Below are 224,975 nucleotides of genomic sequence, written 5' to 3'. Positions count from 1 at the left end.
CTAGTTACTTAAAAAATACCTACTAGGTCGTAAATTGGATTTAAATGCAAAACGGAATTGCCGGATTATAACACAACCCCTTAAATAGTAGACGAGTCGCTTTGAAAGAGACAAAAATCATATTCTAAATATTAACATGCGAGTCACCTCCGGGTTATTTGGTACGGGGTGATCAATCACCGACATAAGGTATGCAAGAGGACCGCCACATGCACACCGCATGATTACACATCTACATAACAACCTGCGAGCCACCTCTGGGGTGTGTGGCAGGGAGTGATCAATCACCAGCATGCAGCATGCAATTGGACTCCCAGTTGTACACCACACGGTCCAAAAAACGTCACGCATACTTACAAATTATACCACCTCTGTATACCCAAATTATACTTTACTATGCTGTTAGAAATAATAATAAAATTCAGAAAATGAATTTAGCTTTACATCTTCATGTACATAATACCCTGCGAGCCACCTCTAGGGTTTTTGGCAAGGGGTGATCAATCACCACCATGTAGCATGTAATTGGACTCCCACATGCACATCACAAAGTCCAAAAATTGTCACGTATACTAACAAATTATACTACCACATGATCTTAGAAACAATAATAAAATTCAGAAACATTCATCAAGTTTTATATAGGCTAGTAGGCTACACTACAAGTCATCTAATCTATTTTTATTCCAAACCCTGCCGTTATAATATTTTATTGATCGTTAAAAAATAAGACATTCTGAATCTGTCTGTTCTACAGTCTACCTCTCTTATTTTATTTTTTAGAATTGATTCCGTAGTATGTTGGCGTCCGTAAGATATGGCTAATTTCGTTAGAAAAGGTACAGCTCTTGAATTAATCTAAAAGGTTTAGTCTATTTTTCAATCTACGGTCTGACAGAGATTCCATTGCGAGTTTATCTAAGAGATCAGTTACACCAACAAGACTATCTTAACGACCTTTCACGTACCTGCCAGCTATTTGCACGCGTTCTAACTCTGTTATTAAGCCTTTTTCATCAGGGACCCAAACGCTGGCAGTGTATTCTAAATGGGGTCTAACGAGGGAAAAGTATCTGATTTCTCTCACTTTGTCGTCGCACTTTTCTAATATTCTTTTAACAAAACTCATTTTAAGATCAGCTTGACCTGTGAATTCCCGAATATTTTTATTCCAGTAAAGATCATTATTAATTCTAACTCCTAGATATTTCATGGATCCAACTTCATTTAATTGGGTGCCCTGAATTATATTGCTATATTGTAGGGAGTTATACTACTTTCACAATTTCATTATGACGCTTTTTTTAAGGTAATTCTAACTGCCATGCATCGCAAAACGCCTAGATAGCAGGAAGGTCGTTCGTAGTTCATCCATATTTATGTTGAAACGGATTTCTCAGTAAACTACATTGTCGTCTGCAAATAATCGTAGCTTAATGTGTAGTACTTCGCCAATATCGTGTATATAAAGAAGTAATAGGAATATTTATCCAGGGTAAGGTCATAGGCTACTACTCTAACCTCGTTGTAAACTCCACCGCTAATACTACTCTGGACGCGGTCGCTCAAAAAAGCTCTTATCCAGGAAATGACATCTTCGTCTAGGCCGTACGATTTCAGTTTTATTATTAATTTTCCGTGGGGTCATTCATGAAATTCTTTTTTGATCCCCCACCTGCATTAAGCTTCTTTCAGGATGCTATGCTGTTTATTGGAGTTTAAAAATCCAAAGTTTAGTGGCGTATAGTACAAACAAATATAGTTTTACATTTAGGGCATTCAGTTGAACAAGAAATAGATTAAACGCTATTCTCAGTTATCGTTTCCTCTTCACTGACGATTAATTTCATAACAGCTCCAAATAATCCACTTAAGCCTCGATTAATTCTATATTTCCGAATTTGGGAAGACTTCCTTGTCTGAATCATCACCTGTTACCCAAATGTCTTCACCAAAAATGACGCTACTTACCGTACTATGAATTAAAAAGTGAAATTCAGGAATCTTATACGTTAAAATACGGCAATTAACCGCTGCCACGATTATAACCACATACCTATTTATTTTTGGCTTGCACGGTACCTCGTTTACGTGGCTGATGTATGGGTATCTTACGTATCTCACGTCAAATGGTCGTCGTTTTATTGTTAATTTTTCCCGAAAGGCGACCTTGAGATTTTTACGGGCCATCTATTTCTCTTGTGGTAATTTCTCCATGCCGTTTCCCTAAGTGCGATTTCCCCTGATAACCAAAAATGAATCACATTGGATTTTCTCGATAACGGTTTAGCTGATGCATGGGAAAGTGGCTCTCACACAATCCCTCTGGTTGTCAATCTCTTTTAAAGTTGCCGACGGAGGTTAATGAGGGATCCCTGAACGCGAGATGTGGATGGCGGGGGTGATCCCTCACCGACAGCGAAAAAGGCCTACCCATCCCTTTTCCTGAGCACCCAAAGAACCACCATGACCGACCAACCGGGAGGGGGCCCAGACCTATGCGATTTTTCTACCCATCCCGGCGAGGGAAAGTTAGAAAGATAAGGTAACGACCTTACCTAATCCACGTATCGCTAGTTATGACCAGCAGGGTTTTACCCAAACCTTTTTGCGAGTAGAAATAACCAGGACCCCTTTGAGGTGGTTATCTGCCGACTTCTACCTTAAAAGTTTGGTGACATTTATCTTTCCTAGTAACTCTCTAAGGGGTAGAACTATCCTTATCCCCATGAATAAATCACAATAATTCAAAATTGCTATGTTCTCGCTCCAGAATCTTATTTTATGTTCCGAAAGTGGTTTTCGTATGGTTTATGTGATTTTTTTTCGATACTCTACCAAATTTTTTTGAATTCTTTCGAAAAAGGCATTCGCCTTTGCTAAGTCCAAGAAATGGAGGTTAGTAATGCAGGCCAGTTACAAGGTTACAATTACAAGGTTTTAAATATCCCCACTCTAAAATACTGGCGTGGCTTTCGGTCATTTCCAATCTCTAGGACATGTTGATGACAATTCGTAGGTGCATGTCGGTGATTGATCACCCCATGCCATACACCTCAGGGACTGATCCAGGATTTTTTTCTGGGGGGGCACAAGCAAGGCCGTATCCAGCATTTTGTTCTGAGGGGCACAAGGATACCCCGTAATACATAAGGAACGCAAGGATAATGGGAGCGTATTAAAATTGTTGCACGTGCCCTCGTGCCGCCCCCCAGATCCGCTTATGATACACTCTAAAGGTGGCTCGCATGGTATATGTAGATGAAGATCGCGATTCGGCAGTATTTCCGATTCGCTCTTGTCAATTAAGCTAATCTTAGGTCGTTAATTTATATTATTACTTATAATCGTTCGTTAATATATATTATTATTAAATTAACTACTATATGCTGTTAGAGATAATGATAAAATTGAGAAACAAGTTCTACAAGTTCTGCAATCTATCTGTGAGTTCCATCGCTGCCGTTATAATCTCTTATTGATCGTGGAAAAAATGACATTCTGTACCCGTCTGTTCTACAATCTATTTCCTTTATTTTATTTACATATATGATCTGATCTTCCGTAGTATGTTGGCAACCGTAAGATATGGTTAACTTCGTTAGAAAATAAACTGCTCTTGAATTTATCTACATCTACATAATACCCTGCGAGCCACCTCTAGGGTGTTTGGCAGGGGGTGATCAATCACCAGCATGCAGCATGCATTTGGACTCCCACATGCACACCACACCGTCCAAAAACCGTCCCATATACTACTATATGCTGTTAGAAATAATAATTGAATTAAGAAACATGCATTAATTTATACATATGTTAGTAGGCTACACTACAAGTCATGCAATCTATTTACGAGTTCTATTGCTGCCGTTATAATCACTTATTGATCGTGGAAAAAATCACATACGGAATCTGCCTGTTCTGCAATCTATCTCTCTTATTTTATTTATATGATCTGATCTTCCGTAATACGTTGGCCTCCGCAAGATATGGTTTACTTCGTCAGAAAAGACACTGCTCTTGAATTTATCTAAAAGGTTTAGTCTATTTTTCAATCTACGGTCCGACAGAGATTCCCATCCGAGTTTATCTAAGAGGTCAGTTACACTAACAAGACTATCGTAACGACCTTTCACATACCTGGCAGCTCTTCTTTGCACGCGTTCTAACTCTGTTAATAAGCCTTTTTCATGAGGGTCCCAAACACTGGCAGCGTATTCCAAATGTGGTCTAACGAGGAAAAAGTAGATAATTTCTCTCACCTTGTCGTCGCACTTTCCTAATATTCTTTTAACAAAACCAATTTTAAGATCAGCTTGACCGGTTATTTCTCGAATATGTTTATTCCACGATAGATCAATATTAAGTCTAACTCCTAGATATTTTACAGATTCAACAGTCTCTAATTGGGTACCCCGAATTAAATAGTTACTTTCTAGGGAGTTATTCTTCTTGAGGAAAATTCATTACGACACATTTTTTCTGCCAAGCATTGCACCACGCTTGGATAGCAGCAAGGTCATTCGTTTTTTGATCTATATCTTTGCTGGAACGGATTTCTCTGTAACTATGTTCTCTGTAACTTTCTACTTCCTACAATGAATATGAAATTACGACACTACTGACATTTCTCTTGCTTAAAATTAATAGATGTTATTTTCATGTTTGTTCTTTGTTTTACAGAGTATTCATCTCCGGCTCACAGAAAAATATCGCTACACTTGCTTGACTATAATAAACTCCAATGCAGTCAATTAATACATATTTTGTCATGGTATAGAAAGCCATCTGAAATCCATCGACCCTAAAAAATCTCCAGGTCCTGATAGAATTCCCGCCAGTGTTTTTAAAAGCTCGCCACCGAAATAACATCTACATCTACATAATACCCTGCGTGCCAACTCTAGGGTGTTTGGCAGGGGGTGATCAATCATCAGCATGCAGCATGCATTTGGACTCCCACATGCACACCACACCGTCCAAAAAACGTCCCGTATACTAACAAACTATGCTACTATATGCTGTTAGAAATAGTAATTGAATTAAGAAACATGTATTAATTTTTACATAGGTTAGTAGGCTACACTGCAAGTCATGCAAACTATTTACGAGTTCTATTGCTGCCGTTACAATCTCTTATTGATCGTGGAAAAAATGACATTCGGAATCTGTCTGTTCTACAGTCTATCTATAGAGCAGTTGGATTCAGAATTCAGAAATAATCGTTTAACCTCTTCCCTACGCAGGGCGTGATTTCACGGCCTGTATTTTTCGAAGCAATATGGCCAAAGGCCGTGTTTTCACGGTTTCGCGGTCAAGAATGCCAAGTGGGTCCCAACCGTCATTAGGGTCCCTCGGCGCGAGAGGTCCGACCCTCTCCTATTGTCCGTGTGGGGATTACCTCTGCCCATTTCGGCTCTCAGTGTCCCACTCAAGGAAGGTGCTCATGGTCACTTATTTGTTTATAAGGTGAAATAACTAAAAACGTTCATGTTGCATTTATTGAAAATCAATGCGAGGAATAACACTCTGTATGTTCTGCTGATTGGTTCCAAATTTTAAACGGAATTCTAGCGTTCATATTAACGGAGTTGATCATCACCTAGAACAATTTTTGGAGACGCTAAGGTTAGATGTTTAATTGTTATTTTTATAACTTACTAGCAAGTTTATAGGAGCGATATTGTAATGATTTACATCTAAAAATATACGTTACTCTTTAATTACATTCTAAGTGTACATTTGCGGTGATATTCGACAGAATATCCTATTTTATTTCTATGAAAAAGAGCCCTCGTAATGTAATAAAATTTGATTCTCTCAGTTCTTTGTCGTGAGCCAAAATTACAGCGGCTATTTTTAATAACCTCTTACCAACCTTTAAATACAAAGGTATTATAAACGAATTTCGCTATAAATACTGATTAATGCATATCCTAAAAATTCGTAAATTTAATGTACCAATAGGGAATGTTATACGTAGACACATGTTGTGAGAAGCATTCCATACCATTGCAGGAATAAGAACTGCTCTACCCATGTAATTACTCTCATATTGTAAGTACTCTCTTTGGTGTAAGTATTGTCCTACTGAAATATGTACGTGGAAGATGATAACCTCACTCTTCTCGGAAAAGCTCATTTGGCAATGATATAGTGCCGTTTTGCTGAAAACCCTATAAATAACCGTAGAACTTCGTTTAAAAGTTCTACAGTCATTGCAAAATGAAAGGAATACATTGATGAACTGACATTTAATGCAACAGTAACAATTAAAAAAATTAAAATTGCACTGGCAATAATAAACTGACCGCAAAAGTACGCCGGGATTAACTGCCATCGGGGAAAAGGGTCGAGGATTATATTTGCCCAGTTGCCGAGGAAAGGGTACCTGGTCAGTCCCAAGCCGAAAAAAAAACTCCGTACAGGGCGAAAGCAACTTCCCGCGAAAGAGCTCGGCGCGAAAAGGTTAAAGCGAGGAAAAAATACATTTTCCATATCACATCCAGAATCATCTTCCGAGAACTTTGAAAGTGTTTGCAACATGACTGACTAAAATTGAGATTAATATAAATAACATTATTCAACTCTAAAACACAATAAAGATGGTAAGTTTTCGGCCACAACTTCGTTAAAGCAATCTAAGAATATTTCCCCTCGACTAAATTCCGAAAATTATTATTTCATAAATGAGATTTTCATACTTCTTTATGGAATTACGTGGATGAAAAGTTCCGGCTAACTGTCGCGATTCTAGTTAAGGCTTGGATAAGTGACGCAGTTTGGAATCACCCCGTGTCACGAACCCGGGTCACAGTCGAAACAAATTTGTTAGTACCCTACGAGTCTTCACTAGGGTTTTTGGCAGCGGATTTTCAATCAACAAATTCCAGCATGCACGAAGACCGCAAGGTGATAGAAATATATGTATAATAGCAGAATATATGTGCATATTCATGCAAATACGAAACTTTCCGATAGTTAGTAATTCCTCTGGAAAAACCATGGACGACTATAAAAAAACACAGTTTAGTTTTAGTTCTAGTTTCATAGAACAATGAAATAACAAACATGCAATAAGTCGGCCTTGCGAGTGACGCCATTAATTATATTTAAGACACTGTTTCTATCATCAATCGTGTGAGGAAAGGATGTCATTACAAATCTCTGTTTTACAGTTTTGTTTCTTTCATTTTCTTCTCGTAATCACGTCTGCCATACTACGACGGTAAACGTGGGATACATTACACATCGTCTTAGAAAACATCTTCGAATTTACTATTAAAGTATAGCCCATACTTCGATAAACCTACGCCACTGCAAAAATTCCCAACATGAATGTAGCTTCACGTCACAGCGTCACGTATAATAACAAATTATACTACCCCATGCTGTTATAAATAATAATAAAATTAAGAAACATGCATAAGTTTTACATAACCTAGTAGGCTACATCTACATATTACCCTGCGAGCCACCTCCAGGGTGTTTGGCAATCTACACTACATGTCATGCAATCCATTCATGAGTTCTATCGCTGCCGTTATAATCTCTTATTGATCGTGGAAAAAATTACATTCGGAATCTGTCGGTTCTTATAACGTCAGCAATAGAACTCGTAAATAAATTGCATGACTTGTAGTGTAGGCTACTAACCTATGTAAAACTTAATGCATGTTTCTGAATTTCTATTCTATATTCTATTTCTAACAGCATATAGTAGTATAGTTTTTTTATTATACGGGACGTTTTTTGGACGGTGTGGTGTGCATGTGGGAGTCCAAATGCATGCTGCATGCTGGTGATTGATCACCCCCTGCCAAACACCCTAGAGGTGGCTCGCAGGGTATTAATTAGATGTAGGTGTAGATGTAGATCTATGTCTCTTATTTTATTTATATGATCTGATCTTCCGTAGTATGTTGGCGTCCGTAAGATATGGTTAACTTCGTCAGAAAAGACACTGCTCTTGAATTTATCTAAAAGGTTTAGTCTATTTTTCAATCTTCGGTCCGACAGATATTCCCATCCGAATTTATCTAAGAGGTCAGTTACACTAACAAGACTATCGTAACGACCTTTCACATACCTCCAACATACTACGGAAGATCAGATCATATAAATAAAATAAGAGAGATAGATTGTAGAACAGACAGATTCCGAATGTCATTTTTTCCACGATCAATAAGAGATTATAACGGCAGCAATAGAACTCGTAAATAGATTGAATGACTTGCAGTGTAGCCTACTAACCTATGTAAAACTTAATGCATGTTTCTTAATTCAATTATTATTTCTAACAGCATATAGTAGTATAGTTTGTTATTATGCGGGACCTTTTTTTGACGGTTTGACGGTGTCGTGTGCATGTGGGAGTCCAAATGCATGCTGCATGCTGGTGATTGATCACCCCCTGCCAAACACCCTAGAGGTGGCTCGCAGGGTATTATGTAGATACCTGGCAGCTCTTCTTTGCACGCGTTTTAACTCTGTTATTAAGCCTTTTTCATGAGGGTCCCAAACACTGGCAGCGTATTCACCCCCTGCCAAACACCCTAGAGGTGGCTCGCTGGGTAATTTGTAGATGTAGATGTATTCCAAAAGTGGTCTAATGAGGGAAAAGTAGGTAATTTCTCTCACTTTGTCGTCACACTTTCCTAATATTCTTTTAACATAACCCATTTTAAGATTACCTTTACCGGTTATTTCTCGAATATGTTTATTCCACGATGGATCATTATTGATCTATCTAACTCCGAGATATTTCACGGATTCAAGTGTCTCTAATTGGACACCCGGAATCATATAGCTACGTTGTAGGGATTTATTCTTCTTCCAGAAATCCATTACGACGCATTTTTTCAAATTTAATTCTAACTGCCAAGCATCGCACCATGCTTGGATAGCAGCAAGGTCATTCGTTAGTTCATTTATATCTCTGCTGGAACGGATTTTTCTGTAAATTACAGCGTCGTCTGCAAATAATCGTAACTTACTGCGTACTACTTCGCCATTGTCGTTTTTATAAAGAAGGAATGGGAGTGGGCCAATGACACTACCCTGAGTGACGCCAGAAGTGACTCTAACCTCATTGATCACATCGTAGCGTATTCAAACGAGAAGAGGAGAAATTAAACGGAAAACTAACCTTCCTTAAAAAGATAGGTAGGTAAAAATTATTTTATTTTCATTATTTGCGAATGCGGAAACGTTTTATTTTCCTTTATATTCTTTTTCTGTTACTATCCTTTTTAATTTGCAATGTTATCCGTGAGCTAGTGCATTGAAGGCAATGAATAATAGAATATGGAGGATAAGTGCAACTATAAAATCGAAAGTGTGGTTGTTATTAATTCCATAGTTAACAAGTGTACATAATGTAGTTCCACTCTTGTTGCCGATACAGGAATGCAGGTTAAAGATATGTAAACAAACCTTTAAAGAATAGGTATGTGAAAATGATTTTTAGCGTTTAATTTTTCTTTGCGCTCTTTTTCTCTTACAATTCAAAAGTTGTCATGTACTACTCATCAGATGATTTAATTTCGAATTCTACATCTACATAATACCCTGCGAGCCACCCCTAGGGTGTTTGGCAGGGGGTGATCAATCACCAATAGCCGTATAAAAGTTGTAAGGAGATGTTTGTGTATTCTGACTCATTCGAAACTTTAAAGAGGTTTTCCTGAAGTGGTATCATTCGCGATCATGATAAATAATCTTTCGATAAAATTCGTCATACTAGGCCCAATCTCATGTTAAGGATCTCCACTTTGCGCATTTTCGCTAGATATTGATATTCAGTCCCTACGCAATTCTATTGTGTGTATATTACTCTCTTAAGATTGAGAAGGTAAACATATTGAAGTTTTTTTCTTATGATCTGATCTTCCGTAGTGTGTTGACGTCCGTAAGATATGGATTTTGAGTCATAATAGGGTAGTTTCCTTCATCAAAGAAAACAAAAGGCATTGATGGCGATTCGTTACCCACCATTAGTGTATTCATAATACACAAATTATTTGGTTTTTGAAATACCGGTTTAGACGAATGGCAAGGGTCAAATTTTATCCTCATTTGAAAAAGGCCAGATTGGCGCCCATGCGATTCCACTCCACGTGACGTCACAGGGACCTAGTTTCTACACGAGAGGATAGGAGTTATGCATCGTCAGAGGCTACCAATGCATGCATGAGGCACAGAGCTCAGGGAAACATGTCTTAATAATCACCTATTAAAACTGGCTAAGGTCGGAAAGTTTTCTTCGCTTGATAAGGTATTAATAAACCTTTTTTAAGCCATGCGCTACCAGACAGGAAGGTACTCAGCTACCCGTTAGCATCCTGCGTCCTATCAGCGGTCAGAGCCTCGATCAAGGTCACCTACCAGGCGGGAGGGGGAACCAGAAATGCGTCGCACGGACTTTTTCCCTTCATTCCTACTTACGCGTCGCGTTTTCGCGCGCTTGAAATTTTTCACTTTTCATTTGATCGCGAAAAATAGATATCGTCATTTAAAAATCTAAAAACGTGAAATATGTACTCCAGGAGTAATAATCTTTCGATTTAGGTAATAAAAAAATAATAGGAAACCACCCTATTGCAAGGCAATCAAGGTACAAGCCAATTTAATGGTGAGGCAATAAAATCAGCTTGTTTCATTTATCAGGGGTATAGCGCATAAAAATAGTGAAGGCAAGGGGGGGTTAGGAGGATAGGATTGGTTCTTGGGGGATTTCCCTGATGCGCTGATGGGCAAAATACATCTACATCTACATCTACAAATTACCCTGCGAGCCACCTCTAGGGTGTTTGGCAGGGGGTGATCAATCACCAGCATGCAGCATGCATTTGGACTCCAACATGCACACCACACCGTCCAAGAAACGTCCCGTATAATAACAAACTATACTACTATATGCTGTTAGAAATAGAATATAGAATAGAAATTCAGAAACATGCAGTAAGTTTTACATAGGTTAGTAGGCTACACTACAAGTCATGCAATCTATTTACGCGTTCTATTGCTGCCGTTATAATCTCTTATCGATCGTGGAAAAAATGACATTCGGAATCTGTCTGTTCTGCAATCTATCTCTCTTATTTTATTTATATGATCTGATCTTCCGTAGTACGTTGGCCTCCGCAAGATATGGTTAACTTCGTCAGAAAAGACACTGCTCTTGAATTTATCTAAAAGGTTTAGTCTATTTTTCAATCTACGGTCCGACAGAGATTCCCATCCGAGTTTATCTAAGAGGTCAGTTACACTAACAAGACTATCGTAACGACCTTTCACATACCTGGCAGCTCTTCTTTGCACGCGTTCTAACTCTGTTATTAAGCCTTTTTCATGAGGGTCCCAAACACTGGCAGCGTATTCCAAATGTGGTCTAACGAGGGAAAAGTAGCTAATTTCTCTCACTTTGTCGTCGCACTTTCCTAATATTCTTTTAACAAAACCCATTTTACGATTAGCTTGACCGGTTATTTCTCGAATATGTTTATTCCACGATAGATCATTATCGAGTCTAACCCCTAGATATTTCACAGATTCAACTGCCTTTAACTGCGCGCCCCGAATGACATAGTTACGCTGTAGGGAGTTATTCTTCTTCCAGAAATTCATTACGACGCATTTTTCCAAATTTAATTCTAACTGCCAAGCATCGCACCAAGCTTGGATAGCAGCAAGGTCATTCGTTAGTTCATCTATATCTTTGCTGGAACGAATTTCTCTGTAAACTACAGCAGCAGTCGAGAAGAGGGAAGGATTAGCAAGCAACGTTTGAAAAGAATTTCCACGCACAATGGTCGATGGTGAGTCCATGCCGTTAGCAGGGTAGGAACTTTTTCTTGGAATCAGTTAATGCAAAGGGGTACTTGGAAATTTGGCGGAGGAGGGGGGTAGGGTGTAACGGAGACAGTGTTCACGTCATCCGCATAGGCGAGGGAGAAATTGGCGCTGCTTTCCCTCGTTGACAATGGAGCCTACAAAAATCCTATTCTGCGATAGACGTAAGCAGTATAAGAAAAATCAAGATAAGGAAAATAAAGATATTAAATAACGATTGCTCTGTCTTAACTATGGTCAGAAGAGCTCGTCTTCATCGCGACCGGTGTCAATGAAGTGTCTTGGCAATGCGTGGTAGGTAGGACAACATTCCAGTAGACGCGATTTTTCTTGATTTCAAAAAGGCATTTGATAAAGTACCCCACGGAAAGTTAATAATAAAACTGAAATCTTATGGTCTAGACGAAGATGTCATTTCCTGGATTAGAGAATTTGTGAGCGACCGCGTCCAAAGAGTAGTACTAGACGGTGCAGTCTCCAATGAGGTTAGAGTCACTTCTGGCGTTCCTCAGGGTAGTGTCATTGGCCCACTCCTATTCCTTCTTTATATAAACGACATTGGCGGTGTAGTGCAGGGTAAGTTACGATTATTTGCAGACGACGTTGTAGTTTACAGAGAAATCCGTTTCAGCAAAGATTATGATGAACTAACGAATGATCTTGCTGCTATCCAAGCTTGGTGCGATGCTTGGCAGTTAGAATTAAATTTAGAAAAATGCGTCGTAATGAATTTCTGGAAAAAGAATAACTCCCTACAACGTAGCTATATCATTCGAGGCACCAAATTGAAGGCAGTTGAATCCGTGAAATATATAGGGGTTAGACTCAATAATGATCTATCGTGGAATAAACATATTCGAGAAATAACCGGTCAAGCTAATCGTAAAATGGGTTTTGTTAAAAGAATATTGGGAAAGTGCGACGGCAAAGTGAGAGAAATTAGCTGCTTTTCCCTCGTTAGACCACATTTGGAATACGCTGCCAGTGTTTGGGACCCTCATGAAAAAGGCTTAATAACAGAGTTAGAACGCGTGCAAAGAAGAGCTGCCAGGTATGTGAAAGGTCGTTACGATAGTCGGGGGTCACCATTACATCTACATCTACAAATTACCCTGCGAGCCACCTCTAGGGTGTTTGGCAGGGGGTGATCAATCACCAGCATGCAGCATGCATTTGCACTCCCACATGCACACCACACCGTCCAAGAAACGTCCCGTATAATAACAAACTATACTACTATATGCTGTTAGAAATAGAATATAGAATAGAAATTCAGAAACATGCAGTAAGTTTTACATAGGTTAGTAGGCTACACTACAAGTCATGCAATCTATTTACGCGTTCTATTGCTGCCGTTATAATCTCTTATCGATGTTGCAAATCGTCCTATATGGAATAGAAATATTCTAAATCCGTCAATATGATCGTTAGAACTTCGCTTAAAATTTCTTCACGCTCAGAAAAACCCAGGGAATTCATCTTACATTAAATAATCGATGGGAACAGCAAATACATGATTCTATAAAACACGACTATTTCAGTCATTTGACCGTGGACTAGCACTGTGAAGCAGTCTTTTAATCCTTCGAGGGTCTGGGACTGGGGCAGAGGAGAAGGATCGGCGCGGCGCCCCGCTGAGTTGCGTCCCTGTCTTAGGGCAGTTGAGAAGCTTTGCTTTCCTTCGACGCGAGAGTGCTCGTTACAGAGGAGTACAAAAGATTTTCAAGGAACTCATAATGCCGGAACCTCCATGGGGCTCCGGCGCGAAAGTGTTAACAAATAATCCCAAATTTTAATTTGTTCTGAAAACATTATTATAATAAATATCAATATAATTTAATCTTCTTTTATAATATACATGCTATATTTCAACCATGGATGTCTACTACCGTGTGAGACGATTCAGTCCATTAATTTTTTTTATTTAAAGAAAATAAAAAATGCTTTTATCGCAGATAGAATCCATAAACGTTAATTTTTTCCCGTTAATTTACCCGATTTCCGAGCTAATTTTCTATGAGCGCTCACTATGTCACTAAGGCACTGTAATATCAGGATTGATTTTTCATTATGTAAACTATTAATTAGTGCTCTGTCAAACGGTTAGAAGAACTTTCATTAAAGGTGTCAACAATAATGACATCACGCTTTTTGATAGTTCACGATCCGCTTTCGTACGACACAACAGCATCCCAGTTTAAGTTTTCGTCACCTCATAATATTTAACTGGGAAAGCAAAATAATAACTTTTTGCATATAATTTTTTGATGTAACTATTATGAGAGATGACATCAAGAACGGGATACTTTCTTCAAGAAAGGGTGAAAGAGAAGAGTTATTTTTCGTCATCAATTTGTTGGCAACTTGTCTACAACAATAAAACTGTTTGCAATTTCCACAGTATTTATTTACCATACAATGCATTTCAACTCCGAGAACAACTCTCGGAAATTTACTGTACAAAAATACAGACATATTCCCACCTTCTCCGATGGGGTATTTACTAAGTGAAATGCTCAAATTTATGATCTACTTAGGACAGGTAAGAAGAAAGGTCGCCACCTGAATAAAATAATTAGAGTAGGTATAACAGCTGCTGCTGCGATGCTTGGCAGTTAGAATTAAATTTGGAAAAAAGCGTCGTAATGAATTTCTGGAAGAAGAATAACTCCCTACAGCGTAACTATATCATTCGGGGCACCCAATTAAAGGCAGTTGAATCCGTGAAATATCTAGGGGTTAGACTCAATAATGATCTATCTTGGAATAAACACATTCGAGAAATAACCGGTCAAGCTAATCGTAAAATGGGTTTTGTTAAAAGAAGATTAGGAAAGTGCGACGACAAAGTGAGAGAAATTAGCTACTTTTCCCTCGTTAGACCACATTTGGAATACGCTGCCAGTGTTTGGGACCCTCATGAAAAAGGCTTAATAACAGAGTTAGAACGCGTGCAAAGAAGAGCAGCCAGGTATGTGAAAGGTCGATACGATAGTCTTGTTAGTGTAACTGATCTCTTAGATAAACTCGGATGGGAATCTCTGTCGGACCGTAGATTGAAAAATAGACTAAACCTTTTAGATAAATTCAATAGCAGTGTCTTTTCTGACGAAGTTAACCATATCCTGCGGACGCCAACGTACTACGGAAGAGCAGATCATATTAATAAAATAAGAGAGATAGATTGCAGAACAGACAGATTCCGAATGTCATTTTTCCACGATCAATAAGAGATTATAACGGCAGCAATAGAACTCGTAAATAAATTGCATGACTTGCAGCATAGGCTACTAACCTATGTAAAACTTAATGCATGTTTCTGAATTTATATTCTATTTCTAACAGCATATAGTAGTATAGTTTGTTATTACACCTATTGTTTTTTCCGAATAGACTATTCACAGGCTCATGCCGCTGATAAATGGAAATACATGTCTTATTGTCTCACTATCAAAATGACTTGAGCCTGGACTGCCTTTGAACGTATATCTCGACTGACGCTTCTCGTGCTTAAATGTCATACCTGAAACGCTGTTTTTTCTTTCTACTTCTCTATTCTCATTTCTGGAAGAATTTTTGTTTGTGAAAAGTTTTCAACTTACCCCTTTATTTTTCAACCCACTAATATATCTACACTCTGCCCTACTCTCTACTCTTAAAAAGACCTACAGTGCTCAAATATGCTACTCGCTACACGACTAGCCGACTCGGCCGTGTAATGGACTCCCGAACGATTCAGAGGGATCCGACACGATCGGATTGCCGGCCTAAGGTCCACGAAGGAGGCTCCGATGTCCGTGCAGAAACGACGCAGCCTCTGGTTTATGCCTTCCACTCGGCTCCAAACCAGAGAACCACGATCGATCCTCGGGACAAGACTACAAATCGAAAGCTCTATGCCGACCCCAATGGTCCCACCCACCCGCTTCACTTCGGCATTCAGATCCCGGAGGGAATCTAGAATTTCCTCAGATCCACGGAAGGTGGCATCATTGACGCCGACATGAGCCACAACCCGCAGTCTGGAGCACTTCGTGCCCCGTACCGCCGCACCAACCGCCTGCGTCACCTGAGGAACACCGCCACCAGGGATGCACCATGATGTCACACGGTCGCTTACACCCTCGCGGTCTGCCCTCTTCCGTAATGGGACCATCCATGGCCACCTATAATACAGGCCGGAACATGCAATTTGGCGACAGCGCTTTACGTGACGTCAGGGGTGCTACTCTGCACATCGCCTGGGGTTCGGTGGATCGGACTCTCAGCTGTTCATCTACATCTACATCTACATCTACAAATTACCCTGCGAGCCACCTCTAGGGTGTTTGGCAGGGGGTGATCAATCACCAGCATGCAGCATGCATTTGGACTCCCACATGCACACCACACCGTCCAAGAAACGTCCCGTATAATAACAAACTATACTACTATATGCTGTTAGAAATAGAATATAGAATAGAAATTCAGAAACATGCAGTAAGTTTTACATAGGTTAGTAGGCTACACTACAAGTCATGCAATCTATTTACGCGTTCTATTGCTGCCGTTATAATCTCTTATTGATCGTGGAAAAAATGACATTCGGAATCTGTCTGTTCTGCAATCTATCTCTCTTATTTTATTTATATGATCTGATCTTCCGTAGTACGTTGGCGTCCGCAAGATATGGTTAACTTCGTCAGAAAAGACACTGCTCTTGAATTTATCTAAAAGGTTTAGTCTATTTTTCAATCTACGGTCCGACAGAGATTCCCATCCGAGTTTATCTAAGAGGTCAGTTACACTAACAAGACTATCGTAACGACCTTTCACATACCTGGCAGCTCTTCTTTGCCCGCGTTCTAACTCTGTTATTAAGCCTTTTTCATGAGGGTCCCAAACACTGGCAGCGTATTCCAAATGTGGTCTAACGAGGGAAAAGTAGCTAATTTCTCTCACATTGTCGTCGCACTTTCCTAATATTCTTTTAACAAAACCCATTTTACGATTAGCTTGACCGGTTATTTCTCGAATATGTTTATTCCACGATAGATCATTATTGAGTCTAACCCCTAGATATTTCACAGATTCAACTGCCTTTAACTGCGCGCCCCGAATGACATAGTTACGCTGTAGGGAGTTATTCTTCTTCCAGAAATTCATTACGACGCATTTTTCCAAATTTAATTCTAACTGCCAAGCATCGCACCAAGCTTGGATAGCAGCAAGGTCATTCGTTAGTTCATCTATATCTTTGCTGGAACGAATTTCTCTGTAAACTACAGCGTCGTCTGCAAATAATCGTAACTTACTCTGCACTACTTCGCCAATGTCGTTTGTATAAAGAAGGAATAGGAGTGGGCCAATGACACTACCCTGAGGAACGCCAGAAGTCACTCTAACCTCATTGGAGACTGCACCGTCTAATACTACTCTTTGGACGCGGTCGCTCAAAAATTCTCTAATCCAGGAAATGACATCTTCGTCTAGACCATAAGATTTCAGTTTTAATATTAACTTTCCGTGGGGTACTTTATCAAATGCTTTTTTGAAATCAAGAAAAATCGCGTCTACTGGAATGTTGTCTTCCCCGGAGACTAAAATATCGTGGGCGAAAAGCGCTAACTGAGTTTCGCACGATCTGCTTTTCCTGAATCCATGTTGATTTCCCATTAATAAGTTTTTCGCGTCTAGGTGTTTCATTACCGAGCTGACTACGATGTGTTCAAGGACTTTGCAAGAGATGGACGTTAAAGATATCGGCCTGTAATTAGATGGCTGTTCCTTGTCTCCACTTTTAAATATAGGCGTTACATTAGCGATTTTCCAGTCATTAGGTACTTCGTGTTGCTTGATGGATTTACTGAATATTAACTGCAAGTAGGGGGCAAGTTCTGAGGCTAGTTCTTTATATAGGCGAGAAGGGATTTCGTCTGGACCAGGTGATTTATTTGGACTAAGCGATTTCAATATATTTTCTATTCCGAGCGTTTTAATGTCAATTGGTGGCATCTTATGTAGACAGGGATTGTCATCGGTCTCGGGTGAGTTTTCGGAAGGCTCCGTGAACACGCTCTTAAAGTAGGAATTTAATAAATTGCCTGTATCGTAACTGCTTGTCAACACATCTCCATTGTCGTTTCTCAGCGAACATACGGTAGATCGTTTACCTTGAACTTCCCTAACATATGACCAAAATGCTTTTGGGTTATCCTGTAACTGCTCTACTAGTGTTTATTTTTTTAAATTTATGAACGCATTCCTGAACGCTTCCTTCGTGGCGGCTTTAGTCATCCTATATTTTTTATTTATTAGCTCGCGTTCATTAGCGGATAAATCCGTGCTGACTTTTTTCATTTTAGCATGACACGCTCTCTGTCTCCTCAATGATTTTCTCACTTCCGCGTCGTACCATCTCGGTTCGCTGCCTTCTTTTACTATTTTACTAGGGATGTAGCTATTTATTCCCGAAGTTACGAGCGAAAGAAAAGCTTTCCAAGTATTCTCTACATTTAACTTTAATACTGATTCTTGAAACTCGGGGAAAGCATTTTTCATATGACTCTTAAACCCATCAAAATTAGCTCTTTTAAAAATGAAAACTTTACGCTCTTTTTTAAAGTTTACAGCGGTATTTAGAGAAAACTTTGCAGTTACTACCCTATGGTCGCTTATTCCTTCGACAGTGCCAACGTTTATTACCTGATGTGGTATATTTGTCGCTAATAAATCAAGAATATTTTCTCCTCTGTTCGGTGCGGATGCTATTTGAAACAATGAATTAGATGTGAAAGTGTGTAATAAAGCCTCGCAGATCACTTTATCCCTCCCACCAGGATTGAAGCTATAAGTCTCCCAATCTATAGAAGGTACGTTGAAATCTCCACCCACAATGAAGTTTCTTTCAGGATACTTGGATGCTACGCTGTTTATTTGATTTTGAAAATCCAACATTGACGTTATATCTGAGTTAGGTGGTCTGTAATACGAACATAATAAAATAGTTTTGAATTTTGAACATTTAATTAAACACCACACAGATTCAACGCTGGTCTCAGTTACGGTTATCGCTTGGCTGACGATTGAATTCTTTACAGCTATAAAAACTCCGCCCCCAACTCGATTAATTCTATCTTTCCGATAAACAGTGAACGATTTTGGGAAGATCTCATTGTCTGAATCATCATCTGTTAGCCAACTTTCTGTTCCAAAAATGACGTTGCACTTCGTACTATGAATTAAATGGTGGAATTCGGGAATCTTATTTCTTAAACTACGGCAATTAACCACAGCCACGATTAAAACTTCGGAAGTAGTAATATTGCGATTCGGGAATAATTCTGATTTGCTTTTGTCGAATAGACTATTCACAGGCTCTATACCGCTGATAAATGGAAATGCATGTCTTATTGACACACTATAGACTGTTGACGTAAATACGGTTGGACCTCCGTTCACCTTCCCTAAAGTTAAGCTAAAAATTACGGTAGGGTTGAGTTATTCGAGTAGTTATATTTCGTATTTTAACAGCTATTTATTAAAAGTAATCGTGAGAACTAATAACAAGCCAAGGGATACGAGAGATTATGCACGGAAATATATTTAAGTACTGCGATCGACGTCCCAGAAGTTCAGACCAAGAAGGAAATACCGTTTAGTTTACTACTTAACCCATTGGTTGTTAATATGGAAGAACACCCTATAAAATGTATTGACTTAGAAATAAGCGGCTTTTAAATAAACATCATTTCACCTCCCTGCATAACCTAAAAAATTAACATGTTAAAAGTAATGCGTTATTTTCTAGCACCTTTCGTCGCGGTATTTCAGGAGAGAAAAATTATTTATGAAGTTCAACAACATTTATTTAAAATAAAAATCAGATATAAACATTTTCCGGTAAACATTTCATATTGAAGAGGTCAAACAACCTCACAATGTCACAAGACATGGCCATAAAAGCATAAATATTACTCCAGAAAGTGGAATTAAATAAAAGCTGCCACAGGTTCTTAATTTCAATTTCAGCTGGAAACAACCTCCATAGATCTTGCCATTTGAAGTTCACCGATGAACCGTCACCAGCAACAGCTATCAGTTTCACAGGCACCACATTACCTGATGGAAAAAAAATTATCAGTACAAATGTTAGGGCTAATTAGAAAACTATGTGATATAAAAAAAACTAGTCTTAGCATTATATAAATTGGACAACATTTAAAAAATATGAAGCCACAAGGAAGAAAAATATATATTCAATCTAATATTTCTTAACAACAAGATCAGTATAATGAAATATTAACGACTTCCGAATTGGAAAAATGTGTCAACAAATAACATTATACTAACATTTAACTCAATACTTATTAAAAGAAAATCAAATTTTACAAACGAGAGGAAATTATTGAATTAATCTCGATAATTGTAGCTCATGTTCACAACAGGTTCTTCATAATTGATTATATGACCAAATTTTCAAGGTTCACTAACAAACGTTCACTCAAAAGGGAGTTTTAGCTGCAGAGAAAATTAATATATTGTTCTAAATACTACATACATATAGGTAATTTCACTCAGCACTCATGGATTTTCCAATATACCTACTGTATTGGAAGGCGGCTAGACGTCAATTTACTAAGTATTTTCAATATGAAAACTTATATAGTCATTTCCTCAGAAGTTCATTCATGTTCCACTACTTCATACAATATTCGTTCATTTCATCTTTAATTATTTCCACAGATTTTCATGCTTCCCTGATCACAATAAGGAGTTTTACCTGCAAGAGAAAGATGGATTAGTTCAAAAATACCACGTATAGATATATCACTCAGTACCCTTGGATTTTCAACATACCTAGAGTATTTTAAGGCGGATAATTATCAATTAAGGTGCCCTTATCGATACGAGAACAAATATTGACATTTCATATATGTTCTTTCATGTTCCACTGATTCATAAAATATTTGTTGATCTCATTTCCAAGATTTACATTACTTATGTTCACAGGTTTTCATAGTTCACTGATCACAACAAGAAGTTCTACCTGCAAGGGAAATATGAATTAGTTCAAAATACCACTTATATATTCCGTATCACTTAGTAGCAATTGATTTTCCAATGTACCTTCAGTAGTAGAAGGCGGCCAGATGTCAAATTAGCATGTATTTCGGAAATAATGATAAATATTATCATTTCATCAGCAGTCTTTTCCTGTTCCACTGATTCATACAATATTTCCTGATTTCATTTCTTAGAAGTACAACTCATCTACTTATTTTCACAGATTTTCATGGTTCACTGATCACAATAAGAAGTTTTTAGAAGAGGAGAGGGCCTGAAACACTGTGGGAGTAGCACCAGGGGACAACTTTAGGCGATCTAACTCGTAACTTTTCACTTCAACGTTCTTATTCATGTAAGTTACACGGTGTAGGATATCCTGCTCAGCAAAATGCTTGACGCAAACTATTGCGCTTGAAGAAAGATTGCAATCCTTCCGAGGGATATTCTTCAGCCACTTCTGTCTACTGCGTTCATCTTTGGTGAACTGGAACACAGTCACATACCCCTTGTTCTTGGTGGATAGGTAGTTGCTTCTGCAATATGGCACACGATAACGTTTGGGCACCTTAAATGAAAACAATGGAAAGTTGCATGAATAAAAATAGTTTCGCTGATCACAGAAAAAAAGGAGTGCATTCATGATTAGTTTGGAAAATATGAATGACATTAGTACCTAGAAACATTAATAGAGTTAATGAGTAGCCATTCTTCCTTCAATAATATACGACGTTATTATAGATACAGCTACACATAGTTATTCATAAGGCAACCAAATATAGCAATCACTGTTAACCCAAGAATAATATTATAAAAAACAACGCAGCATTTAAATACCCGACAAATACACTTCGTTTCATTTATGTTCTCTTAATGTTCCTTCGTGGCCGGCCGCCAAGAGACGCAATGCTTTGGATGAAATACTGCTGAATATCCACTCACAATACACTGAGAATATCTTTTAACTATTTTACTTGCCGTAAGGCAAAACACAGTACAGAAAAATAATTCTTTTTCCCCATTTAAAACCAGTATTGTTGCACTCTCAATTCCCCTCCATTAATGGCCGGCCGGCATGTGATCACAACACTTTTGAAGTAATAAACGTGATTTTCCTCCTTCAGCTCCCAAAAATTATCTTTAAACTATTGTACGTACCTTTAGCCAATGGGATATCCACAAAATAAGTCCAGTTCTGCCTTTTTAACAAGAGATTTAATGCTTCTTTGGTCACACGGACACTCTTCACGCATAAGTCGCCATGCTCTTAAGCAAACACAATCGCACCCCGGCACAGCGTTGCCAAAATTTCATGTTCCGGCCTGTATTATAGGTGGCCATGGACCATCACACGACGGACATTGCTACTCCCTAACACTATGATCCCCCCCTTCCCACTCTGACGCCCCTTCCTAGGTGCCGGTTTCGGGGTAGGAGTAGGCACGTCAGGCACCTCGGAGTTTCCATCCGACAGCAACTGGTACCTGTTCGAGACGGGGACGGGATTTGCCTCAGCATCCCCCAAACCCCGTCTTAGAGTGACACTACCACCGTCCCTCCGAGACACGACCCTCCAAACCTCAGATTTACGCGGTGACGTGACCCCGTCATCGAGAGGTGGACCTCGAGGAAGGCTCTCGATCGACCAGCCGCTATTTGCAATCGGGCGAACCCGTGCAGCCCCTGTTGCACGGCGACCTTTCGAAGAACCACCCCTCGGACCATTCCCCTCAGCGGTATCAGCCACCCTTTCAAACTGGGCCCGAAGTTCCCGCACCATTGTCTCCAATCGCGGTAATGCGGTCTCCGAGAGCCTCGCATTCACCGGCGTTTTCAACTCCGGCAACGGGTGACCTATGCGAAGGCATCCTATCACTATCGCAACTTTGGATTTCAGAAGAGCTAACCTGACGGGAGATACGCTTAATAGATATTTGAGAGAGAGTAAAACAAACCGATTAACTTACTGGCTTGTCTCTTTTTAATAGATATTTACGCTTAATAGATATTTGAGAGAGAGTAAAACAAACTGATAAACTTACTAACTTGTCTCTTTTTAAACGTAAATAAGGGAATTTAGTTACCTTGATATGGATTAAATCGATTAATGGGTTTAAAACTGGAAAACTATATAGTTCCAAAGAAGAATAATTAACGAAATTAAGATATAACTTGACGTGGGACAAATAGATTAACGATAATAATCAACAAGAGAGCAAAGACCCCGCAATATGATCCCCACGAAAGAGCGAAGCTATAAAAAGGGTGATAGACTAACAACAATGTATAAAGAAATGTAAATAACTAATAAGTGTAACTAAAAACAATATATAAATAAGTATAAATAGACTTTGAATAAATAGGTAAAAAAGAGTATATGAGTCCTTGGGATAAAAGTGTGATCAGTTGCAATGCGTTTGGTGAAAGTATATCCTAACACGTGAAAAACGCTAACAAGGCAAAAATATCAAAACCGCACTCGAAAATGGAATGGAAAATAACTGAAGAAGAAAAAGGTCAACCTCCTACCCTCTAAATTTTCTCTGAATAGTCACTCGAGTTAACAAGTATCAAATGTGAAGAAAACTACAAAGTTATTTTTGATGAAAAAATCATTAACTTACATCAATTCTGAAGCGAGTTACAAGGTTTTGATCTGAAGAAAAAATATTACGGCGCCGCTGGTCCGGGCTTCTTGCTTTTTCTCGCGCGCAGAGGGAAAATTCCCGGGCGGAAAAGGAGTTTTTGTCAATGCATACTATGAAATGTATTTATCTATTCGTTTGATATCCTAAACAGAGAATACTCATACGCCGTAACAGCAGTGTTTTTATCTGAATACATTGATACACGAAAGTAAGCAAGCGGCTTGGAAATAAGACGCTTTCGCTTTGGGTGTTTCGGTCCCATCGCGGAAACCAAGAAAGAGAATATCTCATAATCTGTACGAAACAGTACCCCATCCAGTGCACGCCTTTTCTTAGAGGGGGCTTGGATTTTTTTCTGAGTTCCTTTCATAGGGTACCATAAAACCTTCACCAGAATCGACCCTAGCCGAAGGGGCCGTGGGAAGAATTTACGAAGGCGTTCAGTTTGTCATTGTATTTTTTTGGAGTGAACAAGTGTTGTGTGTTCTGCTGAATTTGAGAATTGTGAAGTGTGTTTTACACTTATCTCTGCTGTAACACGCCCGATCAATATGTCCGATACAAGGAAGAGGAGAAAAGGCGAGAAGCTCATAAGCCGCGAAAGACAGTTGGTGCTCAAAGTCTTCTCGTACTTCAGGAAATCTCTCAGCATTAGTGAGGCCTGCCGAGGAACTTCGAAGGCTACTGGGTGCTCGGAGTCTACTGTTTACAGAGTGAGAAAGGAAAGCTCCCGTGGTCCATTGGTAACTCCTTCAAAAACTAAAGGAATTAGACAGCCTTACAAAAATTCGAGAGCAGTGATTTTCGACGATTTTGTGAGATCGGGAATTAGAAGGAAGGTACATGAATCCTTCGTGAAAAATATTCCTCCGACTTTAAAATCCATCTTAAACTCGGTAAATATGGATAGTATTCTCCCAGATTACAAAAGGACAACACTATATCGTCTTCTTTTGGACAAAGGCTTCGTGTATGAACGCAGGGGAAAAGAATCTTCCTTATCGAAAGGGATGATATTATTCGTTGGTGGCACAATTAATTATTTAATGCAGCTAAAAAATATCGTCGCGAACACAGGACGAGTGTATTCACAGGCGAAAGTTGGATTAATGTTGGACAAATAGTGAACATTAGTTTGCGAAACAAACAATTAGAAAATCCGCGTCAAGCTTTCCTTGCTGGACTAAATACTGGGCTGGGCCCCCACTTCCCGAGGAGAACGATTTGTAATTATACACGAAGGAACGGAAAATGGGTTCATAAAAGGAGCATTGCATGTGTTTCTGTACAAAAAGAACTCAATGGATGAGCATGAAGAAGTGGGTGGCGAGTGTTACGAGAGATGGTTTGAGCACTCACTTCTTGCAAACTTACCCGAAGGATCAATTATAGCGGTAGATGATGCCTCTTATTACTCAAGGAAATTGGAATCCTTACCTACTACAAGGTGGAGGAAAAAGAACATTAAGGAAATTAGCTTTGAAGATGTCAGCTTGAAAGGAGATATTAAATTTACAATAAACCAAGTACGGGAAAATTTAAAAAAATTAAAGATTGATGATGTCTTATACAACATCGGCTTTCATGTAATACTAGCCAGAGCCAAAAAATATTGCATAATATCGGAGGAATAGAAATTTTGTCTCATTCAGGAGTGGCGATAATTTTTATTATCCCTCAATTTATTGTTATTTTTTACATTACAGATTATTCATTATTCAGCTTGTGCATTGAATAAGTACATACATAAAATAACAAAAGACTTTTCCTTTTATATTGCAGCAAAGGTATTGTAATTTACGCTAAAAAATTCCTTAATTTACGCCGTCTTTTGTGCGATCCCTAACTCCTTTTTGAACTTAATCATTTTGGCGCCATATTATGTGTGGTTGCATACGCTGTTAGGATGCCTGCCGGCGGAGCGGAAGCTTGGCAACACTGTTATCCATAAGGCCCGTACTGTCAACTAAATGTGGAACGCTCTATACTACTCTATTCTCATTTTTGGAAGATTTTTTGTCTGTGAAAAGTTTTGAACTTACCCCTTTATTTTTCAACCCACTAATATATTTACACTCTGCCCTACTCTTTACTCTAAAAAAGACCTACAGTGTTCAAATATGCTACTTGCTACACGACTAGCCGACTCGGCCGTGTAATGGACTCCCGAACGGTTCAGAGGGGTCTGACACGATCGGATTGCCGGCCTAAGGTCAACGAAGGAGGCTCCGATGTCCGTGCAGAAACAACACAGCCTCTGGTTTATGCCTTCCACTCGGCTCCAAACCAGAGAACCACGATCGATCCTCGGGACAAGACTACAAATCGAAAGCTCTATGCCGACCCCAATGGTCCCACCCACCCGCTTCACTTCGGCATTCAGATCCCGGAGGGAATCTAGAATTTCCTCAGATCCACGGAAGGTGGCATCATTGACGCCGACATGAGCCACAACCCGCAGTCTGGAGCACTTCGTGCCCCGTACCGCCGCACCAACCGCCTGCGTCACCTGAGGAACACCGCCACCAGGGATGCACCATGATGTTACACGGTCGCTTACACCCTCGCGGTCTGCCCTCTCCCGTAACGGGACCATCACACGACGGATGTTGCTACTCCCTAACACTATAATCCCCCCCTTCCCACTCTGACGCCTCCTCCTAGGTGCCGGTTTCGGGGTAGGAGTAGGCACGTCAGGCACCTCGGAATTTCCATCCGACAGCAACTGGTACCTGTTCGAGACGGGGAGGGGATTTGCCTCAGCATCCCCTAAACCCCATCTTAGAGTGACACTACCACCGTCCCTCCGAGACACGACCCACCAAACCTCAGATTTACGGGGTGACGTGACCCCATCATCGAGAGATGGACCTCGAGGAAGGCTCTCGATCGACCAGCCGCTATTTGCAATCGGGCGATCCCGTGCAGCCCCTTGGGCACGGCGACCTTTCAAAGAACCACCCCTAGGACCATTCCCCTCAGCGGTATCAGCCACCCTTTCAAACTGGGTCCGAAGTTCCCGCACCATCGTCTCCAACGCGGTAATGCGGTCTCCGAGAGCCTCGCATTCACCGGCGTTTTCAACTCCGGCAACGGGTGACCTATTCATACGGGCGACCGTATGTGAAAGGTCGTTACGATAGTCTTGTTAGTGTAACTGACTTCTTAGACAAACTCGGATGGGAATCTCTGTCGGACCGTAGATTGAAAAATAGACTAAATCTTTTAGATAAATTCAAGAGCAGTGTCTTTTCTGATGAAGTTAACCATATCTTACGGACGCCAACATACTACGGAAGATCAGATCATATAAATAAAATAAGAGAGATAGATTGTAGAACAGACAGATTCCGAATGTCATTTTTTCCACGATCAATTAGAGATTAAAACGGCAGTAATAGAACTCGTAAATAGATTGCATGACTTGTAGTGTAGCCTACTAACATATGTAAAAATTAATGCATGTTTCTTAATTCAATTATTGTTTCTAACAGCATATAGTAGTATAGTTTGTTAGTATACGGGATGTTTTTTGGACGGTGTGGTGTGCATGTGGGAGTCCAAATGCATGCTGCATGCTGGTGATTGATCACCCCCTGCCAAACACCCTAGAGGTGGCTCGCAGGGTATTATGTAGATGTAGATGAGATGTAGAAGAGAGATGCAGTGGTGTCATAAATTCGGCCGTTCAAATGCAATGGACTTGCAAGGGAGAATGGCATCAGAGTTTCAGTTGAGTGCTCTTTTTCTTGTTGAGGACAAGGCAATGCAGTGCAGTTACAAGGGTGTTTCAAGGCAGTTTTCACAAATTCAGTGGAGTTACAACCCAGAATCAGCACTGTTTCAAGGGAAAAATTTTTACTTGAGAAGGAAGGGTAGATGAAGGATTTTTCTACCCTTAATGGTGGGTAGAGGAAGGGTAGACGGATGGTAAGGGAAGGAATTTCAAGGAAGGGTAGACGAAGGATAGTCCTACCCTTCCCTTACCGTCCTTGGAGTGTAGGGCGTGGGTTGTGCAAGGGTAACTACCCACCATGAAGGCTACACCCTTCCTTTACCCACCATGGATGAGTTTATTTTTATCAGGGTTACACCAACTGCAAATTAGGGTCCGGGATATTGTACCCAGTTTTTGCAATAAGCTGAATAAATTTTGCTTAAAATTAATTTCCTCTTTTACAGAAGGTCCAACAGCTAGAGGAGCCCCAACCCCTGAGGATGGTAACTATCAATTTAATCTCTATCGCATCTTGATAACACCTCACAATCAGATTGGAGAGTATCCAAGCAAATAAAAACTATTTCATTGCAATAATTTAGCCACATTGTCTGTAACTTCTAATTTTCATATTTTAAAAACGAAAAGCAGCATGCCTTCACAATAAAAATAAGCACTACAGGTCTATAAAAAAAGATATTATGGATATTCTATTGTGTTTCACTTTCCTACCATCCTTTGAAAACTTATATAAAATGGTATTTTTATATGAAAAAAAATGTTGGTCATCAATTTCAGAAGTATTTCCCTAATTGCTTTCAAAAATTATAATTTACAACATGCAAATTATTCAAAATTTATGATTTTTGAGACTGTAATACTGTTTTGAAGTTTTATGTCCATTTTTACTTGCCAACATATATCTTGTAAGAATGAGTAGTTTAAACAAATAGATTATAATTTTCCTCATAATTTGTCTTAAACCATTCATTAACCTTCCATCATTTCTATACTTAACACGAACTGCGAATTTGGTTCTGTGACAATGCCCTTATTTGTCGTAATAAGCTGAATAAAATTTTCTAAATATTTATTTCCTTTTTTACAGACGGCCCAACAGCTAGGATACACATGATGGTAACACCCGAAGATGGTAACTATCAAATTAGGTAATCTCTATCGCATCTTGATAACACCTCACAATCAGATATCCATTTTTACTTGGCAATACATAGCTTGTAAGAATGAGTAGTTAACACAAAAACATTATAATTTTCCTCATAATTTCCCTCACCCATTCATTCACCTTCCACCTTTTCTATACTTTACACCAACTGGGAATTTGGGTCCATGATAATGAACCCAGTTTTTGCAATAAGATGAATAAATTTTCCTAAATATTTATTCCCTTTTTTACAGAAGGTCCAACGGCTAGGAAAGTCCCAACACCCTGGGATTGTAACTATCAATTTTATCTCTATCGCGTCTTGGTAACAACTCTCAATCAGATTGAAGAGTATCCAAGCAAACAATAACGATATCATTGCAATAGTTTGGCCACATTGTCATTATAGTCTAATTATTATATTTTCACAACGAAACGTTGCATTCTATACCAAGAAAAATTAGCATAAAAACCAGACTAAAATGGTAGATTTCTTGGACACTCTATTGTATTTAGCTATTCTACCTTTTTTTGGGCCTTATGTACCATTTTTTTTCGTTCGAAAATGAATTTTGTCATCAATTTCAGAAGTATTTTCCTTATTACTTTGAATAAAATCTAATTTACTTGATGTAAATAATTCAAAATTTATGATTTTTTCGACTGTAATACTGTTTTGAAGTTTTATATCCATTCTTACTTGGCAACACATATCTTGTAAGAGTAGTTTAATCAGGATTATTATCATTCTCCTCATAAAAGTCACCAATTCATTCACCTTCCACCTTTTCTATACTTTACACCAACTCCGAATTTGGGTCCGTGGTTTTGAAACTTGCTTTTGCAATAAGCTGAATAAATTTTGTTAATATTTATTTAGTTTTTTACAGTATTTACACCACGTAGGATAGCCGAAACACCCGAAAATGGTAACTATCAAATTAATCTCTATCGCATCTTGATAACACCTCTCAATCTGATTGGAAAGTATCCAAGCTAACAAAAACGATTTCCTTGCAATTTTTTAGCCACATTGTTCATTAATTTTAATAATTTAATTTTAAAAATGAAAAGCAGCATGCTTTAATAAGAAAAGTAAGCATTAAAACAGGTCTATAAAGTAGGGGATCATGGATACTCTTTGTATTTCGCTTTTCTACCTTCCAGTGAAACCTCTCATATTAAATATTATTTGAAAACTATTTTTATCATAAATTTCAGATGTATTTTCCCTGATTGCTTTGATTAAATCTAATTTACTGGATGTAAAATATTCAAAATTTATGATTTTTGAGACAATAATACTGTTTTGAAGTTATATATCCGTTTCTACTTTCCAACACGTACCTTGTAAGAATGAGTAGTTTAAACAAATAGATTATCATTTTTCTTATAATTTGTCTCACACATTCATTCATCATCCACCTTTTCCATACTTCACACCAACTGCGAATTTGGATCCGTGATAATGGACCCAATTTTTGCAATAAGATGAATAAATTTTGTTAAATATTTATTTCCTTTTTTACAGAAGGTCCACCGGCTAGGATAGCCCCAAAACCCGAAGATGATAACTATCAAATTTATCTCTATCGCATCTTAATAACAACTATCAATCAAATTGAACAGTATCCCAGCAAATATAAACGATTTCATTGATATAATTTGGCCATATTAATATATATATATATTATAATTATAATTTTTTAAAAAAGAAAAGTGGCATTCTTTACCAAGAAATATTAGCATTAAAACAGGACTAAAAAGTAAGATTTCTTGGACACTCTATTGTATTATCTTTTTTATTATTTCACATTGTCTATTAATTGTAATTATGGAATTTTAAAAACGAAAAGCAGCATACTTTACTAAAGGTCGTTTTACACGGTACACGGAATTGAACACGGTACACGGAATCTGACGTACGTACGAAGGTGCAATCAAAATTGCGTCGTGTAAAGCGGTGAATTGCTAGAACACATGCGAGAATGCGTGGATGCGAGACGGCAAAATAGCCCCTGTTCTAATTTTGTTCATGCATTCTCGGAATTCCACGCCATTTTAGAAATTAATGCAGCTCTAACCTGCTCAATTCGGTGCCCCGTGTGAAACGGCCTTAAGGAAAGTAAGAATTAAAACAGGTCTATAAATTAGGATATCATGGATAATCTATTGTATTTTGCTATTCCGCCTCCGATAGAAACCTTATATACCATTTCTTTATTTGAAATCGAATTTTTTCATCAATTTCAGAAGTACTTCACTAATTGCTTTGATTATATCCAATTTACATGATGTAAAATATTCCACATTTTTAATTTTAATGGACTCTGTAATACTGTTTTAAAAGTTTCATATCCATTTTTACTTGCCAACACATATTTTGTAAGAATGAATAGTTAAAACAGGAAGATTATCATTTTCCTCATAATTTCTCTCACCAATTCATTAACCTTCCACCTTTTCTATACTTCTCACCAACTGCAAATTTAGTCCGTGATAATGAACACAGTTTTTGCAATTAGTTGAATAAATTTTTCTAAATATTTATTTCCTTTTTTACAGAAGGTCCAACGGCTAGGAGAGCCCTACCACCCTGGGATTGTAACTATCAAATTTATGTCTATCGCGTTGGTAACAACTCTCAATAAGATTGAAGAGTATCCGAGCGAACAAAAACGATATCATTGCAATAGTTTGGCCACATTGTCTATAAAGTCTAATTATTATATTTTCAAAATGAAACATAGCATTCTATACCAAGAAAAATTAGCATAAAAACGCGACTAAAAAGTAAGATTTCCTGGACACTGTTGTATTTTGCTATATTACCTTTGTTTGGGACCTTATATACAATTTTTTTTTCATTTCAAAACGAATTTTGTCATCAATTTCAGAAGTATATTCCTAATTGCTTTGAATAAATCGTATATCTTAGATTTAAAGTATTCCAAATGTTCTTTTGATTAAGTCAGTGTTATTGATTTGAAGTTTTATATTCATTTTTACTTGACAACGACTTTTCCAACTGTATACCAAATCTTTTAAACAATTATTAGCGCAAGCACCATCATTAGAAAATGTTAAAAATATGTTTAGAGGTGATTTGCTTACAAGAGCATGCTATTGTTCATGAATGGACGGATAGTAGCCTAATTTCACCCTTTACAATAGATACAGCTCCTGAAGACTAGTATGACGATGACTGTGGATCCTCGGGCAGAGGAAAGTGTTGTGTTTTGTCTTTCAATGAGATATCCTTGACGAAGACGATTCAGGAGGGCATTAATTACTTGGCAGATTTTCTGAGTAAGTAACCTATAAAATCCTTACCTGAAACTGTTCTTTTTTCATTTTATCTTTGCAGATCAGCTGGTGTGGCCAAAGCATGTAAGAGTTAGGGGCACGTGACTTTCCCTAGGAAATCAGCAGACAGTCGGTGTGGCCCCAGTCAGTCGCTCTCACTCTCCGTCGTGTTAAAGAGCAGTTAACTAGGAAATGAAAAAAACTATAATGGCCGTGGCAAGGGGATCTCTTTTCGCAGCAAGGTGGTTCTAAATACGCTGGAGGCGCTGCAATCGAGTTTTAAGCGTGATCAGAATTCTGCCATCTTTGACAATTTTCGGACTTAGTCTCAAACAGTGCATGCATGCAATGAAATACAGTTGAGGACCTATTTCCGGAATCCCGAAACTCGGAAAACCCGAAATCCAGAACATTTGAAAATTCCTCTGCGTAGTGTTTTGATTTGCCACCTCATGGCACCACTCTACAAGCCTCATTCTGGGATGAGTAGGAATTTAGCACATACTATGGACATACGCTATGAACCTTGTCAGGGACACATAGGGATATCAAATATCAAGTACAAGAGCCTGAGCACATGTATAAATTAATTAATATCCTAAATATACTATGAAGACCAGAAATCCAGAAAAACTAGAAATCCAGAAGCCCTTCAGTCCCAAGCTTTCTGGATTTGAGGTCCTCAACTGTATTCCCTTCCTTGTATCACCTCTGATTTATATAATGAAAATGCAACGATTACTTGTACTGTCGTAGAAGTTTTCCAACCGTTCATAATACTTCTGTGCTACTTAAACCGTACCGTACTACTTAAACTGTCAATATAGTCATATCGTGGTGATAATATATCGTCGTGAACATACTTTCATGCTATTATTGTACCGGTCCTCTATTTTAAGATTCCCATTGGCAGTAATGTTATTAATTACCAGAAGAAGTCAGGGAAACGTATATTTTACACTTTTAAAACATTTTTCGGCTAAGCTTGTTGCACAGGGGAACAGTGGTGGTTGACAATAATTTTTCATTGGGAAAAGATATTTGAGGCATGTTTTCACGAAGCCTTCCCATAATGGTAGAAAAATAGTTTACAGTGTTCGTTTCCGATCGTTTATTTTAACGTAACATCGATCATGACCGAATCTTTTTCCAAATAGTTAGCACTGACTCTTATGGATTATCAATGTTTTATTCACAGTAGGCGGATCTTTCCTACCCAAGCACGCTGCTATCTACGCTCAGAACCAGTTATACCCCCTCCAGTATATTTACAACCTCATTGTTATGCAGGTACAAACAAAACACTGTGCTGGTATGATGGAAAGGGAAGATACTCAGCACTGACCAATCCCTCTACACCGACAACCCTTCACAATCACTCGTTCAACTCTGAAGGAACCTTTGCGAGGGTTTAGGAGATGGGGGGGCTCGCTAAGGCTGCTTCAGTTGAGTAATCAGACACTCAATCACTCCCTGAACTCTGAGGGAACCTTCGTGAGGGTTTTAAGGGGGCATTTACTTGAAGCCTAAGGTCCATGGTTTTATTCTCGGTCTAGGGGAAAATTTTCTCACGGCAATTCCTGTGAAACTCACCGCCGTTCACGCGGCAGGATTATAAATATTAGACTAATCCTTAAAGGGTCAATAATTACTATTTGGTGAAATTTTTTGTCTTAACTCGTTAATACATTAAAATAAACTATGGACCGCACAATTTAAACTTTTTTCTTTTTTCACTTTTTTCATACTTCATAACTAGGCTTCGCAAAGTTATGAATCAAACATCTTTTCCGAGGGAAAAATTATTATCAATCACCACGGTTACATTCTACAATCATCTCAGCTGAAAATAAAATTTTACGAGAGTAAACTATAGTTTACTCTCGTAAAATTTTTAGGTTTTGTCTCTTGGTGCGTCTATATCTTGAATTTACCCTACTTCCTCATCAGCAGCATACCTCCCGTTGCCGTCATCCGACCAACTGCCCTAACCAGGTGTTGTCCTGCCTATATACCCACCCGGTTGCTGGCGAATAAGCGGCCGAGCAGGCATAGGGAGGCAGGACGGTCCGGGAAGGATGGTCGGCTGGATTTTTGGCAGTCGGGATGTACCGCCAGGTCACATTGCGTGACTTATCCTTTATTAATTTAATGAACAAGTATACAATTTCTGTTACATAAAATATAATGCCTTTTCCTTTCTCAAGTGCATGTACCACTGACATATTGTCGGAATGAACAATAATATTAGAGAATTCAGGTAAGATGGTGGCAGCATGGATGGCCGGCCCATAAGCGCGGCCCAGCACTCCGCATCGTATATGCTTAAGGGCAGACTATAGTCATTTACCTACAATTATATTTTAAGACACTCTAAGCCAAAAGATTTTGATAACCTTATACCACGGATTATTTTATTCAAGAATTTCGTATGGTATTGTGTTGTGGGGACAGCCTACTCACCTTCACAGTGTACTGAAAATACAAAAAAAGAAGGTGAGAGTGATGTGTTGTAAAAGTTACTATGCCCATTGTCGTCCTCTATTTAAAAGTTTAAAATTATTATCCGCCCCTTGTGTTTATATTTATCATCGTGTATTACTTGTGAAACAAAATAGTTGCAGATATGAATTGAATAGTAAAATACACATGTATGGCACAAGGCAATGTAAAAACCTTCATGTTAAGCCAAATAACTTGTCTATGGCATCCAATGGTCCAAGGTCTATGTGTGTGAAATTATACAATAACCTACCAGAACACATTAAAAAAGAAATGAGGATACCTGTTTTTAAAAAAATGGTCCATGAATATCTGGTTGATCAATGTTTTTATAGCGTTAAAGAATACTTGGTGCCAAATTTGTAATACATACCTTCTTTTTATAATTTATGTAAGATTTCTTGCATATTGACTTATCCAATGCATATACCAGTAGCCACTGTGTAATGTGTCTCTTTGATGAATAAGTCTTATCTTATCTTACACTGGCATTGGTTTTTATTATAGTCCACTGAAATTAGCAAACACAGTAATAAAGTATATTTTCAAGGATATCCCCTCTAGTGAGGTGGCTAACAGAAACACAGTTTATACATTAATATTATTATTATTATTATTAATACAAGTGTCGCGAATGGTGAGAGAAATTCTATGCCAATCACCGGCAAAATATTACCCCGGAAAACCGGACCCCCCATTGCTTGGAGGGGGGTTGTCCCCCCCCCAAGTTCCTCCCATCCTCTCCCAAAGAATATTCCTAGTTATGCCTCTGGAAGTCATCATATAGGCATTCTGTGAGTTCGGTGGCCCAAACCCCAATTTTACCCACTACGCCGCGACCTTTTGCGAAAGTATTTCCATATTTTTTCTTGAGGTGTGAATGTAGTGCAATGAACTGATTCATCGGCCATATTGACTAGTTTAACTTGGGCTCAGAGTGACCCAAAACTCAAGTCCCTGTCCTTTTCCAGCCATAGTGTGAGTGTGTATCTCTCCATTCATTACATCTAGATCTACAAAATACCCTGCAAGCCACCTTTTGAGTACTTGGCAGGGGGTAATCAATCACCAGCATGCAACTGGACTCCCACATACACACCACACGGTCCAAAAAAACGTCACACATACTTACAAATCATACTACCATACACAGTTAGAAAAAATAAAAAAAATCAGAAACATGCATTTAGGTATACATAAGTTAGTAGGCTGCAATACAAGTAATCTAATAGTATCTGTATAGCATCTTATTGATCATAGAAAAAAAGACATTCTGAATCCGTCTGTTATACACTCTATCTCTCTTATTTTATTTACATGATGTGATCTTCCGTAGACTGTTGGCGTCTGAAAGATATGGCTATAATTGTTAGATAATACACTGTTTTTGAATTTATCAAAAAGGTTTAGTCTATGTTAAATCTATGGTCTGGCAGAGATTCCCATCCGAGTTTATCTAAGAGGTCAGTTACAATAACAAGACTATCGTAACGACCTTTCACACACCTGGCAGCTCTTCTTTGCACGCGTTCTAATTCTGTCACTGAGACTTTGACACTTGACACCCTGTCGTCGCACTTTCCTAATATTAATAATACTGTTGAAGCTAACCTTTTTTCTTGGGAATTGCGCCCACACAACGCTTTTGGTCAGCGCAAGAACAGACACACGCAATGATCCATGTTGTGGAGAAGGGTAAAGGCTGATAACATGCGCGGCACAGGGAAATCGTTTTTCCCATTATTCGATGTTACATATTGTAGCTTACCGTTCAGAAAATAATTTTTTAATTATTATATGCCGAATGGGCATTTTTCGTATTTGCTCACGTTAGCGTGACGACTCGAGCAGGGGTTAGTCATGGGGTCGGACATAGCGTCCTGCGACATGTGTATGTGAGAGAGTGAATGAGTCAGGTGTGTGGTGGCCGGTGTGTTGGCCCCAGTTATCTAGGACCAGCTAGTGACCCACTTATTTCTGGCCCCAGTGGAATCACCCTCCCTCCCCGCAAACCTATGATTTTTCCCCTCCCGAGGAGTATAAATCCCCGTGAAGGGAAGGCATCGGGAGCATAATTGACTGGACGACTTAGGGGAAAGTATTGATGTGCGTGATCGCCATCATAGCTGAGAGCGGAGTATTTTTGGTGGCCAACGCTGGCATCAGCCCGGACGAGTTACGGCAGTGTCCCACGCCCGGTGCGAGAGGAGTTACCTCGGTGCCGTGGATCATCTGATTCACCTTCTTGTGCTACAAACCATTTCTCCGTTCCAGCTTCAACAGAAAACTGTAAGAAAGTCGCAGTCGCGATTCTTATATCATCTGTTTAAGGTCAGATGACCGTTCATTTCCCCTAATCAGAAGAGAGAAATTGTTTTCTCCAAGACCATAGTGCATCGCGTCCTTTCAAATAACTTTAAGAAGTGCTCAGAAAAGCCAAGTTCAAAAAAAACTTTATCCAAGGATACAAGTTGATAGTGGCCCATATAATTCACATTAGATTTTTTTTTGTTGTTTTGTAACTTGTACTATTTTGGAGGGTGGGAAGCATCACGTTCTCATCATCGTCATTATTTTGTTTTTGTTGCGAAGTGGGATCATTTCAATCATATCATCCTCATCAGGGTATTATTCTTTTTGTTTTGTTTTGTGAAAAATGTAACAATTCATGAAGGGTAAAATATATTTTGTATGTTTAAGAATGAGTGATGATTTGTTTGACTCCAGTATTCCTTTGCTCGAGACGATCGTGATTATCTCCCTCCAAATCACGTATGTGACGACGCGCTCTGTCACAATATGTATGCATTCATAATACCTGCCATTAATTCCATGTTTCCTACTTCTCCGCATTAAAAAGAAAGTAAATAAATAAATAAATAAATCTTTATTAAATTAAATCAAAAAGATTGAACTATAATTGACCTTAAACTATAAAAAAGAAAGAAATACCTCCTTGAACTACTCAGGATATTAACTATCCTTCCCAAGCAACGCCAGTTGGCCTGCAAAATTGCGAATAAAATAATTTTATTTTTTACAGGTATTCACAGAAATGAGACTTCTGGCGTTAAGGAACTTTTTGGCAAAGTTTTTGATAATATCTCGGCTTTGGAGGAACAGGCACTCAATCGGCAGAACAAAGGTGCCACAAGTACGACAAAAGGAGGAGAGAGCCGGTCATCCTGGTCCCCGTCTGACCTCTCCGGCTCAGGGGGAGAGAAAAAGGGAGAAAACTTAGGCGTGTGGCAGGTACTCGAGAAATTCTTTACAAAAATCGCCCACTGCTTCACTGCAGACTGATTTGAGTCAGGCGAGAATGCCCAAATAATATTGATTTCAAATAAACATGAAATTAACCTGAGTAGATAAATAAAATCATTTGAAAAAAATAAAAGCATTTTTATTTTTCCGCACACAAATGATGGCTAAATTTATAGCTACAATTACCTAATAATAATATTTCTTCCACACACATATACAATCATTAGTTGTACATGTAACATCTGGAACATAGGTACCCCTTAACATTCCTTTCTTGGTTTACCGACTCGTTTACTATTGGATGTTTGCGATGTGATGCTACATATTTTAAGAGCAGTTACTAAAGAATTCCACGAGTTGTACAAAAAAATTGAATTCTCTAATGAATTTAATGCCTGAAAGCACTAAACTAGATACCTGACATTTCAAAAATCTACCTCATTCCATACATTATTTAATCAAATAAGATACATAATTCATGGGAAGTAACTAATCTTACACTTTTACAATAAATATAATCGAATCCTCCGCCGCATAAACGCTCAAAAATCGCCCACCGAATCAAATCCGATCATCTAGATAGCCCTTATAGTACTAGGTAAGCGGATTTCATTCGGTGGCAGTGGCGGCGCGTGCGTATACGCATGTTAGCAAGTGCACACCCAAAGATGAATAAATTATAAAAGAAAACTATTCCTTTGCAACGCGAAGGATAAAAGTAGTCTGCATATGCAAGAAACATGAGCCTCCGAACGCTACAGCTATCTCCTTTTCGAATTCACCGCTCTACAAGTGTGCGATCCCGTGGCATCTTGCCGGGCGCATTTTCGGTCTGTGCGATCGCTTGAGGGAGCTCTGGCGGGACGAGGTAAGCGGGGGGGTGTGTGCTGTTCAAAGGGGTGATGGGAGCAGACTCAAAACCATGCGAATGCGCACGCGCATGTTTTTGGTGACTGACTAGCAGGTAGTGTAGTGGTGTAGCCGCCACCTACACTACCTGCTCCCAGGATCCTTCCTAGTCCGTCTACAGAGCCATCTGTATAGCCGTTTTCTACACTACTTCCTCATAGGGTGTGAGGAAAAGAGAATGAATTTCAAGTACCGTCACTTGTAAAGGTGTGTTGAGAATAATTATTTTCATACATGCTAATATTATTTCTGTTCATGCAAATTTAAGGGTAGAGTGTACCAGTGATATGTTTTGCTAGCTATGTATTCTATTACGACGAAATATGACGCTCATGGATTAGGATTAACATAATATAATTAAATCATCCTATATCTGCTCTAATGCACACCCTAGATAAATTACCACCAGCCGCCACTGTTCGGTGGGCGATTGTTGAGCGTTTAGGCAGTGGAGGTACCAATATTTATTACAAGCTGAGCCGGCAAACGTTGTCTTGCCGTATAAATAACTTCTAGCTAATATTTTTGGAGTCAAATAAAAATAGCTGTCTTACTGTAAGTGTGTGGGGATGCGGTATATGACTCAAGAGAGGAAAAGAGCGCTGTGAGGGTCCCAAAAACTGGCAGCGTATGTAAGATTTTACACTTCCCTGGCGAACAATATACATAAACTTTTCTCGGGATACCGACTCATTACCCGAAACGTCTGCGATCTTACAAAATCTTACCCACGAGGAATCCCCAGAAAAGTTTATATATACTGTCAGCCTATTCTAAATGGGTTTTAACGAGTGAGAAGTACAGTGAAACCTCGATATAACGACACCCCACGGTGCACTAATAAACACTCGCTATAGCGAATTGTCGCTTTACCGGAGGTGGAGCAAATAATAGCCAATATACCTGTTGCGAACAGATATACAGGAACAGGAGTGGTGCGGCGACAGATAAACATCTATCCGATAAACGTAAGCATAAATCCAGACGAAAGGCGATGATTTTTTGCATCACTAAATTTCCTTACTCAAATAACGACCAGCTATTCGAACAATTTATAAGCGCCGCACTGAATAAAAATCATGCAAAGCATTGTTTCGTCATCATTATATTTATCGAACGACAGTTTACCACATAAATTTGAGACTGAGCACTCCATTAACTTCATTTCTAACAGATCGCTAGCAATTACAGAGGTTAAGGAGTCTTCATGAAAGTCTTCCGGCGGTGAAACCCTCGCTATGGCGAGAGCCAACACCGAAAGGGTCTCGTAAAAACGAATTTTTTAACACGCTTATTATAGGGTCAATTGACGGTGCATCGGCTATCTCTCGTAATAGCGGGGGTGTCGCTATAGCCCGTACTCGCTTTAACGAGGTTCCACTGTAGCTCATTTCTCTCACTTTGTCATCGCACTATTTTAATGACTATGGGCTATTAAGATGGACAGAACAGTACCGATTGCCGATCAGGGATACAAGATAATCACACCGGCAATGGAGACATCCGAGTAGGAATCCGGGCTAGAACAAATACAAGGTGTGATCAAAAAAGACCGGACTGATCCATTCCATCCATTGAACTGTTACTAATATCCTCGCACCCAAGTGGCCCCACACAGCCAGACGTCACACGGGATTTAGCCAGAATTCATTCTTAGCCGTCGTGTTTTCGTGCGATTGAAATTTTTCACTTTTCATTTAATCGTGAAAAATATGTATCGTCATTTAAAAATTGTAAAATATGTACTCTAGAAGTAATAACCTTTTGATTTAGGCAATAAAAAATAAATATGAAACCACCGTATTGCTGCATAATTTAGTTAAAATGAATGCGTTTTTTTTAACATTTTGAAAATATAACAAAAACATTATATTTCCACAGAAATTTTTAATAACCATGGTTTCAAAGGTTTTCTTAATATTCTGGTTAACCGTCATCTTAGCATTAACTGTCGAAATCATGTTTTTGATTTCATAAAAAATTTCTGTGGAATCTGCTTATGATTCCATAAAAAATCTCTTAATCTCCAAAAAGTTTCACCTTGATAATAAGACATAAATTCGAACACAAACGATAGCTCCATTATGATGACAGCGGCATAATTTACAAAACCTTCATTTGACGTTATCCCCGCAAAGCCGATCAATGCAATTACAATTCTTTATTACACATGTGAATCTATGCTACACGGTTGATTCACAATCAAATTAGAGAATCAAAATTTTTAGCCCCGGTAGTACAACACAATCAATGAAGGGAGTGTGGGAGGAAATTTAATTGGTTAAAAATTCTATTCCATATTGAAGGTTTTAATACGGCTTCATATTTGTAGATGATTTAACTCTCTCGGTCATGGTAATTTAACCAGTATCATAAATCCACGGATTACTTCGGATTAATCTTAATCGCATATTCATGATTTAAGCATGTAATGGTTAAATCTTGAAAAACAAATAATTAAAGTCGAAGCCAGGACTGTTTTTGAAAGTATTACTCTGAGGTCAAATTTTGACCCAATTCATATTGGATCGATAATTACCTTAATTATCATTTTTTGTGGTTTTTTACCACGTCTTCCTTCACTGATGTATTTCAACCAACCACTTACCTCCTCATTATATTTCTTTGCCCAGATAAATGAAATTTCATGCATGGAAATATTTTCTCGTTTATGGATTGATTTAATTTTTAGCAGATGCTTAGCTTGAAAGAGCACCTTTGTGCCAAGGGCAGATTCAACACCAAATCTAAAGGGCGGGTCATGTACTGGGACTGGTGACCCCCCAGGGGAAGTGGGGCGTTCTCCCGCGTAATTTTTTTTAATTCTCCCTTTTTACACAGTTTGGAGCCTAAAAATTCATTTTTACTTTTACTACAAATGTAATTAAAAAATTTTAGGCATTGAAAATTTTCAACAATGGAGAAGAAATAAAAAGCCAAAAAAATTATAAAAATAATGAAAATTAAATTTTTTTAAATTGGGTGTGGTGGTCATGACCCTAGTGACCCCCTCTGAATCCGCCACTGTCTTGAGAACCATTCCTCACGTAGCAGTTACGGTTTTTTTTGTCAAGATACTGATGAAAAAAGCGAAAACATAGCCACATCAAAACAAGCACACACCAAAATATTGGGTGATCAGACACCGTAGATTTTTTAGATGACCTCCACTTCACCAAATATGGAAACGTAATAAATACATGGTCCCTGAACTCCAAAGCTATAATCGACCATGACAATTTAAATTTTAAAGGAATGCTCATTGTGGCGGAGCCCTTCGTTTCGAGCGCTGTCACCAAGGTCAGCCACCTGGCTGAGGTCATTACCCTGGGACCCTGAGGCCCCTGCCGCTGCCGCCAGGGTACGCGGGACATGGCGCCAGCAAGGCGCCGCGAGATTGAGACGTTAGCGAGACGCTCACGGAACGGCAAGGGAGAAGGACTTGAGACGTAGACGAACTGTATCTCTAACCATCCAAATAAACGTGGTTGAATTTACTTCCGTTTAATTTATTGAAGTGAGGTTAATCATCTACATATCCCTAACCCCTTCACTCATCTACGAAACGTCAATGAACCCTAAGAGGAGATAATAAAAAATCCTAAGGCTTGATCTTTGAATAGTGAACATACAACTAGATATTCGAAAATATCCTAGCCGATTAATTTCCAGGATCAATGGTTCAACATTTCAAATATAAGTTTAATCATAAAATATTTACTTTCAATTTTACGATGCTTATAATCGCATTCATTTAAAAGCAGGCTGACATAAACACCACTTCCCTTGACAACGAAGATTCAGGAGATATGTCAAACGATAAAATTACGTGATTAATCCAAAATAACCCAGTATTGGCTCTAAGTATCATCAAAATGTTTTGTATTTTCAGCTTTGTTCCGGAAGAATTTAGCAAAATATTCTCTTGTGCTGCAAAAATTAATGGCGAAATATGTAGCTTCCCCCATAATTATTATTATTTAGTAGAAAATTTGCACGTTTTTACAACGAGGAACTCTTGGAATTTAATTTCTTCCAGAAGCAGCTCTAGGTTACAAAGAATTAATAACCAGATATACGTTTTATTCGCCTCGTTACCAAATGACATAATATTCTAGTTTCATGGCTGCCTTTAGATCATAATTATTCATAGTTATGTAATGCTAACAGGCCAAATAGAAATTATCCTTTCATTTTGATAAGGTATTTATTAATTTCAATGATTAGGGCTCCGTGATTCACAAAATAACACGTACATAATGATAGCCGTATTAAATATCCTGTGTATTTTTAAAGCGTCTGGGGTGGTCTCTTGCTCCTCAGTGGCGGATACATATGGCCCCTTGTGACCCCAGAAATATCCCCCACTGAGGGGCACTTTCGTTCAATTCTTCCATAGATGATCCTTGTCAATATCTTCGGCGCATGTGTAGTGAGGCTTATGGTCCTAAATTCCATGCAGTTCTCTGCTCTTTTATTCTTAGGAATAGAGATAAAGTAGTGTAGTCAGTACAATCATTTCCCAAAATTTTTCATGAGCCATCTGGCTCATGAACTTGGCTGGATAGAGGGGTCTAAATTCCTCGTTTCACCACTCTCTCGGCACCCATGCATGATGCAAGATGCGCCATTGCGAAGGGGAATACTATAATTTACATTAAATACTACTCACTAATTTTCAAATTAGATTGACATTGTAGTAGGAAAAAGTTCCAATATCTTTGTGATGGGGATAAAGAGATTCTTTAAGACACAGAAAGAGAAATTTTTTGAATACATAGTTTAATAGTTACAGGTACGCCACCAGGGTGAGGGGGGGGTTCAACCTCCCCCAGAAATTTTTGAGGAGACAGCAAGCTCAGATGTGGGGTCCAAACAAAATTATCATTTCATCTAGTGGAAATTGGATAGCCCCTTTATGAATCTGCCACTGGATTGTGACTCACTAAAAGCATGTAAAATAGGCCCGAAGTTCAGAACTAATGTGTATTTAATTCGTTAAAGTGGGTAAATACTTTTGTACAAAGAGGCAACCTCCAAAAATTTCGATTTAATCTAGTGTGAGTTTCGATCCAATGGGGGGAGTTAGCCCCCACCACCCACACCCCTACCATAGATCCGCCACTGCCCAGGGGCACCTATCCTTTGACACTCCATTTCTCAATGTAGTTGAAATTCATACTATCTACTGATGTCCAACGATGAAATTAACTTTTAGCCTGATGTAAACAAAATAAATAGCCAAGAAAAGAAGAAGTATGCCATCCGATGCTTGCCAATTGACAACATAATGACAATATAACCAACCCCCATGCCACTCAAGTTCCCCGGAGCAAAAATCTGGCTAGATGCCAGGCTGGGGGTGCTTCATAAATGGTTCCTCCTAAAGGATTTTTTAAGGTATGCCAGGGGTGGTCTGGGATGAATAGGGACCCTTGGCTGGGGCTCCTGGTGGGAAATTTTAGGAAGAAGCACATCCGAAAATGGATTTTGATGCTATTCTGGTACTTAAAAACAAGATAAAAGAGTATAAACGTAGCGATTTTGTCAGGAAAAAATACTATAAAAAGTGAGAATTACACAGCTTTTAATTTTTAATAATACAAATCTAAAAAAAATAACCTCTAACATAAGCTTTTCCAATACCCATTTCAAAAAAGAATCAGGTTCTATTTATTCTTCTGACTCCTTTACTATATTTTTTATATGACATTTTTACTCTGAGTATTTTGAATTTAAAGCAAATTACTTAAAACTTAGAATTTTATAATAACAAAGCAAACTTTCATTCAAGTAATCTCATTCTTTATTAATTACACCGTTCATATATACACTTCACGATAGAAGCGTTGTGGGGGGCCATCGCCGAACAGCCGAACTGGCCAGAACGCCCCTCAGGTATACCTGAGGGGCGTTCTGGCCCTATGCTTATACAGTGAGTCCTCGTTCTACGTCACCCCGTTTAACGTCATTTCGCGATAACGTCACGAAAATTTTGATACCGTCATTCGTTTATCGCACCTACGCTTCGCGATAACGTCTAGTCTTTTAAATTTCGCGCGAAAAAAAGGTGAAGCGGCGGGCGTTGCAGGTTGTTCGTTATGTGGGCGGTAATACAGTCATTCTAAGCAAAGTGTAAAACGGTGTGTTTATTCTTAATTGCGATTACGGTTTTAGCAAAAATTTCTGCAAAATGAATTCTTGCGTAGGTGCGTAAGGTTTTACTTGACTTAATGGTTTTCAGGAACCTAAAAAGTGATTTCAAGGCATATTTCCGTGTAGAACTCGGAGTTTTTATCGTCACTTTCTTCGCTCAGTTCACAATAATTTTGGTTCCTGTAACTGCGACGATGTTTCAGCAATGATGATGCCCAGGCGACGCTCGCCCGGGCGACCACCATAGCGAAGCCGAAAAGCAAATGCTGGAAGATACAAAAATGGAGAAGGATTTACGTCACTGCTGCTACTGTCGTCGATGAAGACAGGAACTCGTATTTATGCGATAGATTGGCATTCCCACCGTAAAAAATGCCCCAGATATGATACGCTAACATTTTTTTCGCGTAGGAATTGTGAGGTCTAGGAGCCGATATTCACTTTTTACATTGTTTCTTATGGGATATTATGCTTCGATTAACGTCATTTCGTTTATCGTCACATTTTTCAGGAACGGTAAGTGACGTTAAACGAGGACTCACTGTATTTTGTATGGTATATTCAAGCCACTAATAATAGGTCAATCAAAATGAGCTTATATACATAAGCAATCAATATCGAGGGTCTGATAAACAGGACGAAAGACCTGCTCACACTGAAAGCGGTAGTGACTCCACAATAAACTTTCGTAATGGCACGAAATAGGATGGTTTCCTGTAATTTTTTATTGCCTAAATCGAAAGATTATTACTCCTGGAGTATGTATTTCACGCTTTTAGATTTGTAAATGATGATATCTATTTTTCGCGATTAAATGAAAACTGAAAAATTTCAAGCGCGCGAAAACGCGACGGGTAAGTGTGAATTCTGGGAAAAGCCCGTGTGACGTCATTCTTGTTCCAGCTGCCGCCGTGTGAGGCCACCTAGTTGCGAGGCTTTGAGCGCCGCTACGATGCAGGTTGTTAGCAGGTAGCGCTTGGCTTGATGAGGTAGAAGGAAACTACCTTATTACCCAGCCAACCTGAGGAAAAATCCTTTCTGATAATTTCTCTCAGATCCAACGACATTGATCAAAATGCTACGATAAAAGTTCATTTTTCTATCGTATCTATTGACATTTTCGATTTAGACTGAATAGACATGCTGACTGCTGGCTTGGAAAAAACCGAACACATTTCTTGGAAAAGAATGATACCTCAGCGTAGATGTTAGAGGGCACCTTTAAGCAGAATGGGGATTGTCACAAAGGCTTCATTTCACTCATCCATTTGACGCCCAAATGGCTTCTCTCGCGAGTAATACAACTTGGAAAAAAATCCCCGAGAAAACGGATTGAATGTTAAAACATGTAATCCACCTCTTGCATTGACCTATTCTTTATATGCGCTATATAGTATTCCGGACAGAATTCGTAAGTGACGCAACGCCCTGCGATTGTGATGCAAATGATTACTCTACCGTGATTTGTATTCGACGTGGCGTACGCCAATTAGTCATTCTCACCCGATGTCTTTGGTCGCTGCTCGGCCGCCGTTATTGTTTTGTCAGGGCGCGAAGAGGCTTGCCAGCTTCAATATGTGGGCGACCACTCGCCATATAAAGTGGACGCGAACAACGCAGGGGACATCGAAAACCAACCAACGCGAGATGAGAGGGCAAGAAAGTTTCGTCCACCGACGACTACATTCCAATGATCCTCGACCCAGATGATATCCGAAGCTGGCAAACACATCTAAACCATCACATAAATATCCTAACTACAATGAAACTTGCTGTGATCAGTCAAATGCCTTCTCTAGCGCAATGGCGTAATTATGGCGGGGGATGAGGGGATAAATCCCCCCCCACAAGCCTCGGAGAAACAAATAAATATTCACAACTATTGACTTGTTTTGACGTATATAATAACTGCATCTGCTTAAACCTTATAGTGCCAGCGGTCCGATGACTCGGCCCGCGAGGTATGTGCTAAGAGTGCCAACCGCCGATCTATAGGCCGGGTTTTTTTTACACTCACGCCTTTCATTTTTTTTGCTTCGAGTAGCTTAGGTAACTGTTTTTTAGCATCTGTCCAGCTTTAATTTACCCGTAAGTATTGAAAGAAAATGAAAAAAAAATTGGTTGCTGAAAATGCATTTTAAGGCGTTACATAAATTTTTAAGTCTACATATTCACCAAAAAAGCCCTGGTATTCTTCAGAATACCAATCAAAATAGGTTGGCACTACAAGGGTTGAAGTAAAATCTTTAGTGCCAAAATTATGTAAAATGTATACCTAGGCAAGTCATTTTTCAAAAATTTTCCCGTTCCCTGGGAGGGTCACCTCCACAGGCCATCCCACCCCCCTCCCAAAGCATATTCCTAGTTATGCCACTGCTCTAGCGAGCAGTATAACTAGGAAAAATCCCCGAGGAAACAGTGAATTATAAAACATGCAATCCACCTCTTGCATTGACCCATTATTAATACGAGTTATATAGTATTCCGGGCAGAATTCTTGAATCACTGAAAATAATAGGGATAAAAGATCGCAGGTTTTCCAAACGAATGCTACAAATAGAATTTTCTCGGATTTGGCACCGAGTAAGGTTGTTTAAGGCCAACGCATCGATGAGAAGCTGCCTTGTCATCCTCAGGAATAAGACTGACTGATGAGTATGAGGGAGTTTCTCATCGATACGTTGACCTTAAACAGCCTTACTCGGTGCCAAACCCAAGAAGATTTTATAATTAACAGGGATGTAAATAAGTATTTGGCAGGGTACCAACCCTCCCAAAATCGGTAGATTTTGAGTATAGTATTAGTTATTATTATAATAAGTTAATCATTCACGTGGTCTTGGTCGCGGCATACAGTGATAGTCCAATACATCCATTTGCCGGCCTCGGTGACGGTGGGGTAAAGTCCTCGCCTGTCAAACGTATGGGTAGGTCGTGGGTTCGTATCCCGCCTGGGTAGGTGTTCTTTATCCAGGGCATGGATGTTTGTGTTGTTCTTTGCTAATCCTCCGATGTAAAGGCTATTATGAGCTGTTTACGGGGCAGTTGGAAATAAATAAATATATTACTGTTTGAATAATGCTCAATTCATACGCATTGGAAAATCATAAATTTCATTATATATACATTTCGTGTTCAGAGTCTTGTAAGTAAAATTCATCGTTGGTTACCACGGGGCGTTATGAAATGTATCAACTTTATTGAGAAATGGAGAGTCAGAGGATAGGTGACCTTAGCTAGTAGTCTCCTCAGTAAAAGTTTCGTGGGTGGTTGCCTCGAAGGAAAATTTTCGGGAGGGCTGAAGCCCCCTGGCTTCGTACCTGACAGACCCCTTCTCCGAAATTAGAATCCATATACGCGACCGGAAAATACTGATTGGATTCGATAAATCGTGATTATAGCAATATCTAGCGATGGACTTCCGCCCATGACACTTTGCTGGAAACGACAAAAATCCCATAAACCTTGACCAAGGACAATTGCAAAATACCTGTACAAATCTACTAATTCTTTTTTCATTTGAACAAGTTAATTGAAATATGACGCTAAAAATAATTATGGTCCCTAAAACAAACTTAAAATACGTTGTAACAGTCTCTTTTGTAAATTCAAAGTTAAAACTTCCATGCTCGAAAAATAAACCTTAGTGAGGTTTTTGAAGTAAAATCTTTAGTGCCAAAATTATGTAAAATGTATATCTAGGCAAGTCATTTTTCAAAAATTTTACCCTCCCAATGAAGGAATAGAGAATTGAAGGAATTGTATAGGGAGCCAGATATTGTGGGCGTAGTAAAAAGTAGGAGGTTGAGGTGGCTGGGCCACATTCAACGCAGAAATGAGAGAGAAATGATAAGACAAGTGTTAAGAGGCAAGCCAAAGGGTAGGAGACCTCTAGGAACACCAAGGATGCGATGGATTGACGAGGTGACGAAGGACTTGAGAAGAATGGGAGCAGACATAGAGCTGGCAGAAGACAGAAGTGCATGGAGGCGCATGGTTGGTGAGGCCAAAGACCACTTAGGTTTACAATGGCCGCAGGAGTAAGAGTAAGTGAGGTTTTGGCCTGCTCTTTTTCAATTTCAGCTTGCTGTGAGGCGTTATGGACAAAATCATACAGGATACGAACAAATCAAAATGGATATATTTCCAAGCCGCAAACGCGCGAAGAAGTTGCGATTAGTTAATAAATTGATAACTAATAAAACCTTTTTCTATTCTGGTGGTATCCTTAGATAGTGAAAAGCGTCCCAGCATCAAAAAAACGCCAAATTTGACGAATTTTTCGAAAAAAATTTAAAGGTTTTCTCTCCGCAGTTTTTGGATATAAAAATTTTTCATCTCGTACTGGTAAATCTCATAAAAATAATACCCCCGTATGTGGACACAAATGCCGTTTGATGGTACCAATCATTCATAATTTCTTCTCCTCCGAGCCCACTGACACAAATGCTATTCTGCCTTTTGGCAGGGAAAATCGGAAATACGTTTTTGACATTTCGCACGATCTCATAATGCATATCTCATAATTGATCTCCACAAAGTATCTGCCTCATCCATCCAATTTACGTTTTTGACGTTACTCGCACCATACTAATGCTAAACCATGAACGGCGAAGCTTTTTGGTAAACTAAAGCAAGATGGCTTAAAGGGCTTTTACTGCCAACACGTGCGCTAACCAGGACCCAATTTGCCCTCAGTTACGCGTGAGGCCATAGATGGCGCTAACTGGATGGCTCAATTGGATCCGTCTCCTCAAAAGAGAGAACAGAGCGAACGCAACTCGTTGTATCCGGAATCTATAACTGCCAATTGATTTGTAGGACATGAGCCTACCCTCTAGCGATTGCTAGAATATAGGCCACTGAAAATATTTCCGCAAAAAGCCGTCAGAAAATTAGCATTCAAAATTTGGTCGTTTAAATATTTTTTCCGTTGAACAAAAAAAGCATACGAAGTCAAAAGAGTCCTTATTCACTTTTCTACTACTTTTATTTCATACATCGAAGAGAGCACCCTCTGACAGGAAATTGGGCACAGAATGGAATTCTTTTTGGTTCAATTAGTAGATTTAAAGAATGAATCTCACACTAGTAAACGGATAAAGTTTTAACACACTAAAATTGGAAATAAAATTTAATTATACATATTTAATAACAGCGTGAATATTATATAAATGAATACATTTATGCGCTCTGAGAAATTAATTTAAGATTTAAGGCTTTGGTTTGGTGAAATTTCCACACGTTTTAGTGACTTCAGATTCTTACTATAGGTTCTCGTATACGTAAGCACCCATGGTTTATTTCCTGCATTTCAAATCATCGTTAGAATGGCCAATGCTAGCGTATTTTAATGCATTAGGCAATATCTCCCATGTTTAAGACCAATCTTTATGTCTAAGACAAGTCTCCTATCTTATGTTTAAGACCAACGAAGATGCCGAGCGAATATTGTGCTTACAGACCTCATGCAGATATGGTATATAACATCCATACCATTCCTAAAACGAAAGCCTAACCTTCTTCAGCGCTAAAACTTTTATACTCTATTATTTGTATGCAATCAATATGCATGGCATATTTACTTTAGATAGATACAGACACGCGTGACCAGTTTGTGATAACTTGTACTCTATGTTTTTCATATATACCCACAAAATATTACATTCCCTCTTTCGAGGCTATGCCAAATATAATTATGTCATATGTTACTACCTTCGTAGCCTATTGAAGAAGGATAAAGTATATCCATACTGTTAGAGGACATAATTTAGAGTCTGCTTAAATAATTATTAATCAGAGTGAGAGTAAAGCTTTACGATGGGTTCGAATTTAGATGCATTCGACATACAATCCGAGCTGAATTTTTAGCGAACGCACTAAATTTTCAAATTACGCCGATTTAGTATAAACTCGAAACATATGTCATCACTGCCGTTACTCTACGCTTTATTTGTTCACAAAACACATCCATTATTAAACAGCGCACCAAATACATTTGCTGAAGCTATAAAAATATTGCCGATTTTACAGACAATGGAATTCACCTTATTAATTTATTTATTTATTCATTTAACTATGTACAAACAAGAAATAATGTTTATACAACAGTGTAAATTTACAAATGAAAACAAACATTCTGGTCCCGCTAAGCCGAAATTGGCTTGTCAGCAGGTGCCAACTTAAGCATTACAATTTGTGTCTTGTAAAAATTACTAAATTAACAATTTCACTAACAAACAAATTATACATTAAAAAAACATTCTTAATAGCAATTAAGCATATCAATATATAAAATACTGCTACATTCCATTATCAACAACCAGACAATATCCATGTCTTAATTTTTCTTTTTACTTCACTCAAAGATTTTAACTCTTTAAATTCGCTCTTCAAATTATTGAACAGTTTAGGTACAACAACTTTCAATTGCCTACAACCCTTATGCGTATAACATCGCGGAATCTCATACATTCCTAAAGCCCTTAAATCGATATTACTATTAATATTTCTTTTCCTTTTGTATCTATTATTAAAATAATTATCAATTATTAATATGTACTGATACAATTTATCAAGTGGTAATGTACCAAGGTCTTTAAAATACGAGTCACCTGAATATCCACCAATTTCCTCAAAGTTAGTTTGATGAATCATTTTTAAAATCCTTTTTTGGTTGGACTTCAATCTTTTCATATTAGTCACACCACATGATCCCCACACAGTAAGGCCATATCTGAGAAGGCTCTCAAAAAGACCGTGATACATCATTTTGAGTACATTTTTCGTGACGCTGTCCTTCAGATAATAAAATTTGTACATAATGCATCTGAGCTTTTGGTTCAATTTTGATACATGAGAATTAAAAGTGAAATTACAATCAACAATCAAACCCAAATATTTATATTCGTTCACTTGTTCTAAAATATTACAGTTACAAGTTATCATGTTGGAATGTAGACATTCATGACCGTGAGATTTAATATTTATTGATTTAATATTAGAAGCAAGATAAGTGATGTGCATTGTTTTAGATTTTTTTTCATTTAAAATTAAATTATTGTCATGGGACCATTTTAACATATTATTGATATCATTCTGCATATTATTGACGGCATTTTTGAAGTTGACATGACTAGATATCAAGACTGTGTCGTCAGCATACAAAAGTAAATTACAATTTTTAATACATTCATGCATATCATTAACATAAATTAAATACAAAATTGGCCCCAAAATTATCGATTAATATCGTAAAGCGCGGGTCGAATGTACAATTATTTCCGATATTATATTATTATTATTAAAGTATTATACCAATTAAGGTAAGTTTCCATGGATTACTACTTTCAATATGAATTCGAAAAATGAAGTGGCCAATAAAATTAATTTTCAGTTAAGTTATGGAGGGTTGTAAAAAATCTTAGGCACTCACTAATATTCAGTCAGTGTGTCACACTCTAATTAGAGCACCTTAGGGGCTACGTTTTTTAAAAATTTGGTATTCGCGTAAAAAAGTGAAGCCATGAAGATGTTCTAATTAACGAGTGACACATTGACTGAGGATCAATTGGTAAGATTTTAATTTGACCAACCCTCCCAACCCAATAAAATGATTCCGAATCACAAAAAATGGTCGAGAGCAACAACATAATACAATTAATGAATTATTTCTAGCCATCATAAGTTTGCACTTGGCCGTTAAACAGTCAGCCAATCACTGAAAGCCTGCATCGATTGGCATCACCCTTGTCATGTATCGCGTATCCGAGGTAATTTGTTTACGCGTACAATAAATCAAAATAAAAACTTTTTTGGTTATACTGCTGAGCTTTAAGCCTATTTTTGTTTTAGTTAAAACAGTATTTTTTACACCAAGCACGAAAAGCAACAATAATTATGATAAATTAATTAATACTCTTCGAGTACTAAGCACTCCACACCAGGATAGAGGATAGGATAATTACTTATAGTTCATGTAACTATTTTTCGAATTCATTATATCACTGTGTTCTCCGTAGATAATAAATTTCAATATGTGCGCCCATAGTTGCTCGACAAGACCGGGCGCCGACATAAGCTTACTCCTAACAAAAGGCGTCAAGGGAACCATGGCTTAACGTCCCATCCGACGGACGGAGTGCTGAACTTGAAGTTCCTTCCTCAATGCACTCTAGCAGGGATCAGGCAGCCTCTGAAAAACTGTCCCACCCTATCCCTATCTTTCTATGAATCACAAGCCGAAGATTCAAGCGCGATTAAATGAAATGTTTCTATATTGAAATAAATACTTTCAATTTTCCACGAGTATAACATTAATACGACCTGGATTTCATTGTTACTGCATCATCTTCAAGGTGGTAAAGTAAAATGATGTGGTAATATCGAAACCTAGGTCGCAATAAATTTTATAATGAAGGAAAATTGCAACTATTTATTTCAATATTCCTAAGAATTACAGAAACCCTTATGATAACCCTGTATTCATTGATAATTCTTTGTATAGACGGGCCTTTATTCCACAGTGATTTACTTCACAGCTCCGATAAGAAGGGCGGGAAGGAGGATGTTTTATCCGGCGAGAAGAAGAACAGACTTATTGTTATTGACGGAAAGGTCGACTTCGGTTAAAATCGAAAATACAGTTTCAATACTCAAAGATCGATAAAATCGAGCTAGAGCAATGATCTTCGAGTTTCGATCCTAACTCGATTTTTCAACTTCGATCTTGACCATTTCGTTCGATAGCAGCAGCTTCACTACCGACCTATGATGACGTCATCCGTCCGTAATTTAAAATTTTTTTCTAAAGGCCATAAAATTGGAAAGCCACGCCCTCGGTAATCAAGGAAGCAATTCAATCAGTTTGTTCATCTTAACCATTTTAGTGAAGCCGAATGGTTCCTAGCGGCAATCTAAAACTTTGATTTGTAAATTTTTACCGAAAATTTCAATCATGTGGTCCGTGTAAATTTTCTGTGACTTTTTTACAACCCAAATGCGTATTTTGAATGTTTATCAAGTGAATGATTATGGACACGTTTTGTACAAACGGTATTTTTTTTACAAAAATGAAACGACGATTTTTTCGATTTATCGGTATATTGATTCAAATTTCGAATTTTGTTTAAAATTTGATCTTTTCATTTCGAGTCCTCGAATCGATTTCTCGAAAAATCGATTTTCACCGAAATTTTACCACCACTGCACCTGTAGTGCCTTCCTTAAGGCACTCTAGCCGGCATCGCGCAGCCTCTGAAAAATAAAATTATCTGCCCAGAATCCCTGCTATCAGTGGCGTAGCCAGGAATTTCGTTCAGAGGGGGGGGGGGGGTCCAAACCAGGGGGAAAATTTATGAAAAACTGGGTTTAAGTAATGGGTTCCAAACAAATTTTAACACTTTTCATAATCGAAAAACTACATTTTTTACATAAATATTTTGTGAATTCATGATTTTTCAATACTTTGTTTTCTTTTATGAAGGAAAATAGTTGTTTTTATATTTCGCGGGTTTCGGACCCCCCGAACCCCCCCCCCCTGGCTATGCCACTGCCGGCTATCTTCCTATGAATTGCTGGAATCGCACTGTTTTTTTATGCTAACCCTGTGCTTACTGATAATATTTCTATAGACAGGCTATTATTCTTAAGCGTCTTACTTTCCAGCTCAAATAAGTAGGGCTGGGAGGGAGGATAAACATCGGGAAAGAAGAGAACATGCTGTCTCGATCAAGAAGTCTTACTTGTTGTCCTCAAGAGAAGCGTCATCGCTTGCTCTTTATTGCTTCGACACATAGCACTTATGAAAACGGTGAGGTGGGGAAGATTAGGGGGGGGGGGAGGGTAGTTAGTGGCCTTCTCGAGCTGAGGAGAAGAACCTCCTCACATACACAAATGGCCTTATTTTCGACTCGTACAGCGTGAAGCGTGCCCAACCGTTTAGCTAGCCCACACTGGACCGCCACGCGGCAGATTAGCGTCGACGTGACTCGGCTACCTTTCCCTCTCTGCCTCGCCGCCATGCCCATCTCATAGCGTGGAAGGTGATAATTAATGGCCGGCCACAAATCATTTCGCTCGTTTGCATCCGCTCTTCAAACGGATAGGGTCATTAATTTCGTCGATATTCACGTCTCGTCTCCTCCACCTACGCCACGATGGGAGAAAGAGTTCGACCGAGAGTCGACGAGCCCTGGAAACGGCGCAAGGACTAGGGATGACAAAAATGAAATTTCTTAAATTATTTTGACACATTAGCCAAATAATTCATGGGCGTAACCAGCAAGGGGTAGAGGGCGCAGCTGCCCCCTCCCCTAGAAGAAAAAATCGCAATAGTCTTCAAGCAAAATTAGTACTGAATTGATACGAAGTATTCCACAAATTTTCTTTAAACCCACGAAAAATTATATGTATTAGTATAGTATTACAATAAAATACGTAACTAAAATGTAACTATTTTTTCAAGGAAATGATCTCATAAACTAATTAAGCGCTGTTATAATTTTCTTAAAATGTTAGTTTCATTCACCTTTTCCACGCTAAAATGTCAAAAACTTGGCTTGCCCCCCACTCCAAGTTATGATCCTGGGTAAGCCCTTGAAATAATTGTTTGCTAATTGTCCAAAAAATTAGACCCCCCTCTAGACCATGGCTTGCCCCCCACCCCCAGTTATGATCCTGGGTAAGCCCTTGAAATAATTGTTTGCTAATTGTCCAAAAAAATTAAAACATCACAATCACTTCAAACGTTTAAAGAAAGACTCGTATTTGAAGACCAGTAGTTAAGTTCATAATTTTTATTTTTTGTTTTTAGCAAAACTTTGTATTTATATATGTGCTCGTTGGGAGTTGTGTTCAAACTTGCATTTTGTGTTATTGATATTGAATATTTTATTGAGTTGATGTCCAAAACTTTTTCACTTGTTGAGCATTGCTGTGACTTCTTCAAAGCCGAATAAACATTTTTTTATTGCTGAAAATGGTATATTTGATCAAAATGGTATATTTCAGAGCAGAACATTACATGTGTTTTCTTTCCTTTGCTCTCATAGGTTTTTCCTAGAGCATAATTAACATTCATTCATACAAAGTTAGACTTAAAGATATTTCTCCCAATATTTCTTCCAAGTTTCCAACCCATAAAATCATTATAGGTATTGTATTGGTGAGTAGGTATCACATTTTTTGCCAATGGGAAACAAAGTAAATGCGGTAAAATCTTTATTATTATCCTTTAGATAAAAAAAACATTGTTTATCTGATCCCTTCTGGTTCGAACTATCAGTCTCACAGCATTATATCGCTCAACTTCATAACTTTTCCGGTAATTACGACTGAATGAGGAATTAGTAACGTAATATTCACGAATACCCTATCCAATTACGACAATCCTTATAAGTAATGCACAAATCCCATAGCGGTCATGTAGAGGAGTGAAGAAACGATGGCTTCATTCGTCAAATTCTACTGAAGACTACGACTTTCACGAAAAACAGTTTATTAAATGGCAGAAAAGAGTCCTTATGAAGAAAATTAATATTCCTCACTAAGTCCCATTGAGATGAATACATTACTTAAGTTTTAAAATAACTGTAACCGGTGGCGAAGCCAGGAATTTCGTTCGGAGAGGAATTCAAAACCAGGGGGGAACTTTTGAACAACAGGTCACTTAGTAGAGGGTTTTAAACTAATTTTAACACTTTTCATAGTCGAAAAAACTTCATTTTTCATATAAATATTTAGTAAATTCATGATTTTTCGATGCTTTGTTTTCTTTTGTGATTCAAAGTAAGTGTGCTTTAATATTTCGGGGGAGGGGGTCTGAAACCCCCGCCTCCCCCTCGCTACGCCACTGACGAGCGTATGGCGTTACGTCGCTTAATCTGGTCGATTGTTCACGTAAGCCCAGACGTAGGGAAAAAACTCCAACCGTCGGTCACAAGCTGGATCAGGGAAAGACTCCACAAACAAGAAAATCAGCTCATAAGAAAAAAATGCCAAAAAATTTACGAGTATTTTTGTTCTAAATCTATTCCAAGTAGAGTATTCAAAATCAGAAGTATCACAGAAAACAATGATAGTAATTCATGATCCCATAGGAAACATTACCAGCTAAATACCAGCAGTATAATTTTACTAAATTCGCCATGTCCCACAAGCCATGCGTCCACGACCAGGGCACGAGCAGAAGAGAGGTTTGTTATTGCCCGAAGAGACTGGGTTAAGGGGAGGGGTTTTTCCAAGGAGCGGAGGGGTAGTCAGCCCAAGTTCTATCCTTCTGCGTCACTGCCCCTGTTGACCGGCTGCTCCGTAAAACATCATCCCTGGGTTTGGGTGAACAGCATACCAGCCAGAATTTTCCCCTCAAACTTCTGGGTTGGAGACATCAGTCGAATCAGAGGGATATTCATTGGAGCACAAGGAGGGGAGAGACATAGTGGGGTGAGGTTTTGGAGGGAGAGAGAGTTGTGATAGGACTAAGGTAAAACTTCTCACTCCAAAGTGCAATACTATGGACTTAGCACCGATTTCCCCTTGCTTGCCAAGGAGTAAGTATTCCTCCGCAGTAGTCCTATATAAGTCTTGGATTGCAGGTAGGCTGGTTTCGGGTGCTGCTTTTGGATGCTGCTTTCGGATGCTGGTTTTTCCGGAGACAGGGTTTTGCGAGACAGGGTCTTTGCGCGAAAAACCGCTAAGGACTTTTCGCGCTAAGTTCTGCGGATAAGTTCGGAGGAATTTCGAGGAAGTTCGATGAATTTCTTGGGGGGGTACCAGAATTTTTTTGGGGGGGGACACTAAAAAATGCCACAAGTGAAAGCTATATATTAATAAATACTCTCATTATTTATGTATATTGGTAAGGATAATTACATTTATACCTCGGCTATACCTCTTTTACCCATTCCTTCTGGGTAACTATTTGGCCCATCAGGGGCGGACTGGCCAGGAAGGGCGGGCGGAGATCATCGTCGAGACTCCTGGCTCTCAGGGGCCACACAGGCCGAAGGCTCCGGACGGCCTCGGGGATCCCTGGGCTCTTTCAACAACTTCCATTTTCCTTGGACCCAGCAAATTCGTGAACTATGAAATGAAAGAACACACGGAACTACAGCAGTGATTTCCCCTGCAATCGTCAACGCTTAAACATTGTAATTATTAAGCTATATCGGGGATGAGCCCCTAGATTTTATAGTCATGTTCCCTCAGGTGCCAGGAGAACTGAAAAGCCACTTTAAAATTTAAATTGATTTTTTTTGTTTACCTTATTTGTTTATCGACACGCGACACCCTTGCAGTTACATCTATCTTTCTTCTCGCACTCGTCAACTCGTTTAACATTGTAACTGAAAAGAGACATCGGGGATGTCACCCCCTTATTTGAGCCCTTAAATTTTATGAGTGTTGAAAGAATATTACTTTTAAAGATACACATAAATAAAATTACTGATACGTTACCTCAAACGTCAGAATAACTAAAATGAGTCGATTTGAACTTTTAAAGATACACATAAATAAAATTACTGATACGTTAGTACCTCAAACGTCAGAATAACTAAAATGAGTCGATTTGAATTTAAAATTTATTTTTTTATTCACTACATCATGACTTTTAACTGTTTTTTTGTTTGCTTCTGTATACTTAGTTTGTTTCTGTATACTTAGTCTATCACGAAAATATGCTGAATCAAATGTGACCCTTCATTTTTATTTTAAAGTGCGATTTTCTCGTTGGAGTACTGTTACCAAGTTGCCGCAGGGGACCTAGGGTAATCAGCACGCGACGATAATTACATACACACCAACTGGCCCATTTTATCATACCTTGTGGGTAACTATTTAGCCCAATCACTATCCGAGAGAGGTTTAAATGTACGCTTTCCAAGAAGATCACGGAGGAGATGAAGTGGACGCAAATTATGGACTTGCCGCAGTGGGAGATACCATGCTCATCAGATAGAAACTAGAAGCCGTATTCTCATTACTCATCATTCCAATCAATCGATCAACGTAATCGAAAGTTTAAGGTAGGCTACATGAAAGCCATAACTCTACCTCTCTTACCTCAACCAATCTATTACAGCTGCTATTCATTACCCGCGCGGAAACAACTCTTATTTGAATAACTAGGATCCTATTGTTATATTTTACCACACAGTAAAGTTAAATATGAACCGACTAGATTAATGGTTATAGTTAGTACACTGTATAGTAAAGGTACTCTAGTAATATTTACTACCCTTTCTGGTGATTGATTATTTCCTGAATAGTTTTTCGGAAAAATTAATTTACGGCTTTACATAATATTTGAATGACCCCTAAGCCCTTGTCTGGTAAAATTAGCCAAACAGCCGTTCGCAAACTTCTGGCTTGTAATACGCACTGAATCTGGCAACATGAGGCAGGATTATAGACATTTTAACCATGATTCCCGTTATTCAACCTAAGAGAGTGGGTACTTTTTTGTTTTATTATATTTTAAATAACATGTTACACATACAGCAAGACCATCAGTTAAAAGTGCACTTTTAACCAATTATAATTTAATTAGCTAATTACAGTAACGAATCAAGCCGTAAAAAAAAACAAAAAAAACAGTGCGATTACAGTGGCTGCAACCTCAGTATTCAGCAAGTGATATAGTCGTTAGGTGTTAAATTTTAACGAAATAATTTAACGATACTAACGAATCTTTTACGAGAACGGATCAATTTCAGTGGGGAGAGAGTTTACCAGGACGGAAAGTCTGTAGAAAATTTTACCCACACTTTTTTCTCCGTGCACTAATCAGGGATACTTATCCTGATTTAAAATAAATGAAGACATTACGCGAATTCTTTTCAAAGTAACCCGAATGAGTTTCCAAAAAAATGAACTTTAAATTTGCATACAAAGATAAGAACGGAAACTTGGTGTATTCCAAAACTTCCATGATGAAGGATATGCCCGGATGTTGCGAATTAAGGTGGTAAAAGAAGCTTTTTAGCTCTTCTTTTCCATTAGGCAACGGGGTCATGAACATACCTCTCCTACAACAACGACCTTTTCGGGAGCTGTTAGTAGCTGCTTGTACAAAATTCTCCGCGAAAATGTTGGCTGTTACTGGGGACAGAGGAGGCCCTATATTGATGTTAAATAAAATGTGAGAAAACTAAAACCAATGCAATCATGATGGTAAGGATAATTGAATAAAATGTAAGTTAAAAGTTTTGAACGGGATGCACTTCAGGGTAACAAGTCTATACTTAAATACTCAATATGATAATACTTATATTTTAATACAGGGGCATCAAAACTATACTTTAATTAAACTTAAATAAAGGCTAGGCGTAATTTATTTAAACTATTTCCTTTTTATTTGTAAACGGCGGGAGTCCTAATATACAAACACATAACAGCCTGTATTAGAGGCATATGTAAGTGCCACACGCCTATCAAGGCGACTTGCGGGGTAATACTTAGACACAGATCGTGTGTCATTTTTTACCTCTAATTTTAGTAACTTCGCATCGAGAAATATTCATGAAAATTGGCATACTTGTGGGGAAAGGTCCTAAGTTTTGTTGAGTGTAAGGAAAATTTTAAAATTTTTAGCTTTTGACCTCACAATGTGGGTCCAAACCAAAAATTTGAATTTGCCTCATGGGGTATCATTGTTTAAAAAAATCGAGACAGAAAATAATTTGAATTTCATTGACCAAGATGTCAATTCTTAGGTTTTCGGACACGAGAAGTGTAGATGTTAGGTGTATCAGTATCATTTTATTTGTTTCTGAAGGTTAATTTAAGGGCATTTATGAGCTGTATTTGGTTCTTGGAAGCCTCTCTCTTTTACTTCAAATCCACCCGCCTCCTTTTCTCGGTAGTTTATGACGCGCTCATGTGTTACACAGCCTCTGGCAGCGCACACTTACTCCCGCGCATGAGCAAACACATTGGATATCGTCTCCATGAATCGCCCGGCCGCGAGGAAATTTCCCGCCGTGACGTCCTGTCAGTCAACAGAATATTAATCTTTCGATTCCAGACGCCGCGAGCTGTGCCTTGAGACCAAAAGACATCCATCGATTGGGATTTCCAATTTATACGATTCAAGCCGCGAGAACAAATGTGTGGGTGCATGAACTGACGTCAAAACGGATTTGCCAATTTATATACTCTACATCTACATAATACCCCGCAAGCCGCCTAAAAGGCGTGTGGCAGGGGGTGTTAGGACACCAGCCGTTTACAGCTATTAAAAAAAAAAAAAAAAAAAAAAAAAAGAAGTGCTCTAACGAGGTTGGGACAAGCGTTTATTAAAGTCCTTTATTGTTCGGGGGAAAAACGAATTCTTATATCTATCCGTTCGGCTAAAAATCTCTCTTAATTTATCGCTTCTGTCGGACCTGGAAATATAGTGTGGCTCTAAGATTATGTTCTCTGTGTCGCTCTTAAATATATCCATTCTTAATTGTTCAAGCAATCTAAGCCTAGCGCGCAGCCTCCGAGTCTCCAACGGCTCCCAGCCTAATTCGCTAAAGCGAAAAATTTCGCTAATATTGTGCGTCGACGTCACCAAACATAATTATGGACTGTCCTAATAGCAATGTCCTAAAACTCGCAAAATGGTTGCAAAATCTACACAAAAATAATTCATTTCTTCTGCTTAATCTTAGATGACGAATAAATATAATTTGTACGATCTGAGTGAGCGTGAGTATACAAATTATTATACTTCGTGCATTTACCACGTCTTGATAATTTCTTCACGAGATACTAGCGAATATCGAAGTTGAAAACTTTAAGAAATATCCTTAAAATAAAAGAGAGTTTTGAAAGAGACAATATGTTTTCAAGAGAAGAAAATGGGGAAATTGAGGGATTATGATTCCACAATAATCGCTGTTTTTTTTATGACTAATAGACACACAAAACGTCAAAATGATGGTCAATCAGTAGTGTTCTACGTATCCGGCTGATCCGAGTGAAAATATTTTTTCCTTTTTTTTCCAAAGGAGAATTCGTTTTGCATTTCATACACCATCTCTCTCCTAAAAGCGATGACGTTGACGCTTGCCTGTCATTTAAGGGATAAATTATATTTTCATAAATATCCTTTCACCTTTATCAAAAATATCAAACCTTCAAATGTGCCAATGACCCTAGAGTTCAAAATAAATACTTACTTTGATGCACGAGATAATATATCCTATTTCCTTGCGCGGTCAGGCGATAAAATTTCAACCGGGCGCTTGAACGCTCAACCCGGCCATCTCCGATTGCTGTCCAATTTGACAAGTTTAGTTATCCTTTAAATAACGAAACAATACCAATGAGTACATATCCATTTATGATCGTTCTATGGCCGCGTAGCTGTCAAATAAAAGAATCCCCAAGGCCGTATTCTTTATTGAGCAACTAAAGGGAATTGGTGTACCAAAGGATTAGGTTTGGAAGTGGAGGGTCTTTTACTGTACGAGTACCGTCTCTATCGCAAGAGAAATCCTCGCAAACCTGAGTGCGTGCGTAACTGAGACCTATGTTGTAATTGGCTCCCTCAGCAAGTCTGCCAGGTGAGTAAGCGAGAAAATCCATGTTTGGGTTTTCTTGTGCCAATCTTCTTATTCTCTCCATTTTTGTAACCTTATGCTCTTCGTATTTTTAATCACGTCTTTGCCTTATCATACCCAATCCTAATGTATATTCACTCCCTTTCCCACTATAGTAAAGGCCTTGGAAATGTTTTTTCAGTTCGTTTGAATATTGATCCAATTAAAAAAAAAGTTTTTGGAGACGGTTAATGGATACGAAATTTAGAATATTATGTGGACTTTTAAGTGTGTCCACGTATGTATAAACATCTTTAACTCTATCTGCCGATATAGAATTAATACATAGATTTTTGTAAATGGGATAAACGGACCTATTAACCTATACGCAAGGAAGACTAAATGCTTGAAATTTCAAAACAATGGTCATTGACATAATGCTCCAATCTTGAATAACACAAAACAGTATTCATTTTTGTTATGTGTATTGCAATGTCCTCTGAAAATATCAGAAGAGGAAATCAGAGGCTTCGAAGTAATCCACAACTGACTCACTTCACAAACAAAATTATGTGAGCTGCAGCAGGGGTGGTCTGGCCCTTACCCGGGAAAATGTTAGGAAACTGCATACCCGGAAATGGATTTTGACGCTATTCTGGCTCTTTAAAACCAGATAAAAGTTTAAAAAATTAGCAATTTCGCCAGAATAAATCTATAAAAAGTGAGAATTTACAGCTTCATTATTTAACATTACAAATCTTAAAAAAAAAACTCTAAAATAAGCTTTTCGAAAAACACTTCCAAAAAAGAATCAGGTTCCCATTATTCTTCAGACTCCTTTACTTTATATTTGGCCCCAAAATCTCTTGGCCCTCAGCAATCGCCGACCAACTGACCTGGCGAGACCGCCCCTGAGCAGCAGCGATTTCCAATTATTAATTTCTCATTTCTTGCACGAATCAGTCGCGCCATTTCATGATTTTAACAGACCAATTAATGCCTAGCGGTACTTCATATTACCAGCTGTTAGAGTGTTATTAAATTGAAAAATATGATAAAGTAATCTTGTTTAACAATTATTATGAAAATAATGATAGATGAAAGGTTTTTGGTGACATCGAGTAATTTTCCTAATATTATCCAAAACAAAATGTTTCACTTATCAAGCGCCTATACTCTGTTCATTTTATCTTTGCTGGCGAGCTGGTCTGGCTAAAGCAAGTGGGGGTGAGAGGAGTGAAAGTAGCTCGACTCGTGACTTTTCCATTACCAATCAGCAAACAGCAGGCGTGGCTTCAGTCAGTCGCTCTCAGGCCTCCATCGAGTTTCCATCGTGAATTTATTCGTGGAGCAGTGTTGCCAAACCTCACTCGTTCTCCTTGTATTTCTTCTAGTATGCCTTCCTCCAACGGCACCTCATTCAGCGTGGTATCTGGCAATGTCATGGGCTTCTGCGAAAGGATTATCCTCAATAACTTCCAAATTAGTTGGTATATTGTCTCGGCGCCGAGCCCAAAATACCTGGTACCACCCATGACTCGCACGTTTTCCAAGGAGGTTGTAAATATCTGGAGGCGCCTTGTCCGAGTTTTAATCGTGGTCAAAGTTCCACCATCTTGGTTCGACACTTTTGGACTTAGTCTCCGACTGATATTTTGAGGTGGCTAAGATTTGTTCCGAAAATGAACTACATTAAATGAAAAATGCTTCCATAATCATTAGTATTTTGCCGGTGACTGTCATCAGACTTTTCCAATAGTTGGCGATACTTCTATTAATGTATAAACTCTATGTCTGTTAGCCACTTTACTGATGGGGATATCCTTGAAAATATATTTGATTTCCGTTGGGTATAATAAAATTAAATACCAGTATGAGTGCAGGTAAATTACTATAGTTTACTCTCGCAAAATTTTATTATCAGCTTAGCTAGTTGTTGAACATAATCGTGGTGATTGATGATTTTTTCCTGGGAAAAGATGTTTGAGTCATAGCTTCGCGAAGCCTACCAATGAAGTAAGAAAAAAAAGTTTAGATTGTGAGTTTCATAGTTTATTTTAATGCATGAACGCGTTATGACAAAAAATTTCACCAAATAGTAAGCAATGACCCTTATAGGGTTTTCAATGTTTTGGTCAAAGTGGGCGTGGCTTGTCCTACCCAAGCACCCCCACTACAGCCACACTTTGCTCCACGCTTTGATCTTAATTTCTTAATCTGGAAAAAAATATTTTTCAGGAGTTATCAGATTAGACTAATCCTTCTCGAAAAGAATAATACTAGACCAAATTCGCATCAATTAGAGAAAAATACCAACTAAAACCTGAAGAAAAAATTTGAGTGCACAGCAAGCAAATATCAACGACGAAATCTCGGAGGGAAACCTCGACCCCATTCGCTAAGGATCGCCAAAAACCCTCGGTCAGGTTTTGCGCCTCGATAAAAATTTAGGACCCGCACGGCAACGAGACGAACAAACGGATTTCATTCTATGATACCTTCTGTTGTTTGCCATCAATTTCACCGGCCTGTCTGGCAACATGCAGATGAAAACACCACCATTGGCTCAGGAAGGCGTCAATGATGATTGCCTTAAATGAATCAGTCAAACACAGCGACTGTTCCCACCCAACCGCTGAAGATTCGAAGACAGCGGACTCGCGGTGTTTGCCGATTGTTAAATCTAGTGCGGCTCGCGAAGTGGAAAGTGAGCATTGAGCGACCACGATTGTTGGTGTCCTCATATTTCGCAAGGCCCGCCTTCTTTTGAGACAAGGGAAGACGTATATCTATCGCATATATCGGATACTATCCCATTGTTGCATAGCTAAAGAGGAATTTCCACAAAAAAATGAACTGAATGTATGTACTATTATCAATAATTAGTTTCACAATTGGGCGTAGAAATTCGCGTATACCCTCTCTAGCGTAAGGGTCCCCCTGGGCTGCATGCTGATTGCATGCATGCATGCTGATGCATGATGGTTAATTTCTTGCGGACCTTAGAGGCTAAAGAAAATATTGTATCACGAACCAAATACTGACACACTCGTCAAAAATGAAAAATGTTAATATTACCATTTACTTGTTGAACTTTTTAACCAATAAAGATTATTGCACTTGAAATCATATGCTTCTCAAAATATATTTTATTGATGTGGTGGTGAAGTGACGTGGAGCATTGTGGCCCTTCGGACGATGTGAAGACGATTTTTGGCCCGTGCATTAAAATAGGTTGAAGACCCCTGCCCGAGGGATACGTCCCCGTGATGTCCAAGCGAAAAATGTTCCTTTTGTTAGTATCAAGATTTGGAATTGTTTTGAGGGCCAACTCTTTTCACCCTAACGCAATATATACCGTCATCTATTCTTCCCTTCAGCTTTTTTTAAATCTACTTCTTAGGAAGTATTGCGGATAATCAACCCGGCGTGATGGGAGGAACAGGGGAGCGTAAGAGCGTAGTGGATAGAGCGGACTCACCACGTACCCTGAAAGTGAGACATTCACACAGCTGTGGCTTCATTCGGGGTGAGTTCTACCCTAACCGTGGCGTGGAGAAGAAACTAGGAAAGGAGGGAGAAAGGCTTCATTGAAGTGCTCTGGCCTTGCCATCTGCGATGTATGGCAATGGCCTAATATCTGGTACCAAGAGCCTCGATACAATTGACATGGGATTTGAGGAACCAGGACATCGTCTAGTGGTCTTCGCAGTGGCTCGGAAAGCCAAAGGCCCGCGGTTCGATTACCGGCTAATTTCTCTCATGGATGTTAATGAATACGAACCTAACCTATTCAAAACAATATTCGGGTTGAAGCACTGAGTGAGTAAGCATGAAAAAATAAGAAATATTCGCACAAAAAATTTTACAAAGTGAAAATTTTATATATCTAATACCGTCTTTCGTCCATAGCTTACAAACTGAATGATTACAGTCAGTTAGGGTTGGTTTTGATTGGATTGGTGAAATTAGAGCTCAACTCAGACTAAGCATTTAGAAGATGTTTTAGATGTTTGTGCTAGAGTGTCTAAATCATCTTCATCTGGTACTTGAGCTCGGAAGCTGTCATAGATAAATAAGGATATTCACCCAGAATTTTTCACTTCGGAGTTGAATTATGACAATTCCTTGAATGTTAAGTTATATTGCAATATGTAGGTACTTGTACATATTGACTAATGATAAATATGCACCCATGATATGTGATACAGATCTGTATGACCAAACCAATGCTTGTGGTGTGAGAAGACTTAGCCTAATCAGAAGCGCACAAAGTCAGAAAGATCCAGTTACAATTAGGTGCCGTTTCGCAGTCGGAAGGTTGATGACTCTTGAGCGAGAAGGAAGATACAGTAGCATCTGACGAACAAGTGATAATTAAATGATGATTTTGTTGCCGTCATTTCTGTTCCATATCTCTTGAGGTAACTTTGCGGTAGAGTAATTGCGGGGGAAATGCCTAAATAAGTTTATTAGACCAGGGTTAAATTATCCATGTCACAGAAATATCCTATCAAATTTAGTTTCAAATGAATAAATTAATAGCAATTAAGGTCATAAATGTATATATCACAAGATAACTCGAGTTTTTTGTACTTTTACATTTAAAATCTTAGCCAATAATATCCTAATTAGATTATGGATGAAAGTTATTTTTAGAAATTGCATCTAAAACATATGAATCTTGATGAAGGGTAAAAGATAAAATAAATGATTGAATAAAATGTAAGTTTTGGACGGGAGGTACGTCAGGTGTATCAATTATATACTTTAATACTTAATATGCTAACAAGAAATATACTTCAACGTCGGCTACGTCGGCCTCCGTGGCGGCGAGGGGTAAGTCCTTGCCTACCATACTTAAGGTCTCCGGTTCGAGTCCCGCCTGGATATGTTGCCCCTTCGAGGACATGGTTGTGTGTTTAATCATCTATTGCTGGTTATTAAGGCTCCCGATTTAAAGGCATCAATGTCCTGTTTTCGGGATAATTGAGATAAATGAAAAAAATAAAAATAAAAGGATGTCAATACAACATACTTTAATAATGAGTAAATAAATGCTAGGCGTAATTTCTCTAGGGCATATCCTTTTTTGTGCGTAAACAGCTGGTATCCTTACATGCCCCGCCACACGCCTGTTGAAGCAGCTTTCGGGGTAGTATGTAGATGTAGTTCAAATCGTAAGAGCAGGAATAGGTGCGATGTATTAGATGTAAATACATTAGAGCAGGGAGAACATTGTCCCCATTTTCTACAATTTCACTATCCAAAATATTCAACGAACGGTCCCGTGTAGAGGAACTGGTGCAAGTGTGGAAGCTTGTTGGTAATGTGGAAGTAAAACCTTTAGGGTTTGGGAGGTACTGTAGGCTAGCGGTGACCGCATCAACTTCTTCCCATGCTTCTTTAGTAAGCCTGTAGGAGCGGTGGCAATCAACTCATGGTTTATTGTCTGTGAAATACTTGTTCCAAGTTTCTCTTCACTCGTAAAACTTTTGAGGTAAGTTTTTAAGTTCAATTTAATCACATAGTCCTTCAAGCTATTTATTAGTGCTAAATAAGTTATTGTTGAGCCTAAAACACGCTATAATCAGGTGTAATTAAGTAATCTACTAGCTGGAAAATGTAGCATAGTTTTAGCTTCATAGTTCAATATGCCGATGTTGGTAATGTGGAAGCACAACACCTGGGTGAATGTGGAAGCGTTTCCACATTTCCGTCACCTAAATGTGTTCTGTCTGCTACATCACCTTTTCGCCATTTTTAAGAGCCGATGAAGATTATTGGCCCCAAGCCCAAGTGTAAATGGGGGAATTGGGAGCACAAGCACATTTTGAAAATCTAATCGAATTGTCCATTTCTAATTTCCTATCATTTTTACGACGTAAAGGATAGGTTTAGCATAGAACCAAAAGCGGTAATATAGGGTAGTATCTTTGTGAGTTTTTTTCATGAATTTCAAAAATTTTTATTGGAAAGCAAGCTAGTTATAACATAATTTAAAACATGATTTCCACTTAAGCACCACTCCCTCTACGAATTTTTTGAGTCGTTGAAGGTAGCTATCAATAAGCTTGTCACCCTATGTGTCAATCGCCTCAAGATGAGGGCACTCATACAAAATTTTCAATGAGGCAATTTACCTGCCTCATCATGTATTTTGACTTTCTTAGTCTCGAGGAATATGGCCGCATGTAAGTCTCAATTGAGACGGGGGTGACCCTAAGCAGCAATTTTGTATTCTGCTGGGCATATCCGAACGGGATCCAGAGAATTACTCGGATAAATAACAAGGACGGTATGGTCATATTTTGTAACAATTTACTTCAGAATGTTTGAGCTGACTAAAGCTTCCACTAAACGGTTTTTTCAAAATTCTGCTTTATTAACTTCATATGTATATTTTATTCCAGATCTAATTTTTTATTCCTTTCACGCCAAATCAATTTATACCTTGAGAATTACGGTTATATGTTGAAACCTAGGCCAGTACGTACGTTTGATTAAAATTTGAAAAATTACAAAATATTATGTGCTCTTCTCTCATTTTTTTTAAACATCTTGCTTAATCTATAATCAACTTTAATTAACTTAGTTTCCTCAAAAGTTTTGCTTCCTTTAAAATTTATAACTCTAGGGTCCCATTATTATTATATTGTTGAATATGTATTCCTTTAGTTCCTTAGAATAAGTCGATAAAATAATTTTTCCTGAGGGATGCCATTTTTTCAACTCCCACATTCTGTTATTAGACTTTCCGTAAAATTCACAATGTTGCCGAAAGAAACCTTAAACGCCGTATGACATTTTAGGCCTCGTAAGAAATTTCTGAATGGGCAAATCCTTATTTATAATCCTATTTTATAATTTACACACTCTTAATTCACTTTTTAACTTTTTACGACACCAATGTACAACTACTTTCTTTACCTTCCATCGAATCTTACTGGTAGCTAATGAAAAAGTAACGCATTGCCTCCATAAAAATATAGAAGGAACATCCATCTATTCCAAAGGGTAACTCATTGAAATGCTTATTGGTTAAAAGCTCACTACCTCAATCATATCTCACCGATCACGGTTTCCAATTGGGCAAACTTAATTTTGATGACGGGATTAAATTTTTCATTGTATCCTAAGCTATGAAAAGCATTGCATTTCCACCACGAGACATTGCTCATTTTAGCGTGAAAAATCGAGTATATACTACGAGTATTTACTAAATCCTTCCTTAAATATAATATTTTCAACATACTTCATATAGTTAAATTCCAAAAATACTGATATCACCTTACTGCTTCAAATATTAATCCTTTATAGTTAAATTCAAACAGTATTCTTACATGCCTTTTACAAAAAAGCTATGTAATTGAGATGTATACACAAACTAATGTTTCGATATGCTCCAGAGATGTTCCCACAAATAACGTGAAAAAAACTCAAAAATGCCTTAATCAATTCGATACTTTATGTTTACATTTTTTAAGAAGTATATATAAATATTTTCATAAAAATATAGAGGACTAATCGCAGTTATTATTTTTGGAAGGCTACGTTTTCTGCTACGTAAGCTCCCACGAGGTGGTCAATAATAAAAAGACGCGCTCATCTCTTTGACTGGATCAGGAGTCCAGTAACGAGTTAATTGCATATGAAAAAAATTGGGAACTACCGGAAGGGTGGGTTCGGAAAATTAAATTTACAAAATGATGATTGGATGACTAACTTGAAAAGGGTTGTGTTAAAAATTTAATGAATTAAAAGAAAAAGTAAAGTAATAATACCTTCTGATCATAAAAATGTCGTCTAAAATAAGACGATACGTATCATTGGAATGACACTTTGGAGAAAATCTTCCATTATGATAAATAAAAATTGTTGGGTCTCACTAGAATGTGGGATGAACGCTGATATAATGGGCTCATGCAAGATACTCTAGCGTCATTTGTGGAGTGAACTTGTGAAAGAAGAAACGAGTATTGAGTATTATATTTTATTCTTTAACTGGGCGGAATCGGCCATTTTGCAGCGTGCTGTAGCGCTGGCTGCAAGAAACTAAAATGGCCACCACACAAGGTCACGTGCACTTAGATCACGCTCTCTTGCATCGCGTCACGATGTATTTCAACGCCGTGAATATAGAAAAGGCTTGATGGAGTCGTACTTAACGGACTGTACAAGAATATCCCTGCAACAAGAAAATGGCGCGCGCCATGCACATTAATGAAGCACCATGGACACAAACTGGCGTTACGCGATTTCACTACGATGACCCCTTTTGCAAATAATATCAATTTATGCTGGGTGAATAATCAGATAGTATTGGAGTTTGTTCTCTTAATGCTGGAAATTTCGGAGAATTTTACGGAATTTAGAGGTACTATTACAGTAAGAAATAACGATAACTTGAACTATTCAGTTAACGCCGCAGAGAGACTTAATCCGTGAACTTGATAAAACACGAAGGAGGCCTGCGAGATTCGTCAAAAACTGATACATACGTACAGGAAGTGTTACATAAATGCTTTAATAAAATTACGCTCAAGACTCGCAGGAGATGCGCTATGGGCCACACAGAAAAAATAATTCGCCTTGATCAGTATTCGAACCAGGATCCCCCAATTTCCGGGCCAGTGCTTTAGCCATTTCAGCTACCGGGGCGTCATTCTAAAATAATTATTTCTCTGTCTAGTCAAGGCGAATGATTTTTTTCTCAGTGGATTTTTCGCTCAATTTGTGCACTGCGGTTGACTCCGTAAAGGTTTCACCGTGGTCAGTCCCAGTATTCTTAAAATAAATGTTGTGCGTTATGCTTAGATTGCTGGAGCAATTGAGAACAGATATCTTTGAGAGAGACACGGAATATTACAACCACACTTTGTTTCCAGGTCCGACAGAAACGATAAATTACGAGAGATATTTTGCCGAACGGATAGATCTGGGTATCCGTTTTACTCCGCCCGATATAGGACTTTAAAAATACTGGGCTATTTGAATTTTAAATTCTCATTTGAAATCCATCTAATAACCCACCGACATATGGTACGTATTGGTATTATTAGAGAACATGCATTAATCGTGCAATTCCCTAATTGCAATGTGAGACAATACCCCGTCGTAATTCCGACGGTATAATAAATGCCATCTTCAATAAAACTTTAAAATCATATGAATAGGGAAACACTAAGACTCACAAAATATTTATCCACTGCAGGTTGTAAAACTACAGCTAAGTTTATGTCATTACGTACATTATAAACATACACATGTAAAAACCAAGAAATTTAACTAAAATGGGCTGTATTTATCCAATTTTTACTGAAAAATATAAGTTGAACCTAAGAAGTTCAGTTAACAGAGACTTAGTTCAGGACTTTTTTTAGAATTCCAAAATATAAGTTGAAAAATAAATTAAGGCAATTAATGTTAAGTCATACTTTGCTTATGTCAAAAAACTTGCTCCTGCATACAAACTTAGCATAATAATGTTCAACATATGCGTACAAATAATTAAATACTACACAACACAAAACAATTTTTAGTTATGCAATGCACACTATAACAATAACAATTTTGCTAAAAACGTGCTACATTTCATTTGAAATCGTAATTCATTCCGTATATCCCGCACGAGAGAAATGCGGCACGTGTACCTAAGTTCAGTGCGGCGTCTATCCCTTTCTCCACAAAAGAGACGCCGCACCTCGTGGCTCAATGGCATTAAAGGCAAATACGCGATAACTAGACTGAAAACATTCCGAGCAGAACTTACTGTTGCTGCAAACCACTAACAATCGTAATATAGCTATGGTTCAACGTCCGATACGAATTTAGTGTAAGATGAGGAAAAATTTTGAAGGTAAAATACCAGACTTATCTCACTCAGTATTTGCGCTTTAAAATCTGTGAAATCAATTAAAAAACAAACGTAGCATCCACACTTATTCATTGGCATGTACTCTGTCCCTGCCTTGGGCATTTGCCCGCAATCTGTCAGGAAACGCCGAAACTAAGGAGGGTGCGCAGTCTATCCCGTATGCGGCGCCTCTCCCCGAATCACCCTATTTCATTCTCAAAGTTTTACTTATACACACATACTATTTGTACTAACATTCTCAATGTTTTCTGAACTGCATGGTTTTTATGCAAGTAGAAGTCACATACAGTTGGCAATCAAAAATTCGAAAAGAAACTAAATATTTCTACACTAATATTGACTTAAATCTCAATTTTCATCAAAAATCGTCTTTAATAAATACTTTTACAGTCAAAGTTTCCGGAAAGAGAATGAAATTAATAGTTAGCTACCATCAAAAATATAAACGGCTAGAGAACTAACGAAGAGTACCTAAGTTTTTGCTCTAGCATTCCCAATATTGTCTTCGACTAGGCAGAAACCTAAAATGCAACAGTAGCGCTCATTAGGGGAATATATTTCATAGTACCTATCGTTCATTACGGAAAAATATATTCAATATTTTCAACTGTGAGGTACACCAAGGAGCCATAACAAGAGATTACGGCCAAAATTATTTCATTTTTCGTCAAAATAAAATTTTATATTTTTTCAGAAAGGCATTCGCGAAAACAAACAATAATATTTAATAAAGCCATATTGGACTGCAAGAAATGTGACAGCAGCACGAAGAATGGCCTAAAGGAAAAAATGAAAATATATGTTACAAATACTCGCGTAATGCCTGCAAACACCGAAATTACTTTGCCCTCGTTTCACTGAAGGTGACTATTAATGAAAATTTAAATCAAAGCGAATGCACTCTTAGTGAGGATGCTTAAATTGAGTCACACAGCAACACATTTTGCTCCACTTTGTAAGCTGTAAAAAAGTCTTGGTAATGTGATTATCGTTTATCAGCCACCATTCCTGAAAATTTTGACACACTTTAGCCCTTTTAAGCCCGAACTAACTTACCGACCGATTTTTATTATTTTTATGCCTATCCTATTTATTTTACAACTAATTACGAGATATTGTGAAAGAAAAACCGAACAAAAATTTTTAAATTCGTTTTCAAGCATGTTCCCAAATGGGAACACGCCACAAAATTTTGTTATTACTAAAAATATAAATATATACTTCACCAAAAACGAATTTTTACACTGTAATATACATTGATCTTTTGAATAAATGAGCATTTGTTACTGGAGAGCGATTGTAGGGAAAATATATCGAATAAACCGCATACTCACTGCAGATGTGATGAAAATAACCAGTTTTGAAAAGGTACAATTAACGACCAATGTATACTCAATTCATGCGATTCGCTTAAGACAAAAACATACATACTTTATTTATGTAACAAAAGCTATTAAAGTAATCACAGATACGAAGCATAATTTTCATGAATTTTTATAAATCTGTTCCCAAATGGTAATATTGGTCCGTAAACGGTTAAATAACCCAAAATCTATTATTGGTTCAATAAAAATATTCAAAAGCATTGACATAAGGCCAATCGCTAACAGAAGATAGACTTGTAGGGCAATATACTCAACATAAGCAAACTCATCAGAAGCTAATTCGAGCTTTACGAAAGACAACAGTCTTAAAGCAGTAAGAAAAACAAGAAGGTGGAGGAGACATGGTTTGCTAATGCACCTCACAGTAAGAGATATTGCCAACCTGGAAGATGCGCAAACCGATAACAGCCAAATACCAAACAAGAAGCACGAGTGTTGATGGAGTGACATGATGAATGACCAGTTAGGAGTACGTAAATTCACGAAAAAAATACGATACTCAAATGTATAATAAATCACGATTGATAAAATGTGCCAAAACACGTCATATTCTAGAAGAAAATTAAAGAATATTTTCAGGTATAACATTAATTTAAACGCGAGTTAGGGGGAGTCCTTATCATGATCAAGAGTATAAACATGTAATTTAATGATAGCAATAATTAAAATATTATTAATTTTTTCATTTATTTTTAACGCAGCATTACTCATACTTCAGTCTAAGGTTCACCTACTTTTTCAAAACTTATTAAATCCCATTGTATCGATCAAAAACGTTTTACTTGTTTTTTTATAATGTAGGCACATATCTTAAGTTTAGTTTCACAAGATTTTGAAGACCAAGCCAGGTAGGTGACGTCCCTCATTCTCCAGACAATGAGTAAGCCATTTTCTGGCGTGTGTCATGGCTGTTGCCAGCATATCAGGGGTATGCTGGCAAAGTCATCCCGAATGTTGTTATTCAAAGCTGGCAGGGTACTTGGATTTTGCACATAAACATGAGATATCAAAATATTCCATTGAAAAAATCACAAGGGGCAAAATCGGGAAAGAGGGCCGGCCACTCCAAATCGCCCCTAGTTGAGATGAAGCGCTCAGGGAAGTTTTCCTTCAAAACAGCAAAACTATCAAAACTCTTGAAGTGAGAGCCGACTGAACGACGCATGATTGAATTTTGCAGAAACAAAACTTTAAAGTCACACCTCTCGAACGAGACCACTGGATCCGTATAAAGCATAGCGTGGGTACGCCGACGCTGAGGAAGGAAAATAAGAATAAGCTCGAGGCGTTTGAGGCATGGGTATGGAGGAAAAGAGGAATACATGTACATGATACAACGCAAGCCGCCTCAATAGGCGTCTGGCGGGGGGTGAGAGAACACCATCCGTTTACTCATAAAAAGGTTATGCTTAAGCGAAGTTCCGTCAAGAGTTAATTTAAGTCCTTTACTATTCGGATGAAAAACGAATTCTCATGCCTATCCGTTCGGCAAAATATCTCTCTTAATTAATCGCTTCTGTCGGACCTGGAAATATAGTGGGGCTCCAATCTCTATGTTCTTCGTGTCGCTCTTAAAGATGCCTATCTTCATTTTTTCAATCATTCTAACCCTAGCGCGCAGCCTCCGAATCTCTAGCGGCTCCCAGTCGAATTCGCTTAACATCTGTGTAAAGGCCGTTTTACACGGGGCACGGAATTGCGCAGGTTAGAATTCCATAAATTTATAAAATGGCGTGGAATTGTGCGAATGCATGAACGAAACTAAAAGAGGGGCTATTTTGCCATCTCACGTCCACGCATTCTCGCATGTGTTCTACCAATTCATCGCTTTGCACGACGCAATTTTGACTGCGCCTTTGTACACCAGTGAGATTGTGCAAGAACACGCCTCGTGTAAAACGACCTTTAAAAGATATTGATTTGTCAATTTATGATGAGATGCAGCGAGACGTCCTCTTAATAGACATGTGATCATGTGATTTGAACGCCGCCGATATTTCAGCACATTTCACGCGTTAAGGTGACTGCGCAGTGAAATTTCCCGTTCCTCTAGCAGAAGCTAGATGTATGCTTCACTTTCTTCGCTTATTAATCAGTTTTCAAATATGTCAGCAATGCAGCTGTGTGTTTAGAGCGATCCATCATCTAGGCCGTTTTTCTTCGGGTATGTCATTGCGCAGGTTAGCGCAGAGAACATTTTAGAAATTACGAGAATGCGAGCCCGGAATTAGAGCACCGTCTATTTTGCCATTTCGCATCCATGGGTCCTCGCATGTGTTCAAGCAATTCACCGCTTTACACGACGCAATTTTGATTACGCCTTCGTACATGTGTCATATTACGCAAGTACGTGCCCCGTGTAAAACGTCTTAACGCTTTCTTTACGCCCGTAGCAGTTTTTGACGTATCGTGGAGCTTTCCTCCGTATTTAATTAAGTGCACGGATTAGGTCTTCCTGCGCCGGATCCATAAGCTCGCTGAATGTTCAAGATGTGGCCGAACGAGAGCGAAATATCACCACTCTTTTATTCTACATCTACATAATACCCTGCGAGCCACCTCTAGGGTGTTTGGCAGGGGGTTATCAATCATCAGCGTGAAGCATGCATTTGGACTCCAACATGCACACCACACCGTCCAAAAAACGTCCCGTATAATAACAAACTATACTACTATATGCTGTTAGAAATAATAATTGAATTAAGAAACATGCATTAATTTTTACATAGGTTAGTAGGCTACACTACAAGTCATGCAATCTATGTACGAGTTCTATTGCTGCCGTTATAATCTCTTATCGATCGTGGAAAAAATGACATTCGGAATCTGTCTGTTCTACAATCTATCTCTCTTATTTTATTTATATGATCTGATCTTCCGCAGTACGTTGGCGTCCGCAAGATATGGTTAACTTCGTCAGAAAAGACACTAATCTTGAATTTATCTGAAAGGTTTAGTCTATTTTTCAATCTACGGTCCGACAGAGATTCCCATCCGAGTTTATCTAAGAGGTCAGTTACACTAACAAGACTATCGTAAGGACCTTTCACATACCTGGCAGCTCTTCTTTGCACGCGTTCTAACTCTGTTATTAAGCCTTTTTCATGAGGGTCCCAAACACTGGCAGCGTATTCCAAACGTGGCCTAACGAGGGAAAAGTAGTTAATTTCTCTCACTTTGTCGTCGCACTTTCCTAATATTCTTTTAACAAAACCCATTTTACGATTAGCTTGACCGGTTATTTCTCGAATATGTTTATTCCACGATAGATCATTATTGAGTCTAACTCCTAGATATTTCACGGATTCAACTGCCTTTAACTGGGTGCCCCGAATGATATAGTTACGCTGTAGGGAGTTGTTCTTCTCACAGAAATTCATTACGACGCATTTTTTCAAATTTAATTCTAACTGCCAAGCATCGCACTGATCAAATTCATACATTACAAATCGAACTATCATTATTGATGTATCCTAAAATCTTCCCAGCTCGATCAATACTAGCTTCTTCGGGGATCTGTAATAAATATTTCTAATAGGTATTTCCCACGATAGGTAAGCAGCAATCGTAACTTCCAGATACAAATAGGCGGAGAGTACATAGTGAGAAGTACTAGACACATTAGATGAGCATCAAGTGTGAATTTAAAGAAAAAAATGTAGTGAAGGCTGAAATGGATGTAAGGACGAATTTCATTGTATGCCATCAAAAATATAGTCCGATGTGAATGTTCATAATTAATTTCACAGTATGAAGTTTTGTTTACGCGCGATATGGTGCAATTGAAGAGTAGGTACAGTGAAATGAGTTCAAAAATCACCGGAGATAATAACTTAATTGTAAATACGACATAAAAAATAGAACGGGGAAACTATAACACTAAAAGTAACATAACGATGTTGATATCATGACAAAAATCGTCGAGTTGCGCAGATAAATATCACAATGGAAATTATCAATGCATTATTTTATAATAATTTCAAAATGCTAGAGTATTCTATGATTTTCCATAGATAAAAAATAACACAGGAAAAGTTTACCTTAAAGCACCACTTAAATGCTAGTCATTTAGCTATTCAAGATTTCTTGAAGCATGTTAACTTAAACAAAATTCATACATACTCTAGAGGCGATGCTGTATTGAAAACATCTTTCTTCTTAATGGCATATAATTATATAAAACCCTGTAATCTCTTTGACTACTTGTCCTAAAGCGTCTGTCATAATAACTTTCAGTATGAAGCGCACACCTGCATATCTCATAAGAAGGTCCAATCTCTATCAAGCCTCCATCCCCGAGGTGTATTCCGCGATAATATCAGACAAGCGTCTCCATTAAAAACCCGTTAACCTAAATCAAGCATTAAAAGGGGCTTCCCTTAAACTGGTCAGGTAGCATTGTCGCAAGAAATCAATGACATCCTTTGCAGCGCACCCCTCGACTGAGTAGCCAGGGGAGCTTATCAGACCGACGTGAGCACATTGGCGAGTCATGAGGCCGTCATGCAAGTGTGGCTCCAAGGCGCTCACTCTCAACTAGAGGTTACCTCTCCTCATTCAATGCGGTGCGCGATAAAAAAACTACTATAGTCAAATATAAGTTCAACAGATTCAGGCTTCAATAGGGTGGTTTCCTATTATTTTTTTATTGCCTAAATCGAAAGATTATTTCTCCTGGAATACGTATTTTACACTTTTAGATTTTTAAATGACGATATTTATTTTTTGCGATCAAACGAAAAGTGAAAATTTTCAAGCGCGCGAATACGCGACGGCTAAGTATGAATGCCGGGAAAAACTCCGTGTGACGTCGTTCTGGTTCCCGCTGCCGCAAGTGAGGTGACCTTGGGGCGAGGCTTTGAGCGCTGATACGACGCAGGATGCTAACAGGTAGCAGAGTACCATGCTAGCAGGTAGCGCTTGGCTTAAATAAGTATTATTAATACCTAATCAAACGAAGGAAAATTTCCGACCATAGGCAGTTATAATAGGTGATTATTAAGATATGTTTCCCTGAAGTCTGTGCCTCATGCATGCATTGGTAACTTCAGACGATGTAAAAACCCCTATCTACTCGTATAGAAACTAGGTCCCAGTGACGTCACGTGGAGTGGCATCGCATGGGCGCCAATCTGGCCTTTTTCAAATGCGGTTAAAATTGACCATTGCCATTCGTCTAAACTGGGAATACTAAAACAAAATAATTTGTATATTATGAATACACTAATGGTGGGTAACGAATCGCAATCAATGCCTTTCGTTTTCTTTGAAGAAGGAATCTACCCTATTGGTGGAAGTTAGACATATTGAAATAAATAAAAGATCGTAGCACTTTTTCACAATTTTTTTACTGCGCACAACGCGTTTTGGCTCACTGAGCCATTACATGGTACAAAAACTTGAGGTGATGGCTCTGTGAGCCGAAACACGTTGTACGCGGTAAAATTTTTCGTGGAAAAGTGCTACGATCTTTTATTCATATAAAAAGTCAAATCTGCTTATTTAGATCACCGGATGTTAGAAGCAGCTTCTACTTATTTCGGAAAAATACCCAAAAACAGCGTAGAGCTTCACAATGTGGAAACATGGACCTTGAGGAAGGAGGACGAGAGGAGACTATATTAACATACTAACCCGCAAGCCACCTAAATAGCTGTGTGGCAGGGGGTGTTAGGACAACAGCCGTTTACACATAAAAAAGAAATGCTCGAACTAAATTACTCCTAGCGCATACTGAAGTCCTTTATAGAGCGAGGGAAAAACGAATTCCCTCACCTATCTGTTCAGCAAAATATCCCTCTTAATTTAATAATGTTCCTCTTTGCTGTCGGACCTGGAAATGTAGTAGGATTCTAATATGATGTTATACACGTCGCTCTGAAAGATATCCATTCTCTATTGCTCAAGCAATCTAAGCTTAGCTCTCAGCCTCCGAGTCTCTAGCGGCTCTCAACCTCATTAGTTAAACATGTTTACCGCTTTATGTAAGCACATAGCAGTTTTTGATGAATCGCGCAGCTCAGATGGTTCCGCGTTCGAAATGTTGGTGCGAATGAGAATGGAGAAGGCGAAGTGGACGGATAGTAAGAGGATTGACCGAGTTCAAAGGCCGTTTTACACGGTACACGGAATTGCGCAATCTGACGTACGTGCGAAGGCGCAATCAAAATTGCGTCGTGTAAAGCGGTGAGTTGCTAGAACACATGCGAGACTGCGTGGATGCGAGACGGCAAAATAGCCCATGTTCTAATTTCGTTCATGCATTCGCGCATTCCACGCCATTTTAGAAATTAATGCAGCTCTAACCTGCGCAATTCCGTGTACCGTGTTAAACGGCCTCAAGACATGGTGGGCGAGGAGAAAAAAATTTAGATGTGATTAGGCAAAGACAAGGGATTTGGATTGAGCGATTACAGGTCGGAGAGAGGACGATATGAGGATCGGGATGATATGGCGGCTGGAGTGTTGGCTTCCCACCCAGCGTGATAGGGTTCAAGTCCCGGCGGTGGCAGAGAATTTTTAGAGACTGCCCGATTCCTGCTTGAATGGTGCGTGGAGGACATTTCAAGCGCAACACTCTGGCCGTCGGATGGGACGTTAAGCAGTGGTCCCCTTGGCGCCTTTCGTTAAGAGCGGGCCAATGTCGACGCCGGGTTTCTCTCCATCCTTCCTTCTATACCCTTCCATCATGGCGCAAATGACCTCAGCAGTCGGTCGCCTCCTCCAAATACCACCAGGGATGATAAACACTGGGCTAGAGGAAGGAATCCTTGGTAGGCTGGGATGGGAGGGGAAGAAAATGGGACCATTGGACAGAATGAGAGGGTTTGACTTATTGTGATTTGAAGAGGGAATTCAAAGATGAGATGGTAGACCGCCGCAGTTATTCCTAAATGCTCAATGCAAACTACGTTAACCAGTAGAATACTTAAATGAATCCTTCGTTTAAAGTCGAACCATGGTAAACGTGATCACGAGCAGGAAATAGATTGCAGAGCAGAGAGATTTAAAATATCATTCTTTCCTCGCACTATTAAGCATAGAAACGGAGTCACGATTAATAAAATTAATGACGTCACTCGCAAGGGAACTAATTGCATGTTTTTTTTTCCACTGATGTAACCTAGAATGAATTTACTTTAGGAATTACGAACCGTAAGCAAGTTCTGCCTTTTCATGGCAGTGCACATATTTTTTTCTTAAAATGCAATAATATTTTCATGACCGTGTGGAGTTCATGTGGAGATTCTCGTTATAGATTAGATTTCCGTTGGCTATAATAAAATTAAATACCACTATAAGTGCAGGTAAAAGACTAGTTCACTCTCTTAAATTTTATTTTCAGCTGAGCTGGTTGAAGAACGTAACCGTGGTGATTGATATTAATTTTTCCCTGGGAAAAGATACTTGAGTCATAACTTCGCGAAACCTAGCATTAAGTAAAAAAAAGTTTACATTGTGCGTTCCTCAGTTTATTTTAATATATTAACGAGTTATGACCAAAAATTTCACCAAATAGTAAGCATTGACTTTTTCGGTATCATCAATGTTTTGGTCAAAGTGGGCGTGGCTAATCCTACCCAAGCACCCCCATTTCGGCCACACTTCGCTCCACACTCGTAACTAGTGGTGCCCCCTTTAGATATTTACAACCCCCTTGCTTCCCACCAATTCAGCGGGAAAACGAAAGGAGGGAAAAGGGCTGTCACAAAAGTTTAGTATACGTGGCGCGACAATTTCCACGCGGGTAGGGGACCAGAGTTTATTCGGTGGAAAATACCGAACCCCCATACTTTCCGCCTCATTCACCCCCCTCCAAATCAAAATGGGTGGAAATGACGATTTTTTCCGTGCCCTACGTTTAAAGGCCCCCGAAGCCCTGACCACTATCAGAATCTCAACCATTGTTCACCATTCAGGAATGAAGTTTCGTTAGGTTTGTTTCTTACTTCCGTAAACCACTGGAGTCCCTAGGGCCAAGCAAAGACAAAGAAGCGAGTCTGAAACATAAGGATAGCCGTATTTTTTGTTTTTCGATCCGTCGCACAGTGGGCTGAAATCGAAAAATACTGGCCTAAACCTCACTGGTAATTTAAAATAGCTTGGTGCGTACGGAAGTTGAAACTTTGCACAGTTTAGGTCAATACGACATGGTCAATACATTAGTTCATGTTATGACTCATACTCTAACAGGTTATTTTCCCTAACAGCATATAAGGAAACAAATTACGTGGATCAAAATAGTACATATTCGATTACTTTTTCAGGTTCATCACTTCCAAGCTAATGCCACAGTCCTCTAACATTGCATTTCAACAAAAATGATGTGGCGTTATTAAAATTTATTTTTATTAGTAACCATCGAGAATTGTCGTATTTTTGTAGCAGATACAAAATTAAATGGCGGACCCGGGTTTTCATTCAATTTTTGTGCTTATAGAGATAACAAAAATGTCACCAATTTACATCCAGATTTATTTCACATCGCATTTACACGTCCGTCTACGACGCCATATTTAAAAACAGTTTTTGTCCGAGCGGAACAGTCCACGGCTGCTCCCTAACGTAAGTTTGTCGTGACGCGGCGTGCACTAAAAGTCGCTATGTTCTGTATTTATTACTTAAATTCTAATTTAAATTGTATACCAATGCAGGAAATTACATTTGTATCATTTATAGAATTAATTAATCCAAGTTTCATCCCGTAATATGCATCAAGGACCCATATTTGTGGCATCAAATGATGAATGAAACACCGGACAAGTAAAAACAAGAAATAACGTTTAGACAAAGTAATTTACAGAAAAGTACAATTGAACTATGGGTCTATGTACGCGAAAGAACCATTATTTTTCCCGGAGAATTTGGCCATATATTCAGAAGGTCACGTTGTTTGACGCGCAACCTTTTTGAAACATGGACGCATTTCCTTCATTCATAGGTAAAAATATATAACTTTTTGAATAACTTATATACTTTTTCGCATAGATGACAGTACTGGTAGTTGAGTAGGTATTTACGAAAGGCAAGCGACAGCAAAGCTATCCCCTAGGAACGTTAATATGGACATAACCACAGTTTTCCCGGCACTACAGCAATTTCATATGATTCTATTTATTTATCACGTATTTAGGCCGATTCACAAGAGACATTATTATTATTTTATTATTACACATTGCTGCAAGTTGATTATCGCCTGGTGGCAGCATTGGATACACATGAATAACAAATGTGTACATACCAAGTTTCTATCTATCCAATACAAAGTTTAGAAACAGAATAGACACCCATGGTAAAAATAATACACTAATTCTAACCTCATAAAACTAAGAATTTAACATTGTCCCAAGAAACCAATTTCAAACAATCCATTAAATACATTAATTCTAATATAGTACAACTAAAAAATGAACATTGACCCATTTGACCCAATTTCACACTCTCCCTTTTAAACCACTATGTAATTAATCAATAGGTGATACACACTTCTTACTAAAAATTTTCGCATTTGCGGGGAAGATCTTAAAAATAACATCAGGGAGGTCGTTCCACTCCTTTATTCCTATATGCAGGAAGGTTTTTTTCAAAATGTCTGTTTTCTGTTTTTTTTTAACTTAATTTTATTGAGGCGTCAATTCTTATGTACGAGCTGATACGGGGTTAAAATTCCACCGCTTGAAATAACATGCTTTGTACAAATTATTTAGTGCAACCCTTGAAAATATATAACTACTATCGGCGCAAGAAAGGTAGAACACTGAACTTTAAGCATTTTAATGAAATTCTGCCGAAGCTCCATAGAGTCGTGGCATATATCGTTTTGCTCATTGTTGATTTGACTACAACAATTAATCTTTACACATTGTTTATACGTAAAAGATTAGCTTCTACGGTCAAAGGAGTGAAGATGAAAACACGAAAAGCGATGAGAACGGCGACAATCCCGGCGAATTCATCTCGTCACGGGCAAAATATTTAACTGGTGCACTGCATTGTATTTTTTATAAAGATAATGACATACCCGCATTAAAAATAGATTTTTAAAATTAAATTTTACCCATTCTTTGTTTTTTAAATGGAGGAAAGGTAGATTTCAATCTCCGAGGTGTAGAAGAGAAAATATATATCGCAGTTACGTATGCTATATGTAAAAAATATTTCTAAACTTTTCATGTAAGAAAATGTTTATATTGTTCCTCTCACTTTAAATAAACAAATAAGACGAAAATCGCACCGCAAATACGCATTTTTAATGATCTTACGTGAGATTAGAGGGAAGGGGTCGAGCCAAATCTCACGATATCTCACTAAGGGAGGAGGGGGGTGCAAAAATAGTCAAAATCACCTCAGGTAAGTAATGGACGCCCCTTAACGAGATGGAAACCGAAACGTCGGCTCCCTTAAATTTACATTACCGGGCGGGAACCCGAGAAAATTTTATTGATTCAATTCGCCGGGAAACTGTTTTAAATCTTAGATTCCAATTATATCTCTGAGTAAATTCCTTCACAAGGACATCCCATCATCCGACTGGTGGGCCAATCTTGTCCCATTGTGATTCCAAGTGCGTGTGTGGCGAGAGGGGCCATGGGCGTTTGCGTACGCGCTTCCCGGGGGAGACCCGCGGACGTGCCCCGCGTTCAGTTCGGCTGCAGAGGAGACTCCGGCGCCTCAGTCCATCGAGAGCGCCCAGTAGGTCAGCTGGGAGAGAAAGAGGGGAGGCGAGTGTCAGGGTCAAACCCCCTCCACATATATGCTGGGATCCCCCAACATGTCCAGCCCCTTTCCAAATGACAAATCAAGTGTAGCGAAGGTGTATTTGTAAAGTTACTTTTTTTTTAAGAAAGGCATAGTGATTTAAGAATACCGGGACTGGCCACGGTAATAACTTTACGGAATGCACAAATTGGGCGAAAAGTCCACAGCGAAAAATCATTCGCGAATGATTTTATCGCTGTGGATTTTTCGCACAAAGGCACAGTGGTTCCCTAAAAACCTGGAATCCAAAATAAAAATCCTAGAGGCGCAAAATTTTGTACCGGTTTTCTTTGAACGCTGATTAGGTACCAAGTCTTAATTACTTTACTCCCAAGGCCATTTATACTCTTGGTGGTGTTTTGCCTCGTCAACTGTCTGCCTCCAATTATTCCTATCTTCTTCTCCCTCCTCGCTGACTCCCATTCAGCCCAAATCAATCAACACCTCATCCTTCCATCTTTTTTTCGGTCTTCCTGGAGGCCTTCTTCCATCAGGGGTTTTCCCAGACTTGTTTTACTGGGGCCTCTTTCTCTCGTCGTAGCGCTCGTATTTAGACACTAAAAAAATAATTTAAATTATCTTAGATAATGTTGTTATTTTGGGTATTTACTTATTTCCAACTTTCCCGTAAACAGCACATAACGGCCTTTACAACGGGTGTTCTAACATTAACAATGCATAACACAAACATTCATGCCCTGGAGACGGGCAAACCGCCCAGGCGGGACTCGAACCCACAGCCATTTGGCAACCGAGGGCTTTACCCGCAGCCACCTGTTAGTAAATCATACAATCATTGTAGGGAACAATATGCAAGATGATTAACGGTCGAGTTTCAATAAAGCAGGAGGTGAAAGGGAATTTATATGCATACGTGGTAGTTAAACAATAATAAATTTATGCGGAATTATAGTTTTTTTTTGCATTTCATTATACTGATACAACTTTCCCTCATAGGGCCAATTTGATCTCGGAAAGAGTCATTTATCGGCCTATCCTGATGTACTGTGATAGATAGGCGTGAAGGTCGAGCAGGTGGGTGGAGAATTTGGCTCTCGACGCAGACATCTCGGCTTCGGCGCCAGATCTCACGACACACCCTCAGAACTGCTCGCGCAAGTGCTCTTCTGAGAACTGTTCATTCTGAGAACTCAAAGGCGGAAAGAGGAAAGGATCATCTTCCCTCAAACGTTGAGAACGTGGATTCCGTGTCCCTTCAGTTTCGGAGACAGACTTTTGACCATCGACTCGGCCTTCACATTGAATTCTGTCGTGCTCAGAGGTTATTAAGGCCTTTTTTTACCGGAGCAACAGTTGACGATTAATTGGGTGTCCTGAGTTATATGCAGTACCTCAACACCTACCCTTGAAACGAAGGGTCTGGAGAATCTTGCCCAAAAAATTGAAATGCATGAAACGCGAACGGGAAACGCGTAAGCATGAAAACTGTGGATTAAAATTTCACGTTGAAATTTCTCATTGTACTAATCCATCTTGAAAGATCAGACAACTGAGTAGATTCAGAATATATGTGCATTCGTACGTCTTGTATGTGAATACTATTTTTGCAGCGAAAACTAGACAACTATGACTACAACTACGTTAAAAAACAGCTATGCTTTCCTAGGTATACCATTGTTGTCTTTAAACATTTAATGTTTTGTGCTCCTATACCTTTCTTTCCACTTCCGTGAATTTATATTGTATGATTACGCATATGGCTTTGTGTGAATAGATGAAATAGAATATGCGTGTACAGACATATTTATATAAATGTATGAGTGTAACCGTCATTATTTTGTAAAAAAAAATCACTAATGGACAGTGAAATACTCTCTGCTGTCGGTGACGGAGCCCAGGGAAAAATCTCGGGAATATTCTCTTCATACAGTGGCCTTCCATTTCCCTAGGCGTAGTCAATCTTATTTTTCTAGTGGTAGCCCGCATCAGTCTAATTCCGGCGCGGTATGCTTCCATCCTTTCTCTACGTCCCTATTTTTGCTCCAGGGGCATCGTCAAGCTCCTTCTCCTTTTTCCTTTCCATTCTCCTCCTGAGGCTCCAACGCAATAGTCTTGGATCTAGTCTGGTCTCTGGAGGTTTATTCGGTACTTCAGAATTTGGGCTCAGAGTTGGATGATGTCACATATTTAACTAAGTGCAGGCATGGTTCGGAAGTTCAAGAATTGACTCCCTACGGCGCTCGAGTAACGGCTCACTTAAATGGTTCATTCCCACGGGAGTGGTTAATTTCCTCCATACTTTCGTTGAACCCTAGAGCAATGAATGACTCATAGAACGATTCATTTTAAGATCCAAGAGCTCTCCTGTTTTGGTCATTTTATTTCTCAAAATAACCCCTTCAGGAGCATATACCCCGCGGGACAAACCTCGAGGGTCTTCGCGCCATCGTTCGACCTTTGAAAACAATGACTCAATTGGGAAAATATCAGATCATTCTCCGCACTAGTGAACTTTTATAGATAGCAATCATAGAGATATTGAGAAGATAGCTTCCAAATTTGGGCTCAGATTCGGATGATGTCATATATTTAGCTAAGTGCAGGCATTGTTCGGAAGTTCAAGAATTGACTCCCTACGAAGCTCGAGAAACGGCTCACTTAAATGATTCATTCACACGGGAGTGGTTAATTTCCCCCATGATTTCGTTGCATCCTAGAGCAATAAATGACTCATAGAACGATTCATTTGAAGATCCAAGAGCTCTCCTGTTTTGGTTATTTTATTTCTCAGAATCACTCCTTCAGAAGCAAATACCCCGCGGAACCAGCCCCTAGGGTCCTAGCGCCAATGGTCGACGCTTGAAAAAATGACTCAATTGGGAAAATATCAGATCATTCTCCGCACTTGTGGACTTTTATAGATGGCAATCATGGAGATATTGAGAGGGGAGCTTTGCCTCCTCACCTTCAAGCCCAACGTAATTACGCCCATGCGTGTGACAGTCCATGAGAAGTATGGCATTTGGATGCCAATAAATCTCAAGAATATTATACCCTAACGGAGCCAGCTATACGGTCTTTTAACCTAGTTGAATTGATAATAATTGGCTTTTGACATCGAATATTTATGTGTTTCAATAAGGTTGAAGAACTAAAAGGCCCCTATTATATATAAGGAAAGGTAATTTCCAGTTGGGAGACGCATATCTCGCGGCAACGAAAGCCCAAAAAAGGAATTACATTTCAAAGTTTTGTCTTCTTGGATGCATGAATTAATTCTACACTATTCTATGCCAGGAAAAATCTATCGATTACCACCGATTCAACTTTTGTTGATTGTCTTGATAACCTTATATATATTACATTATTTCCTACAGATAATACCACATTCAGAAGAAGATTAGTTTGTTTATAAATGCATTACAGAGTTAATTTAATCCATGAATTCTGATTTACACGATCATTCTTCATTCATTCAAGGCTCTTTTCGACTATGAAAATTAAAATAAACTCGAGGTTAACGTCAATAATGAAGATCACAGTCTAATTTTTCTTCGTTAAAATTGTAAAAGAGTATTTATTGTATTATCCGTCTTTAAACAGGAACTTGCGTGAAATCTTTGCTGCAGATTTAGAATTTTAATGTTTGGGATAGAGATCATTTTTAAAGTGGTCCACCCAATACAATTTGAAATTTTGAAGGTGACAGCGCAAATTATATACGACTTATACACCATGAAAAATACCAGAATGCGGACGGTCGAACACTTCTTCTCGATGAGAATTTTCATGCAAGATCCATCATGTGGGAGAGGGTCTCCACTAGCCACGGCTCTTGACTTTTGCCTATAACACTCTCTCCTACGCTTGTCTTATTCTAACTATCTCGCCCATAAATTCTTGGAGTAGGATGACCCCATTGTTTACAGCAGACCGCCCTGTTACGATAACTGCCTGACTGTGGATTAAACATGGACTCAAACGGGGCAAGTCCAACTGCGTAAACACTTCTTACCACTGCATCGTATGAATCAGGCTTTACTCTGCGAATTCAAATTGCATGAAATCTCTACTGAGATAACTCAAAAATTTTTTGCTTCACCATGAGGTATCACAAAAGAGCATAAGTAATCGAGGTTTTGCGTAAAAATTAGCACATTGGCAATCACGATTCATATCCTAATGAAAACCAGATAAATACAACTCCTAAGTGTGAAACAGTTGAATTTCTAAGACCCTTTTCGACTATGAAAACTAGTAAACCAATATCTCTAAAATTATAAACACCATACATTGCTTCATTCTTTACGTAGATGAGCATTATTAAAAGGAATGATTGAAATTTTCCACAGTTAAATTTATTAACTTATAAGCTACGTGGACATCCCTTTACACAATATAATGAAGTACTTTGAGAGACTACCCGATCCCTGCTTGAGTGTTGTGCGGAGGACAGTTCAAGCGCAACACTCCGTCCGTCGGATGGGACGTTAAGCCGTGGTCCCCGTGGCGCCTTTCGTTAAGAGCAGGCTAATGCCGACGCCGGGTTTCTCTCCACCCTTCCTTCCACACCCTTCCCTCATGGCGCAAATGACTTCAGCTGTCGGTCGCCTCCGAATACCATACCATACCAGTACTTTGAGATAGTAATTTTAGGTAAATGAGAACAGGTTCAGAGATTTCATATGCCTAATGCTCCATCACAAATGAACGGTTCGCTTGGTACCTATTGCTTGTCTATGTTTTTAAGTTGAAGTTTGAGCTAAACAATATGTGTAATAATTTTATCAAGGAAGATTTTTCTTTGTACAAGCTTTCATCTCTTACGCTGATACACTTTCTGAGAGTAAGATGTAAGTATCAGCGAAACTGCACCTCACTAAGAATAGTAAAAGGGATGTTAACAGCAAAAAAAAACAAACATAGCAGCCAGTAACCAGCCTTTAGAGAGTAAAATTAAATACATCGCATTAGTAAACTACTATTTCAGCCAAAATTTGCTATATTTTCCTTTGATAATATCATAAATATTAATTGACAAGATCTACATACTGGACAATTAATTTTATCTAAAATTAGGTTCACCTCCTTAACTCAAGGTTTGTGAAATAATAAACCACGTATGTATACCAAAATAAACGATTTAAATACATTCTTTTTCATAAAAAGAGATCACATTTTCTGTAAGGAAAGAAAATTAGGTATTTATCTTCATTAGATTAGCACATAAAGACGAGAATTGAGCATTCCGCTGATATAGCGGTACATATCGAATGCGCAGGCTTCACTTGGTGGAACCACATGTCTACAGTACGAAATAAATCACTTATTGATGTTCAACAAAAACTTTTATTGTTCCGACTCAGAGTTTCAACTAGTATATCGATGACTAAATTCTAACAACACGTATCGCAAAATTTGGCCGGTTTGAGACAGTATCTTAAACGAAGTGAAATGACGTTTAAAAAATAAAATTCAAGCAAAAAAACTACTCTTTGTTTGCAAATGCATGCTTCTTTTTCGGTTTTATGAATTTTTGGTTTTTAATTTCAGTGTACAGTACAAATACAATATAAATCGTTTCTTTCGCTCTCATGAAAAGTTACTGTTATTGAGATACGTGTTGTTAGAACTTAGCCATCGATATATACTAATGTACCTTATGTCGGAATCAGGGGCGCCGACTTATAAAAAATATTGGGGGGGCCCATATCGGGGGGTCTTTCCCTGGGAAGAGGTTAAATTCAAAGTATGTCGCAGCACCGAAACACTATCATAATTCACACCACTTGTTTTCAGTTAACCTGCTTACTACCTTATAATTATTTGTTTTAACACATTGTTGAATGTATTTTAAAAGGTAACTATCGTCAAGCATGGGAAATAAAAAATACCAATATACTTTTGTGATTACACAAAGCATAATATAACTTAATTATTATCTTGAATTATTGAGGGGGCTCCGCCCCCCCCCCTAACGAAACTTTGAGGGGGCTCGGGCCCCCTCAGGCCCCATGGAGTCGGCTCCACTGGTCGGAATAATAAAAGGTTTGTGGAACATTATTAAAAGATTAATTTATCACTATAGTTAAAGCGATAGTTCACTAATCTCATCGAACTACAAATTTATCAGAAAATGAGACGATAATCTCACTGAGTCGGGATCCGGTATACACAGCTTGGCATTTGGATTTTTTGTGGAGTAATTTCACCACTTAAACGACTTCCAAGTCCCATAAAAACAGGTGAGTTCCTTCCGCGATCTCGCTAATACCAGATTTTACTCGCCGAGTAATCTTCTGCGACCCATATCGTAGCGTAAGTGACCTTTACCTATTTTCGCTTCAGAGTGGACGAATAAGATAATTAAAGGCGGCGTACACATCATACCTATCAGAAAATGACAGGATACGGCAGAAAAAAAATGTTGATGAACAAATTTTAAAGATAAAAACCTAGCATAGCGCTGTAGCGTATCTGAACTGGTAAAAAATTCAAGTTTCGAAAAGTTCCTAAAACTACTTAGAGAAAGCAACAATAATACACTAAACAGACCAGGCGTTATGAGTGGAAACGAAGTAAGTTCTGCAGGAGTTGTAATTCACGATTTCTCTTTACCATCATTTTTAGTTTATGGTTGAAATTAAGGATTCGTTAATCATGTCTGTCAAAGCCTTGAACAGGCAGTATCTACTATCTGAATCAGAAAATGACCCCGATAAAATATCTACAATCCTATAATTTCAAGTTTTTCCCCATTTTTAGATCCACCGGAACAAAATTTATCCTTCGTATACCTGGTAGTTGACCAAATTATTATTTTTTAATCCAAACTCAGCGACAGCAGCATGACAGCAAATATAAGCAAAAAAATATGACACTTACATTTTACTTTTCACGTGGCTACGTAAAATAATTCACTTTTAATCAGATTTTGCTCAAGAGGAATTATATATTTTAGCTGCATCCTACATTAATGCAACCAGAGACTATCATCTAGGCCAACTTCTCACCGCAATCCCCAGAAAAAAATAGGCATCTAACGCTATGAAATTCGCAGAGATGATATATTATTCGTCTTTCGACGAAACCTACTGAGAAGGGAAGTCACAAAACTGGGTCTCAGATTTCAATCAGACTTTGCAGTGTTGTAGTCCATCGGGAACTGTCCACGAGTAGAGTATTGGTTATATACCCCCCATATAAGGTTATATAACCAATAGTTTAAACAAAAAACGCGGTTGAACATTTAAAGGCCTAATATATTCCATTAGAAAAATGCTGCATCGAATAATGTACTTCGGTGGTTACGGTGTACGACTCTTGACCGCAGGTCCCAGGATCGATGCAGAAAAAAATTTCTTCCCAGAAAAACAACGCTTTCTGTGAAAATCATGGAAATGATGATAAATAGCAGGCTTCTGTAAAAATAAAGCAAAAACAAATTATGAAAAAAGGTTGACTCCGAGAATCGATTCTAGGACCTATGAACTAAAAGTCGTACACCGTAACCACCACGCTACATTTTATTCATACCAACTGCTAAATTCAGTTACAGGCAAAGCTAGTAGAATGCTTTAATGCCTTTAAATACGAGGGTTACTATTTATGTGTACGCAATTGGCAACAATAGCGCTGCTGGGTGCCATCTGACATATTCATCGTAAAGTTTGACATTTTTGACATTTTATGTACTCAGAACGTCTTCAGTGCGAGCCATATTTCTGTTATTTACAGTACGTTGAAAATTTCATCTCAGCCAAACAATGGAATTAACTCGCGAGAATTTTCGCGCGATGATTTACCACGACTTTCGACGTGGATTATCTCAACAACAGTGCATCGATCGACTCACATCAGCTTTTGGCGATTTTGCACCATCTAAAACACCTGTATATCACTGGTTTATCGAATTCAATCGTGGCCGTTGTTCACTCAAGGACGAATTTAAATAAGGTCGTCCAAAATCGATTGTAGTGCCAGAAAACATCGATGCTGTGCAGGAAGTGATGGCAAGGTCGTCACGTGACATACCGTGAGATTGAGACATTCTTGGGCATTAGTATGAAAACAATTACAAGATTTTACACGAACATTTTTTTATTATAGTATTCTACCGATTGAGGCATGTCTCCATGGAGTAATGAAGAAGTGATCTGGGAGCCTCCCTTTCCTTCCAGCACTGCCTTCTTCAATTCACTGTAAGGCCTACTCCCTTTCAATCTATCTGAAAATAGTATTCTTTTCCTTCCCCTCCCTCGTTTCCCTAACATTCTACCCTCTAACATCATTTTCAACATCCCCTCCTCGCTAAGTACTCCCTCCATCCATAACTCCTGTCTCCTCCGTATCTCAACTAAAAGCTGCCTCTCCTCGCCAACCATATCCAGCACTTCGTCGTTCCTTTTCCTCTCTGTCCATTTCACCTTCTCCATTCTGCTCCATATCCACATCCCGAATGCCTCCAATCTCCTCTCGTCTTCTTTCCTCAGTGTCCACGTTTCCGCATCGTAGAGACGTTCACTCCAGATCAACTCTTCACTAACCTTTTCTTTAAACTCTTTCATAACGATCCTCTCAGAAGCTCCTTCATGTTCATTTGCTTGTTTTTTTTTCTTTTTCATTCATTTGCTAGTGCAATTTAAGCCGTGAAAAAAAACTATTCGTGTTGGATTCCACATTTTTTGACAAGCAGTCAAAAAAATTCTCATGTCGATTGTTGCAAAGAAATGCTAAAAAATGCAATTTTGGCGCGTCCAGAGCTGTTCATAATATTTACACGTTTGAGCCCGAAAGTAATCAGCAATCGACTGTGTGCGTCTTCCAAGCTGAGCGAACCCTACAAAAGTTGTTCGCGCCAGAAGCAATTCCAACAATTTGTCGCCTGCTTTTTTGAGATAAACGGGCACGTGGCTACAGTGCCGCTAGAGAATTATAGAACGGTCAATTCTGAATAGTACATAACGAATTGTTTGCTATAAGTCTTTAATGAAATAAGAAAAAATAACCAGCGACATAGGACCATCGTTCGCTATGGCAATGCGACTCTCATGCATCGGCCCAAACAACTGAATACCTATTTAACCGGTGATAACATAGAATTAACGGGTCATACGTAAAACAGTCTTGATTTGGCACCTAATAATTTCTTTTTGTTCCCGTCCGTGAAGAATAAACGTCGTAGTCAACACTTTTCGACGCCAAAAGAAGCTGTTGATGCGCTCAAAATTTATATTTTAGAGATATCTCAATCAGAATGAAAAAATGTGATAAAAATTGGTTCCAACGTATGAACAAGCATAACGATTATCGAGGAGAATAATTGAAAAGCAATAACACCAATTTTCATGGCAAATATTTGTTTTTATTTATTATTCCGGATTCATAAATAGCAACCCTGTTACATTAACGTTTTGCAACAATGCAGTAAATTTAGCATAATGGTTAGGATGATAACGCTTCCGGGGGTCGGAAATGGAATCGGATACGAAAACGGAAAGTTCGATTTCAAAATCCCGGAAACGAGGAGATGTAGTTACTAGATTGGGCTCCAGATCAAATATAGTCCACCAATAATCTTCTGCATATCGCCAACATCGTTAAATTGTATCTGAACACTTCACACGTGAAGTGTCGTAACCGTATTATTTACATACCGTCTTCATTTTGATGGATTTAAATATAACAAAAATTGAAATCATACCAATGCTCTTATGATTTTTCGGGTTTCCACCGCGTTATTTCATGACTGATGACGACATTTTCGCCAGCAATCTGGAAAATTTTTATTTCGAACATGAAACAACGCGGGGGAAACCCGAAAAACACGAGACAATACTCATCGCGAGAGTCTTCACAGGTGCAACATTTTGGTTGAGCATATATCATAAACTGGGTGGTGGTAACACTTTTAGGTCACCCATTCAATAATTATTTTAGAAATAAAAATCTAATACTCTTCAACAGCTGTTCAAGTATCCTTTACTCCTATCCCATATTTAGAAAAAAATTGATACTAAATCACAGGAGAACTAGCAATAATATTCACGTTGGTGATACAAGGCATCCACAATGGAAAGATATCTGGAGATCTAAATCGTGGTTATGAAGGTATGTCATGCCTAACGCCTCATTTAATCAGTCTTTAAAGACAATAATCAACGCTCAAGCCTCCTCATCAATCTCAGTTGCAAACAGTCACGGATCCAGGATAGGGACAAGGGGAGCTAATTAGGGGGTAACCTCCCAGCAGTAGAGGGGTCGGAACAAAATTACCTTTTTATCTAGTGTAAATTGGATATCCAAGGGGGGCTATAGCTCCCTTAGCCCCCCCTCTATAGATCCGCCACTGGTTGCAAACATATACGGTACTGACTGACTGCTGCATGCTGCGAATGCTCTATGCAACATCACGCACTCATTGTTGGCAATGAATAATTTATAATTTGCACCCGCTCGACCTCTTTAACACAGGAATTTTCAATAGAGAATCCGACATATGAGGTGTGAAGTATGACAGCATGCACTTATTTGCATGAGCACGATACAATACGTGGTATTGTTCTTCCAATTACGACATAAAATTGCATGTAGTTGCATCTACGGCTCTAAAATAAATTTTGCACAGACATGAAGCATCTACCACATTCATTTCTTTCCATTAAAAAGTTTTCTATCAGGTTTAAAATTAAAGTACTGTCCCCTTTAATTATTTAGGATATCTTAAGAGTCGTGGGATAAATATGTTTATGAATATACACTCATTTGAGGAATAATAAAGACTAATTATACCAAATAACCGAATACATGAAAAACGATCTAAAGGAACGAACAACATTAAATCATATACATGTCAATGCATTTACGTTCATATGGCTGGCTTAAATGAATGAATACGTATGATTTGAGAAAATGACTTTTTGACTCGAATTTAAGCAATAAAAACCAATAATCTCCACAAATACACCTCCACCGGGTTTCAAACGGAAAGTATGACTTGGTGAGGTAGAACGTACCCAAACTACTATTCTTCCTGCATCCTTCTTAGAGTTCTGAAAGTGGGAATTTTAAATCATTGGATTAAAAAAAAATCAAAGTAATAAAGATCAACGTACATTGACGCTTCATCTTTCTTCCCATTCTAAATTTTGTGAACAGTAAAGTGCCGCAAAAGCTGAACTAATTTCATGCCAATGCCAAGAAAACACTTGAATATCTTAAAAACAGATTACAATATTTTGATCTAAATGTTAACAGAAAATTGACTAAAATCTTTCGAGTTGCTAAAATTGATGAATATATTAAAGAGCCTATACAGCAGAAATTAACACCCGACTTTAAAATAAAACTTGAACTTCTACTTATGATTACTGCTGAGGAGTTCAAACTCCACGCATGACCAATATTTTTGAAATTTTAAAAATAAATATACCTACACGCCAAAGACCCAGGTCGGACATAAAACATTTCGGAAGGATACAAAGAAAACACTTACTACATGAGTTGAATTAATGGTTGTCCCATCATCCTATCCGATATTTCAAAGAATTGAATGCATTTGATAATGAAATATATACTCGAGATACATCCAAAATTCCCGCCACAAATTGCAGGTATCGATTTCTAAAACAAAACTATGATGCGATGCCCAAATCAGGCATTATTTAATGCTGATCAAGAAAATATTTTTGTTTTAAAAACATAAAAATTTAAATGCAACAGTGGCCTAAGTTGACGCAGAAAACACATTGGAATTAATTTTATTTTCAGAGGCTCCTTAGAGCTTGTTCGCGTCGGTAATTGATGTAATTTAGAGGGTAACATGTCACGATGGGAGTAAAAATTCCTAGCGGCAAGAAGTATGTAATTCCATACAAGATTTATAGGAATTCTCTATAAAAATATAATAATGTATACTTTCAGTTATCCAGAGGTAAAGCACAGATGGCGGAGGACTGCAGAAATATAGCAAGTCTGATAAGAATAATGGATTCATAAATCCCGCCTTTAAAAACTCTCACATACTTACACCACATAATTCGTGTTACATATTTCCCTTAGGAAAGCACTTCCAAATAACTCGCAATTGAACAATTACTATGAATTTACTACGACACAAACAAGGTAGCACCGACCACTATATAAACATAAGTCAAGTATTTAAGTCTACCGAACACACCTTCATTAGATATATCTCTACTTGAGCATCACTGCCATTTTAGGTTAAATATACATATTTTCTGACAATAGCTATGACAGTATCACTGACATTTTTTATTCCCTAATGTAACAATCACCTCCAAACACTGAAATTTTATATTTAGAAGACATGTTTTAATCAATGACTGAATTTCTGATGACACTTTAACTGAAGAGACCCCGAACGATGCATATAAGATAGGTATATAATTGAGAATCATACTGGGTCATCATGTTTTTTGACTAACGTAAGCAGTTGTTCCGATAAGTTTCACCGGCAAGAAGTGATTTTCATAATGGTAAATCAGTAATTTTTATTACCGGCAGAGATGGTAACTAATTTCGTGAGTTTTCTTCATTGATAGTGATAGTTACCATCTAACGTTGGAGATTCGTCCACTACAGTCGCTGAATAATTACATGATTCCCTCCCCTCCCTAGCAGCATCAACCTGCTAAATAAATGAAAAGAACGTTTTTGGCGTGATTTGGTGGACTTTCACAGCAAAAGAAATCGCAAGCCGCTTTCCACAATTACAATCCTCGGGTTTAGAACATCAAAAACCTGATTGTACTAATATTAGTGGGAAATTGCTGACTATACCTTCTATGAGTACACGAAACTCCGAATCCCAGCAACAATTTTTTAAGTAAAAAATACATCGCGTGTTTTCTTGCATGAAAATATAATGGTATGGATAATATCCTTAAATTTACTAATAAATAATTCGTTCAATGGTGTCAGGCTCAACTTTGTGGAAGTTGAAGTTCACAAATGAAAAAACGACTTCGTTTTCTTCCACTAAAATAAAATTCAATTCAAATAAAATTCAAAATAAATTAGTGGAAGAAAACGAGGAATTTTTTTCATTTGTGATAAATAATTGTTTTAAAGCTCTAAATAAAATTATGCAGGAATATTTCACCCGCTGCAATGGCCGCTAAATCTTGCAATTCAGGATCGTTAAGGATATCCTGTTTTCCAGGACAAGTGTAACTCGTTAATCCCACAGAAGTTATTAGTTCCACATCCTTTATTCACACATAGCCTTTTACCTATACATTACTCGAACATGCAATGAAAGTATGAAAGTGATTCAAATTAGCCTCGAAGAAAGATGAAAATAGTAATACCTAATCGTAAGGAATTAAAAAAAAATTATATACGTAAGGACAGATATTTGTAGATTTGGTAGAGAAAAGAATAAGAATCCACAGATTCTAGTCTTTCCTGGGTAGGGTGCTTTTATCCAGGGCAAGGGTTATTAAAAATCCTCATTTAATGGACAACATGAGCTTTTAAGATGATATGGGAACAAATAAATAAATAAATCTAATAGAACCACACCTCATTGAGGTGATATTTATTCCCGCACCACCGAAAACAGCTCATATTAGCCTATACACAGTGGATGATCTATTGGGAGGGGGGGGGTGGAGGGTAAGAGGGCTATAAGCCTTGAGTATCCAATTTACACTAGATATTGGAATTTTTTCGGACCCCCACTACTGCTGTTATGTTAACCCCCACTAGCCACCCACTTGTCACTATTCTGGATCCGCCACTGCCTATACATCGTTTTTTTTTCCAACAAGTTAACAATTACACGTGCATGAATAAACCATGCCCTGGATAGGTGAATCCCATCCAGGCGGGACTCGAACCCGCAGCCTCTTTTTTCAACCAAATCTACAAATATCTACCATTGATTTCAGTGATAGTTATTCCGTTTACAGATGGAAGACAGGAAAACAGGAATAAGATTCGCAGGAAGGCCTGTGCTGGATCGGTAGAAAGAGAGAGTAGAGGGGTAAAAGCGAGGGAGGGTGAGGGGTGCGGGCGGACGGGGGTGAACAGCGGAGGAGGGAAGCGCGGCGCTTGCAGAAGCGCGGTGGGGGCAACCCTGGCGCCTAGGCACGCGTGCAGTTGCGTCCGACGTGACGTCACGCCGTTGTCTATATAAAGAGGGGCCGGGGGAGGAGTGGGGGAAGGCGGTGGTCACACAAAAAGGAAGACACTCGCAGGTCGACCCACGCAGATACCTCACAGGTGACATACGGGGAAGCGACGACGGCCAGCGAGTTTTACGCACAGTGCCGCGGGGTATCCAACACGAGAACCACCCCACCAACAGGCCATCAAGTCCTCCGAGGTGGCGGACTTACCCTTCGGGAGCACATATATGACCAGAGGATCCAGCAGCCGGTACTGTGGACTACATCATAAATTTCCATGCACGGGAGGACAGGATATTTCAAAGGCCGGATCTGAAGTGACTAGAAAGCAACTTGGGAGGCTCTAAAACCCTTACGGGAGAATATAATCCACCCGGAGAGAGAATATACGTGTTTGGAGTGTTCAAAAATTAACTACATCAATTTTAACACCAGGTGATCCGTGAAGGAGCACTTTCGGTATCGAAAACTGCAAAGACTATTTGCGCAGACCAATCCCGAAGACTCCATCTACAGACACGGGAGCAAGTCCACCACTTGAGGAATTTAGGTACCAACTCCTTAACCTTAATACACTAACCGAGAGACTTTAAAACAAATATCTGCAGGAACACTTCAAGTACTGAAGACTTCAACCACCGCTAAGCGCTTGTAAACTTATTCGCTTACCCGGAGACTCCAACAATCGTGCACAGCTACGGATACATTGTAACTACCAGAAAAACATAACTACCCACACCGGAGCCTTCAAATATCAACCCCGGAGACATCGTAACCAAAAAGTGAGCGCATAAACTATCTAGATACTTCATATACGGGTTCTGGCGATTCACCAACGCACTGAGACCACAGCTTGCGAATCGGGAGACTTGAACGCGTGACTTGAGTCACCGCCCGGAGACTTCAACGCTCGTCGCCCGGTGTTGTCGAAACCGCCGTCGGCCAAGAGGTTCCCGACACCTAGTCTCTTGAATCGATCGGAGCGGGAGGTGTATGCTTCGCATGAACCACTGACTCCCCACCACGCAAATCGCAAGAGGCGAGGTCGCGATCGAGCTCTCCCGCTCACGGCACACCGCTAGTGGGTGTCTTGGGTGGCGGCCGCAAACCAGATCGCCGCTATCCCGGCCGCTCGCACCACGAGTGAGACCAATTGAAGAACGAGCTATTGCCCGCACCCGAGTGTGCAAGCATGCCTATGAAGAAAGTTCGGAAACTTTCCGGGGTGGCACTAGAACTAACGGATCCGACAGCACGGTTCAGGGTTAACAGGGTGGACTCGGTAGCCGCCGGGATGCACCACAATCTAGGGGCCCTACCGGAGGAGGGCGGACACGCCAACAGGGCCTTCAGCGACGACGAAGACGAGGACGGCAAGGGAATCAGGGAGGAGGAGGAGGAGGCACGCGACGCGGTGGCCAAGGAACTGCCCGCCATCCGCCGCATGTCCTCCGCGTACCAGGGCACTATCACGGGCATGGGCGGAGGGACGCAGTACGGTGGGGCCCTGGTGCAGATGACGCGGGAGGCCCTGCCGCGGCTCGACAATTACCGGAATCTTCTGTCCATTGCGTCCGGGAGGGACAAGCGGCCGACGCTGGACGAGCTGCTGTCCAAAGACGACTTACGTAAGGTGAGTTTTACTGGCCGTATATCCCTCGCTCGGTGCGGATTTAGGTCAGAGCCAAAACATCGCATTAATTCCCTCGCCGTGAGACCCATAAGGCAGGAGGGAGGCGATTCCACTCCGCTGATGTGTAGGACCTGCCACAAGCGACCTCCGCTGCTACGACATTGCCCGCCGTGACACGTGTAATCTGCGGGGGCGGAGAAAGTGATTATTTGGGAATTAAGAGAGGAGGAAATTCATACAGCAATAGTATATTTGAAGGTCTCTAGTAGTAGTTTCGTTACCAGTGCTTCTTCGCTATGAAGATATTCCGCCCCTCAATATAGGAAACTTCTAACTCCAAAGGGGGAAACACAATTTTCGGCGAGGACCTATTGAAAAACGAAATGAATATAGAGTACTTTATGTAGGTACTGGAAAAGAATTTATATAAACACAATGCGTATTAAATCAATAACCTTGTACCATACCAGAAAATCTAGGATATTATTAATGTCTGTGAATGTTATTGTTTGAAGTGAAGCATAATTTGTTTGAGTGTTAAAAATGTTATTCGAAGAGGTCTACATTGAGACATAAAACAAGGCAGGAGTTTATTTTTTCGCAGAATTTATTAAGTTTTACAATTGATAATCGCTGAAATTGCAAAAACTGTGTATTTCACCCTATTTTCCATCTAATTCCCCCAAACGTACGCTTTGAAAATCATAGTAATCCATTGTAAGAGACTGATGAAGATTAAAAATACCCGTATTTGTATAAAATCGAGTCGCAAGTTTACGCCATTTTTGATACCCTTTTATGTTTACATTAGGACACATGATGAGTAGAGTTCAGAATTCGAGGAAAAATTATGAACTTGTGGCTTACGCGTATACCAGAAGCACATTTTTCTCGAATGTTACAGCTTATAAGAAAAAATAAATGTTTACGAGTTCCAGTTCAATTCATCAATAGAATAATGCAGAAAACGGTTCGTTTCGATTTCGCAATAGGCCCCCAGGGTAGTGTAAAATCCAACACAATGTTTTCTGTAGTGATGTCCACCCCCGTTATGGTGGGAGTCGGCAGGAAAGCAAAGAGAAAGTAAGAGAAGATGAAGACGGAAGAGAGAAGACTCCTTTCCTTCTCACCGTACAGACCGCAAGACGATTTGAGAGACGTGTATTTGGGCTCGCTGGTGACAGCCTCAGCCAATGCAACGATGTGTTTTCTAGCTACACGGGCCTTCGAAAATCACTCAAAAATATAAGAGCTGGACACCGCCGGTTATGACGGCATCCGAGTACTTATCGGAGAAAATTATCATTACGTCAACTCGGTGATTCCTTAAGTGACCACAATTATGAGCCGGCATGACGCACGTGCCCGAGAAGAAGCTATTTGGAAGTGTCAAAGTGTGTTATTTGTCACAAAAAGTTTACCGTGAATGTGCTCGGAAGCGTTAGGACAGAGAGAAGTGAAATGACCGCAAATTAAACGTAAACGAGCGAGTGAGCTTCCTCCTCACGAGACAGGGTGATTTTTAACGGTTTATCTCCTTATATGAATTACTTTTTTATACTAATACCAGCAGGAAAGTTGCCATCAAATTTCACAGCGTTGAATTAAAGAAGCAATACCCCTGTTATTCCTAGTTTAGACGCATTCGCATCTTCCATTTTTAATCAAAATCAATCTAATTTTACAGAATCAAAAATATATTTAGATGAATCAAATTTTGCCATCTATAGATGAATATCGCTTCGAATCTAATGCTTACCTGGCTCACTTTGTTTGAAGTAAAAAAACTATCCCAGTTTTCCCCAATGATACCCCAGCGCAATTTTCATATTGATTAAAACGATTGAACTCAACTTTTCCATCTCATTCATGATTTTTTTTGCAATTTTCACAATAACACTGCAATCAGGCAAAAATTCAGTCGGTATTGAAATGATTTAGGGCTGTCGTTGTCGTATGCTTGGAACCTAAACTCACATTAAAGTTAGATTTTTAAGTATAATAATAAAAATTTACACCGACAGAGGCAAACTATCTTAATCGATAACTAAAATGAAAACACAATTTAATGTTGTACCATAATAATTCTTAGCATATTTTATAGCGCACGCTCTAAGCTTAAAGTGCATGCTTAAACTGGAGCACTGGCGTATGTTGCAAAACCATGATATTTACAAACTATGCGCTTTCCACATGGACTGAGGACAAACAGCAGTAGTTGCTAAATGCATCCGTTACGGTAGGTGAACATGCGTTGACGAGATTTGGTGTTTGCCATCATAACTGCTCTCAAATTAGCCGCTGAAACTCTAAAATTCTCACCTAGACACGAGATTATTGCGTAAAATAACAGCCACGAAAGAGAAATGACAGTCGTTATATATTTAGCACACAATTCTCGGCCACATACTAACTTTACGACATCCATTATACGCTAATTAGTTTCAAACGATCTCGACATAAATGTAAATGCTCACCCAAAATTCAGATGATTTTTAATCACGCAATGGATATTTAGCAGAATTAAGTTGACTCAATTGAGAGAGTTCTGTCCAGACGCAATCAAATAAAGTTATCGCCAGGAAAAACAATTGAAAAGGTCAATCAAACATTAAAATAAATTAATTTCAAAACAGCAAAGACCTTGAAAAAATGTAAGCGGTTACAGCTTTATTTTAAACAACACAATTTCAGGGTTAAAAATTTGCCTGGGTAAGAATTTATTTTCGTTCAGGATGTTCAATTCACATTTTCATTCTTATAAATTTTTTGAGATACTCATGAAATATTAATCTCAACCGTAAGCTGGTGACGTATCGTTCATTTAAAACCTCTACTTGTCTACAGGGTGGAGAGGCATATGGAAATCGATGATATCGTCATGCATAAATCCTATTATATCATTTTTCGTACTGGATTGATTGAAATACAAAGAAAATTTATGAGGCAACATTTCATTAATTGATAGTAGATTTTTTCGACAGAAAATAAAACCTGATCACAAAAGGTCTCGCATAATACCTATCCTCATGACCTCACTGTGCTCTACTCTTTAAAAGGCCAAATACAAGCCAGAAATACCATTGTTACGATTATTTGTGCACAAATGGTCGATAATTAAAATCAAGTTCTCTGATTCTTTCGCGGCCCAACTATGATTGGATGATTTTACGTCATTATTTTTCGTGGTTTTGCATGGGATACTATGTTTCCATGGGTCATACCCATGTTATATCTCATGGGATACCCTTTCCAGTTCCCGACATGCGGCAAGAACTGCATGAACTCTTTCGCAATATTTACCCTCGTTTTGCACCTCTGAAGATATAATTCAATATTCAATATTCTCCAACCTACGTCCGAAAAAATCAGCAATGCTTTCTAAACTAGCCATTAAACTACACGCATTGAAAATATTAGAGCTTAATATGTTGTTATTGGATATTTCTAAACACAAATCATTCATCCCAAAGAAGACAACTCAATGACTACTTCGTCTTTCGGAAATAAATAGGATATGTTCATAAAATTATTTCATTCTCAAAGTTATTCCTTTTATACAAAATACTTGAGCCATTTTGACTAATCTTTAAAGCAATTCTGGACCCTTTTGGTAACTTTACTCGAATCATTTAAAACATTCTGCTCATAATATTTACTATTGTGAAATTCTAATACAAATTTTGAAAAATATTACCTAATGGTCTTCATTAATGGTAAGTACATCAAAGTAAAGACGTGATGACGCCAAGTTGACGATGCAATACTCTTACATATCGTTTTACCTAAAAAAATAACCCATCGCACGGTAACAGCTTATGTCAATGACATGGGAATATTAACGTGATGAAAACCGAAATAAATTCCTGGATAAAACGTCGTGATTATAACAATTTTGAGGGAATATGGAATGATTATTGAGGAAGGGAAAATTATTGAACTTACCAATTTATGCTTTTTAAACGTATAATGCACACCTTTTTACATACCCAAGGAATAAAATCTGAAGCTAATAAAATTGCGACTGACGAGGGATATTATCTAAAAATACCACTTCTCTACCATGCCGATGGGGAAAACGCACACCAACGATGCGATCCGTAATATACTGCTTTTAGAATGTATGATTTCTGTTACATTGAGCGACCTTTTATTCTGATAGAAAAGTGAGCCAACAAAGCTAGATACCGAGGATTATATCCTTTCTGCATCGGAAAATTATTCTAATTTATGATCGCTCTTCGCAACATATAAGGGATCTCAGGGATCCGCCCTTAGGTGTGGCATGCAATGCAATTGGCAATCGGAGAGCCTTGGAGTAAATATTTATTAAATGATCGGGTGAACACTTTCCCAACATGCATTGCTAGGAAAATAAATTCGGATGAGCATCGCGAAATAAATCGGCGAGTGACCATTTTGCCACTTATCGCATCTGAAATTTATACTTGCAAAAATAAATCTTCACCAAAGCCAAAGGCATCTCTCTGTTGGAGGGTAGCGTGAAAACATCCCACAGGTGGAGACGGATGGCGAAGTAATACTCATGTCGCAATTTTAAAAAATACAGAAACATGAATATCTTGGAATACCATATGCTACTCAGTCACAACGCTAAAATGCCATAAAAAAATCGGAATCGCCAACACAATTTTAACCATTGTACAAACAAATTAACTTTTGCCACACACATTCTGTGCTCTCAAAAGTTGATAACAACATGTATCAACTCGAAGGAAGCATTATATGAAGGTTAGACAGCGGAAATTTTTCATTCCTTATAAAACGTTTAACTATAGGAGTATAGTTTCTTTTAGCATATGTAGATAATTCACTAAATTAAATTCAAATTATTAGATCCTTATCACAGTGGCTTTACAATGATTCATCAAGAGGCTAAAGGCCATTTTCACCGGAGTAGGTACATGGATTTACATTGCTGAAGGCTGATAGTATTTTTTTAATTTAAGAGGATAGTCATTATTAACCTAAATTATTTATATTTAACCGATTTAAGAATCTTTGCAGACAATAAGTCAAAAGCAAAGTAAATAAGAATATAAACTGATTTAAAAGCGCTAACATTATTCATCCCGAGAGCTTATACTTCACCACGTTAAATATATCTTTAAAAATTTAAGCAGTCAATAACTTAAATAAAAACGAATTTCCACCTGAATATGACTAGGCTATTCCCAATGTCAATCACCAACATTAAAACCTGAAAACCACTCCACACACTAGGGTGCGATTAATAAAATAAAAAGTGTCTAAACTGATCTAATTTTAAGATAATGAGAGTCGGCAGTTAATTATGGTCATTTTTAGCCATAATTACGAAAAAGTAAAATAAACCTTAAATATTTGAGTTTGTTTTAAAGTATATTTTATAGCTTAATGTTGTAACTTTTCAATGTTTTCACTCACAACTTAATAGCTAACAAAATTTTTAAAAAATGTAGCAGCACTAAATATTATCTCAACTTTTCTCATGCATTATGTACAAAATACAATAGTAAAACAAAATCTATAAAAAAATTAAACGTTCAGCCATGGAGTCATGGATCTGCTACAATACCCACAATTTTCATGATTGATCTATTTGAATGATATTTCCACAAAATTTTCGTCCATCAAAAACGAGAAAGAACTGACTAAATATTGCCAGGGATATTTGGCTATGGCTCAGATTTTTAACTGCCAGTTTATCTCCTATGGTTCTTAAAAACGGCATGAGAAAGTACATTAGGTCTCGCTAGGGCTATCCTGATTCAGCATATTTATAACGATAAAGTAGTTTCATCCTTTAATGATTTCCTTGAGTTCCTTTCCTTATGCACCAGTCCCCATAGCATCAAGTTGTTAATTCGAGTGTGGGGAATCAGAGATGAAAGACCAGTGACACTAAACGCCTAAAAAATAAATAGTTATTCCTCAGTCCAAAGTTACATGTGCCGAATTAGCATGTCCCTCTAAAGAGAAGGCAGTAAATGTCATGGAGGCCTTGGCTAGTTCTCTTCCACGAATTCAGTGAATTAGGACCCAAGGTTGCGTAAAGAGTCATGTCATAATGATTAAATCCAGATATATTAGCTACACTTTTAACCAAACTCATTAATGCTATGGTAAAAATTAATTTCAAAGCCCCTCGAGGAAGATGCATTAGCTAACAATAATATAAGGTACAACAAAACAGTCACCACAACATCTGTTCGTTCACCAGCACCTTTTACATCATGATGGATTGAAAGCTTGTTTTTTAGACTCGTACTTTACATTTTTTTCCGACCCGTCTCTTTTCCCTAAACTATCGGCGTAAGAACATCAGCATCCCAAACCTATACCCGGAAAATGCGTGGAAATTTTTTGAAGCCACTTTCCCGCACTCGTTTAATCAATGGAAACTTCTAAGCGACCCTTCCTTTGCTTTTTCCCGGACCTTTGATGAAGCATTTTTTATGTGCCAACATCCGGGATGTTACTACCATAGAGCACTAGAGTTTAACTTACTAGCATAAACCCAAATTTAGATCTATATTTTCCTACTGAAAATAAATATTCCCATACATCTATAGAAATCAGAAATTAAATGAAGATGCGCGCGAAGAATATTAAGGACCCCTTTTAACGGAAAATAGGGTTGAATGTTGGGTTTTTGTCAACCACCTTTAGGATGATAAGGCCAGCAACCATACATGTTCAAGAAATATGAGCTATGGATTATATCCACATCAAGACTGAGCTTTGTCAATTTACTACCAAAAGATCGCCACTCGCCACTAAATTCGTGAAAATGTGTGTGTATTGATCAGACTCTGCTCTTTTGCTTTCGATAACAGATACAGTGGAAGTGTTGCGTTTAAAAGCTATGATTTACAAGGTTATCTTTCCTTGTTTACGTCACGGTAAGGTAAATAAATCACCACGTAACTAACATGAACTCTGCCTTCTGGGCCTTTGACCCATGAATGAAAAATAAATTAATTGAGGATTTTTCTACACCTAGAGGATTAAAGCCTCTTCACGGATATCATGGGTGAAATCTTTGTGACACAAATTCATAGGCTGAATTTATCGTATCCTATGGTGAGTCAAGGGATAGAATAAATTAGCCAATTTTTCATAATCATCTTATTTATGTGTACGTTCAGCCAGTAAAAATTATCGCTTACACCTTTCTGCTCCTTTGCGAAAGAGGGAAAATCTACCTAGAACGGGATTCAAGTAATTCATCATCCACATCGCAACCTCCTCCTAATGTATGAAAAGAAAAAAAAATCATAGCTGTGTTAAATCCCATGTATTTACAAAGAACGCAACAGTGGAGGTCCTTCTGAATACGGCTATGAGAGAAATTTCTTGTCTGCACTAGGAGAGGGGGTATCAGCATCCCGTTTTTTTAAGAGTACATTGACTACGAGCAAAGTACGTAGATTGTCCGCGATACCTTGGACAGCGCCTAGTCATCTATTTTCCAATGTAAACATTAGCGGATTTAGGGGTAGGGCAAGGGGCACGTGCCCCCTCCAGACAATTAAAAAATAGAAAAGATTTTTTACACGGTTATCATTTTATTCGTTTTTTGTGCATTACGGAGACTCAATCATTTAATTTCATATTAATAACTTTTATATAAAAATAAAGAGAATATTTCGTACATTAATTGTTGAATTTTGTTTTTATCTCAAGTATGAGAAGATTGTCTGCCTGATAGGACCTTATGCCATGCCCCCAGAAAAAATCCTGGGTCCGTCCTTGAATGTAAATATATCTATCCTTAACCGTTAGTGCGCCTTGGTTAATCGTTTGACCATCTGCTACGAAATAAGATGTTGATACCTGCCAACGAATGGTGATTCAATAAGGCCTCTTTGATGAAGAAAATTAGCGACGATAATTTCAATTGATGATTTCAATTAACATGAAGTAAAAAAAATCTAGATGTTGCTGGTATAAGGCACTCGTATCTCATGGCCTGCCATTTTGTCGATTCTCTCATACTTCATGGCCAACGCGAATTCTCTCTCTTTACGATTAGGTACAGGTTCTGAATTCAAAATTAACCTAACTCCCTCGGAACGCCAGAAAACATTGGGAACCATGCTGGTGGCAATGGTACTTTTCGTCTTTCTCTGATGGCTGACGAAGATATAAAGGCCATAATTCAATGTTTCATCGTTGTCCTTCTCTTAGTACAATGATGGTAATGCCACTGAAATTTCTGCTACACGAGAAAGGCTAACATTAAAAGTCAAGGATTATTGGTCTGAGTCGTAACGGATGCCAAAATCACAATGAAAATATATTTTTACTACGGACTAAATACGTCTTTCACAAAATTTTGAAGCCACTATTTCGCCTTTTTCTTATAATCATGGAATTTAAAAAGCTGCAGAATTTCGATATAAAAAATCTGAAAAACCTTGCTCACCATAATTGTCCAATATTTTAAAATACCTGAAACACATTTTATGATGTGGCTAACGTTTTTTTCCCGTTAACTAAAAAATTACCCAATGCAATCCTACAAAGAGTTGATAATGAGGCTAATTTATTAATACTAACGCTCTATACATAAAATGAATTAGTGGATCAGCTTCCTGAATGTAAATAAATGATATTCCCATCGCATATAAAAGCAATAAAAATTTCTTTCCAGAAGAATGTAGTATGTTTTCGCAGTACACAAAAATGATGCACCATGCTTAATCGCAAAGGCGTGGAGCGTTAAGATTTAAAATAAACATACCAATATGTCCCTCCAAGCAAAAACGTCCAGCAAAACTGAACGAGGACGCATTGATAAATATAAAATTTATTGTAGTAATTATTTTGATGGTTAATAAATCACTATCGAAAAAACAGCCATATTTTCAAGGTAAATATCGTTATTTTTCCTGAATTTTTCTCAATGTTCGATATTTTGAACCTAATACCGATATTAATACCGGTATCGATAACAGCAAAAACCCTTTTTTTCGGCCCATTAATTGAAATCGATATTTTAGGCGCCCAAAGATGTAAATAATCATCAGCATTAAGTGGTGTGGGTTCTTAAACCATCAATCACTTTGTGACGAATTACTCCTTCAAATCTTATTTAACCAACTTGAAACTTTCAGGGCGCGAATATCAACATTTTACATGCGTGAAAATATTGCGGTAAAATTTTCAAGTTTTTAGTCCGAGGCAAATATTAAAATGTTAAACTTCATGTACCCCGAAATGTCCTAAATAAGGTGTCATCCACCGCGCAGTTGAATGGTTTCATTAAAATCGCCACTCGCGTCGTTGACGGATAGAGAGCAATCCTAATTTCACGGAGAAATAATGAATAATCAGAGCAGCTTACCGAAATTTATATTCTTCTGTGTGATCTATCAATCCACAAATTATTAACGCTATATTTCAGGTGTGTGAATATTGAGTAGAATCCTTCGTAATGTGGTGCTACAGAACAATGATGAGGATTAAATGACTCGGCCAAGTTAGAAATGATAAAGTGGTAAAGAAGAATAAAGGAGAAGAGATTCCTCATGGAAACCTTGATAAGAAGACGGATCGACCTTATGGGCCATATTTTGAGACATGATGCCTGATGAATACGATAATTGAGGGACAGAAAGATGGCAAGAATGGAAGACATCGAATAAATATATGGAACAGATTAAGTAGGATGTGAAAGAGACGAAATATGTAGGTGTAAGAAGATTACCAGATAGGAGAAATGAGTGGAGAGCTACGTCAAACCAATCTCAGGATTGATGATGTGCAAATATTAAATAGTAAATATTGAGAATAACTGGATCGCTCTACGGATATTTTTGGAACCGATTAAAATGCGCCAACAGTGGCGAGAAAAATCAGCATTCAACGGGACGGACCTGTGCATCCTCCATGCAGTCCCACAATGATCATTCCCACAAATCACCATCCTTTCGTTTGTACCGTCCAAGGGGACTCCATCGACGGAAACCCTAGAACATGGCGGTTAAGCGTTATATATGTTGCCGTTTCACGCGCACTACATTCGGCGGCGCCACTAGGCAACGGTATCCCGTTCAGTGTGACTTTCGCCATTGATCGTAGTGGAAGTCGTCTTTTTTCGTTAACATTCGTCTCGCATGAGTTAAATTCGTGGTTTATATGATTTATCGGCTCAGTACGTAGAACTGCCGTGAGTTTCGCGCGCATTTTATTCGGCAGCGCCACTAGGCAATGGTATCCCGTTCAGTGTGATTTTCGCCATTGATCGTAGTGGAAGTCGTCTTTTTTCGTTAACATTCGTCTCGCATGAGTTTAATTCGTAGTTTATATGATTTATCGGCTCAGTACGTAGAACTGCCGTGAGTTTCGCGCGCATTTTATTCGGCAGCGCCACTAGGCAACGGTATACCGTTCAGTTTGACTTTCGCCATCAACCGTTCGTCTTTTTTCGTTGACAATCATCTCGCATGAGTTAAATTCGTGGTTTATATGATTTATCGGCTCAGTACGCATAACTGCCGTGAATATCCTCGTGAAAAGTGAAAATCGAGGCCCAGCGATAAGAGATTTTAAAATCGGATTTAAATTCGCGGGGAGCGACAGCAATTCTAGCGATGACTTGAGAACCCTCGAACGTAATTTTTGCGGCACAGTCTTATATCGACCACGAAGACTTCGAGACAAGAGGTACTGTCCGAGTCTGAGTGGTGCAGACGCCAAACCACCCGTGAACAAGGGCACACGATGCGTGATTCTCAAAACTTTCACGAAGCCGCCGTAACTCAGTTTCACGCAAACCAGTCACGTGCGTGGAGCTCGCACAAGAGTCTGCCGTGTCACGAGCTCGCGACGAAAACAAAAGAAGGCCGAATTGATGGCGAGAAAGGGAAAATTCGCTCTCACCTCCGCGACAATGCAGATTTCTGGATGCCTACCAATCATCACGCTCGTTTTATTTATTAGGTCTCCACGGAAAACACAGAAGCACTAAATGCAAAAACCTATCAAAACACCGATTCAGAGGTTGGATACCAGAGTATCCATAAACAATGCAGCTCTGCCTTAATGGCAAGATTTTAGTACCGTCCGAATGCCTTACCTTGTGAAATTCGTTTCCTTGGCAGAATCCGTGTTTCTCATGCAGTGAAGGAGAAACATGCGTATTGCTGCATATGGTTTCATACTTTCGCGTGTTCGCAGGTATTTCCTCGAAATTTCACAGCGCATCAAAACTAACGACTAGAAAGAAAGACAAACAATAGGGCGAAATAAATTACTCAATAGACTTTAGAAATATGACCTAAATGCAGAATTATTTATTTCATTTTATTCTAAAACCAACGAACACAGCTCATATTGGCCATTTAAATCAGGGTATTCAACAAATTTAACAAGCGAACGTACACGAACAACCATGCCCTGGACAGGGGAGACCTACCCAGGCGGGACTCGAACCCGCGACCTTTTGTTATGCAGGCGAGGACGTTACCCCGCCGCCACCGAGGCTGGTTTGGTACAAGGCATTGCACAAATTTAAGTTTCAAAAAATTATAGTCGACAAATGCAATAAATCTTTTATACCAGTAGTTTTCATGGATAATAAAATCTAAAAAATAAAAAAAAACAAATCAAATTTAAGTATTAAAAAATTAGTTAAAAATGCAATAAATATTTTATACGAGTATTTTCCGGACAAAATGAAATAAAAAAATTAAAAAAACAAATTTAATTACATAATATCATGGAGTTAAAATTGCAGGCATTTAACGTAGCATGACCTATTTTCATTTGGCACAGACAGATTAGTGTTTAACCCTTTCTAACTAAGAGCCGTTTCCGGGAGAAATTTAGATTCAAGACTTCTCATTTAAAAAACTTTAAAATTTTCTACTCAATCATAATTATTGTGGCAGCTTCATATTTCACCATTAAACTTTACGGCACAAAAGAACACGTAGTTTAAATATTTCCTGAATAGAGCTGAAAATATACACATTTTTTATATTACTTAGAAGAAACATTGGGTTATAATGGGTTAAAGGTGACTCTCAAGAAATCAAGCATAGGGGTCGGTCTTTATTTTGGGACACTAGCACTGCATTTTTATTGGAGGTGAGCAAAGGATTCACCAGGATTTGAACCTAACACCTTTCCGTAAGCAGCCCGTATCCCGACCCACTAAGCCAGAAAGTACTGCGAGTGTGTTGAAATTAAATTACTTAGTCCGAAATCAAACATTGAAGTAGGTAAGAAAACTAAGGAAGATAATTTTGTGGAAGCGACACATTTCACTACAGTACGAAAACTAAAGTATCAACACTTACATTTTCTCGCAGTGGTTTTAATGATTATTATCACTATGAGGGGCAATAAACCATGGCTGCTATTTCTATATACAACTCGAGATAAAACAGAATTCATTTCCAAGCGACTTCCACCACGAAGGAATAAATCTCACGTTAAGGAAGTATTTTAATGTTTTCTCGTTAATAATTGGGAATGGTAGAAACAAACAATATATGAAGCAGAGATTAATATCATAATCTCTTAATAAAATTTACGTCGGTAGAAGAATACGTCGAATATGTGGTTATACCTTATTGGTCCTAATTTTTATCACTTTTAAGAGTTCTATGCAGTCCTCCGCCAAGTGTGATACATTCAGTTTAAATTATTACTACTTTTATCTACAAACAACTAACTCACATAATTAGCTGGACCACATCAGATTGATTTTATGAAATCTCTTAAAATTATTGGTATCTATTGTAAGAAAGACAGAAATTATTTTTAAATCAAATTTAGGACTCCAAATCAAGGCCTGAACATCGGTGCCCATTGGGACCTGCTAAAAAACACCTCATCGGTGAACTGGCACTATTTCTGGCTGAGAAAAGAGGTCATAGCGCTACCCACATATACAAGGAGTTCGATACACTAAGCGCTTCCCAAAGACAGGGTTTTCGCGATGAGTTGCAATCTTGATGACAGTACGGTGTCGTAATCTAGCTGGAGAACACAGCAGTGCCATTCTTCCTCAACAGGACCGGTTGTAGCTCTTGTCACCAAGCCAGCTGCCTCAAAGGGTCAAAGTTACTGACCTATTCATTACCGTAGAGAATAAAAAAGTCGGCGGTTATCCAATACCGAATAAGAACTTTGTGACATCTATACTTTATGTCCCATTCATTGAGCATATCACAAGCTTCGCTTAGCTAAAAATAATTCCACTAGGTCACTCCATACCCTAATTGCAAAAGTTCTTCGAGTTTAATCAATGAATAATTACCATCGTATCGGGATTCAGCAGTCAATATATTTGGCGTGAATCTATTTATGCATGAAAACATTCTGTAAATAAAAGGGGAAGCATGTTCACAGGTAATTCAACTTCAACAATATTTTTTTAAATTCCGCTCTTACGTAATTAGGTTCACGGAACCGAACATCGAGAATCTTCACTTGATTGGTGGAAGTAGAACTGACAGCTTTACGAGGCTTGAAAAGCCTTACTGACCCCACGGTTGCTGATTATGCAAATCCAATGCATATACTTAAATGTGTCCAAGGTACGACGCCTTGTACGAGTATTGTAATAATTTATCATTAGTTCTAAATCCTACATTCACCTCATCGGTTAAGTGGAAGGAAAAATATTTATAACTGCATTAAGCTGTGAAATATTGAAACTACATTACCAACGATAAAAAGTAAAATTGAGTAAGGAAAGGTGCTAAATTGACCCAGAAAATCTCCATTCAAGTTCATTCACCTTAGCCCATCTTCACACGCCTTCTCTTTCCGCCAATAGGTTATAAACAACTGAATCTCACTTAAGTATTCAACTTCGTACTTCACTGAAATCGCTAAGGCCTTCCGAGAACATTTTAAACAATGGACAGAAAGATCTACGCCCCTCAATCATCTTTATCTGACCCCCAATTGTTCGTAATATTCATAAATGATCTCTGCTTGTGAATAATGTCAAAACCCTGAATCATACGATCATTTTTTTTTCGTCGCGAAAGTGATCACTATCGCGATCACTGCGCAAAATGATCGTCGGCGGCAATTGTTTTTCACGATCGCGATCGCGATGAGGATTCCCATCGCTATTTTTCATCACTCGTCCGGTCGATTTTTCCGTCGCTAAAACCGTCCCTCAAATCCCATATTAGCCAATCGGAACGCATGACCGTATGGTGTGATTTGCAGCGCAGCGTTTGACAATTGTGGGAATGACATAGATAAACAACACGCTATATATTTTCGTGATGAGGGTCCTATGACAACGAGCTGTGATATTGGAAATGACGCGAAAAGCGACGGCGGGAGTGACCGTGTGATTCAGGAAAATGATCACTAGAGCGATTGCTTTTCGCGACGGGAAAAGTGATCTCGATAGTGATCACTTTCGCGACGAAAAAAAAAGATCGTGTGATTCAGGCTTAAGATTCTTTATTGCTGAGGATTCATCTACAGCGAAAAATCTCCGAGTTCAAAATTCCCTATTAAGGCTAAGAAGAGTTCATGAGAGGAGTCTACAGTACAGACGGGAACTCAATGTCATAAAATGCACGGCAGTATATTTCTCGCGTAGCAACGCTTACTATTACCACGTATAAGTTTTAGATGGAGTTAACATAAAAGCGTCAGACGAGGCTACATATCTTGAAGTTATGATAGCTTCAAACTATCGATGGAAACATGGGTTACTGACATAAGGCCTATCACAAAACCCCCGCCAACATAAGGCCTGGAGACAAAATCCCCTTAGAACATAAAAGCCCGGCGACAAAATCTACCGAGGTCCTGGGCGTTTTGTCGCGGGGGATAATGGGAGCGGGCCTTCTGACTGCGACCCTGGAAACACACATGAGAATATTACACATATCCAAGGCAGAACCCTGAAGAAGCCTCGAAACATTTCTGGCTCATCGTGATAGATATCCATCGTACCTACTTGAGTCTTTCATCTAGCTCTTCCTGTGCTTTTCCTGTGGCTCTCTCCCTACTGACCTCCGTTGAGGGATTAGTTGGGTAACTCCTTCATTTTCGTTCACAGGTTAGGACAGTACCAAAACAGATGCTTCTCTTTAATTACATCACTGATGCCACGTGGCACTCCACTTATTCCTCATATTCTGTCACTTCGGACTTCATCTAATCGTAGACGCAAGAAGGAAGTACGCTGATAGAGGAGAGGCATTCGAGAAGTCGATACGGAAAAAAATATGACAGAGTTAGTACTAGAAATGGTGGACGAAGAGAGGAAACTTTATGATGATGAGGCATTGGCGTCGATTGTAGCAACACTTTGAGAGAGACGGGCTTCCAGGTGATCTTGGGGATTTGGAATACCTCACAAGGGATACCTTCCACAATGTCCGGGGTACCTTCCCCGGAAATTAAAAATAAATAAATCACGTAAATTGTGATTTTAAAGCATTTTTTGTCCATTTATACCCAATTTATATCCCACCAAGAGAATCAGGAGAAAAAATAATTTAAGGCCTGTGGTTGCATGGTGGCGGAACGCCGTTCCGGTACAGGGTCAACAAAAGACATTATACTCAAATAACACTTTTATCAATTTTGGTGCCTAAAAATTTCTTACATATACATTCGTAACCAAAATTTAAAAAAAATGTAATAAAACGCAAATAAAAACTAGTAATAAAAAACACACACACTTCTAAAAAATGTTATTGAAAGTGCGTTCAGGCACTGATGATTTTGCCACGGCGTCACTGTATGAGGTTTAATTATTCGGGTAAATGATAAAATATTGAGGGGGGCACGTCTCCCAACAGAATCGACTCCAGTGAATGAGAGTGATAATGAATTAGTAATTTCTCACTAAACGTGTATTTAACCCAACCGGTTTCAATCCTTACCGTTTCATTATCAATGGGAACGTTCCCAGTATCCTTGATAATGACATAAGTTGGGTCAAGTTGTCATCATCATCATAATGAGTCGACAATCTTAAGATTAGTTTAACTTACCTTTCTATCCGCAAACATTTTCGTAGAGAGGTATTTCTTCTATTTTATATTTTCTATAACCTATCCTGTGTGAATCAATTGGGGCCGTTCCTTACTCTTCTTTCCCTCCACCTGTCATTTTACTTTCGGTTATGAAACAGTAAGTTTCAAAGACGTTTCGGAAAAATAAACGTTTTATAGAAAATTAAGAAGTCATTATTAATCTCATCTTAATAAAAAAATTGAGCCAGCAGCAATTGAATCAGAGGAAACTTTGTTGGTAACAATGGAACACACGAAATGAGAAAAGGCTGATGACGATCGTTTATTTAGATCATAAAGAAAATTAAGAGAGAGTGCGTTTCGGAGAGTTGAGTTTTTCAGGGCGGAAACGTAGACGGTGAGGAAGAAATATCGGTTGGACGCACTCGTTAGGCTAAGATTGCTTGATCAATTGAGAATGAATACCTTTAAGAGCGACACGGAGAACATAAGATTAGAACCGCACTATATTTTCAGGTCTAACAGAAATGATAAATTAAGAGAGAAATGTTGCATAACTGAGAGGTGTGGGAATTCGTTTTACCCCCGAATCGTAAAGGATTTTAATAAATTCTGGTCGTAGTTTCCTTAGAGCACTTCCTCTTTATTTTTAAACTGCTGGTGTCCTAACACCCCCTGCCACACGCCTTTTAGGCGGCTCACGGGGTAATACGTAAATGTAGATTCGATACGTAGATGCAGATTCGATATAAGAGTGAGGAGAGGTATAAAGAAGGTGAGATGAACGGAGATAAGTAACGAGGATGTGCTAGACATTGTGGGTGGAGAAAGGAAAATGGTAGAGAAGATGAGTAGGAAGAGGTAGTGCATGGAGTAGGTAATTTTTGGAGTGCAGATGAAGAGCAAACGATGTGCGGCTGGAATTAAAAGAAGGGGTAGGAAGAGAATGGAATTCCTGGATAGAAAAAGAGTGATAAGGTCTGCACCAAACTGAAGGAAGATATTCAATGAGGGAAAGAGGATGGGCCAAGGTATTTAGTGCAATACTCTATGCAAAACAACCTATCTTGTTGGATTTTCCGAAGTAATAACAACTGATTCACTAAAAGTACCACTTAAACCACGTGTTACAACATTAAATAGCATAAAATATCATGTATATATATTTTATACTATGAGTCGTAAGAGGCGTATACGAGACATTTATGAGAGATAAAAAACATAGGCAAGCTCCAATGGGGTCCGCCCCAGGGGTAATTACCCTATCAACCATGGGAAATTAGCTATCTCTCTTACTCACGTTTTATCTACTGAAGTTACCCCCATTCTATTTTTCTGCTCGCATTTATGGTTAGTATTCGATGACGTTTATAGACGAAAAAAATATTTTTGAGGAGTAAAATCCGATTTTTAAAGGATATGCTGTGCAATTTCGACCATCGTTAATTTTAAACAATTATCAGCACACGATCATCAAAAGAATACCTATTATTGACGTGATAAGCGATAAAATTGATTTATTACACTTATATCACGAGAAGTACCGCAGAATATAATTATTTTACGGAGTAAGAATGAAATTTAAACGGATTACTAACCCCCGTTACATACCAGTTTCCTTGATTGAGTCTCAAATTTTCCAAGCCCACGCTACAAGCGCGCTCTAAAATAGTAAAAGTTTCATACTGCCACCTAAAGTCATCTAACAAAGGATGGAACTGAAAATTTCACCGAAAAATATCGATGTACACAACGCTCATGACCTTGACTTTAAATGCAACATCAAGCGGTTACATTGGCACATGGGTCCATTTTATGTCTCACAAAGTTCACTGATTAGAAAGTGCTGTAAAATCGTCCTGATTTTGAGGAATTTGCAAAACCGGTTCGGGGACACTTAATGACAGCTGTTACCAGTGTCATAACGCTGTAACAACTCTTCAAAGGATTGACCCGTGAATCGGACGTAGAATAACACTGGCGTGGGCGTGTTGAAGGACTTTAACGCTGTTATTTTAAATTCAGATTCCGAAAAAAAACTAAGTGCCGGTCATGTATCTGTATAGAAGGATTTTTCTTTTGCCAATATGTGCAAACAATGTAGTCTTAGAGGAGTCGTAACCTTGAAAGTTGAAGAATTGAATCAAAAGGATTGCAGTCAGACAATTTGTCATATTCATATGGCAATAAAAAAATAAGATACTTAAAATGTTTATTTTTATAAATTATAATAAACGTTTCAGATATATACCGGAGAAATTCATTTTACGAACGCCAAGTATTTCTCGCGCGCTTTTGTTTCCACCTATTATTATTTTTGAGGTTTAAGAATAAAATTCATTTATATTCTTTAAAAGCGTATTATTAAACTAATATGTCTCACCTCTCAAGTTATGTTTACTCTAAGGGACGGATTAATCTCACAAAAGTAACTTCAGTCCACCCCATTATTAGATCCCCCTTTTTAATATTAGCTAAACGTCATTAAATTCCATAATGTCTATGAAATTAACAATTCTAGTTTTGATAATCAACTGTAACTTTTCCATGATCATCCCATTATCACGGACTCATTACCATCGGCCTTGATAACGGTAGAAATTGCCGAAACCAAGGTGATTTACAATATTAAGTCAAGATTAAATCTTTGGTTATAGAGATTTTACTTGATTGAAGATAAATAAATCGGACAAAGTAAAGAAATGAGACATTTGCTTTTGGCACACATATTATCACGAAACAAATGTTCCGAGAGCTACCGATTCAATTACCTTCCTCAGTAGCGGCAAAACGCCTCAATTTAATAGCCTATCAATCATCTCGATCACATAGGTCTATAATTTTGATTTGATAGAGTAATTTAGCGGATGAAAAGAGGGATACCGCCACTAATTTATCGCCATATCGTATAAACGCCACCGCCGGCGGCGTTGACCACTCACTTTCCGAGAACCAGTCAGCTGAAAAGAGCGGTCAGACAAGTAAACTCGAGACTTCTGAATTCAAGCGAGGTTAGGGAAATAATCGCGGAGTATCCCGATATCATACAACGAGAAAAGGAGGATGGGCCACGGTATTTTATTATTATTACTATTAAAATTGTAACAAGTAGGCCATTGACCTGGTGGTAACATGTACATATGATGAAAAAACAATAGAAAACATTGAAAAAAATAGAAAACATTTGGAAAAACAATAGAAAACATTATAAAAAGCCCTTGGTCCCTACTTCTTCAACCGCTTCTTAAAACTGTGTACATTTTTCGGGAAGGACTCAAATAGTTTTTCTGGTAGGTCGTTCCAGTCCCTTATGGCCCTATTCAAGAAGGAGAACTGCTTCGCATTTAATGAAGTATTCCTTGTAAAACTACAACCGTTGGATTTCCCGTAATAATTATGACTAATTTATTAAGATAATCACTGGTTTTGACGTTCATTTACATTTGATCGTCATCCCTGGTTAGAAATGCATTTATTTCTCATTATGGCGTGTAACTGCGCGAATGAACAAACGAAATTAGAACAGGTTTTATTTTGCCATCTCACGTCAATGCATTCTCGCATGCGTTCTAGCAATTAACCGCTTTATACGACGTAATTTCGACTGCACCTTCATACACACGGCAGATTGTGCCATTACATGCCCCGTGTAAAACGGGCGTTACAGATCTGGGCAGCAAAGAATTCAAAAATAGGATTGAAATAGCATCATTAATTACAGATATTTGGAGATTTGAATAAATAAAGTACATATGAATGAACGGTTATTTAATTTTACGCTATTTTTTCCCGTGGACGTTCTTTTTTACGAAACAAAACACTCGAACCCCGCGCGCGAGGCGTGTTTAGAAAATAAAGGGAATTATAGTTTTTGAAAAAAGGATTAGTTATTCATCTATTTAAATGTTGCCACCTTCAAAATATTCCCCATTAGATATTCATGGTAGAACAAAAAAAAACAATACAGTTCCACAAACTTTATGGTACTATCGACTAGTTTCGACGGCTATAACTGTCTAGTCGAGACTAGTCGACAGCACCATTAAGTTTGTGGAACCACTGGTGTTTTTTTGTTTTACCAGCACTACGTGATTTTTGTTCTACCATGAATATCTCCTCATTTCACCAAATCACGCCAAAATTAATAAAAGTTCACCTACTTTTCATCGATATTATAAGTTCGATATATATCGAATATTCGATATAAATCGAAGTTTTCATCGATATTATACAATTATAGGAGGATACCCCATATATAAACTAACTAACCCGTTGGATTTCCATAATAATCATAACTCACTGACATGAGTCAAATAATCACTAAAAACACCTACTATAGCATTGATAATGTAAAATATCGTGTACGCATGCATACTTTTACCACAGACGTAATATTCAAGCTCTACGATTTTTACTACGCATCGCAACCCGAGGGGAACGGGACGTTACGTTTGAGTACAAAATTATGAGGTGTCATACCATTCTCGCGGAGACAGAAGGGGTGGCGGGTAAGGTAGATATCGTCCCTTCGCCGCGCTGGAATGGGCCAGAGTAGCGTCCATGTAAGTGGGTCTCCAAGCACGCTGGGACGCCGCTGGTGTTGATTTTCCGTTGCTGAAGGAGATCAAGGTCGAGCAAGTCGTTTTGCACCCTTTCTCGCGATACTCCCCCCCTCCCTCCCTACATCAACTGCATTCCCCCCCCCCCCCTACTTATCCAGAAGGAAAAGCGTCACCTCGGCCGAGTGGTGGGGAAAGTCGGGTTGTGTCTCCGCGGGGTGTATGGCTATGCTGTATGGAATGTGTTGGGGAAAATACCCCTCAATCTCCACAGCTCCACTCATCAATGCAAGTACTTTCGCAGTCGTTGGGTACATTCGGTGACCTGTGCCACAATCTTTCCATGCGCAACGAGTCGAAGATAAACGTTTGGTCAGCGGTCGAGTTTGAAATGTCTAAATCCGAGTTCACCTCATTGATCTGACTGATTCCCAGGGTTTGTTTCAGTGGCGGATACATATGTGGGTTCCCCCTTATGTATCTTTTTTATGGCTTGTTTACCACCCCCCTTACGGGCCCGCCCGCATTGCCTAACATTGCAGAACCATAATAGTAACGTTTTAATATCATAATATGGCATTATGAAGACAATCGTCGTGGGACAAGTGGATGGCAAGAACGGAAGAGGAAAAGCTCGAACAAAATACATGGAATAGGTAAAGAAGGATGCGACAAAGAAGAAATACATAGGTGTGAAAATATTATCTGATAGGAGAATTGAGAGGAAAGCTGCGTCAAACCAATCTTAGGATTGTTGACCAGTGATGATGATGATGAATATGGCATTGTCATGTATATGCGTATTATCCTTTTAAATAAACTTTTATTAAACTTTGCATGTGACTTAATTATTTGCCAATATGATAAAAGTAATGGTAGCCAAGATATCTTTTGCGCCCCCCACCCCTAATTGAGTTTTTTCTGCATCCGCTGCTGGCTTGTATGCGTATAGTTTTCGTTTCCGCAGGCCGTTTAAAGTAATTAAATATTTCTTGAATCCCTTTTCACACGGGGTACGTAATTGCGCAGGTTAGAACTGCATTACTTTCTCAATATGCCGTGCAAATGCGCGATTGCACGAAGGAAATTAGAACCGGAGCCATTTTCCCATCTCCCGCCCAGGCGTTCCAGCAGTTCACAGCTTTATACAACGCAATGTTGACTGCACACACGTCAGATTGTGCAATTACGTGCCTCGTGTAAAATTGCCGATAGAATGTTTTGGGGAAGCGACCCTTCCCTATCCCAAACTTCTATAGCCAAATATCTCCGGTCGATGAAAATGCTTTGCCAGTCGTTGGATGCATTAGGCGATATTTGGGCCGGTTTATTCAATTTTTGAGGAATTGTGGATGGGTTAATACAAAGCCAGCTAAGTACATGCCAAATACAGAGTAAAACCTCAGAGCAAACATAAATATAAGGGATATTCGGCTACAACGCAGGCAACCGAGAATGAAAAAGCGACATTCGAGATAGGTGGCGGCCTAATGGCTAATTCCGACGTAAGCCTATATTTAATGCATTTAGAGATTTAACTTTCATTTCCATTCCATTCACTACAGGAGAATAGGCGTAAAAACTTAAGAATAATATATAAATACGTATTTCCTCCGCTAATTTCTTCAATATTCCGTCATGATACTTAATTTGGCGGTTTCAGTGTTGTACAGCCACCGTAATCAATCTTTCACATGTTTTCTCTGAAATTAAAATACGTAAGAGAGTTCTCAACTTGACTATCACAGTCTCTTATCGCGGCGGCTCCTCTTTCCTTTTTCCTTCCTCTCCAGCCCCTCCCCGGGTGATCTGGCGTATAAGCCACGGGCTTGGTTCCCGGCCCCGGTGTGTTGTATCCTCGAAGGGCTCCCCTGAGCCCTCAGAGGATACAACACTATTGTATTGTCCCTATCACAGTCTCTAAATGTTTTCTCACAGACATCGCGCTATTTATTGGTGCTCCAAACATGATGCTCCTCCTAGCACACTGTTTGACTTTCGTATCTACTAATTGGTAATAAAGGTATGTAAAATTTTCGCTGTTATCGATCCAAGCTATGAATTTCCTCTAGTTCCAAGCGGAAAGATTTTGCCAATATTTTTTGGAACCCGGCAACGTTAATATTGTTTAAAATTTCTGATGCCTATGTTAATACATGTACCCAATACCCACGTGATATTTTATGATTTCAGGAAATCTGTCTGTAGAATATGAGATGCATCAACTTGTTCAACCCATTGAAATCAGTGGTATCAGAGCATTACCTGGACTCCGGAGCTTTTAAATATATCGTTTGCTTTTGACCAAATTTCTATAATTTTAATTGCACTCATAATCACTATAGGAGATAAGAAGTTCAAAAGAGCACTTTTTCCATGCTATAGTGATGCTATATATGATTTTCTACAGTTATGATTAGTGTAATTAACTAAAAATGTCAATTTTTTATGCACTGGTAAAGTCTTTAATGAGTCTACTCCACAAAAAATTAAAAATATGAAGATTACTGCTTCACTTATAAATAAGTTATACTTCACAAGAGAAAATTACTGTAGTCGAACGGGTGTAATGAGTATTCTTTGCGGGCATTTCCTAATTAAAAAAATACGAATATTCTATACAGTTAGTGAGACAATATCGTAAAATAAGGATTCAAAGTAGCCTTGAAGAAAAGACCATCGATAGGGACAATTACTTCCAGGTGAGCATCATTAACCACAGCATACGAAAGCAACACCAACAAACTTGAACGACACTCAAGACCATAATTATCGACAAGAAGTTGACTCGATATTCTACCCCTGAAGACGATGGCAGACTTGGCCGTTGAAACGTAGGTACCGTGTACCCGAAACAATTTCCGGTGGGACTCCCAAAAATTATCGCTGCAGGAAATATATCGATTAAGCATGGAAGGTGTGACTCACCAATTCCATTAATCATTTCCACTAATTATTGCGTTGGCTCTTTCGTTTAAAATTCGAAATTGGGGATATAAGTTATAATTCTCTTCAATCCTTTTATAATTACTCTTCTTTTCCTCTCACCTATCAAGGTTTACAGCATCCTCTTCCCGCTTAGTACTAGTTTCAACCGCTTTCCGTCGGCGCTGCATATCGTATAGCAGTTTCATCTCCAATTATAGCACTTCCTCCTTCCTTCTCCTCGTCCATATCACCCTCACCATTCTGCTCTACGCCCACATATTGACCGACTTACTGGCTAATTGATACAAATGTTTGGGGTGAACTGGACGTAATATGACATAAGTCATGGTATCGACCCCTTCGTCGTCTGAGAAATAGGGTGGTTTCCTAACATTTTTTGTTGCCTAAATCGAAAGATCATACTCCTGGAGTGCGTATTTCACGCATTCAGATTTTTTATTGACGATATCTATTTTTCGCCATTAAACGAAAAGTGAAAATTTTCAAGCGCGCGAAAACGCGACGGCTAAGTATGAATGCTGGGAAAAAACCGTGAGACGTCATTCTGGTTCCCGCTGTCGCCGTGTGAGGTGACCTTGGGGCGAGGCTTTGAGCGCTGTTACGATGCAGGCTGCTAGCAGGTAGCGCTTGGCTTAAATAAGGATCATTAATACTTTATCAAATGAAGAAAACTTTGCGACCTTAAGCAGTTTTAATAGGTGATTATTAAGACGTTTCCCTGAGCTCTCTGCCTTATGCATGCATTGGTAATCTCAGACGATGTAAAACTCCTATCTACTCGTATAGAAACTAGGTCCCTGTGACGTCACTTGGAGTGGCATCGTAGGAGAGCCAATCTGGACTTTTTCAAAAGCGGCTAAAATTGACCATTAACATTAGTGTAAACTGGTATTTCTAAAACCAAATAATTTGTATATTATAAATACACTAATGGTTGGTATCAAATCGAAATCAATGCCTTTCGTTTTCTTTGATGAAGAAAACTACCCTATTGTCGAAACACTAAATTTTCTAACTATGGCAGTTTTGCCCACTTACTTTATACCTCTACTTTGTATATTATAAAGAAATATAGTGGGAAATTTGAAAAAGGGTCCGTCAAGTATGTGTTACCTGTTTTCAGTAGATACTCTTCAGAAATAATAAGGTTAAAAGAGAGGCTGAAGTCCGTTATGGGAAGATGTTGTGCAAGCGTGGAGGAAGAAGGTGGAGGCTTGATGAATGGGGTGAAGGGAGTTATGGGCGTGTGCCGAAACGAATAAAGAAAGATTGGGCGGAGTAAATGGGTTACGGCAATTTTTGTGATGATGGGCTTGTTTGGCTTTAATGAAACTTAAACTGTAAATTACTGCCATTGATTAATTACCTTTATTTTTTATATTAGGAGCGCAACTAAGTTCTCCTTGTTTTTTTTCAACGAAAATACAACATCATTGTGAAAAAATGGTTATAAATTAATCATTTGAAGTATTGTCCATCGCTAGCTACAAGTTTTGCCTCTCATAGGGTGGTTTCCTATTATTTTTTTATTGCCTAAATCGAAAGATTATTACTCCCGGAGTACGAATTTCACACTTTAAGATTTTTATATGACGATGACTATTTTTTCTGATTAAATGAAAAGCGAAATATTTCAAGCGCGCGAAAATGTGACGGCTAAGTATGAATGCTGGGGTGTGACGGCATTCTGGCTCCCGCTGTCGCAAAGTGAGGTGACCTTTGGGGCGATGATGTGTGCGCAGCTGAGATGAAGGTTGCTAGCAGGTAGCGGAGTACCCTGCTAGCAGGTAGCGCTTGGCTTAAATAAGGATTATTAATACCTTATCAAACGCAGGAAATTTTCCGTCCATAGGCAGTTTTCGTAGGTGATTATTAAGAGATGTTTCCCTGTGCTCTGTGCCTCATGCATGCATTAGTAATCTCAGACGATGTAAAGCTTCTATCTACTCGTAAAGAAATTAGGTCCTTGTGACGTCACGTGGAGTGGCATCGCATGGGCGCCAATCTGGACTTTTTCAAATGAGGATAAAATTGACCATTGCCATTCGTCTAAACTGGGATTTCTAAAAACCAAATAATGTGTCCATTATGAATACACTAATGGTGGGTAACGAATCGCAATCAATGCCTTTCGTTTTCTTTGATGAAGGAAACTACCCTATTATGGCAGAGCTCGAATGGCATAATAGTTAAAATGTTCATCTTTTGTGGCTTTCCACGAATCAAGCCAGTTTTTTATAGGTTCATATATGCGCAACTGCTGATCAGCTAGACTATGTGCCATCGAATGGAACAAGTAATAGTGGGAATGCACAATATCTGGGGAATGTAGCGGGTGGGTGAGGACTTTTCATTTGAGCGTTTCGTGGTAGACTTTAATGGGTTTGGCAGCATGAGCTCGAGCTTTCTCATGCTGTAATATCACTTTATCGAACCATGAGGAACTCAAGTTCCTCGATATTGCAAAAAACGGCTTGGAGGGTTACTCCTAATGCACAAGCAAGCTCTTCTTGAGTTTGACATGGATCTTCATCGAGGAATGCCTCCAATACAGCGTCTTAGAGGGTTTTTGGTTTTCCATCACACGGACGGTCGTCAACATTAAAATTACCGTCTTTGAAGTGACGGAACCAATCACGGCACATTGTTTCACTTTGAGCAACATCTTCTCAAACTTTTTGGGGCTCTAGATGCGTTCCAGTCACCGTTTTCTTCGAATAACAGAGGAAAATTATCACTTTCCGCAAACTACGGTAGCTTGTCACAAACTCAGAAATATTCACGCAACAATTAGGATATTACGCCATAACAAACTCACCGTTATCGTATACCGGCCGGTTTATTTGCCAATAGGGTAGTTGCCTTCCTCAAAGAAAACGAAAGGCATTGATTGCGATTCGTTACCCACCATTAGTGTGTTTATAATATACAAATTATTTGGTTTTAGAAATCCCAGTTTAGGCGAATGGCAACGGTCAATTTTAACCTCATTTAAAAAAGGCCAGATTGGCGCCAATGCGATTCCGCTCCACGTGACGTCACAGGGACCAAGTTTCTATACGATTAGATAGGAGCTTTACATCGTTTGAGATTACCAATGCATTCATGAGGCACAGAGCTCAGGGAAAAATCTTTTAATAATCACCTATTAAAATTGCCTATGGTCGGAAAGTTTCCTTCGTTTGATAGGATGTTAATAATACTTAGCTAAGCCAAGCGCTACCTGCTAGCAGGGTACTCTGCTACTTGCTAGCAGCCTGCATCGTAACGGCGCTCATAGCTTCGCACCAAGGTGGTCTCACACAGTGGCAGCCAGAACCAGAATGACGTCACACGGGCTTTTCCGAGCATTCATACTTAGCTGTCGCGTTTTCGCACGATTGAAAATTTTCACTTATTATTTAATTGCGAAAAATAGATACCGTTATTTAAAAATCTAAAAGCGTGAAATACGTACTTCAGGAGTAATAATATTTCGATTTAGGCAATAAAAAAATAAAAGGAAACCACCCTATTGTCTAAGCTTGGTTCATGACGTTTCCAAATCGACCAGAAATCACTGCTAGAATCATCTATTAAAAACAGCGGAAACTTAATTAAGCACCTAATATTATTTTATGTATGATATTTTATTTAATAAATCGAGGGTACCTACCTTTGCTATCTGAAGGAATTAGACGGAGAAAATCAGCTCCAAATATTTTCGGAGAATTCTGAAGATGTTATAGTGTCTTAAAATGGAAGGTAACTTTTCTATCTGATAGAATTAGACAGAGGAAATCATTTCCATAAATTAGAGGTTAACTATTAGCGAATAAATATTTTCAGCCAAAATTCTTCTGAATTTTCAGTCAAATGACATTTACATTCCTTTTACATTCATTTTCCTATTAATTTCTGCGTATATGCCTATGGGAACCATATTAGGATGATGCGTGATAGAATTTGGAATACCTACTTCAAAGACCAGGATAAATACGTATTAAAAAAATTATTTTGAATGAAGCGGTTCAAGGTAGGGCATGAGTGACACATTTCTGAAACTTTTTACTGTGGATTTAATTTTTTGTTGACTTTTTTCATTGATTTAATTAGGGAGAATGCTCAAAAAAGTCGAATCTTTTTTTTGTTGCTTCATTCAGTTGAATATTCCTTTCGAGTACCTTCATGACTTCATGAAGAATTGTTCGCATTAGGAATTATTTGCAGTCAAGGTGACGACAATGATGCTTATTAGTCTCATCGAAGAATAATATTATTCAAAGACGATTTTAATTTCTTCTTGTGAATACTATTGACGAATTCTTCTCAGGTTCTCGACCAGGTTAATTCTATCATATTTAGAAGACGCCAGGGGTTTATCAGATTCGTTGTGAATGCGGTAAAATATATGTGGGGGAGACAGGCTGAGACAGAGAGACAGGCGAACGATTGAGACGAGGCTGAAAGAGTACCGAAGGCATTAAAGATCAGCCCATTAGATGGGGAGATGCAAAAATTATTTGCCACGCACAACGTTACTGGGACCATATAATTAAGGAAGTCTTGGAGATCCGCCTCAATCCCAAAAATTTCAATCGTGACACCGGCTTTCATCTTAGCAATACATGGAGATCTGTAATCAGCTGTATAAAAAACATGGGAAGAACATGAAGAATTTCAAAAGACCCACAGCCAATCAGACGACTCCTGAACCGTATCCGCTAAACGGTCCTCGCTAAACGATCGTATCGGTTGGACTACTGATCGAAGGGTCCCGGCTTCAAATCCTATATGATAATTCGGAAGAATAAATATCCACGAAGTATGAGTTTGAGCAAGGAGAAGGACTGGTCCTCATACTATGGATGTATGAAATTCACACCAACGAATATTATGAGGCATATAAAAAGATTTTATAAAAATTGATGTCATTTTCTCACGAATAAGATGAGATGAAGTTATTTCTTCTTCGTAACTGCCTCTGATTTTGTTTTTCTACCTTTGAAATCACGAAGCAATCGGGATACATCTGTGAAGAAAATAGTGTTGAGTGTTGGAGGAGTTGAGTGCATTTTAATAATGCTTTTTCCACATTTTTTCCGACCAAGGTTTCGTTACAGGGTAACATTTTCAAGGAGAAAAACGGTGAAAATGTTACGAGAAATAAAACCAGTGATCAGAGAAAATAAAATATCACGTTAAAATAGCAAAGTTTTAATTAATTTCACTCTAACGATGAAGTGTTTCCACTTAGTTACGCTCGATACTATTATTTAATACTTATACAATAGTGGCGAGATGTCGTTCCCTAGCCTCTACCGTAGAGATCTACTTCGACTTGTAAGCCTGGCTTAATACTAGTAAACTTAGCTCGATAAATAGGAAGTCGAGACAAAATACGATCGGTCGATAGGGAGCAAAACATCCTCTACGTTACTTTCGGCTCGAGCGAGAGATCCGATGCTTGACCGCGTGTGATGTTGCCGACTAACTACCGTCGCCTCGTAGCAACTGGAAAGAACGCCGCACACATGTCGCCTAATACATCCAACGGCAGTGGAGGCATTCTCATCGATCAGCATATCGGGGACATGAGCGGACATGCTCCTATATCCACTCTGGTTGTTGATAATACTGCTGCGCCTTCCACTTGTCCTTCTACAATTGTTTTCATCAGACCATCATGCCTCATGATGTGTCCAACTAAGCTATCCCGTCTTCTTCCCAACGATTTTAGAAGACTTCTCCTTTCTCTATTTCTTCTTAGCACTGACTCATTACTTACTCAGTCGATCCATTTTATCTTCATCGTTTTTCAGTAGCACCACATTTCGAATGATTCCACTCTTGACTTCTGTGCACCTGTAAACGTTAAAGCCTCGCACCCATAGAAAACATACTCCATTCGTAGCATCTAATGAATCGTTTACTCGCTAGTATAGAAAATTTTCTTTCAACTATGTTTCAAGATAGCTGGGCATATCTCTGCTGCCCCACTTTCCCTCTGCAGAATTATGCTCCGTGAATTTCAATAATTCTCGGCTTTTCTGTAGAAAATGTAAAATGAACCTTAGAAAATTGATGAACCTTAGATTGTTTCATGATGTCGGCGTTCCAAATTCATTATTGATGGCACAAAATGTTTAAAGTCACGATTCTACCATTAATTGAATATTTTGGTCGCGAATCGATCGAACACCATGCCTCATGATGTATCCAACTATGCTATCCCGTCTTCTTTCCAACGCTTTTAGAAGACTTCTCCTTTCTCTAACTCTTAACACTTACTCATTACTTACTCGGTCGATCCATTTTATTTACATTATTCTTCAGTAGCATCACATTTCGAATGCTTCCACCCTTGACTTCTGTGCACTTTTAAACGTTGACAATACTGCTACATTCTTACACTAATACATTTTTACCATGCATCGTGACTAATATCGGCGCAAAAAAGGTGTAACGCTGAACTTTAAGCATTTGTATAAAATCCTGACGAAGCTCCAATACGTCTTGTTATACATCGATTTTCTCATTGCTTATTCGACTGCAGCAATAAATCATTAAACACTATTAAACGTAAACTTTTAGCTTCTGTAGTCGTGAGTGTGAAGAAGAACACGCGAAAAACTATGAGAACGGCGAAACGGTAGTCTTTTTCATCTCGTCACGGGAAAAATATTTGATTGTTACGTTTTATTGTATTTTTTATAGAGACTAATGAGACTATTGCTACTGTTATCGCCTTGTTAATTCATTGCCTCATCATTAAAGAAGGTACACAAGCAATAACAAGTATCATTCATCAATGCTTCTTTACAAAATTATTTACATAACACAATCAACTAGGTATGTAACTGATCATATTTTTTTCCACGTTTCTGACTAATAAATAGTGTCATAAAGCTGGAAATAAAGTTTAGAAATGAAATAAATTGAGAAACCACGAAAGCTAAAAATGAATAAATCTGGATCGTATTTTAACTGTCTTCGACCTGATAAACTTTTTTTTCTTCATTTTACCTTTTACGCCCACTATATTTCAAGGGAGCTTTCGCTATAAACCGGTTCCGTGACTTGAAATCTCAATTCATTGAAGGATATCCCGATGAATACTGACTTTTGAAGCAATGGAACGCAGAGGTAACAGAAAACGCGACGGGTAAAGAGACATAATTTATTTAAGTATTCGCTAAGATGGGAAGATTTTTCTGAAATTTGCGTTGGCTCTCATCTTAGCCATGGTCGTACCCAGGATCAAAACTAGGAGGGGGGGAAGCCGTGGTCGTTCAAGTGTTAACACAGAAAAGGTTATGAAACCAAAATTTCAAGAAAATTATAACAGAGATTTATTAGTTTTTAAAGTTAATTTATCAGAAAAAAATGTTTACTTTGATTACATTTTTAGCCTGAATCACACGATCATTAGTTACGTCCCTTTTACAAGGGGAGTGTCACCAAACTGGGTCTCAGATTTCAATCAAACTATGTGTACTCGGTATACTGGTAATATGTATGTCAGGAACATATAAAAAATACGACCGGCCTATCTGGACTAAAGCTTTTCCTCACGGAAACTTAAGTCGACCGTGCCAACAGTTAATAATAATAATGATAATTACGTCTTTAAAGGCTTGGTTACACGGTACATTAACACGCGCAAGTTAATGTACGTTTGCGTGAAAGATTTTGGTGGACCGGAACGGAACATGTACCATTGAATGAACCAAATTAGAACTGGTTCTATTTTCTGTGCATGCATTTGCACAAGTTGGGTGGTTACACGGTGCATTTTGGCGTTCATTCTCGCGTTCATACATTTAGACATTAACCCGTACGTGCTAATGTATCGTGTAACTAGGCATTAATAATCAACCGGATTTAGCACTGTGCAGTTCTTTCTTATAATTAAATTGATGGTCACACGAATGCACCAATGCCCTGAATGGCAGAAAATACACCCAGGCGGGATTTGAACCCGCGACCCCTGGATTAACAGGCAATGACTTTACCCCTCCGCCACCAAATGTCAAACCCAGAGGAAAAAATCAAGTTTGTTACATATTGTGACCGAACCAGCCCAGTGCACAATACAATCATCACTAACGCCGAATGCTAACAAGGGGAGTGTCCGAAAAACGGGTCTCAGGTTTCAATCAAACTTTGTAGTATTGTACTCCATCGGGAGCGGTCCACGAATCACCCTCATGTGGGGTTATATAACCAAAAGTTTATACAAAAAACAAAGTTAAACAATGACAGGTTCATTATATTCCCTTAGAAAATGGATATTCTTAATTAGTAGCGGTAGCCTGGTGTTTACGGTAATTAACTCCTACCAGGAAGTACTAGATTGGATTCTTGGATGCGACTTTTTTTCATAATTTGTTTCCACATTTCATTCTACAAAAGCCTGCTGTTCATCATTATTTCCAAGATTTTCACTGTGGCATTTTCTAAGAAAATATAATGAACCTGTAAATGTTAAATAGCGCTTTTTATTTAAAACATTGGTTATATAACTCCACATTGGGGTGATTCGTGTTCAGCTCCCGATTGACTATACAACACTACAAAGTTTGATTGAAATCTGAGATCCACTTTTGTGACACTCACATTGTTAGTGATCACTAGAGCGATCGCTTTTCGCGACCGGAAAAGTGATCGCTCGAGTGATCATTTTTCTCAATCAAACGGTCACTCCCGCCGTCGCTTTTCGCATCATTTCCGATATCACAGCTCGTTTTCAAAGGACCCGCACCACGAAAATACATAGCATGTTTGTGTTTACCTATGTCGTTCCCACGATTGTCAAACGTTGCGCTTCAATCACTCCATACGGGCATGCGTTCTGATTGGCTGATATGGGGTTTCAGTGACGGTGTCAGCGATGGACCAAGCGAGTGATGAAAAAAGTGATGGGAATCCTCATCATTGGAGTGATCGCGAAAAACAACTGCCGGCGACGATCATTTGCGAGTGATCACTCGAATGATCGCTGGAGTGATCACTCGAAAATTACGAACAAAATTATCGTGTGATTCATGCTTAATATACCAATATCACTTTTCTTGGATTTAAAGTAAATTTTTTCAAAATTTTCATTTTGAACTAAATTCACTTTGGCTTTTAAGGGGGGGGGGGCAGCCGCCCCCTCCTGCCCTCCGCTGTGTAGACCCATGACCCCAACACTGACTTCAAAAAATTGTTGACAACTGGGAAAATCGTTGGAGTTACATGTATTGTGCCGGGTAATTCGCAAGCAAAATGTTCAATATTTTGTGCCATTAATAATGAATTTGGAACGCCGACATCATGAAACAAACATATTCTAAGGTTCATTTTACATTTTCTACAGAAACGCCGAGAATTATAGAAATTCAAGGAGCATAATTTTGCAGAGGGAAAGTGGGGAAACTATTCATCATATCCTACATATGGAATATGTTTTCTATGGGTGCGAGGCTTTAACGTTTACAGGTGCACAGAAGTCAAGGGTGGAAGCATTCGGAATGTGATGCTACTGAAGAATAATGAAAATAAAATGGAGTAAGAAATGAGTAAGTGCCAAGAAGAGTTAGAGAAAGGAGAAGTCTTCTAAAAACGCTGGAAAAGACGGGATAGCTTAGTTGGACACATCATGAGGCAAGATGTCCTGATGAAAACAATTGCAGAAGGACAGTTGGAAGGAAAGAAGGGCAAGGGACGGTCCGGAATGAGTTACATAGGACAGGCAATGAAGGATGTAAAAGAGAAGAAATACCTCGCTAAGAAAAGGCTAGCGGATAGAAGGGAGGAATGGAGAGTTGCGTCAAACCAATCTTAGAATTGTTGACTGATTGCAGATGACGAAGACAATGATTTTACGTCAAATGTTTATTCAGAGGTAAAAGTCATTATTCAACCGCGGAAGGCGAGTGGAAACGAAATAAATGATACTGCTGATAGATAATAATAGAAACTTTATGTTACATACATCCATTTGATAAATATTACTTGTGACAATTATTACACTCAAATAAAATTTACTTGCACGTTTGAAATCTTCTATCAGCACTGTGCATTAATTCGCTTTTAGATCGCTGGAATTTTGCGAAAACCCATTGCGTTGTACGCATTTGAAAACAAATACTCATTTTTATTCATTGTAATAGCAATATAAAAAATATCTTTGAGTAACAGACCCAATAACCTGCTCGCCCACGTATGTAGCGCAGGATTTCGTCGGACAATCTTGGAAAATTGCCAGAACCGAAGCACATGCATTACATGCGAGTGATAGCACTCCGTGCTTGACCTTGGTACAAATTTAGCTCATTCAGGAATGGAAGAGAAGCACGAGGGGTCAAGGCCGAGGCACAGAAAGGCTGAGGAAAATGTAATGCTCACCGATACGAGCTCTTGCGTACCGCGAAATGAAACCTGTAGTTTTCGCAAAAAATTTCTACAGCTATTTATACTTTGTTCTGGACTTACTGGGCTCTTGTGATGTAAGCCTATTCTTTGTAGCAGGTAAATTACAATTACACTATAAATGTCGTAAGCTGAAAAACTCCTATCTATTCTAATTATCATCATTAGTCAACAATCCAAAGATTATTTTGATACAGCTCTCCATTTCTCTCTTATCCGCTAACCTTTTCATATGAATACGTATACTGTTACGGCATTCGAGCTCTGCCACAAAGATAGGAAAAAGAAGTAGCAACATCGGACAATACTTTGAATGATTCACTTCATCGTCATAAGTCAACAATCCTAAGGTTGATTTGACGCAGATATCCATTTCTCCCCTCCATCCGCTAACCTTTTTATAGCGACGTATTTCTTCTCTTTTACATCCTTTATAACCTGTCCTATGTAACTCATTCGGGGCCGTCCATTGCCCTACTTCCCTTCCACCACGATGGTCCTCATCAGGCCATCGCGCCTCAAAATGATGCCAACTAAGTTGTCCCGTCTTCTGCTTAAGGTTTATCTATTTTACACATTGAAATCTGAAAATTAATACGGGCTCCTGTGATGTAAGCCTATTATTTGAAGCAGGTAAATTATGATTACATCATAAATGTCGTTATCAGAAATCAGATAACACAAGGTACGGTATCATCGGGTAGGAATCTACGAGTTAAGATTTTATTTTCGAGAAGTCGATAAACAAGGCATGAGAAAGCAGTATGTTTTTTTTAATTCATCATCGCCGGTTATCAATCCGCAGCTTAGTTTGAAGCAGCTCTCCATTCATTCATCTCATCACCTAATCTTTAAACACTTCCTGAATTCTTCTGTTTTACATCTGTCACAACTATGCTCTATGAATCTGATCCGAGGCTTTCCTCTGCCGGTTTTACCTTCCACCTGTCCTTCAACAATTACTTTAATTTTACCATCGTGTCTCACTGCCTGGCCAATTACACTATTCTATCGTTTTCCATAGATTTTAAAAAGACTTCTCTATTCACCTTCGTAGAACTTCCGCATTGCTCACATGATCTAAATACATTATTATTGGCTGAGCATATACTAGCATCACACTAGAGCTAGCATAGACGGCATTGGTAGGTATAATTGGCGTGATGCATGGTTCATCAATATTTCTGTAGGCTTATATGTCCAATTTACACTAGATAAAAATGATAATTTTGTTCGTACCCCCACTATTGATGGGAGGTTACCCCTAAATCCCCCAACAATTTGTCGGCCTCGGTGGCGGCGGGTATAAGTCCTCGCCTACCATAACAAAGGTCGCGGGTTCGAGTCCCGCCTGGAAAGGTTGCCCCTTCCAGGACATGGGTGTGAGTGATCGTCTGTTGTTGATTACTTAAACTCCCGATGTAAAGGCCTCATTGTGCTGTTTTCGGGGGTAATTGAGATAAATATATAAAAAAGCCCTCCCCCGTCTCCATCTTGGATCCGGGATAGGTACAATAGTTGTCAAGTTTGTGTTTCAAGTTTGTGTTGTGTTTTGTGATAAATAAATTAAGTTTGTGTTTTGTGTCTATGAGCAGAAACACTATCTAGGGTTTACCTATCAGAAGCACTACTATACGCGAACCATCAGCTCTGCATATTTTGCGACGCGACGGCTGGACAGTGACGACGCAGTTACAGCGACTGATAACCAAACTAAGCCACCGATGGAGAGGTTTCGCAGAAACGCCTCCCGAAGCGACACCAGGATCAAGGCAGGAGGTAGGTGTTCGTCGCCTCCTTAGCGAGAGACGCGCTCCTTCGGCCTGTAGCGACAAAAAACGCGAACCTGGAAGCGGGTCGCTTGGGTCGCATATGGGCACGCCATCGGGAGTAGAGGTGATCGCGAGAGACGAGGCATAAACAATTGAAAGAAAGGAAAAATCCCTTGGGTATTGAAAACACTGAACAAATCACTTCCACAGCAACCTAAGAAACCCAATGGGTGGCTAAAATGAGCAATGTCTCGTGGTGGCAATGCAGTGCTTTTCATACCTTAGAATACAATGAAAAAGTTAATACCGCCAACAAAATTAAGTTTGCACAATTGGAAACCGTGATCGGTGTGATGTGATTGAGGTCAGTGGCGCAGCGACGCGACGGGGGGTTTTGGAGGTATAAACCCCCCCAAGAGCTCAGAGAAACTGTTAAGTTTAATCCATTTTACTCCATTTGATTAATATACTTATAGAAGAGCGTAAGGATTAATAAAATGTCCCACAGAAAGCCATGAAACTCACCATTTTGAACCACCTCTCTTAAAATTTTTCTTGGGGAGGGCCCCCGCACCTCTCGCTAATCCTGGAGGGTATACCACACACCCAAGGTCTAGGTGCCCCTAAAATTCCCCCTAGCCTTAATTCTTAGCTGCGCCCCTGCCCACAGGAGGTCATTTGTGCCAAGGTCATTAAGGTCATTTGTGCCAAGTGAGAATGGTAGGCGAGGTAGAATTTTGTCTGTCAGTAAAAAGATCGGATTCTTACTCTCTTACTTTAATCGAAAGATTACTTCTCCAGGAGTAATAATCTTTCAATTTAGGCAATAAAAAAATAGGAAACCACCCTATTGGAGGTTTTGGCACAAAGTTGCTGTGATTTAAAAATGGTGCGCTTTCGACCTAAACGTCACCAGTAATTTTGGTTCTCACTGGCATCAGCTATCCAGGATTGAAATTTCGTGACATTTTAGCAATAACATCCATTTTCACTCATTCTGATATCCTCTTAGTTTCCTTCCAGCGAGAAGCATTTCATTACGATTACACGCTCTATATAAGGTAAATGATTTTTTAATGCTGGTATTTAAATTCTTGAGGCTGCTTCAGAATATTTTTAATAGCATACAGGGAGCAGCTGGGGTATTATCTTGACTTGGCTACCTAAGCATCAGCACTCTAATTTCAAGGTCCCATTCGATCTTATTTCCGACTTTTACACGCAAACCAAAACAATGACGAAACAACCGATGCTCGACGATCAACGCGAGTCGACCTCGGTTTTACGACCCAACGTAATGCATAGAGATCGGTCTGCTTTGCATCAAAGGGCAATGAAATCATGAAACTCCGGGAGAAGAATAAACATCCGCCGCCAAGGAACGGCTTACACTTAAGTAAAATATTCCTCACGTCCAGTAAAAAACAGGGATTGCAAGTGGAACGAAACGAAAAGGCTTCTTTTCGACCCGGAGGGAAACGAAAATACGAGGCATAGGTTTAGTATCGCTCCGGCACGAAATTAAGATCACTTAGAAAATGTAATAGGGTAGTTTCCTTCATCAAAGAAAACGATAGGCATTGATTGGGATTCGTTACCCACCATTAGTGTATTCATAATACACAAATTATTTGCTTTTTGAAATACCGGTTTAGACGAATGGCAAGGGTCAAATTTTATCCTCATTTGAAAAAGGCCAGATTGGCGCCCATGCGATTCCACTCCGCGTGACGTCACAGGGACCTAGTTTCTACACGAGAGGATAGGAGTTATGCATCGTCTGAGGTTACCAATGCATGCATGAGGCACAGAGCTCAGGGAAACATGTCTTAATAATCACCTATTAAAACTGGCTAAGGTCGGAAAGTTTTCTTCGTTTGATAAGGTATTAATAAACCTTTTTTAAGCCAAGCGCTACCATTCAGCAAGGTACTCAGCTATCCGCTAGCATCCTGCGTCCTATCAGCGCTCAGAGCCTCGATCAAGGTCACTTCACAAGGAGAGAGGGGGAACCAGAAATGTGTCGCACGGACTTTCCTACTTACGCGTCGCGTTTTCGCGCGCTTGAAATTTTTCACTTTTAATTTAATCGCGAAAAATAGATATCGTCATTTAAAAATCTAAAAGCGCGAAATACGTACTCCAGGAGTAATAATCTTTCGATTTAGGCAATAAAAAAATAATAGGAAACCACCCTATTCTCGCCGATACGTAGGGATGGCAAGTGAAACGAAACGAAAATTTTTCGTTTCGACCCGGAGCGAAATGAATACACAAGGCCTAGGTTTAATTTCGTTCCCGCACGAAATTAAAATCACCAAGGAGTTTAATTTCGACCCGGGACGAAACTTTACTCCCAGGGAACGAAACTAAATTAATCGAAACTCCGCTGCTATTTGTTAAGTTTCGATCCCAGAAGTTGAGAGGAGGGAATAGTTTCGAACCATGTCATATTCGACTGAATACTGCGTTGCGCAATATGAGTTGAAAAGTGCCGCAGGTATCTACAGCGGTAGGGCGAACCTCTACTCCATTCATACTTCATACTCAGTGAGTGGGTCGAAACTTAACTCGTTCGAAGGTGAAGAACGTGGTCCCTCCGACGCGAAACGTAATCTGCGTTTCGTTTCGTCCCAGAGTTTTAGTTTAGTTTCGACCCGAAGTAGTTAAGACTCCGATTTCTTTTCCACCCTGAGTTTAGCTCCCCTTTTATTTTTTTAGGTTTTATTCTTTTTCGTTTCGTTTCTATATTTCCCTCCCGGGAACGAAACTAATGAAATTTTACTGGTTTTGACTTTCGTTTAGTTTCGATTGCCATCAGGGGCGCCGACTTATAAAATATATTGGGGGGGCCCATATCGGAGGTCTTGTCCCGGGAAGAGGTTAAATTCAAAGTGTGTCGCAGCACCGAAACACTACCATGATTCACACCACTTGATTCAGTTAACCTGCATAACCTGCTTCACCTTATAATTATTTGTTTCAGCACACATTATTGAATTTATTTTAAAAGGTAACTATCGTCAAACATGGGAAATAAAAATTACCAATATATTTATGTGATTTCACAAAGCATAATATAACTTAATCATTTTCTTGAATTATTGAGGGGGCTCCGCCCCCCCAAACGAATCTTTGAGGGGGCTCGGGCCCCCTCAGGCCCCATGAAGTCGGCGCCACTGATTGCCATCCCCGATAAAAACTATGACGAAGGTATTGTTTTAGAAACCTCCACCCATCAGACTACTCATCATTTCAAAGCACTTCATGAAACAAGTGACTTTGTACGCAGTCACGTGGCTGGGTGTAAAGTTATAACCACCAAGGATAGAGTTCACCACAAAAAATATTTGTTTGGCCATAATACTAGCGCGGAGCCTAATACTTTTTCACTCTTTAAATAATGACAATTTATTTTATTAATTTATTTCCATACCCAAACAACACATATTGGCTTTTCCAATACATCGAGTTTCTTACAAAAATTTAATGAGTAAACGAACGCGAACAATCATGCCGTGTTTAGGGCCAGCCTACCCAGGCGGAACTCGAACACGCGACCTCTTGTATGGTATGCAAGGACTTTACCTCGCCGAAACTGAGGCCGGCAATCGTCGACCGGTATTTATAACCGAATGGAGCTTAAACCGATTCTTACCGCTTAATATCGCAAGATAAAATGAGACTTATAAGAAGTGTAAAGTAATGGGGAGAGAAAATAGAGGCCAACGTCGAACCAGGGGCCGTATTCTGTAACTCCAAACCGATCGGTGCGGCACCGATTCGTCGGGTGCGACGTCACACCGACTCCCGGTAAGAAGTCGTGCGATTCTGTACGAACCCGGTCGGTGCGGCACCGACGAGAGGACGGGAGATCGTCGGTAGCCGTACCGACAGCAAAGAGGTGTCGGTACGGCCACCGACTAGTGGGTTTCATGAATTCCCCGGTGCGCATTGTACGTTTTATTTTGTTTTTACCTCATCACCGAGTAAATAATGAGGTTTTCTCCAATGTTATCTTTTTCTGCCCCTTCGAATACGCCTCTATAATTCACTGTGTCATCATCTATATTAATTACCTTGACAGAAATATAAGATAATGGTTAATAAAAATGAGGTTTGCTAACATATAATGACTTTCTCTCATTTATGTTACCGCACTTTCACTCGCTTGTAATAGGCTTTATTTCTCTCTATCATCATTTATTTGCTCCGTTGACATAAAAAAGATATTTTTGATTAAATATGAGTTTTGCCGCAATGTTATCACTTTATATCACTCTGAATAGGCGACTGTTATTTCACTCAATCATCAATTTGGCGTTTCTCTCGGCATAGAAATAAGATCTTTTTATTTAAGTATGAAGTTTGCCACAACGGTATCAGTTTCTTTCATTTGTAACGGGCAACTATATTTCATTTCATCGTCAGCCATCGATTCCCTTGACGATAAAAGAAGATATTTGTTAATAAGTATGAGGTTTACCGCAATATTATCATTTTCTCTCACTTGGAATGCGCAACTTATATGTATTTCACCCAATCACAATTTATTTACTTCCTCGTCATTACACTTCTTTTAATTGCACCCAGCTCCATATTTTTATAACAATTTCCTAACTTGTTCCTCTAATATTACATTTGCATTTGAATCCTACGTTCACGTTCCATGGTATGCTATTTTCGTCTGCTACGGTGCCAATGGCATAACCTTCCGTTGATAACATTTATACGGAACTTACTTAATGACAACTATATTACCAAATCATGAATAAATAGCATTATACGGAACCAATATTTAAAAAAAGAAACTACGATCTCAAGGATAGTTTCAATAATTCATTCCAGCAACAACAATCTCCATCACATACAAACTTTATTGTGATGTTGTAATATTGTTTCCTTCGATTCTGTAGGTACAGCATTACTACCACACATTATATAAGCATTGTTAACGACTTATCCAATATCGTTTATCTTAATCTAGCAATAAGACGTAATTTCCGCAAATAAAAAGATTGAGAATGACGACAACAAACTGTGCCAATGAGTCTTCACTTGTTTTTACCCTTCTCTCATTGGTGGGGACACGTGAAACTTCGGATATATTCGGATTTTCCCTGTTTGGGAAGGAAGGGGAACCGTACCGACTGGTTTGAAACCGACGACCTTACAGAATCGCTGAAAGTGTCGTCGTCGGTGCGGAATCCGTTGTCGGTACGGTTTGATGTCCAGTCGGTGGGCTTGAAAGGGAAACCGACCGGTGCGGCACCGACGAAATACAGAATACGGCCCCAGGAGCGGAATCAGCATCAGATGCACCCGGTGAGAACCCCGAGAAATCTTCACTGCCATTATTCGCCTGGAAAAAAGCAATTATTACATCAGGTAGTTGCAATCTTTTGCTGCAGCAAATTTTCGCATCAAAACGCTTATTGAATGAAATAAGATACCGAATTTGATACTTCTCAAACAATTAAAACTGAAATTTCAACATGATTGTAACTTTTATGCAAATTACTAAATAAAATACTTTTTTTAAACAGCGCGTTTCCATCAATTAAAGCCCGTTGTGGTGTAAATTTTCATTTCCGTAAATTGGAACAACTTTGCCAAGTGGGACAATTTTCCAGGTTTTGAAAAATATCATGTTAGGCGCCCTAACAAGTTCCCGAATCAACCAAGAATGGAGCCGATGTTTTCATTTCACAGGCCATATAGTTGATCCTCCTCTCAATAAAACCCGCGGAACCTTCATCTTTTCCATCGAAAATGTCGAAGTTTTCTTTTAATATTGAAGTTAGTGAATATTAAACGTTCCACTTTCAATTTTTTGTGTATCTCAATGTATCTTTCTTCATTTTAAAGAGTTTTCAAAGTTCAATATTTTTTTCCATTTTTTTAAATTGAGATTTCCGCTGGCTATCACTAAGGTGGTAAAGTTGTCCCAGTTCCAGGGAATCTTTGCCAACTATTTTAAATTTGTTTACCCATAAATGTTTACTTTGGTGGCCATTTTTCACATATTTTGAAAGTGGAGACCAATACCAATTGTTTTTTTTATGGTTTTAAAGGATTATCGTACCTTCACTTACAAGAAAGCAGTTGAAAAAAAACAGGAGTCAAAATTGTCCCAGTTTACGGTAATCTAAAAATTTTTTACGCCAACCAAATCATTTCTTTGCTAATACCTCAAAAATAAAAAGAGAGAGAAAGGCACCCATTATTATATTTTTCCGTGATTATTTCGTCGTTTCTGTTGAAGCTAATGAATTAATGGATTGCTAATTTAAATTAAAAGAAAAACGCAAAAGGGTTGTCAGGGGTTAACAGTTTTTATAAGTTACCGGATAAAAAACACCAGTTAAAGAGAAAACTACGACGTGTAAAATTAAAGATTAATTAGATCATTATTTACGTTAATACTGCGTCTAATAGTCTACTTTATGGAGCAAGAGATGAACTAAATTCAATAGTTTCAAAGCTAAGGCCCTTGCCCGAAAGCGTCATAACGAAAAGATCTTGCGACGTTTCCTGGCCGCCTTCTATTCACGAGTGGAGAAAGGAGAAGGAAGAAGATGAGACATCTACAAACGATCAGGAAGACTTGCCCACTTCCGACACAAGCTGATCGGTCTTTGACGCCTAATTTGGTTTGGTGATGAGGCATATCAATATCGGCCTCTGTCGCGAGGCCGGAAGATAATAAGTATCGCACAAGTGCGGGAAGTTCGAATTTCAATCAGACTACGCAGCAGCGTAGATTTCTTTGAGTAGCCTCAATGGCGACAAAGAATATCAAAACAAATTACAAATACTTTCACATCGTAAACCACAAAAATTACAATAATATATTGTGGAAAAGTGCTACCATCTTTTATTGAAATACGTCGAGCTTCCACCATATAACGCCTTAATCTGTTGAACTTAAATACAATACAGGTTCTCCATTGAAAATAAAATCATAAATCTTTGAAGAATCTGAGTTTTTTCGGAGAATGGCTTGCATTAGCTCTTCTCCAACTTGTTTAGGGTCTGCATGCTGTAGGCTGAAGTTTCGTTGGGAGATCTTGCCGACATCTTCAGTAATGATGATGCCGATGTCAGTATTAATCCGGTATATGTACACCTTCTCCTTTACCCAAGTGGTCCCTTATTGTTTAGTATTGGTGTTGACTTTCCCGCCGATTTTACGGTCGGGTTTCAAGTGTTACTTATATGGAGTCTTTGATCCCTATTCATGTTATTGGGATGAAGCCGGATGTCTATTGCTCCTTTTTTTATTCTGCCCCAATAACATTTGGCCCTTCCGAGTTGGGTGGTTTCTTCCCAATGGATGTTGTGATTTTCAAGGACACAGTCTTCTACCGCGGCCGATGTCTCAAGTTCACCCAGCCGGAGGTAGCGCCGACGCTCCGTCAGTCTCTATGGTTCTCTCGGTCTCTCCGATGCATTCCACACCACATTCGTATGGAATGCGGTAAATTGCATATTATTAGAAATTACATCTAGAGTAGGTACCTATGCTTCTCTGCGGAAGTGAGGCATGGTCAATGACAGCAATGGAGAAATCAAGGGTAGAGGCCTTCGAAATGCGGTGCTACAGGTGCATAACAAGGATCAAATGGATCTACATCTACATAATACCCCGCAAGCCGACTACAAGGCGTGTGGCAGGGGGTGTTAGGACACTAGCCCTTTACATTTGTAAAGGAAGTGCTCTGAGGAAATTACGACTAGCATTTATTGAAGTCCTTTGTGGTTCGGGGGAAAAACGAATTCTCATATTTATCCGTTCGGCAAAAGTTCTCTCTTAATTTCTGTCAGACCTGGAAATGTAGCGCGGCTCCGATATGAGGTTGGCCGTACTACTCTTTAGGACATTCATTCTCAATTGCACAAGCAATCTAAAGAATGAATAACACGATCATTTTATCCGTCATTTCCGAGTGATCACTATAGCGATCACTCGCAAATGATCGTCGTCGGCAATTGTTTTCCGCGATCACTCCAATGATGAGGATTCCCATCACTTTTTTTATCACTCGCCTGGTCCCTTTTTCCGTCCCTGAAATTGTCACAAAAACCACATTTCATGTCTACACATTTCTTCTCCTTTGGTACATTCATTAAATGGTACATTCATATCGTTTAAGGCATCTTCTCGACGATTTTTCTTCTGTAGGACCTCGAAATCCAAAAATTGCTTTCAACATTGACCAAGTTTCTCAAAGAAGTCCTACAAATTCACCCATCTTCTTTTCGGAATTTTTAGAATGCAGTTTTCAATTTTATCATAGATTTAATACTTCAATATGCACCGACGCTTTTGGAATCAATCGTAGGTTTAGTATAAAATTAAACAACATTAAAAGAAAAAATGTTTGGAGTCAAACACTTAAAGTCTCTCGTTATCAACCATATAATGTCTCGTAAAAAATGATTTTCCATTGTAGAAATCGATTCAAATCTTGAAATAGAGTGTGGAAGTGGGCAGGGTTACTATTTAATATGGCTTTTCATAAAAAAATACTGTAATTATTCCTCCAATTTCTCCGCGGAACATATTTGAAAATACGCATTTATTCCTTTTCTACGGTACAAAACTATCAGCCTCGACTTATACTATTCCACTCCATGGTTACTGCTATAAAGATATTCATTAACTTTCGAAGGAAGTTTCGTAAACAATGAGACGGTGAATAACGCGATGACGTCATTAACGGCTACTTGGATGCGTGATGGCCTCCTTTAAGAATCAGAAGGCAATTAATTTACTCCATTTAACACTCCAAAAATGGATTCATGGCTTTCACAAAACCGTTCTCAACACCACGACTATTGTCCTCAACAGACATGAATGGAACAATTTAAATAGCAGCAAACATCCGGGTTCGTGACCTACGGTTTAAATGGGTTCGTTGTGCACCTGCAAATCGTACTGAAATTTAATATTGTGCCATACCGCATTACTCTGGTAATGACGTTGGAAGACGGTCGAAGCTGGATGCTTGCCAAATATTCTTTACTTGAAGTAGTTGATGGATATTTATAAAGAATAAATGAATCTTTACAACTGTTTACATTTTAAAAATCATAAAAACGTTGCTTAGAAATTTGTGCATACCAAGGCTACGATAAAAAAGGATGATATTTTCATTATATATTACGGCAAGAGGTACCTATAGGCGTGACATTTTAAAATAGTATTCTCAATCGGAAAAAAATCAATAGGCATAAATCTTGTTAAACAGTTTTGCAACCCTAAAATGGGTTGAATGGAAGTGATTATATTGAATTGCAGGGTAGGAAATTAGCTTGATAGAAGGTTATTTGGATATTTAAGTTCTTATCTAAATATGTATATAGTTTTCTCACACATCAATTCGTAAGTGTACAATGTGCCAAACAAATTTCACTGAAGCCAAGCATTTACTATAATCTTCTGGAGCAATTTTCAACTGAGATCTGCCCTTAACATCTTTTCTTTGAAAATGCAAGTTTGATAGCCCCTGAACGGTAAGTGAAATAGCCAAAATGTGAATATTTCATCGAAGTTTCGAGTGATGGTGTAAAACCCTAGGACATGGGCGTACCCAGCGAGGGGCAGGGGGGGCAGCTGCCCCCTCTAGAAGAAAAAATCGCAAAGTCTTTAAGCAAAATCAGTACGAAATGAATTGAAACGAAAGTATTCAACAAATTTTCTTTAAACCCACGAAAAATGATATATATTAGTATAAGATATGCAACTAAAATAAAACTATTTTTCAAGGAAATAATCTCATAAATCCCATGGCTTGCCCCCACCTTAGACCACGGCAGCCCCCCTCCCCCCTAGTTATGATCCTGGGTACGCCCTAGCCTTAGGATTGTTGACCTCCATTTGTGTCGATGATGGCGTTTTACAAACAAAATCACTAAATTATTTACACAACCTTGGCAGAGTTTTTCTCATTTAGCCATAAAAATTATTCAAATCAAAACATTACTCTTTTCCTCACATTCATTTCAAAACTGGGTAAATCTAATAAGCAAATAAAGTGGTTTCTATTACTGTTGAAGAAACACCCGCACTATCATGTGTTACCGGTTCTCACTTGCTTGATTAGCTATGCACTTCAAACTTTGCTCTGGGAACGTGCGTTAAGTTAAACTGAGGAAAAGGAGAAACCAGAATTACCATTGATTTCCAGCGGATTTCCTGGAATTTGCTTCAAGATCATATGAATCTTAATACAATAACGCTTTTGACGCAGATAACAGTTTTTAATCTACAGAAAGATTTTGAGTGAGAAGGCCTAACCTCTTATAGTAGACAATAGAAAATAAATGAGGTGTGTTAAGTAGAATTTAAGTATTTCCCAGCATGATCTGCATGGATACCTCTCGGGTTTTTAACTTTTTTTGGTGTTTGGGATTTGTTTTGGGTACATTGTCCCAACGTTTCAACAGCTGAGTCTGCCATCGTCTCCAGGATAAGATCACCCCGTGGGAAACCCGAGGATTATTACTCTAATAATCTGTTTGTAATTGCTTAAAAAGTCTAGCTTCAAATTGCAATCATTTTTGTCGATCGTATTCTACCACCCCAAGTTCTGCATGGAAAAATTTCCCACCCACATTAAGAATCCTTTCCTACGTTGAATCTCATTTTTTATTCTTCCTTCCATGTAAGAAATCCTGTTCACTCCCAGCTCCTTCCTCGCTATCCATGATCTTCCCTGTAGAACGCTTTTCAGTATTCCATCAACATTAAGTAAATGATAAATCAATAACTTACGTCTCCTCCTCATCTCCTTCCGTAATTTCTCTTTACTGAGCCACTACCTCAATAATGTCTTCGTTCCTGCATCCAAATCAACAGTTTGAGCCCATCACAGGCAATTCAAGGCTCAATTCTCTCCGCTAGAAAGACTTAGAATACGCCAAGACTTCAATTGTCTACTGATTGATCCCCATGCAGTATTGCTTGCAGTGTTCCCCTAAATCATCGGCTAAATTACTTTCTCTAACTACAAAATCAGCATCCCAGAATTATGATTCACCTATACTAGTTGCAGTGGATTTTTCACAACTAGTATAGCCTCTAGCCTCTCAGTTTATAATGTAGATATGATATTGTCACATCTACAGAGGATATAAGACAATCGATATTAAAGATCCAGTAAATTGATTCAATAAGATAATGTACATTTATTCTCTTTTCTCTTTCCTCCCTTCAGCAAAGCATCCAGCAGGATGGAGGCGCGGGTGCAGATGGTGGTGCAGAGTCGAGCGGCACCGTCAAGTTCGGCTGGGTGCAGGGCGTCATGGTGCGATGCATGCTCAACATTTGGGGAGTCATGCTCTTCCTGCGACTCTCCTGGGTAGTCGCACAGTCCGGAGTCGGTGAGTGAAACAACACAACATATGCTTCCTCATGCCGGGTCTACACTAGTACCTCAAGTGACTACTTAAGTTGGCTCTCTATTTAAGGTGGTACTGTAGGTGTCACCAGCTTCGTTTAAGTACACCTCCACTTAACCCCTTGCGCTGTAATGACGAGTCTAGCTCGTCATGAACTTTCGATGCCAAACAGCGCCATGACGAGCGTATCTCGTCATCGGATTGTCATAATTTTAGCACAATTTAGGGGAAAAATTTAATTATTTTGAAAGCTTAACAATGTTAAAACATTTAAAGTATATATAAATAATTCATATTTCATGAAACATGATGCATTGGAAGGATTAAAATGATATCAGTCGAGTAGCGATAGCTGTGTTCTCCAAATCTAATAATCACATTTTGTTTCACGGTCCTACGTTGATTACAAAATATCATTTCACTATCTATCATTTACAAGAGAACCATAGAAAAAATAAATAGAGAATAGGAGCACGATATTGAGAAAATTAATCTAAGTGGAAAGGGTTAAGTCACTTAGAACCCATAGTACTTAAATTGCGTAGGCAACTGTTTCCGCACGGTTGATGATCTTCAAGTGTTGTAAATGACACATGATAATACCCATCCCACCCCTGACTCATCCCGTTGATTACGTTCTAAGTTGTGCTGTATTCCATGATGTGGTTATTGAGAGTTCTATTTCGTTAATTAACTTTCTAGTGTTAGGGTAATTAAATAAAAGAATTTATTTTGTGGAGTTTCCCACCTTATTGTTGGTTTTATTTCCGTGAAAACTAATAGCTGTGCCTATTGCTCACGGTGAAACCTGTTTTATAAAACTTAGAAAAGTTTTAAGGAATTTTAAGACTGAGACGACAGCAGAGGATCCGGTGAAACAGTTAAGTTTCCATGGTGTCGTAATCGAAAATAACGTAAAGGAATGCACTTAGCAAAATCCCACACACTGCTATTGAAACCATTGCATAGGGCTTCAATTTTAGTCCTGAGGATGCCGACGGGGTTAAGATATGGCGAATTAATAGGACGTGGGAGGAATTAAAGGTTAAAATTTAACATCAACGGTTTTTATAAAGGCGTGGAATTTGACTAAGTGTTTTCGCTTACGTTATGAATATGTCATTCCGCGAAGTCAAGCTGAGCAATTCTAAATTCCCCTGGCTCCATCACCTCTCGCCAAATAGCGTTTGCTCAGGGACTGAAATCGGTCTTTCCTTATAATCTTCTAAATCAAAAATGGTTAATTCGCGGAGTTTATTTCAAATATCCGTGGCTTTGGATCACAGAATCACTAATTGCTCTCCTAGATCTTCATCTGTCAACATAACTGTTTCCTGATATAGACAATCACGGCGCTGAAGTCGACTTAAAGCTCAAGCGTAGCTACCGCATCACACTTAAGACTAGACCTAAGTGATGTCACTTAAGTTAAGTCTGTGGTGTAGACAAGGCATCAGCGAATACAAGGTGTGTTCCATAAGTAATGCGACCAAATTAATAAGAAAACATTTATTGAATTCATTCGTATAAATAATCAAAAATATTCAAAATAGCACCCTCGATACACTTCTGGAGGCGTTGTTTCCATGCCTGGAAGGCATCCTGGAAGGCCTATACCGGAATGTCCTTTGTAGCTGAGGTAACATGAGCCTGGAATGTTTCAATCGTGTCCCAATGTTTTCTTTTCATCGCTACTTTCAAAACAAACAGGAAACAAAAATAAGTCAGCGGGAGTCAGGCCAAGTTGTAGGGAGGCTGGGGAGCCAATTGGGTGTTGGCCCTGGCCAGGATGTCGTTGACAATGAAGGCGCTGTGACTCGGCGCGTAGTCGTGATGAACTTTCCACGCGACGTTGTCGCCACTTCGGCAGCTTACGACCCTCCTTTTCAGTCTTCTGAGCTCTTCAAAGTAGGTAATTGAATTCACTGTGGTCCCGGTAGGTACGAATTCGAAATGTCTATTTCTAATGTCTGAAGCAGGAAACCGACCATTTTCATACTTCATATGGTAGGATATAGTAGTTTAATGAACTGCGTGGAGGTGGATGGTCGAAGGCTATATACGCCCAATTAGATATTAATTTTAGATGTTGAGCTATATGAAATATTATGGCGATACCGTGGAAATTAATGCCGAGCACGTTCTCCATCATTTCATAGAAAGTAGGGGTCGGAAAAAATTCATGCGCACAGGCTGTTGGCAAAAGTTAGTATGGCAACATGGACGCATATAGCAGCCTCCTAAGGGAATTTTTCTTATTAAAATATTGGCTCGCTTTATTCAAGGAAAACTTATATGAGCACTCACTTTAAAGCAAAATGTTTTCCTTTTAAGCGTTTTGCAGGCCACATCGAAATAGCTTCGAGTGATATGTACGCACCATGGATAACTAAAGCCTGGTCTAAATAAATATAGCTCTAATAGAGGGGATGATGCCAATGCTGCAGAAGTGGCACGTCGATGCTGCTTAATTGGAAGATACCGGTTCGATCATTCGAAAACGTAAATTATTTCACCTTTGTATGCTTATTCCACTTACGTTGCGGAGGGCTTGAAAATTGAGCATTTGCTTATACTCCGCAAATAAAGTGAGCATTTGCTCACACAACTCAGTCAGAGCTGAACAAATTCTTATGCTCACGATTCTTATTCATACAAAACGGAGAAAATTCTCAAAATTGGATGAGCATAAGCATTTGCTAATGGAATTCATTTGAAGGTCATTTTCGCCATGACAGACGGCTAAAGGAAGGAGGGAAAGAAAAACCAGAGTTGGAATTTGCCTACTCGAAACGAAATACGCGTAGGGGATAACAGCTAAACGTCCCATCAAACGGACGGAGTGTTGCGCTTAAAATGCCCTCCACACATCATTCAAGAAGGGATCACGTTGACTCTGAATCGCCGGGATTCGAACTCGTGCCCACGGAGTTATAAAACCAACACACTATCCACCAGACCTATAAAAATTAGGATTCTCCAAGCGTATTGTGGCAAGATTTTCGGATGAGAAAGTAAAAGAAAGGTGCTATTTTGCACTCGTCCGACCGCACCTTGAATATACAGCGAGCTTATGGGATCCGGTGCAGAAAAACTTAATCCGCGAACTGAACAAAATACAAAGGAAGGCTGCGCGCTTCGTCAAAAACTTCTACGGGCGTACGGACAGCTTTACCAAGATGTCAAGCGAATTAGGCTGGGAGCCGCTGGAGACTCGGAGGCTGCGCGCTAGGCTTTGATTGCTTGAACAATTGAGAATGGATATCTTTAAAAGCGACACGGAAAACATACAAGAGCCCCACTATATTTTCAGGTCCGACAGAAGCGATAAATTAAGAGAGATTTTGTCGAACGGATAGATATGGGAATTCGTTTTTTCCCCCGAACCTGAAAGGACTTTAATAAGCGCTAGTCCCTACTTCGTTAAAGCACTTGATTTTTTTTAGCTGTAAACAGCTGGTGTCCTAACACCTCCTGCCACACGCCTTTTAAGCGGATTGCGGGGTAGTATGTAGTATCTATGCGAAAGTCACCGCGTTAACCCATGCGACCATACATTCAGAGCGTTTCGGAAGATTTTCATACATTATGAAAATGGTTAACAGTGCTTTTAAAATATCTTCTGTCTAATACGTACATTTTAAGGACAAAACCATGAAAGTAAAACCCCGAAAGCATTTTCTGAGAAATATTGTTAATATATATTTCGAATGTAAAATTGGCCAACTCTGGTGTAATGAGGTGGAACCGTTCAAACCTAAATTAAAGTTATAATTCAAAACTTAATTCCCTCTACCACATAACACGTTTAAATGCTTTCACGTATTTAAAACTATTTGAGCGCGTCGTGAAAAGTAGTGAATAAATTTTTAAGTGGTTGGTTCTCTTGCACTTATGAGTTTTGAAGATAATGTCGGCTCGCTTTCACCGCAAATAAGGGAACCTTAAGACTTAACCGGGGCATAGCTGCCTTTTCCATTCATTAGAACTCGGAAGTTCCATTAAGTATACTCTGAGAGCATTCAATCTATTTTACAAGAGTCTCCTTTAAGTTGAACAAACAAGAAAAATAATTTTTCAACTTCAACAGGATGATTTCTTACACCACCATGGTTTGGTCGAATAGCCGATATCATGGCTCCTTAGAGTTCCGCCCTATAATATCTTATGTACCAAGTGTCTTTATTGAAAACTACAGTTGTTCCATTACTAATGCAATCATTTTCTCTCTTCATGTTCACAGGAATGGGATGTGTTGTAATTCTCCTCTCCGCCGTGGTCACAACCCTGACAGCCCTCTCTATGTCAGCCATCAGCACAAACGGACAAGTGAAAGCAGGTTGGTGCAATAATGTTTATGTCTTACTAAGGATAAATTTTTATGCCTGTCACTAATTCATTAGTATACACGTAAAGATTTCACACGCAAAATGGGATCATCACTACAGGATTATGTTTTTAAAAATTAAAGACAAAGCAAACATGACGGGTGAGCTGAATTGTTGAGGGTGCGATGGGATAAGAAAAAATTAAACTCCTGAATGATTTTAGAGGACAAATATTCTGGAACTACCATACAACCATAACAGGTACTACATAAGCATGGATAGGGCTTGAGGCGGTCCACTCAGTATAAAGATACAACGTATACCCTTACACCGACTAGCTTCTATATACATAATTCATCATTGGACGATTTTTCAAATCACTGGTCATATGATATCTTCATCTTTTATCATCAAGTTGACTCGAAATCAAATAATAAATGTTAAAATATTGATGAACGAGCTCATACAGTTTATTTTAAGGGTAAATAGGGTAATGGTCCTTTCACCTCGATAATCTAGCACAGGAACTCTGACAGACTAGCTTAGATGCAGCAAAAGAGGAGATACAAAGTTCATCGACGAGGAAATCACCACGTTCACCATCTACCCTTTCTACGACAAGGATATAAATCACAAAATGGGTGTTTTTTTAACGGTTGTAAAAGGAAAGAGCAACGCTTAAGCATTACACACGTCACGCAAGTTTACTTAAATCGATCTTCAAGCTTTCAAAATTGATTTGATGTTACGAGCATGTACCACTCACAATCTATGAGACATCCACTCAATTCAGAGGATTACTCACAATACATCATCCCAGTCAAAAATGGGAGCAAACACGTGAGTTATATTGCCTATGCGTATTAAATAAAAGTGAATTAAGGTGGAGTCGAAATAGAAACAAAGAATCTTCTAAAGTTCAAAGGAATTTTTTATCGTAGAGGCTTTACAATTTCCACGTAACCTAGAATGTCAGACTCAAGTTTTATGAGGCATTGTTCTCACCGTGTCAGTTCCAGTTAAAATCCCGTAAACTGAACGCAGGATCCAACGCCAAGGCTTCAAACGATCCATTGCTAATGCTTAAGTGTGAAAGATTGTCTGAGGAAAATGGAATGACAGGTTGATACGACAGGTATTAATGCAAGAGTATTTTCCATAAGCCTGACATTACATATTTCGAGAGGATCGTTTTTACCAATTTTATCAATCTTGGCCTCATGCGAAATAAAACCTACGCGCCACCGCGCCGCTGACACCGACAACTGGTCCACACCGCTGTCCCGTGTATCTTAAAAATAATATTTTTTGGGAGAATTATCAACCTAAATCTTTTCCACACTAGGTCAATTTATACTTTATATAAAAAATGCTGTGTGCAATATTACCAAGCACAGCTCATTCGTTGATTAATGAATCGTTCAAAATAAATGATTCAATGGCTAGAACCGAACGAATTCAACCTACTTTTTCCACTCCAATCGTTCAAAATGAACGATTTATGTTTTTTTTACTATTGTTAAATTATTTTACTGATTAAGGTAGGTTTTCAAGGAGCTTCATGAAGCATTACAACAGTCTCCCCTCATGGACTTCCTTCTTCAATTCAAAATAGGGCCCACTCCTAATCATTCTAACTAAAAGTTCTATTCTCTTGTTTCCTCTCCCTCGTTTACCCAACATTCTACCCTCTAACACTGTTCTCAAAATACCCTCACCGCTAAGTACTCGCTCCATCCGTACCCTACGATTTCTTTGGAAGATTCAAATCCGCCAAAATACAAATCGTTCAGTAAGAACGATTTGAATTCGGCTTGACTGCGTTGATGCCCAGTGGTATTACCCACCCAGATTGCCCTCCTACCCACGGAAGGCGGTTAGATTATGACTAACAATAATACAGGTAGGAAATCAAATGATCTCTTCGCCTCAATTACTACTGATCTCACTCGTAGGTATATACGGATGTATTTTAGTGAGACGGAAGAAAATAAACTCAGATTTCTTTGAAAATTCTTCTGTGATAAAATCTTCTTCACGGAGTATCAGAGCTTAAAGTATTCTGATAATATCAGTGAAATAAAAATTCGTGAGTTAGAAGAATTTTTAAGATGGAGTTAAAACGAACTCTTCATTTTCACAATTACATGTTTTAATAAGTATGAAATTCTTCATGAAAAAGTTGCATGCTAGAGAACAGTTAAAAATGTCTGTAATCTGACGGATTGAAATGGTAGTCAAGGAGAACTTAAATTTCTGATGATTCTCAAAGATTACAAATGTTGAAGCTTGAGTGGTAACATCGTGTTTCGCAGCGAAAGATGTGTCGGTCGGAAACAACTACAACACCAACACTTTTGATGAACATTTCACGATAATCTGAGCGTTATGGGCCCCTCCTAAGCTCGGGGCCCTCGGCGATTGCCGACCAGCTGACCTGGCCATACCGCCCCTACTTGTATGTACTGTACACTTTGCCGGGGGAATTGCTGGCATTGGGTCAACGACCGTAGCGCTGTCTCCCGGAGGTCTCTGTCAGCGACTCGTGCCCGCTTACGTGGGTTGTGGACCGGGGCAGTAGGGAGAACAATAAAATTGCCAGACGCATCTCGACTCTCATTATTGACGACGGGTGATCGGTGACGGAAGAGAATGGCCGCCTACCTGGCTCTCGCATTTCATTTCGTCCGCGGGGAAGTCAATGGATAACTACCCAGGAAGAGAATAAGTGCATGAAATGGCTTGCGAGACGCGCTCTCCGTCACGTAGCAAACGGTACATCATTTCGGTGGCACCCTCAACAGGCAAAAAGTTGAGGTAAAACACTTTTAACCTAGAAGAGTTTACAAACACAGTTTCCGGCGAAATTCGGTGGAAATCTTTGATATGTAACACAATGAAAGTACTTTTCTTTTTTCACACTTATTCATTTTTACCGAGCCAGGTTCCGGGATATAATGCCATTTTAAAGAAAACAAACCTTAAGAATGGCATTGAGTGCCGAAACCTGGGTCGGTAGAAATAAATAAATGTAAAAATAGAGAAGCGCTTTTACTACGTTAAAGAAAAGATTACGAAGTGCAACTGGGGGAAAAGTGTTGGAAAAGAAGTACAAGAAAATTTATGCCGCCACTATCGCTCTGCTAGAAAATTGGTTTCCTTTCCGACGGTATTCACTCTTATGAACGAGACGAGGGCCATTCAAATACGGTATTTTTTCAGCAACCAATGTTGTGAAGAAATATGAGTGATGTGAAGGAATATCGCCGGCTCACCAGCTGCGAGCGTAATTCGCGCTAGTCACTAGAATAGTGGTGGTGCATAATATATTTCTTAAATGTACGTTCCATTTCACTCTTTCGTCTTCCTCCTCACCAAGCTCATCCTCACTCTTTCGCTGTCTCGTCTCTGAAAATTTGAGGACACCGATCTCTAGTCGGAAAAAAGCAATTATGATAAGTTCCCTTGAGCATTAAAAAGGATGAAAAATAATGCCGAATACCTCAAAAAGCACCACCATATTTTCATTAGCAGCCATTTTTAAATTCATTATAGAAATATTTATTTAATACTCCGGCAAATCATTATTACCATGGACGCTTTTTCTTTTTTCCCAAATTCAAACGAAAAAAAAATCTTTAATGATTTTCCATGCAAAGCTACCTTAATCGGTAGAATACTGTAATAATAATCAACTAAAAGATCATAAAAACAACTGTCTTGACCTCAAATATAAAAAGTCTTATTTTGTGGTTCAAATTTTTAAATTTGAGGAACAGATATGAGTGGGTGAGAAACCAAGGGGTACAAGAAATTTCATTTTTCTACATAAAGTTAGGTACAGAAATTAGGTATAGAAAACAAACGAGATTAATTAGATGTTAGAAGTGCATTTGATTTTCCACTCGATGTTAGCACAGAACAGAGAGACACTGATATCACTTGGCAACCAAATTTTTTTGTATATCATCTAGCAATTAACTTTACCCAACTTCGTCGAGAAAAAAATCACTTGTACCCCTTGGCTTCTCAACCCCTCATATTTGTTGAAAACGGTCTACAACATCGTTCATACCCTGAATGTTTCAATAAATAATAAATATTTTCTGCTATAACACAATTTCCCTAAGCAGATGGCATCTTATTATTTTCCATGCAAAGCTGCCTTAATCGGTAGAATAATTTAATAATAATCGAGTAAAATAACTTAAAAACAACTGTCTTTGCCGCAAATATAAAAAGTCTAACACTGAGGTAAAATTTTTGAATTTGAGGAACAGATAATTGTTGAAAATGGTCCGCAACTTCGTGCATACCCTGACTATTTCTATAAATAATTAATAATTTTCTGCAGTAACACCATCTATTCCCTCTGCAGGTGGCATTTACTTCATGATCTCTCGCGCCCTTGGCCCTGAGTTCGGGGCGGCCGTGGGTCTCATCTACTCGCTGGCGTGCGCCGTGGGTACGGCAATGCACACGGTGGGTTTCGCCGAGTCGGTGGGCGACCTGCTCCGCTCCCTCGGCACGCAGATCGTCGACGGAGGCAAGAACGACATTCGGATCATCGGAGTCTCCGCCGTCGTCGTCATGCTCTGCATCTGCCTCATCGGCATGAGCTGGGAGGCCAAGGTGAGTCCTTGTCTGCGAAGCCGCAAACCGTCCACATCCAAAACGCGGAACGCATAACAATACGCATAAAATCGTTTCAGGCTTGATTTTGTGGAAGTTCGCTATATCCATGATAAAAACACAAGGTAACCATTCCACTAAGTGTGCAAATTACCATTTGTGTTTTTTTTAAGGTAGTTTCCACACTTACACAATACATATTGTGTAAGCGTGGAAACTATCATTGTGAAAACCACTAATTAATAACTTAATTAATATAATAGTGGAAACCACTAAGTGTGGAAATTACCATTTGCGTTTTTATCATGGGCATAACAATACATTTCAAAATTTCATGTCAGGTATCCCATCGTCATGCAATTTCTTTGAAAATGGAAAACAATTTCTTGAGGAGGCCTCGTTGAATCTCTTCAAGGAATATTAATCTAAATTCACAGGAATTGCCATGAGATAAAATCCACCTGGACTAAGAATCGAACCACGGACCTTTGGGTTTCTGGGCCACTCCGCCAGCTACTATGCTATCTAAGTTCCTGATTTTCATTGTACCGAAGCTCATTGTGCTAAATTTTTCAATGTAGGACTTCAATGAAGCCTTTCTCCCTCACATTGCCATCTTGGATTGGCCATAAGGGCATTAAATCCATTACCACGAGTCTCGTAACTTCATCAATTACGTTCCGTGTGTTCTATAGTTCTTCCACATCTTCTGCTACGACTGACAATTTGTATTCAAAAAAACACTTCCTTATTTCCAAATCTTAGTGTATCATTAACAATAAGCCATACCTCGACCCAATGGATGGCTTGAACGGTAGAAGATACAGCCTGCCCCAGACTAAATAAAGAGCGGGTGAAATTCAGTCATACACGGTAGTCGAGCGAGTTCCTTTCCCTGAGCCAACCATCACTTTTTGCAGACAGTGCAAGAAGACTTCATCTGGGAATTGAATCCGGGACCTTTCAGACAGCGACAAAGACAAGACTAACACGCTACCCTTATGATTTTAAAACAATGATTTAAAAAGACGATTAACAGATGTGATGCGTAAAAAACCATATAAGCAGTCTTTTAAGATGTCATAGGGGATGACAGTCGTGAGGACGAAAGTCAAAATTCGATACGCATATCAATGCAATCTCTAACTTTTGCGTCACTACACCCTCATCACGCAAATTCTAAGAGGTAACAAACCTTTTTCACTGAAGCGATGAGAAAGAATACAGTAGAAAGTATTTCTTAGAAGCGCTCTTCCATATTAATGACGTAACAAGAGGTGCGGGAAAATCTACCTTGGCAGCCTCGAAGAAGACGGACTGAAGCCAAAGGCCGCACTCTGAAATCTCAATGGGGGATGGTTTTTCCCAAGCAGAACATGGAGATCGTAGAATACCAATTGTTACAACCCTGAAGCACCGATCACAATAACTTACCCCGGCGAAACTTGACTTAAAACGACCCACATCAATGACTTAAATATTCCACCCATCACAGCGCACATAGCGGATTCATCGCGAGAGTAAGTTTGAAGAGCTTTTGATAGATAATATTACCGTTAATCGTCATCATTATAATCGTTCCTGTCTAAAAATTACAAGATAATGTTTAACCTATCTCCCCTAATTTCAACGTTAATGGATAGGGTAAAGTGGACGGAGAGGAGGAGGAACGACGAAGTGCCGGGCATGGTGGTTGAGGAGAGGCAGTTTCTACATGAGATACGGAGGAAACAGAAGGTATGGATGGAGGGAGTACTTAGCGGGGAGGGGATATTGAAAACAGTGTTGTAGGGTAGAATCTTAGGTAAACGAGGGAGAGTAAGGAAGAGAATAGGATTTTTATATAGAGTGAAAGGGAGTAGGCCCTATTATGAATTAAATACCAACATGAAGGAAAGGGAGGCTGCCAGAATGCTTCCAAAGTGCTCCATGGACGACTACCTTAATCGGTAGCAGTGGCGTAACTATTGGGGGGGGGATGAGGGGATGGATTCCCCCCCCCCCCCAAATCCTCAATAAATTTTATTGTGTTTGTATTTATGTTTTCCCTGCTGTGGTGATTTTCCGCAGAATTACGAGTGAAACCCAAATTTTAACTGCCAAAATGATTTAAAACGTACTTACAGGCATGTAATTTTTCAAAATTTTTTCCGTTGCCTGGGGGAGGGGTCACCCATACCCCCCCCCCCCAGGTCCCTCGTCCCCCCCAAAGCTTATTCCTAGTTATGCCATTGATCGGTAGGATACTTAAATAATGATAGTAACAATAATAACAATAATAATAATAAGTGGAGTGATGCGTATTAAGTTGCTGCGAATCAGCTGACTTGCTTTTCAAGTTTTCAACTCCATATTTTGCTATGTTGAGTCAAGATAAGTTGTTGAGCACAATTATTTTAATTAATTTCCGATCGGCGACACTTAGTACGCTATTTCATAATTTTCAGATTGGATTTTAAGCTTAAGTCGTTGCAGAGAAAATTAAATTTGAGACGCTTAAATAAAATTAAAGTGAACAGTAAAACATCTAGCGTTAATTTATGTGGTAGATATCCCATGATTTTAGCTAAACATTTGCCGTGCATTCGTTCGTAATGTTTCTCGGATGTCGTGAAAAATACAAACTCTATCCTCTGATATGACTTACTCCCTCAGTGATTCAACCAGAAGGTTAGTGATTTTAGGTTAGTGAAGGTTTGCGAAGAATAGGTGAGGGTAGAGCTTGAATAAGCCTCAGGTGTATAACAGCCACATATTCAGAGCTCGTTCCTTACCATGGACCACGTCACAGTTCGAGGATTTTAATTTGGAGTGTCAGAAGACTTAACGAAGGCGAAGGAAGGGATATGAACCCGGGACCCTTCGTTCAATAGGCCACTCCTCCCCCCCAATGGGCTGCAACGCTCCCATCTTTTCACACAGCTGTATGAAATTCTGAAATTTCTGATGCCTCTGAGAAAATTTCAATGCTTCCGTCATCATCGATGTTTTCCAGATAAGAAACCAAAATGCAGATTATTAGCGCCATAATTACCGAAAAAACGACTGAATATATGAATTGGTTAACGTTTTAAAGTTATATCTACATGCGTAATCCCATCATGCGTAAAAACATTCAAAATTTGTAAAATAGTGCTCCGTTGCAATCCAAGTATTAAAAAAATTACCATCGTATTCTGCCAACGTCCGCGCCGGTAGACCAACTGGAAAGCTGTGCGGAAAATCCCCATTATTGAAATCGGAAAAGCAAGCAGGGCTGAATGGCGGCTGAAATCTAGTCCAAGAGAACATCGTAAAACAGTTGAATCGAGAGTTATGGTCACCGCTCGAGTATTATGTTCTCTACGGATATATTTTTTTGTGGGAATTTCATCGAAAAAAATCATAAATTTTTTAGGTCTTGAATAATCACAGGCATCTCGATAATGCATTATAGCCAAATGGTCAGCAGGCATGTATCGTTTGTCAGACATAAATCAGCAATATAGTTAGAACAATAAGATAAATCAGTTTTCAAATCACCATTTCCGATATACTATACGGTTCTTTGCGATTACGATAATTAAATGCTCTCTATAACGTAGTAGCCATTAATTAAGCCATGTGATGTTGATTCTGTTTTAAAAATAACGTTTATAATAAGGGAGAATATAAAAGTGGTTCACTACGCCCACATTTTTCCTGTAGATGACACTAGAGACCTCTATTTTATTGGTGTATTGTAATTCAGTATCTAATTTGTCTTTAGACCTATTTTCTGGAAAGCATGCGAAATTCATGAACGTGAGATGGCAAAATAGCCCTTATTCTAAAATCGTTCGCGCAATTTCATGCCATAAAGGAAAGCTAATGCAGTTCTAACCTGCGCAATAACGTGCCCCGAGTAAAACGGCCTTTAAACATGAAAAAGCGAATTAGCTCGTAAAACTCATTGATAATTTGGGCAAGCAATCGACTCAAAAAAAGAAAAATCTAAATAACTATTAAAAAAAGAAAGAAAATGCCAGGTCAAACAACTGAGGACTAAGTCTCCCTCATGTTTTATAAATTTTTTTCTTGAGTTATTTTACCTTACGCTGAAAAAATTGAGGATTAGCCACTCTATTCGGATGTCGGAAGTGGTAACAGCTGTTCACATCGTGAGCCCCACTCCGAGCGCTTTTATGGATATCCTTCCGCTCCGAGCAGGTGGAATCGACGGTCTGAGTATCAGGAGGCAACGCTCGAGGCAGGAGGTGTGCGCGCCCCAGCGGCGAGAGGCGAAGCGACGGAATCACAACCGCCTCTCCCTCCCTTATGCTCGCCTGTCCCCCGCGCGAGAGAGTGGACTTACGCTGCCACCTAACTCACGTGATCTGCGAGCCGTTTTTCACTTCGTCGACGCTCCGTCGTGACTACACAGTGTATACGTGTTTCAGGGGTAATCTGCATGATTTATTCAGGTGTTGGTAGGAATTAAGCATTTTTTGTCAATAAACATGGAGACGCAACTCCTTAGTTACTGAGCTATAGCAACGCAAACATTTTTTGTGAGCACAATGCATGAAAACGGTTTTTTTGGGGAATCCAGCCTTTTCGACATTTTTTTCATAATATGGATTTTAAAGGAAATTAAATAATTATGTTGGGATATATATGTGCAACAGTAAATTTCTAAAACAATTAATATTATGCTTTAATTAAACACCAGCTTTGAACGAGTATTAGCAATACGATTGCGCAATTTCACCCATTTTGAGGTAAATTTAAGTTGGACATTGCAATACTTCCACTAATTGCCAATTAACGATTTTCAAAGCTTTATAGTTGCGCAATTATCATTCAAGTACAACCTCAGCTATGATAATCACAGCATTGATTCACACACACACAAATAATATGCTGAAGTGCTACCTAATTTTATACTCTCTCTACAATTAATTAATTTTAAAGTAGCTTCAGGGCGCAATATTTATTCAATAACCGCGTAGGGTATAACTTTACAGCACTAACATTCTAATAATTCCAAAATAAGAACGCCAGCGTAATATAATTTCATTATTATCGAGATTTTTAGAAGTACGGCGCATTTTGGCCTAATTGGTTATTTCTCAATACGACAGAGCAATGAAGAACTTTTTATATAAATTCATAATCTATATTTATGAATATGTTGCATTTCTGTGATCATTGTGAATTTTTTTTCACTTACATCATTGCAATATTATGTTGTACTATGGCAAATATATTCACGTTACAGGTTTATTAAGTTTTTCTTTTTCCAATGAGATGTGTTTTGGGTCCTGTTTTATGCATGTTAATATTATTTTCCACTATGTAACATGCCGATGGTATGAATACTACGGAACCTTCTGACAAGCCATGTGGCTTAGAAGGTCCTGATTTAAAAATTCAATAAAGGCAAATTAAATTTAAAAAAATTGATTACACATATGGATTAGAAGGCTCGATTCATTTTATTAACTGTGTGGAGGTGACAAAAAATAAATATGATGAATTTTCCGCAAAAGTAACCCAAACTTCAGAGGAATGTCTTTAACTGTATCTCTAAGTTTTAATTCTGTAAACATATTTTTAACTGAAATGTAATGCACTTCCGAGTGTCCAATGAAGCCAAAGTACAAGGTTTCTAGGACAATAATTAGTAGAGTCATAATATTCAACCACCAAGCTAATTTTCTCATTATATTTTACTATTATTAATTGATATACATTTTAATTAACAACAGAAAACTCTAGTAAAAGTAAAGTTTAAAGCGAGACAAAAAGCTAAGAATTTAGTCGATCACAAGATTATTTTGCGATAGGAAATAAGTGATAGAAAATAAAATACATTTCATTTTCGTCCAATCATAATTATTCAGTATACATAAAAAATCTAGAGTATGAAATAAAATTTCGAAAAGGATGAATATCCAAAAAAAAGTACTCTATTGAAATAACGCGGACATGAGAAAATTTGAAAATAAAACTTTCTCTCTCTCTCTTTGATTCACCATTTTTTTCGCTATAATAAATGCTCCCAAATATTAGTTTCCGAGGAATTGGAAAATACTTTGAAAAAATTACTTTTTAAAAATTACCTACTTTGATTGCACTTGAACATAAGAGTGGTTTCCCATTAGCATTGAATAAAGGTACTTACTTTCTAACTCTGCGGCAACTCCGTGACAATTTAAGCGGAAAGGATTGATCGTGACAATCCTTTCTTGCCTCCTCCTCTTTCCGTTTCTGAGGAAGTCACGAACCCAACCGCTTTATCGCCGACTCGACCGTCTCATCCACCCGAGGTAGTAACGCCTCACGATGACAGGCCATTTACACTCTTTCGCCTCTCTTATAAAGGATTCCCGCTTCTGATTACCGTCGGCTCGTGTTAATGTCTGGCGGTGCGGGCAGGTGAACGGCGGCATGCGTTTGGAAGGAATTACGATAAAACCTGCCAGTCTGAAAGAGGAAGACATAATAGATCGGCAGTGCTTATAGGGGTGGAAGATGTCCGCGCCTCTGTCCATTTGACGAGATACACGGATTTAAAAAGCATTAAAAAAACACGCTCAAAAAAGCTGCTGATTAGGTTCATTAGAAAAGAGAGTGAGGATAGCTAAGGATTGGCACCCACAAGAGATTCTCTGAGAGATAAAAACATCATTTCTTCCTATTTAGCGCATTTTAGACTCTCTTTGGAAAACGTTTTAAAAATCTTTTTTAAGGGATAGGAACATATGGTTGAAAAAGGACGTGGACAACGGTGCTGCGGTAGATGGGACAAGCCAGAAAGCAGAGGGTAAAAATGCGGCCTGGCTGGGACGCGAACCCAGTACCTCCCGTTTGCCGACCGATTGCGCTATCAGGACGCTTAAATTTACCACGATTTCGACGGGGGTTAATACACAGAAAACCCTTTGCTGTGGCCCAAAAGAGTAACCATTTGATGACACTGAAGCAGATCACCACTCACCAACAGAAGAAATGGACAAGGACACAAAAATGAAAGGAAAGATACACAAGATAGCTTAGATAGATAATTTAAATTAATTTTTAATCCATTTTTAATGGTATTTTAATAATTTAATTTTCTAAAATTGAGGTCTGCAAGGCTTAAAAAAACTTCCTCATATAAAGGAATTAGGAAATAAAGAGCGTAATGGAAAATCCTCAAACGATGCAAATCAACTTCTTCAGTCTTCTCGACGCTACCCAGACGCGAAACGTTGCTTAAATGACATCTGCCTGATTGACGAAGAATGAATTCACAAATATTTATCCTGAAGCTGAGACATCACTTAAAATGTTAATTGTTAAAAAATGTGGCTCTTACTGCCTCTGAAGACATAGGAATAGTGTAAGATTCCATTTTCATCTGCCTTCGATCTGCACAAGCCGATTCGATATTGGGGACTGGGTTAACAATCAATTACAAGAATCCATCCATGAAACAGACGAAGCAAGTAACGAAAATGCATGTAAAATGAAGCGTTCCATTTGCTTACTAATGAGGGTTAAATAGAGGTGATTCCAAATAGAAGTAAACATATTCGATGCCTTCTTCGTGAAAATTTTAAAATAAACCTATATTATTGTTCCCTGCCATCTGGTGTTCCCATGCATGAGCTTTAAGGTCATACTCTCAGGAATGTTTATTCGCAAATCCCATATTTCTACAACTAGGCTATCATGGCCACGCTTGCCTTTCTGCAGCTAATATTTGAAGGGCAAATTATACGTGGTCACTATGTACATACGAATAAAACATGTGTTTACGATCTATAATTACAGATATAAGATAACAAATATTCGTAACAAATTATCATTAATTGAATACACCTCATACTTCAGCGATTTGTGAAATAAAATTAAAAATACGTCCAATGTAACGTTTGTTCACTGAAATCTGTTACAAATATAGTTGAATCAAAAGGGTAAGTATTTTACTGCTGCTGACCAAACAAACTATATATATTGTATATGGCACATACAGACGATGGAAAAGGGGGGTTTTTGACCTTCCAAGAAATTACCATCCCTCTTCTTTTGCAGGCTCAAATGGGTCTTCTGGTGATACTGATAATCGCCATTGCTGACTTCATAATTGGAGCATTTGTTGGACCAACAAGTGAAGAGGAAATAGCCAAAGGTTTCATCGGCTTGAACGGTAAAATAACAGTTAATTAAAGTATTACTTTAAGAATGAAAAGACATTCGTAGATACAAATCTTAATAGTACAAATGACACAAGACCAAGCATAATTTTTAGGAAATTCTATCCAAATATATGAAATTAAATAGCTTCTTAAAGTGGACTACATAAGGAGTTGAAAAAGATCAAGTTCTGATGTTAAGAAAAGATTTTTTATAAGCTGAGCACCTTCAGTTATACTCATTAGTAATTTTATGTCCAATCAACCACAGCCTGATTCATACTTATGATTAGAATAGCGCTATATTTGACTTACATTCACAAATATTTTTCATAGTTTAAGCCTCCACTGTATTCCATTATTCATTACCCGGATACCACCAACGTAAGAAAGCTTCTGGGGTTTCGAGTCACGGTTTCCAACGAGAGAACCAGGTATTTTGAAGGAGGAACTATTATCCAAATGAATTGTGGTTATATTATACTGCACATTTTTTCTATCCAATCAGTATCTTTATCCAGCATACAAAATCTTTCATTTCTATTCGATGATATCTTCGTTTTCAGTCGTGAAATTCAGCTCTCAATTTTTCTCTCAATGATCACAGTTTGATACCTGTAGCTCATTTGTCGGTTAGTAGAGTAGATTCCGTTTAATGGGTCCACCGGTTACTTGGGGCAGCCGCTTAATTGGGGCAGATCTTGAAGAACAAAACCTAATAGAGACAAATCCCAGAGTATTCTCCGCTTAATTGGGACAGCACGCCGCTTTGTTGGGCCATGAGTCGGCGACATAGACTATACTCGCGACGAAATTAAATTTTTTTGTTATCAGAATACTATTATTTACATTTTCCTCCTTTGATTTACTCTTGTTTTTCACAAATGTTCCTATTCTTGCCCTATTTTGAAAGCTCTTGTTGTTATAGTATCCGCAAGAGGATAGGACTTTTCTTTAATAGGACTCACAATTAGTAAAAGACATTCATTCAGCGTCGCCGTAGGCTTTGAAAAATATTTTTTACTAAATTGTTAAAACTCTTAAAAATGATATTAAATTAACTAAACTCGCTGATTTATTAATCAAATTAATAGTTTAATAAACTTATGTTCCATAATGAACACTCTTCAGTCTTCTATCATTTCAACGTTTGTTTATGCCCATATGCAGGATAGTTCGCCTAATTGGGGCAAAGTGCACAAGTCCCGATATGTCCCAATTAACCGGTATCTACTTATTAATAGTGCCTAACATAAACCAATACGATAGATAAGAATTAGTTAATATAAGCACAGTCAAAATCATTTAGCGCCGGATAAAAACTGAAAATTCATGTCAGTTAAGCTCTCAGAATCTATGCTAATGATATGCCGCATCTTTGCTAACGCATTCGTGGTTATTCATAAGCCCTAGTAATTAGCTGTAAAAGGAAAATTGGGTAGCGCACTGAATGCTGATCAACGAGGTGGGGATTAAAGGATTTTCCTCTCAATGCATGCTATTGCATAATATGATGCTATTCATAGGAAACGAATTTCACCATGTGCAGCATTTGTATGCATAATTACCTCTGTTGTATGTGAAAAATTGAGGTTATTTAAATGTCATAATCATTCTCATCGACTTAGGCGGAAAATATTTTTCTCACTGCAATAAAAATAATTTATTTTCAAATGTCTCTAGGCACCTTATTGGCTCACAACTTCTGGCCGGATTACCGAGAGAATGATGGACAGATGCAGTCGTTCTTCTCCATCTTTGCTATTTTCTTCCCGTCAGCCACCGGTATCCTGGCCGGAGCAAACATTTCCGGTGACCTTAAGGTAAGTCTTCGAAAAAGGACCCAAAGACCATATCAACTCGTGTATATTAAAAAGAACAACTCAAAACAGACATTCTTATACCAAAATCCTTCATTTTCTACGATGAAATCTTCATTTTTAGGTCGTTAAATACAGCTCTCAATTTTTCCAACTATGTTCTTCAATTTCAATTCAACGGAAACATTTTTCGCACACGTATGAATGATAAAGACATAATCCCAACGTATTAATTTTTTTGTGTACCTCGGGAATATTCTGGTGATATTTTATATCTTCAAACTTTTTCTTTAACATTAGACAAAAAAAAACAAAAAATCAAAATAATAGCCCATTATTCTACAGTTTATGATGCATCATTCATACCATGCCTTTCACTTACGTTATCCAAGTATTCCAATACATTTCACTCCCAATTTCTTATTCAATTCGGTCTAAATTCTGACCCCATAAGGTAATTCCGCGGATAGACTCAAATTTGGCCTACCAAGCAAAAAACATTTCAAAGGCAATAATTGAAAGAAACTTTCTAAGAGTGAACTAACGATCGGTAAGGAAAGTTCTCAATTCTCCCTATCTACGATCATTGTAGCTTTGTATTAAATGACAGGCATAAAGAGTTAGGTAGAAAATTATAAAGGCAATTAGATTCATGTTTACGACTCGTATCAAATTGAAGAAGGGTGTCTCATGTATCACAATAAAAATATCCAAAGTTAACTAAATATTTGTTAACGAAGAAAATACTACTAACCTAGAAACTAGTAACCATTAAATTTAATATTTATATGACAGAATACCTAATAACTAAAGTGAAATGTTTACGGCTCGGTAAGAAACTATCCAAGAGAAATTCATCACGAAGGACTGTCCTTTATACCATCTTATTCCTAAAAAAAATATTTATCAAAACCCAACTGTATTTACTGCCTTCATATGTTCGAATTCTCTGCCTGAAAACTTAAAATATTAGAATACCATTTACACTCCAAATATGTATCACGTATGACTAAACTAAATTGAGGGAAAAACTATGATTAAAACATTACAGTTAGAGTATAGTGTCTATTGAAATATTCATAATATTTTTCCTTGTTTCTCATCATTTGTTTTTTATACTTAATAAAAGTTTATAAATAAAATATGAAATGTCTAATCGAGCGTTGGTTAACTGGAATCAGATTTAAAAAATTGTCGAATCAAAAACGGAGAATGTAATAGTAGTTATTTTACTACTACTAATAAACGAATGATATACTACTTGACACCAGCGGACGATATAATGAATGAATGAAAAATAGAGGGGAATTATTTATATTCCTAAAAATAATGATTATTCCACTTTCAACATTGTATCTTTCTGTTTCATGTTTTGCTTAAATTTTTGCTGGCAAGGTTTTTTCTTATTTAAAACGGAATTTTCGCCAAGGGTGAGGCCCAGAGCATACTAAAAATATATATTATATTTTTTCGCAAAGGACCCATCATCGGCCATTCCGAAGGGCACCCTCTTGGCCATATTCATCACCACCATTTCCTACATAGTGTTCATCCTGCTGGCGGGTGCCTCAGTGCTCAGGGACGCCACTGGCAACGCCACCGAGGTCACAGGATGGGCCTTCGCCAACTGTACCGGCACGCAATGCCACTGGGGACTGCACAACAGCTTCCAGGTAAGATGGACATCACGATTACCGCAGATCGAGCGGATTACATGGGGGAGGCCCCAGTCCACCCCGTGCAAACATGTGGGGACTAGAACTTCATCGACGTCAGCGACGAACTACATCTGTCACCAATATGTTCTATGAATCTGATACAGGGATGCCGACTTACAAACAATATTGGGGGGGCCCAAACCGGGGTTCTTGACCCGGAATATTTTATAAGTAGCGAGTTCTAAGTTTTTTAAGCATTTTAGAAGTGTCATATTGCTACGTCCCGACTTGTTGCTATGGGCCTTAAACCTATCACCAATTCTTTCGCAACCTTCGGCCAACAAATCCCATATTCTTTCGCGACCCTCAGCCACTATCGGAGTCACGATTTTCTCACAGTGTTTGGCATACGACAATATGATCAAAATTAGAACCCTTATAACTCGAATCTCGATATCTGAACACTCCGGGGAAAATCGACAAGACTGACACCTTTTTTCCTCACACCCGCAGCGAATTTTTGAGGGGGCTCGGGCCCCCTCAAGCCCCATGGAGTCGGCGCCACTGATCTGATCCCAGGCATTCCTCTTTTTTCAGGCCAGTCGTTTTTACTTCCATGTATTACCTATCGTTTATTTTGGTTAACATCCCCAACAATGGCGTATTATTTCATAAAATTCTGATCACTCTGGCGTCAGGGACGCCATTGGCAACCTCTGTAAATCCGTATAAAATCGTTGCAGGCTTAATTTTGTGGAATATTGCTATATCCATGATTAAAACCCAAATGGTAATTTCCACACTATTTAATTCAACACTTAACGACCGACCGTGGTTTCGACACTTTGAAAATGACGCTAAGTGTCGAAATCATGGTCGGTCGTTAAGTGTAAAATTAAATAGTGTGGATATTTCCATTTGTGTTTTAATCTCTGTAAATCCATTTAAACGCGCGATGGATGATGTAGCTCTTCGTTACATTGCAAAACTATACTGGACTTCCAAATCTTCATTTCACATTTTCACGGAATACGTGTTCAGTTTTAAGCGATTATGTTTATTTCTTAGCTATTCAAAAATAATTATTGGTTTTTAGTATAACTTTTACTTAAGTTTTTAATTCTATATTAACCTAAACGACAATATTTGCCTTCATCTAAGCATAATTCATAAATAAGAATCTAAGGCATGGAGTTTTTAATAGAACACCAAATACCTTACGATCGCCGTTAACCTGAGAATAGATAAACCTTCCTGACTCACGTGGAACCTCTGTAAACAATGCATTGGTTACGCGACAGGATAATAGACTAGTCCCAATTTCACCGTTCAGCAACACCGCGTTGCAGTTTCACGATTCAAGCGGCTTTCATCTCTCAAAGAGCATTTACCGATCCTAAATTAAAGTAGAAGCCTTGAATTTCTTGCGTTCATTATCATAATTATTCTTTTTCGTTTACATAGTGAATGGAATACACACATTAACAATGTTTGCAAGTCTATTTTCGTCACTAATTTCACGGTTGATCCCAGCGATAAATGTCGAAGAGGTTGTGCCACTTACCTAAACCGTCTAACAGCGTGGCAAATAATTGAGTGTCACCGTTTATCTTCCAGCATGTGGCGAGCGGATCCTCTAAGAGTCACTCTCCACTGTAGTAGCAGTCTCCTTGACAATTTACCAATAAGTCTACTTCAATGAAACTGCGAAAATATCATAAGCGAAAAATGTTTTGTGAGGCTAAAAATTTCAATAATTGGCTACTGAATTTACAGATACGGACTAAAACGGTTTTACATTCGTAACTGAAAAATTATTTTAGTGCTAGGAAATATATTTGCTCCAACGACGCACTTTCTCACGTTACGAAATTATACCGGCATTCCAAATCGTCATTTCATATTTTCAAGGTAAGTTTTTGGATTTATACGAATAGGAGTATTTCTTATTTATTAAAAAAATAATTATTCGTTTAATATAAGTATACTTAAGATATTTTTTTATTTCAATATTTGTCTTAACCTAATATTTGCCTTCATAAATAATCAATCAAAGCCTAAATACCTTTTTATGGAGCAACAAATTCAGTTACATCTACATCTACATAATACCCTGCGAGCCACCTCTAGTGTGTTTGGCAGGGGGTGATCAATCATCAGCATGCAGCATGCATTTGGACTCCCACATGCACACCACACCGTCCAAAAAACGTCCCGTATACTAACAAACTATACTACTATATACTGTTAGAAACAATAATTGAATTAAGAAACATGCATTAATTATTACATAGGTTAGTAGGCTACACTACAAGTCATGCAATCTATTTACGAGTTCTATTGCTGCCGTTATAATCTCTTATTGATCGTGGAAAAAATGACATTCGGAATCTGTCTGTTCTACAATCTATCTCTCTTATTTTATTTATATGATCTGATCTACTGTAGTATGTTGGCGTCCGTAAGATATGGTTAACTTCGTCAGAAAAGACACTGCTCTTGAATTTATCTAAAAGGTTTAGTCTATTTTTCAATCTACGGTCCGACAGAGATTCCCATCCGAGATTATCTAAGAGGTCAGTTACACTAACAAGACTATCGTAACGACCTTTAACATACCTAGCAGCTCTTCTTTGCAAGCGTTCTAACTCTGTTATTAAGCCTTTTTCATGAGGGTCCCAAACACTGGCAGCGTATTCCAAATGTAGTCTAACGAGGGAAAAGTAGCTAATTTCTCTCACTTTGTCGTCGCACTTTCCTAATACTCTTTTAACAAAACCCATTTTATGATTAGCTTGACCGGTTAAAATCTTTACCTTACCATCGCCATGACGAAAACTTATCAAGAAATTCCCAACAAAAAAAAAATGATTTTATCGATATCGATTATTATAAATAGGCAAAATCTTGGGGGATCGATACTTCACCCTTAAAAATGTATTTTCAATGGCTTCCTATAGTAATCGGCCGAACTTTAACACTAGTAACGATCTAGCCCCAAGCATGAATTATGATCTTTTCAAACCACACAACGGAGGAAAAAGGAATGGAATTTTCAAAGTACATAGAGATCCTGAGAATTCTATGATTTGGACACCAGCGCTTTGTCTCTTAGTAATAAAACGCAGAAAATACAAGCATACCAGATTGGATATTTGATTGAAATAAAGAAGTCACTCAGGGATTATCTACAAATTAATTTGAATACATAGCTACTACTGAAAACAAACTAACTATTTTGTATTCAGAAAAATCAAACTTTTCACTTATCATTGGCAGATTCAACCTTAGGAACCATGACTCAAAATGACCCGAAATAAAATATGATTCCTTAAGGAATAGTTCTCGGGTTTCACCCCGGGATTGTATAGTCGAGGAAAGATACGCGAAAAAAGGCCATAATAAAGAAATTTTTGCGTCCTGGACGAATCGGAATGCGGTTTTTTGCATTCGCTTGTGAAAATTATTTGTAAAAAAGTTACCATATTTTCATTTGGGAGAAACCTTTAGTTGCATTGTTGCAGGCCAAAATGCACTCGGAAAATGCAATTTCTGAGACGCCCTTTGGAAAACGTAATAACTTTGTAGAAAAGAGTCAGAACTGGCCCGGAACGGGTACTCGGGGGTTTTTGAGGTCGCTGATCACGATTATGATGTTCAAATTGACACCCGGACCACCTGGGGCTCAGGAACACCGTCGAACGTCATCTCCGTGGAACTGTCCCAGAGTTCATGCGGGAAAGGAAAAACAAGCGGCATCCGGGGGTTTTTTGGGTCGCTGAATTCAAATATGGCATCGGCGAACGGAGATGACGTTCGACGGTGTTCCTGAGCCCCAGGTGGTCCGGGTGTCAATTTGAACATCATAATCGTGATCAGCGACCTCAAAAACCCCCGAGTACCCGTTCCGGGCCAGTTCTGACTCTTTTCTACAAAGTTATTACGTTTTCCAAAGGGCGTCTCAGAAATTGCATTTTCCGAGTGCATTTTGGCCTGCAACAATGCAACTAAAGGTTTCTCCCAAATGAAAATATGGTAACTTTTTTATAAATAATTTTTGTAAGCGAATGCAAAAAACCGCATTCCGATCCGTCCAGGACGCAAAAATTTCTTTATTTTTGCGTATCTTTCCTCGACTAGTAGTAGATTTGGGTCACAGGTCCCAACGTTTCGATGACTTAGTCCGCTACCGTCTTAAGGGGTTGAAAATGAAAAGGGTTGGGAAAAAATACCCGGTGAGAAACCCGAGAACTATTCCTGCAGAGCATATGCCGCGCAAAACTCAAATTCTACGGTGTCTCAAGTTTTACAAATTGGACATTTCATAGAGCATGCGAAATAACAATACATAAGATGCTTAATGAAAAAAAAGAAAACTGTATTCACGAGTCGCTACAATTAAACATCAAACATTAATTTTTACCATGTTCTAGCTGCTTCCAAACGGATATGTAGAAGAGTAAATTTCACAGTTGAGCGGAAACTTACAATAACATTGAAGATTTAGATAATACGTTACGACCAGTACCTCTAGTAGTTTTAATTACGCGTTGCATATTGGAGGAACGACATATCTGAGTGTAGGTGATGAGATTGAAATTATATGCCAATTTGGGCGAACTGCTTTCGGTTTAAATATAGATAAAAAGCTAATGTTAAAAATATAACTTAACCAAATCAAACACTACGAAAAGCCCATTCATAATAAGTAAATGACAACGATTAAAAAAACGTACTACCAAGTATCTAAAGTTTGCGTTAAAATTATTCTAGCTGACGCGCTTAAATGACGAGAATCTTCGCCACCCGTCTGGTGCACTCGGGAAAAAATAACATGAATTCTCGCCATTAGTTCGCAACGTGTTACGGGGATGCAACTCTCCCTCTCAACCGCTTGTATTTCGCCTTCCTCCACGGCGATTAACTCGTTTAACGAATTAGGCTATCATCTCCAAATTTGCGGAGAATATATCGCAGATGAACTTAGTCCAAAACTGTCTGTGCCTAAATAATAAAAAGTTAACATCTGACACTGAGGTAAATATTTAAAATCTTAGGCATATCTTTAAAATCTGAGATATTCGTTGGAAACGGCCCACGATATCGTACATACCCTGAAAATTCCAAGACGACTTCGTAATTTTTAAGGGGCTGACTCGTCGCGAAAGAGACCGGCAGAGTGGGAATGATGCGTTCTCTTAGCCACAGAACCTCTAACTAGTTGGCTCCTCTTCGGGAACAGAGCACGACTTGACAAGCTGGAGAGATAGCATCGGAGAGCAACATTAAAAGGAACGGAGGAGATGTACGGGATAAAGGAATTAAAGTCACGCAATTACGAGGCAACGCACATTTTCACTCCACGATGGAAGTTGAGATTCCCAAGCAATTGCCCACTCTTGAAGACGAATGCGAATACGACGAGTACAATCACTTGAACAACTGAGTACTGTTAAAAGGTAAGCAGGAGTACATTATCAGTTTATGATTGCACGAGACCACGAGTCAATTTATTCGGGGTACTCACGTAGGAGTACGTAAGTAGTGTTAGCCTACCTAATTATTTTTATTTGACTACCTTTCCGAATACCTTTTGCCTTCCAACGTGACCTTACCAGCCTGTAATGACCATCACTCGAAAAGGGGCACCAGGATGTGTTTCCAACGTTTATCTCATTTTACTACTGATGACAGGAGCCGCTTGATTTTCGTAAGTTAGACAATGTGATGCTTGTGGGACTTATTACTTCATTAGGACGGACTATTTGTTTTATTTTTAATGTATTGGGGCAGGGACAGTCAGCTTCGTTAATTGGTGCCAAACCGTACAGTAGGGAATGAATTGTGGAGAGAAAACCGACATTAGCATTTAATGACTTACTGATCTTGATGCAGAATAATCAGTGGGGGTTGTCAAATAAAAATGTGTGTATTGTCAAAATATGTTGGAAAGAAACAAACGACAAAACGTCTTCGTTTTATTCCACGGATTTACGTTGTTGTTACCAAACCAAAGAGGACCAAAAAAATAAATCCGCGGAAGAAAACGAAGTCGTTTTGTAATTTGCGAACTTCAACTTCCACAAAGTTGAGATGGAAACCATTGAAAACATTGGAAAGAATTATATTTAGTATGACAATACATTGACCCTCTCCTTATTTCATCCTCCGAGAAGATTGGCACATTTAGATTCGCATACCGATCAAATCGAATGATGGTTTCCCACAAAATTTCTTCATAGGGATGATCCGTCGTTCATTGACTTGAGGTGGAATGACTCAAACTACGTCATTCTTGCAGCTTTCTCCACAATCGAGCGGCAACGCGGTAAGAATTTAAAAAAGTTTCAACCCGACATCGACGACTTCATTTCAACTCGTCCTTCGCACAACGGCAGCAGGCGAAGAAGACGACGACATCGCAAGCATGGCGAGGGAGAGCTGTTGAACGCATACTAGGCGACTCTCAGTCCGTGTCACGGCCTCGACCAATTAACCATTTAGGCACGAAGAGGGACAAGGTTCCAAGGTCCGATCCAAGCCTTTCTCCCCTCCCTACGATGACCACCTAATCGGCGGACGGAGACAGGAAAGCTCCGCGCGACCACGCGACGCACCAAGGGTGCAGTTAAGCTGAAAATTCGCTAAATTGAATTGAAGAGACAAATACTTTATGGAGGCCCACTATACGATATGAAGTGATAGTACTTTTCCACATAAAACTTTATTTCAACAGAGTCGACATGTTTTACATGACAAACTTTCACTGACATGACAAGTCTTGATAATGCTGGCTCGAACACGTGACGCACCAAGGGTGCAGTTGAGCTGAAAATTCGCTAAATTGTATTGAAGAGACAAATACTTTGTGGAGATCCATTATAAGATATGAAGTGATGGTACTTTTCCACATAAAACTTTATTTCAGCAGAGAGTCGACATATTTCACATGACAAACATTCACTGACATGACAAGTCTTGATAATGCTGGCTCGACCACGCGAGGCACCAAGGGTGCAGATGAGCTGAAAACTCGCTAAATTGAATTTAAGAGGCAGATACTTTTTGAAGATCCATTTTAAGATATATAGTGACAGTACTTTTCCACATAAAATTTTATGTCAACATAGTCGACATGTTTCACATGACGAACTTTCACTGACATGACAAGTCTTGATAATGCTGGCTCGACCACGCGACGCACCGATGAAGGTAGGTTTGCATGGAATATTCAAAAAGTATTCCGGGAGCCTCCCCTGCCACCATGCTCTTCCCTCTTCAATTCACAGTAAGACCTACTCCCTTTCATTCTATCTAAATATCCTACTCTTTTCCTTCCTCTCCCTCGTTTACCTAACCTTCAAACCTCTAATACTGTTTTCAATATTCCCTCCCCGCGAAGTACTCGCTCCATCCATACCTTCTCTCTCCCCCGTATCTCATCTCTATATCTATATCTCCTCACCCACCATGTCTAGCACTTCGTCATTCCTCCTCCTCTCCGTCCACTATACTTTCTCCATCCTTCTCCACAGCCACATCTCGAAAGCCTTAAGTCGTGTCTCGGCCTCCTTCCTAAATGCCCACGTTTCCACACCGTAAAATGCTGCACTCCAGATGACTCTATTCCAGGGGCGATCCAGGATTTCTTTCTCGGGGGAGGGGAGAACAAGGGTCTGACAGGTCTCTTAATATTTGAGATAAAAAACATAACACAGTGGAACCTGGATAATTCGAATTTATTTAATTCGAAATATTCTTTAATTCGAATATTACTCTAGGTAGGAAACATAATAAAGATAAACTTTTGTATGTTCCACAGAAGTTTTAATAACCGACCCAAGTTTCGACAGTACACTACGTAATTATCAAGGTGAATATACACAAATTTGCGAGCTTATATATACCTTAGGGAGGGGGCCAGGGGCCTATATATAAGCTCGCAAATTTGTGTATGTTCACCTTGATAATGACAACCTGGGTCGGTAATTAAAACTTCTGTGGAACATACAAAAGTGTATATTTATTATGTTTCCTGTCACCAAGTTCCACCAAGTATCGCCTTCCAGCCTTAAGTTGATTACTTTTGGTCCCTAGCATTTTGTATTCAAACAATGCTAAAAAAAATTGTGGATAATTCGAATTTTATCTTGGATAAATCGAATTTTTGGTGTGTCAAATTAAGGTATACATTATAATCTGGAACACAAAGTAATTGTGAATCCATCGGAAAATATGCTTTACTAACGCTATTGTCAAAAGGTTTGTGTTAGACAAAATGCGTGCCAGCGTCTTGTCATATGACTAACCTTTCCGCTCCCGGCCGCCGCGCCGACCGTTCCAACCCTGGGACTTTTTTTGAAAGCGGAATTAATGTAAGTGATACATATAGAATAAAATAAAATCGATGGGTGGATTGAATTGTACCTGATGGTAGCATTAGATGCCGAAACCCGGGTCGTGCTATTTAAAATAAAGTGTGGAATAAAACAAAGTTATTTTATTTTATTCTATAATGAAGCAATTCCATAAAGTAACGCCTGAGACCGTATCTTATATTAAGTGATACATACTTCAACTCTTTGAAATGCTAAAATATTTCATAACAGCTGAGAGACTTAATTCGAGGAAACAGGAAAAAATATCATCCTTTTTTGAAAAACAGTAGGTTTCGTTTTATGATTGCCATCCCAGGAGCTTTATGTTTATTTTTCAATATTCTGGAAGTCAGTTAGGTACGTATTCAATTTTTTAATGTCCTTGGTTATTATGATTTTATTGCAGTGTATTATGCAAAGACATCTTGTCTAAACGTATACGATTACGAGTTAAGTTGGTAGGGCACAGCAGCTCAGATGTTGCCGTGGACACTTAAAGGTTAGAATAAAAATGTTACTATTCTTTACTTCGTAGTTTTTGAAAATAAATATTCCTGTTTTAAGGTTACTTTAATCTTGTTAATGGGCGTTAATCAAAGTATTTATATTTAAGGAGTGTCGATTTAATAAAGAGTTTTGATCGTAAATATGAATTTTATTGTTTTGGATCTATTTATTGCGGACTTCTTTAAATTGAATTTTTGGATAATTCGAAGCTTTTAACTGGTGCCTTGATGTTTGAATTAGCCAAGTTCCACTGCACAACAATTACTGTGGAAAATATTCCCTTTATTTTAAAATGAAAGCTATTAATATTAAATTAAATGGTTGAGGTTCCGTTATACGCAAAAATAAAACGAACGTAATTAAAACCGTATTATCTATTTAAAAAAATCTTGTCTAACTTTTAAGCGTCGTAGGGGGGGGGGACACGTGCGCCCCTAAATCCGCCTATGCTCTCCTCACTAACCTTTTCTATAAAATTTTACATAACGATCATCTCATAAGCTCCGTCCTGTTTATGAACGCCTCCTTTGATAACGGAATTCTCTTCGAGCTGTACGCGTTTTCCTCTGATTTGCTGCCCAAATAGTTGTATTTTGATACGATTTAATGAGGTTTTTAGAGATCAGATTAAATACAATAAAACCTCTCCAAACGGACACCCTTATTCAGATGAAATCTATTTTGTTTGTCACCGACACATAATTTGACTGTCAGCCAATGCATTTACGTACTTATCGGTCACCTCTAGGCCCTCAATTAGGGATTAGAAATCCTCTGAAATTTTTCTCCTTTCCTATCCTTACTATCTTTTAGAATTAATGAAACTAGTGATGAGCGATACCTCGCTAACTGTGATAGAATCACCGTTACTGAAAAGTAGCAGTCACTGTCGGTGACTCAATACTCAAAATCATTGTGACTGGATCAGGGGATTCGGCTCAGGCTGCTGCCAAGTGATTAGCGATATATCGCTACCTGTGATTGAGGATAAGTAGCCGATCACTGCTGGTGATTAAATCACCAAATACTCGAAATCACTGCAACTGTGAATTACTATTGAAAGTTGGTAGCAGTGGTAGCAGCCGAATCTATCTTCACCGTATTCACAGTCGCAGTGATAGCCAACGGTTCGAACAAAGAATATGATAAAAAATGCCGACGGGATTTTAATGATTGCCACTTATCAATTCCTTAACCTTTTCAAATTTACTTAATTATTGCAATATATACTCAGAATCAGAACTATTCCCTCAAGAAAGTATATTTTGCCTAATTTTCCAATTTTCCATAAGTTTATTCGTTCCTTTTGCGCAGAGCTCATTCATTGGAATAGGAGGGAACACTCAAAATTAGAAATTGGATTTCGTTATTTTAAACCAAAAAGATGTGAATGAAAAATACATGCGCCAAATTTCAGAGCTCAAATTCGAATTTTAACCGAGATTAGTAGCTTTAAACGTCCGCTAGGAGCTTTGGCCACGCCCACGACGCGAAACGTATTTCTATTGGCTGACGCCGTGTGACGTGTGAACCTCATGAATGCCGCGGGAGTAACGCTTGAAGAAGCCGTAAACACATTGGGTTCGTGGAAATAGTGGCCTAAAGTTTATCATCATGGTGAAAAAAACACGTTAATTTTGTTCTGGCTGATTATCGAAATGTACTGACATTATCAACCGAGGCTCGATGAACAATTTGTTGTCTTAAAACGAATCATTTCATTGAAATGAAACTTCTTAAGATGAAATGTTTACAGTTTTGATAGGGACAGTAATCACGGCAATTGTAGTGGATGCTTTAATTTGAGGACATACCATCGAAAAATCCTTTACTTATTAATGGTTTTTAGTTTCCGGATGTAAATTATGAAATAAATTTTAAAAATGTACTATAGTTATAGCTGTTTTCTTGCTCTCTGATGTGAGGAAGTTCGGGGTTCTCTCCGTTTCTTTTAGGATTAACATTCAAATTTCGTTGGAACAGCATTTTTAAAGCAGAGGCCTCGCTTTGGTCAACTGTGCTCCTGATAATTCTTCAGGTCAGTTTCGTACGATAAAAAATGGTAAGCAGTTGTAATCAAAATGATAGAGGAACTCAGAGATGGGGATTTTTACGTGAAAATATCCGTTCTTTCCGTTATATTTACATCTGAATTACACGTACAGTCACTTCTAAAAAATTTAGGACAAAGTTTGTGGCACCCTTTATGCTTCTAAAGAAAAGTTAGTATCCTATACTACTTTCGTAGTTTTCTGCTGTGCTCCTTTAACATTCCGCTTGTGAGTGAATATATATATGCACTCAAAGGGATAAATTCTTTTATACTGCAAATTTATCATTCCGCTTCTATTTACGCAGGATGTAAGGATTATTTCCTACACATTTACTACATACTTGAACCGGTTTTCACCCTTACTTTTTATAATACTTATTTTTTGAGTAATTTTATGTTACCGAGTCGGCCAAGTGGCCATCGATTTGAACTGTGCTAGTAAAGGTTGAGGGATCGGGACTGTCTTTCATAATTTTTTCCGCTTTTTCTCTCGTTTTCTTTCTTATTTACTGTATTTTGTATTCGCAATTTCGCTGTCATTGCTAATACGTTTTCATTGAAGCTAATGCAATTTTTTTAAATTAAGAAAAAAATGGTTGATACAATCATGACGTCGGCACTAACGTACAGTTTGAAGTCTAGCGAGAGGAGTCACACATAATATCGTATAATTTAACACTTATTCTTTTTCGATTGATGATAGGTCAAACTATTTGCTAAAATTCATGCAGTATGTATTTGACTTTGGTTTCTCTGTTTTGCTGTAAGATTAGAAAAGTTAAAAAAGAAAGAAAAGTTATTATTTACTATTTGTGCTTCTATTTATAAACCTGGTGGCACCGTGACTCAAATGAGCTTATTTCTGCTTGTTGTGAGTAATACAATATCGTAGTATTTTCTGGAGTACAAATTTGTGATTATGACGCATTACTTTGTGCTATTTGACACATCACCAGGCTAGCGTCGAAGACCTTTTCCGTTACAGTAGTTGGCTTTTAATGCGCAAGATGGAAACAAAGAGTGAAAACCGGGGCAAATATGTAGCAAATGCACACGAAATAATCATTAAATTCAACAAAAATTGAAACATAATGATATATTTGCAATTAAAAAGTAAAATTTCCCGTTGAGCGCGTATGTATTTAAGCACAGACGAACTTTTGCGATGTGTGGCCAAAGACAACAAAAGGAGTAATGGAAGCTAAATCCCATTGAGAAGCAGAAGACACATTAAAATGGCCCTCACAAATTCTATAACAGCCCATCTCTTTAGAATATGCTGTCTCCGTGCAGCGTCGTACCACCGCCTACCTCGGTCTGGGTCGTTTGGCACAACAAAAAAATACTTTTCTTGTGTTTGACTAGATGTAGATTCACATTAGGCCCACAACAGTACACGTAAGCTTTCCTCCCACTCATTTAAAATTCTCCGTTTCATCTACCATTTATTTATACTCGAAATAACGCCTACGATAATGCACTCCTTATGCAAGCAATGCAGACATCATGAGGTTCACACGTCATCAACATGGCGTCGTCCGAGAAATACTTTTTTGGCGCGGAATTCAAGTTGAAACTTCAAACTCTTCTAGGGGCGAAATTATTCAGCGCTCAATGGTAATATTTGTAGAGAGGCTTTCTTACACCCATTGCTTTATAAATAAAGCATAATATTTGGTCCCTTCTATTGGACGAAGTAGCAGAACAGCGGGACCACAAATCACGGCTAACTTTTATGAGTGATTCGCCTCGGTGATCGCAATCACAATTATGAATCACCGTTAGTGGTGTGCAGCAGTCACATGCAACGAAGTGAATGGAACATCACAGTTCCGCTCATTACTAAATGAAACCGAATTCTCTTTTCTCCTCATACCGTGTTTCAGTAACTTTCCATTAATTCACTCATGCCGTTAAATTGGAGTTAGTAAGTAGTTAACTGTTTCAGTCATTTAAGAATTCAATCAAGGTTACCATTGCGTTTAAAGTAATTTATTCATTTAGGAGAGCCAATATTTTTGTGCATGCAATTGTTGGTAGTGAACAACAGAACTTTAGTAGGCTTGTGTAGTTTTGCAAGTGATTGCAAATATCAGCAATTTAAATATGCTCCTATTCTTATTGGGTTATAACAGCTATAAATATTACCAATCAACCAAGAAAATTACATGAATAGTTAAAAAAGAATGCCTACTTGTGGCGCCATCTCGTACCAAGACAATGAATTTCTACCCTTCCTGTAATCTCGAGGATTGACGTTTGAAAAGCGGTAGTTGACGACACCAGTGCACATAAAATGCTTACAAGAAATAATAGTATACTGCCTTTTATAGTTATTTAAGGTATTCTACCGATTAACATAGGTTTACGTAGAGCATTTTCGAGAATCATCTGGGGGTACTCTACCTCCCAAACTAAACTTATTTATTTATTTAATGCACTTTAAAACAACATGAGACTAATCACAAAAGAATCGTGATAAGAAAGAAAAAATTAACAAATACTAAAGAATACGTTGACAATTATGAACAAGATAATATTCAACAGTATTATGAAATAACAAACAAAGAATGGTAATGTCCATATAGTGGTAAGAGGAATAGATTGAAAATTACGATGGAGATGGTGAAAGACATATACTTAAGGGTTGAAAATAAGGATAAAAAATGATAAACATATTTTGAATAAGAGTAACTGGAAGAAGGGAGTATGCATAGAAAAGAACGTTTAGAGTCAGAAAGACGGAGGGTGACACAATGAAATAGGTCACTCGACCGCGTTGTGTACGAAGGAACACTTCTTTTTTCAATTCACCTCCGCCCACTTCAACTTCTGCATTCTTCGCCGCATCTCGAATGCCTCAAGTCTTCTCTCGTCCTCCTTCCTAAATGTCCACGTTTCGGCACGGTTAAGCACTAGACTTCAGATCAGACTCTCCTATAACATTTTATTTAAACTAGTTTCCAGGTAATAATGCATAAATTTGTGTACATAAAAGCAATATAACAAGAAGAAACAAGAATCAAAATTTACAACAACGAGAATCGGCGGGAAAAATCTAGTTAGGTGTCACACATAAGGAAAAGGAAAGGCTTATACGGTATTTCAATAATAGTGCAAAGGAATCAGTGTGTAGAGGGAGGAAGTATAATAGAGAAGAAATGCGAAAGAAAAACGAAGGTTTAGCTGTGTGGGCATGGATAGGAGTAGGCAGGTGGATTAGGGGATGAGAACGGGTGGGACGGGGTGGAACTTTGAAATTGATAAAAGAGAGCAATTCAGGGCAGTCGACGGTGGAATTGAAAATGTTATAAATAAATTTTAAATTGTATTCTGTGAGTATATGGGTAAGAGTAAGAAGAAATGTATTCAATGCTCTTGGGAGCATACCCCTAAAACCAAAAGATATATTAACGTAAATGACATTTTGAGTAGTTATTGTGTGAAAACAAAATGGAAACACAATACAAAATTAACATAGTAACAGACATTAAATACATTCTCAAATATAGCTTAAACAATAGAGTAAAAAATTGATGGTTTGACTACTGCTGTTACAGGTAACTATAACATTTGTGCTTGACGGTTCCAACGTAAATACGCAGTGATATTTCATCCATACTCACCTTTACTTACTGGCATGGTCTAGTTTTTAGAGTAAGTCACCGAAAGCGGTCAGCGGTCCTTTGCGCCAATTGCAAAGAGTAGGGAAGGAAGGTGTGAGAGAAACCCATTGTCGTTATTGGCCCACTCCTCACGAAAGGCGCCAAGGGGACCTTGGCTTAACGTCCCATCCGACGGACGAAGTGTTGCGCTTTAACTGTTATCAACTCTACTCACAAGCAGGGATTGGGAAATCTATGGATATTCTCTCCCACCGCCGGGATTTGAATCCGAGCCCACGGGGTGGGAAGCCACTACACCAACCCGATTATACCCATCAATACGCAGTCTCCTCCGACTCTTCTCCAAAAGTTTTCTCTTCTCCGCTACATATATACCTCTATTTTATGCATAACAACCTCTCGTTCCTATTCCTCCCCACCGACATTTCCACATTTTAATAAATTGATGATTATCTAGGCACATTAAAAATGAAACTGCTGACTTAAAGACAGAATTAATTATTTTTACATTAGTAATTTATTTGTACCTAATTCTACCAGACTGTTAACTACAGAGTCATCATAAAAGAATGGTGCGGTTCTGAATGTGGTTTAAAGGGAAAAAGAATTACTCGCAGTTTATGTTTTTTTATTTTTCAAATTTGCCGTCTCAAAAAGCTTTTTATATGATGAATAAATTTCAATAAGTGCGCCATTAACTGCTAGAGAAGAGAGAAACATTAGCCTACTCCGGAAGTGCCAACTTCCCACACTTTGGGTCGGGCTTCAAATCCAAGCGGTGGAAAATATTTTGCAAAGGCTGCCCGATACCTAATTGAGTACCTTGAGGAGGGCACGGGGGGTGAAGCAGAATAGGGTGCAAAATCGTTACGGTGCAAAAAATTTTATGATAGCAAAAATTGTCATAAGTCGACCATAGAGTCGGGTGGTAACATAAAATCAGAAAATATATAAAGACAAAAATATAAAATACGAAGTACCAGCTTGGTCGATAGACTTCATCACATACAAAAATATATAAAAACAAAAATACAAAACAAAAAATACTAAGTACAAAAAAATTTTGAAAAAGCCCTCAAAATCCATTTTTTTACACAATACATAACCCACAAAAATATATGAAGACCAAAGCAAAGAACATGAAACACCAAATACAAAAAATAAACGTTTGGAAAAGCCCTCAGAATTCAATATTGCTTAATCTAGTCATGATTATCTTAGCGTTAGTTGGGAAGGGCTCAAAAAATTCCTCCGGTAAACCATTCCATTACTCTATCCCCCGATGTAGGGTTGAAATTTTTAGTCTATTTGACAGCTGCTTCTGAGGCTTAATCTTACAATTATGATCCTTCCTCGCCAGATAACCTGCTCCTTTAAACCGATTTGTTAGGTCCCTCCACGCAGGATAACCATTGAAAGCTTTAAATATACACTTCAAGCGTGCTTTCTTCCTCCTAAACTGTAAAGATTTTCATCCCAGCGTTTGTGACATCTCCGTGACGCTTGTCTTCCTTCTGAAATTTCCCTATACAAATCTACTGCTAATCGCTGAACTTTTGTTAGTTGCTTGATCTCCCCATTCAGATGATCCTCTATATTATTTCTACTGTATAGATACCTTTTTCTCAACTTATACGCAACCAAACTCTACAAATGAGGTACCAAAATGCACAGAATTTATCAGAGGACATGCGACGGCATATCTTACTTCCTAAATATTGCTTTGTTTCCTAAAATTGGTTTTTAAAAATAAAAAAAAATAATCGATTAAAAAATTCGATTCCGGCAAGATTGTCCTCATCCCAATAATACAGTTAACGCTGTCGGATCCCACCATGCCTTTTAATTTGACTCGCAGACCATTTCCCATTAAGTTTTCCTATGCGATGACTATTAACAAGGCTCAGGGTCAGACTTTGCAAAGAGCTGGCTTATTCCTGCCTGACCCTGTATTCTCTCATGGCCAACTTTATGTAGCATTCTCTAGGGTAAGATCTATTCAAAATATTTTTGTAAATATTAAGGAAAACGCTAAACAAGTATTAACAGAGGATAGTGTAATTACTTCCAATGTTGTGTTTAAAGAGGTCCTCTGACCTCAATTTTCAAATGAACATTCCAATTAAATTTGTACATAAGACCCTGCCATTTTTTTTCTACATTTTAAAATTAGAAACGCGCCTATCCCTCTGTGGACCTGCATTGAAAAGAGCGGGGGAAGCCCGCTGGGAGCGGGCGCATCACGCTCGTTTATTATAAATCTTAGGAAATTTATTGACGACGCCTCCCTTGCCGACATTCCTTCTATTAAAGCACCTCGTGGCCAAATGACGTCGAAGATTGAGGCTGGCCATTTGCATGCCGGACCCCGCCGCCGGACGCAGCAATGAAATTCGTCGTCTCTTGTGCAACGACCACTTCAATCGCGACGTGAATACGGATTGAAGGATTACAACGGCAAGCGTCCTCGCCACTCCAACACATCCCATCCATATAAAACATGTGATGCGTCGGCGATAGTAACACGACCACCATGCTTATGCAGAAGTAACTGAAAAACCCGTTGATTAGCAACACAAACATCTGTAACCAATCCTGAGTTGGTTTCACCAAGGTGTCCGCCAACTTGGAATACTCGTAAACCGAAAAATAAAATACATTTTATCAGATTTTTGTTCTAATTTTACCAGAAATCTATATCAATTTACTGACGGGTTATCTTCCTGTAATAGTAGTATTGTGATTTACGGTACGTCGACGGCTAGGTCATTTCGCGCTGCTACTATATAATTTAATTTCGATATTTCAATGGAAATAGAATAAAAAGATAGCCACTGTACATTTTGACTTAGTTAAATGGGTGAGATAACTTAAATTTTATTAAAAAGACTTATTTCCTTGAGGAGCCGAAGGGCATTATTTAAATTGGTAGGACGGTCTTCCACTTATTATCCTCGATAAGAAAATTATATTTAGTTTCTTACATGATATTCTTCACTTAATTGCTTATTGCACATGTTCAGTAACATATCTGGCAGCTAGTAAGCAAAACTTTGCGCGTAATGGACTTCAGCTAGAGGTCACTGAAGTATTCACGGCGTATTTCGAATCTGTCACGTTAACGGCAGTGTCATTAACAATTGCCAAGAGAACTCAAAAACCTGGATAGCGTAGTTGTCAGCGCGGTGACCCAGAAAGCCTAAGATCCTTCGTTCGATCCCTGGTTCAGGGGAATTTTTTTCTCATGGCAATTCATGAAAATTTTACCGCCGTTCTCGAGGCAGGATTGAAATAATACGCATATTTCAATATTCCAAACAGCTAAAATATTAATTTCTAAAGATAAAATACTAACAGCATCTAATTTATACGTCTCGTAAATAGTTGATATAGCATAAATTTTATATTCATCTTATCTAAAACGGCAGTGTTCGTTGAAGTATGAATTGTATCCCCTCAGTGAAAGATTTGTAAGTACGTACGCAGTGGGTAATGTATCAAAATCTACCTACGATACCAATTAATTACACAATTCTATTCATTATCACGCAACAATATATACGCTAATAACCCCAGGCGTAAATGTAATGCAGTAGCTTTCCTAAAATTACTCCCCTTCGTGATTCATTAAAGAAAGCGTGTGACTTTGAATATATGAATGTAATATTCAAGGGAAAAGTAATCGAAGTCGAGAATAGCTAAGGAGCTAAATAGAATCCAGAAGGTGGCCGCTCCGATAAATGGGAAAATAAGAGACTAAATGGATCTGGGTAGAGGGGTAAGCCAAAGCCGCTGCCACTCATCTCCATGATCGATTGCTTAAGCTTGCATTCATTCTTTTCGAGAGAGAAAGTTTTAAGGTAATACATTCAATAGTGCAAATGACATACATTTTATTAGATGCAATCCATTAGCTTTCAGGGTAGGAGGTCAATAGGATCCAGCATCGATAGAATTTATCATCATCATTATAAGTCAACAAGCCTAGGATTGGTTTCGCTTAGTTCTCCAATTCGCTCTCTCATCCACTAGCCTTTACATAGCGACGCATTTCTTCTCATTTGCATCTTTTATGACTTGTTCTTGGCGTACAGAAGTTCTAGCGAGAAGATAAGCTGTCGAGAAAATCCATTGGATCGCAGGCAGTGGCAACATTCATTCTTTTCGAGAGAGCATTTTTAAGGTAATAAATTCAATAGTGCAAATGGTATAGCAAGGAAGATCGAGGGGGAAGGTCCTATGGGTCCGGACCACCCCCCGCTAAATAAAAAAACAATATTTTTCTTCATAAAAGAAAACAATATATTGAAAAATCATGAATTTACAAAAGATTTATTTGAAAAATGAAGTTTTTTCGATTATGAAAAGTGATATAATTAGTTTAAAACCCTCTACTTATTGTTAGTGACCTATTTTTCAAAAGTCTCCCCCCCCCCCCCGGTTACTTAGAACCCTACTTTTTTATTATCCGCCCTGGTTTTGGACCCTCCCCCTCTGAACCAAATTTCTGGCGACCCCACTGAATGCAGATAAAGTTATTGAAGAAATAAGAAAGCATAAAATGTCAAGATCGAGGGAAGAAAACTTACATATTAAACACAAGAAATAAAATAAGTCGCAAAGCGAGGAAAGCTAGAGAAATGTGGATGAAGAATAACGGCGAAGATAAGAAAAAAAACCCATCATGGGAAAAAGTAGAGGGTAAACAGGGTAGAGACGAACCACTTCTAGGAGCAGATGCAGTGGCGCCGACTTCATGGGGCCTGAGGAGCCCGAGTCCCATAAAAAATTCGTTATAGGTGTGAGGAAAAAATATGTCAGGCTTGTTGATTTTCCCCGCAGTGTCCAGATATCGAGATTCGAGTTAACAGGGTTCTAATGTTGATCATATGACTCTTCTAAAATGCTTAAAAAAACTTAAAACTCACTACTTTCACAAAATTTCCAGGGGCAAGATCCCCGGCTTGGGCACCAAATATTTTTTGTGATCCGGCATCCCTGAGCAGATAGCAATAAGCAATGTCGTTAAGAGCAAGGTGATCTCCTTATTGAAAATGAAGAAATATTTAATGGACGAAAGGAATATCTAGACGAGTTATACAACGGAAATACTCTGGCCCCGCATGTAATTGAAGTGGAAAGTGAAGTTAAAAGGAGAGCAGAGGTGCACTAATCTTAATATCCGAATTTGACGCCGTAATAAAGGACCTAAAGAAAGGAAGGTATATTAATGAAGTTTCTTGGATGTCCAATTAGAAGTCGGCCAAAGTATTTTTTTATTAAAAGCCTCTTTTTCTAGATAGCAATATATCAGCACTGGAAAAATAGCTGTGTTATTTCGGTGACTGTAGTTTTGGCTTGTTATTTCATTTATATGCGGAGTTGATGCATGCAATCTGTGCTTCAAACCCGTGTACGTCGAGGAAAAATGGTCGTAAATTTTTGATCGACGTATTTCTCGTTTAGTATGGGCGAGAGGTTTTTGAGTGGGAGTGATGGCATGACGTCAGACTTTGTTCTTCCTCATTCATTTCATAACGCACACTATCGTTGACGATTTCTTAGGCCACATACGTCATTGTTGAATCAAGGATTCGATTCTGGATATGAGGCCACATTTACCGTAGTCGTATGACGGTTATCTAACCACTGTCAGACCTTATATCATAACTGCATATTTCAGTCACTATAGTCTCTATCCAGATATCAGATGAAAATCAACAAAAAGAAGACTAATGTACAGTATGTAGCAAAGAGAGGAGGCTTGAGCAAACATTAAACAAGGAAAACAAAAGCATGAAGTGGTGAAAGAGTTTTTTTTTAACCCAAGAAGCCGAAAAATCGACGATGGACAAAGCAAGAAAGAAATAATCAGTAAGATAAGGTCAATATATTCAAGCTTTAATTGGTAGAAGTTACACATATTAAATAAATAAAAGATCGTAGTACTTTTCCACATTTTTTTTACTGCGCTCAACGTGTTTCGGCTCACAGAGCCATTATCTGGTACAAGAGTACCAGATGTACGTCTTGTACCAGATGATGGCTATGTGAGCCGAAACCCGTTATACGCAGTAAAAAAATTTTTTGGAAAAGTGCTACGATCTTTTATTTATTTAAATGTGTCAGTAGAATAGCCCAGGCGAAGAACGGTTTACCCTTACATGCATCACTATTTCCCAAGTACGCTTCCGCGGAGATTATGATGGTAGGCAGCGATTCTTCCGGGTTTTCTTCCGTGTCTATCCATTTTACTGGAAAATATTTCGCCAACGTTCCAGTAGGCTTCCTCAAGTCCACTGAAGTGTCGATGCACTACGTAACTATCAATATTTTGCAACCATATGGGAGAATATTTTTGACATTGGATTAAAATATTATTTTTTTGGGTACAGAAATACACGTCCTTTTAAAATTTAATCGCTATATTTTCAATATAATTCTGATGCCTCCAGTATGAAAAATAATTTTTCCACCTTCCGTCTGATTTTGCAGGTAATGGAGCTGGTCTCCATCTTTGGACCACTTATATATGCCGGTTGCTTCGCCGCCACGCTGTCGTCGGCGCTGGCGTCGCTAGTTTCGGCGCCAAAAGTGTTCCAGGCTTTGTGCTCGGACCGCCTCTATCCTGGACTTCACTGGTTCGCCAAGGGATACGGCCGCAGCAACGAGGCGTACAGATCTTACGCGCTGGCCTTCATCATCGCCCTCGCCTTCATACTCATCGGTGAGCCTAACGATCGAAAACGCTGTTATAGCTGTAAATTTAAAACAATAGAATTCTGGTTGCTACGCAACGAGCAGAGAGGCAGCAGTTGAGTCCGTCCGGGCACAGCAAACATGGCCAACTCCCATGTATTTTCGAGAGGAAAATGTAGAAAAATTCGATTGAAAAAATACTACTCTTTGGGACGAAAAATCTGTCGTCTTGGTATTTACCTTAGTTGGTATGTAACTTGGAAAATAATTTACTTGGTAAGTAACCCAAGTAACTTATATTCCAAGTTACTTGCCAAGTTGAGCCCCATTTAAGTGCACGGAATATCGCGTAACTTTGATTTATTTCACAGCTCACATATTTCGGATGAGGCAGCGACTTGGAAGATAAGTTACATGGTCCTCATCAAGATCTCCACATGAGCAATTTCTCGGCTCCAATAGCTTTTGTATAAGTGATTGAGATTATCTTTCAAGTATTCTACCGGTTAAGGTAGGTTTGCATGGAGCATATAAAAATTATGTTGTCTCGTAGTCCGTGCCGTTCTGTATTCGTGGATTCCCTCATCTTCCGCGTTTTTGCCGCGAGGATGTCAGAAGTTGACGACAGTTTCGCCGGGATTCCTGACCTTATCTCCTGAATTCCTTATACTTTGTTGCCCTCTTGCGCAGCAGCGAAAGAACGAGGACTGCATAGACGCAGCCGAAATATAGATATCGGCACTTCGAGACCTGGAGACCTCGATGAAATCCTGGCGAAACTGAAGTCAACCTCTGGTAACCAACACCCCGTAACCCTGATGATGGAGATGTTCACGAATTGAGGAGGGAAGATCCAAGAATCATTTATGAACTACTCCGGCCGTCTCCGTTGCCATTTTCTACTTCCCCCTGCAAAACGAAATACGGCCTATTCCCCTTCATTCCGTCTATAAATCCAGTTCTCCTCCTCCCCCTCCACCTGCTACCCATCCATCCCTCTTGCATTGTTTTTAGCATTCCATCCACACTCAGTACTCGCTCAAACCCTCCAAATCCAAACCCCCTCTCTTTCCCGCATCTCATCTAAAATCTTATAGGTATGGTATTTTGAAGGAGGTGACCAACAGCTCAGGTCATTTGCGCCAAGAGGGAAGGGTATGGAAGGAAGGGTGGAGAGAAACCCTGAGTCGGTATTAGCCTGCTCTTAACGAAAGGCGCCAAGGGGACCACGGCTTAACGTCCCATCCGACGGACGGGGTGTTGTCCTTGAAATGTCCACACAACATTCAAGCAGGGATTGGGCAGTCTCTGAAAATTCTCTGCCACCGCCGGGATTTGAATCCGAGCCCACGGGGTGCGAAGCCAACACTCTAGCCACCACACTAACCCGATCCCCATCCAAAATCTTTCTTTCCTCGCCCACCATGAGTAGCACTTCGTCTATCCTCTTCCTATCCAATTTAAGGGTGGACCCTGGCGGATCTATGGAGGGGATCTAAGGGCAGATCTAAGGTTTAAACGAGGTAAATGTATTTGACACTGAATAATTTTTCTCAGTACTATTACCTACACCGGAAACACATCTGCCTCCGTTCACTCTTAAGAGGCTAAGGGGGCTATAGCCCCATCCCTTGGGTATACAATTTACACTAGATAGAATCGTAATTTTTCCAACCCCCACTACTGCTTGAATTTTTAACCCCACTTCGCCCCTCCTTACCCCTATCCCGGATACACCACTGAGGGTGGATCACAATATTTGGTGGAACTGTGCAGCAGGAAGCATTATCACAGGTGCGAAAATATTGTACGTTCCTCAAATCTTTTAATAGTCTCACAAAGGCTTCGGCACAATACACAACGTCATTCTCGAAGGTGAAAAATACTCATTTTGCGATAGTGTAGGCTGTTCGGGTGCTCCACCGGTTAATGTTCTCCACGGCTGCATCATCTCTTTTTTCACTCATTTTGCGAGCTTGTCTTCACATCACGCCACCTTCCCAAACGGCATAAATAAGCGTGAAAATAGGTATTTTCACCTGTAATAATGACATAGTGTAGAAACCTGGATCAGTCCTAATTAAATGATAATTGTGCTCACCTTGTGGAATTCCACTTATTTTAACACTAACTTTTACAATCCACTTCGGTCAAAGAAAAAAAAGTAATATATCTATTCAAAAAACTTAAGTATTTTTGATGGTTTGAGGCGTAACTTTGTGTAAGCGATTCATTATGAAAAATGAAAAAGAAGAAACTTCATCACCTGATGATGACGCCTTACGTTGAAACCATGGTCGTGTAAATGTTTGAATAAATATTTCATGCACAACTTTTCTTCTTTTTCATTTTTCATCAAATATTTTCTTTGACCACAGTGGATTATAAAAGTTGCTGTTATAATAATACTGGGTCAGACCACTAAAAAATTTATGGAGCATACAATGTTAAAGTATCTATGATTATGTTTCCTCTTCCTTCACGTCCACTTCACCTTTTCCAATCTTCTCCACACCCATGAGTAATATCACACTGCCCTCGTGTTTCATAATTCTCTTTTTCTTCTACAGCCGAACTGAATGCCATCGCTCCGCTCATCTCGAACTTCTTCCTTGCCTCTTATGCCCTCGTCAACTTCTGCACCTTCCACGCGACCTTAGCCAAGCCCATCGGATGGAGACCCACGTTCAGGGTAAGGAAATACAAAGTGTTAGTTACTAATCGATCAAGAGTAATCGGATTACTTGAAACGACTACTTTTACGGTAATTTGTACATTTAACGATTACTTTCAAAGGAATGTATTTTTGTAAAATGTTAGGTTTTCCCGGCGTATAGATTGATGAAAAATTTCTCGGGATTCCCACCGGGAATCAAACAAACAAAAACAATATCGGAGAAAAAAACTAATATTAAAACTATGATTGGAAAAATATTTGGAGATATTTTCAATAAATACCGGTATGCCTATTTTATATGATGTTATCCAGTTTGTCCGCACACAGCAATAATGGCACCAGGGATATGAACAAATAAATAAGTACCGTAAAAAGTACCATTAAGAGTAAACCCCTGAAGACGATGGCAGACTCAGCCATTGAAACGTTGGGAGAATTAACCCAATACCACACCCGGTGGGAATCCCGAGAAATTTTTCATCAATGTAATTTTTATTTCTAATTTACTCCTTACAGTGAAAAGGAATCCGTTACTTGCTCGTAATCGACGATTACTTTACTAATTTCACTGATTTAGCTAAGCTTAGAGATAACTTAGCATTCGTGAGTAGCACAATTTGCTTGTTTAACCTCAGCCACCCCTATAATGTAGGTTACTTATGATGGGTAAAACATATGGTTAGCACCACCTAACCGTAAGCCGTTTTGTCTTCGAAAGAAGATTAAATGTTAATTAAAAGTGGTGAATGAGCCCACTACAATCCAATTCAATGCCATTCTACAATCATTCAATGAACTTTATATAAAGTGGTGGACATCTTCCCACCAGATTAAGGGGGAGGACGCCCGCATTCCTACAATTTCAGGAAAAAAGGAAAATATTCCGATATTTAGAGTGGCTTTTCAATTAAAGTTTTTCTTTCGCCAGCTTAAAGTGTTAATACCTTAAGTTGGCCTGTTAATACCTGAGCCGCGAGCAAAGGAGGGGAGGAAAAGACCGGCAAAAAAATTTGTATGGGACCGACACAAGTAGCTAGAGGGTCCGTTCGCCCGTCCCTTTTCTTCCCCCCGACGAAGGCACCTAGCACCTCTAATAGAATTGAGAATTATTAACTTTTTTTACTTTCTCATAATATATAAATCTAAATAGCATATTTGTAAAGTACTAAAAAGGCTAAAAAGAATTATATAAAACACTAAGTGCTCCGATCATATATAACTTAATGGTCGAAAGTTATTTTTTAGCCGTTATACTGCAGTGGCGCAGCGAGGGGGGGTTTTGGGGGATAAAACCTCTCCCCCAGAGCTCAGATAAATTTTTAAATTTAATCATTTTACTTAATTGGATTGATATTACTAATAGAATAGTGTAAGGATTAATATTATATCCCTAAGAAAGCCCTAAAACTAACCATTTTGAACCATTGATCTTAAAATTCCGCAATTTATTAAAAGCTTATCCTGGTGGGTATTCCGTACCCCCACACATCCCGGTATTAGTTGCACCTAACCCCCCCCCCCACCCCCAGCCTTAACTCCTGGATGCACCCCTGTTATACTGTTGTTTTGTTGTAAATTTCGACCATTTCGTTATTTATGATCGGAGCACTTCCTGTTTTACATCATTCTTCTTAGCTTTTTTTAGTACTTTACAAATATGCTATTTAGATTGAGATATTATTATTACAGTATTCTACCGATTAAGGTAGGTTTCCATGGAGTACTAAAGAAGTGATCCGGGAGCCTCCCTTTCCTTCCAGCGCTACCTCCTTCAATTCACTGCCTACAAGGCCTAATCCCTTTCAATCTTTCTAAAAATCCTATTATTTTCCTTCCCCTCCCTCGTTTCCCCAACACTCTACCCTCTAACACCATTTTCAACATCCCCTTCCCGCTAAGTGAGATATTATGAGAAATTAAAAAAAGTTAATAATTCTATTAGAGGTGCTAGTTGCCTTCGTCGGAGGGAGGAAAGGGACGGGCGAACGGACCCGCCAGCTGCCTGTGTCGGTCCCATACAGTTTTTTTTTCTCGGTCCTTTCCTCCCCTCCTTTGCTCGTGGCTCAGGTACTTCGCGGGCCCGTGCGCCAACTTACGCTATACACACTATAAGTTTCTTCGCGTTTCCTACTGCGCTAGCTTAGGTAGGTTGGCATAGAGTGGCGCCGTTTTTTTTTACGCGCCAGGGGACGATTATAGCACGGCCGTGGCAAGCGGTCAGCTGCTAGACACGGGAAGATTAACATTCGCGGGCACTGTGCCGCCTGGCGCCGTCGGTGCAGTGCACAGGGTCAATGCGAGAGCTTAAAATGGACGGAGTGGCATAGATAAGAGGAACGTCCCGCGGGCAAGGAAAACTCACATAAAAAAGAATCGCATTGGGGAGGTCGGGTATATGGTCATACCAGCCGCATCGACACCTTTCTTGAGTCTTCGGAGCTCGATCTTCATCCCGTACGTTTGACTTTCCAGATAAGTAATCTCAATACAGTCCGGCCGCCGAGAGTTGTCCGATGACAGCTAGAAGGGGTAGGGGCAAGGTTGCCACGTAAGAAAGGGAAACTCCCACCTCACATGTAAACAAAAGGCTTCCCTTAACCCTTTTACTGCTACCGGACCTATTAATCGGCCCTCGCTGGTTGAGCGAAAACTGCCAGGGACCGATTTATCGGCCCGAATTATTTTACTTTTTAAAAATAATTGTGGCCTTTACAACGGCTCTAATTTATGTAAACCCCCATAATCTATCAATGGTTATAAGATGTAAACATATCTTAAGAATTGGGAAATAAATCTAGACATTTTAAATAAAATTAAGTATCTGAAAAATTTAATATCTGAAATGTTGCTAATTCCGGAAAAAAGCCTTGGCAGTCTTCGCACATCCCACCTGAAATGGTCTGGCAGTAAAAGGGTTAATATAGGAGTCAGAAGGGACAATGAGCGTGAAGGAGTCAAAGACAGAATTCCTTATGTATGATCTTAGGTTTTCCCGGCGTATCAGTTGCAGAAAAGTTTCTCGGGTTTTCCACCGGTTGATGTCGTCCATGTCTCCCGACGTTTCGATCCGCGACTTGCTGATCATCCTCAGGGGATCTTCCGAATGCCGTTCTTCAAAATAACCTCAACAAGCGTGAACCAATCAGGTTACACCTGAACTCGGATGGAGCGTATATGTACGGGAAAAAATTTTGAAGAACGACATTCGGAAGATCCCCTGAGGATGATCAGCAAGTCGCAGATCGAAACGTCGGGAGACATGGACGACATCAACCGGTGGAAAACCCGAGAAACTTTTCTGCAACAGAATTCCTTGTTTTGTTAATTCGAAGAAAGGGCTTTTTTGTGGTTCAGGCTTGTTTCTGTGTTTCATATGCATGTGATAACGTTCTATGACTAGGCGAGGGTGTGAGTTGCGTTTGGGGGACAGCGATTGGCTGCAAACCATATTGGCGTAGGGTTCTCCGCAGGATTTTCCGTTCTTTAGAACTGTCATCGGACAACTTTCGCCGGTTGGACTGTAGTATTGGCAGCGGCGTAGCAACGGGAGGGGTTTTCCAGGTTACAAACCCCCCCTTATGCGCCAAAAACGAGTAATATGGCCTCAATAAATGACATATACTTTATTTCGATAAATACTCGCAAGAAATTACTGTTTTTAAGTTCTAAAAATCACGTTTTCAGCATCAAAAATCCTCGAACTCTCCTTTTCCCAGAGTTTTTTTTCCATACACCCCGGAAGCGCTCCGAATCTCCGGTAAACCTCTCCCATTTCAAAATCTTGGCTACGCCTGGCTGAGTAATACCGTAGCGTTGTTCACTCATAATTTACCCTAAAATCACAATTCGTGAAATAATGACGTAGATGGAAGGGGAAGATGGGTTATTAAGAAAAAAATCTTCCTCATTCCGAAGTTCCCTTGCATTTTTACTCCTTGATTTTTCTTCACTTGATTCGTATGTTTGTTTCGTCGGTGGAAACTTGTAATTCATTTCTGACCCACTTCCCATTTTCGAGTCGGCTTGAAATTTTGCACACTTGCCTGCTTTTGATGATAACATATTCAGTGATCAGATATCTGAAATTTTGTGCCACTGTGCTCTAATTAATTAACGAAATCCCAATACTGAAATGCAGGTTTAAATTTTCTCGAGAGATGGCGTTAGTTATATGTTTGCCAGTTATTATGTCAACAGTTCTGGTTTAATCGATTACAATATTCGACACAAAATTTTTTTAAATGAAAGCTAAATAAAATTTACATTTTTTCTATTTAAAAATAGTGTAAAAGGTACTAAAATGTAAAAAAATATTAGCTTACAACTTACATAAAAATAATCGCAAAGGGGAGGTCAGATATATGTATAAATCGGAGGTCATACCTACATCATCGTATAAAATTTTAAATCTTATCAACCCAATTGCTACTATTTGAGTTACCAGATAAGTAAACTCACCAGGCTCACCAGTAATAGCGTCGTGCACTCATACCCGCAAGGTAAGTAGTCTTGCATGTTTCCACGATTTAACGAGGGCTATTCACAAAGTAAGGAACGTTTTGGAATAATGACAAAAATAAAAATATTAAAAATTTTTATCATATACATCTGAAAGAGCGAAAAAATACTACTTTTCGACATAATCACAAAAACAATTTGAAACACTTAGCATATCGGTGGACAAGCTTCGAAATTCCTTCGTCATGAAATTCTGTCACTTGCGATCTAAATCACTCAGTAACGCACATCCAGAGCTCGTCGTCGACTTCAAAGTGCTGTGCTGCTAGCCAGGACTTCATTTCTGGAGACAAGTAATAGTCGCTAGGTGCAAGATCGAGACTATAGCGCGGATAAGCGAAAACCTCCCATTTGAAGGCATTAAGGAGTTCTTGAGTGCGGTGCAAAGCTACCCCATCCGCTGACCTTTATGGTGGAATTTTTGGCACATATCTTGCACAAAATTTGAGGTGGCCAAGCCTTTGCGTGACAGTTTCAACCAACAAAGTCCGTGAAGCTTGAGGGAAACAAAGAGAAAGATCCGCCATTGTGAACTGGCTGTTTTCACGACCCTTTTCAACTTTGGTGACCAGTTCGTCAATCACACTGCACGGACGTCCGTTCGTCTCTTCGCTGTGAACGTTAGTTCGGACATTTTTAACCTAGGTCGTAATAAATTTTATAATCGAGGACAATTGCAAGTAGATATTTATTTCAAAATGGAAAAATTCCACTCGATTGCGCTTGAGTCCTCGAATTTGATTCATAGACGAAAACGCAATTCACGAAAAGAACTGCGTAAATGGACGGGGAAGATATAGTAACTCCAAAAAAATCTTCATTATTCAGCAGATCTCTTGAAATTTTACCCGAATTTTCTTATCTTGCCTTTTCTTACCTGACGACACAATATTCAATGATCAGACGTTTGAAATTTTGTTCCAATGTCCTCTTATTAATTAAATAAATTTCCATGTGGATAAATAGTTTTATATTTTCCCAATAGCTGGCAATTATTTTTATTTTCTTTGAGCGTCATATTTTTCCAAGCCTGACACAGGATTGTTAATTTTTCATGGGTTTATCGAAGTTTTAGGACCAGTCCACTGGACTGGTCCTAACTGACTGGTCGCTGACTGTGAATGCGGCCTGCGAGCGACCAGCTCGCCTTCAGGGGTGTGTCGCGCTGCTGTAGCTCGCGGAAAAGTATTGTATTCCTGGAAAACTGTTGAGCGGACGTTAAAATGGAGCGAATTTTGGGCCTATAGGACTGCAAAATCGTGCGTTACCCCTGAAAATGATGTTACTTCAAAAAATCGGGAAAATTTAATGTTATTGCATTTATGCTCCTTGAGCGACCTCTAAATGTTAAACAATTGAGCTGAAATTTTTAGGATATCCATTCTGGACCCCATAGCATATTTTAAGAGGTAGAAATCAAAAATCCGAGAAAAAATAAAAAATAAGCAACACCCTACAGTCCAGCTGTTAAGTTTAGGTTCCCGAAAAATTGATTATTTGGCATTTATAAAGCTGCTGTAATTAATAATAATTATGAAAAATGATAAAGATTCATAATAAATCACTTTCACAAAGTTACGCCTAAAACCATCAATTTCAATAATAATTAGGTATATGTTCCGTAAAAATGGGTTACTTTGATATTAAGGGTAGCTTAAGACAGTTCTAGGAGCTATCTTTGCACAGGGCCGAAATACTAATGATACAATACACTTATACATAGTAGGAATAGAAGGATCACTCCTTCTCTTCCTGCGATAATGGATTTCCACCAAGTTACGCCCGCTACTATTAATTTTATACAGAGTAAGCAAGAGGATGGTCGCTAAGGGTACTTGTTGGAAGCTTCTATTTGAATTCAATGTAACGGAACCAATGCCTCTACAATGTTACAGGTCATCATACCATCAAATTGCTTAAAGGCTAAACCAATCCTACCTTTGAATGCGAGAAGGGCGAAGACACTAAATAATATTTTTTTGTAATTTTTCTCAAATTTTTAGCCGAGAATTTTCTATATCAGTGTCAATTATAAAACTTATTCGGTGTTTTTAATAGTATCCAAATCTTCTTATATACGTATTTAATTTGTTTCTCAATAAATGTGACGATTAGATTTGTTAAAATGCTGTTAAAAGAAGCCCCACATTTGAGGCTGCTTTGATACTTGTTCTATAAAATATTCAAAATTGTGGGGTGAGGGTGTGCCTAGACTTGACTATAAATTTGACTAGCAAGGGATTTATTATTCTACAGGAACAAAAATAGATGGATTACAAGTTGAGACAAAAAATACTTGAAAAAAACATCTATAATTGTTCAAAATACGCGAAGAATATTTTGCTGTAGTTGAACAGCTCGTTTTTTCTCGAATATAATAGATACTGATACATTTCTCTTTAAATATCTTTCTCACAGTACTACAACATGTGGTTCAGTTTGGCTGGATTCGTCCTGTGTGTCGCCATCATGTTTCTAATGAGCTGGATAACGGCGGTCATCACCCTGTCTGGCCTCCTTGGACTATATCTCATGGTGATGTATAGAAGTCCTGGTAAGTCTACAGATAAATTTCACTAGCAGTGGCTTTTATGTAATTGCGAAACAGTGGCTTTGGTCACTAATATAAATGAATAACAAGAATCGAAAAAAAGCTGCGAATTTACCGTCAATAACGTGGTTTACGTGCGATACTATATCACCTCTCAAGAGAATCTAAAAAAAAAATATTAAATCAATTAATGCGATTATCCAAAAAAATGAAAATGGCAAATTTATCACAGCTGACCGAGCCTGTTTCGCCATTTTTTATAAAAGCGTAATAGTATTTGGAATTTAAATATTAAAAAATCAACAAATACAAAAGGTTTATTATATTATATTAAAGGGTTGAAGGTACGCTGTTTTCATTTTACAAATATTTTGCGAATAAAATATTTTAAGCTAACGCTGGAATTTCTTGTAGATTTTTAGTAATTCCTGCGTAAGATTCCGAACTAATATAATAAAATATAGAATGCGAAAAATACAAAAATACAACTTACTACTTAATGATTTTGATTAATGCACACGAACATCTTCCCTATGTGTTACAGCATCTCATACCAAATTGGCAAATCAATAGCTTTTAATAGGTACTTGGTAGTCCATGCATGTTAAATGACATTATTGACAGCATTACCTACTAAAAGTCATATCTATTAGTTTGAACGAGTAGTACATCTAATAAAACTTCGATACAGTTTTTTCCATGAAACGCATCGTAATTCAGGTTTCTAGGACGACTGGTTTTCATTTTTTATACGAGTGACTGCAGATTATTTGGCTTAAACTCACATATTTTACCAGCCTCTATCACAGTGTCGCGCGAGTTGACGCTAACGTGTTGTGCAAAAATGCGAAAAACCTTATTTAGCCATTTTGTTTCCCATGATAACAAAATTGAGTATTAATTTCTTGTGACCACCTTATTAACATATTATCGTATTAAATATTAATCTCTACTTTCTAGATGTAAATTGGGGATCTTCGACGCAAGCGCAGACCTACACATCCGCCATCAAATCCTTGCAGCGCCTCAACGAAGTCCGTGAGCACGTAAAGAACTACCGACCTCAAGTTCTGGTGCTAAGCGGCCGGCCCTCAACGAGACCGCCCCTCATGGACCTCGGACATCTACTCACTAGGAATGTCTCCCTTCTCGTGGCCGGAAACGTTGAACTGGTGAGTTCCGGGATCTAAAGATTTGATCGTGTGATCATTCTTCCTCATAGAATGGTCCTCCAAGATTGTTAGAACATTAATTGCGTAAGCTTGGTTTCGTTAGTAGTAGGACCCGCCCGCCTCTGTGACGGTGCGGGATTCCTCGTCCCTAGGCATGGGCAAAAAATACCGGTATTCGGTAGTACCGAGTACTATTTTTTTTCTACTTCGGTAGTACCGGCAAGTATTTTTTTAGCGGTACTAGAAATACCGGTACTTCGACGGCGCTGCCATCTTGTGCGTTATCAATCAACTACCTACCCAGCGTACCCAGCTACTTAAAAAATTGAGTGTTGATAATATATCAAGCGAAGTCGGCCATTTCCAAGGAGGTTGTAAATATACTATGTATTTAAAACTCCTTGGCCATTTCTAAGAAGTAAACATCAATTCACAACGGCTTTCAGCAAGAAGTGTTTATTTAATTAATGCCAAGGATATTTTTCAAGAAATCATAACAAGATACGAGAAAATGTAGATGCAGACTTATACAATAAGTGCACACCTTGTATTTAAGCACACTAAAAATAATACCATCTGTTTATTTTAATTTAAACTGAAGTTTTTTTTACATACAATCAATAAAGTGAACCACAAAAAGAAGACCAAATTAATTTTACTTCTTAATTATTAAGATGAGTCCTCCTTCCTTAGTTTCTTTCTTGTTTCTTCATTGCCTTTAAAAACTTCATCGCTATCACCCTTTGAGAATCTAGCCTCCATGTATTTTTCCGATAAATTTTCGTAAAAAAATCCAGTTAATGATTTTTTCAGTTTATTCTTTCTGTATGTTACGCTAATTTGCCGAAATACCGGATAATTAGGGTATGACAAGCATTAAATTTCAACTTTTTAACATATGTTATTAATTATGAAAGTACCGGTATTTTTTCGCCTATTCCGCGGAGAGTACTATTATTGCTTTTTAATACTCATCACAAAAATACCGGTACTTTTTTAAGTACCGCCCATGCCTACCGTCCCTTCCCTTCCTTCCCTATCCACTCCCAGGAGGCGTCGTCGGGCTCCTATCGCCGCGGCGCCTCCTTCCTTTCTCCTTCCCGTCCTCCCCCCTTCTGGGTGCAGAGGAGAAAAGCTCGCTCTTGCACTTTTCGAATTAGTTCGACTGCTTTCACCATTCACTACCGATTTGATCGATAGATTTTTCTTCCTCATAGGAAAATCTACTAAAATTGGTAGCATATTAATTGCGTAAGCTTGGTTTCGCTAATAGTAGGACCTGCCCGCCTTGTGACGGTGCAGGATTCCTCGTCCTTTCCCTCCCTTCCCCTGGAGGCGTCGTCGGGCTCTCATCGCGGCGGCGCCTCCTTTCCTTGCTCCTTCCCCTTCTGGTGGTAGAGGAGGAAAGCTAACGCTTACAGTCCCTGCCCCAGGAGTGTACCCCGCGAGCCCGTCCTAAGGGTTTCGTTCCACCTGCTTTCACCCTTCAATATCCGCCTTATGGAATAATTAGACCCTTTATCACGACGCAGGATATCTATCGGAGACTATGTGGAACTGTAGGTAAATAGTCTACTAACACCTTAACCCAGCCCCTGCCCCAGGAGTGTAACCTTGCGAGCCCGCCCTGGAGTCTCGTTTCCACTGGTGAGTTCCGGGATGGTATCGGGAGCCGTAACTATTATTGCATCGTAAATAGTTATAGGCAGTAAATAGTCTACTATCGCCTCAAAAAAGGTAGAACGCTGAGCTTTAAGCAGTTGTACGAAATTCTGCCGAAGCTCCATAGGGTCGCGTCATATATCATTGTAGAAATCGTCGTTTTGATAGAGTGCATTGCCGCGGTGCGTTTATCATATTTTTGTTTTTTTTTTGAGTAAGAGGAACAATATAAACATTTCCCTCCATGAAAAGTTTAGAAATATTTTTTACATATAGCATACGTGACTTCAATATTCATGCATTCTTCTTAACTACGGAAATTGAAATCTACCTTCAGCCATTTTAAAATCGAGGAAAGCGTAAAATTTAATGTCAAAAAGCTCTTTGTAATGCGACGACGTCGTCTATATAAAAAATACAATAAAATGCAAAAATCAAACATTTTGCCCGTGACGAGATGAAGGAGACGACCGTTTCGCCGGTTTCACAGTTTTTCGCGTGTTTTTCTTAACTCCTTAGACCGTAGAAGGTAAACGTTTCCGTTTAAACAATGTTAAATAATAATTTATTATTGTGGCCAAACACACAGTGAGTAAAATGATATAGGACACGACGCTAGGGAGCTGTGGCAGAATTTCGTACAAGTGCTTAAAGTTCAGAGTTCTACCTTTTTTGCGGCGACAGTAGACACAATCTTTTAACCTCCGAATGTTTTACACTTAATCAATTTGACCAATCTGGTTTTCAACATGGAGTGTATGAGATCTGATGCAGATGCGGACTAAAATACGTCGGGCAAACTAAAAGAGCCATCACCGTCTGACTGACCGAATACCGAAGGACTCTCAAAAATAAGCATTTTGAGCTATATGCAGTAGCAGAACATGCGTTCAATAATCCCGGACATAAGATCATAGCATCGTAAATAGTTATGGGCAGTAAATAGTCTAGACACTGTATCTTTTCACCTCCGAATTTTTTTACACTTAATCAATTTCACCAAACTGATTTTCAACATGAAGAAGTGTATTATATCCCATGCAGCTGCGGACTAAAATAAGTCGGGCAAACTGACCGTCCGTCCGACTGACCAAACACCGAAAACAGGGTTCCCATTCTAACTGAATTATAAAATTCACGGTTTTTTCCAGGTTTTCACGGTTTATATTTCGTCAAATTCACGGTCTGTTTTTTTATTTTAGGAATAAACATTGATCACGTAAAAATCACCAGCCGCACGTTTACTAAAAATTTAACAAACGCAATAAAGGCCGGCAATGCAAACGCAACAATGAAAGTGCTCTTTTTACGTCGCCTATCGTTGGCAAAATTTAGAGCCAGCTAAATGTTGTGAGTGAGAAAATGGAGGGTGGCGGGGAAGTGAAGAGGTGTCTGATTTTTCGCTAGGGTTAATGAGCACTTTGGTTAACGGTCTTCCAATCACAGGCTTAAGGAGTGTGTGACGTCATGGCACACGGACCAATATTTGCGCTTCGAATATGCGTATGCAGATAATTGCGTGGACAGTGTCTGCCAGTTACTGACCTTGAAACATTATCGACACATCGATTTTTCTTTTGAACGGTCAATTGTAGTTCTAAAATCAAGTTTGAGAGGATTTCAAGGTAGTATTACGAAATTCACGGCTTTCTCCAGGTTTTTTCACGGTAGACGAGATTCGCGGTTTTTAGGTTTTCACGGTTGAGTGGGATCCCGAGAAAGGCAAAAAATAAACATTTTGAGCAATCGGCAGTAGCATAACATGCGTTCAATAATCCCGGCCATAAGATCATGATTGAGGAATCAAAGGCCCTGGCCAAAGAACGATTTTATTTTCCCCGCATCATTCCTGAGGCTAATAAAGTATTTGTGTAAAATTGGCTGTGAGTTTTAATTTACAATGATTTACATGGGAAAGCAATTAACTCACCAGAGTGTTTCTGCACCCAGGACCCATTGTCGCACAAGGCCCGCAGCGCTGTGGTGAGGAGCGGCAACGCTTGGCTGCGGCGCCACAACATCCGTGCGTTCGTGGCCACCGTTGACGGGTGCGGAGGCGGTGGGTGCGGCGGTGGCGACGGCGGCAAGGGGCTGGATGTTGGGGCGCGGGCGCTGGTGCAGGCCACGGGTGTTGGCAAGATGCGGCCCAACGTGATGCTGGTCGGATACAAGGCAGACTGGCAGACGTGCCCACCACGCTCACTCAGACAGTACTTCGACGTCCTCCTGTGAGTACACGACATTTCTCAGTATTACTTTTAGTATTACCATTCACACTATTTCACACTCCCTAATCATTAATGTTAATTCCTTTATGAATTGTCCTTGAATAGCCACTCACATTAAAACGTGCCAGATTTCGAATACTTGGGATTGAAGATTGATTCATTTGGTTGAAGATATTTCAATGGGCTGAACTTATTACAAAACTTTGCCGAGAGCTGACATATGTCGCAGTGAAACTTAAAAATTCGAATCGTTTGATGCGTATGTGCAGTAGGAGAACTCTATATTTTTAACTTTTTTTAGCTCTCTGAATCGCTTAGTATATATGGTATAAAGGCAACATCAATATATGCGGTAAAAGGATATCCTACAAAAGAGGGTTAAAATTATGAATTAAGGGAAAGTTACAATATATTTTGATTCACGGTATAAAAGTACTTATTTTTATACCTAAATGCTCACTATACCATATTTTACTCGGTAAATACCATGAACCTGACCGCAATAACAGGTAGAATATGTTTTGAATAGAATTACTATCACTAGATGGCTACTCAAATACTCAACTAACACTCCATCACTTTTCCAGAATTTCTAGATTATTTTCGTATTTTGCCAGATATTTGATATGTATACTAATTTAACGGAATAGATATGCTTAAATGTCTCATGTCCTCAAAATTACTATCACACACTACTAAAATCAGAATATATAAAACAATCATAAGACCCGTACTGTTATATGGAAGTGAAACTTGGAAACTGGATAAAAAGGAAGAAAGAAAATTAATTGTTTTTGAAAATAAGATCCTTAGGAAAATATATGGACCAATCTCTGAAGGAGGAGAGTGGAGGAGAAAACACAATAGAGAATTAAGAGAGCTATACAAGGATCCAGATGTAGTGTGCGAGTTTAAATGTAGAAGAATTAGATGGGCTGGGCACATTTTGAGAAGAGAGGACACTAATCATTTAAAACAAGTTATAATGAGGAATCCTGAAGGAAGAAGGCCAAGAGGAAGACCAAGGCGAAGGTGGTGGGACCAAGTGAAGGTAGACCTGGAGCGATTAGGAGCGACCGAGGAGGACGCAGGAAATAGAGATAGATGGAAGAGGATTGTTGGTGCGGCCAAATATCTACTTAGATATGTATGGCCCTGGGAGTAAGTAAGTAAGTAAGTAAGATATGCTTAAATGAGAAAACTATGATATTCCTATTCAAATATTAAGCTTAATACAAACAAAGCAAACTTATGATGTAAAAACGAAATTATTACCACACACACGAAATCATTAGCTGAACTCAACACTGAGTTCATTTTTAAATCCTACCCAAATCCCTAAATCTTGGTATCTGTGGCACTTGTTAGTGGCGTGCTTGCCCAATAACTGTCCTCAACAGAGAAGTAAACCGACCGTCAACCAGCCGTGTCTAGATGAAAAGTTCTCGGGCTTTCCACCGGGTAGTAAAATCCTTCTCCGCCTGTCCATCGAAACGTCGGCGGAGAAGGATTTTATTACCCGGTGGAAGGCCCGAGAACTTTTCATCCAACACCTACGCCGGGAAACACCCGATTATATTTCAGCCGTGTCTAGCCGGCTGGGTCAAGGGGTTAAAACTCCTCCAAAAAATTCCTGGAATAACACCCATTGATACCCAGAGCTCGGATATACTAAAAAATTAATTTTACCTTATGGTCTTCCCTCATAAAAGATGACTAATAAGATACCAGGGGGGTTATTCCGTATTTCCGACTTTGGGCTCAGATTCGGATGTCGTCACAAAGTTTGCTAAATGCTGGCATTGTTTGGAAGCTAAGTATTTCTTTCCTGATATGTTATTTCGGCTGTTGACGGCAACTGCCACTTACTTACGTTGATAAAGATACATTTCATAATTTCTGCCAACACCATTAACGATGCATTGAACCTGGTAACTCCCAAATACTTAAAATTTTCAATAATTTCAAAGCTGCATCCCATAATTCTGCTCATAAATGTGTGGATATTTGCAGGATGGCTCTGGACCACCACTTGGGTTTGGCCGTGCTGAGAAACGGGGACTACCTGGACTACCGCAAGATACTGGACGACAATAACGAGTCAGCGGCCATCGAGGCCGCGGTCAGGAGTTCGACCCCCGCGCCGCCCACTCCGCAGGCCACTCCATCGGTGCCACGGCGCCGCAAGGTCACGGAGGAGGATGAGGAGGACAAGGGAGAAGAAGGGGATGTGGAGGAGGAAGGGGAGGAAGAGGAGGAGGAAGATGAAGAGGAGGAGAAGAAGGAAGAGGAACAGAGAAAGAAGGAAGCGACGCAACCAGTGACCAAGGGACACGAGGGAACAGGTAAGAGGGCCATTTTTATGAGGTAAACACTCCATCTGCATACTGCCCCGCAAGTGGCCTCAATAGGCGTGTGGCAGAGGGTGTTATTACTGTTTATTTATTTGTTCCAGAGGTATTACGAGGGATGTATAGAACACGTCATATTTCAAAAAAATATAATGACAACAATGAAAAGCCTGCAGTGAAACCTCTGTTTACGGACACCTCTGACTTAAGGATTGGATTCAATTCCCCGGCAGAAGGCTATGCATTTATATAAGGATAGAATGCCTAGTAGATTTATTCCCCTCACTTCCGGACACGGACACGTTTTAGGTACAATTTTACTCTTTTTACGGGCACAATCGACATGGGTTTTCTGAACGATCTCTAAAAAATTGAGTTTTTTTTTTTAATAAAAGGATTTCATTCGGATGGCTACACTATAATATTTGCAGGTAATATAAAGCGTAAAAATGAGGTTTTCTTCTGGTCACCTCCGACTTACGGACACTTCTAACTAACGGTCACATTTTCGAGGACTGTTTGAGTCAGTGAGAGGTTTCACGGTATTTACACCGAAATACACGAAACCTCAAGAGAATACAGTGAAATTCTCAGGAATAAGTCCTCGAATTTATAGAGAAATCTCTAAAGGAGAAAGTTATGTGATAGTCTTTTGAAGGGATTCAAAGTTAGCTCTTTTTAATATGGCATGGGATTGAATTATATAGTTTTATACTCATGACTATGGGATTCTGGGAACACAATTTAAAATTCTGTTGCATTATGTGCAAACACTCAGATCTCTAGTAGGACACGGGCCGTTAACAAATAAAAAGGTAATGCTCCAACGAAGTACCGCCAAGCTTTTATTAAAGTCATTTATTGTGCGGGGGGAAAAATATCCAACATCCATCCATTCGGAAAAATGCCTCTCATAATTTATCGTTACTTTCGGGCCTGGAAATGTAATTTAATTTAAAAATATTTATTTGCTCTGGGTACAATACCCCTAAGAGCACAAATTGTACATTAGTGGTGAGCAAAGTACATATATAATACAGATGATAACATATTAATAATAAGTGAATAACACATAAACATAAATAAATAGCATATTACAGTAGAAAATTCAGTTTCGGTTTAACAAATTGAATTTAATCAAAGCATGAAAACGTAAATACGTCGTTTAATAAGGTATTATTAACATAACAATAAATAAAAAAATTGACACTTACTAACATTTTATAGCATTTTAATGAATAATAAACAAAAAAATGAGTAAGAAAAAAAGAGGAAAACCGTTGAAAATTCTTTTGGGTATTAAAGTTTGGATGTAGGCGGCTCTTCATGTCGCTCTTAAAGGCACCTTTTCTCAATTGCTCTACCAATATAAACCTAGCGCCCAGCCTCAGTCTCTAGCAGCTCCCAACCTAATTCGTTTGATATCTGTGTAACGCTCCCTGTATTCCTATCACTTAGGGGTTGCCATGAATGCTTCTCTCGAATCAATGAACGTAGTCATTGCTTCGCCCTTCGTTGGTCACTCGACTACTCAATAAGCAAAACATCTTACACCACCTCAATTTTTTGTCCCCAATTTTTGAGTCCCATTTCCTTCAAGGAAAAAAATACCACGTAAAAACTCAGATTAATATCCATTACCAAGAGGGAATATGATATCCTGTAATAGGGATGATATCAACAAGTCTTAGCATATTTGGTGGCAAATGTATATCTACCTATTTTGTGAAGGTAAATACGTGATTACTTCATTGATATTCTTAACGCAAAAGTTTTGCTTGTTTATACTAGATATACTAGTAGTATCTAGATTCTGAGGATTATAATAAGGATGAAGTATCAGCTAAGTGGGGAAGGTGAATACTTAAGCTCAACCTGACGCTTTGTTTTATTGCGTCATTTTGAGCGAATTCCAGACGAAATGACAAGGAGATCAGGACTCCTATGTGGGTCCTTTGAGGGATGCAACACACCGGGGCCGGGAACCAACCCCGAGAGTTATACGCCCGCGCTCCCGGGGAGGGGTTTGGATGGGAAGGTACAAGGAAATAGGCGCCGCCGCGATAGGAGCCCGTCGACGCCTCTGGGATAGGGATAGAGTTGGAAGGGAGGGACGGGGTAAACACCTCGCCGCTATAGAAGCGGAAAGGGCCCAGCTAAATAGCGAAACCAGGCATCGGCCATTAATGTGCCAACGATTTTGGTGGATTTTCCCATTAAAGAGAAAAATCCATCGATCAGATCGTTGGATACGTAACAACAGATTCAAATGACTTCGCAAACAGAAGGAGTTAACGTAGAGATTTTTTTAATTGAATCCATTTCTTTCAGTGCCAGTAATCAGGCCGCCACCAGAAACTCCCGCCGCAAAGACCAACGGAGCACCGCCTTCAACGGGCAATGACGTGGGATTAATGGAAGGAGGAATGCTGAAGTTCTTCAAGAAGGGCAAGGAACACGAGGCCGAAGTTTACCGGTGAGTTTTGGCCGTTATGCCGGGAGATTGCCATGAAAAAGTTATCATTTTTTTAAATTGTCCTTTATATTAGAATAGAAAGATTGCACGCATTTCAACGGGGCCAATGCAGCCAATCGTGTACATAAATTAAATTTGAAAAGTAGGCATTACCCTCCCCAACTTCCCTTTAAAAACCACTACTATACCCTAGAGAAAGAAACCTCCTCAGTATCTACGAGGCGTAGTAGAAAAGTAATGAGACTGATTTTGTACTAACTTAAGTTTTTAATGTTTTTTAAAGAAAATTTTATTCGCTTCATAGTATTTCCTTTGGGTAGCTACACACCGTACCGTACGGAGTCGTCGTTCCCACTCTTGGTACCAGCGCTGGAAGTCTTCAATTGGCAGGGATTTTAACTGGTCGGTCACAGTCTTTTAAATGTTCTCCAGAGTTTCAAAATGATGTCCTTTAGGAATTTTTTCCATTTCGAGAAGAGGAAAAAGTCACAAGGACTCAAATCAGGTGAATAAGAGGGTTGAGGAACAACAGCAATGCATTTAGAGGTAAAAAATTCACCAATATATGGCCATGTGAAACGGGGAATTGCCATGGTGAAACATCCATTTGTCTGCAATGTCTGATCTCACACGAATCACTTTTGGCACAAATCTTTCGGACGTTCAAATCGTCAGTCAAAATTTGATGCGCGGCGAAAGAGTTTAATTTTAGTTTAATAGAGTTTAAATTTAACTGTTCACTCATCATTCTTACTGTTAAACGACGCGTCGCGACGGTCTGATCTCACAAGAGCCGTCACACGTTGCCAGATCGCCCGCAGTGTTGCCAGTCTCATTACTTTTCTCACACACCTCGTATATGTTATACCCACTTCCGACCACTCACTCAATGGTTCATACAAATGTTAACGGTGAGCGTGTTGAGATACGACGAAAAGTCATCGAATCGACCCCCTCTAAAATCGTCTGAATCCCTAAGAAAAATTGTCGAACACCATTTTCGTTATTTTATATCTACGACTGTGCTGCCAAATGCCTAAAAATCTACTTTCTCGGGGAATTTGGGGGTCAAAAAAATCGATTTTTCAACAATGTCATTTTTTGGATCTAGACCACGTGATACGTCGAGAGACCAATTTTCAGACCGGTAGGAGCAATTTTAATTTTGGCAAAATCGTGCAATTTATTCCTGCAATCCCCATGAGTAAATATAAGGACTTATTGCGCTCAAAATTATCCTTAAGGTGGCAGCAAGATAATGCCGTCTTAGTAATGTATGAGTTCAACCATGCCTAAAGGCAACATGCCTCTTTTATGAAAACCCTAAAATATGCCAAATATGACTTTTTTATGGCTTCTTTATTTGAGTTTTCTTTGTTTCCAGGGGAATTGGAGGAGCTCCCCTACCCAATGACATCCTGGACAGGTTGACTTACTTCCGGCGGAAGCAAGGCAAAGGGGTCATTGACGTTTGGTGGCTCTATGACGACGGAGGTAAGTTCACGATCGAGGACATCGCGACAATGTGACAAAGGCAGGCTCCTAGAGCCACTCTGAAGCACATATATGGAGAGCCGGATGGCTAATCTTCTCGCGTATCCCATTAGCAAACAAATATAGACACTCCACGGATCACGGTCCGTTGTTAGATTGGAATCAATCTAACGCTATCAACATTTTCCCCAACCCGTCACGAACGACACACTGGAGAAAGCTGAAAACAATATAGTTTGAGCCTCGACATGGTTTGAGCATGAATGCTTATCATTGGGAAGTAAGTCGTCCTTTACGATCAATGTGAAGATTCATTTTCCATTACGTGTTCCATATTCAGCTTGTACTTAATATGATTTATGCTTAGGATTACTTTTCAATGCAATAAATAAAGACAGCAGAGTTCCTGCGCTGCGATTACCGGAAATAAAAAAGGTTGTCGATGCGAAAAAAATTAGATAAGCCGTTGCAATGTCTTAAAAAAGTACCTCATACTATTTTTATTTATCTACTCTATTCTCTGTCTAATTCATAAGGTTTATGCATATTTGCCCTCAGGATTACTTAAACTGAGGAAGTCTCTTGTTAAATTTATATCTGAAGCGGTTAACGTACACAATAAAACACGTAATATGGAGAAATGAACGAGTACATATTCAATCACCGCGAAACTTTTTTCGTTATTTGGCCCCTGCCAGGGGTCGTACAAGCTGTTTGGAGTAGCATATCTGCTTTTTTTTAACTCGGATACTGGCCCCTTTAACTAACGACAAATTGGAACTTAATGTAGACATTGGGTTCGAGCAATACGCTGACATGACAACCCCCATTTAAAAAAATATTCCTATGCAATACTACCAAAAAATGCTACCCCGCAAACCAACAGGGCATGTTAAGCCTCTCTTATTCAAGCTAACATCAGATTCCATTTCAAACGTAGTACAAAATTTTCTCGTCCGTTGGCAGAGCATTGTCGGCAACCGGAAGCGCCGAAACTCCTTACAGCAAGTCGCCATCTGGTGAAGATAATTATAACTCAAAGAGCAGGCGCTGATCAAGGTGATAGAAACTAAGGTGGTCTCACTTCGCCGTCTACGTTTCGTTGATGACGTCACGGCAGACACCTCGCTCGGCCGCCTGGCAGGAACAACGTGCTATTCCCGGGTTTTTGCTGTTATATTTATTTAAATTCTCACCGATTAGCTAGATATGTCGATGAAAGGACTATGGATTGGTGGTATATATGTTTTCCATTTGATTTCGTTCAATAAAATAGCCTGTCATATTCTAAATGTATAAAAAAATTAAATAAATAAAGGACGACGTTGAACGCCGGCTATTTTTTTGCATTTCCCAACGCACAGATTAGTCACCACCGAGCTGAAAAAGCGAAATATCCAAAGAAAAACTCAAAGTACCATTTATGAAAACAATCTTATTAACACGTGAACACAAAATTTCGTAACTACTAGTAAGTACTTCTAAAAATCAGGGCATTGGTTGGTACATGCATGATTCAGTCAACCGTTCTTTCTTCCTCTCTCGCCTCCTAGAATGAACTCGTATGTCCCAAGTCTTTAACGTTGGGTACCATTGTCATAAACTATGATATTATCCCAGTAATAGAATTGAAAATTAAATAAGCATACACTTCGCGGAATCTACGCAGATGACAAAGCCTTCAGAAATGAACATCTGTGTGAAGAATGATCCTGTGAATCACGCTAGGCTCCCGATTTTCCTACTTATTATTGATCCTCGTTGCTTTATTTTTATAAGAGAGTGCTTGAAAATATCCCACTAAATAGCGGAGAGACCAACTGATAGCTAACATTAGTTCACTTTGGTTCCCGTTTGAACGTTTCCCAACCAAAATCAATCTACGATCTCAATTACCAGTGCCTTCAACTTAAAATATTTTCAATTGTAATCATAAATAAGGATTAAAAGTGACCAATTTAAACACATTCGCTAAATTATAATGGCATTCATGGCGCGACAAATAGTGGTGACATGAGCAGAGGGATAGCCAGGAAGGAGGGGAGTCCAAAACCAGGTGGAAAAGTTTTGGAAAACAGGATACTAAGCAGAGAGTCTTAAAATAATTTCAATACTTTTCATAAATGAGAAAACTTCATTTGTCGAAGAAATCTTTTATAAATTCATGATATTTAATTTTTTCTGTAATGAAGGAAAGTATTTGTATTTTTATATTTAGTGGGGGGATCCTGAACCCCCGGAAATATAAAAACACAATTACTTTCCGCTCGCTACGTCAATGGACATAGGGTTTTATATTCAAACCGAATTTGAAATTTGACTATAAATTTAAAAAATCTGAAGATAATAACAAACTTAATCATTCTCCCTCTCTTTAAGCGATCGCTTGAGTCGACTTGAAAATGGAAAAAATAAAATCTATATTATAAGCTATACTAAGGAGCAGCGAGAAAAATATCACGAATAAAAATTGCCAATCGTAATTGACTGGGTAAATTTGATATGCTCTAATTTTGGTTAAAATGTGGGCATGAGACAGAAAAATATAATTAAATACACACTGGAAAGTTTGGACTCCAAACAGAGAAAAAACGTTTTATAAAATAGGCGCTATAGAAATATCCAGGATGTTAATAGACAACACAATATTTTATTTCACAATGCAAGTATACGCAAAACATGACCTGAAAACACTAAAAATGTAATAAATTTCTTTTAAGTTCGAGGAAGAGGGAGAAACATTACCAATATAAATACACTAGCTTCCATTTGCCATTGATTTAACAGGAAACGGTGGCATTGCAATTTTTATAATAAAAAAGAGGTAACAATGACAATAAAATACTACCATAACAAGCAAAATGAACAACATGTTATCTAACACTGCAATTAAAAAGTGAAATGACACTAAAATAACAATGAGCAAAACAACATGAAATGACGCTGAGCAATACAATCCAAGAATATATATATATTAGTAGGCAAGGAGTGTTTGGCTCTGTTGTGTAGTCTGTGATCGGTTCGTTGCCTTTCCATGGGAATGCTCTCAGGATCCTTATGTGACCTAATATAATATTTTCTACTGTGCTATCATGGGCTATAAAAATAATACAATGCCAGTATTCTCATTAACAAGGAAATTTTAAAAATGTCGAATAACACACAAGTTTATAAATAGATGGTATGAAGAGAAAATAACAGCTTAGTTGAAGAAAAAATCATGTTAAAGCGGCTGCATACGAATACAATTTCCGATTCAGGCGATAATCTAAAAGCTTCTCTTGCAAATTCCTATTGAAGTCTTCAACGGAGATGTGTTCGGAGAATCAGCCTTGATAAACCGTTCCTCTTGCACTTCATCCTTTATTTTCAGATACTTTGGAAAACTTTTCAAGGTAATCATATGAATATAAATGAGGAGCTATACATGAGTAAACGACTTTAATTTTTAGAATTATATATCATCCAAAATAATAACAACAGTGCAACGATTTTCCTGCCTGTGAAAGGATATTTAAAATCCGTTCTTTGTAGCTTTATTAGCTGTCAGCGCACGTAGCTACCGAACAACGCATTCTTTATAATGTTTATATAACGCACAAGTAGTGGTATAAGAGCAGTAACGCATACGTACCGCAATATTCGTTGACAAAAATGTGAATTTTAATGCGGTGCATACGTAGAGTATGGCTGGGTGTCTGCCGTGACGTCACAGGTCTTCGCCGGGAGAAACTGAGACCACCTCTCCTTTACCACCTTGGGCGCTGATATGGCATTTCGCATCCTTCCCTTTCAAACTGTAAAAACCGCGAACATGCCATTACTTCCCGCAGTGACCATACACTGACGTAAAGGGTGTTCAGGATCATTATCTCTTAATAAAATTCTATTCACGATCTAAAAAAGATACATTTAAAAAGATAATCGCAAGTGATGTTTATAGAAGCTGACAAAAACGCATGCTTTCGTAATCAACAGCCGCAGATAAGCAAATTCAAAATAATCCACCGTTAAGTTTCTATGGTACCAATGGTACTATGGACGCAAAAATAACTATCAATACTTTTTTTCTCCTCCAGGATTAACTCTTCTACTCCCGTACCTCATCAATACGAGGAGCAATTGGGCTGGTTGCAGACTTCGCGTTTTTGCCTTGGCAAATTCCAAAGATAACCTGGAAATGGAACAAATCAGGTACCTAGGATACTTATAATTGTTATTATTTCACCAACCTAGTGGATGACAAGGTTTTACATGGAAGACGACATAATAACTTCTCATGCCACCCCTATCCGTCCCCACTAACACTTTGTATTCCCTTGGTCAGTCAAGCATAAACCCTGCTTTCCTTCTGACTACAATTTCTTTACTCTTTCTCCTCCATCCATAATTACAAACAACATTTATCTAAGTTTCTAACTATGGGGGCTTTGGAGGAGGTCACAAGAGTCAGGACCCCCCTAATATTTTGTCAAAATATTTTTAATTTTTATTCTCTTAATAGCTTAAATTGTATCCTTTCAAAGGGAATACATAAATAAATATATGGCTACAAGTCCCAAATGTGACACAAGTTTGAGTTGTATTTATAATAGAGCCCATTCTCTTTCTCCTTCATCCCTAATTTCCATCAATACTTTCACTAACTAAGTCTCTAACCAAGGGGGGAAGCAGGGGGAGTTCACAGGGGTCAGGACCCTCCACCAATATTTTATCAATACTCCATACTGTTAAAACGCCCCTCTTTCCCGGGGGGTATCCTGTACTTCCCGCACCCAGGACATGTCTACCACCGAAACTTGATGCCGCCCCTGTTTCTAACTTACTTACCCCGCTTAATACTCGCTCCATCAATACCGTCTCTCTTTTCTGAATCTTTTCTCTGGCAGATTCCTCTCTTTGCCCTCCACATCTACTTCCTTTTCGTCCCCGTAAATCTCATCTATCGTATACTCCTATATACCCCCATTCCTAGCCTTTTCTCATTCTTCTTTCTTAACGTCCGCGTTAACCACTCCACGCCAAATGTAATACTTCGCCAGACTCTTACCCATACCCTACGTCACTTTTCCTTACATTGAAGCCAACTTTTTCCTGAGAGATATCGTAGCACATCACTTTGAAATCATCACAAAGTTATCATACTGCCAAATTTATATTAAATCTAATTATATCTTCAATTAAAAATCTTCCTTTTCCCTTGACCTATTTTTCTAATTTAAAGGTTAGATGGGATATCATGAAAAGGAACAGAAAAATATAGGAACTCATGTTTAATAAAAAATTTTGGGCTATGTCGCCGCGTCAATTTTTGGGTGGCCCCAGCGTTTCCCGACCGATGGTGGTCGCTTTCTCAAGGGATTCTTGCCAGCCAAAAACGGGACACCCAAAAATTGACGCGGCGACACAGGCCAAAAGTTTTTATTCAAACATGACGAGTACCCTCGAAAGTTTTAGCGAAGAACATTAGAACTATTAAATATAAATGAGCATAAAATTCAGTAACCCATGTTTAACCATGAGGTATTCCATTAGAAGTCTAATGAGGTGAAAGTGCTTCATAATAGTTAAAGAATAAGATTTAACTTTATCACTACAAGATGGTCTACGGGTCAAAACTTGTACAATTTGCCGGCCTCGGTGGCGGCGGGGTAAAGTCCTCGCTTGCCAAACAAGAGGTCGTGGGTTCGAGTTCCGCCTGGGAATGTTTCACCTATCCAGGACATGGTTGTTCGTGTGCGTGCTATGGTAAAATTTGTTGAACTCCCCGAGATAAAATGGCCGACATGAGCTGTATTCGGTGATTTGGGAAGAAAAAAATTTAAAAAAATGATTAATGGCAGTCACCAGCTACATTTCAACACCATTATCTACTTTTAGTTTTAGTTTATAACTAACTTAAAGTTCTATGATTTCGAGGCTCATTTCTTCTATAATCTCCTCAGCATTGCGAACCTGCTCTCAAAATTCCGCATCGACTACTCCGATCTTACCATGATCCGGGACATCACGCAGAGGCCGCTGGACGCCAGCAAAGCCTTCTTTGCGAGTCTCATCCAGAACTTCCGAGGGCGGAAAACAAGTGGATCTGCATCCGACGATCCATGTGAGTACCACTCCATAATATAATTTCAAACCTGCAGACCAAATATTGTGGGTACCGATGGACACACTTTGACAGGACTGATTAAAACACGCTTTTTCTTAATCTTTTTCGTCTGTATGTCTGTTTCATCGACGGAATCTTAAATAGGATGGTTTACTAATTTTTTCATTGCCTAAATCGAAAGATTATTACTCCTGGAGTACATATTTAACGCTTTTAGATTTTTAAATGACGATATCCGTTTTTCGCGATTAAATGAAAAGTGAAAATTTTCAAGCGCGCGAAAACGCGACGGCTAAGTATGAATGCTGGGAAAAGCCCGTGTGACGTCATTCTGGTTTCGGCTGCCGTTGTGTGAGGCCACCTTGGCGCGAGGCTATGAGCGCCGCCACGATGCAGGGTGCTAGCAGGCAGCAGAATACCCTGCTAGCAGGTAGTGCTCAAAAAAGGATTATTATTACCCTATCAAACGAAGGAAATTTTCCGAACTTAGGAAATGTTATTAGATGATTATTAAGAAATTTTTCCTTGAGCTCTGTGCACCATGCATGCATAGGTAATCTCAGACGATGTAAAACTCCTGACTACTTATATAGCATCTGGGTCCCTTGACGTTATGTGGAGTGGCATCTCATGGCCGCCAATCTGACCTTTTTCAAATGGGGATAAAATTGACCATTAACATTCATCCAAACTGGAATTTCTAAAACTAAGTAATTTATGTATTATGAATACATTAGTAGTGGGTAAGGAATCACAATCAATGCCTTTCGTTTTCTTTGATGAAGGAAACTACCCTATTAATCCTCTTCCCATTATCGGAGAGGCCTAGAAATTTAGCACACATTCTTGCTTACTTTTGCAGAGTATTTAATTACCAGATATTGGAAATTTGGTGCGATTGCACTTTGCTTGATTTCCAAAATATCCATACGGGAAAATAGTTTTGTATTTTCTCAAAAGATGGCGAGAGTAATAAATTAATTGGAAGACATTTCATTCACAGCTGAGGTTTAATCGATTACATCATTCACCACTAAAAAGTAGAAAAAATTAATCGATAAAAGATAAAAAAACATGCTTTTGACAAAACAGCATAAAATGCACTAATAAGAAAAAAATATCCATCCCTTCAATCAATCAGAGAGCAAAGCAAGGGGGCTGATTAGCCATATATATTAATGTTGTGAGCCACTCCTTCCTCACCTTCAAAGCTTTTATACGCGGGTTTCTGATGAACTCAAATACCAGCACATCACTCTACTAGTGAGGAAAGCTTAGCTTTTTAATAAATTCAGTTAATACAATTATCAGAAAAACCTTTCAAATCCAATTTTTGTTTTCATTTCACTGCAGAATTAATACATATACATTTCTCTTAACCTATGTGCATCATGAAGGAATTCCACCATGTTACGCCACTCACCATCGCATTTACGTGGTGGGGAAAAAAAACAAAAATCTACTTATAATGCATGCTGGAATTATTGGTAGTAAAAACTAACAAATATACACACGTAAAAGTTTGAGGAGCACCGCCTGGAACCATTAGGCTTTACTAAAATTTTCATGAAATTTCAACTGATTAATATGATTTCTTGATGATCGAGAGCGTGCGTTTTCAATTTTACCGGCCTCGGAGAAAATTCTTTCACATAGGACGGATTATGTTATCTTACTCAGCACTCGAAGCAGGATATGTTGGGGTATTCACCCTTTCTTTACTACTACTTTCTGCTCAGATCAAAAGAAACAGTCAAGATAGAAGTTGAAAAATCGAGTCTGGAGCGAAACTCGAAGATTATTGCTCAATCTCGATTAACTCGATCTTTGCCAATTAAAACTCGATTTTATATTTCAACGGAAATCGATTATTCCATCACTAAATGTATTTATTTATGTAGTTACTTTCGCTGGCAGTAGAAACCTGTGTTGCACGAAGCATTTGGCTAAATTAAACGATCGATTTGAACAAAATTTCACCGCCATAAAGGAGAAGATTTTAAAACTCTACCAACCATTTTTCAATTTTTCGTTAATGGTCACTGTTATTTCTTTGCAGCCGCGGAAAATATCATCTCTGAGAGCGAGCTGACGGCGCAGCGTGAGAAGACAGCTCGTCACCTTCGGCTACGAGAGCTACTCCTCGAGAATTCAAAGGACTCTAATCTTGTAGTCATGTAAGTATTTTACACTAAAAGTTAAGGAAAATTGTGGCATTTTCGGAGCATCGGACAGTTTACACATTACAAGCAGTTCAATTACTATAGAGCCAGAACTCGCCATCTTGTTATTTCAGTACATGAACCATGCATGAAGTTCACCAGTGAGGGCTAAAACATAATTTTTTCGAGATTAAATTTGCTCTAAGCAAAAAAAGTTGTGGTTGACACAGGGTTTCAGATATGAAATATTAAAAAACAAATACACGTTTAACGACCGTAACGACTAGCCGCTACAGCTCTAACGTACAATTGCATTTATTGCATTTGCATGTATTGTCCGAAGGGGGAAGGACAGAACTACACAATAAATGCCTATGTGGGTGAAAAATGCCCTGCCACTCGGGACAAAACCGAGGGGTTTGTAAGGGTTTTGTAAAATAGGTGCTACACTCAAAGTAAGTTAAATTTTCCAAATATGAAGCAAGGGATTGGTGGGAAATCGAATTTCCTTCAAAATAATATGATTGCCTTTTTAGTTGAAGTTTTCAATTGAAAGATATAAAATAAAAATGCTTAAGTGTACGCTATTACTCCGCTCTCCCCTATATGAGACACGGTGGCCGCCATCAAAATTATAAAAACAATGACAGTGAATGAGTATGATTTTCAATGCAGGAGGGAATTTCACGTTGGGAAAGGAGAAAACTGAACGTAATTCGCAAGATTGTCGATGTAAAGAGACTTTTTTACGGTAAAATATATCTAACAATAAAAGAAGTGTCGTGTAAATCTTCCACATTCCCTCCATGTAAAAAAATTACTGAACAGCACACGCCGATCATTATTATTATCATCAAGAATTGCACGAGCATGTGCAATTGCCCCAGATATCAGCTGAAAATCAACAAAAAGAAGATTAAGATATTAGTTTGCATCAAAAGAGAGGAGGCTAAAACAAACATCAACCTAGGAAAGCATAAGCTTGAAGAGGTGAACGAGTTCTCTTACCTGGGAAGCCGAATTACCAGCGATGGATGGAGCAAGAAAGAAATACACAGTAGAATAGCGCAGGCGAAGAGGGCTTTCTACAAAAAGAAGAATCTTCTAACAGCTGAAAATACCAGCATAGAAGTAAGGAAACAATTCATCAGATGCTACATATGGAGTATGTTTCTCCATGGAAGCGAGGCTTGGACGTTGACAGCAGCAGAGAAGTCAAGAGTGGAAGCATTCGAAATGTGGTGCTACCGAAGAATGATGAAGATAAAATGGATTGACCGTGTGAGTAACCATGAAGTGCTAAGGAGAGTAGGAGAAAAGAGAAGCCTCCTAAAAACATTAAGCAGAAGAAGGGACAACTTAGTTGGCCACATTTTGAGGCACGATGGTCTGATGAAGACAATCGTTGAATGACAAGTGGAAGGGAAAAAGATCAAGGGACGGCCCCGAATGAGTTATATAGGACAGGTCATAAAGGATGTAAAAGAGAAGAAATATGTAGCTATGAAAAGATTAGCGGATAGGAGAGAGAAATGGAGAGCTGCGTCAAACCAATCTTAGGATTGTTGACTAATGATGATGTTCAATTGCCAAAAACAATCTAAATATCACTTTTCAAATTTCCACTCAGAGAGAAGTTAATAATTTTCCTCATTTCACCTTCTCAGGAAATCTTAATATTTAATCCTCCATAAGGTTAATCTTCACTCTGAAAACTATCATTAATTTTTCAATACATCTACGAATGACAGCGCCTTTCGTTGATAATCTAATCCATATAATCAGTTTATATATTTAGCGTAAATCCGCTGTCTTCCAAATTTAATCCCACAGATAACCTTTCCAAAGCCATTACATCAATCCTTTGGTATATACCTCGAGAATCAGTTGCGGTAACAAGTTAATCCCGTAGTAATTCTTCTTTAATCAAGAGATTTATTTTACTTGGAAGTTCTTGTACTGATTTTGTAAGGCTACCTAATGAATTATAAGAGAAGATACCATTGCTCCAACGTCGTTAGGTCTATACACGCACTTAGTCAATCGATTTTTTTTACGCTACGGAAATGTCCTTTTCGTCAATAAGTGATAATCGTTGAGGCATTTCTCCACTACGGGTTGAGGCGAGTTTCAACAACTTTCACGGAAGCTCTGAGTATTACGATCTCCTCTGTTCTGAGAGATCAACAGTGGTGAAATTCAATCAGGCCCTGCTCAACTATAGACGTTACGCCCAACCAACCTTATATAGTAGGATCAAAATGCTATAAAAATAGCAAGCGTAAATCAAGGAAATCATTGACGGAAGAGAAATTTCACCAAGCCATTTTTATGAGCCAATTGCGATTTCTACATAAAGTTTTTTCCCATTACTCGGGAATGTCCAAATACTTTTTAAATACTTATTCAACCACAAACTGACCTCCAAATTCTTTTCAATAGGACTAATTGTCGACCTGCTCAACATTATACGCGCTTTTACGTATCTCTTTTGTGAGTTGTACTCACAAGTTTGATTGTCAATACCTCATCCCAGAAAATGCCTTCACATAAACTGTAAAAATGTGATGCTTCAAAAATCCTTGTTTCACAAATGTTCATAATTATTTCATCGAACTTAACTATGCGCATTTGGAAACTTTTCCTTATGTTTTCTTTTCTCATTGAGTTAAGGGCATTTAAAAGTCTTAAATGAATTACAAAAAATAAATTCGAAGTAATATGTCGTTTTTCATTGTTCCTCAGGAGAAGGACCTAAGGGTATTAAAATATTACAATGCAATTCCAATCTGTTCAACGTCCCATTGTCCTTGATCTCAGTACAGATGATCACATCTCCCATATCCTCCACAATTGGTAATGGCTTTGGACTTCTTCTTGCAGAAAATATTACTTGGATCATTTTTATTCACATATCTTCAATCATGAACACCCAGCACCTTTTTCTTTTTCTTGTACAAACCAAAATCAGCCTCTGATTCGATATCCACTAGAGGTTACCCTTCCCACCTCCTGCGTTCTATACTTCGGGTAAACACCTCAATTCTTCTCTCATATGAGTGGGTGAGAAGCCTAGGGGTACAAGTGTTTTCTTTTTCCTACACAGAGTTAGCTACAGAAATTTGGTATAGATAACATACGAGATCATTAGATGTTTAGAAGTGCATCTGATTTTCCAATCGATGTCAGCACACAACAGAGACTCACTCTTATCCCTTGGCAACCAATTTTTTGTATATTTCTTCTAACAATTAACTTTACCTAACTCTATTGAGAAAAAAATCACTTGAACCCCTTGGCTCCTCAACCCCTCATATTTAGTCGTAATGTCTCTACTTCCCGACCTACATATATATCAGTAGAATATCCTCTTTTCTATCTCTATTTTCAAAGAAAGCTTTTTCATTATTATCTCATCGAGAATTTACGTCAGTGAATTATATTTATTTTATGGTGTGCTATCACAAGTTATCTGGAAGTATTTTTCGAATTTTTTCTCTTACTCTTGTTCGTTTCTCAATGTTCTCATTGTTCACTCCGGGTTAATATTTGCTACGGTGCATTTTTTGTTTTTTTTGCGAATGGAATTGTGCCAGGTGAATTTTTATTTCCGTTGTTTTAGTTGAAATTGATGTATGTTTTTGTATTTCCACTTGTGGAGAAACACAGAGAATTAATTAACTCTCATTCATTCATTCTTCCAGGACACTTCCGATGCCTCGCCGAGGAGCGGTGTCGGCACCCTTATACATGGCGTGGATGGAGACTCTGACACGAGGCATGCCGCCTTTCTTACTGGTCAGAGGCAACCAGGAGTCTGTCCTTACGTTCTACTCATAAGTGAGCCAGTGAAGTGAAGGAAGCATATAAAGGGCGAATAAACAGTGACTTCAATGAGCGCTAAAGACATAGACAACGAAGCCTAGAGCGGGCATCTTTCCAAGCGCCAAACGGAGACTTCAACGCTCGCCTAGTTCCACGACTCCCAATGACAGATCACGTGCTGAGATATGGGAATTTTTACTCAGCATTATGTTTTTGGCGTAGACTGTGACCTTATTAACGGATTGAATCGCAATATGAGCTCGCCTTACGAGTGCTAATAGCACACTGAAGAGCTGCGAGGTGTGCTACATCGAACGTTTGGTCGAGAACTGAGATTTCATTTGCAGTGTACATATTACATTCACGAATTATCATCCTCGAAAACTGATTTATCGCGCGGTTGTCTTGTGCAACGTGAGCAGAAAAGTGTTTTAATCCTGGATTTTCATCAAGGAGTACTTTCATTCGGTATTGTCGGCAATCCGGTACCATCTTCTTTCCAAAATTTCATTATTTTCCTCAAAATAAATGGCACATAGATGTCGATTCCCGGATCGGTATTACTGTGGAGCGCAACAAATGATTTTTTTCGAAGGGAAAGGTGTTTCTTAAGGAAACGATCTGATGTATCGTTTTTCCTACTCTCAGATTTTACCTCTACAGCACACCCCTCTCTTTATTCGGTACATTGTTACGCATGGAAACGGCAACCATGTAACACGTTCCATACCGGAGTATATACATATACAGGAACGACACACTTTTTTTGCCGATTTTGGTTTAAGCGTGGTTAAAAACCAATGTTTAAAATTAAACCCAACCGAATCAAACATTACGAATCATATAAGGTAACGAACAGCAACTGAAAACGAAATACTAATTACCCATAATATACTTTAAAATTGTGTAAGCTCACGCGCCTAAATTACGACAATATATGCCATCTGACTGGATTGCTCGGGAAAGAAATGACGAGAATTCTCGCCATACGAACGCAACGTGTTAATCGAGCTACATAATTTCGGTGATTAGTCATCTTCGAATACGTCAAAACATAAATAAAAGAAACTATGGGGAACAATTAAACCAAATATTTTCCCTCAGGGCCCAGTAAATGTATGGTACTGCGGTCAAAATTCGAGGAAGCTCGCGCGGAAATGTTATGGCTACAACAACTGAGTTACAGGATTAAAGAGATTTTTACATTTTACAGAGGAATTCAATATTTTCTACGAAAGAAATAATAGAAAGATTTTTGGAATTGACTGATCCTTACATAGAATTTCGGTTCACTCAAAGTGTAAATCAAGGTGCAATAGTACTTCTGTTATTCTCTTAGCACTTATTTCGTTCAATCCGATTTCCTACACCCAACTTAGGGTTCAAGATTTTGAAAGAGTGTAGCATTTGATGACTAAAAACTCATCCTCTTTGCTTGAATAAATACGTACAGCGAAGTTTTTCAAGCATCAGGTATAATTAAAGTTTCCATGAGTTGAGAGATAGACAAAAGCAAAAATGCAAATAATGGTGAAGAACGATATCAATATTGGAAGAGTCTCTTAAAGTAACCAATTTTTCCAACAAGAAATAAATCTATCATTTTATTAATACAGATTGGTTTAAGATAGGTATCAATTTTGATGGTAAAAAAATACAGCTATCGCCAATATCAATGCTATGAATTTTTATTTATGACTCAGCATACCCTCTTTACAGTGCTGTTTTCCTAGTCCTTCAAATTTATTCACGTCGACTTAATACTTTTAAACCGAACATTCACACTAGGGACAATGTTTGGCCAAAAGAACGTATTCGATGTTGAAGAAGTTACCATGAATTTTAATGGATTTAAAACGATCCAATTTTCCGTTGGAAATTAAAAGGTTGTTCTGTTCAAGATAATCCATGAGTTTCAAAATTAAACTACATTTGAATTTACATAAAGCCCTAATATGGGCCAATCCACGCAGTTATGCTTATCTCATGGATTGTCGGAACTTAAAGATAGCAGGTATTTAGATTTTCAGAATCAAAGTGTGGTTGAATTCCCAAAACGTGAAGCAGGAGAATTGAGTTGGAAAATTTGCATGGATAATTTTAAAAATGCAATAAACCCATTCAATTGATGTAATCTATTAATAATTTGGCAAATAAAATAAAACCAAGAGTTTTAGAAAGCCACACATATTATATATCAACCATAGAAACAAATATTAATGCAAATTTGATGTCAGAAATTGTTGTCTAGCCCATTTCAAAGGGTTTATATCGAAACAGAAAAGACGTTTCAATATTGCACATCGAAAAACAGTCAGCAACTCAATGAGTACTATACAATTAACACTTGAAGATCAAGTTTGTGAATGTATTCATACGTAGAGAAATTCTAGTCATAGAGTTTTTGAAGATATAGCCAATTTATTATTGTAACTAGCATCTTTAAAATTACTTCTGATACGTCTATCATTCTGATTGAATAATCCAATGCATGACTGTTAGAACAAATGGATACGACCTTTAAGCATTTAAGATTTATAAGTTAATTATTAAGGCCACCAATCTATAATTTTCAGATTAAATACATTAATGCTTCCAGAAATATTTCAAATATCTGCCACTATAAGATTACTTTTTTCACAGGAATTTATTTTTATCAATGTATCGTTTTCTAAGATGAATCTAAATTATTTTGTCTAAAGGTGTGATAGATATAATTGTAATAATTATAGAAATAAATAAAAATATATTACATTAATGCTAATTTTATTCTCTTATCGTCCTGCAAGTCTGTCCGGGCTGCAAAAGAGGAGACAGGCGATGTTGTATTCGTGAAAATAAGAATTATAAAATATTTATAAAATAAGAAACATAAAATACTGTTGTTTAATGTACTTCCACGAGTTCGGAGTATAGAGATTAAATCCAGCTAGATAACTCAAAACCTAATTCCGCGGAAATAAACACGTTCAGTTAAATCCAACAACAG

The 224,975-nt window shown here is 38.7% G+C and overlaps 1 protein-coding gene across 1 annotated transcript; it reads left to right on the top strand.

Moving 5' to 3' along the window:
- The first annotated feature begins 98,288 nt into the window (after positions 1-98,288).
- LOC124166885 (bumetanide-sensitive sodium-(potassium)-chloride cotransporter-like) lies at positions 98,289-224,734 on the top strand. The gene is made up of 19 exons (XM_046544597.1): positions 98,289-99,861; positions 146,736-146,901; positions 151,163-151,258; positions 155,626-155,879; positions 163,920-164,034; positions 165,704-165,843; positions 167,319-167,513; positions 188,558-188,789; positions 191,332-191,453; positions 198,375-198,510; positions 199,468-199,679; positions 203,292-203,569; positions 205,583-205,914; positions 208,252-208,396; positions 209,781-209,890; positions 213,970-214,084; positions 215,836-215,996; positions 218,059-218,176; positions 221,866-224,734. Exons 1-19 carry the CDS (start codon positions 99,421-99,423, stop codon positions 221,999-222,001), a joined length of 3,504 nt encoding a protein of 1,167 aa, XP_046400553.1. The 5' UTR covers positions 98,289-99,420; the 3' UTR covers positions 222,002-224,734.
- The last annotated feature ends 241 nt before the right edge of the window (positions 224,735-224,975 follow it).

This window comes from Ischnura elegans, chromosome 10 (assembly GCF_921293095.1).
Source record: "Ischnura elegans chromosome 10, ioIscEleg1.1, whole genome shotgun sequence".
Lineage (NCBI taxonomy): Eukaryota > Metazoa > Arthropoda > Insecta > Odonata > Coenagrionidae > Ischnura > Ischnura elegans.
This window is presented reverse-complemented; position numbering and strand designations above follow the sequence as displayed.

Bases quoted from the DNA above. Each gene is read 5' to 3' on its own strand.
- LOC124166885 (XM_046544597.1), top strand. From the start codon at position 99,421: ATGCCTATGAAGAAAGTTCGGAAACTTTCCGGGGTGGCACTAGAACTA. The intron at 203,570-205,582 runs GTGAGTACACGA...GGATATTTGCAG, and splicing joins CAGTACTTCGACGTCCTCCT to GATGGCTCTGGACCACCACT. The intron at 205,915-208,251 runs GTAAGAGGGCCA...CATTTCTTTCAG, and splicing joins CAAGGGACACGAGGGAACAG to TGCCAGTAATCAGGCCGCCA.